The sequence below is a fragment of the Scyliorhinus canicula genome, chromosome 5 (assembly GCF_902713615.1).
Source record: "Scyliorhinus canicula chromosome 5, sScyCan1.1, whole genome shotgun sequence".
In the NCBI taxonomy this organism is placed as follows: Eukaryota; Metazoa; Chordata; class Chondrichthyes; order Carcharhiniformes; family Scyliorhinidae; genus Scyliorhinus; species Scyliorhinus canicula.
Window position 1 is genome coordinate 30,514,874 of NC_052150.1, and position 288,358 is coordinate 30,803,231.

General features: G+C 46.7%; 1 protein-coding gene across 1 annotated transcript; it reads right to left on the minus strand.

Moving 5' to 3' along the window:
• Nucleotides 1-8,379: 8,379 nt before the first annotated feature.
• Nucleotides 8,380-212,427, minus strand: LOC119965888 (collagen alpha-6(VI) chain-like). The gene is made up of 38 exons (XM_038796853.1): nucleotides 212,331-212,427; nucleotides 208,539-208,627; nucleotides 201,683-202,297; nucleotides 182,790-183,410; nucleotides 181,042-181,605; nucleotides 173,656-174,216; nucleotides 171,602-172,186; nucleotides 166,862-167,434; nucleotides 156,007-156,362; nucleotides 153,893-153,971; nucleotides 131,973-132,118; nucleotides 131,615-131,707; nucleotides 131,452-131,505; nucleotides 117,088-117,159; nucleotides 115,765-115,791; nucleotides 115,599-115,643; nucleotides 114,188-114,241; nucleotides 111,004-111,066; nucleotides 99,785-99,850; nucleotides 99,623-99,676; nucleotides 96,991-97,026; nucleotides 94,350-94,412; nucleotides 86,553-86,615; nucleotides 79,547-79,609; nucleotides 73,857-73,919; nucleotides 71,856-71,906; nucleotides 63,173-63,208; nucleotides 63,023-63,085; nucleotides 52,122-52,184; nucleotides 45,894-45,929; nucleotides 44,886-44,922; nucleotides 43,452-43,466; nucleotides 41,149-41,642; nucleotides 34,042-34,123; nucleotides 32,744-33,403; nucleotides 14,721-14,817; nucleotides 14,582-14,634; nucleotides 8,380-10,435 (listed from the first exon to the last, which is right to left on the minus strand). The coding sequence occupies exons 2-38, from the start codon at nucleotides 208,600-208,602 to the stop codon at nucleotides 10,260-10,262; spliced, it is 6,843 nt and encodes a 2,280-aa protein (XP_038652781.1). The 5' UTR covers nucleotides 208,603-208,627; nucleotides 212,331-212,427; the 3' UTR covers nucleotides 8,380-10,259.
• Nucleotides 212,428-288,358: the final 75,931 nt, after the last annotated feature.

A 288,358-nucleotide genomic window follows, 5' to 3' on the forward strand; every position in this document is an offset into this window, starting at 1 on the left:
CATCCTGGCCCTGGAACGATCCCCACCCCGACTCTTCCAGACCCCCGACTAAGCCCAACCTGTCTGAAGGCCCCTTCCTCCCCCAATCCTGAGTAGCAGCTCCGGTGCCTGAGCTGCCTATCACTAAATGAAAGGGCTCCTCACCTCCTCAGTTCCCCTCAGTAGCGATTGCACTAGCTTCACATTTTTGTAACGGAGTACTAAACGATGCCTGAGTGACATCTCGCTGGGGAGTCGGGTAAGTCCCGGGAGGCCGCTGCAATCTACTTCAATCTCGTTAATGAGATTGAAATGGATTCAAATTAGGCTTAATGATAGTCTCACCATTTTGGGGTGAAATCCGGAACTCGGCGGGAGCGGACCAGGTGAATCACAAAACGGTTTGCGCCCAGTGCGAATCTTGATTTTGCCGTCTCTCACTATTCACCCAGCCTGCCCAGATCCACGTCAGTCGCTGATTAGAAAATTGGTTGGGTGGCAGGCGACTGAGTGGGTATAATGGGTAAGTATCCTAATTGGCAGGATGCGACTAGTGGTGTACCTCAGGGATCTGTGTTAGGGCTTCACGTGTTCACATTATTCTTAAATGACTTGGATGATTGCATCGGAAGTCGTATATTCAAATTTTCTGATGATACAAAGTTAGGTGGCATTGTAGACAGTCTAGATGATAGTATAAAATTGCAAGGAGTTGACAGGCTAGGTGAATGGGCAGAATTGTGGCAGATGGAATTCAATGTAAGCAAGTGTGAGGTTATCCATTTTTGGCCAAAGAAGGATAAAACAGAGTACTTCCTAAATGGGAAGAGGTTAAGTCAGTGGATGTCCAAAGAGATGTAAGGGTTCATGTGCACTGACCTTCAAAATATCACAAACATGTACAGAAAATGATCAAAAAGGCTAATATAATGCCTGTCCTTATCAATTACACGGCCAAGATAGCTTATTGATGATTGGAAAAATTCACATTTCTCTCCCTTGATGTGAAGATTGTGGGCGGGATTCTCCAGTCTGCCAGCTGAATTTTCCTGCGCGGCGCATCCGCGTTGGCAGCGGGATCCTCCATTCCATCAGCCAGCGATGGCATGGATCCTCCATGCCATCAGGAAACGTGTGGGCGTGGGTGCGCTGCCGGTGGAGCGGAGGGTCCTGCCGACGGAGAATTCCGCATTGTGTCTTTCAATACCCTTCATTGCGTCATCCCAATTCTTTAAGTGCTCCTATTAATTTGGTTGGATTTTGTTCAACCATGCACTTCCAAAAGTGCAGGAAAACTTGTTTTTATCACATGTAACGACAAATTTGCAGATTGACCAATCTTGGTTACTATTGCGTTATTTTTCCATTTTGAGCAGTTGCTTTTCCAAAAAGCAGGTCTTTCTCTCTCCCGACCAATCCGAGGACCCGATGCTGTGGCCCTCCACGTGTGAAGGCGCACAGCTGGAAAAACTCCCCAGCCCACCCCCTTATTTCCTGGCTCTCTCTTTTCTGGATGTTTGTTTTGTTTCTGAGTCCCCCCACAATTGTGCAACTCGAAAGGCACAACAGTCGACGCTCTGGCTGAAAAAGCTTCGTGCCTCCGATTCTCGGAGCGCTCCCGGATCGCAGTCGCATAGAAAAAAATGTAAGAGCAGTCCTGAGTGCTTTCCATCAAGTCTCAGGTGGACAGGGTGGTGAAGAAGGCATTCAGCATGCTTGTTTTCATTGGTCAGAACATTGAATACAGGAGTTGGGTTGTCTTTTTGAAGTTGTACAAGACATTAGTAAGGCCAACTGTGTACAGTTCTGGTCACCCTATTATAGAAAGGATATTATTAAATGAGAAAGAGTGCAGAAAAGATTTATTAGGATGCTACTGGGACTTGATTGAGTTATAAGGAGAGGCTGGATAGACTGGGACTTTTTCACCAGAGCACAGGAGGCTAAGGGGTGATCTTATGGAGGTCTGCAAAATAATGAGGGGCATAGATAAGCTAAATAGTCAACACCTTTTCCCAAAGGTAGGGGAATCTAAAACTAGAGGGGAAAGGTTTAAGGTCAGGGGGAGAGATACAAAAGGGCAATTTTTTTACACAGAGGGTGGTGAGTGCCTGGAACAAGCTGCCAGAGGCAGAAGTGGAGGCGGGTACAATCTTGCCTTTTAAGAAGCATTTAGACAATTATATGGGAAAGATGGGTATAGAGCAGGGGTGTGCAAACTACGGCCCGCCAAAGGTCTTTATGCGGCCCACCAAGTCATTAAAAAAAAAAAATTTTTTTAAAAAAAATTTTTTTTTTTTTAATTTTAAATTTTTTTTTAAGGTTAATGGGGGGGGGCTGTTGGGTTACTTACTGGTATAGGGTGGATACGTTGACTTGAGTAGGGTGATCATTGCTCGGCACAACGTCGAGGGCCGAAGGGCCTGTTCTGTGCTGTACTATTCTATGTTCTGTATGAGGCGCCCAGAATCATAACCGGGTGAAGTAATTATTTTACTTAATATACTATGCGGCCCTTTAAAATTGTGAATTTCTGAATGTGGCCCTTGCACGGAAAAGTTTGCCCACCCCTGGTATAGAGGGATATGGGCAATTGGGGACTAGCTTAGTGGTAAAAATTGAGCAGCATGGGTAAGTTGGGCCGAATGGCCTGTTTCCATGCTGTAAACCTCTACGACTCTATGACTCTCTCACTTCTAAAACAAACTGGACCATTAGCAAGGCTAAAATCACTGTTGCTGGTGGCCAGTTTTACCGCATATTCATGAATGTTAGAGTGGTCTCCCAAAAATGGATCTTCACCTCGAGGTCTGGCTGATTTATTTCCTGACTATTTCACTGGAAAAACATCCTCATTGCCAGGTTTGTTTTTAATGTTTTGTTGGGGTTTACTTTTACTCACAATATAAACAAAGGATAACCGGGTTGCCACACCGTAGGTTACTTAACTAGTTGTCAGAGTTCATTGCAGTTGTACTTTATCCTCCTTCATTCACATAAAAGCTAAAATTTGAGCATCTTTTTTAAGTCACATTTTATACCTGTGCACAAACATTTTGCAACTTATGTATCTGGGGACACTAATCTCTACTCAATGGTATCTGGTTTATTACCATTTAGAAAATACTTGCGTTGTCTTTCATGGATACAAATTCATTGACTTCACACGTCCTTAGAAAAGACTGTGGAATATGAAGTTCACTTAATTAATCTGCCATTGAAACTTTTGGCAGCTCCCGTAATCAATATCCATCATTCCTAAAACTCCGGAGTGTTTCCCACTGACGTTAGCAATGGCACATTGGTACTTCTGCTGGGCCTGAGGGGCGCAGGACCTAATCTCTCTGACAAGTTCTGCTCCTCATACATAGGGGCACCATTTTTTAATTAATTCATTATCACCACTCTCAGCCCCTCCACCTCACAACCACAAGCTTCAAACCCTCTACCTCACAACTGCCTGCTTCAACCCTTCTACCTCATCATTGCCTCCCTCAACTTATCCACCACACCACTGCCTCCCTCAACTCATCCACCTCACCACTGCCTGTCAAGCCCTCTACTTCACCACCGCCCATCTCAACCCCTCCACCTCACCGCTGCCTCCCTCAACCCCTATACCTCATCATCACGAGCTGCCTCGACCCCTCCATCTCACCACTGTCTCCCTCAACCCCTATACCTCACCACCACCACCTGATTCAACCCCTCCACCTCACCACCACCTCCCTTAACCCCTCTACCTCAACCCCTCTAGCTCACAACTGCCTCCCTCAACCCCTCTACCTCACCACCACCACCTGCTTCCACCCCTCCATCTCACCGTTAACTCCTCTTCAGTCTGTAGTTTGTCTTGTTACTTGTCTGAAATTTAGTACTGGGTCAGCAGAAATTTCTTCAATTAAATATTGGGAATATTTAAACCATTCTCTTCACTCCCTGCTACAATCCCCAACCACCAACTCCATCTTTCTCCTTGGCCACTGTCTGATGCTAAACCAGGTGGTTACCAACATCGGTCTCCTATTTGACACTGAGTTTTCATGACCTTCAGATATCCTAAATTGTGTTTTACAATCAAATAAGTTATTTTGGGGTATTCAATGTCATACTGTGGGAAACACAGCAACTAATTTATACATACGGTGCTACAAACCGCTTTGGTGGTTTAGGTAAAGAACAAATGTAATCCAGGGCATTGGGAAGGACCACCTGAGTGGACAGATGGGGGCTCAGTTTGGTATTGCATCTGAAACACAACACTGTCTGGGTACTGCATTGAAGTGCCTTCCTCCATGATCTAGAGTGGGTGTGGAGCCTTCACTTAAGTATCTAAGGCACAGACATCCATGGAAATGGGTTTTGAAATCAGTGTGATCAAGTTGGCCAAAATTCTACATGGCTTTGGCAGGCAAGTGGCGGGGCCTCAATGAAAGTATGGCAACCATGTTTGGGAAGTCAACATCAAGGAGGCATTTGACTGAGTGAAGCATCAAAGAGCCCCAGCTAAATTGGAGTCAATGGGAATCAGGGGGAAAACTCCCCATTGGTTGGAGTCATATCTGGCACAAAGGAAGATGGTTGTGGTGGTTGGAGGTCAATCATCTCAGCTCCAGGGCATCACTGCAGGAGTTCAATTTATGAAGTAAATGGGTGTATACACGAGACATCCTGAAACACTCCACAATATTTGGGGAGTTTTCTCTTTGCCTTGTCATTGGTATTACTGCTATCCATCTCTTACAAAGTAAAAGAGAACTGGGGTTGAGCCAGGAGCAAGAACTCCATAAGCTGGCAAGTGGAGAGTATTCCATTACATTTCTGACTTGTGCCTTGTAGATGGTGGACAGGCTTTGGGGGTGGGGGGGGGGGGGGGGGGGGGTCAGGAGGTCAGTTACTTGCCATAGGATTCCTAGCCTTTGACCTGCCTGGTAGCCACAATATTAATATGGCTAGTCCAGTTCAGTTTCTGATCAGCAGTAACCCTCAGGATGTTGACTTTGGGGGATTCAGTGATGGTAATGCCATTGAATGAAAAAGGCGATGGTCAGATCGTCTCTTGTAGGAGAGGATCATTACCTGGTACTTGTGTGGCGCAGATCTAACTTGCCACTTGTCAGCCCAAGCCTGGATATCGTCCAGGTCTTACTACATTTGGACACAGACTGCTTCATTCTCTGAGGAGTCGTGAATGGTGCTGAACGTTGTGCAGTCATCTGCAGACATCCCCACTTCTATCCTTATGATGGAAGGGAGGTCATTGATGAAGCAGCTGAAGATGGTTGAGCCTTGGACACTATCGTGAGGAACTCCTGCAGTGATGTCCTGGAGCTGAGATGATTGGCTTCCAACCACCACAACCATCTTCCTTTGTGCCAGGTATGACTCCAACCAGCGGAGAGTTTTCCCCCTGATTCCCATTGACTCCCATTTAGCTGGGGCTCCTTGATGCTATACTCAGTCAAATGGCACTTTGATGTCAGGATCAGTCACTCTCACCTCACCTCTGGCATTCAGCGCTTTTGTCCATGTTTGAACCAAGGCTGTAATGAGGTCAGGAGCTGAGTGGCCCTGGCGGAACCAAAACTGAATTTCCTGTCGCAGGTTATTGTTGAGTAAGTGCCATTTGATAGCATTGTTGATGACTCCCTCCATCATTGTACTGATGATGGAGAGTAGACTGATAGGGCAGTAAGTGGCTGGGTTGGATTTGTCCTGTTTCTTGTGTATGGGACATGCCGGGCAATTTCCACATTGCTGGGTAGATGCCAGTGTTGTAGCTGTACTGGAACAGTTTGGCTTGGGATGCGGCCAGTTCTGGAGCACAAGTCTTCAGTACTATTGCCGGGATATTAAAAGGGCCGATATTCTTTGCAGTATTCAGTGCCTTCAGCTGTTTCTTGATATAACGTGGAGCGAATCATATTGGCTAAAGACTGACATCTGTGATGCTGGTAAGCTCTGGAGGAGACCGAGATGGATCATCCACTCGGCACTTTTGCCTGAAGATTGTTGCGAATGCCTCAGTCTTATCTTTTGCACATATGTGCTGGACTCCTCCATCATTAAGGATGGGGATATTTGTGGAGCCTTCTCCTCCAGTAGTTGTTTAATATACGGCTGGATGTGGTAGGACTACAGAGCTTTGATCTAATGCATTTGTTGCACAGCATCACAAGTGATAGGCAGTAGACCAAGTCATTTGAACTGTACTGGTATCCATATTGGTGTTCCTGACCACTAGGGCCTGTGCCGAACAAGAGGCAACCCACTTGTTTACCCTTTTCAAAAAAGAAACTTTGCTCCATCGATTTCAGGTTGTTCAGCCTGAGGTGGCCCTTGCACTGACCTGACACATAAATAAGGGGTGGGATTCTCCATCCCGCCGCACCAGTGTTTTGGTGCGGCGCGCCCTCGCTGGTGGTGGGATTCTCCGTCTCACCAGCTGGCCAGTGGGTTTTCCCATTGTGGGCAGACCCACGCGGTAGGGAAATCCCCGGGCCTGGGTGCACTGCTGGCGCAACGGAGAATCCTGACAGCAGAGAATCCAGCCCGAGAAATTTCTCACTGACCATGAAAACTCTGGCATGGTTATTATACATGGAGAACATCTTGCATGGACCCATAAGAGTGAGCTGTAAGTAATTCTTTATAAAAAAAAAACAAAACCAGAACTGAGTTCATCAATGCACTTTATATCAAAAGATTAATAAATGTTATTATGTAAAATAGCTGTAATTTTCACATCATCAAACTGGCATTTCTTTGAATTCGTTAGGCTACTCTTCGAGTCCAGTCCCACATGCATCATTGACTGGTGATTCGGAGATACAAAGTAACATACAAATAACCACATTCCCTACCCTGAGCAAAGAGCAATCATTTTTCACTTGGAACAAACATTACAGAAAACAAAAACAGAATTATCTTCATTTCCAACGCTGATGACAAGAATCATTTTTTAAATGTGTCATTGGTCTGACCACACCGAAAATCAACATCAAACATTTAGTGGACGGAACTGATTAGTAAAGAAACGATTATAAGCTTCTGGTGTAGCACACAAACATTGTGTTGAACTTTGCAGGCATTATAAATGAATGGCCTTGTGTGATTGTGAGGGCAGCACGCTAGCACAGTGGTTAGCACAGTTGCATCACAGCTCCAAGGTCCCAGGTTCGATTCCTGGCTTGGGTCACTGTCTGTGCGGAGTCAGCACGTTCTACCCGTGTCTGCGTGAGTTTCCTCTGGGTATAACAATGGATCCTGTGCCCCAAAATATTAACATCTAGGCCAATAAAGAGAGCAAAGATGAGGCTTATGGTATTGCATTTGCTAAGGTTTCAATTCAGTGTCCGCTTGTAAAGGTTCCCAGTGTGGGCTTTGCGACAGTGGCCAGTCCCCTGGTCCCAACTCATCCGGTCATTGTCACTTCTCAGGTAATTATAATGTAAAGAGGTAAGATACACTATTTTCATCTGTCAAGGAATCCATATATCCTCTCCCACACTTACTCCCATTCCTCTATCCACTGTGTTATGCTGTGTGCCGTCATCCGTCAGCAGTACACTCACCACTGAGTCAGGGCAATGTGGGTTCAAGAACCATTCTAAGCACTTGAGCACAGAATCCATGCTGACACCGAGACCTGATCTGCTCTCTCTCGGGTGGATGCACTATTTTGAAGAACAGGGGAAAACTCACAGTGGGCTGACAACTTCCCCTGAATATCTGTTCATTGTCATATTGCAGTTTGTGGGAGCTTGCTTATCACAAATCATAATAAGAAGTCTTACAACACTGTGGGGCATGGTAGCACAGTAGTTAGCACAGTTGCTTCACAGTTCCAGGATCCCAGGTTCGATTCCTGGCTTGAGTCACTGTCTGTGCAGAGTCTGCGCGTTCTCCCCGTGTCTGCGTGGATTTCCTCCGGGTGCTCCGGTTTCCTCCCACAGTCCAAAGATGTGCAGGTGAGGTGGATTGGCCAAGCTAAATTGCCCTTAGTGTCCAAAAAGATTAGATGGGGTTACTGGGTTATGGGTGTGGGCTTAAGTGGGGTGCTATTTCCAAGGACTGGTGCAGACTCGATGGGCCGAATGGCCTCCTTCTGCACTGTAAATTCTACGATTTTATGAGAGGAAAATGCAAGTGGGGAATGTTGCTACACTCAACATTATCAATAAACCCTTTTGGCCTGAATTGAAAGCTCTAATTTGCCCTTTAGTAACCCTGAGTACCGATTCCACTCATAACAGCCTCTTCAAAATTCACTTTACATGTATTTTTTATAAGCATTTGGATTAAATTCTGGTAAATACATAACTCATTCACCAGTACCTTTTGTACTTGAAGCAGAACTATACTTTGAACAGTATCTCTGTAAATAATGGTACAATAATGTTTGCATCACCAGCTGTTTAATATTAAATTAAGCAATTCAGCACATGAAAACCAATAAATCATTAATAGAAACAAAATTTACACAAAAGAAATTACATTTCTGGAAGGCTCTGGTCTCAAACTTAAATATGGCAGCAGATTTAAATAACAATGGATTGCAATCACCACCACCAAAAACATGGGGCTTTTTAATTTGGGTAAAGATTTTACGTGCAATTTGCTCAATACTGCAATACATTACATTCCAATGCTCTTCCCCCACCTGGTGCTGCACTAAGGCAGGCTTTGGTCTGTTTCCATAGCTAATAATTCCTTGAACAGATCACTAGTCTGTCACCAGGGGTGTATAGCTTGAGGAGTGCCACTCCACATCAAGCTTGGTTGGCCAGGAGTCTCTCCTGCTCTTATCCCAGCCATTGGCACATTGGAAGAGTTTTGCAGGTTGGCACACTCAACCTGTTTGACCACATTAGGGACACACCTACCTTGGCTATCAAGTCCCACGGTCGGACGTGAACCTGGAGCTTCTGGCTTAGAGATAGGGGCACTACCCACTGCGCCACAAGACCTCCTACATTACTACGTTACAATCACCATTCAAAGATAAACTTCTCAAAATGAACCACACCAAAAAGTCTGCCCCTTTGCGTGTAGCTAGTCAAGCTTCTCTATTGCAAAGCAACCAGTTGAGTGAAACCAGTTAGTTTTCATTCATTCCATATAATCAGGAAATGAAGCAGCCCGTCTATTTCCCACATTCTTATATATTCTATTACTTTTTGCATTTAGGCCAGGGACCAGTTTAGCTCACTTGGCTGGACAGCTGGTTTGTGATGCAGAGAAAGGCCAACAGTGTGGGTTCAAATCCCATACCAGCTGAAGTTATTTATGAAGGCCCCGCCTTCTCAACCTTGCCCCTCACCCAAGGTGTGGGGATCCTCCAGTTAAATCACCACCAGTCAGCCTGTGGTCATGGAGGACGATGGCGACTTTACTTTGCGCTGAGTAGAGAAAATGGTCATTTTTTCTTTATTTTGTTCAAGGGTAGTCCCTAAATGCAGACGAGGAGATAATGAGGTGAAGGGATCTTGTGCCTCTATTTCTACTGGACAGCCTTGAAATTTGCCTGCAGTGCCGTTTGACCTACGTACGTTATTCCTCCCGGCTCGGTATCAAAATGTGAATGAGATAAAGGTGGAATTTCCCTGGTGTGTTGCCTCATTCTTCCCCTATTTGTGCTGGCCAATATCCCAGTGATGGTCACCGTCAAAAGCTGACATGAAGAACAGGCCAAAAGAAATTCACATTTCAGTGGAAACTTATTCTCGATCATCCTTCCCCCTCCCCATCCTGGGCAATGGGAAGCATTCAGGATTTCTCACTGATGGTCTCCAGCAGCAGTGGGATGGTCTAACCTCAGCAGCCCTCCAGCATGTTAGCACGTGCGAGGTTTTGATTGCTTCTGGAATTCCGCATGGCCATACAAAAAGCCCAGAGGAGGAAAAACAGGCGAAGCTGCCTTCACACCACTGTTATATTTTAATTGTGTGCAAATTTGCAACCTTAAAAAAATTCTTGGAACCCTTTTGATGTCTGGTCATTATTTCTGGACGATCCTGCCGCCACTCTCTTTTTGGAAAAAAAGCCATTCACAGCAGAAAACTGCACTTATCCATTGTGCGGCTGTCCCAGAGTTGAGACACAGTGTGTAAATGGGATAGTTCTAATTCCCAATTATTATTCAAAAAAAGAATGTTAAGAAGTATAAACATGAAGCATCAGTATAAATGAGGTATTCTATATGTAAATAGGAAGTGGTATGGAACACTGAAATGTTATGTTTGTGTCAAGTTTATCAGAAATCAACAGCACCATAGTATTTAGAAGGCAGATCTTAAACATAAGGCTTCACATTCCTCGCGGGTTTCAAATCTGTTCTTGTTTCCTCCGCAGCCACCATACCAGAACCTTTTGCAGATCCGCAATGTTTTTTCAAAGTGCCATTTTAAGCTGTAGTTGTAACAGGCCCCTTGGTCGGGATTCAGTGCACACTCATCTAGAATGGAAAGAAACAGATACTTTCATTTGTATATATATATATAGAGCACTTTCCTGACCATTCGACATCCCTAAGCATTTTACAATGAGTGAACTATGTTTGAAGTGCAATTGCTGTAGTAATTTAGGAAATGTACTAGTTAATTTGCATATAGCAAACTCCCCTAAATAACTGTGATAATGACCAGGCGATCGTTTTTTGTGACGCTATTGGAGGGATAAACATAACGTTCTCCAGAGAGGAATGAAACACACTTGTTAAATATTTACATTTATTGAGTCGACCCCTTTAATTGAATCAGATTAATGAACAGAAGCTTTTGATTGAAAACATCAAAAATGGAAGAACATGAAACAGGCAAATATTTTAATTTCACAAACTTTATGTAATATTCCCTCTATTGAGGGGCTGAAAGAACCTCGGAGCTGGATTTCCCACCATGATCGGGTAGGATATAGCAGCACAAAAGTTGGACAAAAGTTTTTTGGGTACAACCTACTGGTTATTCCCCACCGGGAGGTTTACTTCCCCAGAAACTCCCGGCTGCTTTTTACCATATTTTCAACGCTTAATTCACCACTCCAAACAAACAACACCCCTGGTATTTCATAACTAGAGAGGCACCTGCTAAATAAACAGCCAGTTGCGCAAATTGCTGGATAAAACCAGTAGGGTCCTGGTCATCAGGGTCAGCACATTAACATGTAATCACTGATAAATGGCCCAGTCATGACCTCATGAACCTTGCCTAACCTTAATAAATGTATATCTTGTCACCCTCCTAACCCTTATATGTCCACTACATATAAATGCCAACAGGAGCAGGATCAAAATTTGCAGAGGATTTTCCTGATGGATGTCCCTTTTTCAGCAGAGGTCTATTCTTGCTTCAGTTTAGTTCCCATATAGAATCATAGGATCCCTACAGTGCCAAAAGAGGCCATTCAGCCCATTGAGCCTGCACCGGCCCTCCAAAAGAGCACTCTAACCAGGTCCACTCCCTGCCACAACCTAATCTGCACATCCCAGGACACTAAAGGGCATCACCAATCCAATGGCAATATCTGTGCATTTGTATAATTTTTGCATGTTATTTAATGATCTCACAAAACAAATGGGCCTAGATTTTCACAACGTCATTGATCTCTACGGCTTCTGCAAAATGGTGCGGGGAACTTGGATCCAGAGGTCCCACGCCTATTTCCAACAGATCCTATTTTGACTTGTAGGAGTACAAGGATGTTATTCCCGAATGGGGAATCCCATGTTCAGTAGGGGATTTGAACTCAGTGCTGAGTTTCAATAGACCCCATTATTACTGGGCAGTCTTATCTTGCATTGTGTGAGATACACATGTTTAGGAAAAACATTAATACTCCTGAAGGGTGGATAAGGTCTGTGGAACTGTCAAGCAGGAATTTTAAATCCCCTGCCTTTTACAAAATTCTTCTCAGTGAAAAAAAAACTGTGCTTCCAGGATCAATTGCTGTTTGTTGACATCAAGGCAGCATTTGACTGAGTATGGCAATAGGGAACCCTAGCTAAACTGGAGTCAATGGGAATCGGTGGTAAGCTCTCCACTGGTTGGAGTCATACCTGGCACAAAGGAAGATGTTGTGGTGGTTGGAGGTCAATCATCTCAACTCCAGGACATCACTACAGGAGTTCCTCAGGGCAGTGTCCTAGTCCCAACCATCTTCAGCTGCTTCATCAATGACCTCCGTTCCATCATAAGGTCAGAAGTGGGGATGTTTGCGGATGACTGCATAATGTTCAGCACCATTCGCGACTCCTCAGATAATGAAGCAGTCTGTATCCAAATGCAGCAAGACCTGGACAATATCCAGGCTTGGGCTGACAAGTGGCAAGTTACATTCGCGCCACACAAGTGTCAGGCAATGACCATCTCCTACAAGAGACGATCTGACCATCGCCCCTTGACATTCAATAGCATTACCATCACTAAATCTCCCACAAGCAACATCCTGCGGGTTACCATTGTTCAGAAACTAAACTGTACAAGCCACATTAATACTGTGGCTACCAGGGCAGGTCAAAGGCTAGGAATCCTATGGCGAGTAACTCACCTCCTGACCCCCAAAGATTGCCAACCATCTACAATGCACAGGTCATAAGTGTAATGGAATATTTTCCACTTGTCTGGAAGAGTGCAATTTCAACAACACTCAATAAGCGCGACACCATCCAGAACAAAGCAGCCTGCTTGATTGCTCCTCCTTCCACAAACATTCAGACCTTCCACCACCGAGGAACAGTGGCAGCCTTGTGTATAATCTACAAGATGCACTGCAGTAACTAACCAAGGTTCCTTTGACAGCACCTTCCAAACCCACAACCACTACTATCTAGAAGGACAAGAGGAGCAGATACTTGGGGACCCCACCGCCTGGAGATTCCCCTCCAAGCCACTCATCATTCTGACTTTGAAATATATCACCATTCCTTAGCTGTCAATGGGACAAAATCCTGTAACTCCCTCACTAACAGCACAGTGGGTGTATCTACACCTGAAGGACTGCAGCAGTTCAAGAAAGCAACTCACCACCGCCTTCTGAAGGGCAACTAGGGATGGGCAATAAATGCTGGCCTAACCAGCAATGCCCAAATCCTGTAAATTAATTTTCTAAAAAATGACATATCCGAAGTGCTATCATTATTAATTGACTGCTTCCAAAACCTGTCATTACCACAAAGATGGGGGGGAGGGGGGAGGGGAGACTTTATGTTCAGAGTTTGATTGACATCTGCAAGAGGTTATTGCAGGATTAGCTGTCTTTCATGCTGGTTTATGAATATAAATGTTTGTTTTTATAATGGATTAAGTGCTTTTGGCGATTTAAATACATTGAGTGGGCATTCGTGAATGAGAGTTTTGAGTATTTTTCATATGGGAAAATCTGTAATAGATATCTAAAATGTTATTTGATTTCTCAGCATTGATTCTGAGGTTGTCCCATGGTGATGGATGGGGGCATGGATTGCCATGAGTTGGCACTAGGTTGGCATAAGTTCTATGAGGGTTCATAGGATGGGTGGAGGCATGAGTTGGCATGTATGGGAAGGAGGAGTAGATGGGGGCATTAGGGAGTGTTCACTGAGGCCGAGAAGACTTGATGTTTACAACAACTAGCACATGCGTCCCCCTCTGATCATCATCTGGGAGTAGCTATCCCTTACCTCCTGTCCCCAGAACAAAGATCCCACCATTCAGGGCACTTTTCCGCAAGGAGGGTGTCACAATCTTGGAGATTTCCCAACTCTGCACACTTGCAATGGGAGAAACAATCCAGCAAAGGATCTAATTTGAGTGCATTCTTCTCAATGGAATACCCGCACAGTTAAAACTGTCTCAATAAATTTACTTTGCATGGGACAGTTAGCACCGAAACTGGCCACTCGGCTGATCCAGTCCATGCCAGTGTTTATCCGCCACTCGAGCCTCTTCTCATGTTAGCTCATCTAAATTTACCACGGTAACCATCGAACCCCATTCTCCCTCAAATGCTTATCCAGTTTGCTCTGAAATGCATGGAAACTGTTCACTTCAACCATTCTCTCTGGTGGTGAATTCTACATTCTTACCACTTTTCAGATAAAGAGGTTTCTTCCGAATTCCCCATTAGTCTACTGTTGCATTCCAACTCCATTCACACTGGTTACTGCCTTAACCAGGGTATTGTTAAGGTTATCAAGGTCGTCACCTTACTCAGTCAGGAGCCTCATTTTTACTCGCAAAACGAGGTTCCTGCTTGTCCTTAGGATCCTGATGACATTTTAACAGAGGAAATGTGGCAGGGAAGATACTGCCACATTCCTGCTTCCTTACTGCCAAGGTTTCTTTCCTCTCTTCCCACCTGGAAGACCTGGAGAGACACCACCCCAATAAACCAACCTGGGCACTTACTATATTGTGACTGGCAACCTCTCTAGATGGTTGATCTTCAGTTGCCGGCCGATGGCCACTTGGTGCTTACTTCACACGGTTAGCTGGTCACTGGGATGTAGCTGAGACCTGGGAGGTCAATTAGCTTTGTCTTCAAATTGATGCAGTCGCCCCGTGCCTTTCTGAAACCCATTCTCAGAGAAAATCCTCTCTTAATGGAAATGTGTTTGCCCACTTACCATAAATATTGGTGTCATCCTTCTGTTCTGCAAAATCTTGTATAACATTCACGCTGCAATGAGGAAGTAATATATTAATCATTGAAGGAAAGGCACACCCTACGATCAAAATTTGATAGGAAATGTCTATAAAACATACGCCACATCAGGAAATGTTTCTGGTTCTTTTGTGTTGTGAGAATGGTTTCCTTCACATTCCCTCTTTAGAGATGGAGGTGGATAGTTGTTGATTCCAGCTGGAACAGTAAATCAAATATTTCAGGCATTTTCAGATTCACAGCAAGCCAGCCACTCAATAATATAAAATGTAACAACATTACAGCAATGTGCAATTTTCATAAAGGAGTCTTTCAGTTATGATCAGTACATAATTCAGCTACAATGGGCGGGATTCTCCAGTTATTGCCGCTGGCGGGATCATCCAGTCCCGTCGACGGTGACCCTCCACCGCGGGTTCCCAGCAGTGAAGGGTGTGAACAATGGGAACTCCCTCACTAACAGCACAGTGGGTGTATCTAGCAGTTCCCACCATCAGCCAATGTTGAGCCGTCCTGCTGCTGCAGCACACGCCACAAGTGGGGGTGGGGCAGAATCCCACCCTTTGGACTGGATTTTCTGATCGCTGAAATCGCGTTCGGCAATCAGCCAGAGAATCCATGTTTACACTGGAATCAGGGATGGCGTCGCTTTCGCAATGCTCCCCCCCCCCTCAAAAACGGCGTACTCCGCACGCCGTATGGATGGCCTCAGAACGTCAACTGAGGCCCTCCCCGATGGGCCTAGTCACCGACGAAGTCGCTCGCCTGTACTCACACTGTTCGGGGACCTCGCATGGCAGCTGCGGACTGTGTCCAGCGCCGCCACAGTCGGGAGGGGGGAGCCATTCTACTGGCCGGGGGGGGGGGGGGGGCTTCAGTGGGGATGGGGGACTTGTGGGGGGTGGTCTGAGGGTGGTTATGGGGGTGCAGGTTTTGGCAGGCCGGGTTCACGCGATGCTGGCGCCATGTTGCACGGCGCGGGCACCGCAGGCCACCGCCATGCACATGCGCGGCCACGGACCCAGCCATTCTGCGGCCATATCTGCAGGTAAAGCCGGGGGCTTTACGCTGCGCGGCTGCTAACCCCCCACCGGACGGAGGAGCGGTGCGGTGGCTGTGCCGACTTTCTGGTCGGAAGACTATACGGATACTGCAGGCATAGCCGCAGGATCAGAGGATCCAGCCCCATATCTTTGTTAGCTCAGTCAATCCCTTCAATCCTCCATCAGCCATAAACAAACTAGCCAACTCAAACAATTAAAAACAAATGCTTTAGTGGCGATTCTAGTGACAATTAGCATAAAAAGAATAATTTATGAATGTTAGTTTTTTTTCCTGCTATCATGTTTGTAGGAGAGCTGCACTGGACTGTTCGATGTTTTTTAAAGTCTCCACAGTCTTCTGAGGCCTTGCCGTGGTGGATAATGAGTGATTGGCTATGGAGGTGGCATGAAGTGTATGAAGTGCAATGGATGGGGGGGGGGGGGGGGGGCGGTGCGAGTAGGGCCTTGAGAGTTTGAATGGCCATGGGGGACGAGTGCAGGGATGAGATGGTATAAGGAGTCAGGGCTACAGGGCCTAACATCTTCCAAAACAACTGGGACAAAATCCCAGAGAATTGAGGCGGCCATTCTATCCAACCCGCCCCAGTACTCTTTAGGTTCCGTGTCTCCTGTGCTCTGCATCCAGAGTTGGCTCTATCCCACACACCCCCAGCCCCTGAACAACAGCCCCCCCTCCCGTGTTTTGTGGTACTTTCTAACAAGATGGGCCAGGGTGTTGTGAAATATCCCAACTTGAGATACTCGCCTTGGAGGTCAAAATCCTGCTCGAAGGCCTCATTGAGAACCAGGCGTTGTCTGAGAGGACTCAAGAATTGCTCTAAAGCACTAACACTCAGAACAAGGCTGAAAGAGTAAATTTTGATCTTGCATCTGGCAAATCCCAGCTGATGCCACGACTCTTGGTGCTCAGGAAGACAATTTCCTTAAAGCTGTCAAGCAGAATATATGATTGTTCCCACAGCGATTTCAGTTATCCCTGATTTCCCTTAAATCATTTCCAGATCTTGGAGTAACATGCATGCCAATTATCAATGTTTCAGAATTACAGTGTTTTGGTGTCCTATTCCATAAGTTTGCATTTTCTGACAAAAATCAGTACAAACCAAGGCCCTTTCCCCTCACAAGACTCCCACAGGAACGTTACAACTAAGAAAAAAGTCTTCAGTGACTCCATACAGTGAATGGGAATTCTGACAAGAAAAGGAATTCCCACCTCCAATATGCATTAATCGCTTTAATTACTCGCAGCAATTTTCAGGTAGAACTGGTAATGAGGGGAGATGAAAAGATGAGAAATGGATGGCAGTGAAGTGAAAAGAGGCGGTGGGAATTTGATAGGAATGAAGGAGCTAGGAAAGGGAAAATCGATGGCACTAAAGGGATGATAAAACGGGAGCTCGGTGCCAATGCAGGGAGTTCAGAGGGGACAACCTGTGTCGCCGGACGAGAAAGGGAAGGATAAAGGGTGACAATGAAGAAGAGGGCAATTGATACCAGTGAAGGAGATGGGGCTCAAGAATATAGGTAGGAGCAGCAGTAGGCCATTTGGCCCCTCCCATCTGCTTCGCTATTCAATGAGATGATGGCTGTTCTGATTGTGGTCTGAACTCCAACTTCCTGCATAACTCCATCACCCCCCCCCCCCCCCCCCCCCCCCCCCCCCCCACCCAAAACAGGAATGGGGAAAATAGATGGCAATGGATGCAAATGGTAAAGAAGGTAAAATAACTGCAATTAAGAAGGAAAAGCATGACAAAAGGAGAGGAAATGGATAGCAATTAAGAAGTGAAGGTTACAGGCAGGAGGTGGGAGTAATGCTTTGGAGGTAATTGGGGCAAAGATTTTTTTTAGAACTTAGAGTACCCAATGACTTTTTTCCAATTAAGGGTCAAATTAGCGTGGCCAATCCACCTAACATGCACATCTTTGGACTGTGGGGCGAAACCTACACAAACACGGGGAGAATATGCAAATTCCACTCAGACAGTGACCCAGAGCCGGGAGCGAACCTGGAACCTCAGCGCCGTGAGGCAGCACGGCTAATCCACTGCGCCACCGTGCTGCCCTAACTGGGGCAATGATAGGAGTAGCCCATGGGGTTGGGCAGCAAGGAGGGGATCAGATTAATGTGACAGAATGGGGAAGGGAGTACCAGCTCAAACTATGGGAGGGGAAACAAAAGGCAGCAAAAACAGGGGTGAGGAGTGGCAACTTGGAACTGAGGCAATCGAAAGAATGAAATTAGGCACATTATTGGGTTGTCAGCTTCTTGGGAGCTATGTCAGTTTTCTTTAAACTGTTGTTCAGCTTTGGCCAATTTTCTAGGTTGCTGTGTATCTAACTAAAAGTAATTGGATAGAGCTCTGCTAACTTGCCCACCTTCCATTGTTTTAAAATTCATTTAAGGGGTTTTGCTCATGCATGTTCATATGGCTGCAGTTTAATAAAATAAACACAAATTTACTTGAAACTATTTCCTTCTTAGCGATTTAAGATGTGTCCTGCAACACAAAACAGCATTCTTGAATATTTAAGTGCAACATAACTTTTATTCATTACTGAAGAAATATTGAGGATATTTGTCCATGCCAAATAAAACATTGTTTTTCTTTCTAGTTGGATGAAATAAAATGATGGGTACATTCCTGGACCATTTTATGAGTCATTGACATTGGTGGTGCTATAATTAAGATTGCCAGCAGAGTGTTGGAAAAATAACAGATTAAATATTGGATAATGGGTGTGATATGTGTGGGACCAGCTTTTAGTCCTTAGAACCCCATCAGTGCAGAAGGACGTCATTCGGCCCATCGAGTCTGCACTGACCCTCTGAAAGAGCAACCTCCACATCTTTTGGACTGTGGGAGGGAACCGGATTCTATTCAGCTGACATGGGACGAGGGACGAGGTTCTCCGTTGCCTGGCACCGATATCACATTGGACGATTGGGCGGAGAATTGATTCTGACACCAGAATCAGGGCCAGCACAGGTTTGATGCTGGTTTGCGATTCTCCATGGCGTCATCATGGCACATGCTGTTTGCAGTCGCGATGCTGGCCCACTCGCGATGCTCCGCCCCTGATGGGCCGAGTCCTGACGCCGCGGGATACGTGTCCTCACACAAATTATTAACCCGCGTGGTGGTTGAAGACTGTGTCCAGCGCCGCCACACTCGGCGGGGATCCGTGCCGCTAGCCGAGATGGGAGGACTGGTGGGGGATGGCCACAGGGTGGCCAGAAGGTGGGTTATGGGGCGGCTGATGGCTGGTCAGGTCCCGCACGGCCAGTGCCATGTTGTACGGCATGACCAATGCAGATCGTCAGCCATGTGCATGCGTGGCCTGGCCATTCTCTGGCTGTTTTCGTCACAGGAGGCGGGAGTTTCGGTCGGTACTGCTGCTAGCCCCTCACCGGTCCTAGAATCGGTGAGGGGTCGGTGCTGACTTCTTTCGTGTAAACCTCCCGCAGATTCTCCGTTCGAGCCGGCACTTAGCCTCTGAAATGATGATGTTTGGTCGAGAGCTTCCCTGTCGGATGCTTCAATTTATGGTACAGAGAATTTGTTTATGTTCCATCTTGAAAGATAAAGGACGGAATTCTCTGGTTTTCGTGATTCACTTTTCCTGCCGGGAGCGTACCCCCGCCAACGGGTTTTCCTGCAGCATGGGGTAGTTACCCCATTGACAAATCCCATTGACAATTGGCGGGAAGATAGAATCCCGCTGCCAGCAAAAGGCGCGCGACCGTGAAATGCACGGCTGGCGGACCAGGACAATCTCGCTCAAAATGTTTAAGGGTTGGAAGGAATTAAACAGACTAAACTCCAACACCTGTTACTGGGAGGTAAACGAGTCAGGCATTGGGAACAAAATGAATCTATGAATCAAAAGAGTCCCATGCATAGGATTAGACATGGGAAAAAAGCAAAAGAAAGTAATAATTTAAAAGCATTTCCAGAGGGCAAAACAACAACAAAACCTTGTGAGATAATAAAAATTGTGCTTCCGTTCACAGAGGGGATCAAAAAAATAGGAAGTCGAGTACCATGTAATCCTAGCTCGAAGACATAAAGCTGCCATTTTACCACCAGCACATCCACCAGGAATGCAGCTGGAAAATGTTCTGAGACTGTTCAAACACATCCAGTGCAGTTTCAGTTATGTATTAGTTTAATCATGCACAAAATATAGGTGCTTATAAAAATTATCTTCAGTTTGGGTTGGGGGGGGGGGGGGGGGTGGGGGCACGGCAGCACAGTGGTTAGCACAGTTGCTTCACAACTCCAGGGTCCCAGGTTCGATTCCCTGCTTGGGTCACTGCTCGGGTGCTCCGGTTTCCTCCAGGTTAGGTGGATTGGCCATGCTAAATTGCCCTTAGTGTCCTAAAAGGTTGGGTGGGGTTACTGGGTTGGAGGGATAGGGTGGGGATGTGGGCTTAGGTAGGGTGCTCTTTCCAAATGGCCGGTGCAGACTCGATGGGTCGAATGGCCTCCTTCTGCACTGTAAATACTATGTGAATTCAAATCTATGTTCTTTAGATTCTTGCTAATAACTGCAAAAGTTTTCTGATCTGTAACTTAAATGACTTCAACAGGTATTGTTTAAACCTCCAAACTGTGAAAAAGATTATCTGCTTCGAAGGTCGGCTTGCCGTAAATTGGCCAGTGATAAGATGCTGTTGCAATAATTTCATCACAGACAAAGCGGTTAAAATAAAGTTGGAAGCTCAACTCAGGATCTAATGGTAAATAGTATGGTTCAGCATCAGGCAGTGCGCAGAGAGGGATGGAGTCAGTGGCTAGGCAGCAGAGTTCGCAATGGGATCAAAGACAATAAAAGCTCTCAAAAGGTCGCAAGATTTGATTAGAAGAAATTTCTGCTCAGCCTATTGTGGATGCCAGCCAAGAAGTATTATAAATCAGGGGAAGTTCAGAGGTCAACATAGGAGGTAATGAGGTGGGGCAGGCTGTCGGCAGTGTACGTGTAGGACCTGACATTGGATCTTCAGAATATGCCATCTCAATGTTCAACGTGATGAATTGAAATAGGAAAGCAGCAAGGACAGATTCGCAGAGAAGGAACTTGGTGAGGGATTGGCAAACAAAGCCAGTGCAAGGAGTTTTCTGACTGTGATTGGATAGCTGGGAATGGGTCCAGGTGAGCATATTCATACTTATCAGACAACGGAGGAGATATTATGGAGGCTGCTTATTGGATCTGTGGTGCAGATTGACAGATTCTTTTTGGTTCTACAATCTTACTGTCCATTGCATCTACACGTGTCCGTCCAGCCTAGATAGAGGTTTGATTAACTAATGGAAGACAGATAGTTGGGAAATGAGGGCCATTTTTAGGATGGAAACCAGTAACTAGTGGACTTCCACAGGGATTTGTGCTGCGGCCACAATTATTTACAGGATATATTGGCTTGGATGAGGGAGGTGAATGTACTATTGCCAAGTGTTGCAGATCCCACAAAAGTAGGTGGGAAGGCAAGTGGTGATGAGTCCACAGAGCAATATGGACAGGTTAAGTGAGTGTACAAAAGCTTGGTGGATGGAATATAATGTAGGAAAACGTGACAATATGCACTTTGATAGGAAGAATAAAGGAGCTGAACGTTATCTAAATCCAGAAAGATTGCAGAAAACTGAAGGACAGAGGGATTTGGAGGCCCTTGTGCATAAATCACAAAAAGATAGCAAAAAAGTTCAGCTGGTAATTGGGAAGGCAAATGGAATGCTGGCCTTTATTTCAACAAAAGCAGAGTCTAAAAATAGGGAAGCCTTGCTAAAATTATACAAGGCATTAATCAGAACATACCTGGAACACTTTGGATCGTTTTGATCCCCTTATCTAAGGATATATATATTGGCATTGGAGATGTTCCAGGGAAGGTTCACTACATTGATCCCAGGTATGGAAGGATTTTCTTTTGAAGAGAGGTTGGGAAAGGTTTGACACGTACTCATGAGATTCAGAAGAATGACAGGTAACCTTATTGAGACACATAGGGATTCTTAACGAGTTTGATAGAGTCGATGCTGAGAGGTTGTTTCACCTTGTGGGAGAGTCAAAGACCAGAGGGCATAATCTCAGATTAAGGGTCACCCATTTAAGATAGAACTGAGGAGGAATTTTTTCTCTCAGAGGATAGTGAACCTGTGGAATTCTTTACCACAGAAGGCTGTAGAGGTTGGGTCATTGAATATGTTCAAGGCTAAGGTAGACAGATTTTAATTTGTAAGGAAATCAAAGATTATGGAAATAAGGAGCTTCCTGTCACTTGTCATGTTAATTCTCCGCCCATACTGGCTCTGATTTCTCTCTCCTCAGTCTCCTACACTGTTCCAGTGAACATCAATGTCAGCTCGAGGAATCACACCTCAGCTTTAGATACAATGAGTACAACAACTTCAGATTGACTCTGCAGTTTCCCATTTACACCTTCTCAAGACCCACCTTTTGTTTCTTTACTCGTCGCATTACCATCTTCTTTTGCTTTGCACCCGCATCTCTTGTGTCATGTGACCTCTCAGGCTTTCCACCCGCTCACAAACCTTCCCTTTTGACCTTTCACAGGAACATGGGAACATAGGAACTGGGAGCAGAATTAGGCAAATTAGCCCTTCGAGCCTTTCTATCAGGTCATGGCTGATCTCTTCCTGGTCTCAAATCCACCTCCCTACCTGTTCTCTATGTCCCTTTAACCTGTTTTTTAAAATCAGAAATATATCTATCTCCTTCTTGAAAACATTATTGACTCAGATTCCGCTGCACAATGAGGCAGAGAGTCCCATAAATTCACCACCCTCCGCGAAAAGCACTTCCTCCTCACCTCAGTTCCAAATCAACCACCTCTCAACCTACATCCATGATCTCTCGTTCTTTCCCATCTATCCCCACCTCTGCACTTGTATAACGTCTGTTACAGATCCAGATTATTCCATTTCTGATGGGTCATTGACCAAAACTTGGGCCAGAATTTTCCAGCCCTTCATGTCGGCGGGATCTTTCAGTCCTGCCGATGTGAGTGGAGATTTCAATGGTTCGCTGGCCCTGCTGTGGGGAACCACAGTTTGGTGCAAAATGTTTTCATTTTTAATCCTCTTATTTCCACTATGATTATTTTGCCAGTTATAAGGCTGTGAGTAGTTGATCGTCCCTTTAAAGAACAATGGTTTGGGGATGCAGGTAGTTCATCCTGCCGCTTAATACATGTTTAGTCGGGTGAGGTTAAGAGACAAATGGTCGCTGGAATGTCGATCTCCAGAGTCCCTGCACTAGGATTGAATCATTTGATTGACATCATGAGCAGCCTCGTTTCAGCAGATTTACGCTGTGCAACACCTTCATCAAGATGGCAGCTGGATCAATTTACACCTGAAGAGTGAGTATGCAACAAATGCCATTTTGATTCCCAAGCAGCACTTGCAACATCCAAAGTAGTGCTACTAATGGGCAGGAATAGTCTCCATTTCAGAGACTAAGGGCTGATTCCGGACAGAATCGGTGAACTTCTACAACAGCAAAATTGGCGCTGGTCCCGGAGCAATTCTGGAACCGTTAATGGGCTCAGAGCAGCATCTCGTGGAACATGAGTGATTCCAATGAAAAACGGTGTACGATTCGCTGGAGTCGGGTTTGCCACTCGAGAGGCTGACAACCGGCAGCTGCATATTAGCGCTCCACTCCCCACACACACTCATTCCAGCCAATGAGACGGCACTGGCTGCAATAGAGTGCGCCCATCCCATTGATGTGTCGGCTGGAGCCAAAGGATACCTAGGGGGGTGGCTTGTGGGGATGCCCAGACGACCCATGGCACTAAATTCACAGTGAGCAGTCAGTTGCATGCGCAGTTGCATGGCTGCCTTGCAGGCTGCGGCAATGATGGTCTGTGACCATCCACCCTGACCCCACAACCCACCTCCTGGCTGCCCCCGCTACTCCCCCAGCACTGGCAGAAGCCACCCTCCTGGCCAGAGGCACAACTGTCAGCACACTATAGCGATGTTGGACGTTATTTGTACTCCCCCCTCTCTCCCTCAGCAGCCACGGCACCTGTTTCGCAATTTTTGAAAGCACAAGTGAAACTTGCCGTCAGTAATTTCTCCTAGCGGAGGTGGTGCATCAGGGGAGCCCCGGAAAGTACAGGGTCAGGTCTGCTAATGATATCCCAACTGCGTTTACTGTACGTGCGGAGTAGAATACATTGACGTCATTGATGAAGCACCAGTGCATGGCATTCTGTCGGACACCCAGTGACGACCATGATTTTTGTCAAATGCGCAATTCCTCGCCCAATCACGTTTTGCGATTCTGGGGCAGGATTCTCCAACAATGGGGCTATGTCCTGACGGCGGCGTGAAAAGCAACGTCAACCACTCCAGCGTCAACGGTCCCTGATAATGGGCAATATTTTCCTTCCCTGGGGGATAGGTTGGCGCCGGAGTGGTCCCCGTAGCTCCAGCCGGCACGGAACGGCCCGCGCGAGTTTGCGCATGTGCGGAACGGCCGGCATATTTCCACGCATGCGTTTATGGCCAGCATATTTCCACGAATGGCGGGGGTTCCCTTTTCCTCTCTGTCCCCCAGGCAATATGGCAAAGCCCTACAGGGGCCTGCCGCGGAGTAAAATAGGCCCCAATGGAACCAGCCCGCTCGCCAATCGGTAGGCCCTGATCGTGGACCAGGCCACTGTGGCCCAGCCCCCCACCTCCCAGCCCCCACCGACCCGCCTCCAGGATGGCCCCTGGAGACTCACCTTCCAGGTCCCGCCGTGTGGGATCTGAGTAAACCATGCCAGTGGGACTCGGCCGAACTTGTCGGCCACTCGGCCATCGGGGCCTGGAAAATCACCGGGGGGCGCTGTCAATGGCCCCCGAGCGGCGTGGTAGGAATCCCACGGGTGCCCGAGAATTGGTGCCGGAGAGTGGGGAAGCCGGTGTCAGGTCGTGATTCTGGCGCCCCCCCCCCCCCCCCCCCTCCCCTCCCCCCTCCGGGGATTCTGGTGTCAGCCGACGGAAAATCCTGCCAAATGTTTTAAAATTAATTTCAAATTAGAATGAGACAAATAAAAATGGCTTACATGCCTTTCTTCTTATCTCTCTCTCTCTCTCTGGTGCTTAAATATTGGAAATTCAAATTTCTGGAGTCAATTTTCACTATCGTTGTGGCACAAACTGATGATAGCTGATCAGCCGTTGTTTTCAGAACCTGCTCAATTTTTCCTTCCATTAATGGAAAAGATCAGAAGGGTTCATCAGCCCGACTGATCTACTGTTGCTAGTTTTCCACCACTGCGGAGTCAGAGTATTGTCCAGAAGAATTAAAGGAAGAATAAACAAAAGTATTCTGAGTTAAAAAGATAATTGCCGTAACCAGATTGAATTAAAGTGGGAAATCAGACTTGAGAGTTAAATCAAAAGTCTAATGCCATTTTAATAGAGCCTGTGAATCAAGATTTAAAGAAATTCTGACAGTTTGTACAACAGTCAAGACAAGAAATCCTAAAGGGGGTGGTGTAAAACCTGGATACTGATTCACCGTTAAAAGTGGAGCGGATGGTTTGTTCAGCAGTCATTTAGAAAACTTGGACTGGATTTGGATTTGTTTGTTGTCACGTGTACCAAGGTACAGTGAAAAGTATTTTTCTGCGAGCAGCTCAACAGATCATTAAGTACATGGGAAGAAAAGAGAATAAAAGAAAATACATAACAGGGCAACGCAAGGTATACAATGTAACTACATTAGCACCGGCATCGGATAAAACATACAGGGTGTAGTGTTAGTGAGGTCAGTCCATAAGATGGTTATTTAGGAGTCTGGTAACAGCGGGGAAGAAACTGTTTTTGAGTCTGTTCATGCGTGTTCTCAGATATCTGTATCTCCTGCCCGATGGAAGAAGTTGGAAGAATGAGTATGCTGGGTGGGAGGGGTCTTTGATTATGCTGCCTGCTTTCCCCAGGCAGTGAAGGTGTAGATAGAGTCAGTGGATGGCAAGCAGGTTTGTGTGATGGACTGGGTGGTATGCACGACTCTCTGAAGTTCCTTGCGGTCCTGGGCCGAGCAGTTGCCATACCAGGCTGTGATGCAGCCCGATAGGATGCTTTCTATGGTGCATATGTAAAAGTTGGTAAGGGTTAATGTGGACATGCTGAATTTCCTTAGTTTCCGAGAAAGTATAGGCACTGTTGTGCTTTCTTGGTGGTAGCATCGCGTGGGTGGACCTGGACAGATTTTTGGAGATGTGCACCCCTCAGAATTTGAAACTGCTAACCACCTCCACCTCAGCCCCGTTGATGCTGACAGGGGTGTGTACAGTTCCTTTGCTTCCTTAATTCAATGACCAGCTCTTTACTTTTGCTGGCATTGAGGGAGAGATTATTGTCGGTACACCACTTCATTAGGTTCTGAATCTCCCTCCTGTATTCTGACTTGTCGTTATTCGAGATCTGGCCCAGTATGGTCGTATCGTCTGCAAACTTGTAGATGGAGTTGGAACCAAATTTTGCCATGCTGTCATGTGTGTACAGGGAGTGGAGTAGGGGGCTAAGTTTGCACCCTTGCGGGGCACCGGTATTGAGGACTATTGTGGAGGAGGTGTTGGTGTTCATTCTTACTGATTATCATCTGTTGGTCAGAAAGTCAAGGATCCAATTGCAGAGTGGGGAGCCAAGTCCTAGGTTTTGGAGCTTTGATATGAGCTTGGCTGGGATTATGGTGTTGAAGGTGGAGCTGTAGTCAATGACTAGGAGTCTAATGTAGGAGTTCTTGTTATTGAGAGGCTCTTGGGATGAGTGTAGGGCCAGGGAAATGGTGCCTGCTGTGGATCAGTTGCGACGGTATGCGAATTGCAGTGGATCAAGGCGTTCTGGGAGTATGGAGGTGATGCGCTTCATGATCAACCTCTCGAAGCACTTCATTACAACTGGAGTCAGGGCCACCGGATGGTAGTCCTTGAGGCGCATTGCCTGGTTCTTCTTTGGCACTGGTATGATGGTGGTCTTCTTGAAGCAGGTGGGGACCTCAGAGTGGAGTAGGGACAGATTAAAGATGTTCGCGAACATCTCTGCCAGCTGGTCCGCACAGGCTCTGAGTGCACGACTATGGATCCCGTCCAGGCTCGTTGCTTTCCGAGAGTTTACTTTCAGGAAGGTCGATCTGACTTCGGAAGCTGTGATGGTGTGTATGGGTGAATTATGGACTGCTGGAGCACTCGACCGCGGATTGTTGGTTACCTGCTCGAACCAAGCATAGAATGCATTGCGTTATCGGAGAGTGGTGCGCTGCTGCCATAGATACTGCTTAGCTTCACTTTGTAGCCTGTTATGTTGTTTAGTCCTTGCCACGATCGCCGAGAGTCTATCTGTGACTCTGGCTTGGTTTGATATTCTCACTTGGCATCTCAGATGGCTTTGCAGAGGTGATACCTGGATTTCTTGTATTGGTCAGGGTCGTCTGACTTGAACGCCTCAGATCTGTCCTTCAGTAGGGAATCAATCTCATGATTGAGCCATGGTTTCCGGTTGGGGAACATACGTACTGCTTTCTTTGGCAGGCAGTCGACCACACATTTGCTGATGAAGTCTGTGACAGTGGTGGCATACTTATTTAACTTGGTCGCTGAATTCTTAAATATGGACCAGTCCACTGTCTCTAAGCAGTCACATAAGAGCTCTTCTGTTTTAGAATGCAAACTCTTAATGGAAAGTATTATTGTGAAAGAAGATTTTAAAACATGATTTTGGGAGTGGAATTTGGAAACTCTCATATGACAGTCATCCTGGGGCTTCTGAGGAGAAAGCCACAGACACTATCTTCTGTTCAGAGTCTGTGTATTTGACCACAGCCAATATGCGTGCTTGAAGGGGCTTTGTGTTAATGAGACTATTGTAGCTTAAGATATACTTTGTAAGGAATATTAATCTGAAAAGCTGTATGTAACAGTTAAGTTAAGGGAGGAACAAAGGAGTATTGTATTACAATCCATTTTTTTGAACATTTGATAAATGTTTTTTTCTTGTTGGAAAAACTAATCAGTGGTCCTGTGACTCTGTTCTTCCACCTTTATAATAAAAAGTAAGGGCATGATCTTCCCAAAAGGGAACAAAGTCCCCTGTGAACGTGTTTAGCTGCATGTTTCCCAGCACTCGCAGTGCTGAGAAACACATGTTTATCCAACGTGACTCGCTTTGAATAAGGGGCCTAAATGGGGAACATGCGGCTGACACTACACATAGCCCCATTTTTTACAATGGAGAGCTCTGCATGGCATCACGATCTCAGAGGCCCACAAAATAATCTCTAACTGCCCCTCCAGCCCTAATGCAACATGGGAGGTTCCCCCCACCCCACCGCGACCCCCAACACCCACAGTGGCAATGCAGCCCGATCACGCACATGCTTGTTGACGCACTCACCGTGATTTGCAGCATATTTGGTGTGCCTGAAACTATCATCTCAGACAACAATCCCCAATATACAGGATATATCTTCCAGGACATGTGCAAAAAAATAAATGGGGTGTGAAACACATCACATCTTCCCCATACGACCCTCAGTCCAGCGGGTTAGCAGAATGGACCATCAAGACGGCCAAGGTAACACTTCTAAAGTGTAAGGGAACTGAGCAAGATTTCAGAATCACTATGCTCAATCTTCAGGCCACACTGATGTGTTGGGTAAGCTGGGTCTGCGAGGACTGCGTTACTGCAGCAGTGACAGAGACAGACTTCCAACACTTGAAGAAATGCAACTCGATTTTATTGAACTCTTAAACTATCATACATACTTTAACTGTGGGTTGACACTATGCTGAGTTGACTGGCAACCTAAGGCTAACCTGACCAGACTATCTTACTACCACATGGTGTAAGTTCTAGTTGTTTCTCATGGGCTCTGACTGTCTCAGAGGCTGGATCCCAAGAGAATGGGAAACTAGTGCCCTCTGGCTTTATAGTGTTTGTGTCTTGTCTGCTGATTGGCTGCTGTGTTCTGTGTGTTCATTGGTCATCCTGTGTGTCAATCACTGCCTGTCTGTGCACCATCATATACCTGTGTGTATATTATAATATTCCCCCCACCCCCCCTTTTTATTTACTTTAAAAAAATGTGTGCTAGTCAATAAATAGTGAGTGAGTGTGTGTGTCTGTGTATGAGCCTGATTATATACAAAGTATGTGAACGTATTTACATGGGAAGTTGTCTAGTGCAGATAGAGGGCAGAGAACAAATTAGGAATAAACAATATGTACAGATGTGTAAACGGATCACAAGGTAATGCAACATTTAGTCTATAAGTTCAGTCTCTGTGGCGGGCGACGAATTCTGGTTGACCGCCTCAGGGGTGGGTCAGGGGCCGCCTGCACTGGAACGGGCGGAACTGCCTCCAATGTAGGGGTCGGTAAAAGAATTGGCAGATCGGTAGCCTCATGGAAGAATGCTTGGCTTGACATGGATGATATCTAGGTCGGACTTAGAAATGAGGTTCGCTGAAGCGCCGGTGTACAGCCTGAAGCGCATGCGAGCCTTGTTGACCGTAAGGGTGTCACACCACTTGTCGTCAGGATCAACGCTCATCACTGAGAGTTGTTTTAACTTTTTGGCTGAAAGCATCGTATGCTTGGTGATGATGCCCACCCAGAATGGGGATGTGAGGCCCTCAGCGTCAGGATCTGGAACCATGTTGGATTCGGAGTCTACAACAGTTTGCTGTACTGACCAGACGTTGCTGTGCTGCGGCTGGGATCGCAGTGTGTTGGGTAGTTGAGCAGATCTGCACAGGGCTGAATAGTGACCAAGCTTGCTACACTGGAGACAGCGTCGAGATTTCGCGGGTCATTGCCACTTTAAATGGGCAGAGCCACAGTTGTTGTACGTTATTGCGCCGACGTCAGGACGCTCCGTGCGCCACCACGCATGCGCGGTGCGGTCGAACGATGTGCGCACCTACGCAGTTCGGTCGCCGGCCTCTCCGTCCCCTTGGTCCTGCCGCGCATGCACAGGAGCCCGGGAAAAGCGCGCAAAATCCAGACTCAGGCCCTGTAGCTGTTTTACGGCCTGTACCCGCTCCGCATCGTGGGGGCCTTGCCACGCCATCTCTGCCACCTTGATATGGGAGTACCGGTTAGTAGCATGCTCGTGCAGGATGCAGGTCTCGATGGCGATGGTAAGGGTGAGCTGCTTAACTTTAAGGAGCTGCTGGCGAAGGGGATCGGAGTGGACCCCGAAAGCGATCTGGTCGCGGATCATGGAGTCGGAAGTGGAGCCGTAGTTGCAGGACGGTGCGAGGATACGGAGATGGGTTAAGAAGGATTGAAAAGGTTCATCCTTACCCTGAAGCCTCTGATGGAACACATAGCGTTCAAAGCTCTCGTTGACTTCGATGTCACAGTAGCTGTCAAGCTTCAGCAGGACTGTTTTGAGCTTTACCTTGTCCTTGCCTTCAGCAAAGGTGAGGGAATTAAAGATGTGGTCCCTGGCTGTAGAGAGGAAGAGAGCAATCTTCCTGTCATCCGATGTGGCTTCGAGGTCGGTGGCTTCAAGGTACAGCTGGAACTTTTGCTTAAAAATCTTCCAGTTTGCACAGAGGTTGCCGACGATGCATAGCAGTGGGGGAGGGCGGATGCTGTCCATCTTACCGGATGGCTGATCGCTAGTCAAAGGCAGACTATCTCAAGGTAGGTCCGTCAAACCCAAGCATGACTCACTGGTACCATGATGTGTTGGGTAAGCTGGGTCTGCGAGGACTGCGTTTATCAGAGCAGTGAGAGAGACAGGCTTCCAACACTTAAAGAAATGCAACTCGATTTTATTGAACTCTTAACTATCATATATACTTTGGGCGCGATTCTCCGCTCCCCACGCCGCGTGGGAGAATAGCGGGAGGGCCTGTATTCTCCTCCCCCCCCACGCCACGAATCGCTGCTCGCCGTTTTTTACGGTGAGCGGCGATTCTCCGAGGCCAATGGGCTGAGCGGCCGGGCCTTCACGCCCGTTTCAACACGGCAGCAAACACCTGCTCGCTGCCGTCGTGAAACGGGCACCATATGCCCGTTTGGGGCATCTGGGGGCCTGATTGACATGGCAGTACCACGGCCGTGCCAAGGGGGGCCCACCGATCGCGGGCCGTGCGTCCATAATGGACGCACTCTTTTCCCTCCGCCGCCCCGCAAGATCAAGCCACCACGTCTTGCTGGGCGGCTGAGGGGAAAGTCGGCAACTGCGCATGCGCAGGTTGGCGTTGTCCAACTTACGCATGCGCGGCCGACGCCATCGGCCGCGTCAGCCGGCGTGACGCTTGATGTGCGACCTTGATGACCGTTGTTAAGGCCGCGCCGCCATGACGCACGGGGCCGCGCTCCTAGCCCCGCTCGGGGGGGAGAATCAGCCCCGGAAGTGGGCGTGAAGGTTGCCGTGGGTCACGGCCTGTCCCACGGCAGCCTTTACGATTCTCCGCATTTGCGGTGAATCTCGCTCTTTAACTGTGGGTTGACACGATGCTGAGTTGACTGGAGACCTGAGGCTAACCTGACCAGACTATCTTACTAGTACACGGTGTAAGTTCTAGTTGTTTCTCATGGGCTCTGACTGTCTCAGAGTTTGGATCCCAAGAGAACGGGTAAACTGGTGCCCTCTGGCTTTATAGTGGTTGTGTCCTGTCTGGTGATTGGCTGCTGTGTTCTGTGTGTTCATTGGTCAGCCTGTGTGTCAATCACTGCCTGTCTGTGCACCATCATATACCTGTGTGTATATTATGACACACAACATAAGTGGTCTACCCTCACCCGGCAATTTGATGTTTTGGAGGGAAGTCCATGCCACTCCTCTCCGTTACATCTACTCCCAATCCAGATGGAAGCTCATGATATTCTATTAGAACAAAGGAAGAGGATGCCCCAGCAGCACAATCAGAGAGCAAAACTGTTAACAGTGTTAAATGTAGTTCGAAGCGTGTGCATATTGGATCACCACACAAGGACATGGGTACAGGAAAGGTACTGCGAAAGTGCATACAGGAACAGTCATAGAAGGGTGCGATGACAAATGAACAGATCCTCAGGAGGATTCGTCGGCACGTTCTCATTGCGCATGGAGAACCACAGGCGGATCAGGTTGACGATGACTCATATACAGAGTTTCATTTCAGCCACACAAGTGCCAACACCGTAAGACAAGAGGATCCCACAGTGAACGACCAAGAAACACCAGCTGAGGCGGCATAATCGCAGAACATCGGACAACACTCTGTGAACTACATGAGGACAAGATATGATCATGCCATGCGCTGACTAAAACATCACCTTCATGTGTAGAGACTATACCAAGGCTCAAACGTATTATGCCTGATGTTCATTGTTATGTCTGTTCTCAGAAAGTTTTTCTTTTTTATCAAAAAATGCAATGGGGTTGTTGATGCTATTGTAATTTTGCAGGAGCTTTCATATTGTGTGCATTTCATAGTGGACAATGACATGGAGCTCTCAGAAGCTGCATGGCACCATCACGATCACATCGCCGTGTGTAAGGCTGGAGGATAAAAGGTACGGTCTCACCGTTAGATGTACACAATTTCCTGTGATCCCTATTGCAGAAACTCACTACTGTTTGTGACAGTAGCAGTAATACATCATGTATATCTTTGAGTCAGGCATATAGTCAAGTCAAGAATCAGTCTGTGTAACTGTCAGGACACAGGCTAACTTAAGGCCAATGCAAAACTGTATATAATTGTTGCCAGTAATAAACTTCACATAATTGTGTATAACCAGATCCCGCGTCACTCTCATTATCTTGCTTAGCATTGATAGCAAAGAGACATATCCCTTGAGCGCTATGCCGTGCCCCTCAATGTATCTGGTGGCAGCAAACAACAAGCGACTGCAACACTTAAGGTAAGTTTTCAATGATATACCAAATTCAATATATAACGCATGTCAATACAGATTAATAGCAAATCACTCAGGTCACATTACTGGGTGAGTTATTGTATTTGTTTTCTGTATGAAGTTGTATTTTTGTATGCAAACTCTGCATTAGATTATTATTGCACTTACTTGCCATGTTTTTCAAAAAAGCCACCGCAAATCTTTGTGCATATTCCATCTCAGCCTCCAGGGCTCTGTCCAGATGAAGTAAATGTTGATCAAAAGGAAAACTGACAAACTCCTCCAGGACTGTGACATTAGTTACCTCCCCAAGGGCTAGTGCAAGCATTATGAAACCTTTGCATTTGGCTTCTCGCGATATGTCCAGTAATTTCCTCTCATCAATACTCGTTTCCCCTGAGAATATCGTAAAGATAACCTTATAGGTTTGCTGATTTGTGAGATTTGAGAAGAAATTCTTCAAGCTCCATTCAATGGTATTGCCAATGCCAGAGGAACCCTCCAGCTGACTGAACGAGTCTTGGATGTGCCTCTTCTTCAGTGTTTTTGCAGTGTAATCTAGAACACCAAACTCCAGGTTAAATGGATCTTTCTCATATCTTGGAATGGAACCTGGTCTGTGCTGTACCAGGGCCACCCGGGGATGAAGATCAGAGGCTTTCGATTCTGGGGAATTCACAAACTCATTCACCATTGAGTTTAAGAAATGGTGAACTTCTGAAGTTTCCGTTTCCTGTAAGCCATCAACAACGAAAGCTATGTCCAGGTTTACTGGAATAGGAAGGGGGAGAGAAGGTCTTGGACACTGGTCATCAGGACTACACTCGTCTGTAAAAGAAAGATTAGAAATTCTTGGTTAATATTTTGCTGAACAAAATGTTTGGGTGTTAGGTTGATGTTTTTAGGTATGGGCGTGTGCGTTTTAGTTTGCTGTTAGGATTGTTAAACACCAAAAATCAAAGTTTAAGCATGTTGTTTTCACATTCGACAATATATAACCAAATTAAAAATCTTTTTTTTGATAAACAGGATGTTAACAGAGTTTGGAGAAAACTCACTCCACAACACAATATACTGGCCTAAGCTGCAAATAATAAAGGCAGTTGTTAACATGCAGGATTTCGATTAAGTGTATAAATTGGCACTTTTATGGTGTATTATTGACAGAACAACATGACCAAAAATCAGGATAGCAGGAAGGTAGACAGGGCATGCAGACATACAAAGGACTTGTAATAATTCACTTACTGGTGGATCTCCCATGGTACAGAGTCAGGACCAAAAGTCACCTTCAGGTGAAGCAAGGTATTTGAGCAAGGTATTGAACAAGGGTGGGATGGAATAAGATGACACCAAAACATGTCACAAAACAGTGACAACAGGACGTAAAGAATCACAGACAGAAAGTGAGTCACAAGATTTCTTAACATATTGAAGACTTAGATTTCATGAATCTAAAATCATACCGTAGCACAGTGTGCATAAATAGATTCGGTTTAACAGCTCTTGGGACCGTTGTTGCTGTTTTGGCAAAACAACCACTGTATCCTAGTGGAAAAGAAAGAAAGAAACTCAAGTTTTTGAAAAAGATTTGTAAGTATAATAAAATAATTCAAGAATTCAATAATAAGAAACGTGGGCCTCAATGTTAACTGCCCCACCTGGCAGAACAAGGTCAGGCAGGAGCAGTCAGTTAAGGCGAGCCCGGATTTACTGTTTTCCCACTGTATCCCGATATCAACCAAGCAGAAATCGGGGTCATATTTTAAATAGGCAGATTGGACCTGATGATATAATTGGGACACAATCTGCAATTTTAACCTGAGACGTGAAGGGAAGAGCACTGTTCACCTCCACCATCACAGAAACCTGTTGGGCGTTAATCTTGGGCCAGAGGAAGTCCAGAACGAAGGCCGTGATATTTTGCTTCCATTTGCGTCGGGATGGTTTGGCAACGTGAGTGGAAAATTGTGCGAAAATCATTTTGCATTGATGTTAATGCATGATACGATTGTTTACCACTCACCCTGACAGGGTGCGTTCCCCAATGCTCAACATTGGGAACATAATTTGAATACATTATCATATAATTATCGGGTCCCTAAGCCCGAATCATTTCCCCCATCAGAAAATCCACCCCCGGCAGTGTGACAACGGAATGGAGTGAATCACAAGTTGTCTTCCAAGGCGTGCACCTGGCGAGCGGACCCCCCAGGGGAGCTCAAGCCCTGACGGGGGGGGGGGTGGGGGGGGGGCACATTGCCAGGGTTTCCAGGGTGAACTGCTTTGTTCTCTCTGTGCTGGGGTGGCCTTTAGAAATGGCGCCCCGTTCCTTGGCTATCTATCTTTGTTGCTGAAGGGCAGGGTGAGCAAGAGGCTGCCCCACCAGTGATATGTCGTGGGGCCGAATCAGTGAAGGTTCTCATTAAAGTTTTGGACTAGGTGGCAGAAATAGGCACCATTTTTGTCAGCGGCTTCAACGCTGCTCCTCCTGCTGATTTCTAGGAAAATCTCCCCTAAGTTAGGTTTTACTGTGGACCAGCAGAGGCACACCTCCTCATAATTCCCACACAAGTGAAACTGAACGCATTGTGACCTTACAAATTTTCACAGCTTTACTTGTTGATATTTGTGACTTTTTCACCAAAGCCACCTTTGCCCTCTGTTTCTGAACAGTTGGAATTAAAACAGGAGGAAAGCAAATCCTGAGTTCAGTCAAAACACATCAATGATTTTAGGACATGCAGTACAAATTATTCAGGTGCCAAGCAGCTATACATGTTCTAAAATTTACATCCGAGTGACTAGTTATGCTCTTGAAATACAATTTAGCATTTACTTTTGCATCAATGGAACTTCTAATATGGAAAGAGAAACTGAAATGTGCAGGGCATCAGAATTAGGCACAAAACAAAACCCTTTAACAGGTTTCAAATAGTCGTGAAAGTGTCAAGAGTTTTGTAAAACAGACTTGAAAATTAAGGGCAGAATTTTATGGGCCACCAGCAATGGATTTGTAGATGTTGGGGTGGGTGCATTGTAAAATTCTCCAAAGAACAAATAAAAGTACAGCACAGGAACAGACCCTTTGGCCCTCGAAGCCTGCGCTGATCATGCTGCCCGTCTGAACTAAAATCTTTTACACTTCCGGGGTCCGTATCCCTCTATTCCCATCCTATCCATGTATTTGTCAAGATGCCCCTGAAATGTCACCATCGTCCCTGCTTCCACCACCTCCTCCGGCAGCACGTTCCAGTGGGTAATCCATTACCCACTACCCTCTGTGTAAAACATTTGCCTCGTACATCTCCTCTAAACCTTGCCCTTTGCACCTTAAACCTATGTCACCTAGAAATTGACCCCCCTACCCTGGGAAAAAGTCTCCACTCTGTCTATGCTCCTCATAATTTTGTAGACCTCGACCAGTTTGCCCCTCAACCTCCTTCGTTTCAGTGAGAACAAACCAAGTTTATTCAACCTCTCCTCATAGCTAATGCCCTCCATACCAGACAACATCCTGGTAAATTCTTCTGCACCCTCTCTAAAACCTCCACTTCCTCTGGTAGTGTGGCGACCAGAATTCAACACTATACTCCAAGCGTGGCCTAACTGAGGTCCTATACAACTGCAACATGACTTGCCAATTTTTATACTCAGTGCCCCGGCCAATGAAGGCAAGCATGCCGTATGCCTTCTTGACAACCTTCTCCACCTGTGTTGCCCCTTTAAGTGACCTGTGGACATGTACCCCTAGATCTTTCTGACTGTCAATACTCTTTTTTTCCCTAAATTTAGAGTACCCAATTCATTTTTTCCAATTAAGGCGCAATTTAGCGTGGCCAATCCACCTAGCCTGCACATCTTTATTTGTGGGGGCGAAACCCATGCATACACGGGGAGAAGGTGCAAACTCCACAGGACAGTGACCCAGACCCGGAATCGAACCTGGGACCTCGGCGCTGTGAGGCAGCAGGGCTAACCCACTGCGCCCCCGTGTTGCTGACTGTCAATACTCTTGAGGGTTCTACCATTCACTGTATATTCTCTACCTGTATTAGACCTTCCAAAATGCATTACCTCACATTTTTCCAGATTAAATTCCATCTGCCATCTCTCCACCCAAGTCTCCAACGATCTAAATTCTGGTGTATCCTCTGATAGTCCTCATCGCTATCTGCAATTCCAGCAACCTTTGTGTCATCCACAAACTTACTAATCAGGCCAGTTACATTTTCCTCCAAATCATTTATACATACTATGAACAGCAAAGGTCCCAGCACTAAACCCTGTGGAACACCACTAGTCACAGCCCTCAAATCAAAAAAGCACCCTTCCATTGCTACTCTCTGCCTTCTATGACCTAGCCAGTTCTGTATCGATCTTGCCAGCTCACCTCTGATCCCATGTGACTTCACCTTTTATACCAGTCTGCCACGAGGGACCTTGTCAAAGGCCTTACTGAAGTCATATAGACAACATCCACTGTCCTACCTGCATCAACCACCTTCGTGACCTCCTCGAAAAACTCTATCAAGTTAGTGAGACATGACCTCCCCTTCACAAAAGTGTGCTACCTCTCGCTAACACGTCCACTTGCTTCCAAATGGGTGTATATCCTGTCTCGAAGAATTCTCTCCAGTAATTTCCCTGCCACTGACGTAAGGCTCACCGGCCTGTAGTTTCCTGGATTATCCTTGCTACCCTTCTTAAACAAAGGAACAACATTGGCTATTCTCGAGTCCTCTGGGACATCACTTAAAGACAGTGAGGAGCCAAAGATTTTTGTCAAGGCCTCAGCAATTTCCTCTCTTGCCTCCTTCAGTATTCTGGGGACTTATTCACCTTAATATTTTTCAAGACACCCAACACCTCATCTTTTTGGATCTCAATGTGACCCAGGCTATCTACACACCCTTCTCCAGACTCAAAATCCACCAATTCCTTCTCTTGCAAAGTATTCATTTCAGCCCTCACCCATTTCCTCTGCCTCCACACATAGATTCCCTCCCCTGTCCTCCAGTGGATTAACCCTTTCCCTGGCTACCCTCTTGCTTTTTATGTATGTGTAAAAAGCCTTGGGATTTTCCTAAACCCTATTTGCCAATGACATTTCGTGATCCCTTTTAGCGCTCCTGGCGCCTTGCTTAAGTTCCTTTCTACTTTCCTTATATTCCTCACAGACTTTGTTCCCAGCCTTCTAGCCCTGACAAATGCCTCCTTTTACTTTTTGACGAGGCCTACAATAACTCTCTTTAGCCAAGGTTCCCGAAATTTGCCATATTTATCCTTCCTCCTCACAGGAACATGCAGGTCCTGAATTCCTTTCAGCTGACATTTGAAAGTCTCCCACATGTCAGATGTTGATTTACCCTCCAATCTGGATTCTTTAGTTCTCGCCTAATATTGTTATAATTGGCCTTCCCCCAAATTAACACATTCACTCTAGGACCACTCTTATCCTTGTCCACCAGCACTATAAAACTTACTGAATTGTGGTCACTGTTCCTGAAATGAAAAATGAAATGAAAATCGCTTATTGTCACGAGTAGGCTTCAATGAAGTTACTGTGAAAAGCCCCTAGTCGCCACATTCCGGTGCCTGTCCGGGGAACTTCCCTGCTGAAACTTCTACCACCTGCCCGGGCTCATTTCCTAATACCAGGTCCAGTACAACCCCTTCCCGAGTTGGACTATCTACATATTGTTTTAAGAAGCCCTCCTCGATGCTTCTTACAAACTCTGCCCCGTCCAAGCCCCTAGCACTGAGTCCTAGTCAATATTGGGGAAGTTAAAGTCTCCCATCACAACAAACCTGTTGCTTTTACTCCTTTCCAAAATCTGTCTACCGATCTGTTTCTCTGTCTCCCGCTGACTGTTGGGAGGCCTGTAGTAAACCCCCAACATTGTGACTGCACCCTTCTTATTCCTGATCTCTACCCATCTAGCCTTGTTGCCCTCTGAGGTGTTCTCCCACAGTGTAGCTGTGATGTTCTCCCTAACCAGTAGCGCAACTCCTCCACCTTTTTTACATCCCCCTCTATCCCGCCTGAAACACCTAAATCCTGGAACGTTTAGCTGCCAATCCTGTCCTTCCCTCAAACAGGTCTCTGTAATGGCAACAACATCCAAGTACTAATCCAGGCTCTAAGTTCATCTGCCTTACCTGTTATACTTCTTGCATTAAAACATATGCACTTCAGGCCACCAGCCCTGCTGTTTCCAGCAACATCTCCCTGTCTGCTCTTCCTCATAGCCATACTGGTCTTTTTCCTATAGTCAGGGGCACAGATAGGCGCTTCTTTTCAATCTTTACTCCCTCAACCTTTTCACCTTCTGACCTATTTCTCCGGTACCCACCCCACTGCCATACTAGTTTAAACCCTCCCGTGTGACACTAACAAACCTCGCGGCCAGAATATTTATGCCTCTCCAGTATAGATGCAACCCGTCCTTCGTATACAGGTCACATCTGCCCCGGAAGAGCTCTCAGTGGTCCAGATAACTGAAACCCTCCAGGACGACCAGCTACAACCCCCGAGGAAACGGGCAGGTAGAGAGGGAGAACGGGATGGTATGGAGGGCCATCCAGCTGGCCCTACGGTCTAGGAACCTCCCAGCCGCTCGCTGGCAGCAGATCCTCCCTGACGCGTTCCATTCCATTCGGTCACTACTGTGCACCGCAACTAACAGTACACCCCATGAACGTCTTTTTGCCTTCCCTCGGAAGTCTACATCCAGGGTGTCGCTCCCGACGTGGCTCACGACTCCGGGCCCAGTCCGTCTCCGTAGGCATGTCCGACACCACAAGGCGGAACCTCTGGTGGACAAAGTACGCCTTCTCCACGCCAACCCTCAGTATGCCTACATGGAGTTCCCCGACGGCCACCGGGACACAGTCTCGGTCCGGGACCTGGCTCCCTCAGGTGCCGATCCCATGCCCACGCCCCCTTTTCCCCTGCGTCACCCTCCTTTTCCCCGGCGCCCCCTTATTCGTCCCCACCAGGTCCATCCCTCGTCCTCCTGCCCACACTGGAGGACACGGAAGATTTCGGCTCGCTCTCGGAAGATTTCGGCTCACTCTTGGAGTCATCCCGCCAGCAGCCAGCAGCAACACCGCCAGCACCTGCACCGACGTCACCACCACAGCTACGCCGATCACAGCGGAACATTCGACCGCCGGTTTGGCTCAACCTGTGACCTGCTGACCGGATGGACTCTTGGTTTTCTTTGTTTGGACCCTCTTGTAAATAGCTCATCTTTTGTTTTATAGTTACACGTCACCCCCTCCGGACTCATTTTTTTTTTTACAGGGGGTGAATGTGGTGATATAACTACTGTAGTGATGTGTACTTGCAGCAGGCGGATGTATGCCTGTACCTGTAATACAGGTTCCTCCGGTAAGCCCCTGCCGGCTAGCTCCGTCCACAGGGAGCTTGTGTATAAATATGCGTGTGAGTCACTGAGATCCTATTCTACAGTTGCACATGGAGGAATAGCATCGCACAGCAATAAAGCCTCTATTGTACTACTCTCTCGTCTCTGAGTATAATTCTTAGCGCTACACCCAGCGGGATGCTTGCTTGTGCCCAGGGAAGGAAAGCGGGGGATGCCTCCCCCTCGTTGGTCTCCTTTGCCAACCATGCCTCTCCCCAGCACAGATCTCGCCCTCTAGCTGTTCCCCACCTCCATGGTCTTTCCAACCTGACCCTCTCTCATTGCCATCTTGGATGGCCTTCCTCCAGTCTCTGCCGTGAGGCTTACCTGGTGCTGAGCTCCACGTACTTTGAATATGGGAAACTGTGTGTGCTTCCAGCAATGGTCACTGCTGCGAGCAACACTGCTGGAATTACAGAGCTGTCACGGAGAATAAAAGTTGGCTCTGGGCTTGCCGACAATAGCGGGGATGCTTTCCCAGCAATTCAGTCTATAAAAGATCAGGTTGCCCTTTTGAAATAAAAATAGAAACCGCCCTCCATGGATCAACTCCACCCGACAGAACACCCACACATCCATGCAACAGTGCCCGGGCAGGGCTCTCTCCCCCCGGGAGACAACCTCACCTGCGTGACTTTGGCGGTTTCTGCTCCCCAGGTGAACCTCTTGGGGGACCTGCTGAGATTCACGGCGGCTTGAAATGAAGGTGGTGGAGAGGTTCAGGGGGAGTGTCTGGCAGAAAGGGCTGATAATTGCATTTAAATATGTTCAAATGGGGATCCTGACGGTGAACATAGAGATTCCCAATATGTCATTTGCGGGGGGTGGACACAATCGGAACAGAAAATTCCGCCGGCATAAACCGTGCCTTGGGACACCCGTGGGGTTTCTGGCTCTCGCTGTCGACCCCCACCCCCCCTCCTGAAAACGGCAGCAGAAAATATCCCCATTGACTCTTTTGGTCACCATTTGGCATTTTTGGTCACCTATACGAAATGCTGCCATAAAACTATGCACATATTGCTGTTTCTAACTCCAACTAAACTTACACCCTTTGCAGAACAAGTGACATTTTTTAAACAGCTGAATGGTAATATATATATATATATATATATTATATTATTTTGCAACTTTCCTCACCTGAATAGCTCGATTGACTTCTGGAATGTTCTTAAAGGAGATGATGACTGGAGTGATACCAGAAGCTCTGAATTGAGTGGCAGCTGTCGTTATAGCCTCGGTGTCTTGGGATCCTCCATTGGTGATAAGCACAGCTATTTTCTTCACAAGGATACCATTACGAAATCGCTTAAATGTATTTCTTGCAACAAACTGCATAGCAGTGCCAATATTCCGTTTATTGGTTGATTTTTCATATCTTAGCCCCTCTATTTCTTTCAGCAGTAAATGTTTTTTCTTAAAGGCTGAAAATCGAATGAAAGGCCTTGCTTCGTTATCGTATGTAAGAACCGCCACGCGAGCTCCGGAGGGACAGTTGCTTTCAGCGACGTTAATGTCCTCCAGGAACTTAATTACAATTCCTTTCATCCTTTCAAATATAGGTAATGTGACATCTGAAGACCTGTCCAGACCGAACACCAACTCAGTGGGATACGCAGGGCACTCTCCTCTTTCTGAAACAATGCAAGGAAACAAAATGTTTTAAAACATTGTCAGGAAAATAAAGGTAGTCTTACATCATCGATTGTTAAATATAAGGGGCGGGATTCTCCAGCCCGCCAGCCACGTTTTCCTGTGTGGTGCGCCCTCGCCGGCAGCGGGATCCTCTGTTCCGACAGCCAGCCAATGGGATTGTGGCCACTCCACCCTGTCGGGAAACCCGTGGGCATGGGTGCGCTGGCGGTGGAGCGGAAGATCCCAACCACAGAAGATTCCGCAGAAGAAATAAAGCGTTAAGTGGGTTTCATTTAGTGTTGCTATGTAAGGAAGGGCAATCTTATAGTTAGATTCATGTTAGACAAAGGTGTTTGCATCTGAGGATTGTTGGTTTTCATTCAAACTGTGCTGCTATAGTATTTTGAGAGGATTACTGCGTGAAAAGTAAACAAGCTGGAGAAGTATAAAGATGGATGCTTAGTAACCAGGGGCACCTTTTGGGTCTGAATGCTTTTTGAGTAGTTTTGGCTGGATTTATAGCAGTTGGAGCTAGGTAATGAGAGAAAGCAGCTCTCACAGATCTGTTAGAAGCAGGAAAGCTTTGGAGTAAGGTGCCCAAAAGCAATCTCCAGGGGAACTAAAGGACAGTTAGATCTAGGAACAAGGGGATGGAAAAGAAGGTCCAGGAACATTGAAGTAAAAAGAATCAAAGAAGAACTGACTTGAGAACAGGATACTGGCAAGAAGTCTTCAGCTGTTCGCTAGTGGCTGGATTCTACAGTCTGCACCCCCACATTTCCCGGTGGAGTGGGGTGGCTTAAATGGGAATTCCCATTGACAGTGGTGGGAACAGAGAACCCCACTGCCAGCAAACGCCACACTGTCAAGGAACAAGTGGCTTGAAGGCCATAAAATCCTGACTGTTTATGGAAGTCAAAGTCTGACCTGGGAAGAGAGGAGCTGATGGCATTGGTCACAAACAAACCACATATCTGAAGCAATCACAAGGTCTGGTGCCCTTATTTCCAGTGTTTGAAGCAATAATATTCTGTTTGGGGAATGAGTACCCGCGTTTGTGTAGAAATTTGGATGCATGTTGCAATTTACGATAAAGGAAGCCGGAAAGGAGGTGGAAAACCAGGTGTTGGATTCTTGTTTAAAAGTGGAGCAGAAGCTTTGTTTGAAAGGATAATGTGAGCAGATGATGGAAAGCATTTTTGAAAGAAGTTCTTAAAGCGAGTCTTTTTGGGAATGGAGTTTGGAAACCCTCATGTAACAATCATCTGGGGGGATGGTGAGGGAAATCCATGGAAGATCAGTTGAGTGGCATCGGCCATTTGGTTCAGAAGGGGGGTTACATTTGAAAATTTGTATACATGCGTGATCTAGGAGGGGAGTAAAGGAATACTGTATTACACATAGAGCATGCAGTGCAGAAGGAGGCCATTCAGCCCATCGGGTCTGTACTGACCCACTTAAGCCATCACTTCCACCATATCCCCGTAACCCAATAATCCCATCTAGCCTTTTTTGGTCACTAAGGGCAATTTATCATAGCCAATCCACCGAATGTACAATCAAACCTTTCATGATTAATAAATGAATTATTGAAAACTAATTAGCGTTCCTGTGACTCTGTTCCTAAAAGCTTTCTGAAAAAATTAAAAGTTACGATCTCTTAAGCCAGGGTCGCATTCTGGAATCTTCCCATCCAATAGCAACACGAACTGGGATCGTAACAATATCACATACTCATGCAAGACAGGGACAGCATTCTAAGGAATGGAAAATGCTTTGATTTGCAAAACTCTATAAAGATTACTTACTTTGTGAACAACAAGCTAAAAGAAAAAGAGAAAGTAAAATTATTGATTGAAATTCCAATGGATGACTTATTTTCATTACTTGTTCATTTGAAATACAAAACTAGTCAATTGTCTAACCATTGCAACTCCAAAACCATATTCTAAAAGTGGGTTTGCAGTTTAATTTACTTGTGCTACTTCTGATCGTAAAGCATGAGGAAACATTTAGTTTATCTAACAAACTGGCTTGATGGTCCACTGTCTTGAATACTGTATTTTGCTCAGTCATTTTAAATTTCTGTTAGTACAAACACTTTTGAATTAATAATTAATACTGAGATCAATAAGGGGCGTGATTCTGCGGCCTCGTTGCACTCTCGCTCGAGTGAAATGAGGCGAGTGAATAGCGGGAGAGGCAGAAAATGAAAACCGCACCAGGTACCAAACCATTTGCCATGTAACCAGCCCGCTCCCATAGGAGAAAACATGATCTCACCGTAGCGTGGCTAGAAACCAATTATCACCACTTAAGCCATATTTCCATAGAATTAACGGGAACTACCACACATCCATTGGCTACCCGTGGTTCAGAGGCCTTCCCAGAAAGTGGTCACACTGGTGAAGATTAGTACTCCTTTTGAAAAACGTGGAACAGGTGGATGGGCTGCTGCCGGGAGCCGAAGTAGCCAACTTTGTTCACAGTCAGTGAGCCCAGGAGCACTGGGCATGCTGTCCTGTTGTTGGGGGAGGGGGGGGGGGGGGAGGGGGGGGGGGGGGGGAGGGGGGGAACCAGGAGATGCAACCCGAGTTGGGGGTGGACCACCATGGGGGGCTGAGGGCATCGGGGCTGGGGGGGAACGGGGGGGGGACTCTGCGGAGTGGGGAGGGTGTGGAACTGTGCTGGCCTGCCATGCCGTCCCTGAACCATGTGTTCCCATTCTGGGGTCAACCGCTGCCTGTCTGTCCCACCGAATACCCATAACTCCCACTGACTGTGGAGGCCTCTGGCTGTGCGGCTGAAGACTATCGCTAATCGGCAATTGGCAATCATAGTTATGTGTGTACTTCACACATGCCAAGTGGATCCCCATGGGCGGGCGGGCCATGTAGCATGTAGGGCTCATTGCCTAGTATCCCAATCACACCTTGGTGCATGGACACTGTGTTTGAACACTGTGGGAGGCAGCAACACAGACACAGCGGTCAACCTTCAACCACCCAGGGGATTGGCCCCAGCCCCTGGCACATGTCTGCGGCCGGGTGTGCGTGGGCAGGGCGTGTGGATAGGGGCAAGGGGCAATTCTGGGGGGATGGGGCATGGGATTGGTGGTTGTCCCACATTGCAGAAGAAAGAGCCAGAAGCAAACAAGCAAACATCACTGCCCCACTATCCCATGATATCTGTGACTGCAGCTTCAAAATCACTGATATGAAACTAAAAGGGCTGTTACTTACGGCAGTTCTCCCGTATATATGCTACAAGGCCACAAGACTGCAATGAAAATAAGAAATGTTTGCAAACAAACTTTACATAAATCCTACAATTACACTGCATGAGTGGAGATTTTGGGCATAATCCAGTGGCCACGCTCTGTCGGAAAAGCAGCTCACCATGGCGCAGCATGACCGATAAAAGACAGGAAACCCCGCTCCCGGGATCTACCCGACTCACAGCGCCTTGCGAGATCTAACCCAGTCTTGCGAGATGTTGCAAATAAATCCCGCCCATTGTGGCAGGATCACTTCTTGGCAAATGTGCATATTAGAGTGAGACAGTGTGCTTGCTCTAATGTGCAGATTCCCAAGGTACTTGAGGCTTTGGGATTCATTCCATTCTCTTCGGAGACCTCGGGTGAGCACCCTTCAGCTCTGGTGCCAACAAACAGGGACCAGACGGTACGACACTCGTAGTGGTCTTCCAGGGGGTTGCAGATTCCCAGCTGCATGCCCATTGAGCAGGGTGGTGCCCTGGCAGTGCCAGCTTGCCATCCAGTCTGTCAGTACTACCTGGGTGCCAGCCTGTAATTTCCAAGGTGCCTCGATTTCATTGCCAGCTGGCATGGGAACTGCCAGGGTGTGAGGTTGGCACTGCCTAGATGCCAAGGTGGTATTTTTTTGCTGTGGGCAATCGGACTGGTGGTGCTCTGCATGGCTGTTGGGGGGTACAGGAGGGGGATTTACCCCTCCCTGAGTACTTTCAGACTGATGAGGGGGTGTAGAGACTGTTTAAAGGGCATTGGAGATCGATTTCACGCTACACTGGGGAGTTCTAGTGAGTAGAGATCCCCAGTGTACAAAATGGGGCTAAGTGTGGCTTCAGCTGTGCATTCCCCGCTGAAGTCGCGTTGTATAGTCATGTGTTTCTCGGCACTACAAGTGCCGGGAAACACTCGCTATGGGACTTTCAATATTATATATATGTATATTATATGTACATATATGTGCGTGCAGTAGACTACGTACCGTTTCCAATGCTTGGCCTGGAGGTCCTTTCTGGCCCTGAAATAAAGATAAAATTAATCTTGTTTAAAAAAAAATACATTTATTCTTTAATTCTTACTCATTTTTATTTGGGGGGGGGGGGGAGATGGTAGCGTAGTGTCAATGTCACTAGACTAGTAAAATCCAAAGGCCCTGGTTTATGCTCTGGAGACAGGGGTTCAAATCTCATCTTGGCAGTTGTTGGAATTTAAATTCAGTTATCGCTAACGTTGTTTAAGGAAGGGAATCTGCCATCCTTACCTGGTCTGGCCTATTTGTAACTCAAGGCTCACAGCGATGTGGTTGATTCTTAGATGCACTCTGAAATGGCTGAGCATGTCATTCAGCTCAATGGACAATTAAGGAGGGGCAGCAAATGCTGGCCTTTACTGCAAAGCTACATTCCAAAAAGAATAAGAAGAATGCTGTCTTCCTCTATCCTGAAAGGTATTGATATTTTGCTGATTATTCTTTCATGGACACTTCCCACTGTCTTCATCAAGTAGCTGTGAATCTCGCATTTTTTTAAAGCAAGATCCTTGATCGTAAGAGATATTACAGTTGAATCTGGTCTCTAGCATAAAGGATATGCCAATATCTGCTGTAAATGATGATGAATTCAGTCAGTCATGTGTTAGACTCTCAAGTGAGATGTTAAAATTATGCCTCAGAGCTACATGTCTACAAAGGGCAGCAACTGATTGATTCCTTCTCTGTTCAACGACAACCTTAATGAGTGGCAATGTTCATATCATTCGAGGAATCTTAAAAAAAAAAGTGAGATGATGCACATCATTTGAATGACTCACGGGCAGGAATTTTCTGGCCGTTCCAGCTAAATTCCACCAATAACGACCCTATTTTGCTCGGCCATCTCAGTAGGTAGGAGGCAATCACATTGCTGTGGATCTGGAGTTACATGTATGACAGACCAGGTAAAGACAACAGATTACCTTCGCTAAAGGACATTAATGAGCTAGATGGGATTTATAATAATTGATGATGGTTTCATGGTCACCGCTACTGAGAATATCTTTTAATTCCAGATTTGTTTATGTCATGGTGGGATTCAAATCCGTGTCCCCCAAAGAACTAGCCCTGGCCTGTGGGCTATTAGTCCAGTGACATTACCCAACACGATTGTTTCCGCCTTTGACCTTTTACTTAGAAGCAGTGGAAAGGCAAACTTCAAAAGCAGAGGAGGTTTATACACTCAGCAATGTACTCTTTTATTTATAGACACGCCATCCACTAGACCCTTGACAGACAAGGACATTATGAATCTCTCAGTTCTTCATGAAGTAAGGTCAGAGATGGAGAATACACGAGGCACTGCAGTAGATGGTGACCATCCCTGTGAAGATCTGCCGGACTTGAACTGGTTCTTCTCAGAGGCTAGTGAGTAAGAAACCACTGCTATACTGAGTGATCTGTTGGAGGTGAAGATCCTAGAGAATGATTCATCCTTCCCACTTGATCAATATAGCTTGTGAGAGCCCTGTTGTATTTTTAGAAGAATTTTCTGTGCTTTTAGTTGCTGAGCAGCATTCAGATCTTAGTTCCACTGAATCTACCGATGTATTGCCTACTTTATCTTCTGTTGTCCGTGAAGAGTCTTCCACAGAGAATGCTTTGTCTGAGTCCAGGTTAGAGTCCACAGATCACACTGCTTGACAGCTGCTACATCACCAGGTTTAAAGTCAATTGCCAGCCATTCTGAAGTCCCAGTCAAACGTATTCTTCTGCTCAGAGCTGGAGGCCAGCTCAGAAGCCACAGCAGACTATTAAGCATTTCTGAAGCTGTGGAATCCTATACAGCAATCTGGACCCAGAGTTCATTGTCAATAGGAAATTTATCACAGCACTGAAGGTGAGGCTGTCTTTCTCTTTTCTTTCTCAGTAATCCTTCGCATCACCTATATTAGAGCAACCTCATACAGAAGCAAGTATGGCTGTCCTACTGTTGCCTACAGAAAGTAAACGGCCCTCCAGAAAAATCATTGGGAAATCGTCACTTCTTCTTTTCCTGACAGTCTTGCAGGAAGCGGATCATGTTTTTCATCATCATGCAAGTTCATTGAAATCTCAGATTTTCAGTGCCTTTTCAGTCTTTGATACAACAGTTGATGATACAGCTATGAATGTCTTCCCAGTATTGAAGACAATTCTATTCATAAGCTTTTTCCCGGAAGCAACAAGTTCTTCAAAGGGTCCTGAGTTGTTCTCTTCTAGTCCCAGATGGCCCAAAGATCGACTGTCTTCAATCTTCTCTTTTGGATCAGTCTTTTGTTGCAAAGTCTCCATTGGCCTTGCTATTCAACCAATGGAAAACCTACACTCTGCTTCCCAGTGATGGGGTCAGCAATGCTCACAAAGTATTGTCCTATTCTGCATGATGTCATACCAGAGACAGAAGAAGGCTCATCTGCCTCCAAGCCTCTTTCCTAAGGGCCAAGAGTATGGAAGGAGATTGAAATCCTAGAACTGCGATTTGGGGAGAGGAAGAGTCGCAGTTGGAGTTTAGTGGAATCAGTAATTGTAAAGAAGAAAATTACAGAAATAATGAAAATTGTTCAATTCTGCTAAAAAGTAGAATAGTATATTGAGGTAGGGAGCAGTAATATAAAGGATTTAAAGAAGGGATATGCTTCGATATGACATGGATCATGGTGTACCATTGACATCAGTCAGTCATGTGTTAGACTCTGAAGAGAAAAGTTGGAAAATGCCTAAGAATTATGTGTCTACTCTGTAACATGTTTGAAGTAATACTAATAAACAATTGTTGAGGCGATATCAGAGAATGTATATAGTCCACCTAAGAACCAAGTCTCACACCTAGAGCCAAAATAGAAGGGCCCAGATCAGAACAGTCTCAACTTCAGCCCATGTCCACAGTTCAGTGGGGGTCACCAGAGAGTAAGCAGGAACAGAGATCTGGGTGGATTTCCACTTTTATAGGCAGTGCCGTAGAAGCTAATAGCAGCACTCCTATCTGCTGCCTCGATTGAGATCGTCTAAATCAGCAAAACCCGTTTATTAATCCTTGGACCTTTCCAGGATGTATGAATCGTTACTCGCTCAGTAAACTTACAGAGCCACAGGAAGCGCTATGAAAACAGATTTAAATGTAGGTTTTTTTCCTAAGTCTTGCCCATACATGCTACATTCTTTCAAAAAGAGCATCAAATAAAGTGTCAATATAGAGGAACATGGGAAAAGGAGTGCGCTAATCAGCCTTTCGAGCCAGCTCTGCCATTCATGGGTAATCTGTATCCTAACTCTATCCACCTGCCTTGGCTCCTATTCTTTTAATAGCCTTGGATAGAAAAATCTGATTGATCACAGATGTAAATTTATTAATTGAACTAACATCAATTGCTTTATTTGAGAGTGCATTGCCCACTTCAACCACCTTTTCTGTGTGTTTCCTAATTTCTCAATTGAGTGGCCTGTCTCTGATCTTAAGGTTACACACAGTATCCTTTTATTCAGCCTTGATCACCAGTTCCTTCTCAAAACTTGAGTAACAGCTATTAAATCATCAGTTTCTTTTCTGTTTCCTAGAGATTGTAAACCTAGTTTATGCAATTTCACTACTGTAACGTAGATGCAATTGTTTGCTAAATGGCTCCAAGGTTTTAATCTCCATGATGCCATCTGTAAATTTGTGCAATTTGCACTGAGCTGTTAAATCCAAGATACTAATCTAAATTATAGTGATCTTGGGGTTCCCCTCCCTCACTCAAATTCTCCAACAAGTTTACTTACAAAATGTATTTCTCTTCTTCAACTATTCTTTTAGTCACGTGGACTAAAAAGCATTTTGTGTTATTAATAGTGTATGGTGGTTTTCAATTGGCACCTTCACATGACAGTTCTTGTGGAGTTAGGCAGCAAGCAAATTTGGATCTGGCACTGCATTTACCTGATTATAGTGTTATGGGCCAGGGTTTAGAGAACCCCAAAGTGTATCATGGACTTCACCTGACCCACAACTTCTAATAGATTGTGGTTATGGGAGCACAGGGGCCAACCTTACAGGTGCATACAACTGAGCATTAAAGTACTTTTAAAATAAAACAATATTTATTTATGAAACCAGTTAACACTTTATAAACCCGCAGTAAACATCTTAACAACGACCCTCACCACCTTCTACAGATGCACCATAAAAAGCATTATTTCTCGCTGTATCACAGCTTGGTATGGAGACTGCTCTACCCAAGACTGCAGGAAACTACAAAAAGGTCGTGAATGTAGCCCAGTCCATCACGTAAACCAGCCTCCCATCCATTGACTCTATCTATAATTCCCACTGCCTCAGAAAGGCAGCCAGTGTAATTAAGGGCTCCACGCACCCCGGACATACTCTCTTCCACCTCCTTCTGTCAGGAAAAAGATACCAAAGTTTGAGGTCACGTACCAACCGAATCAAGAACAGCTTCTTCCCTACTGCCATCAGACTTCTGAATGGACCTACCTCGTATTAAGTTGATCTTTTCTCTGCACCTTGCTATAACTGTAACATTATATTCTGCAGTCTCTCTTTCCTTCCTATGTACGGTGTAAAATTGTTTGTCCAGCATGCAAGGAACAACACTTTTCACTGTATACTAATACATGTGACAATAATAAATCAAAAAACAACTATCAACACCAATAAATCCCCCAAAGAATATAATACTCTATAAGTAACTCTTAATCTTTCCTTGCAACATCCATAAGACAGAAAAAAAAATGTTTTACAGAAAAACATCAGGTTTAACTTCCCTACTGAGAGCAGTTACCACTTTGAAATCAGCAAATGAACATTCTTTAGCTTGCAAAGATTCATACACATCTTGCTGTGACTACAGCTTCTCCAAATCTGCAAAACAAAACTAAACACACCCTGTAGCTGCGAGCCCAAAGCAAAAGTAAAAGCAGACAGACAGCCTAGCTCCACCCACTCTCTGAAATCACTGCGGCTATCTAATAAACACCATTTCTTAAAGGTACACCCACTACAGCTATTCAATAAACATCCATTTCTTAAAGGTACAGTCACAACAATGATATGGAGATCCTGGCATTGGACTGGGGCGGGCTCAGTAAGAGGTCTTACAACATCAGGTTAAAGTCCAACTGGTTTGTTTGGAATTACTAGCTTTTGGAACTTAGCTCCTTCATCACCTGAAATTCGGGTGCCTGTTAAGTCAAGCAATTTCAGGGCCCATCTTGCAGCTGAGTGCTTGGTCTTTGGTGAGTAACCTCCAAAATGTGTTGAATGGACGTCCCTGGTCCAAATTTGGATAATGAGCATTGCATAAGCCAGTTCAGCCTCGTGACATTATGAATATAAAAAATGTATTTATTCTAGTACTTGCACCATGGGTATCCTTCTCAATGGATGATGCACCACATAGCCCATGCTGGGAGCAGCTGACAACACAGCACACACCACCAGGAATGCAATCAGCTTTGGTGCTTGTCCCACAAATCCAAATTTCACTTCTGAGGTGTCTCCTCCTTGGAAAAGTCCTTGCTGGGTAATGAAGAGCACTTATGAAGCAAAAACAGTGTTTAGAATTGAGGTGTAACTGAAAACCTGGGCACAGCAGATAAAAAGTACAGCAGTAGAGAAAAAGTAACATTTGTCAATTAGGCAGCATTGCATCTGATAGACTAAAGTAGAGGTTAAAGTTATGATCAAAACTTTAATATATGTTATTTAATTCTTGCAATAGGAAAATTGGGGCTATTCGCTCGGTTGACTACGTGGGCTAGCAAATGTTTCAGAATAATACCAACAGTGCAGGTTCAATTCCCGCTCTGGCTGAGGTAGACTTAGGAGCTGCCTCCTTGCCAAGCCCCTGAGAGTGGAAGGCAATGGCAAACCACCATTGACAAAAGCTGCCAAGAAAAGAGCCCGGCGTGAAGCATCAGAAGACAATAAACCAAGGACCTTCCTGCGGGCAAAGCACACACGAATGAATGAATTAAACACTAAAAGTCACCATTGATCTCGGAAAAGTACTTTCTTATATGGGCTGAAGTTGATGTAAGTACAAAACCACAAAATAAGAATAACAATCATAGATCACACTTTGTAACATTACCAAGCACTTTTATTGCAGATGATGCACATCTCTTTTCATGTTTGGTGACAACTATTAGTAGTACATTAATTTTTATGACAGGTTTCTCATTTGGTGGAACTTATCTTACCCCTTCTCCTGGATATCCAATCATGCCTGCATCACCAGGATCACCAGAAGGACCAGAAACACCCTAATATTATTTTAAAAAAACACATTATTCCACTTGAAACGTTATCAAACACAAATATCAGTCATAGTTATAAAGAGTTTTACAAGTAAAAACAGCTGTGATTATAATTTCATTTCAGGATTGGCAATATTTCTTAAACATTTCATAAATCTTTGATACAGGATGTTTTAATGAGGTTGCAAGAACTGCGAATGATGTAATTTATCTTCAATGTAATCATGGGGGCGGGGGGGACAGTTTTAGCTCAGTTGGCTGGACAACAGGATCATGATGCCACTGACAGGGTGCTAGGGTGGCAGTGCCAAGGTGTCAAGCTGGCATTTCTCCAACAGTGGGGATTGTACCTCGGGCTGCCCTGTGGGGATGAGGTTGGATGTGGGGAGGGGCCTTATAAGTGAATTTAAACTCACCATTTAAACACGGTGTTCCGATTTCTTCCTGCATCGAGGAGTTTCGGCGAGCAGAGCTCCTCAATACAGGAAACGGGACTAAGTGCGGCCTTGTCAGGGCGTTCCCCACTGCAGCCCCAAATTGAAACAGAGGCCCAGTAGATAGCGTGAATTTTCTTGACGCTGCGAGCGCGGGGAAACACCCGGCTAAACACGCTCATCATGGGACTCTGTTCCGATTTGATTATATCGTGCCCCTGACGTTGCTCTTTTCATACATACTTCGTCATAGCAACAGGCATTAAATCCAAATCATTGGTACAGATCTGAAGTTTAATATCAATCCCTACATTTGAAAAATTCTGACCTATACCTCATTCCAATCCTCCGTTGCCTTCAAGTGCCTTTGGACCACTAGCTTCTTTTCTACTTCATGTTTTGCAGCTAATTCACTCCATTCAGTTTCATAGAACATAGAACAGTACAGCACAGAACAGGCCCTTCGGCCCTCAATGTTGTGCCGAGCCATGATCACCCTACTCAAACCCACGTATCCACCCTATACCCGTAACCCAACAACCTTACTTTTTGTAGGACACTACGGGCAATTTAGCATGGCCAATCCACCTAACCCGCACATCTTTGGACTGTGGGAGGAAACCGGAGCACCCGGAGGAGAACCCACGCACACAGGGGGAGGACGTGCAGACTCCACACAGACAGTGACCCAGCCGAGAATCGAACCTGGGACCCTGGAGCTGTGAAGCATTTATGCTAACCACCATGCTACCCTGCTGCCCCCTGTAGGCATCTTTCACACTATAGAATCTGTAGAATCCCTACAGTGCACCGACCCTCTGAAAGAGTACCCTACCTAGGCCCAGTCTCTGCCCCATCCCCAAAAACCTACTCAACCCACACACCTTTGGACTGTGGGAGGAAACCGGAGTACCGGGAGGAAACAGGAATTGAACCGGGGTCCCTGGCTCTGTGAGGCAGCAGTGCTAACCTCTGTGCCACCGTGCGGATTGAGTGCTGTCATCATTGTATGGTTATTTTTGCATGTTATTTTGCCTGGAAGGTTAAAAGGTTGGCCATGTAAGAGATTTCAGCAATTAAGTTAGTGCAGCTCATTTAGAAATGGGCCGTCATGTAAACCCGCTGGAGCTGGCAGCCTCTGCGTTTTTAAACAGGGTAGTGGAGGGACTGAATCAAAACATTAGAAATAGGAGCTAAAGGAGGGCAAACAATTGTGGCTTTCCTCATAATTGAGAAACTTAGCTCAAATGCCAACGCCCATGGTACAGTGATGTTGAAATAAAATGAGAATGTGAGGTAAAATATTATTAATTAAGTGAAGCTGAACAGAGATGTTAAACATTGTAAAAGGTAAACTTGAGCAGTAAAATGTACCACAATTTTAATTTCAATGAACCACAGCAACTGGCAGTTTAATGAGCATTCATTGCGAAACAATGTGCGCACTGGGAAGAGAAAAAGCTTGTAAAGTGGCAGATTTGGAGGAACATATGGATAAAGTTCAGATGACTAATAACCACTGTTGTGTCAGTGAGACCAGGCACGGATGTTCTGTCAGCACGATTTACCACTTATAAAAATGGGAACCAGGTGCCATGACCTCCGAGAGGGAGGAAGGAGGTGAGCACCACTGTCTCCACCTAGCACCAGGGAGCCCTGGGGCACAGAGCCCACTGACCAGGTCCGGGGAGTGGGGGGGGGGGGGGGGGGAGTAGTGGGATGTCCGACTGGGCCGGGAGAGGGTGGGTGTCCAGGTGCCGGGCCTAATGGGCTGGGTGGATGGGACCTTGAAAGAGAAGGCAACACAATGTCTAGTCTGGCCGGGGGTGGTGGGGAGGGGGGGGGGGGGGGGAACTCATGCTCGTCAAACTAATTGGCCATCAAGAGTTAACCCTTTATAAAGTCAGCTTCCCACAGTCCCTAGGAATGGGCTGAGTACTCATGGTTCAAGGCTCAGTGCTTGATTTCACAGGATAAAGAGGCACTGGGCTCGCTTCTATACCGGGACCCCAATGCCTGCCAGTCAGGATCCAATGGTCTCCAAGGCAGACATCGCTGTCATATTGACCCCGCCCATTTGGGATGAGCGAGCATGTAATCCTCCTGTCAGAACCCCCAGTGATATAGAGAATAAGGAAGAGGAAACCGCACAGGAGTCCAAAGGTAAGTCTGATTTTCGAGGTCATAGGTTCGGGACCAGTCCTGCAATGGAGATGACAGGGCACCTAAGCTGTGAGCAAGTGGTCACCACCGGATAAAGTCTGGGAATGGCTGCTTCCAGACCCGTGAGGCCAATGGGTCAAGGGAGGTGATAATATTATCCGGCTGTGACACCAACCATAGAACATAGAACAGTACAGCACAGAACAGGCCCTTCGGCCCTCGATGTTGTGCCGAGCAATGATCACCCTACTCAAACCCACGTATCCACCCTATACCCGTAACCCAACAACCCCCCACCCCCCCTTAACCTTACTTTTTAGGACACTACGGGCAATTTAGCATGGCCAATCCACCTAACCCGCACATCTTTGGACTGTGGGAGGAAACCGGAGCACCCGGAGGAAACCCACACAGACACGGGGAGGACATGCAGACTCCACACAGACAGTGACCCAGCCGGGAATCGAACCTGGGACCCTGGAGCTGTGAAGCATTTATGCTAACCACCATGCTACCGTGCTGCCCCTAACCAGATCTCCTCTCTCTCGTCCCTCGCAGAAGTCTGATCAATATTAGTATGGAGACAGTAGAGCTGGCCATTCTTCTTATCACAGCACTGGAGGAGCACAGACTCCAGCAGCAACGTGCGGTGGCACACCAGGAAGTCCCTGTGGCAGGAGACCATGTTTAGAGGCTGGCGACTGTACCAGCCCTGCAGGAGGTACAAAGACACAGTGAGAGACAAAGGCTGTACAGAACCTGAGTGACATGTTGGGTGCTCTGGATCCGTGGAATACATACAGGCCACCAACAATTAAAATAGTACAACACTATTTTATTAAACTATAAACTGTTATACATACTCTTACTGTGGGTTAACACGATGTTAGATTAAACTAAAGACCTGTGCCTATCCTAACCAGTCTGATCACGCAGCACATGGTGAGGGTCTGTGCTGTAAGCTGTAACCTCTGTCCTTCTGAAAGGCTGCATCCCGAATGAGTGGGAAAACTGATGCCCTCTGTCTTTATAGTGAGTGTGCTCTAACTGGTGATTGGCTGCGGTGTTATGCATGTTGATTGGTCCTACGTATGTCCATCAGTGTGTGTGTCTGCACCATGGTATACTGGTGTATATTATGACACCGAGTGTCCTTAATGGAGCTATTGGGCAACATTGAAGACTCCACCTCACCAGGGAGAATGTGCGGTATCTGTGCAACATCCGTGCGGATGTATCGCCACATGGCAGAGGTAAACACCCGCTCTCCGGGGCTGTAAGGGGCACGTTAGCCCTCAATCTTTACGCTAAGGAGTCGTTCCAGGGATCCACGGATGATCTGTGTAGCATATCACTTGCATCCACCCATAAGTCTATGCGAGGACCTTGGATTTTATTCATTTTGACCAGCTCAGCTGGATGAAAGGGCTACAGGCTTCGGCAACATAGCCACAGGTGTAGGAAGTGATTGGCTGCACCCATATTGCTCTTTGCACCCCATGGCACCAGGGAGTACCCTTCCTAAACAAGAGGGATTCTACTCCCTCAAAGTGCAGCTGGTGTGTGACCACCAGATGCGCATCATGTACATGTGTGCATGTTTTCCAGGGGGCATACATGATGGTTACAGCCTTGGCCATTTTTGAGGGTCACACCAGGATGGAGGGATGATGTTTAGGGGACAGGGATATCCCCTCAGGTCTTGGCTGATGGCGCCAGTGTGGAGAGCAGAGCCGCAGCAGACATCTGGTAAAGTGGTGCTCACACTGCCGCCCGATCTTTGATGGAGCAGTCTATCAGTCTTCCTCTGCCTTGACAGGTCTGGTGGGTTCCTCCAGTACAGCCCCCATTGGGCCTCTCGCATTGTGTTGGCCTGAATGCCCTACACAGCCTTGCTCTACAGCGGGCGACGACCATCCTGTGAAAGACCTTGAGGAGCGGCACGTGTCCCCGGATGAGGTGGACATTCAGGAGAGAGTCGAGGAAATGGCCGATGAGCATCCAGAGATTAGAGTCCAGGCAGGAAGTCGAGGGTTAGTGATAACCTCATCATCTCCCGCTTTATGGAGTAGGACTAACCTGTTGTCCAACAGTGTGCCCCCCCCTCCCCCCCACAAAGAGAACACCATGACCCTTCTGCAAACAGTGGATGAAGGTTGCAGAGATCTGAATCATCAGGGTGTTGGTGCTGATCCCCGGTGTAGCCAAATCAGATGCGGCATTTTTCACATGCGGCAAAAATGTCTTCGCCATGCCTGAAAATTGCCACTGGGGGCATTAGGAATCATACTGATTTTCGCACTGTAAATTATACTTGGTTGTTTTCTTCGGACATTTCTGTCCAATTCTTTTGTACCCTGAACAGGGGTGTGATGGAAGTACAAAAAGTACTTTACAGAATAGAAACGAATATTCAAGCCCTTAGAGTACCCAATTCATTTTTTCCAATTAAGGGGCAATTTAGCATGGCCAATCTGCCTAGCCTGCACACATTTTGGGTTGTGGGGGCGAAACCCATGTAAACACAGGGAGAATGTGCAAACACCACACGGACAGTGACCAAGAGTCGGGATAAAACCTGGGACCTCAACGCCGTGAGGCAGCAGTGCTAGCCACTGCGCCACCCTGCTGCCCTAGCTTTCGGCGTTATTGAGTGCTAAATACCATTGAGGGGAAGGGAAGTGATTGAGATGAACAAAAAGGAAGCTTTTTGCAACAGCTTTTGTTAATCGAGGTACTACCCTCCCCGTTGGTGAGCTTGCAGATGCGGAAGCATTGAATCAGGTGGGAGGGTGTTCGGTGGGGAAAATGTCACCTTCCCTCCATTGCTCCATGATGTACCATCAATTGGACTCGAGACACGATGAAGATCCAAACTGTGTCTTTAATCAGCTAGTTGTTAGCCCGGTGGTCGACTACAGAGAAAGGCCGCCCGCCAGGAACTCTGGGTACTTATACCCCGCCTCGGAGGCGGGGTCTACTTGCCTCTCGACCAATTGGTGAGCAGTCACATGACTAGTCCCAGCCAATCGGACGAGAGGCACATGACCAGCCAGAGCCAATGGGAAACCAATGCTCTGCACCAATGGCAGTGCTCACATTCATACCACCACATTCACTCCTTGTGGAGAAAGAAGGCGGGAGGGGGGGTTTGTGTAAGTGGAAGAGGGGGGGGGTGTCTGAGGACTGGTGGTATGAGCAGCGAAAATCGAGAAAGGTGGGCTGCCCACTGGCTCGTGGCATAAAAACAATACTACTACTACTACTAACTCAAGGTGCAACAGAATAACAACAAAGTCCAAACAAAATGTCCCATGGTCGCATCAGATGAACACGATCAGCCTGTCGGGTGCCCATGGTGTTCTGGAGGACCGTCGCAGTGGAGCCGGTGACGTCGGGCCGATGGTCGTCCTTGCCTCCGGGAACGTCGGTCGTAGATGTGTCTCCGTACCCCGGACCGGTGGTGGAGACACTGTAATCGGGGGAGAGGGGGCATGTGCGCTGGGTCGTGGGGGGTGCTGGGGGGAATTGGGGTTGGGGGGGGGGGAGGTGTTGATGTAGGGGGAGAAGGCCGCACGCAAGCGGGTGCCAGGTCCCGAAGCGAGACTGTATCCTGCCGACCGTCGGGATACTCCACGTACGCATACTGCGGGTTGGCGTGGAGTAACTGGACATGCTCCACCAACGGGTCGGACTTGTGCACCCGCACATGCTTCCGGAGCAAGATGGGCCCGGGGGTGGCCAGCCAGCTCGGGAGAGGGGATCCTGAGGGCGACTTCCTGGGGAAAACAAGAAGTCGTTCATGAGGTGTTTGATTAGTGGTAGTACAGAGGAGAGACCGGATTGAATGCAGGGCGTCGGGGATGATCTCTTGCCAACGGGGGATAGGGAGATCTCTGGACCTTAGGGCCAGCAGGGTGGTCTTCCAAATGGTGCCATTCTCCCGCTCGACCTGTCCGTTACCCCGGGGGTTATAACTGGTCGTCCTGCTAGAGGCTATGCCCCTGCTGAGCAGGAATTGACGCAGTTCGTCACTCATAAAGGAGAACCCCCGGTCGCTGTGGATGTACGCGGGGTAACCGAACAGGGAGAAGATGGATAGGAGGGCCTTTATAACGGTTGTTGTGGTCATGTCGGGACAGGGAATAGCAAAAGGGAAGTGGGGGTATTCGTCAATAACACTCAAGAAATATGTGTTACGGTTGTTGGAGGGGAGGGGACCCTTGAAGTCTATACTAAGACGTTCGTAGGAGTGGGATGCCTTGATCAGATGCGCTCATTAGGGCGGTAGAAGTGCGGTTTGCACTCGGCGCAGACGTGGCAGTCCCTGGTGACGGTCCTGACCTCCTCAACGGAGTAGGGCAGGTTGCGGGTCTTAATAAAATGGTAAAAACGGGTGACCCCTGGATGGCAGAGGACCGTGTGGAGGGAGCGGAGACGGTCAATCTGCACGCTGGCGCAGGTACCGCATGATAGGGCATCGGGAGGCTCGTTGAGCTTCCCAGGATGATACAAGATATCGTACATGTACGTGGACAACCCGATCCGCCACCGCAAGATCTTGTCATTCTTGATCTTGCTCCTCTGTGCATTATCGAACATGAAAGCTACTGACCGTTGGTCTGTGAGGAGGGTAAACCTCCTGCCGGCCAGATAGTGCCTCCAATATCGCACAGCTTCGACTATGGCCTGCGCCTCCTTTTCCACCGAGGAATGGCGGATTTCGGAAGCGTGGAGGGTTCATGAAAAGAAGGCCATGGGTCTGCCCGCTTGGTTCAGGGTGGCCGCCAAAGCTACGTCAGACACGTCGCTCTCGACCTGGAATGGGAGGGACTCGTCGATAGCATGCATCGTGGCCTTTGCGATATCCACTTTGATGCGGCTAAAGGCCTGGTGGGCCTCCATTGACAGGGGAAAGGAGGTGGACTGGATGAGGGGGCGGGCTTTGACGGTGTAGTTGGGCACCCACTGAGCGTAATAGGAGAAGAAACCCAGGCAGCGTTTGAGGGAGTTGGGAAGGGGGAGTTCCATCAGGGGGCACATGCGTTCGGGATCGGGGCCTATCACTCCGTTACGCACTACGTAGCCAAGGATGGCTAGACGGTCGGTGCTAAACACCCACTTATCCTTGTTGTAGGTTAAATTAAGGAGTTTTGCAGTTTGGAGGAATTTTTGGAGGTTGATGTCGTGGTCCTGCTAGTCATGGCAGCAGATGGTGACGTTATTGAGATATGGGAAGGTGGCCCGTAAACCATGCTTGTCGACCATTCGGTCCATCTCCCGTTGGAAGACCGAGACTCCATTTGTGACACCGAATGGAACCCTGAGGAAGTGGTGGAGGCACCCATCTGCCTCAAACGCGGTGTACTTTCGGTCACTCACGCGGATGGGGAGTTGATGGTAGGCGGACTTAAGGTCCACCGTGGAAAAGACTTTGTATTTTGCGATCCTGTTAACCAGGTCAGAAATACGGGGGAGAGGATACGCGTCCAGCTGCGTAAACCTGTTGATGGTCTGACTGTAATCGATGACCATCCGGTTTTTATCCCCAGTCCGAACTACCAGCACTTCGGCTCACCAGGGAATGTTGCTGGCCTCGATAACTCCTTCCTTAAGGAGCCTCTGGACCTCGGACCCGATGAAGGTCCAGTCCTGGGCACTGTATCGTCTGCTCCTAGTGGCGACAGGTTTACAATCTGGGGTGAGATTAGCAAACAAGGAAGGGGGTACACTTTGAGGGACGCGAGGCTGCAAACAGTAAAAGGGGGAATAGGGCCGCCGACCCGCGGACCCTCCCCTGGACTGTGAGGTCCGCTATGCAGTACCCGGTGATTTGGACGGAGTGCGAACCCGAGGCCAATTCAATCTTATGCTTAACTGGATGGATGGGGTGTGCGCAGCGTCTTACCGTGTCGGGGGGGGGGACGAAACTTTCTGTGTTCCCGGAGTCCAGCAGGCATCTCGTTTTGTGTCCGTTGAGCTGGATCGTTGTCGTAGTCTTGGCGAGCGTGCGTGGTTGCGACTGGTCGAGTGTGAAGCAAGTCGTGGCTAGAGTTCCGGATCCTCCTCGGTGGCAGAGTAATCGCTGGCAGGGCCTTCCGTGTTGGCCCAAGATGGCGGCGCCCAGGATCCGCACGTGGAATCGGGGTCCCAAGATGGCGGCGCCCAGGACCCGCACATGGCATCCGGGGCCAAGATGGCGTCGCCCGTGGGAACCTCGTGACGGCTGGGGACAGTGTCAGCGGCGTCGGCGGGCCGGTCGGGGCAGCTGGGAGCGAGGGTCGGGAGGACCGTGGGGCCGTTGTGGGGGCCGAGAGGCGGGCCGGTTGGTGCGCGGCGCTGGGCCCTAGGGGGGTCCGGAGGGGGCGATCCGCGGAACAGCAGCGACCGGCTTGGTCTGGCAGACCACCTCGTCGTGGCCCTGCTTCCCGCAGCTCTTACACAGAGCGGAGCGGGCTGGGCGCACGGGCGGGGGTGCTTGGAGAGGCCACAAAAATAGCACCAGGGCCCCGCTAGTTTGCTGGAGCGACCCGCAGCGCAGGTCTGGGGGGGGGGGGGGTCGGGGTCCACGGAGGACGGTGGTGGCGCGTGCCATGAAGTCAGGGGGTTGCTGCGCGGCCGGGGGTGTATGCGTGGACGTTCAGGTCAGCTACCTCCAGCGAGGTTGCAAGGGTCCGTGCCTCAGCTAGGCTGAGGGCGTTCTTCTCCAGGAATCGTTGGCGGATAGAAGGGGACTGCATGCCAGCAACGCAAGCGTCTCTAATTAAAAGTTCCATGTGCTCAGTCGCCGAAATGTGGAGACATGCGCACGTTCTCCCTAGAGCTGTGAGGGTCTGGTATAACCTGTCGAGTGACTCACCAGGGAACTGTTTACTAGTCGTCAGGAGATGCCGTGCGTATATTTCGTTGACCGGCCGGAGAAAGTGTCCTTTGAGAATCTCCATGGCCGCATCATAATCGCTTTCGTCCTCAATCATTGAGTATACTGCCGTGCCCACGCATGAGTAGAGGATGTGGAGTTTCTGCTCCTTGGTGGGCTTGCCGGCTGCAGTTGTCAGGTAACTGTTAAAACACGCCTGCCAGTGTTTAAAGATTGCAGACGCATTTGCAGCATGCGGGCTGGTGCGGAGGCAGTCAGGCTTGATGTGTAGCTCCATTACAAAATTCTAGCTGATTAAATTGATGTACCATCAATTGGACTTGAGACACGATGAAGATCCAAACTGTGGCTTTAATCAGCTAGTTGTTAGCCCGGTGGTCGACTACAGAGAAAGGCCGACCGCCGGGAACTCTGGGTACTTAGGCGGGGTCTACTTGCCTCTCGACCAATTGGTGAGCAGTCACATGACCAGCCAGAGCCAATGGGAAACCAATACACTGCACCAATGGCAGTGCTCACATTCATACCACCACACTCCTACTATGTCCATAGAGGGAAGCTTTGTGGATGGCCGTTCTGCCCAACCACCAATTGAAGCTCATCTCTGAGCAACTAATGTCCAATTCAGGGCCTCATCCATTGGCCACTTGTAGCCACGGCCAGCAGACTCACCATGAGGGGAGACCGAAAAGCAAACCCTGACCACAGTGTCTGACCGAGGGATGCAGCTTTAGGAAATGGGTGAGGACATTGATAGTGACCCCATCCTTGCTGCCAGCCTCCCTTCTTTTGACTCCTCACCCCACAAATTTCCCTCTCGCCATCACCCATATGCACTTGCGTCTGTGGCGATCCTGGGCTCGGGTACGTGTAGTACTGGAAGCAGCCACTTCCTCCCCAGTGTCATTGCTGAGCACAGAAAATGTGTCAGCAACCTCTGCTTGGCTGGACCTCTGCTTGGCTGGCAGCTCTCGATCTCAGAGAAGGCCCACTACTGTCCAGTTCAGTGCCTGATCAGCATTTAGTGCAGTAGGTCTCAAAAAAGAGGTGAAACCGGGCTCTCACCAATTTTCCAGCCGACGGGCAAGACCCCCTTCACCTCCATTAAATACTGCCCTATGTGGAAGCTTCATTTGAGATAAGAGAAAACAATGTGGCCAAGAAGGTCAACTAAAGTTAAAGTAAGAGGGAATCCATCAATGTTGGTTGGACCAGGAAGAGAAAAAATTAACTTCAGATTTGTGCAGACGTTTCCTAATTTTAGTAAAGAGGTATGTAAAAATCATAAAATAAAATTCATCATATCCTTCTGCATCTTTGAGAACTTGAATCAAACAACTTGAGAATAATTTAAAGAAAAATCCTACCCTACGACCTCTTATTCCTCTTCGTCCTTCATTACCAGCTATTCCAGGTTCTCCATCCTCTCCCTGAATCCCATGATAGACAAATACAGGTTAACCAGAGAGTTATACCTTCACTGTAAAATGTAAGACAACAAGAATTGTGATGGTTACCTGTGGGCCAGTGTTTCCAGGGTTTCCTCGTCCTCCCTAAAAATATAATTGAAGAGCCGTCATTTTAGACCATATATATGAATGCTGCCATCATTCATTCTATTTATTATTTTACTCTGTAATGTTTAATGGTACCTTATTATTCGTACCTTTAAGGTGAACAGTATTAGGTAGGAACTATTCAATTCAGGCTGTGAGATGTAAAGGTTGATTTCTCTGAGCATTGTGCCAAAGAGTGCCCACCCCCCAAAGCTGAGAGAAAATGGACCAGGTAGCCATTGTGCTGAGTCTCCTCAACATCTACACTTCCCTGGGATCTTCATAGCTTCCCATCAGGGAGGAATGGAACTGGATCCACAATGACAAAGGTACAACAATGTCATGGAAATAAGGTGGCGTAGGGGCTCTTCCTTGTCTTTCCACTTTCATGTCCTCTTAGAAGAATTACTACAATGTAGAAGGTGGCCATTCAGCCCATCTTGTCTGCACTGACCCTTTGAAAGAGCACCCTACATAGGCCCCCGGATCCCAGGCCATCTTGGTGGCTGCAGTGAGTGTGTCGTAAGTGGAGGGTGTAAAAACAGCTCCAGCTGCTGGGCTCTTATGACACTACCTCTAGCTCCAGCGGTTAGAATGCCTGCTGGTCCTGAATTGTTCGGAAATCACGCCAGCGGAATGCAGACCCATCGGCATGTCTGAATTACTTCACCAATTGCGCCCCCAACTGGACAGCGAAGCGCACGCAATTCAGTACAGACGTCAACACTTTCAGCGGGATTCTCCGCCGGCGGGATGCTCCGCTTCGCCAGCAGCACACCCATGCCCGCGGGATTTCCGATGGTGTGGGGTTGACCACAATGAGGAACCCCATTGGCTGGCTGCGGGAATGAAGAATCCAGCTACTGGTGGGTGTGTGCCACACCGGAAAACGGGACTGGCGGGATGGAGACTCCCACCCTTAATCTCCCAAATGGAGAATTTCACCCTGAGGGTAATTAGGGATGGGCAATTAATGCTGGCCTCTCCAATGATGCCCACAACCCATGAACAAATTTTTAAAAAGTCTAATTCTATGGTGACATGCATCAGATAATTTGCAGCAGAGGTCAGAGCACCAAATTCACGATATTCTTAATTTTTCAGTGATTAATTTTCATTTAGCCAAAATTTGGAAGCATTGTAAACAACACTCTCAGACCTCCAACCTATGTTCTCCAATCTTAATGACAATCAAGCAGGACTTGGCACCATAAACTGAGTTGTAATTTCTATTTAAATAATTTCCTGACTTCTTTACTTAAAATCAACACAACACCACCCTCTGCAGGAATTACAATCAAACAACACCACGTAGACCCAGCTAAAAATGAAACACTTGAAACTCTCAGGTGGCGCTAAATTTCATAGCCACAAAACCCAGCACGGGGATTCCAAGCACAATTAACCAACACCCAATGACTGCAATGTGACAGCACTCCAACTCCACGCTGCTTGCTGCATTAAATATGATCGCAGCATTCCGCCACTGCTAACCACCTTGTTCATTAGCTGAATGTATTGTCAAGACTCCAATATTGTGAATGAACGTATCAGTGGAAAGTACCATAAAGAGGGAGAGCAAGGCTTCCATAGTTTTTGGATGTTGCATTGGAGAGAATGGCGCAAAGGAGAGAGGTTCTGTATCTAGCAGGGGCCATGATATATGATCAAGAAGCACTGGAAGCAGCCAGCCAAGGGGGTTGATGCCAGGAGTCAAGGCTCAATGACGCGGAAGGAGTGCTGCGAGAAGTTCAATGATCTCACGAGTGGTCAAGGCGAGTGAACACATATTTAAATGCCATATCCTACCTCCTGCACCACTTGCCTCAGCCACTGCTCAATTCACCATATCCCCATCACTATTAATCAGGACTCATACCTGACATTTAGATGCTTCAGCACATCCTCACACAAGTAGACCTGCTGTTATCCTCTCACACACACACACTCATCATAGAGCTTGCACACACTACCATCTATTTTACCACAACAAAAATGTTGTGCAGTCGAATTTCACAACACTGACAGACTTCTATCTCTCTTGTAGGAAAAGGTGGCACACAATGGGACTAACAGTAGGAGCTGCTTGTACGTCTTGACGCCCATGGAGAAGATCATTCTGATCATTATTGTCTGAGTTGATGACCAGCAGAGTGGTGGAAATCAATGATGTTATCTTCACGTCCAATACACTCACATTAAAACTACACTCGCTTCCCCTATAAAAGCTGCAGATGATATTAAAAAAGCATCTCTTTCTTTCCTTTGCATTTCTGTATCACCACCTTTTCCTTTTGCCTTTCAGATATCTAAGGAATGCAAGATAGCTTAACCAGGAGGAACATCAAGAAAACAGTGACGGCAAAGAAACACCATCACTTGATTTCACAATTACAGCCATCAGCCGATATTGACACTCAGTAATTTAGAGGATAGCAGAACAGCAAGTCTGCACATTGTGAGAAGCTGGGAACAAGTGCCCGGCAGTCAGGGCAGGGGGCAAGATAGTACAGGTTCCAGCTTCCCAAAGATGTGGCTGTCTACAGTTTCTGCTTGAGAATAATCAGCTGAGCCTTTCGATGGGTCGGCTTTAACAAGAACGACATGTGCAACTAAACACTTAATGCAATGGGAAGATAGCAATCACTGTGTTAATTGTGGAGGAGGTTGGCATCAACTTGGCAAAGGGTTTGTGTAAAGCTTGGCGCCATCCTGTCGAGCATGGAAGTGGTGGCCAACTCCATCAGCACACTTATGGACGCAGTCAAGGTGAAGAATATGTTCGTTAATGGCCATAACTCTTGGGATTCTCTTTTCCCACCGGCAGCACGCCTCCAGTCGTGGTTCCATGGAGCACAGACCAATTGTCCTCTCTCAGATGCCAGCACTCATCCTCCAGTGCCCTTGATATTGCCCCTCTGTCAGCCAGCCAGTCAGCAACCCCAGACTGTGCACTCCATAGAGAGAAGATACAATCCACATTCAGGCCTTCTAGGGTCAGAGCTTCAGGAGGTTGGCCTGCACCTGCGATTTCCTTCCAGAACATCAGCAGCCACTGAGAATAGGACTGTACAGGAGCACCAGGATAGGTGATAATCAAATGCACAAGGGTGATTCGTTGATTCATGAGATATGGAATGATTGCATTTATAAGTTAGGTTTGGAAAGTTTATTTTGTGGTGGCTTTTATTTTTGCATTGTGGCTGAGCACATGCTGGGAATGTAGGATGTGAGACTGCTGATGAGCGGGAAATTGGCATTATTGGCATTGCAATCCGATTGGCATTACTGGCATTGAAATCCGATGAATTCTTCACAGACAGCCCAGCCAAAAAGGGGTCATCAACATAGCTTCCCACCTTCTTCCTCCTCCTTCTCAAGCTCCAAGGTCTCCTCATGCTTGTGTTGCTGTGCTCATTGCCCTGATAACAAGGGTTGTTGTCCCTTCAATGATGAAATTGTGTAGCATGCTGAAAACCATGACAAATCTTGACACCCACTATTCTGAGTATTACTTGACTCCTCCAGAATGATCTGGGCAGTGGAAGTGTTATTTCAGTCTGCTCGTGGACTGCTCCATCACATTTTGTGGCAGCATGGCTTCTATGATATGCCTGCTCTGCACACGTGTACACATGCTTCTGGCTCAAGTGCACAGCGGACACCTGCAGAGTGATGGCATCATGACTGTACATAGGATACTGGGAATGGACTTGCATAATTCCCTGGCTATGCTCGCACACCACCTGGACACACATGGCACAGTTGACATGCAACATTCGCAAAGTTATGTGCGTGCAGTCCATGACACTACTCCATGGGAAATCCTGCAATCCTATCAATGTTTTGTGCTCCCTGTGCCTGCTTTTCTCATGTGGCACCATTTGCCTTGAGCCCCACGCTGCTGGTAAAATACCAGCAATGTCAGGAAGCAGTCATAAATGGCCATTATTTAGTCACATAAGCACCTCTATTAGTCCCAAGATCAGGTAGGTTGCCCAACACCTCCGCTGTTATTGGTAACATTCTATCAGGGCAAGGCAGGTGGTGCCCATTTTTAAAATTTGTTCATGAGACATGAGTGTTGCAGGCTGTTCCAGCATTTATTGCCCTTGAGGGACAGTTAAAGTCAACCACATTGCTGTGGGCCTGGAGTTACATGTAGATCAGACCAGGTAAGGACGACAGATTTCCTTCCCTACAGGATATTAGTGAACCAGATGGGTTTTATGACAATCGACAATGGTTTCATGGTCATCATTAGACTTTTAATTCCAGATTTTGATTGAATTCAAATTTCACCATTAACAGTGGTGGGATGTGAAACTGGGTCATAGAATTTACAGTGCAGAAGGAGGCCATTCAGCCCATCGAGTTTGCACTGGCTGTTGGAAAGACCACCCAAGTCCACGCATCCGCCCTATCCCCGTAACCCAGTAACCCCACCTAACCTTTTTGGACACTAAGGACAATTTATCATAGCTAATCCACCTAATCTGCACATCTTTGGACTGTGGGAGGAAACCGGAGCACCCGGAGGAAACCCACGCAGACACAGGGAGAACATGCAGACTCCACACAGATAGTGACCCAAGCCAGGAATCGAACTTGGGGCCCTGGAGCTGTGAAGCAACTGTGCTAACCACTGTGCTACCGTGCTTCCCGCAGATCATTACTCTTGGTCTCTGGTTAACTAGTCCAGTGACAATACCACTACGCCACCGCCTCCCCTAGCCATGACAGTCCGCATAATCCCACATGATTTTACAATCTGCACCCTTCCTAACCGGCTGCTCCGGTGGAGAGCGAGGGAGGGATATTCCTTTTATTGTTCCTCAATGAGGTCTAGTTGAGGAATTGCTCCCTGAAAATCCTTCCAGCAGCCTGTCCTGCTTGGCATGCTCTCCACTCAATCTCCAAGTCATGGACCGGGATTTGCTGCTCCCATCCACGTCAGGTGGGTTCAGTGACTGAGGCAGCCAATATCAGGAGAAGGCCAAAGTCGCGTCTAGCGACGGTGTGAAACCAGGAAGTAATTGCCCCCACCCTTCTGTTACTGGTCGACCACATTTCGTCTTTCAACAACAAAACCTCATTACAATAAACTAACATATAATTATCACTAACCATCCATCCATGGTGGCGTGATGTCAGAACGATGCGAAGCACGTCTTGTCTCAGAAGGCGTGCACCTGGTGAGCAGTACTCCCGGGGGAGCTCAGAGATGAGTGCAGCACTCAGTGGGGAGAGAGGAGTAGCACCTTGATGCTGGGATAGTGCCAGGTCCTTGCCAGATTGATGCCAGGGTAATGCCAGAGTTATGACAGCTTAGTACCAAGGTAGTGCTAGAGGAGTAACTGGGTGAAGATTGCATCTTGGTTTGCTAGCTGTGGAACAGGGTGACCTTTAAAAATGGCACCCAGATCATCGAGTGTCTGATTTTAAGGCGGGGTGGCGACTTAAAAGCGGTACATCATGGAACCCGTGACTTCCTTTATTTTTCTATGTGTCACACTATATGGAGGAGACAGCCACCATTGCCGTCCGAGGCTTCAGTGCCATTATTCCCATCCAACATCGGCCTTTGGCGATAGTGGAGAAAATCCCAACTATGAGCTACTTCAAGAGAGATGGATACTAATGCACCTATGTCTGCCAATAACTGGCTTGTGCAGAATCTTTGAAGTCAGCAAAAGCTCCTCAAGTCACAACACTCCCTGACGACATTGGCAATTTCAAATAACAATAGAAAGCAGCAAACACTTATAGAATTGAAGCAACAGTCATAATCCGAAAATAGTTGAGGATCCCTGGTGGGGGTTCCTTCCTGCTGTTGATCACTGGTTCAGTTGTGTGAGGTTAAGGGAGTGTGCTAGCTGAAGCATAGAGCACTGGCTTTAAGTCAACATTGTGTGCTGATTGACATCATGAACGTCTACTCAGCATACACGCCCACCTACATGTTATCCAATGTAACTCCTCCCAAAAGGTGTGCATGCATGACATGGACGCCATTTGGGGCACCAAACAGCACCCATAACACTTCAACAATGGGCTCCACCAATCTAAATTTTGTCCAAAATTCCTGCTGAGCTGATGCCAAGTGTAGCAGGAAATCAATGGAATCAGGTCCTTGGATCTAATGCCCTGGGCAACTGATATTTTGGAAATCTCTGCGGTGTTGGGGTGAGGGGAGGGGGCGTCAGAAAATCCTTGATACCAAGAACCCATTCCAAAAAATTACCTATCCCTTTCCAGAGATTTGCAGAATGTGACCTTGACCTTGAGCACAGAGTGGATCCTACTTCCTTCCATCCCAGGAATGAATTGCATATTAATCTATAAACTGCTTATGGAAAGCAGATGGTACCTACAAGAATTATTTTTGTGGGAGAAGTTATCTTATTAGCTCCCTCTTAGGACTTTGTGAGGTGGATGGATTCGGTCACCCCAGGCTCCTTTGGAAATCAGCACTGGCTTCTTTGTCAGGCCAAGTGTTCTGAGGTCTCATTGAATTTTTCTCCCCATCTGATTTAGTCTCAAGAAAATTTGCAGTATTTTTCTTTTTGCCATCAAAATAATGGGCTGGATTCTCCTCAGCCCCGTGGCGAAATCGTGTTTGGCATGGGGACGGAGAATCAACATTCCTGCCGGAATCAGGCCTGGCGCCGCTCCAGCAATTCTCCGGGCCCCAAATGTCCGCCCGTCCGTTGAATTACTCAACGCGGCTGGGGGGCCACTACCAGAGGCCCACCCAGCGATACTCCACTCCCGTCCGGCTGAGTTCCCGACGCAGTGGAACTAACATGGTACGGCCGGTTGAGACTCTCCCGTGGCAGCAGCGGAATCAGTTCTCAGCTGCCCTGGAGGCGGGGCGGGGTGGATCGGGCACTGGGGGGGGGGGGGGGGGGGGGGGGGGGTGACTTATGGGCAGCCGGGGCACAAATCCCACTGGTCCAATACAGGGGAACGCGGCCGATCGGGGGGGTCCTACATTATGGAGCTGTCTCTGCGGTCCGAATCCAGCATGGCGTTCGGCGCGGCCGCTGGAGGCTGCCGCCATGCGCATGTGCATAACCGGAACTGGAAGTGAGGGGGGCCGTATCCGCAGCCAAAGCTGGGTGAAGCACTCCGAGTCCCTGCTAGCCCCCTGAAGGTCAGTGAATCGGCTGGTATTTGTTTCAGGAAACTCGGGAGTGCAGCACCTGCGTTTTTACGCCGGCGTGGGGACACAGCCCAATTTTGGGAGAATCCAGCCCAATATATTTGTAAATGGAATTAGTCTTGCTCCAGTGGGAGAATGTTGGCAATCTTTAAGAAAACTTAGAGTCCTGATTTGCTTTCCAACGCACCATTGTTGTTTTTCGGTGTCAGAGGCAGTGAGCGTGATCAAACGGCCTCTTAACCCCCAACTTGGTAACGCCCATCAAGGCCTTTAAATCCCGCAAGATTTGCGATGTTCCGGCCGTCTCGTGAAATCTAAAGACATCGCAATCTGGATTTCGACCGGCGAGGGCGGGATTAGCCTCATTTAAATATGTATGCGCCAGATTATCTCAGCACCCTGGAACTAACAGCCTCCCCAGTGAGGCCTCGAGCGAGCGCAGTTTAGTACTGCCCCACACAACATGTATCAGGCATAATGGGGTGGGGGTCTCCCAGGTCATCAAAGGCCTCCGAGTGGCTGGGCTCTGCCCAGGGTGGTGGCCTGGCACTCCCATTGCCATTTGGGCACCTTGGCACTGCCAGGGTGCTAGGCTGGCAATGCCTATGTGCCCAGGTGCGAGGTTGTCCATGTCATGAATTGAGCCTGGGGGTGCCCTGCTCCTACAAGGTGCGTGAGGGGATCTGAAGGCCGCAACGGGGCGACTGAGGGGGTCCAGAGATTGGGGCGGCATTTAAAAATCAGCTTGTCAGTGTAAGAAGTGAGGTCAGTGTGGCCTCGGAAGGGTGTTCCCGATCGAGGCCACCAAAAAAAACAAAGTCCTGTTTGACAGTTGGGTCATTCTCAGCTCTGCAGGTTTCGAGAAACACTCCGCTATTCCTGCCGAAAATAGGACTTTGTTTATATCTTGGTAAATCACACTTACTATGTTTGGAACTCCCATCGGTAAGGTTTAGGGTAAAATGCTTGGTGCGTTCTTGGGACATTTTCCTTGCATTGTTTTTAGGTAAACCTGAAATTACTTTATTAGATATAGATGTCTAAAAGCAGCACCCAGAGAAATATTGTACAAGAACAGTAAACATTTAATTCTGACCAGAAAATATATTGCTCCTTCTCCATTTGAACATTTCCCGCTCATTGCCTTGCAATTTAAGGAAGTTTTGCCTTTGTTCGGCATCTTTCAGTTTTGCAGAAATAATGGGGTAAAGGGAGAAACCCGAGTTTTGATCTGTACATGAATGTTGGCAAAACTATGGTCTCAATAACATTTCATTTGTCAGAAATATGTTTTCAAAAGCAAAATAAAAAGAACAGTGAAAAATATTTTTCATATCCAGAAATAGAATGCAGGGTGAATTGAGTGCTTGGAAGAATCATGGGTTAGAGATATGGCTACAACACATCAAGTTCTGATCCGCTGATCCATGCATTTACTGCAATTGTGATGTATGCCGTATGCAACAATAATATGGTTACCTTTCTGCCTTTTATTCCTCTGACACCAAATCCATTTTTGCCGTCTGTCCCCTATATAATAAGTAACATTTTCAACAATACAGTAATACAATTTGAACAATACTTTCTTCTATGACTTGTTATATTTAAAAATGTAGATTTGATCAAAAGCAAAGCATAGTTATAATATATCCATAAGCTCATGTTTTAGAATAATTAGACAAGGAAACTTCAAGAATTTCCGACTATCCCTCCTCCTCCCCACTCCAATACTCACTCCAGTAAATATTGGGCTATTTTGTTCGGTGAGAGAATTAGATTGTGTATGGCTGATCGTTGTGAACTATAGTTAGAAGATTGTCAACGACTGTGGTGCTTGGTGTTTAATGGGTAGGTGTCATGGTTGGGGCTGTTACAAGTAGATGTGCCTACTCTACATCTCTCTCTGTATTATTTTAACCTCATAGTTAAAATAGTTCAAATAAGAGTTTGTATGTGTATATTCACCTTTCATATGAGAACTGTACCAACCTAATTTTCTATCATAATGTTCTCATTAAAGTTTCATATGATTATAGATGGTTGATACCCATTCTTGCTGGTATAATGGAAGATTAAAAAGTGATTTCTGGTTCTTGTCACACATTCATATAGATCAAGTGCTTTGTGTGAAAGGGAACATGACTATATGCTACTCCATAGTTTACTAAGATTATTATTAACAATTTATTTATTACAACAGGATTTCTCCAGGCAAGAGAATTAAAGGATACAGTTACTGATCTGTCAATATCATTGGGGAGTCATGCTGTCGAGGAATATGAATGAATGATATGGCTACAGCAACCTCAGCACAATATCCCACCTTGTGCTTGCTTAGAACAAAGAAGAAAGAAAAGTACAGCACAGGAACAGACCCTTTGGCCCTCTGACCCTGCGCCGACCATGCTGCCCATCTAAACTAAAATCTTCTACACTTCTGGGGTCCGTATCCCTCTATTCCCATCCTATTCATGTATTTGTCAAGACGTCCCTTAAAAGTCACTATCGTCCCTGCTTCCACAGAGTTCCCTAGAGGGAACACAACATCAATGTATTTACTCAAGAAACATAAATGATTCAAGCCTGGCTGCAAGTTTCTGAGTTCTGATATGACACAAAACTCCTTAAACACTTTGGATTATATTCTATATGTCATAATCAATTGTGCTATTCCAAAAAAAATAAGAAAAATATCAGTGAAGTTGTCATTCAAAGCATCCACACCTTTAACTACCATTTTGCCTTACTACCTTTGTCACTGACAATTATTTGAACATTGATAAATTTGACCAGTTATTTTAGTATGTATGAAGGTAGCCTAACATGTGATATTTTAAGGTTTCTAAGTTGATATGTGAATTTTGTATGTGGAACATTACATGAACTGTGCATTGTTACATACAATTAAGCTCATGTTTGGCATTCCGCTGCTCACTCTAAGACATGCATTGCCAGGTTATGTGGGTATGATTCATTCATGGATAGTCTACTACAACCATTAGGATGAAACCGGTTTTAAGAGCCCAAACCACAACTACTCTATTCACAGGACTAACAGAAGTGATTTATTTTTAATCAAGGTACTAAAATCCATCCAGTGTAGGAAATACATTCTGAAATTAGTCTGAAATGATCCTATGTCTTCACTTTTCATTTTTGTATTCTTTCCACTGTGCGTCATGGATTCTATTCTTCTGAAAGTGTTAGAAGTAGAAAATCATATACGCACTTGCCAAACTTCAATCACATTGCTACAGTCCTTGAATGCTTGAGCAAGAAATGTACTACATTTTGAATTTGGGTATAACGTACAAAATTGCACAATCAAGGATATTTCTCCACATGATTAGTAACTGGGTTGGTGCCCTTCAACTTTATTTGTAATGCTCTTCTCGATCATTTGTCATCAATTACTTTTTGTGTTGCCAGAAAATGTTTTTCAAGAAAGTATAAATGGAAGGAAAACAGAAAAAAGCTTACCATTATCCCACGAGGTCCCGCTATTCCTATCACACCTTTGTCCCCAGGATTTCCAGGTTCGCCCTGTTAATAACCCAATAAACTGGTTAATAATACAAGTATATTCCAGAGATTATTAGGATACATTTACAATTTAGCATTTTCAGCAGAGGGCTTCATATAACAAAAGTACATAATTAGGAATTAGGTACAGAAGTGTAAGGTTTTGATAATTATTTTTTAGAAGCTGTAATATGTATGTATTTTATTATGTATGTCTGTAACCATGTTTTAAAACTACACTTTTGATGTTTTGTTGTTCAATTAACAGTCAAGGTAATTGGGGAACAGGAAAACAGTTGCATATGAAGAAACAAAATTGTTTTATTGTTTTAGTACAGATCTACCTTAATGGTCAAAGTATAATTAGGGCTTGTTTTTAAATCAGTTTGAAGGAATTGCTAAAACATTGTGAACATAGGATGACACTATGTTTAAACAAACCATACATTGCTTTAATTGATCTGTACCAGAGCGAGAAACCTTTATTCGATGACAGGCATTGTCAAACTCGGGCGCGGGCGGATGTCAGGAAGGTCGCGGAGCTGTCTGTCGCGGCGCTCCCGATCGCGCAAATCTGCGCACAACAGCCGCCCTGCGCATGCATGCCTGATCATCGGTGCGCATGCGCAGTGCGGCCGCTTTTTTTTTTCAACGGTCGCAGTTTTTTGTCTTACAAGTTTGGGGGGGGGGTTTTATTCATTTATTTTATTCATTTAATTTTTATTTTTTTCATTTATTTTATTCATTTTGTTTCTATTTTTCATTACAAGTTCGGGGGGGATTTATTTGATAAAATTTTACAGGACAAAAATGCAGAACTTTGGACAGATGGAGACTCCATAGTTTCCAACACCGGAAGGCTTCACCTTCATCGAACAGGTTCCATTGGAGGAGCGTGTAAGAGGGCCAAAGGGACCCAAAACCATTTCCTCCATTTTTGTCAGCAGCAAACAAGGTAAGAGAAAATAGTGGGTCGCGCAGGTTGGCCGGCGTGGGTCGCGAAGGTCAGCCGGCATGGGTCGCGAAGATCGGCTGGGTTGGGTCCCGAAGGTTGGCCGGTTGGTAAAAATGGGTCCCCAGGAAAAAAGTTTGAAGAACACTGTTCTATGATATTATGATAGGAAATGGTTTTACCTGTTGTGTTTAATAGCTTTAGCGTGGACTTGGGTTAAGATATGTTGACAAGAGAATGGGACTTTATTTATGGCTTCTCTGTAGCTGGAATGAAATGTGCATTTGTTTATGATGGAACGTAAACTTCTGGGGTGGAAGTTTTCCATTTCCGATCAGAGTGCTGGCTTCAGAGGCGAGAAACCTGGTGTGCAGCTCAGCCGCGTTTTCTTTGCACATTGTACAGCACTCTGTGCAAAAGAAAATGGAGGCATGGTCCATGCCATCAGGTTAGCGGGACAGGTTGGACCTGGAAAAAGCCAGCAACACCAGGAGTCTCTAAAAGGACATTCCGATCTCAGATTTAAAAAAGCAGGAAACCCCCCCACACACACTTCCACTTAAGGAGACCGCCCCATAGGCAACCCACACACCACCCAACCGACATGGGGAAATCCCCTCACAGATAAGGAAACACCTCCCCCGCCATAAAGATCCCTAGAGGGACCCCCAGCGCTGTCCAGGGGCAGTGCTAGGGGCAGTGCCACAAGGTTCCAGGGCCAGGGCAGTACCAAGGAATGTTCCTCTTCGCCCAGGGGTTATACATGCTTGTACATACCCAGTAGATTCCCTTCATCTGGCTCCCAGAGACGTCACGTTGGCATGGGGAGAGAGATCCCAATGTGGTGGGCGACCATATGGTGGGAAAGCCCTTTAATGTTATCATAATCTATTTAAATGAGTTTCCCACCCATTAAGTTACTGACAGGAGGCAGGAAAATCTGAAAACAAGATCTCGTCAATAGGATACTCTAGGTTTCTGACTGGCCCGGGATTTAGCGCCCACGTTGCCATTTGTGCCTGGGGCAAAAGTGGGTGCAAAATCCCAGCCCTGGAGTCCACGACCCATAAAGCAGTGGTCGCTTGCAAAGGTGGGGTGATACAAGATTTGCATCAAATAACCAGTAGGAGGAGTGAGTTTGGACCATTTCCAAAAAAGGGAGGAGGAATGGGAGACTGTGGGATAAAAGTTGAGAAACTATAATCCTTATTGGCACAGTGATACCATAGCTTCAGGAATGTGACACTTCTGGACACAGTTCAAAAACAAAGAATGGGGATATTGCCTGTGCGGACAACGTAAAGGTTTCCTGGGATCTTCAGATATAAAAATCCTCCAGGTTGCCTCCACTACTTCTTGATAAGTATATGTAGAATCTTATTTAATAAATTAACCTTGATTCATAAATACTAGCAATTCGTACCTTGTAGGTCAAACATAACTGAGGACCCTCGTGTTAGAAATGAAAAATTTGAACCTTAAGAGTTTGTTTTATTGAGAAGGATTTTATACCTCAAACCTCTAAACTTTATAGAAGCCAGAACAGCTGATTAGCAGGTTGCAAGATTCTCACTCCATTAAACTCTACCAGGAATGGCAGCTCGTAAACTGTACCCTCTAACCTTTTCTTGATTCTGTAACATAATTCCTTACACATACAAAAATTTAAATCTCCACAGGTTGCCAACTGTAAAACATACAATTTACATGTAATGGTGTAAAGTCCCAAATGATTAAAAATCATTTAATATTATTGAGTGAACAGACCATGAAAAGCAGGATTACCGCTCAATAGTATATTCATCTTATGAAAGAGAAGATAATTGTATTTGCCCACTTTGAACATAGCCGGCAGCAAAAATTACATTTCTCAACTGTTATGACAGATCTACTCCATAACTATGATTTAAACTGGCAACTCTTAATGTAAGGTAAGGTAAAGTCACCATAGTCCCATTTGACCATAGGCTACTTTCCCCTTTGAGGGTGAGAGCTGACTGGTGGTGATCTAACCTGAAGATCACCAATCGGAGGTGAGGGACAGGGTTGAGAACTGATATGGAAGTGTAAATGCAAGTATTTGATAAGAGTGCTTTTTTTCTGGTTAAACGCCTTAATCTGAACAGTATTTTGTCTGAGCAGTATTCTGTGTCAGTGAACTAACTGAAGTTGTTACAAAGGGATGCAAGGCATCATGCGTGACATTCCCATTCTGTTTGATCTGGTAGTGATTTTCATTCAATCATGCCTGCTGTTCTATGGCCTTTGTACAAATTCTGACTTTCACAAAGCATTTTATCTATCTGAGGCCATCTTTATCTCCGCTGATAATTTTCCCAAATCCAATTTTGGAGCTATGGAGCATTATCAAAACAAAATGTAGTTACGCCTTTCTAACCCTTTACTAAAATTATCTCCCACTTCTACTAATTTATTTTTTAATCCTCTTAGTACACAATTTTTACTCTTTGAAAGAGGATGGCAACTTTATAGTTTCAGATTGAACCTTGACAATCATATTGGAGAAATATTCCTCTATTATTTCATTCCATTCTACAAATCTAACTAGCGACCTATTTTATCTTGGCAGGATTGCTGAATCTTACGCTCTCTGGGCTGCAATATGAGGCAGGATCTCAACTCAATAGACTTGCACTCAGCAGGGGGGCACGTAATGGGTCAGGAACCCATTTGCAGTTGAAGGAGGTTTTTCGATGCTTCTTTAACTCAGACACAACATTAGCATTCCACTTCTGGGTTACCCTGGCTGATCCGGGAGGGCATGCAGGATGACATGCTGAATCTGAATCTGAATCTGTCAAAGGAAGGATTTCTACTTCGAGACCCTGGCAGGGGTAAGAATGGGTGAATTGTACCTTGATTGCTGGAACCACAGGAATGGAGAGGGGGAGGCTGGCTGCCAAGTCTTGGATTCTTACCTGGAGGTCTGTGTTGTCTGGATCTAAGGGACTAAAGTGAGGTGACGTTCGTCAAGCATGGGAGGAAGAGTCCAGCCTCTCAAACCGAACAGGCACCGGTGAAAATGGCCAAAGAAATGAGCAGCAGCAGGAGTGTGGTGTCTCCAAAATGGAGAAAGTGCATTAAGAGAGGCAAGGTCTCAAGAGAGCAGGAAAGGTGAGTGGCAGAACAGGTTTAGGTGATATTCTCAGCATTCTCCTGCAGCTCCACTAATTCCTCTCTCCATACACATCCTCACTTAGACAGCCAACACTCACCCGCATCACATCGCCTTCTCCCATCCATGCCTTACAGTTATCTACAAATGTTGCCCTTTCCTCCTCTCCACACAATCCATTTCTCACACTGACCACCCACTGTGTTCCCTCCTTGCAGAAGAGAGCACATAAATCCAGGCAGAGACAGATAACCATGGGTGTCCCCCCTTGACAGTCACGGGTTACAGGCCACTAATGTCAGTGACATACTTCTGTGAAAGCCTGAGTCTCTTGAAGCACTGGTGCTTACACTTAAGGAGGTTCTCTGGCTTGAGACCCTCCATTGGGGTATCTTACCTTCTCTGCTCAGGGTCTCTCTGTCTATCCCATCCGACCTGTGGAGAAGCTTGTGGCAGAGGGGAAGGCAGCTGAAGTTGCTGCCACTGTTGGTGTTGCTGCTCCGCTTGTTCCTCATGAGAGGCTCGCGCTAGTGCTGCACCCAGGCTGCAGGAAAGGCTGACAGCAGGGAAGTGAAGTGCGAAAGAGGAAAAGCATACTCTCAGAAGAGATGCTGAGAAGGGCCAGCGTCTCACCTGGCCATGGACGGAGCTCTTCACTATCTGCAGGCTTCACAGCCTGTCGGTTTCACTGAAGATGTCCCACTATTTCCTGGTCTCAGTAACTCTGCAGTTTGCAGAGACCTTTGGAAGCCCATGTTCCAGCTATTGAAGCTGCAATGTGGGGTTAACTTCACAGTGAATTACCTGTTTGCATAACAAAGCTCCGCACAAGCTGCACTAGGGGCTTTTCACAGTAATTTCATAGAAGCCTACCCATGACAATAAGCGATTTTCATTTTCATTTCATCTCAAGGGAACTCCCCAACTCACCTGCAAACTAGCCAGATCCAATCTGCAGGTTCCCAACCTGATGTACGATCAATTGCACAAAGAATAAGGTTGGGTACAACTGAGGCTTTATTGCAGTCAGATGCGCGGCCTTCTGCTGCAGCTGGCGAAATGGCAGATGAATGGAGGACACACAGGGGCTACCGGCGAACCTGTAGTACAGGTCCTACCTTACATCCCCTAATACAGGTGTACAGTGGTTCACTACACGACCCGATGCCAGTTTTGGGAGGATTTAACTCCATGTTCACATTGAAGCACACCTCCCAGTGATGGTTAAAATTTTGCCTAGCTCTCTGGCCCTTATGGTATCTTTGCCACGTATGTCACTATAATAAATGTATACATACATACATTTGACTACATTTCAAAAATACTTCATCAACAGTGAGGCACTTTGAAACATCCTAAAGTCATGAAAGTCACTATATAAATGAAATTCTTTCTTTCTTAACTTAATTCTGCTAAAAGCCAGCTTTTTATGGTCCCACCTTAGACATTTGCCAGCATGCATCTTATCATCAAAGAGGTTAAATCTACATTAGGCACTATGTCTATTCCACTGATAATCATCTTGTCTATGTTGAATAAATAGTAAATAATGATACTTACACTCCTCCCTATATGGCCAAGTTCACCATTTATTCCCAGAAGGCCACGTTCTCCAGTTGGACCCTGTCATGTAAATAATACAGAAGTACTGATTATTGTAGCTGCATATTTCACAATTGCTCAAGAAAGGATAGTGCCAGAGGACTGGAGAGTGGCGAATGTTGTTCCTCTGTTCAAGAAAGGGAATAGGAATGACCCTGGTAATTATAGGCCAGTTAGTCTTACTTCGGTGGTTGGTAAGTTAATGGAAAAAGTCCTGAAGGATTGGATTTATGACCATTTGGAAAGATGCAGCTTAATCCGGGATAGTCAACACAGACTCGTGAAGGGTAAGTCTTGCCTCACAAATTTGATTGAATTCTTTGAGGAGGTAACTAAGTGTGTAGATGAAGGTAGAGCAGTTGATGTTGTACACATGGATTTTAGTAAGGTGTTTGATAAGGTTCCCCATTGTCGGCTCATGAAGGAAGTAAGGAGGTGTGGGATAGAGAGAAATTTGGCCAATTGGATAAGTAATTGGCTATCACATAGAAGGCAGAGGGTGGTGGTGGATGGAAATTTTTCAGACTGGAGACCAGTTACCAGCGGTGTACCACAGAGATCAGTGCTGGGTCCTCTGCTACTTGTGATTTTCATCAATGACTTAGAGGAGGGGGCTGAAGTGTGGGTCAGTAAATTTGCTGATGACACCAAGATTGGTGGAGTAGTGGATGAGGTGGAGGGCTGTTGTAGGCTGCAAAGAGACATTGATAGGATGCAGAGCTGGGCTGAAAAATGGCAGATGGAGTTTAACCCTGATAAGTGCGAGGTGATTCATTTTGGAAGAAAAAATTTGAATGCGGATTACAAGGTCAACGGCAGGGTTCTGAGGAATGTGGAGGAACAGAGAGATTTTGGGGTTCATGTCCACAGATCTTGCCACTCAAGTGGATAGAACCGTGAAGAAGGCTTATAGTGTGTTAGCGGTTATTAACAGGGGGCTTGAGTTTAAGAGCCGCGGGGTTATGCTGCAACTATGACCCTGTGAGACCACATTTGGAGTATTGTGTGTAGTTCTGGTCACCTCATTATAGGAAGGATGTTGAAATATTGGAAAGGGTGCAAAGGAGATTTACCAGGATGCTGTCTGGTTTGCAGGATATGTCTTATGAGGAAAGGTTGAGGGAGCTAGGGCTTTTCTCTTTGGAGCGGAGGAGGATGAGAGGCGACTTAATAGAGGTTTATAAGATGATGAGGGGGATAGATAGAGTGGACGTTCTGAGACAATTTCCTCGGTTGGATATAGCTGTTACAAGGGGGCATAACTATAAGATTCAGGGTGGAAGATATAGGAGGGATATCCGAGGTAGGTTCTTTCCTCAGAGAGCGGTTAGGGTGTGGAATGGACTGCCTGCTGTGATAGTGCAGTCGGACACTTTAGGAACTTTCAAGCGGTTATTGGATAGGCACATGGAGCACACCAGAATTACGGGGAGTGGGATACCTTGATCTTGGTTTTGGACAATGCTCGGCACAACATCGAGGGCCGAAGGGCCTGTTCTGTGCTGTACTGTTCTATGTTCTATGTAAACCCAATTTAGGATTAAGCGTGATTCTTGAAGCTGACCAAAATTTATCAATGTGTGCTTTACTGGATATAGGTTTAAAATTAGGTGGGAATTCCACATATCGTGAAGCAGTAAGTCATCAACATGATCATTGGTTTTAAAGCATGATGGAGGCTGGGATAACCCAATTTATTAATAGCGGTGTTGCATTTAACATAGGCCCTTAAGAGAATGAGACTGGGGAAACAATATTGGACATCCAGGAAACGACAGAGTTGAACAAATATTTTGCCTCAGTGGAAGACACTAATAACATTCCAAAAATAAATAATCAAGGGGCAGACAAGGGAGAGGAAAGAAATACAACAGCAATTACTCAGGAAAAGTAACTTGGGAAACTAATGGGACTAAAGGCCAATAAGTCCCCTGGGTTGCATCCCAGGGTATTAAAGGAAGTAGCTACAGAGGTATTGGATGCACTTGCAGTAATGCTCCAATAATCCTTAAATTCTGGAAAAGTCCCAGCGGATTGGAAAAATGTCAACATAACACCTTTAAGCAAGTAAATATAGGCCAGTTGGCTTATATTTGTCATTGGGAAAACAGTAGAGTCCATTATAAAGGATGTAATAGCGAAGCATTTGAATGCATAATATAATCAAGCAGAATCAGCATGGCTTCATGAAGGGAAAATCATACCTGACAAATATATTAGAATTCCTTGAGGTGTTAATGAGTAGGATAGATGAAGGGGAACCAGCCCATGTAATAAACTTGAATTTCCAAAAAGTGTTTGATAAGGAACCACACAAAAGACTACTTAATAAGGTGACAGTTCATGGTGTTGGGGGTAATATATTAGCATAGTTAGAGGATTGGCTATCTAATAGAAGACAGAGAGTTGGGATAAGAGGATCCTTTTCAGGATGGCAACCTGTAACTAGTGCTGTGCCACAGGGATCTGAACCGGGGCCACAATTATTCCTAATATATATTAATGATTTGAATGAGGGAAGTGAATGCACTATTGCCAAGTTTGCGATGACATAACAATAGGTGGGAAGGCAAACAGTGAGGAAGATACAGGATATGGACAGGTTAGATGAGTGGGAAAAAAACTTGGCAGATGGATTATAGTGTAGCAAGATGTGATGTTATGCACTTTGGCAGGAAGAATACAGGAGCTGAATATTATTTAAATCAAGAGAGACTGCCAAAAACTGCAGCACAGAAGGACTTAGTATATTAATCATAAAAGACAGTAGGCAAGTTCAGCAGGTAATTGGAAAATCAAATGGAATGGTGGCCTTTATTTAAAATGGAATGGAGTATAAAAATAGGAAGGCCTGTGAAGGCAATACAAGGCACTGGTTAGACACACATCTGGAATAATGCAAACAGTTTTGGTCCCCTTATGTAAGGAAAGAAATGCTGGCATTAGAGGCAGTCCAGATAAGGTTCACCTGATTGATCCTGGGTATGGAGGGACTTTTGTTGAGGAAAGGTTGAGTAGATTGGGCCTGCACTCATTGGAGTTTAGAAGAATAAGTTTACATTTTTGAAACAAATCGGATTCTCAGGGGGTTTGACAGGGCAGATGCTGCCACCCCTGGTGCCACCTGGACACCATGGCCATGCCAACCTGGCAATGCCACCTGGGCCGCACAACCTAGGTGCCACCCTGGCAGTGCCATGGAGCCCATGTGGCACTGCCAGGTTAACAGGGGAACTGCCAGGGTGCTACGCTGGCAGTGCCAAGGGGCCCAGTGGCATAATGCCAATGTCCGGAATAGGGACCAGGGGTGCCCTGCCCCTATGAGGTGGTGTGTGGGGGGCTTAATTTTGGTGAGTTGTGACACTAGGGGGGTCTGGAGGCCTCGGTGGGGTGTCTCGAGATTAGGACGTCCCGATCTCTTCCTGCACTGGCAAGTGGAGCTCATTGATGCAAGAAATGGGACTAAGTGCGGCCTTGGTGGGGTGTTCCTCGCCAAGGCCCAGAAATGAAACATAATCCTGTTTAATAGTGGGATCATTCCCAGCGCTGCCAGCCCCTGACTAACACGCTTGACACGGTACATTCATTTCAGTTAAATCATGTCCGTAGCCATTTTTTGGGGCCTTGAGGAGTTTCTCACTGGTATCATTATTCAAGAAGGGCGAGGTGTCATTATTCAAGAAGGGAAGTAGAGAAAGACCAGCAAGTAATTATAGGCCAGTGAGTCCAACATTGGTGGCAGGGAAATTATTGGAAGAAATTCTGAGAGACAGAATTACTCTTCACATGGAAAGCCAAGGATTAATCAAGGATAGTTGACATGGCTTTGTCAGTGGGTATTCATCTCTAACAAATTAGGTTGAATGTTTTGAGGAGGTGACTAGGTGTGTAGATGAGGGAAGTGCAGTTGATGTAGTCTACATGGACTTCAGTGACGGCCATCACGGGAGACTGATCAAGAAGTTAAGAACCCATAGGATCCAGGGCAATTTGGAAAATTGAATTAAAATTAGCTTTGTAGCAGGTGGCAAAGGTTAATTGTTGAAGGTTGCTTTTGTGACTGGATGCCTGTGTCCAGTGGAGTAATGCAGTGATTGGTGATGGGTCCTTTGCTGTTTGTAGTGTACACTTATGATTTAGATGTGAATGTAGGGGGTATGATCAGCAAGTTCACAGATGACATGAAATTGGTAAATAGCGAGGAGGAAAACCTTAGACCACAGGATGATATAGATGGGCTTGACAGAAGGGTAAAACAATGGCAAATGGAATTTTTGGGAGGATGAACAAGACAAGAGAATATACAATGAACAGTAGGACGCTAAGAAGTACAGAGGACCAGACGGACATTGGGGTGCATGTCCAAAGATCCCTGAAGACAGCAGGACCGGTAGATAAGGTGGTTAAGAAGTCATTTGGGATACTTGCCTTTATTAGCCGGGAGAAAGAACTTAAGGGCAGGCAAGTTATGATGGAACTGTATAAAAGGTCAATACCCTGGGGGCATAGATTTAAGGTACGGGCAGGAGATTTAGAGATGATTTGAGGAAAAGCTATTTCACCCAGCGGGTGGTGGTAATATGGAACTCACTGCCTGAAAGGAGGGATCTCTGAAAACATTAAAGAAGCAGTTAGATGAGCACTTGAAATACCATAGCATACAAGACTATGGACCAAATGTTAGAAAATGGGATTAGAATAAATAGGTGTTTGGCGGCACAGACACAGTGGGCTGAGGGGCTTCTTTCTGTGCTGCAAAACTCTATGACTCCACCACCAATGACAGTGACAGTCATTAATGTCTTCAACTTTGATGCTCAGCATCCTGCCGACCCCTGAAGGGACATCACATGAATCAGTTGCTACTTTTGCACATGTAGGATATTGAAGCCTAATTTCTCCATGCACTCACTGACATCATTTCAGGAGCACCAGGAGATGCAGGCCCATTTTTATTAAACTCTAAAATGATGTGTATTAATGCACATAACACAGTAAGCCTGATGCATTTATTCTCAGGCAAATGCACGTGATACATCTTTTTGAAGGAGCTGAGAGTTCTGTGCGTGGCAAATTATCCATCACAGGTTATCCAGTGCATAGCAGACAGATGTCCATCAGACGAGTCAAGTGGCCATTTTAAAACTCAAGATGGCAGCTGGTGGAAAGTGTTACTCAGAGGCCAGGTGGTGGAACATGCACTTATCATATCTCTGCGACTTGTTTTCCAATAACAAGTCAACCAGATGGCTGCTGAGGTTCTACACACGCAACTTGTGCATCTGCCATTTGTAGTTTGTTGCCATCTATTAAGCCTTTCACTTAAGAAATATCTGGCCAATTGGCTTTCCCCCAGTTCAGCAAGGTTATCCAGTGAATCACCGAGTATGAAGAACGGGAAGATCTCCAGTTTAATCCCTGACCTGTGCTAAATTTGCCTATCTCAATCGGTGACAGTAGATTGGAAAATAATCTGATTTTATACAGCTGGGCTACAGAGAGTGTAAAACACAGCGTGTGTTCCTGTTTCTGACCATCATTCCACAATTCCTGCTGGGAAGGACATATGCAGATTAGATGAGGACAGGATGAACTCCACTATGACATTTCCAACTATCATATAGCCTTGTGGGTATTCACTGTTATGATTGAAGCATTAATAATTAGCATTTGGGTGAGGTACCACAACAAGAAAGCAATGGTATTCACTGACAATGGAGAGTAGGAAGACAAATTGAAATCGGAAGAGAAGACAAGTTAAGACAATGCAAATATTTGGAGCATCGTACCTGAAGAGAAATCTCTTTTATCAAAAATAATTGAGACCAAATTTTAAAGATAATCCCTGGATAGCTAATTCATGATCCCCACAAGAGAGACATACCAGATCCAGGCATTACACCTGACCATATGCTCATCTTTGCCAACAGGCCTAAAAGTGATTAGTCCTGTTTAAATATTAAATGGGTTGTGACTAACAGCCATTAAACAAAATATCTGGCTCAAAATTACAGATCATTCAGTACCACTTCTCATCATCAGATGCCACTGTTGCTCCAAGTAAGAGGCTCAGTGAAAAAATCTAGAGTACAGTGTTGTCTGGAACAGTGTTCTTCACTGGGACATAGAGGCAAAGTTGCCAATTTACACATAGCGCTGGACTCCACATATAAATTCTGGCATGGATATTAATGCACCTAACTCACAACCGGCTTGACTTCCATCTATTAAAATGACAGAAAATTCCACAATAACCTCTGACCCAAATCCCATCTAAGAGTATTTTCACTGCCTCTTCAGCTGTTCCATCTCTGCAGAGCCTCTTGATATCCCGTCTGAAACTTCTGCTTCTTGTTGACATCACTCTGCTCAGGTTGTGCTCTGTTCCCAGGTCAACGTGAGCACTCAACAACCTGAACTTAGGTGATGGCTGTTTCTGCAACCAATCCCTTGTGCCGCAACTTACTATCTCAGTGGTATTTTCCCCCCCGTTACCACCCCCCCCCCCCAACACTGCCCCCAGCCCTCAGTTCCTCCAGTAACATCCACCCCTCCCAGTAACATCCATCCTCCCAGTATCTCCACTTCTGTTCATTTTCAGAATCCAGTCCTCATAGAGTGCACCTCCTAAGTGGCTTGAAGCATTTAACTATTTTGAGTCGACATTTTGCAGTGTATGGAAGTTCTGGATTGAAATCTTTTAATATTTTACCATTTCTGCTCACCTCAGAATCAATGTGAGGAGCACTCAGCGAGTGAACAGAATAATACTGTGCCCTGAGGCTCGCAGGATAGTGATTGCCACACAGCATGATTGCAAACATACCTTCATATCCATCTCAGGTCTAAATCACTCTGTCGTTTCCTTCACAATGGTTCAGCAGAACAAATTTCACAAATCTGACCTAAATCTGCATAAAGCCTCTTCATTACAGGTATACCAAGACTCTGCTCCATTACAAACCTGTCGCCCTCGAGCTCCCAATTCTCCTTTCTGACCCGGAGCACCGGAAGAACTAGGTGAACCCTGCAAGAAGAAAGGACGTGTCAAGAATTGTTTGTATACTGTAGCAAATGTTTATAAGGCAGTAATGATCCACCCGGGACACAGGTTGTTTTATAGATAGGAGTTTCTCGTCCAACAAGATTAATACCAGCCAAGGATTGGCTCTACCACACATTTTGGAGCAAGGGAAGGTCTTATCTATTTCGGAAACTCATGTGGCTAATCAGTAAAACCTTGTGTGGCATTTATTGTGGGGTGCTCGACATCTGCCACGAAAATGGGTGACACCCTTTCTGACCCCGATCTCTGGAAATTAAATCCGCATGGCCGAGCATTCTGAAACCGGGGCTCGTGGGAGACATTTAATTCCAGGACTTCCCCCAATGAGGTGGAAATCTCACCCCCGAAAGAGCAGGCTATTCAGAGACTGGCAGCTCCCCATTGTAGGGGTTAGGTGGATTGGCCATGCTAAATTGCCCGTAGTGTAAGGTTAATGGGGGGATTGTTAGGTTACGGGTATAGGGTGGATACGTGGGTTTGAGTAGGGTGATCATGGCTCGGCACAACATTGAGGGCCGAAGGGCCTGTTCTGTGCTGTACTGTTCTATGTAATAATAATCACTTATTGTCACAAGTAGGCTTCAATTAAGTTACTGTGAGAAGCCCCTAGTCGCCACATTCCGGTGCCTGTTCGGGGAGGCTGGTACGGGAATTGAACCCGCGCCACTGGCCTTGTTCTGCTTTACAAACCAGCTGTTTAGCCCACTGTGCTAAACCAGCCCTGGTAAACCAGCTGGCAGTGCCACGGGGAATGGATAGCTGCTGTTGGTAATAAACCTGGGCCTTCACCAAGGATCATCAGTGGATGCCTGGAAAAATGGGTAGGACTTGCGAAGAGGTCAGCCCCAATGCTGTGTCCCTTAATCAGACACTGTGACTTTGAACAAGGGACTCCCCCAATTAGACTACATGCAAACCCCAGGGTTCCCCCACAGTCTCCCCACATGGCAAGCCCTCGCCTGTTACTGGTTGAATACCAACAATGGCTGGGTGAGATCCTGCCACATCAACAGCACCCTCGCCCAGAACTGACCTCGTGATGGGGGTGTGGACATTAAATTCCAACCCTTATATGGCATAAAATTAGAATTTCTTCGGGTAGTTTTTCCCAATCTTTATTAGAGGGCATTTTAGATTTTAAATCATTTCTTCCACACTTAACTTACAATTAAAGATACAATTAAAGATACAATAGAACCAATCTAATACTGTATTGTTTGCCAATATTATGTTGACAATGTACATATCAACTACCAGAAGTTTTAGTTTGAAAAAATCGTACAATATATCCGGCACTCCGCCCACCTTAGATATTCACTCTCTCAACCACTAATGCAGCGTATACCACCTACAAGATACACCGCAGCAACTCACCAAGGCCCCTTCGACAGAACCTTCCAAACCTACAACCTCTACCACTAGGAAGGACAAGGGCAGCAGACACATAGGAACACCACCACCTGCATATTCCTGTCCAAGATAGAGGCTATTCTGACTTAGAAGTAGATCGTCGTTCCTCCATTGCCACTGGTCAAAAACATCGAACACCAGCCCTAACAACTATGAAGTGTATTTATACCACATGGACTGCAGAGATTCAAGGAGGTGACTCACAACATCCTTTTCAAGGGCAATTAGGGATAGACAATAAATACTGGCCTTGCCAGCAATGCCGACGTCCCATAATTTAACTTTTTAACACCCACACATTGCTGCAGTTGGTGTTGCGGAGGAAGGCTACAGCTAATTATGGTGCCTGTAGTGATATTCAGATATCAATATACGTGATCAATGTATGTAAATGTAGTACAGTCTTTCAACACTCGATGGCTCACAGTCGGATACTTTCAGAACTGGGGCGGGATTCTCCCCTACCCGGCGGGGCAGGGGGACCCGGCGTAGCGGAGTGGCGCCAACCACTCCGGCGTCGGGCCTACCCAAAGGTGCGGAATTCTCCGCACCTTTAGGGGCTGGGCCCGCGCCGGAGTGGTTGGCGCCATGCCGACTGGCGCCAAAACCAGTGCCAACGGCCTTTGACACCCGCCGGCCGGCGTCGGGGCTGGCCGAAAGGCCTTCGCCGGTTCGCGCATGCGCCGGTGTGTCACCGGCCGCTGACGTCACCACCGGCGCATGCGCGGTAGGGGGGGTCTCTTCCGCCTCCGCCATGGTGGCGGCGGAGGAAAAAGAGTGCCCGCACGGCACTGGCTCTCCCGCCGATCGGTAGGCCCCGATTGCGGGCCAGGCCGCTGTGGGGGCACCCCTCAGGGTCCGATCACCCCACGCCCCACCCCAGGACTTCGGGGGCCCGCTCGCGCCGCCAATCCCGCCGCCACCAGAGGTGGTTGAAACCACGTCGGCGGGATTGGCCTGTCAGCGGCGGGACTTCGGCCCATCGCGGGCTGGAGAATCGCCGCGGGGGGCACGGCGATCGGCGCGGCGTGATTCCCGTTCCCGCCAATTCCCTGGTGGCGGAGAATTCTGGCCACGGCGGGGCAGGATTTACGCCGTCCCCGGGCGATTCTCCGACCCTGCGGAGGGTCGGAGAATTCCACCCCTGGTTTCTAAATCAGATGATGATGTGCTCCTGAACACTGAACAAGCAAGACATAGAATGGCTAGAGTGAGAGCAGTTAGAACTAGTTTGTTCTAATAGTGAATAGTTATATAGTTATCTGTATTGTACTTTAATTCTTTATTGTTAGTTTAGTATTAAGTAAAAGGACTCACAGTTTGTTATTTTATTGCTCATTAAATAGTTCACCTTTCAACAAGATGACTATTGATCATTGTAACATCCTGGTGGATTCAAGAGTAATATATATATTTTAGATAAGTCATTATTTAAAATATAACACTGCCATTTCCAAGCTCTATCAAAAATGGGTTATGCAAACCAGACTGTTGCATTTTTCTAAAGGAGTTTAAGCCCAATTGAACTTTATTGATTTGATGTCCTTGTTGAAGACACAGTAAAAAAAACCTCCATTGTGATTTAAATCACGAAGTACAAGGAGGAAAATTAATACATTGGGAGTACATATTTCCACCGGTCGTGCTGCTTTATAGAAAACTAAATAAGTTCAGTCAGGTTGAATATATCAAATCTGACACATTTGTGGAGTTAGATAATGTATTTTTCCATTACAACTGTTACCTAGGAATCATTTCATACATCATTAAAAACAGTACATGATTATTCCTGTTTCCAGACCTGGAACTAAGCCATAAAATTGAAAATATTTCTACTTAGCTTTTTTAAACATGATTAGCTTATTGAGCGAGGCAGGTGATTCAGTGCAGGCGAGCCTCAACTCAAATGGATTCATTCATTAAACACGAATAAATCATGGTACCCACTAAACAATTAGTAGGATACAAAGAAGAAACCATCCTGCAGCTGTTAGTTTAGCAAGCAGCATTACTGTGGATGCGGCTTTCATTAACGATTACTGCCCGCGAAATAGCAACATCTTTCAATGACATTCTTCTCTGTGATTAAAACTTCTAATGTTCCGAATGAGAGTTTAAACAAAACTAATATGCGCTCCACTACAATGACAGCATGCTTCCACCACAATATCATTGCCTGTGTGCTTGTTGTCCTACAAGGGATCTCAATACGGCACTGCCCCCATTTAAAAATTCTCACCCTTATTTTCAAATCTCTCCATGACTTCACCCTTTCCTATCCCAGTTTTTTCCTTCAACTTTAAACTATCTGAGATATCTGTGCCCTGCTACTTCCAGATAGATGGCATCCCTACTTTAATCATTTCACCACTTTCATCTGTGCCTTCAGCTACCTGGGCCTTGGAATTCTCTCTCTAATCCTCCCCACTGCTCTCCTCCTTTCTGACATTTGCGAACACATTGGCTGGAATTCTCCGTTCCCCACGTGGTCTGGTAGAATCGCAGGAGGGCCCCCCGACATTTTTTACGCCCCCGCTGGCGCCCCCCGCGATTCTCCCCCCCCCCAACGCTCGGAAAAATCGGCGCTCGCCATTTTTCACGGCGAACGGCGATTCTCCGAGCCCGATGGGCCGAGCAGCCAGCCCTTCACGCCCATTTCAACACGGCAACAACCACACCTGGTCGCTGCATTCGTGAAACAGGCGCCAGATGCCCGTTTGGGGCATCTAGGAGCCCGATTGGGACGGGAGCACCACAACTGTGCTCAGGAGGGGACAGGCCCGCTATCGGTGCTCGCCAATCATCGGGCCAGCGTCTAAAACGGACGCACTCTTTCCCCTCCGCCGCCCAGCAAGATCAAGTCACCACGTCTTACCGGGCGGCCGAGGAGAAAGACGGCCACCGCGCATGCGCGGGTTCGTGCCGTCTGCGCGATGAAGTCATCCGTGCATGCGCGGGTTGGAACCGGCAACCCGTACATGCGCGGATGACTTCACAAATGCGGCGGACGTGCGTCATTCCCGGCGCGACGAGGTCGCTGCCGAGAAAGACGGAGGCTCGCCCCTAGCCCCCCGGGTGGGGGTGAATTAGGTGCGGGGAGCGGGCTCCAAGGCCGCCGTGAACCTCGGCCGAGTTCACGACGGCCTTCACGAATTTGGTCCCCTGCGGAGAATTCCGCCCATTGGGTGTGATTCTTGGAGAATCCCGCCCCATGATCTCATTGAATGGCGGAGCAGGCGTGAGGAGCTGAATGGTCTACTCCTGTTCCTATGTTTCTATTATCATCTTATGTGGCTACATATTAAATGCAACACGACCTTGGGACATTTTGGTTTGTTAAAGGTGCTTTACAAATATGCAAGGTGTTGTATGAACAAATAAATAAATACATATTTCACAGTAAATTTTTAATGATCAATAATTGAACCTGTAATCCTCAGACTCTGCTCGAAGTCTGTTCTTTTTAACCAGAGCGACAGCGCTGCAAACTGATCACAGACTGTGCCGACTGGGAATGTGCAGCGCACATTATCTCCCAGGATGTATCACAGACAATGATGCTGATGGATTTTTTTTCTGCTTCGAACAGATTCTGTTCTTTGCTTTCAAGACTATTTAAAGACAAGCTGGAGGGAAATTTTCCAAAGCTTTCGGCAGTTAAAGTTTATTTGAAGGACTCTTTTTCAAATAAAAGAGCAGCGTTTGTGTAAATGTGCAGAGCGACAACATTCTGTGCTGTGCAAATTTCAGAAAGTATATCAAATTGAGGAGAGATTATGGGGTAATTTTGGGGAAATTATGAAAATAGGCGTCAAATGTAATAATAAGATATGCCTATTTAAAAAATTTTATTTAGCCTAAAATTCTGGGGCTAATCGCTGATTACCATAATTTAAACATAACTGGAGGCACAATACAGAAGGTCTGCATATTGAGCACTCAAGTGCTGATAGAAGCAGTTTTCGTGGAGGAATGTAAATTGCTTCCATGCACACACTTCTCACTTCAAAGTTTGGAGTGCACCAGTTGTTTGACAATGAAATATATCAGGATGGTTCAAAGACCAAGGAAGAAGGTCTGAAATTCTCATATGAGGCACTCTAGGTACACAAGGTGCAGAGGGAGAGGGTTGTTCTGTGCCTGGAGTGAGGAAGTCACAGAGGCAAATAATGTGACAAATGTGCTGAGAAGGTTACTGTTGAATTCGCGATAAGCAGAACACGTAGATGATGGTGGAAATTACAAACAACGTGTATTTCAATACAATTCTTTTTTTAAATTCAGAGTACCCAATTCATTTTTTCCTGTTAAGGGGCAATTTAGTGTGGCCAATACACCTATCCTGCACATCTTTTGGATGTGGGGCCGAAACCCATGGAATCACGGGGAGAATGTACAAACTCCACATGGACAGTCACTCAGAGCCAGGATCGAATCTGGGACCTCGCCTCCGTGAGGCAGCAGTGCTAACCACTGCGCCTCCTTGCTACCCTTATTTCAATGCAATTCTAATACTCCTTCACTCCTCTAAGGGACTCCTCCTGGCATGAACCTAGGCTGGAGTTTTTATACAGTTGGGGCTCTCCTTGTAGAGAGGAAGCCCCGCCCCCTTCAAGGGGAAGTTCATATTCCAGGGTGGTCATGGGAAACCGTATGGTCCTGATTCTGGGACCTCCATTGGGGTTATAACAGTTACTGTCAGAAGATCTGGCACCAGGAAATTACTCCTGCGCCAGAAAGAATCAATAGCTTGCCACAAATAGTCAAGGAAAAATTCCACCTCATAAACACACTTCCCAATAATTATACAACCAGCAGGATCACAACCTCAACACGTTCCATGCATCATCTATATACACCAGGCTTTCCAAGGTAAGGACAGTGGGCTGGATACAGCCCTCTATGCGGCCCTGGAGACAGTGTACTCTGATTGGCTGGCTGCTCTCAGCAGCCAGAACTTCTTCTCACAAGGTCCTTGATCCCAGGGAAAGACCTGCCACTGGCCTGTCAAGTGCCTGAGTGGCACAAGATGCTGCATTCCTTCCAAAAAGAGGTGACGCGAGGATACCGCTGACTCAACACCCCCAATCTCATCCACAAGATTTGACCTACAATGTCTATCACTGCGTCCAGACACCAGCAATTTATAGGCTGGTGTAGAACACGATTCATGGGACACACTGGGCACTCCTGGGTAGCAGTGACACTAGCTGGTAATGGCATCACAGCTGCTAGCTTGCAAGAGGCCAAAGTCACATAATATTTCTATAGAGAAATCAGGCAAGAATGGTACAGGTCTCCTGTTATGAAAAATTTATATACTGTACTGCACGTGCATGGAGAGCCTGCCTGAAAGTAACTAGAGAAGGGATGGAGGAGATCACCTTCAGCCTGGCCTGTTACTTGACACAGAGCCTGGACCCGCCTCTCCAATGAGGAAGGGCTGGTCAATGTCATCCAATGACTTGCAGTTGGCCAACATCACAGCAGCTGCATGGAGGCCACTGGCATCCATGGAGAATGTACTGGCATCTCTCCAGATGGCAGAATTCCTGCTTCCTCCCTGTTCTGCTCCCCACGACCGCCCCCTGCACCCCCCTCTGCTGCCCCCCCATCCACCTGCCCCCCTCCCAATCTATCTCTGTCCTTACAGTCACCTGTTAGCCAGCTCATCAAGTCTGCTCAAGCCCATGCTGAGATCGTATTGTCTGAGGTGGGGCCACCACAGTCCAACACCTGCTTCAGGTAGCCCCAGGAAGGCACTTGACCTGCCTGCCATATTGGATCCTCAGGCACCTGTTTTATGCTTTTAGAATGAATGGAGTACAATTCAGTCCATCAGCAGCTAACACATGGACAAGAGAGACCATACACTCTGACATACTGCATGCAACACTGTGAAATCCATTCGGGCTAACAAAAAGCTGAAAATGCTCAACTTGCAAATAGAATTGTGAAGAGCTTTAAACTCTGTTTGTCTAATAAAAATGAATAAAAGTTCTATCACATTAATTCAAGCACGGAGATTATTCACTCAAAGTCTGTCAGTCATCCAGCCTCCCGTGACTTTGCCAATTTTTGCATATATATAGTAATAAGCAAATTAGCGACAGATTAAATATGGGAATATTCATAAATGCATCATAAATCACCTTGAGATAACATTCAGTTGAATAACTCATTGGAATCTTGTTAAAGCTGCAGCATGCCATGAAAAAATGGATAAACCTTGTGTATACACAACGCTAATATACTTATCAAATGCTGATCACAGCTGTTAACAACCTGTTGGCCTCGGATTCCAGGATCTCCTTGAGGTCCTTGAGTACCATTTCTTCCTTTAGCACCCTACATGTAAAGATAATTATTGTTTAATGATATGAACACAGTGGTACTTCATTTAGCATCTTAAATAAAGGGATAAATAAAGGAAATTGGTGCATAATCAAAAACCCCATATCCCATTGCTGATATTTGAATTGTCAATGTGTATTTTGCCCCCAACCATTTACCGGCATCACGTCCCTCCCTGAGCTTCCCAGCAAAATCGACAATTATCATTCATGTTTCCAGTTTTTGCTGAGCATTAAATATGCACTGTAAATTCTATGTAAAATAATAACTAATGTCATTACATAATTAATGTAATTTTATATTGCCCCAACCAATAATCCTTTGCTTTCTGTTTCAGGAAATCCAGCTTTCCCACCTTTAGCCAAACTCCGCTCTAATCTCATAATTCAGGCAGTGACTCCTTGCAACCTTGCAAAGTCCTGCTCACTAACATCTGGAAGCATACAGTCACTGAATCATACATTACAACCTGACTCTTCCACCACCAGCCTTGGGTATGACCTATCCCATCAGCAGGACAGACATATCAGAGATGGTAGCACAGTGGTGCAGTCAGGTGGGAGTGGCTCTGGGAGTCTTTAACATTGACTCTGGATCCCATGATGTATCAGGCCAACATGGAAATCTAATGCTGATAATCACCTACCTCAACTGGTGAATGAGTACTCCACCATGTTGAACATCACGCGGAAGAAGGCAAGGGCGCAGAATGGACGCTGGGGGGGGACTTCAATTTCCATCACCAAGAGTGACTCGGTTTCACCACTAATGGCCATGTCCTAAAGGACATAGCTGCTAGACTGGGCCCGAGTCAGGTGGTGAGAGAACCAATAAAAGGGAAGAATCTATTTGACCTCACCCATACAAGTCTACCTGTTGTCGATGCATCTGCCCTTGACAGTACTGGCAGGAGTCCTTGTCGAGAGGAAGTCGTATCTTCACAAATGAAGACTAGGAACTTTGCAGCAAGTAACTCAGATTTTGGCTCCCCCCAAGTTTGCCCACCAGATATATGGCAAAAGTCAGCAGTGTGATGGAATGCTCTCCACTCGCCTGGAGAGTGCAGGTCCAATAACACAACAAAATTGGCATTATCCAAGACAAAGAAGCCCACTTAATTGGCATTCCATCCAACACATTAAATATTCACTCCCTCTCCCAACAATGCATAGTGGTTACACTGAGTGTTAATTACAAGATGCACTGCAGCAACTCACCAAGGCTCCTTCAACAGCACACTTCAAATATGCTATCTACAACCTCGAAGGATGAGGGCAGCAGGCACATGGCAATACCTGTAAGTTATCCTCAAAGTTACACCATCATCCTGGCTTGGAACCATTTTTTTTTTTCTCATTTAAAGTACCCAATTATTTTTTCCAATTAAGGGCCAATTTAGCATGGCCAATCCACCTAACCTGCACATTTTTGGGTTGTGGGGGCGAAACCCACGCAGACATAGGGAGAATGTGCAAACTCCACACAGGCAGTGACCCAGGGCCGGGATTCGAACCCGGGTCCTCAGCGCCGTAGGCAGCAATGCTAACCACTGTGCCACCGTGCGGCCCTCGCTTGGAACCATATTGATAACCTTCATTGTAGCTGGGTCAAAAACCTGGAACTACCTTCCGAACAGCTCTGTGGGTGTAGCTGCACCACATGGACTGCAGCAGTTCAAGAAGGTAGCCCACCACTATCTTCTTCAGGGCAAATAGAGAGTGATAAATGCTGGCCTTGCCAGCAACATACACAACCCAAGACAGAATAAAAAACAGAAACCAGCTATTGCTCAGGGGTTGCCACTGATACTGAACCAGGTTTCCTTCTCACCCAAATCGAGACGGTGCAATCATTCACTTACAGCGTAGCACTGGGCACCCCTTCCTAGCAATCTAGCAGCGGATGCAATCTGATCAACTTTACTCAAACATGATAAACATCGGAAGAGAATAGCACTGTCAGCATGCCCTTAAAGCACAGCACCTTCTTTAAAGGCAAATTGTGTTTGAACTGGGATGGTAGTGGTTTATCACTCCTCAATATTTAAAATCAGATGGTAGAATTTTGTCCAGCGAGGGCAAGGTCCAGATCGCGACGTCTCACAAGACTCCATTAAATCTCGGGAGGCATTTCAAGCATCGCAAATCTTGAGAGGCCTCTCGTGAGATTCAATGGCCTCAATGCGACACCAAGTTGGGCATAACGAGGTTGTCAAATCGCACCTTATATATATTTTATAATATATTTTTATTATATATGTTATACATTGCTTAAATATAAATTTATATATTATATATATGTAGTATGTGAAGGAGCATCTAATTATAATGCCACTGTGATTATAAGCCATATTTATGTGACCAGTACTGATGTATGATTTATGTGGTAGCAAATGCCTGCTACTGTAATAAATACTATAATTAATTTAAACAAGATCTCTTCGCTAATATTGTGATTCTCAGGCTAAACCTAGTCCTTTCACTTTTCCTGTTTACACTACCAGCTCTTTCCTGCAATTACATGGTAGGTAAAAGCTGCTAAACTACAATGAACAAAACAAAAAGAATCTTACCTGTGCACCCAGTTGTCCTCTCTCACCATCTTCACCCTAAACAAAGCGGAAAATATAACATTATTTTTAATATTATTCTAATAATAACTACCACGCAATATTTTCTTATCAGATTACATTTTTGAAAATGAAAAGGCATCCCATTTTTGTCCATTACTACAGGTCAGAAATAAAAAATAATTTAACTTGCAGGAATGTTAGGCTTCCAATTCCACCCCATACCATACCTCAGGAGTCTCCCCAAGGATTTTATATTGGCCCCTACTCTTCATCTGCTGCATGCTGTTCCTTGGTATATGTGCACTCACAGGATCAGCTTTTGTAAGTGAATCCTGTCTCCTGTTCACCACCCACCTAATATCTTTAGCACTTGTTTTGACCCCTTTGTTAAGTTGGTTGTAAATCTAGTTTTCAAGCACAAGGTAAATACGGGGAAAAGTGAAGCCATCATTTTTGGCCGCCTAATCCATCCGTTACCCTGACCATTGCCTCAAGCTCACTCAAAAGGAGAAATTTTCATGGTCTTGACCCCAACCAGAGGCACAACCAGATGTTTCTGCCCTTGGTCATTTTCACAATGGTGGCAGCGGGCCCTGGATTAGATCCGCTCCTAAAAAAAGAGGTCATTGACAGGATTGTGGGATTATTGAGAGGCGGCATCTGGGGAAAAAAGTAATAATTTTCAGGGAGGTGGCTGGACTTTCGCAGCTGTTGGATTTTAGCACACCAGCAGCATGGAGACATAAAACACAACAAGAAGACTTAAAAGATATTTTAAATGGTTTTGTCTCCTTTAAAGTTCGGAATTAAATGCTGAAGCTTGAGCTGTATCTGTGCTTATTCATGTGAGTCATAACAGTGGTGTGCTGCAACATGTAAGTACCTGTTGAGTAATATGTCTGACAGATATTTTTCTTCCACCAACAGGCAAACCGTCAAGTTAAAGTTCAACATTGGAAATGTGAAAAAGTCTTCAAATGAATTTTAAAAGTCCGTGAAATGGATAAAATGGGAGAATACTTCTTACAATATTGGAAGTTTAACCTAGCATGATAACAATGTCTAATTGTTGACGTTTTTCCCCATTGCTTTTATGCATTCAGTCCAGGCATCTGTCGAGATTACTACTAGCATAAATTTTCCAATCCTGCCTAACACAGGAATTCTCTCAGGCAGGACAGAAAATTTGACAGAAAATCCTGCTCTGCACTTTTGAAATTTGTAAGCTTAATTGGGGAGAATCATGGACTATTGGCTGCAATCAAACTGCCTGATTATTTTACAATTGCTTGGCAGTGTCCACTGTTGGTTTGAAGAGCCCGCTTGCTTACTTGGGGAGTTTCATGAGCTCTTGGCTGCAAACCACCTGCCTAATCTTTTTGCAACTTCTTGACTCTGTTTACAGAGTTGGTTTAAGGAGTCTGTGTTTTACTTGAGGAATTTTTGGGGCGTTGGCTACAACCCAATTGCCCAATCATTATAGAAGTGCCTGACTCTGTTTATATGGCTGGTTTGACATGCCTGTTTCTTGTGAATTTTTGGGATTATTCAACTGCTTCGAACAGTAATAATAGGGCCTGTGAGCTCTCTTCATAAAGTAAATAATGAGTAAGGGGGAAAGTGGTGGTGAGTTCAAGTTGAGGTAGGTGCGGCAGTGGGGGGTTGAGAAGGTCGGGTGAGGTGATGTCTGCAGTGGTCAGAAATTTAAACTGTACATAGCTGAGCCACTGATTGCTTTGGAAGAACTGAGTCAAGGTTTAATGGGAATGGAGGTGGGCTATTTAACCTGTCTTGTCTGGATTTGACCAAGCATCCATTTCCGAGGTGGCAGGTCCGTCTGCTTGCCAGTTAGATCCTGGCACATCCTCACATCCTGGCACTCTACAGAAATGGATTGCAGGGTTAGTCCGTCTCCCAATTTCCACTTCCGACATGAAAATCTGGCCAAAGATGTTTGGAGCCAGAGCTGAACTTTCTGCTCCATATTCGCTTCATCACAATATTGTCTACTTCCACCTCCAGAGCATTACTGATTTTAATACTGGGACCCCAAGCAGTGCTTTGAACCACTGTTAATGTACACACTGCGGGTGGAATTTTCCAGCCCTTCCCACCAGTGAGATCTTCCACTCCCACTGAAGGTGACCATCTGTGGCTGGTTCCCTGGTCACGTGACGGCCAAGCCATGCAAAAGGGTGTAGACATCAGCAGGACTGTCATTGGCGAGCCATCTCCGCCACTGGAATGCAAGCCACAAGGGGGCTGGAAAATCAGTCCTCTATCACCTAATTACTTATGTTTCAATTTATCAACAAGATTAGACATCAATAGCTATATTTTTTAATGGGCAATTTAATTGAAACAGGAAACTAATTTCTGGTCAGATTTTATTTTTTGGCAAAATTAGTTAACGGAAGAAAATATATCATTAATGGTCAAATTGAGAACTTATTCCCAATTTGAAATGTTCTCTGAATAAGTAACCTCTTTTAGTCAAGTCGTCTCTTCTCTTTGCATCGGGACCAAATCAGTAAAAGTCAAATGTTGAATTTGATTTGAAAAATATTCATTTGAATGAATAAATATTGTGGAACTGTAGTGATACTGATGAGCGTAACAAAGACTTGCTTACAAGGTGTCCGGCATCACCACGTTTTCCTGGATTACCACTTTTTCCTGCATCGCCCTGTAAAATAATGTTTCACTGTCATTGGATTTTGTAAAGCCATGAAGAAAAATGACAGTTCTCTGTAAATTCCTAAATTGATTCATTAGAAAAATAAAGCATATGTACCACTTGACCAGCGTTTCCTCTTTCACCCTTTGGACCTTCAACATTGCTGCTGGTGCCAGGTTCGCCCTTTGACAGAAACACAAAAAAAGTCATTAAACCTTTGCTGAAAAATAAAACCCCATTGGTACACATTGGGAAAATCCAATGATCCAATTGATTCATGAAATGGCTATCATTCTTGCTGGCACTAAATACAAATACATCATGAATAATGCATTTTGATAGAAATTAGTGGATTTCCAGAAACTATTCAAACCAGTATTGTGCATATTGGAACTTAGCTATTGTATGTCAGCTGAATCTATGTTAGAGTAGGCATCTGAAAGTGGTCAACATACTGCTAATCAGTTAGAGGGGGTTTCTGTCCCTATATCCCAAAGCATTTATACCTACAATCATAAATTTCTTAACTCAGACCAATTTGAGTTGAGGAATGCCAAACAGAGAGAATGGGATATCAGCCCATTCAATTATCATTGCCATTGATTCCAACATTCCCTTTCAATAATCATTTGGTAGTGTAGCCACTTGAGTGTTACTGAAGAAATAGACTTTTTTTGTTGAAGCTTTTCGTCCTGTTCTCGTCAGGACAATTCGCAAGAATATCACATGTAAAGGGAACAACTATTCATACTATATGAGAAGAGAGTGCTAATTGGTTGGCGAGTGGATTCTGATTGGTAGATTCTCAATTGCCATTGAAAATGCAACAGTTGATGGTGATTGACAGTCAACTGCCAAGCATTGTTTGAAATGTTAAACCAGGAAGCTCTGAATGGCCAAAGTATTGCCCTGAGGAATGAACCAGCATTCACTGGTTAGCTAAATGGCTGTCACTTATTTTGTTTAGTTGAAACAGGCGCAATGTGTGTACATATTCTTTCTGAAAAGAGCAGGGCCCTGTATTAATGTAGATTCCAGTGGAGATGAAAGCACCATAATGCGAACCTGACTGACAATCTTAAATTGGTTGTCAGCATAATTCTTAGCATGCTGCAGATTACTTAGCGAATGTTGTCCAATTGTGGAATCACATGTAATGTTGGACACTGTGTTTTGAGTTTTGCAAGGATGGGTTGATTGGGTACAGTCTGAACTTTGACCATGTGGACAGTGAAAGAGGCATTCTGTTTGATATGATCTACCAGTCTTTGGGATGTATGACCTACATACCTAACGTAACACTGGCACTGAAACTCATAAACCACATTACTCATTTGTGTGATAGGCAAAATGTATTTTTAGCTTGATAGCAGCATCATGTTAGTGGCAAATATCACTGCTTAATAACACCATGAAACAGCTAGTTTCACCTGATGCTCAAATTTTTTGGTATACCTTGCCCTTCCATGGTAATCTTGGATAAATTGGGCACTTTTCAGGGCCCAACCATTCCCTTTTAAGAGCCCCCTGAACTGTTTACTGCTCCATGTGAAAGGGATAAAGGGAATGCAATCAGATCCTCCAATCCATTCCGATCTTTTTCCGCCTCAAACAATTAACACCACTGTAAATTCTCTGGTAGAGCCTGCGAGAGGAACAGGTTGGAGATGGCTATTTTGAGCACTCAAATGCTGCTTAGTTTTCTTTGCCTGGATAGGATTTGTTAATGTACTTTTGGAGTTTCTTCAGGACTTCTGCTGCTGCTTCTACTCATGGCTGAGGACTAGGTATTCCATAAACAGATCAGAGGTAAAGTGAGGCCCATAGAACTTCACAAATTGTTACAGAGCGGATTAAAGGCATTTTGAGGTCTTGTATTCAATACCTGGATAAATCTGAGAAAGCGCTGTTGTACAAACAGTCAGAATCTCCAAGATAACAACAGCTTGATGTGTGCTTTAAAAGCTGCTCTGAACAAAGACTGACTGCCTGCAGAACCTGAAGGTGATGATGCTGAGTAGGAAGAGGTGCCACACACTCCCATAGCATGAGGAAGATGTGCAGGAAAGAGAGAGGTATAATAGTCGCAATCAGCTGACTGACAAGACAGAACATGGCTAATAGCCCAGTACTTCCAAAAAATAAAAGCTGCTTGCAAAAAATATAAACACTTCATGCCTGCTTGCAGCTCCACACCCTCAAAATATCTCCCACAATGTCCAAGATTACTGCCAAATTCCGTAATGGAACAGAAGTCTCTATATCCTTCCCATCATCTAGCTCTCGAAAATTGAAAGCTTTCACAGAAACAAATTAACTGTTGGGTCAATATGTGTTTACTTTAAGCAATATGAAGTTCTTGAGATGTCAGCAATTTTGGCCAAGCCATATTAACTGTGCATCTCTCATTTCCCTGAGAATGTAATGTTGGGTCTTCTGCTTGAACCATCACATTTCTTATAGATGCGGTAGGTTCAACATTTTCAGATATAGTCCCACTGATTATGAGGGAATGGGGATAGTCAGGTGTTGCGAACATTTGGAGGGGAACTTTTAGATGATGATGTTTAACAGCATTGTTGTTCTTCTCTGACGTAGAGGCTGCAGGAGAAGAACACACTGTTGAAGTAATAGTGCATCCTATAGGTCAAACATAGCACAGTGACAATGTGTCAGAGTTGGAAGTCGAGGATATTGGGGACAGTGAAAAGCTCAGTGCTCTAACATGAGTATTTCCAAGCTTCTTGAGTACTGCTGCAGCTTAATCCAATGAGGCAATTGGTACATGTTGCTCTACAGTCCTGACTAATTGAGCCTTGTAGATGGTGAAGCAGCTTTGAGGAACATGGAACAGGAGTAGACTCATTAGCTCTCGTGCCTGTTCCACTTTCAATTTTTTCATGGTGGCACGGTGGCATAGTGGTTAGAACTGCTGCCTCACAGTATCAGGGACAGAAGTTCAATTCCAGCCTTGGGTGACTGTGTGGAGTTTGCACCTTCTCCCCGTATCTGCATGGGTTTCCTCCCACAGACCAAAAACGTGCAGATTAGGTGGATTAGCTATGCTAAAAATTGCCCTTAAGGTCCAAAGATGTGCAGGTTAGGTGCGGCTGCAGAGATGGGGCTGGGGAGTGGTGTGCTCTTTCGAAGGGTCGGTGCAGACACGATGGGCCAAATGGCCTCCTTCTGCACTGTAGGGATTCTATGATTCTAAGAATCTATACCTCTCATAACTTGCCAGCCAAAATCTATTAATCTCGGATTTGAAACTTTCAATTGGTCTCACCTCAATCATTTCTTGGGGGTGAGTTTGCCTATTCTATGAATAAGTTCCCCTAACATCCAGGTGCAGAGAGAATGCAAGAGATGGATCATGAGCTGGCTGACTGCTCTATTACTGGTAAGGCAAGTGCATTGAGATAAGTACTCTGGCCATGTACGTAATGTCCCTGAAACCTTTTTGGCACTGAATGACATTTCTTTTGGTAAAAAGATCTTCCTCCAGACAGTTGTACTACCTGTTTTGGGGACCTCCCACCCTTGCTCCTCATGAGAATTTCCTTCCTTGACTTTTCTCCTGACAGCAGGATCATCACTGATGCAGCTTAAAAGCCATTAAGCTGCCATGCTTGAAACAGTTGCTATCACACTATTTGGTATTTGGGCTCCATATCTGAGGAAGGATGTGCTGGCCTTGAAAAGAGTCCAGAGGAGGTTCACAAGAATGATCCCTGGAATGAAGAACTTGTTATATGAGGAACGGTTGAGGACTCTGGGTCTGTACTCATTGGAGTTTAGAAGGATGAGGGGGGATCTCATTGAAACTTACAGGATACTGCAAGGCCTGGATAGAGTGGACGTGGAGAGGATGTTTGCACTTGTAGGAAAAATTAGAACCACAGGACACCATCTCAGACTAAAGGGACGATCCTTTAAAACTGAGATGAGGAGGAATTTCTCCAGCCAGAGAGTGGTAAATCTGTGGAACTCTTTACCGTAGAAGGCTGTGGAGGCCAAATCATTGAGTGTCTTTAAGACAGAGTTAGATAGGTTCTTGATTAATAAGGGGATCAGGGATTATGGGGAGAAAGCCGGAGAATGGGGATAAGAAAATATCAACCAATATTGAATGGCAGAGCAGACTCGATGGGCCGAGTGGCCTAATTCTGCTCCTATGTCTTATGGTCTTATCTCAACTATCTTGCACTGTGCCAAAGTATGAATGGGAGATTTATCATACAACTGGCTACAATTATTTAGGTGCTGAACCAGAACTGTAATGCTCCCACTCCCCACCACTGAGCAGTGATTGTTTTGCCTCAAAAGCACACTACGTGGCTAATTTGAGTTCTAAAAGTAAATAGAGGCCAGGTGGTGGTGTTGGTGGCCATCCTAATGCAAACCCAACAGTAGGACAAGAATCCTACCTATTTCCTCTTGGGAATGTTTTAGTAACAAATCTGTTTCCAAGTCTGCAAAATAACCAGGCACACTGGGGTCAATTGTGTTACTCACAGCTCTGAGACAGAATGTCATTGGTCGACGCTAACGGCAGGATAATCTGGACTGGTACATCAGTATGCTATTGACAGTGTTTTGCAATGTTGTTAGAGGTTTGTTTCGGTGCACGCTAAAAGTTTCATGTTACCATCTGAAGAAAAACAGTAGTTTCTTCAACCAACAATACAAAAGATTATTATAGAGATGTAGATTAAGGGGTCGGACTGTAGGCCTTGTGATGTGCAACTTTTCTAACTTTTCATCCAATTAAGAACACTGGCAGTAATGTCTTGTGTGAAGCATTTTAAGGTGTTTCTATGAGTCACAATAAAATGCAAAAGCAGTGAAAGTCCTTTTTTTTAATAAATTTAGAGTATGCAATTCATTTTCTCCAATTAAGGGGCAATTTAGCGTGGCCAATCCACCCCTCCTGCTCATCTTTTGGGTTGTGGGGGCAAAACCCATGGAAACACGGGGAGAATGTGCAAACTCCACACAGACAGTGACCCAGAGCCGGGATCGAACCTGGGATCTCGGCGCCGTGAGGCAACCGTGCTAACCACTTGCGCCACCGTGTTGCCCCAAAATGTCCTTTCTAACCACTGGAGAGAAAATGTATCGACTTTTACTGTCATTCTCGTTGTGGGAAGCGATATGTTACGTCTCTACAATGTAAATACAGGGCAAATGAGGAAAGCAGAGTTATTACAAAGGTAGAGAGTGGCAGCTCTGGGAGTACGAAGCTGTAAGTACTGATGGCCGAGGTCACAGCCAGAGAATTCCTACAAAACATAGCTATAAAATTATAAATTTTGGAGACCTCCTTGCATCTACATAGAACATAGAACAGTACAGCACAGAACAGGCCCTTCGGCCCTCGATGTTGTGCCGAGCAATGATCACCCTACACAAGCCAACGTATCCACCCTATACCCGTAACCCAACAACCCCCCCCCATTAATCTTATTTTTTAGGACACTAAGGGCAATTTAGCATGGCCAATCCACCTAACCCGCACATCTTTGGACTGTGGGAGGAAACCGGAGCACCCGGAGGAAACCCACGCACACACGGGGAGGACGTGCAGACTCCGCACAGACAGTGACCCAGCCGGGAATCGAACCTGGGACCCTGGAGCTGTGAAGCATTTATGCTAACCACCATGCTACCGTGCTGCCCCATTTGAATTCCCCCATCTGATTCCATTTGAAAAGAATTCGCACCACATTTTAGTGACAGCAATTGTTGTCTTTGCTTAATAGTTGGCTGCACGCCAGGAAAATTGGAGAATGAGTTTGACAGGGACCAATTTAGAAATGTTTGGAGCAGACAAGGGTTATAAATTGATAAAGAAAACACAGAGAAGTAGCTTATTTCATATCAGCCAACTAGACAAGCTTGACTTCAGTAAGGCGACAGAATGGATAAGGTAAAGTGATTTGAATGATGTGGAATTGCAACAGATTGCAACAGAAAGAGCTGGATTTGATGAATAGGTGAGGAAGTGAAAGGTTTTTTTTTACATTCCATTAAAATTAACTCAGCTGTCTAGGAATATTTTCAAAACAATATAAAGTGGATTTGAAAACATTTTGTAAACTGCAGAAATCGAAATTTGAAAGCTAAAAGAAATATAAAACAGAGTCAGTGGCCAGTTTGACAGCCGTCTTGTCCTATGCTATTCTGCATAGCAAAATCTTGTGATCATGTTGCAGCAAGCCCATGGACTCTGAGTTAACCCTCTCAGAAGACAAAATAAGTGAAGCTATTCAGGGACAGTAAATTGTAATCAGATAGTAAAGAGAGCAAGTATCTGTGAATTGTAATTGGGGAGATAAGAACAACAGAGATAAGAATGCCCGAGCCAACCCCGGAGCGACAGGTACCTGCCTGACCCCACCGGAGGGTGAACCCAACCTCACCGCCCCATGAGACCAGAACGCCCCATGCACAACCCCCCTCAATGACCCTGACACCGCCACCATCACTCATGACTCACTTACAAACAGAAAGTCAGCCCTGCAATCCAAGAGCAGCTGCCGACCCAGGAAGAGGGGAAAACGCGCCAGCCTGAAGGTGAAACTTAAATTATGCGGCTTCAAGACTCCTCTCCCCAGCGTACTCCTGGCGAACCGCCAAGCGATTGAGAACAAGCTGAATGACCTCAACGCTGGACCTACCTCCCAGAGTGAAGTGAGAAACTGCTGTGCTCTGCTTCACCAAGACATGGCTCACTCTGGCCACACCAGACTGCGCCATCCAAACAGAAGATTTTTCAATCCACCGAATGGACCGCACGATGGCCTCAGGCAAGTCGAAGGGTGAGGCTGTTTGCCTCCTCATCAACACCTCCTGGTGCTTGGATGTGGTGTCCCTAGCGTGCCACTGCTCCCCAGACCTAGAATACCTAACCGTGAAGTGTCGCCCCTTCTACCTCCCACATGAATTCACCTCTGTACTCATCACAGCAGTCTACATTCCACCCCAGGCGGAAGTGAAGAAAGCACTTGACGAACTACATTATACCATCAACAACCAAGAAACAAATCACCCCGAAGCCTTGACAATTGTGACTGGAGACTTCAACCAAGCCAACCTCAGGAAGGTCCTACCCAAACTACCCAAACTCCATCAACATATCTCCTGCCCCACCAGAGGTGCAAACGCCCTGGAACACTGCTACACGAACATCTAAGGTGGCTAGCATTCCATTCCCTGACCACATTTTGACAAATCCGACCACAAATTGGTATTCCTAATTTTGGCTTACAAACAGCAACTCAAACGTGCTGAGTCAGTCAAGAAAACCATGCAGTGCTGGTCCGAGGAATCTGAGGACATCATCCATGACTGCTTGGAGACTGTGGACTGGTCCATATTCAAGGCCGCGGCAGCTAACCTGGACGAGTACGCAACCATCTTCACAGACTTCATCAGCAAGTGTGTCGAGGACTGTGCACCAAATAAGATTATATGGGTATTCCCCAATAGGAAACCCTGGCTCAACCAAAGGGTTCACTCCCTGTTGACATTCCGGACGGAGGCGTTCAAGTCTGACGACCCTGACCTATATAAGAAATCCAGGTACAACATACGGAAAGCCATCAGGGTGCAAAAAGACAATACCGCATCAAGTTAGAATCCAGGCCAACGGCACTAACCCACAACAACTATCGCAGGGCTTACACGAGATCACAGGCTACAAAGCAAGGCCAGGCAGAATATCTGGGACTGGAGCATCCCTACCTGATGATCTCAACAAGTTCTATGCCCACTTTGAGCAGTCAGCCAATGCATCAGTGCCACCCGCCCCAACAGCCCTGGACACATCGATACCCACTATTACAGCTTCAAAGGTAAGAGCTGCCTTCTTGAATGTGAATCAGTGGAAAGCGATGGGCCCTGATGGAGACCCTGGGTGAGCACTCAGAGCCTGCGCAGATCAGCTGGTGAGTGTATTCACAGATATCTTCACCTCCTCACTCCTCCGTTGAAAATGAAAATGAAAATCGCTTTATTGTCATGAGTAGGCTTCAATGAAGTTACTGTGAAAAGCCCCTAGTCACCACATTCCGGCGCCTGTCCAGTGAGGCTGGTACGGGAATCGAACCGTGCTGCTGGCCTGCTTGATCTGCTTTAAAAGCCAGCGATTTAGCCTAGTGAGCTAAACCAGCCCATCTCCTTCAAGAAGACTACCATAATAGCAGTACCAAAGAAGAACGAGGTAGCCTGCCTCAACGACTACCGACCGATCGCCTTGACGTCTATTATCATGAAATGCTTTGAGCGTCCGTTCATGAGATGGATCACTGCCAGCCTCCCAGACGGTCTCGATCCACTGTAGTTTGCCTATCATCTCAACCGGTCCACAGCAGATACTATCTCCCTGGCTCTACAATCAACACTCAAACACTTCGACAACAAGGACACTATAGGCGCAATTCTCCGACCCCCACGCCGGGTGGGTGAATCGCGAGGGGCGCCAGGCGATTCCCGCCACGCCACCCCGGCACCTGCACGCGATTCTCCCACCCCCTCCAGAACGGCGTTCAAGACAGGCCGCTCGGAGAATCGGCGCTCACCGTTTGTAGCAGGCGAGCGGCGATTCTCCGGCCCGGATGGGCTGAGCAGCCTGCCCAATACGCCGGGTTCACGTCGGCGCCAACCACACCTGGTTGCTGCCGGAATGAACAGCGCGCGAACGCTGCGTGTGCGGCCTGTGCAGGGGGGGGGGGGGGGGGGAGGGAGGATCGAGCACCAGGGGGGCTCAGTAGGGGTCTGGCCGGCGTCTCTAAAGGACGCACTCTTTTCCTCCGATGCCCCGCAAAATCATTCCTCCATGTCTTGCGGGGCGCCCGCAGAGAGGACAGGACGGCAACCGCGCATGCGCAGGTGACGTCATTTACGTGGCACCGGCCGCCTAATTTACACGGCGCCGCTTTCACGCGGCGCCAAGGCCTGGCTTGCGTAAATTACGCAGCGCCGCTCCTAGCCCCCTGGGGCTGGGAGAATAGGGGGCGAGGAGCGGCCTCCGACGCCGTCGTGAAACTCGACGGAGTTCACGACGGAGAGGTCGCTCTGGCGCAACATCGGCGAATTCCGCCCTATGTAATTCTGCTGTTCATCGATTACAGCTCCGCCTTCAACACCATTATCCCGACAAGACGAATAACCAAACTCTGCAATCTTGGACTTGACCCCTCCCTGTGCAGTTGGATCCTTGACTTCCTCACCAACAGACCGTAATCTGTCAGGATAGGCAACAGCACCTCCTCCACATTAGTCCTCAACACTGGGCCCGGAAAGGATATGTGCTCAGTCCTCTACTGTACTCCCTATACACACACAACTGTGGGCAAGATTTAACTCCAACTCAATCTATAAGTTTGCAGATGATACAACTGTGGTGGGCCGTATCTCAAACAACGATGAATCAGGCAACAGGAGGGAGATAAATCACTTGGTTGCATGGTGTACCGAAAATAACCTCTCTCTAAATATCGGAAAGACCAAGGAACTGATCATCGACTTCAGGAAGCGCAGCACTACATACACTCTCGTCTGCATCAATGGCTCCAAAGTGGAGATGGTCAATAGCTTTAAGTTCCTGGGGGTCACCATCACCAACAGTCTGTCTTGGTCCACTCACGTTGATGCAACAGTCAAGAAAGCCCAACAACGTCTCTACTTCCTACGGAAGCTAAATAATTTCAGCATGTCTGCATCGACTCTCACAAACATCTACAGATGTGCCATAGAGAGCATCCTATCAGACTGCATCACAGCTTGGTATGGCAACTGCTCGGCCCAAGATCATAAGAAACTGCAGAGTGTGGTGAACTCAGTCCAATGCATCACACAAGCTTGCCACCTGCACAATTATTCTGTCTGCACCTACCCCTGTCTCAGTGGGGCAGACAGCATTGTCAGGCACCCCTCCCACCCAGGCTTTGTCTTCTTCCAGACCCTCCCATCAGGCAGAAGGTACAGAAGTTTGAAGACCCGCACATCCAGACATAGGAACAGTTTCTTCCCCACAGCGACAAGACTCCTCAACGACTCTCCCTCAGACTGATCTGTTCCCTGTAAGAACACTATTCGCAACGCCCTTTGCTGCTCTTGCTCATGTATTTGCTTTGTTTGCCCTCTTGTTCCGCACTGTAACCAATCACTGTTTGTCAATGTACCATTTGTCAATGTTCTCTGTTGATTCTTCTTTTTGTCTACTATGTACGTACTGTGTACATTCCCTCGGCCGCAGAAAAATTATTTTTACTGTACTTCGGTACATGTGACAATAAATCAAATCAATCAAATCAGAGTAGGAAAATAGTGTGTAAGGATGATTGATCAGATCGGATCTCCCCTTGTGAATTCATGTTGATTCTCCATTTCACTGCAGGTAATAAATTCCATTATTTATCATGCGGTTGAATTATGTGACTGCGATGTTGTCCTTTTTGAAAATGGATTAGTCATTGTCTGATTAGTCATTGTTTGAGATACGGCCCACCACAGTCGTATCATCCGCAAACTTACAGATTGAGTTGGAGTTAAACCGCATTTTTCTGGTTCCAATATACGACTACCTCTCCGATGACAATCAGAATGGTTGGAAGCTGTGTATGTCACAGAAATGCCACTGGGAGCCTGGGCAGGGACGACAGGCAGTCCCATCACTATGAACTGTCCAGGTAAATACAAGCTCGCGAGGTACAGCAAGGGTGAGAATGGGAACAAGGGAGCTCAGTGCTGAGAGATGTGGGGGTCCTGGGGGTCCAGATTCAGGAGGACAGGGCTGCAGTTAAGGGTGGGGGGTTGGGGGGCAATGATCTGGCAGGGCACCAGTGGCAGTGGGAAAAAGACATCTAAGTGGCCATTAATTGGCCACTTCAGGACCTTAATGGGCATGGGGCAGGGGACTGCCAATGTCTCCCCCACAAAATTCCAATGGATCAAGGGGTGGCAGGTAGGTAGTGTGATGGCAACCTGTTGAATTTCGGATGGCCCAGCCTTCAAGCCTATCAGCAGGGAAGTATGAAATCCAGCCTCATTTCTCACAAAAACAAATTTTATCTGTCTGAACTTTTCATAACCAGGTATTATAACTCAATATAATGGTGGCTTTCCATGCATTTGAGACTTGTGGCTGACCATAAGAAATTGTGACATTGCAGTATAACTGATCATCTCCAAAACCCCCAAAACATCAAGAACCTACATTATTCAATCCTAACTAGTTACATTCGACAGATAACATTTTCAAGTAGGGCAACAGAAGAGTGTTCCTTACAGTCTTTGATTATTGCACTGGTCCTTTTCTGAAAATGACTTACCGGGTCTCCTCGGGAATTAGTCTCTCCACGATCACCTGGAATACCTTTTGGGCCTTTTGTACCCTAGAAATTAAGACAAGCAAATATTAGTTCTCAAAAATATTTCAATTAATTCCATCGGAAGGAATAGTGTAATTGTCCAGCAATATAAAGAGAAATTTGAACTTTCAGTGACTGGCTGAAAGGATCACACAAATTTTCAGGTTTTCTGACTTTTACTGTAACAACCAAATTTAAAGCAACAATGACTAAACATTATTTCAGCCAGTAAATAAACAATGGAAAAGATCCCTCGTTTAACTTTTTAAATTGAAAATCTACCTTCATGTTTTTACTTTATACTGCTCATTAAGGGAACCCTTCATTCTCCAGGACTCATCTCTAAGCTATTCTCAGCTTCTGATTGCTTGCTTCCATTTTTCTTTTCCAGCTGGGTGACCTCAAACTCTGAACTGGCTTTTATGGTGAAGGTTAGCATGAAGGTCACTCCCTCTCATCAAAACTAAGTGAATCACTCAGCATCCTTTAAATTCTCATAAACTGAGTCTGCCCAATCCAATTGTAAGCTTCCACCTACATTTGTATGGTAAACAGTAAAGACTAGTTGCCATTATATTTGGCTTTTACTCTCAGGACTTTAATGCCATGCCAAAGTAATACCAGCCCATCATCCCCACACACTCCCCATTGCCCCTTACAGTCTCCATGCTAACTTCATACCATACCAACTCACTAACCCATGACCCCTTATAGCTCAATGTCAGTGTAATGCCAACCCATGCCAAACCGCCCAACACCCTTAACCTTTACTCCTTCAATGCAGCTCACCCACTATCCACCAGGAGCAGACCTCGTGTTAAGATGGAATTAAATAAAGGTCTAAATTTCAAATACAATATTTTCAAAAACACTCCTGTAGATGAAAGCCCATTCATAGAATCATAGAATTTACAGTGCAGAAGGAGGCCATTCAGCCCATCGAGTCTGCGCCCGCCCATAGAAAGAGCATCCTATCAAGCCCACCCTATCCCCGTAACTCATTAACCCAATAACCCCACTTAATCTTTTTGGACACCAAGGGCAATTTAGCATGGCCAATCTACCTAACCTGCATATCTTTGGACTGTGGGAGGAAACTGATGCACCCAGAGGAAACCCTCACAGACATGGGGATAATGTGTAGACTCTGCAAGAGTTTAATCACAAGTGTTTAAGCTCTTATACAAGTAATCTTCTACTCATAACCCCTTTTGTAACCTCTGAATTCTCAGTCACACTGTGAACTTCAAGCTCCTCTGATGAGGCAATTGTAGCATCTGGAAAGCAGCCAAGCATTCATAATGATGTATTGATAGCCCCTGAGGAAATGTCAAAAGCGGTTGTACTTGCTAAATCAAAGAGGTTTAAGTCTTGCAGACGCAAGCTGCCTTTTAGAAATTTCTAACGGTCTAGGTATTTGAATACTTTCACATTATGGAAGTTATACAGGTCTTATTCACGCTTCAAAGCCTTTACATCTACTCATAAAAGTGTGATTTCCACGCTGCAGATAAGCGTTTTTGCTACGGCACTGATCTCCAAGCGTGCTGCTGAGATTGGGTTTCTCTCATGTGTGACTCACTTTCAACTCCTGGCAAAACTGAGATCTATCAGAAATGGAGACATGGCTTCCAAATCCAGGTTTTAAATGTCTGCAGTGCTTCCACGACTATGCGAAAAACTGGCCCTAATCACCTATCCAGTGTCAGCATTGTTAATATCCTCTACCTTATTCCCAGTAAAACAATGTTTCCCCCCCTTAACCTTCAACAAGCTTGTTGTCATGTGGTACTTAGAGCCGGTCATGTGACCCCCTGATTTCTACTTTTTACCTTAATTTAAAGACAGTTCCTAAAATGACAATGTTGTAGACTTCATATTTGCTTCAGAATATGGGCGCACGGTAGCAATGTGACTGACACTGTTGCTTCACAGTGCCAGCGACCCGGTACGATACCCAGTTTAGATCACTGTCTGTGCGGATTCTGCACGTTCTCCCCGTGTCTGTGTGGGTTTCCTCCGGGTGCTCTGGTTTCCTCCCACAAGTGCTTGTTAGGTAAATTGAACATTATAAATTCTTCAAACAGGTGCTAGAGTGTGACGATTAAGGCATTTTCACAGTAATTTCATTGCAGTTTTAATGTAAGCCTACTTGTGACACTAATAAAGATAATAATTATTATTAAGAATTAATTATCAGAAGTATAGGCTGAAGCTCTGTCAAGCATGGCATTCACAAGGGAATGACTCAAACACAGAAAGAGTGAAAATATTAAGGATATGGAGAATGATTAGCGAATAAGGGTTAGTGTAGATTAACTCCAGTGTAGAACTAACAGAGAAACAAGGCTAAAGGACCCAGTGTAAAAAAAATTCTACGGGGTAGATTTCAATTCTCAGCTTGAAATGGGATTTCTGCTTTCTCAACTCCTAGTTCAACTGGGCGGGCATGTATAATGCATATTCTGCCTAATTGTGCTTCTAAATTGGACTGGGGTCCTATGTACATCAAACAATCCCCAGTTTAACTGCTATAGGAAGGCTCCCACCTGATCCAGGTAAATGTCGGTGTGGCACTGGAGCAAGAACAAGGTGTACCATAACCCTAATTCTGCTGCAACTCATTTCCAGCTGACAAGTCCAAGGTAACTTTAACCATTAATATTTAGCATTATTCTCTTCATTTTGAACAATTGTTCATGCATTTTCCTCCATTATTTCTCATGTCATCACATGCATTGCTACAGTTTTCCCAACTTCATCTCTTTTGTTACATAATCTGAGATTACTGTTTTGCAATCCAACAGGAAATTGCAGCTCCAATGGAAGTCTGAATCAGAACTGAAAATACCGCTGGTCCATGGGAATCTGAACTTAAACAATGGGAGGTTAATGGTGGGAGGGAGGAAACTTTCCAAATCTGTGCATGATTTTCCAATTTTCAATGTTGGCAGGTACCAAAGCACGCTTGAAGAATTAAGAAACTGTACCTTTATATATTCCCTTTTCTTGTTACAGATTCCAATTAATCTTTTGGCTGAACCAACAGGTTTCTTCCCCATTTATTTCACTGAAGCAGCACAATGCAGTGGATAAACATTAATTGGACGCAATAACTGTTAACATATAACAAGAAAGATTTTACCGGTTTTCCAATTAGGCCTGTTTCACCACGAGGTCCAGAAATTCCATAGTCTCCCTGGAAGAATGCAATATTTTAAACAATTATATTAATTATTACATACTACGTTGAATATATTACTGGAGATTGAGATGTATAAATTGACCCAGATTATATGAGGACCCCATTTCTCACATTTTTGCAGAGAATCAGCATGTAAATCTAACCCCTCTTTGGCCAGGACATGGCATACTCAAATTAATAGTGTTATGGGCCAGGGTTTGGACAACTCCAAAGTATATCATGTAGTTCACCTGACCTATAACTGTTTCTTGATTTTGGTTATGATGAGCACAAGGGCCTGCCTTTCAGGTGTTATTCAACAGAGGCCTTCAGCACTTTTAATCAAAAATAAAGTTTATTCTATGAATTTAGTTATCATTTTTATAAACACACACTGTAAGCATTTTTATCAACTACAAACATAAATACCCCACTCCGCTACAGTACTCTATGTATAACCCTTAATAAATTTCCCCCCTAAGCTGTTCCAATTTAATAACAAGATCCCATAAACCAGAAAACCCTTTTCAAAGGTGTGGCCCAGTACACAGCACTCAAGACCTGGTTTGGATGCTCTTGTGTCCTTTCCAAAACAGCAGGTTTGAATTCCTTCCAGAAAACAACTATTTCTTTTCAAGTTATCAGGGAGTCTGGAAACAGCTTCTAAAATGCAAATGGAGGAAAAAAAATCTTCTTTTTCTACCTGGGCTGCACAAAGCCAGTTCAAACTCAAAATCAAAAGTAAAACTCAGAGCCACAGCCCAGCTCCCAACTCAAAACCAAAAGTATAAACCCCAGTGCCACAGTCCAGCTCTACCCACACAATGCCATCACTGAAGCCATGTGATAAGGCAAAAACATTTCTTAAAGGGACACTCCCATTACAGTAGTCAGCCTCACTTCATCACCTCATAAATGTGTGTTTTACTTACCTGTATCTTATAATGGTGAAAAGGCTGAAGCAGGTGATATTGGTTGAGTTGTGAACAAGCTCAGGTGTTTAAGACACCCCCTCCTACACCCACCCACCCACACACACACACCCCCACACACACACACACACACCCACACACACCCCCCACACACACACCCCCACACACACACACCCACACACACACACCCCCACACACACACCCCCACACACACACCCCCACACACAGAGTGGACCCTCTGTAGGAAATAATAAAGAACTAGTAACCACCCACACCTCCCATTCACTTTTATACTCAACGTATAAATTAACCCCCATTTTCGGAGGATGTTTTGAGATTTTAATGGTTAACTCATACAACAACGTCTCTTGTATATTGCTGCTGCTTCTGGAGTATTTGTAAGTCGTCTTTCTGTGAAAATCAAGTTCAGAAAATCATACCTGCTCTCCAATTATTCCATCGATACCATTGTCTCCACCACTACCCTGTTACAATAAAACATTGAGTTTTAATGCACTGGTAAACAAAGGACAGGCTGAAGAAAACGTTCAAATTTCATAAGACGAAGCAATTTCAAAATGAAATTAATTGTAATGCCTTATTTACCTTCTGTCCTCGATAACCTCTTCTTCCCTGAAATATATAGGCAATTGATTATAAAACTGTAAGACTAAGAAACATAAAATGTAGGTGCAGGAATAAGTCATTCTGCTCTTCAAACCTGTTCCACTATTCAATATGACCATGGTTGATGCTGTATCTCAACATCAGACATCTCCTCATATGGCAATTCTGCCCACCAGGAATCTGTCTGGTGAACCTTTGCTGCACTTCCTCTATGGCAAGTATATCCTTTCTTAGATAAGGAGACCAAGACTGCACACAATGCTGCATGTGTGGTCTCACCGAAGCCCTGTACAGCTGCAGTAAGAATTCATGATCCTGTACCCAAGTTCTCTTGCAATGAAGTCCAACAACCCATTTGCCTTCTTAGCCGCTTGCTGTACCTGCACATTTGCTTTAATTGACAGGTGTACAAGGACACCACAGTCTCTTTCTACCTCAATATTTCCCAATCTAATATCATTTAAAGAATAGTCTGCCATTCTCCGATTCCCCAGTCATGTGTTACTTGGCAACGAGCCATTCGCTGGCAGCAGGATTCATCCCGCCATTTGCCAATGGGATTTCCCACTGATGCCACCCCATACTGCCGGGAAACCCACAGCAGAGGGTGCACTGCCAGCTGGAAAAGTGAATCACAACGGTCAGAGAATCCCGGCCATGATTTCCCTTTCATAAATCCATGTTGACTTTGTTTAACCCCATTGATATTTTCTTAGTGTCCTGTTATCACATCTTTTAAAATGGACTCTAGCATTTTCCCTATTACTGATAACCAGTCTGTAATTCCCCACTCCCCATTTTCTTCCTCACTCCTTTTTTAAATAGCACGATTACATTTGCCACTCTCCAATCTACCACGATTGTTCCAGAATGTGAGAGGATGACAACCAATGCATCCATTATTCCCATGAACACCTCCTTTAGATTTAATCCCATTGGAATTTAGATTATTAGGCCCCGGGGTTTTATCGGTTTTCAATCTCATTAATTCCTCCAGCACTTTTTTTTTTGGCAACACTAATTTCCTTCAACACCTCCTTGGCTCCCTAGCAATTCTGGGAAGTTATTTGTGTCTTCCTCTGTGAAGAAAGAAGTAATGTAATTGTTTAATTGCTCTGCCATTCCTTCTTCCCTATTATAAATTCTTTCATTTCTGACTGCAAGGGACCTACATTTATCTTCACTAATCTTTTGCTTTTTACCCATTTACAGAAGCTTTTGCAGTTCACTTTTATATTGGTTGCAAGATGTATTTTTCAAATAAATGTTACTGATGTCAACAGATTGAAAACATGTTCTTACCGTGAAGCCCCTGGCACCAGAACATCCATTATCTCCGAGTGTACCATTATATCCAGGTGGACCTCTCTCACCCTAAGGAAATAATGAAACCTTTTATATTACTGGATCATGGTATTCAACCAAGTAGCTTAAAGGTTCAGGGATTAACCGCCAGAAAGAAACATATTGAAAAAGAAAAAAATGTAATAGCGAGTGATTTCCATGGCATTTTCAAACTTCTGGTTGTATCGCCATTAAATTCAGGTACAATTCACTGTGTCATTTTCACTTTTGGAATGAATCTCAGAATCGTACATAACCGGAGTTTTGTAAATACTGTCAAGTTATTTATAATAGACGAATTGGCATTGCATAGTTTAGTAAGGCACAAGCAACAATATTTTGATGTGCAGGTGTGGACTGTTCTGAATCCAAAGAACCAGCTACATCAGCCGAGATGAAGGTACTCAGGAGGCCCGCATTGATCAAACCTGTACATTTTCTTTTCCATTTCCTGCCTAATAGCTGGCAAAATTGATAGCCCACTGAACAGGTGCACCAATAGCAGTAGGCCGGAGGCAGGGACAGTACCCAGCAGACGGAGAGCAAAAAAATTGACAGTTTGCATTTAAATTGCCCCGTTAAAGAAGCAAAACAGGCGAGCTGTTTCACTAGATCATTTTTAATCAAAATTTGTCAAGGAACCACAGAAGGAGCCCTGGTGATCAGCAGAAGGTTGGCAATTCCATGCTGCGTTGGGGAAAATGTACACATTTTGAGCAGTGGAGTTCTGCTCGGTTTGGCCAAGGTGCTGATGTTGTTCTTGTGCATTGGCTCTGGAGTGCAGACTCAGGAAATGGAGTCTCGGCAGACGAGAGTAAAACCCTTGGAGGTAAGCTGTTGTTAAGGCCTTTTGAGCTGCAGCAACCTTTGGGGAGAATTCCAAGGTGCAATCTTCGAAGGTGAAAAATAAAATCCCTCATGAGAGAGATACAGTTTCAATGAGAAGGGCTGACCCACAGGGCGGGGTTTTCTGCACTGCCGATAGCGTTTGGGCACTGGCGGGATGTTCTGGTCCAACCATTGTCAACAGCGATTCCCGTTGTATGTTTAATAAGGATCCGGGGAGTCCACACTGAATATAATAAAGAACTTTGACTTATTTACGGTTATGTCATGTACACTTCCTGGTGGATCCCTATCGGGCCTCTTCCTCATCGGCGCCTTACTGACTGGCCTTTTATACAATGTTAAATGGAGTTCCCCCACCCCCTGAGTGGGGGGCTCATATTCCGCAAGAACCATGGGGAAGATCATCATTTCCACCCCATACATCCAGAGCGGGATGTTACAGTATGCACCCCCCCCCCCCCCCTTTGCTGAGAAACCCGTGGCGGGGGTTTGGCATCGGCAGGACTGGAAGATCTTGCTGGCAGGAACTGCTGAAGCTTCTGGCCACAGGGTGCGGTTTTCCCAAAATTGGAGAAGGTAATTAAATCTGTGTGAAGTGCACCGGCTTTGCTGACACCCTTTCTTGACGATTTAACAGAACCCTGTACAATTTCAAAATGCTAGCGAGGATCACGCGGCCAATTGGAGGGGGAGGGGGGGGGGGGGGTTGTGCCCTGATCTCAAAGTTCAATTTAAGGCCCCACTACCCCTCCCCCTCCACAGATATTCACGGAGATCAGGACTCCCCCATAACCATTGGAGCACCTTCCCAACACAACTCCAACATCGAGGCACCCCCATTTCCCCTTCACAGGCATCAGGGCTCTCTTCCTCCGCCCCTGCTCCACTGTAGGCATTGGGGCTCTCCACCACCTGCCCTCCGAAGCATCGTGCCTCCACCTCTCTCCCTCTCCCCCGGCATCAGGACTCTCCCCAAACCCCTTGCAGGCATCGGGACTCTCCCCTCTTCCCTCCAACACACATAAGGGGTTACCCCCTGGCAGGGCCCCCTTGGCACTGCCCGCTTCATGTGCCGGGGGCAATGTCCAGCCTGGCGCCTAAGCCAACAGGGGCCTACAGGCACCTACGCATCCCTAGAATGGTCATCAAGACTGGTTTTTGCTTTTGAAAACCCTGAGTGGTTCGTCCCAGTGTGGTTTCACACCACCAGACGGGGAGGCTATGTCGTGGGTGGACGTTGCAGCGTGAAGCCCTTTAATTATATCAACATGCATTTAAATTCATGGAAATCAGGTTCATGCCCATGAGGCAGGAAAGGTCTCAAACTGAGATCTCCCTGGTGCAAATCTTATTTTTGGCATTTGCACCTATGTCTAACGGGGCCGCTAGATCACGGCCATTGTGTTGACTGAAATCTGGGTGAATTGTTTAGAAATCTGTGGAAACTATCTTGTTTGCACCTGTCATTTATTGTAAAGTGTGATGTGATCAACCATAGTTTGCCTGTCAATACATATGTATCCCATAATAACTTGGAATGTAAAGTGCAAGGTAGACACCATAAATTGTTATATCTTTCTGACCTTGTATAATAAACTATTTTTGTTCGCTTTGCAAGTGTCTTGAATCACAACTTTGTCTACTCAGCGTTATTAGTCCCTAACCAGATGTTATCAAATTCTTGGAGGTCTGGCCCCAGAGCATAACAGAGGAGCCCAATCAGGAGTGTATTGGGATAGTCACGTCTAAAGATAACAAAGGCATGGATTAGGTTTTGAGCAGGGGATCGCAATAGTAAGGGAAGAATTAGTGGTGAAGTAGATAGATATGTGGTCAGTCGCTCATCTCAGTGCTGAAGACAACATCAAGATTACGAATGGTCTTGTTCAGCCTCAGAAAATTGCTAGGGATACATGTGGGGTGGATTATTCTAAAAGAAATGGCAAAGTGTCTGGTCCTGACTGAAAAACAGCATGTTTCTCGACAGAAACAGGGACAAGATTTATTTTTTTTTAAATAATTTTTATTAACCAATTTTTAATAAATACTAAACCATTAAGCAAAAAAACAATCAAACACAGCAGCATCGCACCCCCACCCCCAACAGGTGACAAAGACTACCTCTTGAAAGAACACACTAAAGGGCCGCCATCTTTTGTACAACCCTTCAATTGCACACATCAATGTGTATTTACCTTTGTCAAGATGCAAGAACTCCATGAGATCCTCTAACAACACTGAGGCACTGAGAGAGAAGCTGACCTCCACTCCAATGAACCTGCCTGTGAGCGATCAACGACGCTGTCAAGATTTCAGACTGGATTTTCTGACACTCTGTCAAAAGAAAATCTGGGGGCGTAGTTTTCTCTGTCACTCTAGTGGGTTGGGGCCTGATAGCACTGTAAGGCCAGCTCCATGGAGATTGGGGCGCCATTTTTGTAGGGTACCTCAATCTGTACAAAACTCCGTCCCACCCTCCCATGGTCATGGAGGACCTCTCTCCACCACGGAAGTATTGAGGGGCACTCTACCCCCTCTCACCCTGCCTGCACTGCCATCAACACAATCCCACTAGCCGCCCCCCCCCCCCCCCCCCACCACACATAAGGGGTACCCTTCCCCAATGGAGGAGGTTTACCCACCCCCGCCCCCGGGCAGTGACCTCTGGCACGGCCCACTCAGTGCCCTCTGGCACTGCGCCGAGGGGGCAACGCCCAATCTCAACTCTCAACCCCCGGGCCTCCAGGCACCTCCGCACCCTCGACATGGTCATCACGACGGGTTTTCGATTTTCAAAATCAGCATTGATTCGCACCTGCGTGAGATGATGTTGTGGGGCCTGATACTGTGATGTAAAGCTGGTTAATTATATATAAATTGATGTAAATTCATGCAAATAAGCCTCACGTCCTTTCTGAGCGTGAACCTGATTATGTCACCGGCAGGGGATGATCTCAAACTGAGATCTCGGCAGCGTAAATCCCGTTATGGTCCTCACGCGAGATTGAATGGCCATGCGGGATTTTCAGCCATGGCTAACAGCTTGGCCAAATCCTGCCTAAGGAGTCAGCACTCGAGAACAGAATTTGTGGCGGGGAATGAAGATAATGGCATCAGTCTTCTCAGCACATAGCGGAAGAAAATTTCTGTTCATCTGGTACTGCACATCAGACAAGGAGTGTGGCAAGTTAGAGATGGTGGAGAGGTCAAGAGAGGTGTTAAGGTGATGAGGTAGAACTTGAGTGGAATCTGTGTACATTTCAACTGAAGTGCTGAGGGGAAGCATGTGGGTAAGAAATAGGAGGGAACAAAGTATTGGGGAACTCCAGAGGTAATGGTGTGCGGGGCAGAAAAAAAGCCAATGCAGGTGATTCTCTCACTACAACTAGATACATAAGAATGAAGTCAACCTGTCCTTCCAGGTTCAATGATTTATTCACAGATACACTCGGGTTCCTCTCTTCCCATGCATCCCCTTTACAATTGCACATTTTAGTTGGTATTGTTCCTCTGTATTTTTCCTGTTAGAAAAAAATCACTTTACCTTCCCGGCATTAAATTTCATCTACCACTTGCCCACCCATTCCACCAATCTGCCTATGGCCTTTTGAAGTTTTACACTATCCGTCTCAGTGTTCACAGTGTTTTCATCCTATGCATACATTTTAAAATTGTGCTTGCAAGCCAATGTCTGGGTCATTAATAAGTATCTGACAAACACTGACCCCTGGGACTTCCACTATAAATCTTCCTCCAGTCCGAATTACAGCCGGTCGCCCCTGTTCCCTATCGTTCAGCCTATTTCATATTAAAATCCCGACAGTCCCTTTTATTCCATGAACACAAACTTTGCTCATAAGTCTGTTGTTCAACCCACAAGTCTGTTGTTCAACCCACAAGTCTGTTGTTCAACCCACAAGTCTGTTGTTCAACCCTTTCTATTGCCTCAGCAAAAATCTCAAGGAAGTAGGCTGAACATGATTCTTTAATTAATCTGCAATTGCCTGGCTACTGTTAATTTTGTCCAAATTATAATATTTCTAAAAGCTTCCTCACCACCGAGGTGGTGTTTAAATCAGTTTGTGTTTGAAAAATAAAAGCAATAAAAGCAAAGCAAAAAAAAAGCAATGAAAACAACTCATGATTTACATCCTCTTGATTTTTTTAAGAGTTTGTTTCTTGGTTTTTGAGATGGTGGGGTTGACAGCAGTGTTATTATACAGTAGGGAAGAGGTTTACTCATCTGCGGTTACTGTTGGCCTTCAAGTCAAGATTTGGCTAATGAGGCAATAAAAGTAATGTAAATAGTTCAGACGAAACAAGTTTGAATGCCAATACACTTGACCAAACACATCCAACTGAATTTTCGTAAGTATAATATAGTAAAGCAGTTCTTCTATTTCACATCATTGTGTCATACCCTTTGATGTGCACAAGACGTCCAAACTACACTCTTGGTTCATGTTCTTCAATAAATCCTATTTGCCCATCACTGCATGTACACCTCACTGGTTTACATTTGTATTTTTTATACATTGCTTCAAATACTCCAGCAAATTACACTTAAAATCTTCATTCTTATCTGGACATTCCACCATGATTTCAGACCACCTCTTTTTGCCCATCTCTAGCCCCTCTCTAAATACACCATTCCCGACCTTACCTTCTGTGGTAGTCACCACTGTTGTGTATATATCGCATATGAGGTGTATTACGGTAAGGCTCCTGTACTACAGGTACGGGGGTAGATCCCTGCCTGCTGGCTCCGCCCAGTAGGCGGAGTATAAATGTGTGGGCTCTCCGAGCTGCAGCCATTTTGGCTACACATCTCTGCTTAATGAAGCCTCGATTACACTCCACTCTCGTCTCGTCATAATTGATAGTGCATCACCTTCTTTTGTATCTTCCTGCCTCTGGCAGTGCAACTGGTACAGAGCCTATAGCCTCTTCATCACTACAATCTTGAATTACATCTAAAATGCCTCGGCTTCTCTACCAGACGTGCCACCTTTAAAAATTTTCCTGAAACCCATTTCTTGACCAACGTTTTTTGTGAACTAACCTAATATTTCTTTATCTTAAACTCCAATAAACGCTCAAGAGGTTGATGAAAGTGATGCATCTCTCTCAAAATTTATGTTTTACTGCTATGCCCTCATGTAGTCTATGAACACTAACTGAGGGAGCTACCCACTGACTGTCAGAGTATTGAACGCTGACCAAGACCTAAACGTATATTTGATGTGCTTTTACCCCCAGAATCTGGTGCAGGAATTTCATTTAAACAGAACGACTTCTGCTGAATTTGTGACCTTCTCCCTGTTGCTGCCATCCTTTTATAGGGTGTTTTGTACCAGCATGGTTCAGTGCATGCGCAGGCCGGTCTGTGTATTTTGGCGCATGCGCGGGGGCTTCACTTCTCCGCGCCGGCCATGGTGGAGCCCTACAGGGGCTGGCGTGGAACAAAGGAGTGCCTCCACATAACAGGCCCGCCCACAGATCTGTGAGATCCGATCGTGGGCCAGGCCACCGTGGGGGCCCCCTCCTCCCGGGATCAGATCCCCCCGTGTCCCCCCCCGAGGACCTCCCCCGCTGACTTACCTGCCAGGTCCCGCCAGGTGGGACCACGTGTAACCATTTTGGCAGGACTGGCCAAAAACGGACACATGCGCGAGATCACATCAGCCCTTCACCGCATCCGCGAACTCACGCAGTCCCTTCACCGCCAGCTGAAGCGGCGCCAACCCCTCTGCCGCAAATCCCACCCCGCCACTCGATGCCGGCTGCCGTATTCTCCGGCACAGTTTTTTGGGCGGGGCAGCTGCCAACGGCCCCCGACATGGTGTGGCGGGAATCTCGCCTGAAAAACAGGGCGGTATTCGCGCCGTCCCCCAGGGATTCTCCAACCCGGCAGGTGGTCGGAGAAACCCGCCCCAGATCTCTCCAATTTCCAACTTAAACTCCACCAAATTCGCGGGGGGAAGTTATGGATGTTCTTGGTATGATCTTCTGGTATCACCAGCGATTTCCCGGTGGTGGGGGGGTGGGCAGTAGAAGGGGGAAGGGAGGTGCGGGAGGATGGACTCAATGGCGGCAGGTCCAGAAGATCCCACCACCGGCAGCTTCCTGCAGTTGAGAAACACCCCATAGGGGGCATGGAATGTCCTCCCTTCTTTTTTTCTGGATCGATCCTTAAATTGTGTGTCACGGGCTGCATCCCTACATTTTTTTTAAACTTGATTTTTCACCTTTCAACTGACTGAAAATGTTGCTATTTAAAGTGAGACAGAGCAAATTACTTTAAAATGCAAGGACATATTCCAAGGTGCAGGTGAGAAATTAACAAATCATCCTGAGGGAAGTGTGAAGAGAGAGACATTTCCTATAACTGAGACACCCATTGAACCTCATAACTATTTGAGGAAGAGACATTAAGAATGGGTGCCACAGAAAGACTCACCCAAAACCTCTTAGAAATACATAATGATTGAAGTATTTCAAGGCAAGGTTACCCAACCACTTGAGAGAGGTTGCAAGTGACACAAGCACCGTAAAGAAAGTCTTCCCCAGAGAAAACAGGCTGAAGACTCATCTCTTTCCCGTTCTTTTTTCCGGAATAAGGTGTGTCACGTGGTTTGAGAATATGAACGCTACCAAAAACTGAGATCTCATAATAATTGGAATATCTTCTACATCTGACTGTATCCATGAAACCAGCTAATGTAAATCAACCACAGCATTTAAAATCTAGGCCCCAAGGACAATTAAAGGACATTTTAATTGTCCGCGGGTAGCACAGGTAGCAGGGGCTGCATAGTGGCTAGCACTGCTGCCTCACAGCGCCAGGGGCTCGGGTTCAATTCTGACCTTGGGTGACTACGTGTGGAGTTTGCACACGTAACTTAAAATAACTTAAAAGACAGTGAGTCATCATTTGTCCAGACTCTTGAACCAATTATAGGCTCGTGTAAAAATACAAAAATCCCATAGCAGTAAAAATCATGCAATTGTACACACATGTCACTGGGTTTTTGTGAAAATCTGTTTCTAGCATTCCCTTGACTAATAACAAATGGTTTTCAGCTCTGAGATTCAATGCCAGTACAGCAAACAAGCAGCTGGTTTATATGAGTGGAATCAAAAAGTCAATTTTATTACAAACAAAAGAAACATTTTTAGTTCAGAAAAGTTGTACAACTGGTCAGATTTTGGTTCTGATGTATATATTCTTGACACATCTTAATAAGCTGGTTTATACAGGCTCATGATAAATGGATTCCATGCAGTGATAAAGCAAACCTTCCAAATTTGGTCACAGATTTTCCAAATGGTCTACTTCAGACTTCTAAATTCAAATGATCTGATAATTCAATTGATCATAGTTCATAAATTCACACTTTGCTGTGTTGCGTACTTGGAGTAACTCAAATTTTTGAACAGTTATTCGATAATCAGCAGTAGACTGGAAGGAGTGAACGGAAATCTGTAAAATCTCAGTTACTTAATTTATCGTCCTTGCGCACCAGGTTCAAGGGGTTGGCTTCCCTGTCCCACGATGCCTGGATTGCGTATCCCAATGGGATGGAGAATCGGATGTCGGGGGAAAACTCGGATTGACGCTGGGTTTTGACCCGATCATGATTCTCCGACTCCCACACTGCTGCCAGGATCGCATCCTTGGCTGCATGCCAGCAGGAGGATGTAAATTAATGCAATGACCACATCAAAGAGAGGTAAGTGCATTGCAATCATACGCTTGAGTGATTGGAATGCACATAGTGCTTGTATTGCACTTATCTCTCTTTGATGTTGTCAATGTTTGTAAACATTGGGGGTTCACCACTTAAGAGTCACTCATCATGAAGGGAGGTGAATGACTCAAGGCTACAGCTAGTTTGTGAAAGCTGCCAATCACAGCACACTCGTAGAAAGTTATGAATGGCTTGCAGCTAATGGATCTGCGGGTTTGAAACGCGGATCACAGCTGTTCTCCTTCGAGGAATGGACACATGGAGCTTTCAAGTAAGTGTTACAGCTGCTATTATTGCAGGGGTGCCTGAGGAAATATCCCTCTTTGAGTTGCCCCTGTAGGGAGTCTGCCTACTACAGAGGTCCCTGGGGAGTCTCCTTCGTTAGGAGGTCCCAGGGGGGACTGGTAGGGGCACCCCCATACTTGAGGGGAAGGGCACCCAGGCAATCCAGGGGTGAGGGGGTGGGGGCTTGCTTTGCATTGTGGGGAGGGGGTTGAGGATGGTTTGCAGTGCAGCGGGTTGACCGGCTATTGGGCTTCGCTATCGAGCTGCCTGTTCAAAATGGCGGCCCAATAGCGGGATTCCCTTGGGAATCCCTCGTATTCCTCGCCATGCATAAATTTGCATGCTTGCCGATTTGCACTCCCAGAGAGATCGGAAATCAGTTGCAATTCTCCTCCAGCAGGAGGACACAGGCGCAATTAAATGGCATTTGGGTTTGGGGGTGGTCGGAGATCACTTTGGGGGCTCGGAGATCGGGACGCAATCACTAACTGGGCAGTTCCGGTGAACGGTGCACCCCAGTTTTCATAACGGGGCTATGTCGTGCGGACTCGGTCGTGTGTTCTCCATTGAGGCCCCTTATACAACGCAAGTAGTGTTGAATAGCCATGTGTTTCGTGGCACTGCGTGCACTGGGAAACACGCAGCTAAATGCTCTTTTGCTATAGGATTGTGTTCCCATTTGGTTGAATTGAGCTCATAGTCTCCACAAAGAGATACGGTGAGAATTCACCCCAAAATGTTTTGGTGATGTGGGGGGAGAAACATATTGTGCAGCTTGCATATGATGTGGATTCCCTGGAGGCAGTGAACACTGTCGGCTGCTACCTGCGCAGCCAGCATGGTATTCCTCAGTTATCTCAGTAAGGAAACCCACTTAGACCACAGTGCCACATGACTCTTGAGGAAGTGATGTAGTCTGCTTCCCAAGTGAGGACATCCTGCTATGGGGTTGCTGAGGGTCCCACCCCATTTTCAGGCCTCCACTTACCCTCTTTCGGGCCCCTCCATTTCAGTACCTCCATCCATAACAACCCCCCAACATTTCTGAGGCTCCTTCATACCCGCCCTTCACCTCTCACCCTTCAAAGAACAAAGAAAAATGCATCACAGAAAGAGGCCCTTCAGCCCTCGAAGCCCTACAAGGCCATGCTGCTCGTCTAACCTAAAACCTTCTACCCTTCTGAGGTCCGGGTCCTTCTGTTCCCATCCTATTCATGTATTTGTCAAGATGTCCCTTAAAAGTCACTATCGGACCTGCTTCCCCCAGCTTCTCCAGCAGTGAATTACAGGCACCCACTGTCCTCTGTGTAAAAAGCTTCTCTCTCACATCTCTCTTTAAACGTTGCCCCTCACACCTTAAACCTATGTCTCCTAGTAATTGACTCTTACACTTTGGGATAAAGCTCTGACTGTCCACTCTGTCCATGCTCCTCATCATTTTGTAGACTTCTATCAGGTCACCTCTCAATCTCCATTGTTCCAGTAAGAGCAAACCAAATTTAGCAGCCTCTCCTCATATCTAATGTCCTCCATACCAGGTGAACCTCTTCTGTACCCTCTCCAAAGCCGCCCCATTCTTTTGGCAGTGTAGCGACCAGAATTGAACACTATATTTAAGTGTTGCCTAACCAAAATTCTATACAGCTGCAGCATGACTTGCCAATTTTTATACTCAGTGCCCCAGCCAATGAAGGCAAGCATCCCATATGCCTTCTTTACTACCCTCTCCACCTGCATTGCAACTTTTAGCGACTTGTACACCTATGCACCCAGGTCCCTCTGCTTGTCAATACTCTTCAGGGTTCTGCCATTTACTGTATATCTTCCAAAATGCATTAACTAACATTTGTCCAGATTAAACTGCACCTGCCATCTCTCTGCCCAAGACTCTAACTGATCTATATCCTGCTGTATGCTCTGACAGCCCTCATCACTGTCCACAATTCCATCAACCTTTGTATCACCCGCAAACTTACTAAACAGACCAGTTACATTTTCCTCTAAATCATTTATATATACTACAAATAGCAAAGGCCCCAGCAATGATCAGTGTGGAGCATCACTAGTCACAGCCCTCCATTCAGAAAGCACCCTACCACTGCTCTGTATTCTACAACTGAGCCAGTTCTATATCCATCTTGGCAGCTCATTCTGATCCCATGTGACTTCACCTTCTGTACCAGTCTGCCATGAGGAACCTTGACAAAGATCTTACTGAAGTCCATGTAGACAACATCCACTGCTTTACCTTCATCAACCATCTTCGCCACTTCTCGAAAACTTGATCAAGTTAGTGAGACACCACAAAATCATGCTGGCTCTTGCTAATACGTCCACTTCCTTCCAAATAGGAGTAAATCCTGTCTCATAGAATCATCTCCAATAATGTCTCGACCACTGATGTAAGGCTTGTAATTTCTTGGATTATCCTTGCTACCCTTCTTAAACAAAGGAACATTAGCTATTCTCCAGTCCTCTGGGACATCACCTGTAGCTAGTGAGGACACTAAGATTTCTCTCAAGGCCCCAACAATTTCCTCTCTTGTCTCCAACAGTATTCTGGGTAGATCCGATCAGACCCTGGGGACCTATTTACTATAATGTTACTCAAGACACGCAACACCTCTTCCTTTTTGATCTCAATGTTACCCAGGCTATCAACACACCCTTCCCCAGACTCATCATCCTCCGAGTGCTTTTCTTTGGTGAATACTGATGCAAAGTAGTCAGTTAGTACCTTGCATATTTCTTCTGGCTCCACACATAGATTCCCTTTGCTGTCCTTGAATGGGCCAGCCCTTTCCCTGGCTATGCTCTTGCTCTTTATGTATAAAAAGCCTTGGGACTTTCCTTAATCCTATTTGCCAATTGCCTTTCGTGGCCCCATTTAGCCCGCCTGACTCCTTGATTAAGTTCCTTCCTACTTTCCTTATATTCCTCACGGGCCTCGTCTGTTCCCAGCCTTCTAGCCCCTACAAATGCTTCCTTTTTCTTTTGGACAAGGCTCACAATATCCCTCGTTATCCAAAGTTCTCGAAACTTGCCATACTTATCCTACTTCCTCACAGGAACATGCTGGTCCTGAATTCCTATCAACTGATATTTGACAGCATCCCACATGCCAGATGTTGATTTACCCTCAAACATCCGCCCCCAATCTAGATTCTTCAGTTCCTTCCTAATATTGTTATAATGAGCTTCCCCCCAATTCAGCACCTTCACCTGAGCACTTATCTTCATCCAACAGTACATTAAAACTTAATAAATTATGGTCACTCTTCCCGAAATGCTCCCCTACTGAAACTTTGACAACCTGGCTGGGCTCATTCCCCAATACCAAGTCCAGTAAGGACCCTTCCCGAGTTGAAAAATTTACATATTGTTTCAAGAAGCCCTCCTGGATGCTCCTTACAAACTTTGCGGCGTCCAAGTCCCTAGCACTAAGTGAGTCCCAGTTAACATAGGGGAAGTTAAAACTCCCCTTTTGCCTGGTCGAGGCCTTACTGGGAAGGACTTAGTTCCCATGCGCCAGGAGAACCCCATGCAGACATTTTTAAATGAGCCGAATACGCTGATCTGGATCACGCCCATAGAAGACGAGATCCAGATCGCCACGTTTCGAGAGGTACAGTTGAATCAAGTGTCCTCGCGACATTCATTGACCTCATCGCAACACCTAGTTGGGCATGACGAAGCTGGTAAATCGTGCTCAATATTGTAGCAATTTACCCTGTGGTGAGAAACTCTCCTCCTGACTTCCCAAAGCCTGTCAGATATCTACAAGGCACAAGTCCCGAATGGGATGGAATCCTCCCCACTTGCCGGGATGAGCGCAGCTCCAAGAAAATGCCGGGCAGCATGGTAGCATAGTGGTTAGCACAATTGCTTCACAGTTCCTGGGTCCCAGGTTCAATTCCCGCTTGACTCACAGTCTGTGCGGAGTCTGCTCGTTCTCCTCGAGTGTGCGTGGGTTTCCTCCGGGAGCTCCGGTTTCCTCCCACAGTCCAAAGATATGCAGGTTAGGTGGATTGGCCATGATAAATTGCCCTTAGTGTCCAAAACTGCCCTGAGTGTTGGGTGTGGTTACTGGGTAATGGGGATAGGGTGGAGGGGTGCTCTTTCAAAAGAGCCGGTGCAGACTCGATGGGTCGAATGGCCTCCCCCTGCACTGTAAATTATATGAAAATCAAGAAGCTGACTGCCGTCCTACTTGATTGGCACCCCATTCACAAATATTCACTCTCTCCACTTCCAACACATAGTGGCAGCGGTGTGTACCATCTACAAGATGCAGTGCAGGAATTCACCAAACTTCCTTCAAACCATCTTTCACATCATCTTTCAATCCCATGACCATTACCATCCTGTACGACAAGAGCAGCTGATGAATGGGAACACCACAACCTATAACCTTCCCTCCAAGACAGTCACTATCCTGACTTGGAAATATTTCACCGTTCCTTCACTGTTGCTGGTTCAAAATCCTGGTACTCCTTCCCAAACAGCACTGTGGGTGTACCTACGGTACATGGACTGCAATGATTTAAGAAGGCAGCTCACCATTACCTTCTCAAGGGCAATTAAGGATGGGCATTAAATGCTGTCCAGTCAGCGGCACCCACATCCAATAAATTAATTTTTAAAAAGGTCAAACCTTATTTGGGCTTTTAGAATAACCGTGGAGTAGCTCAAATTCTAAATGCAAAAATCCATGCAAATTTCATCAGACACCAAATCATAAATTCACTCCAGCATTTATTTCCTGCAGATACCTCTCTGTTACTGCCAATGATGAAGTTGCTGCATTAGGTCCCTACCTTTTAAAACAAGAAGTCCCTTCCAAGGTCTAAGTCAGGAACCCACAACATACAGAAAATCTAATTTTAGGAAATAGAGGTCGGAACAAGTGCTGTGTGCTCGCCAATAGTTCAATCGAAAACATAGCTGAAGATGCCTTAGGAAGGAAGGATTAAATCATATTTGAGTGGCAGGAAGAACACAATGAAAATAACCTGGGGATCTTGCACACTGCACTCGCCCATCCTGGACACTCCGTGCTGTTGGTTTGGCAGCCACAAACGCGCCCAATAGCGAAGGCCTGTAGCCAGTGGGTTGCCCATTACGCGACTGCAGCTCCCGTGTTCTATTCAAATGTGGCCAGTGCCCCCAGCCTCTTTGTCCAGAAAACAGGTCGGCTATCCAGAAGTTAAAATCAACCCGCCTGAACCAAAATTTAATCAGTCTGCAGTTTAAGGAACCGGGTATTAGAGTCTTCCAGTAATTCAAGGTCACAGCACTGGTTCCTCCTTTGTGAGAAGTCAAAATTCTCTTTGATCTGCTGCATGGTAAATGCCACAGTCCTTAGAGACAAACAAAAGCAGCAGCACGTCACGTCATGTAAATGAGTAGTTCAAATTTGTTAAAAGTACCAACTTACCAATCCTCCTTCTTCACCTTGGTAGCCTTGAAATCCCTTCACACCTGGGTGCCCCTAAAATAGCATCAACACATCTATTAAGTAATTACTTTGCTTTCTAAATCTCAATGAATAATTATGTATCATGAAACTGTTAAAAATGCAGATATATTTTTAAATTTACCCTTGGCCCTTTGATCCCTTGCAAACCAAGCAGCCCTGGTTCTCCTAAGCATGTGCAAAGGGCTTGACAGCACTTTGTTTCCATAGCGCCGCTCTGCAAACAAAACATTTTAATGTTTTTAATAGCGGGACACACTGTGTGACGAGATTCTCAATATATTGAAGTCACCGAACAGCATATTCTTCATCGGGTTTAATTACATATTTGATGAATCAAGAACAATCCCTAACAACAAAATAACCAAATTTCACACTCAGGTGTCACTGACTGTAATGGGCCATTTTGTTTTAAATTCCAATTGTTTTCAGAAAAGGCGACTGAAGATCGATCCTCTCTCACTTTTCTCAACATCACTTACTATTTGTTTAACCAAAGCGTTTTCAATATCGTCCATTTCAATTGATAGCTGTTGTTTGTATCCAAATACCGTTCCAATGTCAACGTACTGAATCGCATCAACATCAACAGCATTTTCCAGGGCCACCGTGATGACTCTATTGATTCCTGGAATTATAAAATGTTCATTTATTATCACACATTTATTATGGGTAACTTAGTAACATTGAAGATTCAATATTGGCAGTGTTTGTTAAATGGTGGGGAGAAATATCAAGCGACATTATGAAAGAAGGTGCAGCAGTTTCTCTGAATAGAAATACAGGGCTACATTTTATATGCCCCGAAGGGGAGTGTTACAGGCAGTGGGGGTTAGTTTGCCCATTCCACAACCTTCCTACCCATCCCTGAGCCTACCACAATAATACGGGCGATGGGTGGTTGCCAGGAATCAGCAGAAATTGTTACGAAGCTCACTGACCCAGATAATATGCTGCCCTTGCCACAGAATGTTTGGACTTGGCAGCCGGCGGGAACAGGTTGTTAGACGTTTAGCTGCTGTTGTATAAAGAGTCAAAGGCACTGCTCCTTTTACAAACACCTTCATTTCACTTTAACAGACTCTGTACAAAACTATGTCTTCCCATCACCTGACACAAAGGCCACCTGAAGCCTCTTTACATATCAGTGTCAATCATTGGATACTTAACATAAATGAGACAACTAATTGGAATGTCTCTTAACCCATTACTTAACAGTCTCCCCTTCCTTGGAGAAAAAAAATAATTAGGTGAAAAAAAAATTTACAAGAAACTCAAAAACACACACGCAATTTCCCTCCTTTGTTTTGGAAGAAAAACGTCACAGAAACAGGGGTCCTTCATGAACAATATCCAAAAGTTTCTGTGAGCTAGCCCCTCTTTTTGTAAAACAGTCTGACAATTGATAATGCCTGTTGACCCATTTAATTTTTGCTATTTCCCCTCTGTCCAACATTTGCTTCAAACTTGCGATGTCTATCCTTAACGTCTTATCATTGACACTTTTTGTAGAGTGCACATTTTCCGCACAGGGATTTATTGTCAATGTGACATTCAATAGGTACATCCCAAATCCCCTAATCCCAAAATTTCTGACAATATCTGAGATATATAAAAGGCCATATCCACCGCCTCTACAAGGCTTAACGTCTCAGCAGCCAAAGTGCTTTTGACCACTCTCCTTATTTTCTTTGTTTCCCCACACAAGAGGGCAACATTTACCATTGTTCCCCAAAAGGAAAATTATAGAACCTCCTGAGCTTGAATCCCCATCCCATAAATTTGCTTCAGACGCATCACTATAAACTGTAAGTTTCAGGTGCCTAAGGTCACCTGAAACCAGGAACCTGAAAACACACTCCTGCATTTTTCGTTTGGCCAACGCTTTATTTGCTCTTATTATGTCTTCCACTTTGGGATCATTCATTTTGTACTAAACTCTAAGACATCAAAACTCACGTCTGGTATAGTCTGTCTATCTAACCAATTCAGTTGTCCAATTAAACTTTGCAGTTGCTCTTTATCCATCTTTGAAACCATTGCGACTTTGCGTGAAACCCGGCCATGAATAATTAGGCTGATGCTTTCCAAATAAGATTGCTGATGTAATGTTGCCCCTAACTTAGTCTGTCCGATTTCCAGTCCAATGTATTTAAATGCACCGGAAGCCTGACTTCCAACTCTGAATTCTTTCCTCAAACCACAGGTGACAATAGCTTCGAAATCAAGGCCAGGATTCTCCCGCAATCAGCGGGGCGGCCCGTACCGGCACCTAAGAGTGCAATGAACCACTCCGGCGTTGGGCCGCACAGAAGGTGCGGAATCCTCCGCACTTCCGGGGGCTAGGATGCGCTGGAGGGGTGGCGCCAAAGGGCCTCCGCCGGCCAGCGCATGTGCAGGACCGCCAGCGTGTTCTGGCGCATGTGCAGAACCGCTGCCGTGTTTCCTGCACGTGCGCAGGGGGTTTCTTCTCCATGTCGGCCATCGCGGAGCCTTACACAGGCCAGCGCGGAGGGAAAGAGTGCCCCCCACGGCACAGGCCCGCCCGCAGATCGATGGGCCCCTATCGCGGGCCAGGCCACCATGGCCCCCCCCCCCGGGGCCGGATCCTCCCCGCCCCCCCGAGGACCCCGCAAACTTACCTGCAAGCCCGGTCCCAGTAGTATGGACCTTGTCTATTTCACGCCGGCAGGACTGGCTGAAAATGGGCGGCCGCTCGGCCCATCAGGGCCCGGAGAATTGCCGGGGGCGGGCCGCTGCCAATGGCCCCCGACCACGCGGCGCAATCCCCGCACCCGCCCAAAAACAGACGCCGGAGAATTCAGCAGCTGGCGTCGGAGCGGCGGGCCGGGATTCACGCCTTCCCCCGGCGATTCTCCGACCCGGTGGGGGGGGGGGGGGGGGGGGGGGGGGTCGGAGAATCCCCCCCCCCCCACTAGTCCCACCCCACAAAACACCATCAACATGCATCATAAAGATGCCAGAAAGATTTCCTTTATCGTGCCAGTAAAAGATTGCCGGATCTGCTTTCAACTGGCAACAGCCTAACTTTAACAAAATCTACCTTACCGAAAAATACCAGACTCTAGACACATTATTTAAACCATATACACATTTGTTCAACTTCCAGAGTAACACTTCTATGTTAGCTGGCACTTTAGGAGGACAGAGAAAAATGTCTCTCTGGAGCTGATGCCCCTGCAAAAAGGCAGCTTTTATATCCATTGATTTGCATTCCCATGCCTTTGTGGCTAATAGAGCCAAGAGGATCTTTAAAATAAGCATTCCTGCCGGAGGTGAATCTACCCTTAAATCCTGATCTTCTAAGTTTTCTTCAAATCCCCTTGCCACAAGCCTGGCCTTTGTCTTTTCAGTTCCATCCAGGAGAACCTTTTCCGTGCAAATCCATCTGTGGGATAGAGCTCTTTGTCCCCTATCCTGTACCTCCGTATATACCCCAAATTCACTCCAACTATGCAGTTCTTGCTGTTTGCCATCTTTGATAACTTTCTCATCTAATTTATTGGAAGCCACCAAAATCTCATGTGCATATGGGCTTCTACTCCTATTAGTATTTGTAGTCTTACTCATGTTCTGAGATCTTGATAAACTACGTCCCCTCTCCCACCTGGTGTCTCGTTCTGTACTGCTACTGCTTGATCTTTCCCTTCTGCTGTGGGATGTCCTTTCAATAGTTCTCAACCTTTACCTGCGGACCTGTTCACTATCTGATGTACTATCTGTACTCGCACTGCGTTTCTGTGCCCTCCATTTTTGAACTTTGTGTTCCCAATCCATTGTCTTGACTCCTTCCCCTGAATGCTGTACATTCAACCGATGTTTATACTTTCCAGTGGACTTCCCTGCTCTACTAATAACAGTTGCATCCTTCCATTGACTTGACCCTTCAGGCAAGTGTGTCACTTTTGTACCAAAATTTGGCAGTTGTCCTTTTGGAAAAATGGCCTGTTCTAATTCATCAGAAGTGTTGTGTTCCTCTGCAGAAACCCTGTCTATATCAGTTAACTGGTCCTCATAGTTCTGTAACACGTGCATACCAGATGACTCTGGTTTCTCGTCATTTATGTCTGCTCTGTCTAAATTTGAAAATTTGTAATCTGTACCCATTAGGGAATGGGACAACTCATCGCCGCCGACTCATCGCCGCTGACTCATCGCCAGCCCAACTCATCGCCAGCCCAATAAAAACAGTACAGTCAACAGACTTCTTAACAGCGCTCTGGAGTGAATGGAATCTATTTAAACCTATAGAAAACAAAGGACATTTTAACATATTTTTCAGTAAATTGACTCTATTTAAAAAGTGCCCAATATAAAAACGATTGTATTTAACCAGAGACGGACGGAAAACACAATACAAAAAACAGTAACTTACAATTAACAGCGTCTATTTCAATAGAGCCCTACAGTAAACAGTCAACTGACCAAATCTGAACCTAATCAATTTCACATTTGTCGCACCTGCCACATATAATTTTGTGCTTTTCGTCTGAATAGCTGAAATTGACAAACACCAGGGTTATGGAACATGCGAGCGACAAATGTGAAATTGATTAGGTTCAGATTTGGTCAGTTGACTGTTTACTGTAGGGCTCTATTGAAATAGACGCTGTTAATTGTAAGTTACTGTTTTTTGTATTGTGTTTTCCGTCCGTCTCTGGTTAAATACAATCGTTTTTATATTGGGCACTTTTTAAATAGAGTCAATTTACTGAAAAATATGTTAAAATGTCCTTTGTTTTCTATAGGTTTAAATTGTTTAAATAGATTCCATTCACTCCAGAGCGCTGTTAAGAAGTCTGTTGGTTTAAATAGATTCCATTCACTCCAAAGCGCTGTTAAGAAGTCTGTTGACTGTACTGTTTTTATTGGGCTGGCGATGAGTTAGGCTGGCGATGAGTTGTCCTAGACCCACCCATTACCCTTGATGAATGTACCCTAACAGTTTGATTGCCATGTTGCAAACGAATTGTTTTGCCATCTATGCCTATGATCTTCCCTGGGCCTTTCCATTCATTAAAATTGTCTCTCTTGTAGTATACTATATCTCCTTGCTGAAAAACGGTATTTGATGGCCATACATTATTTCATAAAGCTGTGCGAATTCTTTCAGAGACTTCTGATTCCAAAAAAGCTTTTCTACTGCTATGTAATGCATTTAAATGCTCAGCAAAGGCAAAGCTAATTGTAGTCCCTTCCCAAGCTGGAGGCTGGTCATCAAAAATGGACGGAATTTTAGGATTTCTACAAAACTAATTGATAAGGACTATAGCCCCCAACCATCTGCAATGAATTCTTTGCATGTACCGCCCATGCTAAAGCTGAATTTAGCTTGAAGTTTGGTCTATCTGCCAAAATTTTCTAGAGCTATTAGGGCATGGTTTCTTTCACACACACCATTACTAAATTGGCTTTCTGCAGCTGTCTTCATAACTGTGATATTCACGTTTTCACACATATCCCTAAACTCATCATTAGCAAATGCTCCCCCATTGTCCGTAAGGAATTTTGCCGGTGGGTCCATTCCTGTCCCTATCCATTTTTCCACGATTATATCCAGAATTATTCTCTTTTCTTTACTTCATACAATCGTGATTGACTAAATCTGGTTGCTAAATCTTCAAAATGAAAAACAAATATATTATTGGCTTCATCCCAGATCTTAAGGTCCATGGCCACAATGTTGTTAAAATCTCTGGCCAAAGGTAGGGTTACTATCGGTCGTGCTGGTGTCCTTCTGTACTTCCTACAAACCTCACAGCGATCACTAACCTGTTCTATCAGTTTAGTATAGTCTTCATCCCTTACCCCTGTATCCTTTAATAAACTTTTCAGCCTCCGAGGAGACAGATACGCAAATTGCCTATGCAGTTTTAATACAAGCTTTTTATCAGCTAAAGTCCCATTTTCAACTGCCATTAACACATCCTTAACAGCTGTACTTGAAGTGTTATTTGTCAGTAATGGAATACAATAGTGTCCCGACTGTGTAAATTGTAAGTCCACCGTCTTTCCAAAAACTGTTGCCTTATCCTTTTCCATATCCAGCTTCATGTGTGCTTTCTTCATTGACGGTCTGCTTCTGAGCAGACCGACGATGAAGAAAGTATCCATCCAATGAAATGATTCACTCTGGCAATATTGCAAGGGATACCACTCTTTTCAGTGACTTCAGAGTATTATCATCCCCAAATCTGAAACTTGTGGAACTTTCAAATTCCTTATCCTTGTTACGATTTTCAGTATTCAAGGAGTCCAGGTAACATTTTAACCAGTCAATTCCACACACAGTAGATGTGCAGCCATTGTCCAATATAGCAGAATTGAAGGATTCTCCAACCAACACCCTCATTACCGGCGTAAAATTGCTTGTTAATAGGACAATGCCTTCTTTCTGTTCAATATCTTTTTCCTCTTCTGACTCTTCCATGTCATGTGGATCTTCAAACACTATTATAACGTGTTGGACAGTTGAAAGCATAATGGTATTGAGAGTCACAACGAAAACATCGATTTATCATACCCTGGGCATTTCTGTGGTTCATCTTCCTATTGCAGGTTCTTACTGGGTTTCTGTCTTCATAATTTCCAGGTCCTGATTTCCTTCCATAGTCTTGGAACCGGTTTGTAGCCATGCGATTTGACCATCCTGTTAGTAGTGTATCTTGCATATTCTGCTTTATTGCAGACTGACTTATTTGGGTCATCAGAGCCATCAGAATCAAATGTTTCCCCAGAAACTTTTTTAAAGCTTCTGTCATCTGATCGAATAAGGTATCCTTATCCACAAACTGAATTCCTGTCAAAACCAGGAGCCTATCCATGTTGCTCACTCTAGCACAGTCTAGTAATTTAAAGGTCAACACAGACTGTGGAAATTCCAGGTTGTGTTTCTGCAGCCTTTTATATAGTCTGCCTAATTCCATTATATAGTCTTCCAAGGAGAAATCCTCTATTTTCCACAAACTATCAAAATCTGACCATGCTTTATCTGCACTTAACAAGTCATCCTTTTTATAAATCTTATCCATATAACGTAATAGAGTCTCCAGACCTTCTTGTGAGTCTAACTCTTCCAATTCCAGCTCAGAAAACATTTTGCTTTGGATTTTACTGTCATAAGGTAGAGTAATGCCATACCTTGTTTTCTCTTTCCCAAGGCAGTTGCTTTAGTCCACATAACTACTCTACTTCTCCATTGGTCATACGATCCCCTTTCAGAAAATAAGAGGGGGGTAGTAATATCCAGCCATCTTTATCCTAGGTTCAGCCATATATCTTCATTATTTTCTTTTTTCTTCTCACTCACTCCTTGGTTTGGTCTGGAAAAGTTGTATCTTTCAACCCTTCACATTTGCACAGCAACCATCCTCTGCTACCATTTGTTAGACATTTAGCAGCTGTTGTATAAAGGGTCAAAGGCACTGCTCCTTTTACAAACACCTTCATTTCACTCTAACAGACTGCACAAAGCTATATCTTCCCATCACCTGACACAAAGGCCACCTGAAGCCCCTTTATATAATCAGTGTCAATTATTGGATACTTAACATAAATGAGACAACTAATTGGAATGTCTCTTAACCCATTACTTAACACAGGTAGCCCAATTTTCTACCTGACAAATGGCAGGATAGGAGGGGGGGCAGGGGGCGGGGGGTGGGGGGGCAGGGCAGCTGGTTGATCTTTGGGGGCTGCCCTTTATAAACCAGAGGTGACCCCCATCAGATCAAACTCCACTTTTTGCTCACTCCCTCGTAACCTTAAACACAACCCTCCCACCCCATGTCCCCTCACCGACCAAGTCAGACGACTCACCAGTCCCATGGATCCCTGAGCCTTCTTACACCTCTTCTTACAATCCCAGCAGCAGCCACTAATGATCCCTTTGCACTGCTGGGACTGATGGAACTGCCAACCAGTTAGTGAGTGGCAGAGGTCCAATAATGACCTTGTTCATCCCGTACGTCTGCAGCGCGTTATGGCTGTGGGGTCGACCTTCGTAGAGACATGACGTCCGGGGCGGGGGGAGGGGGGTGTTGCCGGGGGGAGCCATTGGCTCCCCTACTTCATTCAGCTCAAATATTTATCTTAAAATTAAAGTCTTCTGAGATAACTGAATGGAAATTGGCTGTCTTTTCATTGATTTGCTTTAGCAGAGTGACCGAGAACAAAATGTTCGCAAAAAAAAATCAAAAAAACATTGGACTTTATCCAGCCAGTTTTCAATATAAACGGCATAATTTTTACCGCTGCATTGTATCTTCAGGCAAAATGAAGCCCCTGAAGCTTACCCACGACCCATCAAAAAATGAAATGAAATGAAAATCGCTTATTGTCACGAGTAGGCTTCAAATTAAGTTACTGTGAAAAGCCCCTAGTCGCCACATTCCAGCGCCTGTTTGGGGAGGCTGTTACGGGAATCGAACCGTGCTGCTGGCTTGCCTTGGTCTGCTTTCAAAGCCAGCGATTTAGCCCAGTGAGCTAAGCAGCCCCTCCAGTAAGCTAAACAGCCCCTGTGCAAAAACTGCTAGCAACTAGCAAAGTATTTTCTCTGAGCTGATCCTGCCAATGAGATTCTCCTGCTCAGTTGTAAAAGCCTCTTCATTGAGATTTACTGATTGCTTTTTTAAAATTCAAATGCCACTTATCCACTGCAATTAGAATCTCAAAAAACACATTTTACTCTCAATAAACTGGTGTTTGCTCTGATCAACCATGTTATGATTTTCCATGTCCCCTGTTAACACATTCCTAATAATAGATTTGTGAATTTTCCCGAATATAGATGTCAGGGTAACTGTGCCATGGTTTGCTGTCTTCTCTCTCCCTCCTTTGTTACATTTGTTACATTCTAGAATCTAAGGAATTCTGGAAAATCAAAACTAATACAACATTGGGTGTGAGTCGCTCATTTTGGGCGGGATTTACCAGCTGTTCACGCCTGCAGGAAATTCCGGTCCCAAGCTTGTGCACGGATGCCCCAGTAATGAGGAGCGCTGTCACCATGAAATCCCGCTGACACCAGTGGATCGGTAATCATGTGACTAAAACACGTGGCGGGGTGGTCGGTAAATCCCGCCCTGTGATTCTTAGTGCTACCACCTGTGGGAAAACTGGAGTGTTTCTCACTGGTGCTTGGAGCTCTGCTCACGTAACATCTCAATGACAGGTCCCGCTCCTCAGCAAATGGGGCTGCCATTTTTAATGGGTGTTGTGATCTCAGAATAATCTTTCAGCCCTCACCCTGCCCACCCGCAAATCACTGGAAAATCCACTCCCTAATTGCGAGCAAAGCCCCCCCCCCAACATGATTGACACACCATTACGTGCTCGCCAAGTACCCCCCCTTAAGGGCCCCCTTCAAGTTTCTCCCACCTTCAGCCTCCTCAAGTCCCCCTTCATTCCTCCCTCCCCCTCAGTATCCCCCTTCAGGTCCCTCCCCATTAATCCCTCCCTCAGACCCACCCTACAGGCCACACCCCTTGGTAGTGCTAACCTGGTACCTTGAACCAAGCAGTTGCAAGGAGGGGTGCACTCTCCAAACATTTGCCGCCAGGGCACAGTGTGGGGTCTTTAAGGAGAGGTGGGGATCAGGGGGGAGGGTGTGGTTGGGCTGTGCTGCAAGATCTCAGTTTGGGTGTCTTTCCTGGGATGGTGGTCGTTTGGCAAGTTTCCCCTCTGTCGCTCTGAAAATCATTAATCTGTCTTCCAGCATGTCAAGTTTTAGTTCAAAGTCTTCTCTCTGATATGTTGGAACCCTTTAACATCTCTCCTAGCATATCAAATTCAAAGATCTGTTATTTGAAAATAAAAGTCTTTGCTCTGTAGGTTTCAAACCTTTGATGTCTCTCCCATCATGTCAAATTCAAGGATTTGTCAGAAGAAGGTGAAAGTGTTCCCTCTGTAGCCCTAAAACGTTTTAACACTCTCCTAGTATTTCAACGTAAATAATCTGTCAGATGATGGTGAAAGTCTTCTCTCTGCAACTTTAAAACCTTTAAACTCTCTCCCAGTGTCAACATCAATGATCTGTCAGATTAATGTAAAAATCTTCCCTTTAATGTGGTGGAAACTTTGAAGTACTTTTTTCATAGTCAACGTCATTCATTATAACCTTTTCCAATCCTCTGTGCAAGCTTGGAGGCCTAAAAGCTTTAAATTGTATTCTCTACATTCAATTTCATGGTCCATTGCCTTTTACAAACCTCTTGATTGAAAGGTCCAGGCTACTTCAAATCATGGATTACCATTGTTTGTTTTTATAGCTCTACAGGGGTAACTCTGAAGTGCTTACTTTTTTGAGCAGGTGTTCTTTCTAACCACAGTTTTTTGTCACTATGTTCTGAAGATCGTCCTAGAAAGAACAGGTGCACTGTCTGAATGCACCTAGTAGGGGCCAGCAGGAGGCATGCAACAGAGTTTGACACCCCGTGGGAGTCCCAATTTTATCATTATGCCTGATTCAACAGGTCATCCTTATTCCAGTTTGTGGCTTGCGGCCCCGGAGAATCACCCCTACGAATTGCTGTCGGAACCAGCAAATTTGTCAGCTCATAGTTGCATTAATTTCTTTAAATTCTCCATTCTCACTAGCTTCTTGGTTGCCCATTATGTCCAGAATTCCTTTGTCTCTTATAATGTGAAGACAGATGCAAAGTACTAACTTAATGTCCGTGCAATTTGCTTACTCCACATTTTAACTTGTCCTATCTCTGAATGTAAAGGGCACAAGTTTACTTATTCTTTTTATATACCTATAGACCGCTATTGATACATGACTTTTTATGTCTTTTGCTAGTTCCCTCACTTTCTATTTTATCTCTTGTCATCAATTTCTTGGTCATTCGGGTTTTCTATTTGTCAGCTTTGTAAATTTTTTCCTTTAATCCACAACTATGACCCATAACTTCCTACCTCTCCAGTGTAGGATTTGGTGAGTGTCCCAAAGATGCAAGAGGGATGCAAGAAGGAAACTGACTCAGATGTTACCCAGGTGAGGGTTTGCCTGAGAATTGTCCAAAAGCGCTAACTTCCCCTGGACACTTGTATTGGGAACCATCCAACATGCAATTTAAATTGCTAATTTTGTATAATTCTTCCAGTGATACGCTAACAGATGGTTGGATAGAGTCAGAAGAAATAAAACCACTTCAGCGTTACTATTTTAAAGACACAGATCAAGTTCGGCACAGAACACCCTGCACATCTCTAAAACCCCAGAGGACTCACACAGCCCCCCTCCCACTAAGCACCCCCATGGAATTACTCCTCCCGACCCCCCCAGTGACACGGGTTCCCCAGCCCCCTATCGACCTGACCTCCTGACTCAGCTGGACACTCCCATCCCAGGCACAACGTCCATCCCACTGACCCCATCCCCATACCACTCCCATGTCCAACTGCCAACCTCACTGATGTCCGACCCCCGCAATGTCTGACATCCTCACCCTCCACCAACATCTGGCCCTCCCAATGTCTGGACCCCGAAACCTGACCTCCAAATTCCCTCCGAACCTCCCAATGTCCGACGCTCAAACCCATCCCGGTGTTCGACCCCCACTATGTCCTACTGGACATTGATGTCTGGCCCCTTCACCACTGACCCCACCCCCCGATGTCAGAATCCTCCCCCAAGTCCAAGCCCACACTCCACATCCCTTACCTCAGACACCTACCCTCTCCCTGGTCTAGTATTTTCAATGGGACCTTTAAACTCACTTGCTTTAGGAACAGAGGAACAGATGTAGGCCATTCAGCCCATTGGACCTGCTCTGCCATATATGATCATGGCTGATTGGACATTTCAGTGCCTTTTACACCCCCTATCCAAGCAACCCTTTACATTATTGTTGATCAAGAATCCATCAATCTCTACTTTAAACATGCTCAATGATTGAGCTTCCACAGCTCTCTTGGATACAGAATTCCAAAGATTTTCAACCCTCTGAGTAAAGAAATGTTGCATAATTACTCTTCTAAGTGGCATCCAAATTATTTGGAAATTGTGCCCCTTGTTCTAGACTCCCCAACCAAGAGAAACATATTTCCTACATCTACCCTGTCTATTAAGTGTTTTGAAGGTTTCAATGAGATCACTTCTCATTGTTTGAAAGTCCAGAGAGTACAGCCCCATTTTGCCTGATCTCTCTTCATAAGACAGTCCTGCCATCCCAGAACATGTCTGGTGAACCTTTGTTGCACTCCCTCTATGGCAATAATATCGTTTCTGAGTTAAGGGGACCAAAACTGCACACAGCACTCCAGATGTGGTCTAACCAGGCTTCTATACAATTCAAGCAAAACCTTCCATTGCTACTGCACTCAAATCCTCTTGTGATAAAGGTTTACATTCCATTAGCCTTCCTAATAGCTTGCTGCACTTGCGTGCTGCCCTTCGGTTCTTATAGACAAGGAGACCCAGGTCCCTTTGTACACCTACACTTTCTAAATTCTTACCATTTAGGAAATACTCCGCACATCTGTTCCTTCCAACAAAATGGTGATTGGCGCCGCAAAACAGGCCTAATATAATTTTTATCCCTCAATCCTGTTCAATTTAAATCTTAAGCCCACTATTTATTCAGCTGTGTTTTTTGATGGAATTAATGGAATTAGTTGTTTTTGTGGCTATTCCATACACATATTACTGTTCGAGAATTTTGACCTCATTCTCTACTCCTGTGGTCTATGTTTAAGTGAAATAATCTACTGGCATCTCGAATATACACAAAGGTGAAAGTCTGTAAAATGATGTCACATAAACACAGCTCTTAATGATACACAGATGTTTTTAATTCAACATCAGTCAGACGCTTGCTGCCAAGCCTGCTATTGTCTCAAGTACAGATTAAAGATAAGTTCTTGGAAATATTAAACCAACAGCAACTGTACTGCAGCAGTCAGGATTCAATGCTGCAATAGGCCTTCATGAATGTAGCAAACAAGGAGAAATTGTCAATGAGTGTAAGTGCCAAGAGCAATATAGAACATAGAACATAGAACAGTACAGCACAATACAGGCCCTTCGGCCTATGAAGTTGTGCGGACCATTAATCTTAATCTAAGATCTACACCCCTTCAATTTACTGCTGTCCATGTGCCTGTCCAAGAGTCACTTAAATGTCCCGAATGACTCTGACTCCACCATCTCGGCTGGCAGTGCATTCTACGCACCCACCACTCTCGGTGAAAAGAACCTACCCCTGACACCTCCCCGATACCTCCTCCAATCACCTTAAAATTATGTCCCTTCATGACAGCCATTTCCGCCCTGGGAAAAGTCTCTGGCAATCCACTCTATCCATGCCTCTCATTGCCTTGTACACCTCTATCAAGTCACCTCTCTTCCTTCTTTGCTCTGGTGAGAAAAGCCCGAGCTCCCTCAACCTTTCTTCAGAAGACATACTCTCCAGTCCAGGAAGCATCTGGTAAATATCCTCTGCACCCTCTCCAAAGCATCCACATCCTTCCTATAATGAGGCGACCAGAACTGGACATAAGTGTGGTCCAAACAGGGTTTTATTAAGCTGCAGCAAAACCTCGTGGCTCTTAAACTCAATCCGCCTGTTAATGAAAGCCAACACACCATATGCCTTCTTAACAACCCTATCAACCTGGGTGGCAACTTTGAGGGATCTATGAACGTGGACCCCAAGATCCCTCTGTTCCTCCACACTTCCAAGAATTCTGCCTTTAACCCTGTATTCAGTATTCAAATTCGACCTTCCAAAGTGAAGCATTCACATTTATCAAGGTTGAACTCCATCTGCCACTTCTCAGCCCAGCTCTGCATCCTGTCAATGTCCTGTTGTAACCTGCAACAGCCCTCGACACTATCTACAACTCTACTAACCTTTGTGTCATTGGCAAACTTACTAACCCACTCTTCAACTTCCTCAAACAAGTCATTTATAAAAACCACAAAGAGTAGAGGTCCCAGAATAGATCCCAGGGGGACAGCACTGGTCACCGACCTCCAGGCAGAATACTTTCCTTCCATACCACTCGCTGTCTTCTTTCGGCCAGCCAATTCTGTGTCCAGACAGCAAAATTTCCCTGTATCATATGTCCCCAAACTTTCTGCATGAGCCTACCATGGGGAACCTTATCAAATGCCTTACTGAAATCTATATACACCACATCTACTGCCCGACCTTCATCAATGTGTCTTGTCACATCCTCAAAAAATTCAATGAGGCTTGTGAGGCATGACCTGCCCCTCACAAAGGCATGTTGACTATCTTTAATCAAACTATATTTGTCTCAATAATCAAAAATCCTGGGCGGGATTCTCCCAATGGGCGGCTAAGTGCCGACACCGGAGTAAAAACGGGAGTGTTTTACTCCGGCGTCGGCGCCCGTTCTGGGACCCCATTCTGCGGCTCACAGGGGTCTAGGACGGCGCTGGAGCGGTCTCTGCTGCCCCAGCTGCCGATCCCGGCCTGCACCCGGCGCCGCGGAATCCGCGCATGCGCAGTTGGGCCGGCGCCAACTAGCACATGCGCAGTGGCCTTCTTCCCCACGGCGGCCCCGACACCAAACGGCGCTGGGCTACAGGAGCCAGCACGGAGCAAAGGAGGCCGGGGAGCAAAGAGGCCGGCCCGCTCATCGGTGGGCCCCGATCGCGGGCCAGGCCACTACGGAGGCACCCCCCCCCCCCAAAGGTCGGACACCCCCTCCCCCCGCACAGGCCGCACCCGGGCCCTTCAAAGCCGATGTCCCGCCAATTAGAGGATGTTAGAACGGCGCCGATGGGACTCGGCTTTTTGTTGACGGCCGCTCGGCCCATCCGGCCCGGAGAATCTGCGCGCCGGCCCAGGAGAGTCGGCGCATACCCAGACTGGTGCTGCGACGATTCTCCGACCCGGAGGGGGGAGGGTCGGAGAATTCCGCCCCCTATCTCTCAGAATCCTTTCCAATAGTTTGCTCACCACAGATGTAAGACTGACTGGTCTATAATTCCCAGGGATTTCGCTCTTCCCTTCCTTGAACAGGGGAACAACATTCGCCTCCCATATCTCATGAATCTGGGGCAACGCTCCCTGCATTGCTTTCTGCTCCAGGTAAATGCAGGCAGAAACTCAGCAGGTGATCCAAAACTATACCCTCATTTCCACAGGTTCCTTGACAAATTTCTGTCTCCTTCCACAAACGTGCCTTTAGGAGAGGGTGGAAAACAGTCAAGGCGCCTATTGCACCACAGCATTTGGCTGACAGTCTTCAAAAAAATGCCAAAACAACGAATCTAGATAAAATAACATTTAATGTCCTGCTCTGTTATCACATGCACTGGGCAAGTGAACCTGTAAATTTTACATTCCCTCTGTAACGCTGGACTCCGAGAACATGCTATAATTCCGAGCACTCAGCGCGGCAATGGCCCTAAAGACTCTGAGGGCATGGATTCCCGACTGCAAGGGGTGCTGTCACCGGGAAATCACATTGACAATGGCGGGATTGGTCGGTATATCCTGCCCACAATGCATTGTTGTCATATTGCACGCAAAGGGGCCATTCAGCCCATTGAGTCTATGCCAGCCGATAAGTTAAAAAAAAATCATTCCAGTCTAATCCCACCTTCCAGCACTCGGTCCATAGTCTTGCTGGTTGTTGTTGCACATCTAGGTACTTGCTGGTTGCTGGCGCACATCCAGGTACTTTTTAAATGAGCTGAGGTTTTGGACCTACACCATCAAATCAAACGCAAAACTCTCGACACCCACCACCCTCTGGGCGAAGACGGTTTTCCTCATGTCCTGTCTAATCCTTTCACCAATCGCCTTAATTTTGTGCCCCTTCGTGATTGAACTCTCTGCTGGGGAAATAGGGGGCGCATTTCTCCCAAAGACAGTCTAAGTGCATCGCCGGAGTGAAAACCGGAGTGTTTCACTCCGGCGTCGGAGCCTGCTCCCAGCCCCCTGTTCTCCCACCCCCGGGGGGCTAGGAGCGGCGTCGCCTAATTTACACGCGCCGGGCCTTGGTGCCGCATAAAAAGCGGCGCCGCATAAATGACGTTACCTGCGCATGCACGGGTTGGCCGGCGCCAACCCGCGTATGCGCGGATGCCGTCTTCCCCGAGGCTGCCCCACAAGAAGATGGCGGATGGACCTTGTGGGGCGGTGGAGGAAAGGAGGTCCTCCTTTAGAGAGGCTGGCCCGCCGATCGGTGGGCACCAATCGCGGGCCAGACCCCATTGGAAGCCCCCCCCCCCCCACCCCGGTGCAGGAACCCACCCCCCCACCCCAGCGTTCCCGCGCAGTTCCCGCCGGCAGTGACCAGGTGTCGACGGCGCCGGCAGGAACCTGTCGTGTTGGGGCAGCCGCTCGGCCCATCCGGGCCGGAGAATCGCCGCTCGCCTTTTGCAAGCGGTGATTCTCGCCGGGCTGATTTGGGGGGTGGGAGAATTGCGTGCGGGTGTCGGGGCGGCGTGGCGGGACACACAAGGTGCCCCGGTGATTCTCCCACCCAGTGTGGGGGGAGAGAATTCCTCCCAGGGCGTCCTCCTCTATTCTATCTATACCCCTCATAATGTCGCACATCTCAATTAGCCGCCTCTGTTCTCAGAAAAACAACCCCAGTTTACCCAAACTTTTCTCTTAGCTGCAATTTTCAAGCCCTGGCAACACTCATGTGAATCTCCTCTGTACTCTCTCTCTCTCCCTCTCTCTCCCTTGAGAGAGAGAGAGAGGGAGAGAGAGAGAGCAATTATGCCCTTCCGGTAGTGTGGTGACAAGAACTGTACACAAATTGCAGCAGCGGCCTAACCAGCATTTTTTACAGACACAACATTACTTTCCTGCTTTGTATGAGGTATTCCTTGCATTTCGCACATCTTATGAGTATATTCATATATAAGGCAGACAGATCACATCAATTTAAGAAGAAAATATAGACAATAACGAGGGCTGACGGGTACAAATGGAACAGCACTCCATCTAATTTTGTATGCCTGCCAAATCAAGTTACAATGGGACCAGGTGAAAATACAAAGTGGCTTGCTTGTGCAGTGGTAGATGCTGAAGTGTCTGAAGGAAATATGACTTGTTAGAAAGACACCTGTGTTTCTTGAGGGGTTTTGGAAACATTTTAGAACCTAATACAGGTCTCCTTTTTATTCCAAAAACAACTTCTCCGGCACTCGATATTTCAAATATGAAATGAGAGTAGCTGTTTAAACTTCAATATAACTTTACGAAGTCTGTTGAATTTCCTGTTGAAAATTTTCCATGTACATCACATGTTACTGAGGTACTGCACTTTGGAAGGAAGAATGATAAGAAGAAATATAAACTAAATATAAACTAAATGATACATCTTTAAAAGGAGTGTAAAAACAGAGACATGTGGGGAACATATTGTTAGGGTCCGTCCTGGTTGTTCTAGTTAATTCCCTATTCATTCCCTTGTTTTCCCCTTTCTTTTATTTCTGCTATTATATTTTTGATCCATGAATGTTTCATGGACCTGTGACTTTAAGGTGACTCTTTCATTCAAACAGACGATCCAAAAGGCTGTGCTGTTTTAGACTGACATCAGTAATGATCCGGATTGATTGATGTGCCTGGTGGACAATTAATTGGTCTAAAAGGTTGTGCTGTGCCCTGTAACAGGTGTTGATTAGTTCTGTCCCCACTGAAAAGGTTCAGAGACCTAAAGAGCTTTCAGTTTTGTTTTGGTAGCTGAGGGAGAAAAACTCTATTTTTCCCACCCTGTTTTCTCCAGAAACAACTCGAGAATTCTCACCAAAAAGGTCACTGTGGGAGCCCACTCACTCTCTCTACAGAAAAGGCTGATGCAAGCAGAGATCAGAATCTGATAACTCTCTCTGCAGAATAGGTTGGTGTGAAGGTTTCCTGGAAAAGCTGTAAGATATTGCTAACTGTAAGGAAGATCATTATGGGCTGTAGACCAGAGACTTTTAAACTCCGCTGATACTGTGAAGAAAGTGCATTGCAGAACTTTTTACCTGAAGCAAGGACTTTTATCTTTTGACATTAATCCTTATTATTTTACCCTTTTCTACCCCTCTGTGTTTGGCTGTCTTGTGTGTGTTTGGGAAGAGGGTGGGGTAGTTAAAGGGGAAGTCAGTTTTTAGCTTGTCGCTAAGCTACTGCACTTATTGCGTATTTCATATTTGTTCTTGTTATAAATAAACAAACAGTAGTTGTGTTTAAAATTACAAACCTGGTGACTGTAAACATTGAACATCTAAGGGCCAAAGACTTTGGGTATTTTTCTGAGAATTATTGGTTAAACCACTTGTATTGTTACACCGGGGCGAGTGGGGCTGGAATTGGCTGTTCACTTGGCAAGGGTGTCATTATAATTTCAATTAAGCATATAGGATTATTGCATTATAAATAGAGACATGGGGTGGGATTCACCATCTGCGTCCGCCCGGCGACCAGAGAATCCCACCCAAGGTCAATGGTCTTCTCTATTGTCCGCCTCTCGCCTGTGGCGTTCTTGCAGCGGGTGGGGCAGAAGAATCCAGCCTTTGGAGTACAAGGACAAGGAGGATTTGATAAATCTACAAAATAACTGGAGTACTGGGCACATTTATTTGGCATGTTGTTCATTCAGAACTAGAATCCACTCTTGTGTCAGGAGCTGGACCCTTCGATTCTAATTGAGATGGGAGACATGTAATATTGTAGTGGGGACTGGTTCTCATTGGTGGACCCCACTCTCATAGAATTATCATAGAATTTACAGTGAAGGAGGCCATTCGGCCATCGAGTCTGCACCGGCTCTTGGAAAGAGCACCCTACCCAAGGTCAACACCTCCACACTATCCCCATAACCCAGTAACCCCACCCAACACTAAGGGCAATTTTGGACACTAAGGGCAATTTATCATGGCCAATCCACCTAACCTGCACATCTTTGGATTGTGGGAGGAAACCGGAGCACCCAGAGGAAACCCACGCACACACGGGGAGGATGTGCAGACTCTGCACAGACAGTGACCCAAGCCGGAATCGAACCTGGGACCCTGGAGCTGTGAAGCAATTGTGCTATCCACAATGCTACCGTGCTGCTCTCAATCTGAGCTGGGGGCTCAAAGGTTTCTGGCAGTTGCAAGTTCTGGAAAGAGTTATAGACATCTACAGCATAGAAAAGACCTTTCAGCACATCACATCTGCACCGATCAAAAACAACCACTTAACTATTCTAATCCAATTTTCTGGCACTTACATGCCTCGGCATCACAAGTGCACATCAAAATACTTCTTAAATATTATGAGGACCTCTGCCTCCACCACCTCTTCAGGCAGTGAGTTCCAGACACCTACCATCCTCTGGTGAACAAGCTTTTTCTCACATGCCCTCTAAACGTCCTGCCCCTTATCTTAAATCTACACCCACTGGTCATTGATCCCTCCACGAAGGGGAAAGGTTTCTTTCTGTCTATTCTAACCTATGCCCCTCATAATTATATACATCTTAATCATGCCCCCACCCCCAAGTCTCCTCTGCTACAAGGGAAACAACCCCAGTCTATCCAATCATAGCTAAAACTCTCCAGCCCAGGCAATATCCTCCTATAATGTGGATTCCATAACGCACACAATATTCTAGCTGTGGCCTTACCAACATTTTATAGAGTTCCAGCATCACATCCCTGCTCTTAAACACCATGCATCGGCTAATAAAAGCAAGTATGTAATATGCCTTCTTAACCACGTTATCTAGCTGCCCTGCTACTTTAAGGGACCATTGTTCATGCACACTAAGATCCCTCTAATCCTCGGTGCTGCCATTTATCATGTATTATCTTGCCTTGTTTGTCCTGCCCAAGTGCATTACCTCATTTGTCACTGATCAGCCCGTCTATACCCCCCTGTAATCTAATGCTATCCTCCTCACTATTTACCACTCCACCAATTTTCGTATCATCTGTGAACGTACTGGTCAACCCTCCTACATTCATGAATAAATCATTTATATGAACCACAAACAGCAAGGGCCCCAACACTGATCCCTGCAGGACCCCACTGGACACAGGCTTCCAGACAGAAAAACACCCCTCAACCATCACCCTTTGCCTCCTGCCACACAGCCAATTCTGGATACGATTTGCCAGATTTCCTTGGATCCCATGATCTGAACTTCGGTGTCAGCCTCCCGTCTGCACTCCGAAAGCTAGTGATTCAAAACAAACTTGTTAGACTTTAACCTGGTGTTGTAAGACTTCTTACTATGCCCACCCCAGTCCAACGCCGACATCTCCACATCATTGTGCTGCAGAGTTCAACAGAGAAAACTAATGACCTCAAAAGCAGCTTCACAAAGCTGTTGAGGAACCAACATTTTGGCTCTCTTTAATTAAGTAACCCTGTCCATCAGATATCTCACTTTAATAGACTCCATAAAACACCACCCATTATGTTCAGTTCTTAACACACTTTGGGATGTCAAGGCCTCAGACATGATTCAGAGGAGATTTCATTCTGAGAGGTTTTGAGAGTGTAGCTGGGGAGAAACAGTTTCCACTGGCAGGAGAGTTAGGAAGTAAAGGATTTAGATTCAAAACAATAAGAAAAATAATAAGATGGAGATGATTTTTTAAAAAATGTATAATGAGTTGTTATAATGTGAACGCATTGCCAGCAAGGAGAGTGGAAGCAGATTTAGGAGTAACTTTTGAAAGGGAATTGTGTACATATACATGAAAAGGAAAAGTTAAAGTGCCATAGGAAAAGAGCAGGGAATTTGATTGCTGCCGAAGAAGTTGACACAGACACGTAAAGCTGAACGACCAGCCTATGCTGTAAGATTTGCTGATACTTTTCAAAACCCACGGTGCCCCTCGTCACATTTAGATTCAGGATTGTTAGATTGAAGCCGGCCCATACCGCTGGGAAATTCACAAACTGTCTGCTGGAAAAGGGAATCCCAATGGCCGTAGAATTTTGGTGTAATGTTTTATCGAAATTCATTTCTCATGCATATCCTACTCCATGCACCATATTCTGCAATGTCTCTGCAGAATGTTGCGAATCTTCTTTCCAAACAATATTACCCATCATTTACTTGGATGTTTCAGAAATGTGTTCAATTGCTCTGGGCTAGGTAAAATACAGATTATTACGTAAACGTCAAGTCACTTCTATTCCTTTAATTACATCTCTCTGAAGGCAAAATTCAAGTCCTAAATGGGGTAAAATGATAGACTTGAAACAATGAAAGCAACAATCACATAAGACCAAGATGAATCAAGAATAATTGTGCAGAAAAACTCCAAAATTGTGCTAAATATAATGCACAAGATTGTGGGGTGAGAGTTTCAAATATTACACATTCAATTACATTTTCACATCACTTCCTTCATCAACTACATACACTTGTATGGTGCAACAATAAAATAAACTGAAAAGAGCTGTAAATCCTGGGAGAGATATCTGGGCAAATTGGACACAATATTATAATTAGACCCAAGTTAGGAAAATAGATGACATGATACATTTCCTGCCATTTGCATCATAACAATTATAGTGACTAGAGTCTTTTCACTTGGGTTTTCTTAGCATCCAGCTTTCCTGAGGGTTGCAAGTGGGGTGGAGCTTATCATTTAAAAAAAGCCATTTTCCCAAAAGCAATTCCTCCCTCCAAATCACAGCACAATCGATAGCAGCATATTAGTTACTCTGGGTGTTTTGACCCAGTTATTCTACAGCCATAGGTGCCACAGTCAAATATTCTGTTGTGAGGCAGTTGCCCATTGGTGCCATAAATACTCCAGTGGCATGTAAATATTTGAGTAGTAGGGTCAAGGTGCAGGCTAGATGAAGGAGACAGCTCCACCCAATTCAAAATCTACTCCATTGCACTGCAGAGGAATTTCTAAGTCAGATTCAAAAACATGCAGCTAGGTGACCCAAACTGCAATTTTAACATAACGTTCAGAAATTCTTCCTGTTTTACAGTTTTGCACTAATGCCAATCTTTCCCGTAAATAATTCTGCAAGAAGCAATTCAGCTCTCCAGATTACAGATCAATCCTTTGCACCTCAGAGTTTGATCTCGAAACTGCGAGACAGCACTCCTGGCACTGGATCTCACATAATTCAAAACACATTGGGGGAATAGGAGTGGGAATTATTGTTCCAGTTTCTTATGCCACTTTTGATGTTCCAACCATTACAATCAATGACAAGAATGTCTCATGAATTACAGTCGCTCATGTTGAGCCATTGTTCCAGTCCTTCATCAGCATTGTTGGGAAAGAAAACTTGCAGTCTGCCTTACCATTTTGGACATTTTATGCATGTTCCATAGAATGCCAACACAATTAGAAATTCAACATCTACAGGTTCCTTTCAATTAGTCCCACAAAATCATTGGAAGATAAGCATCTAAATGAAAATGAAAATACCTTTATCGCTAAGTTCTTTTGAGTCTTGTTTAAGCACCGTTGCAGTGTCATCAAATCCATCCGTGAATAACACCAATACCTATGTAAAGATTATAAGTAAAGAGACAGTTATTTTTGCTAATTTATATTTAAAGTAATAGAAGGAACAGAAGAATAATACATTTTCAGCGAATTTGTATCAGTGTTAAAGCAACTGTTGGTACCTGCAGGTCCACCTGTAAACCTTCTCTTTTCTAAAGAAAAAAGCTCTGATCTGTACAGTATTTCCCAATAATTTCTCAGTTTTGGTCCAATATGTAAAGTTTTTTTTGCTGTATCTCTGTGCCTTTTTTATTCTATGGAGACCACAAAGTCTAGAGTGTGATCTGACCAGGGTACCATAAGAAGTTTAACATAATTTCACTACTTTGAATAACCACTACTTTGAATGCCCTATCTCTAGAAGTAAATCCCACTGCTTTGTGAGCATTTGCAATTTCTATGCTGACCTACAATGCTGCTTTTAATGATGTGACCACCTATAACCCTTGGCTTTCAACCCTATTTGGTTTCATATTCCTTAAGGTATAGGTAATGGTGATGTTTCTCCTACTAAATGCATCACCTCACATTTATCTATGTTAAAATTCATTAGCTAACCAGACTGCAAGTTTTCTAATATCTTCTTGTATTAGGTTCAATACTTCCTCAGTGCTAGATATAGCCCCAGCTCCATACCATTTGTCATGTTTGATACTGAGCTGCTTAGGCTAGTTTCTACATGGTGCTGCAGTCCCTACTCCACCCCTAAGATCAGCAAGAACACACCCAACATCCTGACTGCAACCTCACAGCAATTTAACACTGGGAACAGCGTTAATTGTTTTAAGGTGGGGCTACAGCCCTTTTCTCAAGAGGAAGTCCCAACCTGGAGATCTGTCAGCCAGTTGAATAGCAAGAAGCTCAATAGTCCCAAAGGTGCCAGCTGGGAGTGGTGGCAAATGCTGGAACTACAGGCAGTCCCAATCTTCTGAGGAGCCAGGTAAGTCTGGGGCTGTGGGTCTCAGTGAGGAAGTTGAGGGAGGTGGGGGGTGGGCTTCATTAGGCTGGGGGAAGGGTGCAAAAGAGTTAATGAACTTGAGAACAGAACTGTGCAATGGGAACATGGGACCCATGAAGTAGGATCCCACCTTGCCTGACACGAACAGGATGAGGCCCTCATCAGATTTAGAACTGTGATTCTGCAATTGCCATCTCTAATCTGTTTCTCTCATTCTCTCTTCACATTCTTTCCAACTCCCTCAGACACTTAACTGCTACCCTATATTCACAAACAAATCACCTGATTGATAATCTTCGCATTGCAAAAAAACGACAAGTTCAGATAAGAGCACATCCCATGAGTTTTAGGATGTTTTTCCACAAGTAACTCACTTAGATTTATGGACTAAACATGCAGAATTCATAAGACATTTATGGCCTATGGCTCACAGCTTGAATAACTATAGACTGGGTGGGGGGCAGGGGGGAGTAGGAGCCTTAAAACCATGGAACAAATATGATTATTTCATTTATAACCCACAATATCTGGCTTTCCCTGCAGCACTCAAACAACAATTGTGACCTTGAGGCACTCGGGGTAATTACAGTTTCTGACTATCACCCAGCTGAGGGCAGTTAAGGTAAAAGAGACACAACAAACTTTGGTCCACTGGTCTGTAGAATAGAATGGTAAACAATGCATTTGCAAGTTGGATCAGTCAGGGAAGCCATCTGAATGTAGCTCGATTGCTACATCATGAACAAAATTGCCATGTCGCAGGCAACACATGCAAAACCCAAACCACTACAGTGTTTTCAAGCAGTCACATGTGTCACTCCATGCCTTTTACATAGAATCAGCAGAATTCTCCATTGGCGGGATCTTCCCGTCCGCCGGTAGTGCATCCACACCTGCAGATTTTCCAACGGCGTGAGATGGCCACAATGGGAAATCCCATTGGCCGGCAGCGGGAACCGGGCACGCCGCGCCGGAAATCACGGTTAGCAGACAGGAGAACCCCGCCCAATATGCTGGAAAGGTTTAAGATTAATAGATTTAAAAGTGTTGCACATGCAGTTAAAAATATCCTTACCTTTGCCGTTGCTTCTGAACCACTGAATACGTCGGGAAATGATTTTAAATTTGCAGCACTCAGATCAATTTTGGCATCTGTTTGAATTGCTAATAGTTTATTTGTAATATCTGAGTTGTATTCTTCAAATTCAGTTTCAAAGATAGACTGGCCAGTGCTGCTTTTTACATGAAAACCCACTCTGATATTTAGCTTGGCAGCAGATGCACAGCTGATGTTATGTATGGTAGCAATTTCGTGAAATATCGAATGAAGCTTTGCCTGTAACTTTGGCTGGCTAGCAAATATGTTCCTTGATCCGGTCCTTCTTGAGATATCAAATCCCACAGCAATGTCGACCGTACACGCTGGATCCTCTAAAGTATGAACAATCCAAAGTCAGTATTTTTTTCACATTTTGTACGGTAAATGTCAAAGTGAATAACTTGTTTTTAATTTTTCCTTTGCAAAGTGAAAGGAAGAAATAAGAAACAGGAAAATCAGAAATGGTAGGGTCAATTTGCAAGTGTTGGTAGAGAGAATTTTAGCTAAATTGACAGACAGATGGGAATGGAATGGTGAAGCACGATACACAAAGGATTGGGAGAGATGGTGAGGTTGGGAGGGGAGAGGTGGTGGAGCAGGGTGGGGGCACGGATGGACTACTGCAGATGCAGCCACAGGGTCTATCAGGTGCCACAATGGCCTGTTTAAAAGGGTCACCTTGCTGCTTCAGGACTTTGTCCCAGCTGTAATAAAAAAACAGCCCTCAACACTCATTTGAAAAATGAAAATGAACCCCCCCCCCCACCATACACTTCCATGCCACCTCAAGAAGCATGGTCAAATGAAATAAAATAAAGTTCTTGCTATCTATATAGCAGACTTGCCATTTCATGCCCCTGCCTACCCTCATGGCCCATCAAACCATGCGTGCCAACTTTTGCTTCGTGACCCATTCCCATGGTCCTTCATAGCTTCTATGCTTACCTATGTCCCTATATTCACAACCCATGGTCCTTTATAGACCTTATGCCTACTTCATGCCATTCATGCATATCCGTGTCCGCCCCACCCACCACCTTTTGATCTTACAAGCTTCATGCCAACTAAGGAACCATGTAAAAAGTTCTCACTATCTATATAGCAGACTTACTTTTTAAAAACGTGCTGATGCATAAAACAATTCAAAACATTCCTTCAACTACTTAATTTTTTTAAAAACAAGCATTGCCTCAAAGTATTAAATACCTTATCAAATCACACATTTGCATGCATAACTCCACATCAAAGACAAACTACTTGGTGCTGTCAATAAACTACCCCCCCCCCCACCCCAACACCCCCACATCTACTGTCATAATGTGATAGTAGATAGTGGAAGCAGTTATGCAGTCCTTCTCCTAAAATGATCACCCTCAGGCTTATGTCAATAGAAAGTGAAATTGCAGGTTCTGATTTATTTTAAACTGCAAACTTATTTTCCACAAAACTTTAAACGGTGAGAGATTTAAATGCCTTGACGGCTTGACAGTTTCACTGAGTTTATCCATTTTTTATGCACAATCATGTCAACCTTTAACAATCCCAAAAGGGTAATGTACCTTTCCCAAAGAGCAACTGACCTTGCCCAAAGGGGCACTTTACCTCTCCTGAAGGGGTACCTTCACCTCTCCAAAAAGGTACTCCACCTCTCCAAATAACTCCAGCAGCTTTAGGCCTTTTGCTCTAAAGCCCACAAATGATGTTTTGGACATCCCACTGATAGAAATTACACCTGTTTGAAAGCAATTGCAATTTTCACTGTACAGTTTCCTCTGAAAACCACAGATGTGCAATCTACAATCCACACTATCTTCCACCCACGCAATCTCAAACTGAAGTTAAAGAACCTCCTTCCCTCACCAAGGATATCAAGGATCCCCTCATCAATGATCGCTCGCATCAACTCCCTCCCCCTCCAAAGGATTTCTGGCAACTTTCCCCACTCTCTCCCAAGGATCACTGGCAACATCCCCCCCCCTCCCCCCCCCCCCCCCCCAAGGATTGCTGGAATCAACTTCCCACCTGCCCCCACCACAGAATCGCTGGCATCTGGGCATTGGGGCTATCCCAATGGGTCTCCCCATGGGACTAACCCTGGCTTTTCTTCCTTCAGGTTCCGCCCAGTTCAGACTCGGTCCCTTTGCAGGGCCATGTACCTGACCTTCCAAGGGACACAATAGCCTCTGAGAACCCCGGCAAGCCCCAGGTGTGCATTCGAGGAAGCTGTCAAGTGGGCCACAGAGCTCTTTCATAATGGAATGTGAAAAAAACCATTGTAAAAAGGCTGTTCAGCCAGGCCCCAGGTGTGCATTCGAGGAAGCTCTTGAGAGTTAATGTGGTGTGAAATTCAATGCAAACAAACAATCTCTATAAGTCCTATGAAGTAGACAGCAGCTGGCTAACCCGCAGAGACTCGTAGAAGTCAATAGAGTGTGGAATGCAAAGGAGGAATTCTGCAACAGTGAAGCTTCAAGGGGAGTGAAATGCTTCAACAAGAGACTAGCTGCAGAATGGCTTTATCTTATGAAAAAATTTTAGGGCAGACAGGATGCAGCTGCCTGAAAGAAAGCAGTCTTCAAGACTTCACAGACCCAACACAACCCCTGCCCCAGGGAGACCGCCGACCTGGCAACCTCCAGCATAGCCCAAGCCCCTGGACCCCCAGCTCGGTTGAAGGACACCCTACGGCATCTGGCCAATGGCTGATGTGCATTTGTGCTCCGCGGAGGCAAGTGGAGAAGGTACTCACCTCCTTCCTCCCTCTCAGAGTCCATTGTAATTGGCCCACGCTTGTCAGAACCAATAGTAATTGGTGCCCAGTTACCACCTCGCTGGTGGCCAGGACGATTCCGTGAGGATGGGACACCTGACTTTAACATTGTTGATGAGATTGAAATGCATTCAAATGCATTTAAGTCAGCTTCCGATTGGTGCCAGAGGGGAGGTTCCGGGAAATCTCAAACCATTATGTACCTTTGTGAATCCCGTTATAGCCTCATGCCGGATTTTCCCATCACAGTGGGATTTGCACCTGGCGTATCACAACCAGAAAATCACCCCCGAAGCTAGTGTTTCTAATCCATATAACTTTCTTCAGAGCTGAAGCGAGGGTGAAAAATTATGGATTTTGTACTGTTTGAGACAGGTGGAGGAGAGTGGAAGATCTGTGATCGGTGGGATATACGAGGGTTTGGACAAAGTTATCATGAGGACAACACAAAGGGAGTGTTAGTGATGGTGTTAAAGATTATAGAGGGTACTGATACTGTCATAAAGGTAAAACAACACATTGTGTTCATCCCAGAATAAGGGTCAGAGTTCTGTGAAAGCAAAATTTAAGAACAAGTGGCGGATAGTCCTGTGGGAGGTTGGGGCAAAAAAACGTGATTGAAAGAGGAGTCAAGATGGAGCAGAGTTTATAATCTGAAAGTGTTAAACTAAATGTCGAGTCCAGAAGACTGTGAAGTGTCTAATTGGAAGATTAGATTCTGTTCCTCCTGTTTGTAGTGGGCTTCACTGGAAATCTGCAGCAGACTTACGGCAAACATGTGGGCGTGAGAGCAAGATGCTGAGCTGAAATGGCAAGTGAGAGGATGTACGGGGCGATGGTTGCGGGCTGAGCAAAGGTGTTCCACAATGCAGTGACCCAGTCTGTGTTTCGCCTTCCCAGTGTGGAGGAGGCCACATTGGGAGCTGTAAATGCAATAGACCAAGTTGAAAGAAGTGCAAATGAAATGCTACTTCTTTTTTGGGGCCTTGAATGGTGATGAGGGAAGAAGTAAAGGATGTTGCACGTCCTGAGATTGCATTGCTAGATACTGTGGGAAGGGGTTGATCAGTTGGGTGTGATGGAGGAGTGTACCAGGGCACCATAGAGGTCCCTGTGGAACGCTGACATGGGGAGGTGAGAGGAAGATATGTTTGGTGGTGGCAACATGCTGGAGATGGTGGAAAAGGTGGAGGAATGATCCTGTGAATGCGGTGGCTGATGGGATGAAAAGTGAGGACAAAGTGAAACCTATCATGGTTTTGGGAGGGAGGGGAAAGAGTGAGGGCAGCGGTGTGGGAGGTGGGTGGGACAGGTTGAACAACTAGTTAAACACAGCGGAGGAGAATCCTCAGTTCAAGAAAAATAGGAAGGCATGTCAGATGCACCATTTTGGAAGGTAGCATGATTGGAGCAGATGTGACAGAGGCAAAGAAACTGGGAGAATGGGATGAAGTCCTTACAGGAAGCGGGGGCAGGACACTGGGACAGACAGACAAGTGGAACTGAGAGCACAACCAGATCGGCAAAGATCACACAGAACAGTGCCACATGTTTCTAGGGATAAATGCTTCTCCTGCTCCTGAGCACAAGTTCATATGAGATGAGGTCTCTGACTCTTTCTATCTCAATTACCCCTTAGTCTCCAAAAATGTGCAGGTTAGGTGGGGATACGGCATGGGAATAGGCCTAGATGGATGTTCTTTTGGAGGGCCGTTGCAGATTCGATGGGCTGAATGACCTCCTTCTGCACTGTCGGGGTTCCATGCTTCTCTGTTCTAATCAAAATGGTGGGCTTTTCACAGAGCTCGTTTTCAGAAGAGACTGCCCACAAACTCTTTTCAGGGGCAGTGTACTGAGTCCCATCTGCAGCCATCAGCCCCCACTACCTCTCCCTCCTCACTGCCACAATGAATATTAGCCTATCTGGGATACTTACACCCTATTCGGGAGTTATACTGACTGCATTCATGACTTGCGGTGAAGATTCATGGCACAATGAGGATGCTGGGACATATGGGAATGGGATCTCACAGTGGTGGATTCCTCAGTGTTCTGGGCAGCCTGTGGGGTGAGCGAGGATGGGTTAAAACACCTTTCGCTGAACATGGGATTATAAGATATCTATTGTGGGATTGGTTTCAGGCCTAAAATATCTCCACAGATGAACTGGATTATTCAATGTGTGAAAGCCTCTCAGCTATGTGATGGTCTGGATGTTCAACAGAGGTGATTTTGGTAGGTCTAACATAGAGGGGAAATATACCGTAAGTGGTAAAACTCTTAGGAATATAGACAATCAGAGAGATCTAGGCATGAAGGTCCACAGATCTTTGAAGGTGGCAACATAAGTGGACAAGGTAGTCAAGAAAGCATACGGAATGTGATGTGTGATCAATAACTACAGAAACGAAGGAGTAGTCCGAATTGAAGGCTTTAGTCTACAAGATGTTTCCCCAGCAGCTCGAGTACAAAAAGAAGGATGGCTGCTGGGAAACACAGGTTCTTATACACTGCCTCATTGGGCGGAGCTACCTTACGTCTTGACCAATGAAAAGGCAAACACTTGGGCCAATGAGCAGCGAGCCTTCTCCACCAATGGTAGCTCACATCCCCAGGTACCGTAGTACCTCTAGTCATACTACCACAGAATGCTTGCCTTCATTGGATGAGGCATTGAGTATAAAAACTGGCAAGTCATGCTACAGTTGTATAGAACCTTGGTAAGGCTGCATTTGGAATATTGCGCACAATTCTGGTTGTCACACTACTAGAAGGATGTGGAGGCTTTGGAGATGATGCAGAGGAGGTTTACCAGGATGCTGTCTCGTCTGGAGGGTGTTAGATATGTGAAGAGGCTGAATAGACACAAACTGTTTTTCTTAGAAAGACAGAGGTTGAGGGGTGACCTGATGGAGGTACAAGATTATGAGGGACATGGATAGAGTGGATGGGCAGGCACACTTTCCCAAGGTGGAAAGGTCAGTCACCAGGGGGCATAGGTTTAAGGTCCGTGGGGCAAAGTTTAAAGGGGATGTGAGAGGCAGGTTTTTTAGGCAGAGGAGAGTGAGTGCCTGGAACGCATTATCAGGGGAGGTTGTGGAAGCAAATACATTAACGGCGTTCAAAAGGCATCTTGGCAAACACATGGATAGGACGGGTATAGAGGGATACGGCACAAGGAAGTGCTGAGGGTTTTGGCAAAGGTTGGTATCATGACCAGTACAGGCTTGGAAGGCTGAACGGCCCGTTCCTGTGCTGTATTGTTCTTTGTTCTTGAACTGCAGAATTTCATATTGTGATGCAGTCCCACATTTCTGTTTAAGTAGGATAGCTCCAGGACTTTGATCATCTATGTTGAAGGAATGGCAATAACCGTCCAAGTCAGTATTCTATGGACGCGATTCCCGGAACAATTTCTAAGTGTGGGAACGAACGGAAATTGCCATGAGCTTCCTGGTGCCCGGCCCAGCGAGGCTAGCAATGCTATTCAATGTTAATTGGTCCACCTAATGAGGCCTCACGGGCTTCTCGCCACAAATGAAGGGTTGCCAGCTGATTCACCGGGACCGCAATCGTTAGCCCCTTGTTAGCAAGGTCGAGTTGCACTTAAGCAGCACTTTCTCAGCCAACCCCCGCCAGCTCGTAACAATGGCACCAAGGAGACCAGCCCCAAGATTCAGGGAGGCTGATCTGGGCCGGCTGCTAGACGCAGTGGAGGCCAGGAGGGTTGTCCTCTTCCCCTGAAGGCTAAGGAGGGTCAACCATAGGGCAGCTAGTGCTGCCTGGGATGAGGTGGCAGCAGCTGTGAACTCAGGGAGTGTGACCAGGAGGACTGGCCTTCAGTGCCGAAAAAGGTCAACGACCTACACCGGGGGGCACAAATGAGTAGACACCATCGCCCCCTCCCAAGGGATCATCCACCCTCCAAATCCCCATGCAACCGCCAACCCTCGCTCCACCCATATCCCCATTCAACCCCCCCCAACCCTACCTTCACATCCCCCGGCCCCCCAAACACTGAGAACCATGCGTGTGGCTAACAATGCCCTCTCTGTGTCTCTTCAGGAAAAATCCTTCCACAACCATTGGGAGAGAGCCCAGACTGGCGGTGGGCTGCCAGACTTGAGAATCCTCACCTCCAAAGAATGGGCCCTGGAGGTGACCGGTGTGGCCGAGGACAGGGCGGTCACCAACGCAGAGGCTGGCGGACGCCGCAGAGGTGAGGAACCACCGTGCTCCACCCACAAGACCTGTCAAACGTAAGTAGTGATTGCCTTCCTGACTGACTGACCCATCCCTCCTACTGACCACATGTCCATTCTCCCGCAGGTCCTCCAGCCAATGGCGCTGGCCCCTATCCCAGACGGCCCCCTCTCGAGCCTCCCAGGAGAACACCTCAGAGGAGAGATCCAAAAATGCAACCATGGCCACGTCACAGCTGTCATCCCCACCCTCCACCAGCGCAGAGACACACACCTAGGAGGGAAATGTTAGTGGACAGGCTTCGGGGGCGCAATCTAGTGAGCACTGCACTGCTGATGATGCACATCAGGTGGAGGCAGGAACCCCCAGGGGAGACAGCAGTCAGAGGGCTGCTGGATCCCAGGACCCAACTGGGTCCCAGCCGGGCAGCACGGTGGCACAGTGGTTAGCATTGCTGCCTACGGCGCTGAGGACCCGGGTTCGAATCCCGGCCCTGGGTCACTGTCTGTGTGGAGTTTGCACATTCTCCCCGTGTTTGCGTGGGTTTCACCCCCACAACCCAAAGATGTGCAGGATAGGTAGATTGGCCACTCTAAATTGCCCCTTAATTGGAAAAAAATAATTGGGTACTCTAAATTTATTTTTAAAAAATTTTAAAAACTGGGTCCCAGCCTGATGCTAAGACTGTGGTACAGAGGTACCTGGAGCTGATAGAGATGATAGGGAGGAGCTGGGACATTCAGATGGAGATGTCCAGCAGATCCATAGCTGATTGGAGGAGTCCCAGAGGCCACGGGCGCAGGAGAGGTCGCTGGCAATGCGTGACACCGAGGCCAACACTGCTAGGGTGACGACCGCAGTTGAAAGTCTGGTACACGACAGCGGCACCATGATTGAAGGGCTCCAAGGCGTCGCGCAGTCGGTGACGGCCATGGCTGAGGGTCTCGGCAGAATGTCCACATCTCTAGGGGATGTGACCCAGTATCAGGCTGACCTTGATGAAGTTCTGCGGGACATGGCCCGCTCTCAGATGGGCATGGCTGAGGCCCTGTGGAGCTTGTCCCAGTCGCAGGTGGGAATTTCTGAGGCACTGCAGAGCGTGGTCCAATCACTGAGGAGCATTGCCGAGGGCGTCAACACAAGGTGCGGAGCATGGGGAAACCACCAGGGCTGGCAGAGCCAGATGATGCAAGGGCAGTCGGGGCTTGGACCAGCTGCCCCTCCATCCCAAGGTGAACTCCTGAGCCCTATGGGCACTGACTGGGAGGACGGGGTGCTGGGTGCCAACCTGGACCCGTCCCATGGAGGGCGAGTGGCGACGCTCGCCACCAGCTCCCCCAAGTTCCACCACTCTGATGAGTGGTCCTAGAGGCTGCTTCTCGAAGTCAGCACACGGGACAAGGCGTTGGCACGCCTGTGCATGTGCTGCCGACAGCTGAGGCAGGCTCCTCCAGCCTCAAAACCCTCAGAGGACGCTCGCCAGCGACATCGAATGCCATGGGACATGGTAAGCAGCTGGCTGCCTCCACCTCCTGAAGTCCATCCTGGGGACACACCTAGACATAATGGTCGAGCTCGGAGGGCCAAGCGTATTGTGGATCACTGAGGGCACCGGGGAAGGGGGGGGCTAGGTAGGGGGTTGGGAATTGTAAACTATACTAAACACCTTTGTTCACAACCATTATGAGGCCTCTGTCACTTTGTTCCATAATGCGGACTGACCTTTGATCCCTTGGCACATTTATCCGGGCATCTCCCCTCCCCGTGGCACCTACCCACACTCCGGCCGTGGACATGTCCCTGAAGCTGTGTGCCATCCCCCGGGTGTTCGGATGTTGACTGCTGCGTGCGAGGTGTTGCCTCCCACAGTGTTCAAGCACAGTGTTCAGGCATCAAGGTGTGATTGAGATTCTAGGCAATGACTCCCATATGCTACATAGTTTGCCCACCCAAGGGAATCCACTTGGGGCGTTCATCTAACCACAATTGCCAACTCCCTATTAGTGAGAGCCTTCATCTGCACGGCCAGAGGCCTCGGCAGTCGGTGGGGGTCATGGGTGGTCAGCGGGGCAGATGGGCAAGAACAAGGGTTGCCCCTGGAATGGGTAAATTATTCTGGGTTTGGCATGGTGGTGCCGAGAGTGGTTGCCCCGCAGTTGCCCCTCCCCAATCCCATGGCGGCCCACCCTTACGGAGAATCCCCACCCCCAGCCAAAGGTCCCCCACACCCCGCCGAGCACTGGGGTGGCAAGTCCAGCACCCCCGGGGTATTTGCCTGTGAGCAGATATGGCTTCTCACCTCCTCGGTTCCCCACAGAAGTCCATCTGCCAGGTTCACGTTTTTCAAAAGGAGTACTAATCGGTGCCCGCGTGGGAACCTGATGTGGGGGGGGGGGAGGGAGAGGGGGGGCTGAATGACAGGAGGCCATTGGACATGGGGTGGCTCTCGTTAATTGTATGGAAATTGGGCTTAAGTGGTGATAATTGGTTTCTCGCCACGCTACGGCAAGATCTCAATTTCGCCTACGGGAGAAGGCGGGTTGCATCGCAAATTGTTTGGCACCTGGCACGGTTCTCATTTTTGGTGTTTTCCACTATTCTCTGACCTCATTTCGCTGAGCCTTTGGGAACTTGCTGGTATTCTAATACACGGAACGAGTTCAAATCTTGCAATGAAAAATGCTATTTAAGAAATAAATCTTGCTTTGCTCCCTGACCTTTGAGAACCCCCTACAGGATAAGAAATAATTCATCTCAGCTCCCGTACTAAACTAAGCAAGCCATGGAAATAATGGAATGGAGTGAGTTATTGAAGTGTGCTGTGTCTCAACATGCCACTCCAACACTACGGTAGAGCCCAGGGTTGTATCACCGAGCAGCTATTTCCCAGTTGTAGTGGAATTTTACCATTTTGATTAGGAACCGTAAGGAAGCTGAACCCTCCTCACGTCAGCCACTCGCCCCCACTGTTAGAGGTCTGGTGGCAGGTCACCACTTCAGTTGAGGATAGTGGGTGGAGCAGGAAAGACAATTAGGGGAAAGGGAAAAAAAACATGCGTCACTTTACTGCTCCCGATTGGCAGCTCCATCACTATGAAGAACTTTGTGTTACTGCCATGCCTCACACAATTTAGTTAACCTTTGCATTTTCATAAGACCTTAACGGAGTGAAACAACATTAGCAGCAATGGAAGTTAAAAGAATTTGAACAATTTTTCGAAGACACTTAAGAAGGAACCACTGGTTTTCCAATTTTAAATTTAAAAGCCTGGCTTGTTATTTACTGACTGTGACATAGTTATTTATGGGGTGACATAGTCCCAGTTATTTACTGGAGATATGCTTACCAGATCCTGCCTGGAACCTGCCCCTAAAATTGGTTGCTTGTTAAAGCCTGAGAGTGGAGGCAGCCCATATGCCGCCAATAAAATCGATAAAGCACTTCTTAAAATTATAAACATTTTTCCTGGGAACTGTTCAAGGCAGCACTCTGAACACAACCACAAATCCTGACTATCCTCTCACTGAAGACTTGCATCCAATGCTTTCATGAATCAGATTCTTGGATATATTTTCACCAACATTTTTATCTCTTGTGCATGCTTCTAATAGTCACTCACTCACATATGAACAGAATATTCACCATTGACTGAGACAGCACCCAGGAAATGAGGTGGGGAAAGGTCCATAGGGTGCTCCTTCTGCCCCAACTGCTAAAGAAAAAAAGAGTGGAGAGGCAAAAACATCTAAGCCAGTATATGGCTTGATGTATGATTTTGTTCAACAGTTGTCAGAGTTGTGGCGCAGAGAGCCAAGCAGTCTTTTAGAAGGTTACATCATTGTTAAAAATTCACTTACCTTTTGGAAGAGGAGGTGGAATGCAAATGACACGAACAATTCTTCTTTTAACTTTGGCTAAATCCTTAATATCTTTAATAAAAAGTTTTCTCCCCGGTGATCTAGTGATTTGCAGAAGTTCGCTACTTTTTATATGTTTGATACCCAATGCAAATATTTGAATCCTCTGTTTACCCAACTCAGCAGCCGCTGAAACCACACTGTCAACAGATGACCCGCTTGGAATCACTAAAAGATACTGGGGCACCTTTTCATTTCTTCGGCTTCCATCTAAACGCTGGAAGAGTTTATTCACAAATGTTAGTGCCGCTCCAGTGGCAGTTTCTCCTTTCAGCTGGGTGACAGTTTCAATGTTTTTTCCAAGCATTTCATGTGAATCAGACGCAGACAAGTTGAATTCAACACGTTGCGTTTTGCCGTACTGGACCAAGGCAAATTGGAAGTGATCTGGACCAACATTAAACAACTTGACAAAATCTATCAAGCCTTCCTTCATCAACTGGAATTCGCTGTCTTTTACTACTCCCGAGCCATCCAGGAGGAAAACAATATCCGCTTTCTGAAGTCTGCATTCTGCACAAAAATTCAAAGAGCATTTAGAGCAAGGCCAGATGGTGTGATCGAAAAACCATCAACAAATGTACAGCAACAATATTAAAGCATTTCGAGAGTACAGATTAATACTTCAAACATCCATAAATTGCCATATTGTAGAGGGTCCGAAGAAAATCATGAACCTATATTATTATTTGGGCATCAGAAATTCTGTGAATTTTTAGGATTGAGTAAAACTCGTGTCCTGGGGCTGGATTTTCAAAAGGCTGCGAGATTGCACCCTTTGTGGGTGTGAATTGAAAATTACGGTCGCAAATGTCGGCCGCAATTCTCCAGTCGTTGTGATCCATTTTTCCCGCCTGCAGGTTTCCCGACAGAATGGGGTTTTTATAATGGAAAATCCCATTGACAAGTGGCGGGGAGATAGAGTATATATATAATATACATATATATATATATATATATATATAATACATTTACACACAGTGCCCTGTCCTTTTCAGACAGACGAACTACATCCATGCGTTGAACATTTTTTTCAACTAAACTTGGAGACAACCATTCTTTGGTTCATTCTCCAAGGTAATGCCTTGACCCGTCAGAGTTGACTCTGGGTTTGAATTTTAAAAAGTGCTTGGCAGGTACTAATAAAGCTTGTGTAAGGTAATTTGTGTACAGTAAATGGCACTTTGCATCACACTGTAGCCTGAAAAGAATGCTAACCCCTTGTACTTGCTCCATCTCCTTGTCCCTGATAACAGCAAATTTGATGAAGCTCTCTCTCTGCTCAGAAAACCTATGTGATGTATGTTAATTGCAGGATGTGGCTTACACTATACTTGCAGTGGCAAAATGGAAGGGACCGAACACATGGAAGATGGTCACCTTGACATAGTAAATGTCCTGCTCTGAGGTTGGATCTGTGGCTGCCGCAGCTGGCAGGTTATAGTCACAACCACATGTTCTGCTAAGTGGTAGACATTGTGAGCTTGGAATGTGATGTCGGAGGAATCCTGGTGAGATGCTACAGTGCATTTTGTACCTGGTGTACATTGTCAGGAATTCTCCATCTGTTCACTGGTTATGCCAGCAGAGCACCCCAGCCCGTCGGTTTCCCGACGGCTTGGGGTGACTTCAATGAGAACCCGGAATCCCGCTATTAATGAATGGTGCCACCGAGAAACACGTGGCTAGGAGGCCGGAGGATCCATCCCATTGTTACTACTGTGCATTGATGGTGGAGAGGGTGAATGTTTAAGGTGGTGGATGGGGCATCAATCAAGCGGCTGCTTTGGCCTGGATGGTGTCGAGCTTCTTGAGTGTTGTTGGAGCTGCACTCATCCAGGCAAGTGGGGAGTATTTATTCATGTTCCTGACTTGTGCCTTGTAGATAGTGCACAGGCCTTGGGGAGTCAAGAGCTGAGTTACCCGCCACAGGGTTCCCAGCCTCTGATGAAGAGATAACTGATGGCCTCTACCTTGCTAGCACTGCCGCTTGGACATTTGGAGGTAGTTCAACCTTGCTGGTAGACCATCTTCTGGGGATAGTGTCTTCTGCGTGACGCATGTTAGTATGTCAATCTGTGCTATTGCATGTTGGTCTGCCCTGAAGCTGGCTGGGATTATGCTGATATGCTAACACGCGTACCTGGACCTCACTCCCTCCAAGCTGGCTTGCCTCAGTGGGGATCATGAGGCCTTGGTGTATGAAGTTAATAAAAGTTAGTCTCTCACTGATTCCCAGGCCTCCTACCAGGATGTCCCCACAAAGCCTGAGTCCTTTGCTGTGAATAAGTGTCACTGTGCCTATGTGACCCTCATAGCAAGCTCCCACAGTCCTGGAAATGTGCTTCCTCCTTCTGTAAAAGTCTGTCAGTGTATTCTGTGGGTAACCCCTCTGCCACTGCACACTTTTTTTCCCATTGGCTTCCTGAAAGTTTGAATAAATTGAATGCATTTCAAGTAACCTGCTGTGAAACTAACCATAATGTTTTTGAATATCTAGCCATGATTGACAGCTCCTGACCACATAAAAGCAGTACTTTCAGCTGGGACAAAGAGGAAGTGAAAGCACTTAACTCCTAGATATTTATAAACATTGTGGTTAAGTTCAAAGCAGGGTACTTGAGATGCATTATTCAAGTATGAAGGGCAATGAAAATAAATAATCCACACAGGGCTTTTGGATGCTATTACTCTGTCAATTACAGCCTTCAAAAAACCATTTCTCTTTGAAAGTGACTAGAAGCCTTGCAGATGAAATAATCTGAGGGAGATCGAAGCCTTTTGATGTAGTTTTGGCTGAATATGACGTAAAAGCTGCTGCTTTCTACACATCTGTCTGAGTAGCACGTGGAAGAAACAGTTAACTGAAAGAGTGATTTTTCACTGTTTCTGCTTGGACTACTCTTTAGCTTCCAGACAGGGTGACTGATGAGAGGGTTATCTGATATGGGGGGTCTCTGATGGGATGTCTCTGATATGGAGGGTCACTGATAGTGGATCTCTGATGGGGGCTTCTGATGGGGGTCTCTGATGGAGGTCTGGTGGGGGGCTCTAGTGGCAGGTCTCTGATATTGGGAATCTCTGATATGGTGGGTCTCTGATGGGGGCCTCTGATGCGGCTCTAATTGGGGTTCGAGTGGGGGGGGTCTGTCAGGGGTATGGTGGGCGGTCTGTCAGAGAACTGGGGATGGTTGGATGGGTGCTTTAATTGGAGGTCTGATGGGGATCTCTGATAAGGGTCTCTGAAGGGGGTTTGATGGGGGCGTCCGGTTGGGGTGTCTGGTGGTGGCTTATGGAGGGCCTGATGGAGGGGCTGAGGAGGACTGATGGGGGTCTCTGATGGAGGGGTTCTGATGGGGTTGTCTGGTGTGGCGGTCCTGCCAGGAGCGCAAATCAGCGGGAGACCAAAAAATTGTAACGGCACTGATCCAATGTCTAGCCCGACACAAGATTTTCCACCGAATCAGGAACTCCACTCCCACGGTGTGAGGTGGAGAATCCTACCCACAGTGACAGTAATCTAGCTTAATAATAATCTTTATTAGTGTCACAAGTAGGCTTACATTAACACTGTAATGCAGTTACTGTGAGAATCCCCTAGTCGCCACACTCCGGTGCCTGTTCGGCTATACTGAGGGAGAATTCAGAATGCCTAAATTACCTAACAGCATGGCCGCGATTCTCTGATAGGCCCGACGCCGTCGTGAAACCTGGAGAGGCTCACAACGGCGTCGGAATTCGGCCCCTATTCTCCCCTCCCCGGGGGGATAGGTGGGCCATTTCGGGCAAGTCGGCCACGGGGCCTTGACGCTGGCGTCAAGTCCCGGCGCACCAAAAATGATGTGGCTGACTCGCCTAATGACGTCAGCCGCGCATGCGCGGTTGCCAACTTTCCCCTCAGCCGCCCCGCAAAACGTGGCGGCTTGATCTTGCTGGGCGGCGAAGGGGAAATAGTGCGTCCGATTTGGATGCCAGTCCGACGATCGGTGGGCACCGATCACGGGCCTGTCCCCTCCCGAGCACAGTCGTGGTGCTCTTGCCCCCTAGAAGCCCCAAACAGGCATCTGCCGTCCATTTCACGATGGCAGCGACCAGGTGTGGTTGCCGCCGTCGTGAAACGGTCGTGAACGGCCGGCCGCTCGGCCCATCGGGGTCGGAGAATCGCTGGTCGCCGTGAAAAACGGGGGCCCCGCGATTCTCCGCGGGTTTTGCGCCACGCCATTTTGGGGAGGGGTGGGAGAATAGCGGGAGGTGCGGGAGCTCACCTCCCGCTATTCTCCCACCCATCGTGGGAGCGGAGAATCGCGCCCCACATCTTTCGGGACTTGTGGAAGGAAACCAGAGCACCCGGAGGAAACCCACGCAGACACGGGGATAACATCTTAAATGTCATAAAATCATTGCACTTTTAAAAAATCATGAGGGCTGGTCTTCCTTCCAGCAAATTGAATTTTACCTATAATTTTTTATTTTTGCATTTAATGCAGATTTTCATATTTCCTAAAACAGAAGTTTCACAGAATCTGTGCATCAGCCTATTTTCCATTAAAATTTACATTGACATTGAACTTTCAGCAGCACTTTAACCGGGAATAGCTTTACAAAGGTAGGGATATGGTTCTATGGTTTCTGGACAGATATTTCTTTTGGTATAATTTCTTTGCTGAAACAGCTACACACCTGGTTTCGTTTCAGTACACAGCAACTGAGAAATGGTCTTGGATAAAGTGTTCAAATAATTAAAATCCGCAGAAGCATAGTAATTGGCTTCGGATTTTGTAATCTTCACAAGTTCTGGTTTGTTGGCACCTTTTACTGCCATGGCGTAGACATCAACACCGTCGTTTCTCAAGGCTTCAGCTATGGGTGATATGTCTTTTGAATCTGTGGCTGGTCCATTAGTAATGAGAATAACAAACTGTGGCACTTGGAGTTTGGTTTGCAGTCGACCACCTTTCTCTGTAGTTAGAAGTTTCTGTGCCTGTTTCAGAGCCTTTGCTGTGAACCGAGATCCACGTGTTGTCTTCTGAAGCCCAAGAACCACATTTCTCATTTGAGTTTTGCTTGTGAATTGATCAAGCTGGAATATTGTCTGCGGATTATTCCCATACACGATAGCACCAAATCGAACGTTATCCATGTCAACTTCAGAACGGTTCACCATTACCATTATAAAATCCTTCATACTCTGAAACTGGACTGCAGTTATGCTGTCTGAACCGTCCATGACGAATACAATGTCTGCAACTTCTATTCTCTTGCATTCTGTTGAAAAATAGTCAACAATAAATAATCAAGCAAAGGCAAGTAGAAACGAAAAGAGGAGTAAAATTCTGGACACCGTAAATAAAAATGCATTGATAAAATATATAGTAGATCTGACAGTATCTGAAAACAGAGATGACAACGTAATGCTTCAGGTGTAGATTAAAAACTGGAAGTAAAATAAGTGTCTTTCATGGGTGTGACAAAACAGACAGCAGAAAGGAACAACATCTAATAGTCAAGGTTTAAGTATAGGATTTTGACCGCAAAGAAGTTAATGGACGTACGAGTACGAATAATAGACTTTTAAATCCACTGATTCTTTGTAAGATTTATTTCTTGACTCTTGATATTTACATATTGTTCTTCCCTCCCTCTTAGTTATCTTATTTGATTAAGGGATTTCTCATTCAGTCCGACAAAGGATCTGAAATATTAAGTTAACTTTTCCTTTCACGGAAGGTATACAATTCTGGACATTATACCGAAGGGGATGTATTGGCTTCAAAGAGCATGCACGGTGATGTTAGAAAGATTTAACTCACAGGATAGCTTGTATTTCCTGCCGTGTAGAAGGTTGTGAGTTGATCTAATTAAGGTGTTTATCATTAAAGTATTTGATTGGATCTATAAGAGAAACTGTTTCCACATGTGGACGAGTCCTGAACAAGGGACATAATCTTAAAATTAGAGTTAGGCTGTTCAGGGTGATGTAAGCATGAATTTCACACAAATACCAGGGAAATCTGGGACTTTCTTATCGCAAAGGTGTCTGACACGAAGGTCAATTGGCAATTTCAAAATTTAGATTGCGTTTTTGTCAGTAATTCAGTAGATTTGAATATGTTTTTGAATGGTGTCGTGAAAGATTTTCCTATTCTTCATTATCATAGGGAAATGGCCTGTGAGGAGTTATACTGAGTCTTCGATGAGAAAAGTTTCCAATTCTACTGAGCCATTTCAGCTTAGCTGGGAGGAAGGGTGGTATGATTGATTCAGTACCTCTAACGAGAGAAGGGCGAGGGTAATATCAAAATTCCAACTCCTTAGTGACCCATGGGAAGTGTGAAAGGTTGGACTATGGCTGAGAACAGGATGTGCTGACTTCTTGAGTCAAACACCCTGCCAAGCTCACATGTCTGGAGTGGCTGATTGGCTGAAGCAGGGCAGGTTTCTGGCACTAAAAGGAACCATAACACAACAAATATCACCATCTTCAGGAGAAGAGTAGAGAAAAGCAATAATAAACCTTGGCAGCAACACAGATGAGCCAAACTTTCTAATTCTAACCTGGTGAATTAACGTTGCTGCCTATCACAACACATATTAGAAAATGTTCTATTCAGCAAAGCAGCCATTATTTTCCAAAATTCACTGCCAGTGGGCGAAGCTCCCACCATAAACACATACTTGAAAACTGTAGAATCAATCTGCTCGTTTACAAGTAATTTGAAATATTTTTAACTTACCATCAATTGGACTGCACACTTCAAATGAAATCGATTTTTCCAACTCATGTAAGGCTTCAAAGCTGTCGACCTGATGAACATAATCGTGGGATCCTGCAATATCCAGAAGCTGGTCGTAATTAGCATCCTTGATACCGATAGCTAAAATAGTAATGTTTTTATTTCTGACGGCTTCAGCAGGTTTAGACACATGATCGCTTGCTTCTCCATCTGTAATTACAATAAGGAATTGCCGTTCTTCAGGACGGCCCCCTTTTGAGCGATCAAAGTAGTCAATTGTAAATCTCAGTGCTTCACCTGTATTTGTATTCCCACCAGACTGCTCAATGTTATCAACAACTTCCAATAGTTGTACTTTGTCATTATATTGATCGAGCTGGAATACCAAATCTACAGGTGTGCTGAAGATTACGACACCATATTGCATTCTGGTTTTACCAATCTCAGTTTTGTTGATCAAGATTTCCATAAATAGTTTTACTCGTTTAAAGTCAGGAGGATTTATACTGCTTGATCCATCGACTACGAAAATTATGTCTGCCACTTTCACTTTACTGCAGGCTGTAGGGAAATAAAAGAAAAACACGTTTGTTTATATTTCTCATTAAATTTTCACTTTTTTGCATCAATTTAATCTTCCCATATCAATGTAGAATAGCAAACTTAGTGAACAAGTTTTGAACTATGTTGTTGACCCTGTTGCTGTGCACCAGGCTTTTTCTGTGCAGGTGACCACAGCAAATCTGCTCAGGGAGATTTTCACAGTCCCACATTAGGTTTCCTATACTGTAATGTTACGCATGGTACAACATTTAAGGGGAGGCCATGGCAGAGTGCTAATGCCATTGGACTAGCCATCTAGAGGTTCAGGCTTTTAATGTTCTAGTTACATGGATTCAAATCCCACCACAGCAGCCAATGGAATTCAAATTCCAATAATTAATAAATCTAGTTCTTGAAGCCAGTTGTTTCAGAAATAGAGCATGAAATTACCATTGATTGTCATAAAAAGCCATCTGGTCACTTGAGGAAGGAAATACGCTGTCCTTAGAAGACCTCGCCTAGATGTGACTCCAAATCTTTGACGCTTAACCTCGCAAGATGCTCAAACCATACCAAATCACAACAGGAAGGTCATAACCGAAGGACTGTAGAGATCCAAGAAGGTGACTCACCACCGCCTGCAACAGTCAAGAAAGCCCAATAACATCTCTACTTCCTAAGGAAGCTAAAGAAATTCAATATGTCCGCATCGACTCTCACAAACATCTATAGATACGCCATAGAGAGTATCCTGTCCGGCTGCATCACAGGTTGGTATGGCAACTGCTCGGCCCAAGATCACAAGAAAATACAGAGTGTGGTGAATTCAGCCCAACACATCAAACAAGCTTGCCACCCTCCCATTGATTCTATCTACACCTCCCATTGCCTCAGGAAGGCAGACAGCATTGTTAGAGACCCCTCCCACCCAGGCAGAAGTTACAGATGACCTACATGTCCAGACATAGAAACAGCTTCTTCCCCACAGCTACTAGACTCCTTAATGACTCTCCCACGGACTGATCTGTTCCCTGTAAGAACACTATTCACAATGCCCTATGCTGCTCTTGCTCATGTATTTGCTTTGTTTGGCTCTTGTTCCGCACTGTAACCAATTACTATTTGTTGATGTATCATTGTCAATGTACTCTGTCCATTATTCTTTTTGTCTACTATGTACGTACTGTGTACGTTCCCTTGGCCGCAGAAAAATACTTATCACATGTGCTTCGGTACATATGACAATAAATAAATATTATCACAAGTGGATAGGCACTGTGGCTTCACAGTGCCAGAGTCCCAGGTTCGATTCCCTGCTGGGTCACTGTCTGTGCAGAGTCTGCACGTTCTCCCGTGTCTGCGTGGGTTTCCTCCCACAGTCCAAAGACGTGCAGGTTAGGTGGATTGGCCATGACCATAACCCAGCAGTTAGACCTGTCAAACGTTTCCTGGGTCACTATCCAGATAAGTAAGTTGGAATGTCTGAAGTCTTTGGCTGTAATCAGCGTTTGTAGATTTTTTTCAGAAGGTTCTGGACACTGGGGAATTACCATCCAAATTTGAATCTGCCTTGGCAATTCCATCATTGTCAGTCTTGTTGGAACATCCGAGGCACATATCAGGGGTTTGATCAACCAGAGATCAGAAGTTCTGAGCCACTGATATTAACACAGAACATAGAACATACAGTGCAGAAGGAGGCCATTCGGCCCATCGAGTCTGCACCGACCCACTTAAGCTCTCACTTCCACCCTATCCCCGTAACCCAATAACCCCTCCTAACCTATTTTTGGTCACTATTACCCGACCCACCCTACCTAATTAACTCACTCACACTCATTCACGAACACAGTGAAAAACTATTTAAATGTCCCAAAGTTTTTAACTATGATGGGAATGAAATTTACCAAAATATGACAGCTAGCACTCTTGCTTCCACCAATCAACCTGCTCTGCACAGAACACCCAGAAAAGGGATACCTCTCATTTCCAAAGTGGCCTAGTTTGGAAGTATGGGTCACAAATGTGGAGCTCCGGTGCAAGGTTAAAAAGATATAGGATGGGATTCACCGGCCACGCCACGCCCAATTTGGTGACACGATGAGGCCATTGAATCTCACGAGGAGTCTCTCGCCAGATCGCGACACTTGAGACATTTTACGAGATTCAACAATCACAGATGGAAGGTCAAGTGTAGCACTTGGTGAATTGCAATGTTTCTTCACAGCGCCAGAGTCCCAGGTTCGATTCCCAGCTTGAGTCTGTGCGGAGTCTGCATGTTCTCCCCGTGTCTGCGTGGGTTTCCTCCGGGTGCTCCAGTTTCCTCCCACAAGTCCCGAAAGGTGCTGTTAGGTAATTCGGACATTCTGAATTCCCCCTGTGTACCCAAACAGGCGGCAGAATATAGCGACTAGGGTCTTTTCACAGTAACTTCACTGCAGAGTTAATGTAAGACTACTTGTGACAATATATATTATTATTAAAAATGATTTGCGAGTACTCTTACTGGACTGGTGAACTGAGGTTATGTAAGTATAGTCTCAGAGGGCCGTTCCTCACCCAGACCAAAAGTTAGGGCAAAGTGCATCTGCTAAGATGCACCCCACTAAACATGCCCAAAAACGGACTATTCTTTTTTTCCCCTTGAACCACGCACATAAGAATAGAGTGGAAATCCTCCAGTGACATGGGTGGATTTCTGGAGTTTTCAGCTTTTGGTCCCACTCCTTATGAATCTCCAGCAGCCTCTGCCTGACTCCCTGAGAGGAAGGGGCTCCTGGATTGAAATCGTGGCACTGCAACCCCCTCCCGCCTAGCCACTGATGGATTCCATGAATGTCTCTCACAATGGAGTGTTGTTCCAAGCACAAATCCAACAGAATCTTCTGTAACAAGACAGCCGCCACCATTCCCGTGGAGACCTCGAGGCTGGAGCCATGAGGAGTCATGACATCAGACAGAATGCAAAGGGGCTTCACCATCATTTGGTCTAGTCAGGTGACTGCCTCTTGCATTTCTACCTAATTTTTTGCAGGTGCATCTGCAGCATGTTAGAGATGGCAGCATCCAGAGGCTCGTTCACCTGACTCAGACTCAGTGGGTCATCTCCAACAGTCGTCTGAGTGCCAGAAACCTGCTGTCACTGACTGACTGCTGTGCAGCTCTCCTGGAACAAGGATTCCTGGTCAGGTTTGTGGCACGTTTTACTTGAGTGTAATTCGCGTTTATTGGAGTGTATTAACACGCCTCCGTTTAAAGGCCGTGTGCTTAACACTGCTAGGCTCTATGTATGTATTTTCAGCTCAGGAGTCACCAGGTGCCGTATAACACCTCACAAATATTCCAAGGTCAGGTTCAAAGTAATAAAACGATACACCGATTAGTAAGTTCCAAACGATCAATATTTATTATACAAATATAATAAATACGCATGCACACGCTAAGGGACTAAGCTATAACTAAACTAAGCGATCAGAATACTTAACTAAACAGGAACAGGCAAGGTCAGGGAGCGAGGCCTTCGTTCCGATCTTGGTCTGCAACCTTCAGAGAGTGTGCTGGTCGCTGGGGGTCTAGTGGGCCTGGTTCGCGTAGCGAGCGTCGTATTGGCACTTACGGTTCGGCGGCTGGTGCTTAACGGCTGGAGTCAGGATACAGGTTGAAGTTCTTGGTCAAAGCCGGAGCACGAAAACAACAGACAGGACCATGTGTGGGGTCTATCTTTTATAGGACCCCAATGTCCGTGCCTCTTTTGGGGCGGGCTTTACCTTCAGGTATCGATTGGACCGAATTCTAATCGATATCTTTTGAATTCCCCCAATGTGAGGGTCTCTTCTTGATGGAGGGGGCGGTTTCTATAGTGGATACTTCTGGTGCCGCTCTGTCTGGACATCCACTTAAAGTATCTATTCAAACCTGAATGTTGCCATTGTGTGTGCCCAGATCTGGATTGCCTCATTAATATGCAAAGCGTTTTGCCATTAACACCTTTGGTTTGAGATCTTCCACCTGGCCAGAAACTAGTTTTGCTGCTTGCAAAATGCTAATCAGTCTTTGCAGACTGCTGTCTTGGCTAAACTGCTTTTCCCTGCAGTCTTAGCAATTCTCCATCTTGTCAGTCCAGTGTCCATTTTAGGTGTCTACAGTGGCTACAGGTTCCACTGCCAACAGTATTTCACTTTTCAGTGTGGTGAAGCAGCAGAGCAGCAGTAAGGAGGGGGTGCTTTTTCTGGATTTGGATTGCGGTAGCACAAGGGGGTTTAGGACAAGGCCTGCACTCGGCGGTGGGGGGGGGGGGGGGGGGGGGGGGGGGGGGTAGTGCTGGGGGGGGGGGGGGGGGGGGGGGGGATCCTCAAGATATGAGGGTCAAGTCCATCTGGGTCATAGGTGCATTTTTGCTCACAATGGGATTGAGCGAGGTCTTGAGTGTAAGGATTGGGAGTTCATGGAGTGATGAAGTGATGAAAACCCGCAACATCCTGCTCCAGTAAGAACAAAGAACAATACAACACAGGAACAGGCCCTTCGGCCCTCCAAGCCTGTGCCGACCATGGTACCTACCTAAACTAAAACCATCTGCACTTACAGAGTCCATATCCTTCCATTCCCACCCTATTCACATATTTGTGTTGTGTAAATGTCCCTTAAATGCTGCTATTGTACCTGCTCTCACCACCTCCCCAGGCAGTGCATTCCATATATTTACCACCCTCTGTGTAGAAAACGTGCCTTGCACAGCCGTTCTAAACTTTTCCCCAAGCACTTTAAACCTATGACTCCTAGTACTTGACTCTCCAACCCTAGGAAAGAGCATCTGGGAGGAATTTAAACGGTAGCACAGGGAGGGGTTAAAATACCCTCAGGAGTCCCAAGAAGGTTAAACAATGAAGGTTTATTTAGGCAAACAAAAGTAAAGGCAACAACCCGGCGAACAGCACATAAATCCCAGCTGGGACTACCGATCCTGCTGGTCCCAACCCTGGCCGGCTTTTAAGTCCCTGATCATGAGCCCCAGCTGTTGGCATCCGCCCTTCAGTTGGAGAGCTTGTATTTCACGAGCCCCATGTGGGTCATCCTCGTGAGTCTCGTGAGGGTTATTACAGGCGCCAGCAGGTGTGGTGTGGAATCTTCATAACTATTATTTTGCAACATGAAGCAATTGGGCTGCAAAACAATTTAAATGAGGACAAGTTCAGTTAGCATTCCCAAAAAGGGTGGCAGGTTCTCCTCTGTGGGAACTGGTGTATCCCACTCTCTCTGCTCCAGCACTGGAGGCAATCTGTCAGTGAATTAACTTTGCTCAGAGCATCTCTCCGAAGGCAACTTTGCCATATTTCTCATCTTCTCAGAACTTTGGTTGTACTTTTCAGCTCTGTCCCTGATCAATCCATCATTCTTATCTCTCATAAGAATTCTAACGTATCTCTTTTGCTTGAGGAATCACTTGACAAATACAATTTGAGTTGAAGTTGAAGCCAGCATCCTCAATTCTGACAGCCATTTTACTAACCTTTGTATCCTTAGGGGCTTTTGTAAGCTTAAGCGCTGGCTTAGCACAGTGGGCTTGTAATGCAGAACCAGGCCAGCAGCGCGGGTTTAATTCCCGTACCGGCTTCCACGAACAGGCGGCGGAATGTGGAGACTCGGGGCTTTTCACAGTAACTTCATTGAAGCCTACTTGTGACAATAAGCGATTATTATTATTATCATAGGAACATGTTCAAATAAAGAGGTGATGGTCTGTTTCCCTAGGTCACTGTCCCTTTTACATTGACCAAGTGTTTAAAAGGCTTCACTAGAAAAGAGGCAAGGAAGAGGAAAGGCTTGCACAGAGTTTTGCTGAGATTGAGCAGAGATTTTTGTAAGGGCCACGAAGAGTCCCCACCACATGGGTTGAAACAAAACTTACTTTATTTTACAATTGCTATTATGTACAGCTCCAATAGTTCCACATTGGGTCTTCTCCAGTCGGTGCCTTACTAGCCGACTCTATTTATACAAAACAAACGTTGTTGAAGGTCCCCCGCTTACTTATCGGGGGGACTTGCATTCTGCAAGATCCACAGGGTGGTTACTATTCCTGTCCCGTAAGAGCCGTGCGGGTTCTCACAGAGTTCCCAGTTTTGCACCTCATTTTGTGAATGGACATTCCCTATCTGTTACTCCATATCCACTGAAAGAAACAGGGTGCTGTGAGCTGCCAAACTCAAATTGTATCTGTGGAGTTGCTGCCCAGTCTGAAAGGTTGATGATTCTTTTGCTTAAACTTCCCCCAATCACCACCCACTGCTGCATATTTAGGTAGCAATGAACAACTTACGGCATATCATCTCCATCTTGGGTCTTGTGGCACAATAGGTAGAGTCCCTGCCTCTGAGCCAGAAGCTCTGGGTTCACGTCCCACCCCAGGACGGTATGTTCATAACGTGACCAAACTGATTGTGTGTGTCAACCTGTAAATCCTTCTAACTCACCAATGGCTGTTTGTAAGAGTGGGAGAGGCTCTTGGTCAGTTATGCTTGAGGTGGAGTGGCAACACTCAAACTATTAATCCCTGGCAACAGGAATTACTAGCTATGGAAATGGACGAAAGTCTGACTTTGTGCACCATGAGGTTTTCAAAGGGAATTAGAAATGGAATCTCCATCTTCCCCTTCTGCTCTCTAGGCTCTGCAAGCCTGTACTGAGGCTATCCCAACAACAATATTAGGGGCCAGAACTGGAAATTCTACTGTTTCAAGACTAAGATAAATCAACCTTTAGGTGCCCAGTTACTCTATGTAAGGTATTAATACAGAAACCTTTCCATGCTTGATAATTTCAGCAAAAACAAGAGCTACTTACCTTCTTTTGTGCACATTTCACGTATAACTCTATATTTTATCTCTGTCAAAGCATCATAGTTTTCAGTGTGAAAAGTTCTTTCAATTTTTCCTGTCATCTGTTGAAGTTGGACATGTTCAGCTTTTCCCACGCCAACAGCATAAATCTCTATTCCCTGTACCCCTAATTCTGAAGCAGGTGCTGAAACATCGTCCTGTGACTTTCCACCTGTGATGATAATCAGGAAGCGGCGCGACCGATCTTTACGAGTAGTATCTGCTTCTTTGAAGATGGCCTTCATATTACTTATAGCCAGACCCGCCTTTGACACATGTCCTCCAAATAATTTGATTCTTTCAATAGCATCGGCTATTTCACTTTCAGTTGCATATTTAGAAATGTCAAATTCTTTCTGAGTAGTGGATCCATATTGGACAACACCAATCCGTACTTTGTCTTTGCCAATGCGGAATACCTGTACTATGTCAAGCATGAAGTTTTTCATGTCTGCGAAATCTTCAGGATCTACATTACCTGACCCATCAACCAGGAAGTAGATATCAGCTTCGTCAGTGTCAATGCAGCCTGAGAAGAAGAAAAAGAACCATAATGAGGCTTGGTTGGGAACTCTGAACCTATGATAATACCAGAACACCTACGTCCAGAGAAAACATTGTTTGATTGACGGCTCGGCTTCGGAACTCTGTGATCAGTTTCACAATGTTTGTTGGTGTAAACTTTCTGCTTTGATAATATGCTGGGATATGAATTAACGCCTGCTTATTTTCTGCTGAGACTTGGACTAAGAGTGACTCTAACAAAAGTATCCTCCAAAGACAATGAGGACCAGTGCTCCGCGGACTGCAGGTGCTGTTATTCTCAGCTGTCAAGATAGCTACCAGAGGAAAGGTGGCCTCTAAATCCACATCTCGCACTAGCAACTCATGACCTGATGACAGGCAACTCGTGACCTTAAGTAATCATGTGCGCAACATATGGATTGGACAAATGTAAGCTACTGTGTAAAGAATTGATAGCTATATATGGAACGAACTGTGATACTAAGAGAATAAGAACTGATAGCTATATATTGAATGAACTGTAGTCCTAAGAGAATTGATTGGCTGTGTGTAAATGAGAATGCAAACTAATTCTGCTTTTGAAAGGGTATATTAACCCACTTTACGCCACAGCTTAATGAGAAAGTGTACCGGCAGGGCCGTGGGGTCCAGGATTTTCTCCCAGAGCTCTGTAAACAATAAATTGCTTCTTTTGCTCACATTAAGGTCTACTTGTGAATATTTTCACCCAATAGTTGCCATAATGCAAGTGGTTTTAAGTGTTTGTAGTTTGTGGTTTTTCAAACTTCAAAGGGCCCGGATGATTGACATTTTTATTAACCTACTGTTCAGACCTGTATTCTATAGGAGATGGATTATGTTTTTTCAAAGCTTTGTTTTATACAAACCACTTTACATTATGATGCTCATTGGTTCTTGAAGGTTCTCAGTGGGTCAATGGGAATGGAAGTGCCAGATCCTGGAAAATGGGGCATAAGTTAATACAGGAAGTAGTTGGAAGAGCAGAGCTTGGCATAAGGTATGAGGGGGCATGGGGCTGAGTGCAAGGTAGTGGGATGGGCACTCACCCATTTTATGTGTCCACCACCCGCCCCCAGAAACATGCGCGCCACCCAAAAAAAATGCTGCCCAATTTTTCTCCATCTAAAATTACTGCATGCTCTGAACTCAGAAATTTATACTTCTTACCTTGTGCAAGTTGATCGATTCTTCCTGGCGTGTGATCCAAACGTTTAACAATTTCGATGCAAATTTTCTTTGCAAAAGTTCTTGTGGAAGGTATTCCTGAGAAATCTTCAAGATTTCTTATTGAGACATATCTTTGTGGAGGATATGAGGCAATACTTTCAAGCTCAGTCAAACTGGAATTTTGTGTTGCTATGGCAAACACAGTAACACCAAGACGACGAAGGGCAGTACCTGAGTTTTTGATATCATCGTCAGAGTTTCCATCAGTAATCACAATCGCGATTTGAGGGATCCCACCTCTTTTAGTATTTCTTTCTGGCATAAAGTAGTTAGTTTTTAGAAAGCTAATAGCAGCCCCTGTATTTGTCTTTCCTCCCTTGAAACGCATGTTTTCAATGTGCTTGATAATGTCATCCTTGTTTTGATATGTTGTGAAGTGAAACTCTTGCGTTGGGAACGTGCTGTACTGAACCAACCCAATTCGCACGTTTTCCGGACCAATCTGAAACACCTTGATAAAATTGCTTAGAAATTCGCCAATCCGCTTAAAGTTTGCCGCTCCAGTTTTGTCTGATCCAGCCACAAGAAAAACAAAATCGACAAGTGAAGCAGCTGTGCACACTGAAAATGAATAAGAAAACATTGTCAATGCACTGTGTGGCACTTTCCAAAAGAAAAGACATGTATTTGCTAAATACTATAAACACTGAGCACATGTCCCTGTTCCTGCACGTGCACCTGGATGCTCACGAAGAGAACTTCTGCTTAAAATAGGCACTTAAATGGCATTTAGAGGGACCTGTGTGCCTTTGTACATGAATCACAGAAAGTTAATGTGTAGGTACAGCACCAATTCGAAAGGCAAATGGATATGTTGGGCTGAATTCTTCTGCCCTGCCCGCCACAAGAACGCCACGGGACAAACCCCAACAATGGAAAAATCCATGGACCTCGGGTGGGGTTCTCCGGTTGCTGGGCGAACGCAGCCGGAGACTCCCGCCTGTTGACTTTTGTGACAAATGAATTGGTGTACAAGGTAAAGAAGTCTTGCTATAATTATGCAGGGCTGGTAAGGCCATACCTGGAGTACTGTGTGTAGTTTTGGTGCCTTTACCTAAGGAAGGACATATTTGTCCTGTAGGGAATTCAATAAATATTCATTGGGCCAGTTCCTGGGATGAGGAGAGTGTCGTATGAAGAGAGATTGAGTCGACAAATATAACATTTTTAAGGGGCTTAACAATAGAGACAGTGAGAAGTTGTTTTCCCTTGGCTGTAAAATCCAGAACATGGTGTAAAAGTCCCAGAAAACGGTATCAGTTAGGACTGAGATGAGAAATGTCTTCATTCAAAGGGTTGTAAATCTTTGGAATGCTCTATCCCAGAGATCTGTGGATTCAGTCATTAAGAACATTCAAGATAGAGATTAATAGATTTTTGAGTATCATGGGGAATTAAGGGCATTGGGAATGGTGCAGGAAGGTGATGTTGAGGTTAAAGATCAGCCATGATTTTATTTACTGACAGGGAAGGCTAGAAGGAACAAATTACCTATTCCAGCTTCTATTGTTAAGTTCTTATGTTGGTGAAGCCAGCAGAATCTCAGTCTGTCTGCTTGATGCTTAAATCAGGAGGCTAAAAGGGATTTTGCTTTTGGTTTCTTAAATTCTATCCCAGCGCTCTCAATGCCGACTGTGTGTCCAATAGTTTGCAAAACTGGGTGTGAGGACAGCGGCACTGCGCCCATCTACATTTGCTCCGCCCTCGTTGGTATTAACCCATGGCTGGGCAGATGTCAGATGGCTGATTTGGCTGTGGGACAGTTGAGGCCTGTACATGTTCCGATTGCGTGGTTAAGTGTCTAACACGCCTGGTAACATTGGTGGCTAGATTAAGGCAGAGTACTTCCTTTGAGGGAACCCTGTTGCTAGGAAGACAAAGGTAGCGTTAGGAAAACAAAGGTAGTTTTGTGGGATTTATATTTGTACTGGCAAATATTAGAAATAAGGCATAGTTTTAGATGTGGTTAATTTAATGTTTATGTGCCTGGAAGGGTAAAACCTACAGTTAGATTCATGTTGGACAAAGATGTTGTAAGTGTGAGGATTGATTAAGTTCTAACTAGGTTTCTATTGTGCTTAAAGAGGGCTAGTGTCAAATTAATTAAATAAAATGTACAAGCCTTGGAAGGTAAAAAGCTTTATATGTTTGGTTAAAATCATTTGAGAGCAGTTGGAGCCGGGTTATTGAGGAGCGAACAGCTCTCAACTCTGTCAGGAGAAGCTGGACAGAACAAGGGAGTTACAAAGATGCAGACTTCCTAAAGATCAAGATGCAGCCCAGATAACCAGGGAATTGGGCAGACTGTTTAAAAAGCCTGGCGTTAAGTGAAAAGAGGCCAAGGTGTGATTCAGAAGAATTCAAGGAAACAGATTGTTCTGTGTTAAAGAGACAATGCCAGTAGCTAGATTTAAAGTGGGACAGCAGACTTCAGAGCTGCAATTTAGTGCCATTTTAATACAGTTTGGGAATTGAGAGTTAAAGCAATTGTGAACAGCTTGCACAGCAGTCAAGACAAAGGGGTTGACGTGAAATCCTGAACTGGGATTGCTATTAAAAATAGAATGGAAGCTTTGTTTGAAAGTGCCATTTATGAAACCTGGACTTGATTTCATAACAGAAACCGCCAAGGGAAAGCATGATTATGAAATAAGGTTGTAAAGTGCGTTTTTTCGAATGGAGTTTGGAAACTCTCCCATGACAATCACCTGGGGGGATTCTGAGGAGGACACCATAGATACTAACATGGGTTCAGACTGGAGAGTGTATCTGACAACAATCATTTTGTGTGATTAAACGGGACTTGTGCTAATGAGACTATTAGAGCTTAAGATGTAATTTGAAATCCACGTTCACCTTTAATTTTTTTTGGGAGCAGCAAGGTAGCATTGTGGTTAGCACAATTGCTTCACAGCTCCAGGGTCCCAGGTTCGGTTCCCAGCTTGAGTCACTGTCTGTGTGGAATCTGCATGTTCTCCCCGTGTGTGCGTGGGTTTCCTCCGGGTGCTCCGATTTCCTCCCACAGTCCAATGATGTGCGGGTTAGGTGGATTGGCCATGCTAAATTGTCCTTAGTGTCCAAAATTGCCCTTGGTGTTGGGTGGGGTTGCTGGGTAATGGTGATGGGGTGGAGGTGTGGGCTTGGGTAGGGTGTCTTTCCAAGAGCCGGTATAGGCTCGAAGGACCGAATGGCCTCCTTCTGCACTGTAAATTCTATGTGATTCTAAATCTGTGTGTATTTGTTGAGATCGGAGGGAATAAAGATGTATTGAATAATAATTCAATATTTTCATGTTTAATAAATGGTTTTTCTTTGTTGCTAAAACTAATTAGCGGTCCTCTGACTCTTCCTCTACTTTAAAAAAAAATAAAAGTTGCAGATCCAGGACAACAGTACTTAAACCGATCCTGCACAGCCAACCCCACTCTACTCACAACCAGCCTGCCATGGAGACCAGGCAACTCCACTCTACTCACAACCATGCTGCCATGGAGACCAGGCAACTCCACTCTACTCACAACCATGCTGCCATGGAGACCAGGCAACTCCACTCTACTCACAACCATGCTGCCATGGAGACCAGGCAACTCCACTCTACTCACAACCATGCTGCCATGGAGACCAGGCAACTCCACTCTACTCACAACCATGCTGCCATGGAGACCAACCAACCCCACTCTACTCACAACCATGCTGCCATGGCGACCAGCCAACCCCACTCTACTCACAACCATGCTGCCATGGAGACCAGCCAACCCCACTCTACTCACAACCATGCTGCCATGGAGACCAGCCAACCCCACTCTACTCACAACCATGCTGCCATGGCGACCAGGCAACTCCACTCTACTCACAACCATGCTGCCATGGAGACCAGGCAACTCCACTCTACTCACAACCATGCTGCCATGGAGACCAGCCAACCCCACTCTACTCACAACCATGCTGCCATGGAGACCAACCAACCCCACTCTACTCGCAATCATGCTGCCATGGAGACCAGCCAACCCCACTCTACTGCAACCATCCCGCCATGGAGATGAGCTTTTGCGATCCCAACCTGGAACGACTGTTAGAAGCGGTGGAGGCCAGATGGGATGCCCTGATCCCCCGACAGTCTCAGAAGGTCAGCCACAGAGCAGCTACCGCCGCCTGGGAGGAAGTGATAGCGACCTTCATCTCAGGGAGTATGACCAGCAGGACCGGCACCCAGTGCTGGGGAACTCGGGTGAGTTTGCACCAGACATCCGATCAACGCACCCTCCCCCACATACTCCCCCCTCCATACTCCGCATCTCCTAAAGACCCCCTCCCAAATCCGCCAATCCTTCCCCCTCCCTCTCCCCCCCCCCCCCCCCCCCCCCTTACAGGAGAAGTTGGACCACAGCCGGCGGGAGAGGCTCAGATGAGCGGCGGGGTGCTGGAGATCAGGGTCCTCACCCCCAATGAAGAACGGGCCCTGGAGGTCGCGATTGTAAGTGAGGACTGAGTGGTGACCACCGTGAAGGTCAGCTCACAATGCAGAGGTCAGGATACCGGGCCCCCACCCAGATGACCTTTCAAACCTGAGTTCTTAATGCCATAAAGACTGGCCCATCCCTCCCACTGACCACATGTCCATTCTCCTGCAGGATCGATAGCACCAGCCCATCCAGGGTGGCTTGCTCCCCCCCCCTTTCCCCGGCCTCCCAAGAGAACACCTTGGAGGAGAGCTCCGAGGATGCCACCATAATAAGGCGGCACAGCGGTCATCCCCACTCTCCACCAGCGCAGAGACACACACCTCTGTGGGTGAAGGAAGTGGACAGGCTTCTGGAGCACAATCTGGTGAGCACCACACAGTTGCTGATGCACCTCAGGTAGAGGCTGGAATGCCCAGGCGAGACAGCAGTCGGAGGTCTCCTGGATCCCAGGACCCAACTGGGTACTAGCCTGATGCTGGATGTCAACCCGGAGCTATCCTGTGGAGTGGAGATGGCAGCTGCCAGCTCCCCCGAGTTCCATCTCCCTGACAACTGCGCATCTCTCAGTCAGCACCCAGTACAATGCGGCGGGGCATGCCCCTCCGGCCCCTGGGGCATCGAAGGCCACGGGACGTGCTAGACAGCTGGCTGCCTTCACCTCTGCTGTGCATTCTCAGGGCACACCTAGACGCAGCGGTAGAGCACAGAAGGCTAAGCACATTGAGGATCACTGAGAGGGCACTGGAGTGCAGGGTAGGGGGGGTTGCAGGGGGAAAGGTGGGGGTGTCTGGTAGTGAGTGAGTGGGGTGGCACCATCGGAAGAGTAGTGCAGTTAGGGATTCTTCTGTTCACCATTAAAGTCTGTTGACCTCAATCAGTATGACGCCTCTGGCACTTTGTTCAGCAATGCGGGCCGAGCACCAATCCCATGCCCGATCTCCCAGGCCATGAGGATTCTGGGCTTCTCTACCCTCTCCCCTACCCCCCCCCCCCCCCCCCCCCCCCACCACTCCCTGCTCACCACATGCAGGTGATGGGTGTGAGCGAGCACTCAACAGACAGGCATGGGTCAGGCTATGGCAGTGAACAAGGAGATCATTACCCCCTGCCCTCGACCATGGCCTGCCCACACAGTCCCATCTCCTTGAGTGATGTTACACAGACCATGGGAGGGTGGGAATGGTGAGGAAGCGGTGGGGAAGGGGCTGATACAGAGAGATGGGGAGAGAGGGGTGTGGGGAGAGGGGGAATGATGGGCAAGGCCATGTCCTATGTGAAGCGAAGGAGGATGAGGGCCTCCCTGGCCCTCCGGGCTTGCCGGACCATTGCTGCACCTGCCTGTTGACCATCGTCCAGCTGGTCCTGCGGGTCCTTCACAGACTTATCCTCCAGTCCCTCCTGGTCCTGCCCCTCATTGTCCTAGTCCTCCTACTCCTCGGTGGCCACATTTTCCTCCCCCTCCAACTCCAGCACATTGCCTCTGCTGTGCTAGGTTGTGGAGGACCCAGCAGACCACCACAAAGCGGGCTGACCTCCGGAGGGTGAACTGCAGTGTACCACCAGGCATTGGAGCCCCATTTTTCAGAGTCCGATGCACAACTCAATGACAGCACTGGTGGCCACATGGGCCTCATTGTACCGGATCACCGCATCGGACACTGGCCTTCAGGAAGCACGGGGGAATTGACACTAATGTCCCCTGCCGTGCCCCCCCCCCCCAAAGACCTTCCCACCCCAACATGAGCATCCACCCACCAACCATCTCTTTACCTCCTCTCTCCCTTCAACATCCCCAATCCTTCCTTCACAGCCCCCACCCACCACTGTGATACACACGCGTGGCTAATGACACCTTTTCTGTGTTACCACAGGAGAAGCTCTTCCACAATCACCGGGAAAGGGCCCAGACTGCGCAGGAGTGCCAGACATACAGGTCCTCAGCACCTTCAAGGAACGGACCTGGAGGTGATGGGGGTGACCGGGGACAGAGCAGTCACCCACATGGAGGCTAGCAGACACCGCAGAGGTGAAAATCCACCTGACCCCTCCCGGAGGACTGTCATACATGTGTTTTTAATGCCATACTGACTTACTGACTGACTCATCCCTCCCACTGACCACATGTCCATTCTCCCACAAGTCCTTTAGCCGATGTTGCCGGCCCATCCTCGGCGGCACCCTCTCCAGCCTCCCAGGAGACCACCTCGGAGAAGAGCTCTGGGGATGCCACGATCGACGCGTCACAGCTGTCATCCCCACCAGTGCAGATACACACAACTCGGTGGGAAACGTTAGTGGACAGGCTTCTGGGGACCAATCTTGTGAGCACCATACAACTGCTAATGCACATCAAGTGGAGGCAGGAACCCCCAGGCGAGACAGCCATCGGAGGTCTCCTGGATCCCAGGTCCCAGCTGGGTCCCAGCCTGATGCTGAGCCTCTGGTAAAGGGTTGCCAGAAGCTGATGGAGACATTAGGGTGTGGCCGGGACACTCAGAGGGAGATGACAGCGGGACTCCAGCAGATCCTTAGCTGATTGGATGAGTCCCAGAGGCTACGGGCACAGGAGATGTCACCTGAAATGCGTGGCACTGAGGCCAACATTGCTAGGGTAGCAAGCGCAGTGAAGAGCCTTGTGCACAATGTCAGCCGCATGAGTGAAAGCGTCCAAGGCAGTGACGGCCAGAGATTTCTTTTTTAAATTTAGAGTGCCCAATTATTTTTTTTTCCAATTAAGAGGCAATTTAGCATGGCCAATCCACCTACCTTGCACATCTTTGGGTTGTGGGGATGAAACTCATGCAGACACGGGGAGAATGTGCAAACTCTACACGGACATTGACCCAGGGCCGATATTCGAACCTGGGTCCTCAGTGCCGTAGGCAGCAATGCTAACCACTGTGCCATGAGCCGCCCCCCCAGTGACGGCCATAGCAGAGATTCTGACTCGCTGGGGGCTGTGAACCAGTACCAGGCTGACCTTGCTGAGGTTCTGTGGGACATTTCCCGCTCTCAGATAGGAATGGCCAGGGCGCTGTGGAACTTGTCCCAGTCACTGAGGAGCATCGCTGAAGGCGTTGACACCATGGTGCAGACATTTGGGAGCCGCCAGAGCTGGCAGAACCAGATGATGCAGGGGCTGCCAGACTCGAACCAGCTGCCTCTCCATCCCGGGGTGAACCACGCAGCCCTTGGGATGGGGATGGTGGCCACCAGCTCCCCCAAGTTCCATCCCTCTGAGGATGCCACGTCTCGCAGCCAGCACCTGGAACAGGCGGCACAGCCACAGAGGACGGGCGCAGAAGGGCATCAAAGGCCACGGGACGAGGTGAGCGGCTGGCTGCCTTCACCTCAGATGTGCATCCTGGGGACACACCTAGATGTAGCAGTAGAGCTAGGAAGGTTAAGCATGCCAAGGGTCACTGAGGGCATGGGGGAGGGGAGGTGGTGGCGGAGTTATTTAGGAGTTGGCGGGGAGTGAAGGGATGGTCGGAGAGTGTGACAGCACCATTGGAAGAGTGGGGAATTGTTGGACACCTGTGGCATATTAAAAACCTTTGAGTACAACTAGTTTGATGCTTCTGTCATTTTGCTCCGCAATGCAGCCTCACCTCCGAACCCTTGACTCATAGTCCTTCCACGTGAAATTGTCCATTCACATCGACATGCCCCCACGACAGGTCCCAAGCGACGTGCATCTGGCAAGCAGAGCCTGCCAGTCACGCACAGATAAATACAGTCCATGGGGAGACAGGGCCATGCCCATCCATTGCCCCCAGAAATGCCTGGGCACGTCTACGTGACACTGCCCAGGCAGTTCAGGGGGCAGTGTCCAGGAAGTCCTGGGGTGGGGGGGGAAGAGAAATGTCGAGGGCGGAGTTCTCTGGGGGAGGGGGGTAGGCGGACAGGAGAGTGTGAGGACGGAGTTCTGTGTGGGTGGGGGAGTTCAGAGGTGGGGGGGGGTTCTATTTGTTTAAATCAGAGCCCGCTTTAAAACAGTGCCCCAATCTTTCAGCGTCAAAGTTGCCGGCCGGGTGGTATCCTTCAGAGCCTGCCCCACCATTGTGACATCATGAGGACCGCATCTTCACTTTATTTTGGCAAAGTATTTGAAAATATGGCCAGAAAAGCCAGAAATGTAGTGAGCAGTGCAGCCAGTAGGCGACCCTCTGCTTTTCCCGTCCTAGATGACACTTTGCCCCAAAAAATGGCAAATTTCTGCCCAGAGCCCTGTTCCTTCCAGCAGGCACTGACTGCCCCTCTGTTCTCGATGGGCCCATCTCTGTTCTTGGCCAGCAGTGGTGTTGGGCTCTGTGTTCTTGGGTGGTAGGTGGTCTTGACTGCACTAAAGAAACGTTGTGTATCGTGATTGTCGGCAAACTGCTGGATCTCCTGAGCTTTTGCCACCCATCATCTGCTCTTTAGGTCAGGGTTTTCTTGCTGTGCCTCAGCCTTCACCTGGCTGTAGAGCTGCTATCTTGCTCTCAAAGTGGGTTGCTGTTTCAGGTTCAGAAAAGCCTTGAGGACTTCTGGTGACGGCATTTGGGGGCGGTCATGCATGAGGTAGCTCCTGACGGGGTTCTCGTTTCTCGGCCTTTATTGCCCAGTTTCTGGGGTTATTTCTTTTTTTAAATCCCATCTACTAGATAATGTAAGGTGCCCCCCCCATTAAAGAGATGCCAAGAATGGGCAGGGGAAAAACCTACAGGGGAGAAATTCATCAACGGATTCGGGAACTTCACAAGGGTACTCGTTGGAGAAAATGGTAAAGGCTGCTCCAGTGACTGGCCACTCCAATCACGGCCAATATGCTTGCTGATGTTCTAGTGATGGAAATCGAGAAACAGTCCGAGAAGCAGTGGAGAGTTATATCTGGGGACATTCAGAAGTCGATAGAGGAGGCCCTGGGTCCCATATGGTCAAAGCTGAAGAAAACCTCTGAGAAGGTGAGGGAGCATGGTGCAGAGATTAAGGTTGTGGAAATGGCTTTGTCAAAGCACGGTGAGAAAATTGGCACACTTGAGGCTGAGTTCGCTCTGGTGGCCGGTGAGGAGGGGTGGAGGGGGGTGCGGCAATGAACAACCACACGGATTTTGATCAATTAACGGGTTCCTTCTTTAGCTACCAAGACCGTGGCGGACCCCAACGGAAGATATATGATTGTCAACGGGTCTTTAGTGGGCACCTTGATGGTTCTGGTCAATGTCTGTGAGCCAAATTGGGATGATATGAGGCCTCCATTCCTGACTTGGACTCACATCAATTAACTTTTGGAGAGGAATTAAACTGTATTCTAGATCCGAAGGTAGATCGATCTAGGCCTAAGTCGTTAGCTCCATCAGCAGTAACAAAGGCATTGTTAGCTTTTATGGAGCAGATGGAGGGGTGGGGGGGGAGGGGCGGATCGTGGTATTTTCATACCCAGGAGATAAGGAATTTATTTATTTCATCCAAGTCCATCAGGTTTATTCGAGGATTGATTTTTTTCTAGTGGGTAGTTCCCTTCTCCTCTGGGTGAGGAACGTGGAGTACTAGGCTATTGTAATTTTGGACCATGCTCCGCACTTTGAGGACTCTCAGCACCCACTATGGAGGTTGGATGCAGCGCTATTAGCAGATAAAGGATTTTGCGGGAGTATGTCTTGTGCCATTGAGGAATATGTCAGGTTAAATAAGAATGTGTCTGTCTCACCCTCCCCATTATGGGGAACCCTTAAGGTGGTTATGAGCGGGAAGATAATCGCCTGTAAGGGACATATGGAACTAACTGTGAGGGTGGAGCGGCAGAGGCTGGTGGATTCTATCCTTGAGGTGGACCATTTGTACTCACTTGACTCTACCCCGGGGTTGCTATTGAACAGGAAGAACTTGCAGATGCAGTTTGACCTGCTGTCAACAGGTAAGGTGGCCGGCCAGCTGTAGCACTCGAAGGGGGTATTCTATTAATATGGGGAGAAGGCCAGTCAGCTGAGGTAGCAGACGGCTTCCTGCGAGATCATTTGATTAGGGATTGGAGTGGAAATTTTGCTTCTGCCCGGGCAAAGTCAATGCTGCTTTCGTGACATTCTACAAGAATCTTTGCAGATCTGTGCCCCATGGAGGAGAGATCAGATATGGCCGAAATTTTAGATGGGTTGTCCTTCCCATTAGTGGAGAGAGAGAGGAGGGAGGAGTTGGAGGCCACATTAAGTCCTGAGGAGATATTGAAAGGTATTTGATCAATGCAAAAGAGTAAACCCCCATCCCTGATGGGTTCTCCATCGAGTTCTACCAGACGCTGATGGGTCAGTTGACTCCATTAATATTAGACATATTCAATTACTCTTTGCCTCAGAGTTCATTGCCCCCTACACTTGCGCAGACTTCTATTTCTCTTATTCTGAAAAAAGACAAGGGCCCTGTGGAATATGGGTCATATCAACCCATATCGTTTTTGAACGCAGACTCCAGACTACTACTCAAGGTGCTGGCGATGTGATTACAGTCCTGTCTCCCACAGGTGTTTGCGGAAGACCTGACAGGCTTTGTCAAGGGTCGGCAATTTTCGGTCAATACACAACGGTAGTTGAACATTGTTCTTCACCCCTCTTGTCCCGAGCCAGAGGTGATTGTATCCGTGGGTGCTGAGAAGGCGTTTGATAGGGTGGAGTGGGAATATCTTTTTGAGATCCTTGGGAGGTTCAGTTTAGGGCATAAGTTCATTTTGTGTGTTTGAATATTGTATAAAGCCCCCACGGGAGTGTCCGCACCACTGCCTGCAGCTCAGGGTATTTTGTTGTTGCACATTGGTACAAGACAGGGGTGTCCACTATCTCTGCTTTTGTTTGCCTCAACAATTGAACCACTGACCATAATGTTGAGGCCTTCTGATCAGTACAAAGGGATAAGGCAGGGAGGGAGGGAACATAGGGGGCTGGATTCTCTGCACCCCGACGCCGAAATCAAATTTGGCGATGGGGCGGAGAATCCAGTTTCACGCATGAAATCGGGACCGGTGCCGGTTCCGCGATTCTCTGCCCCCCGAAAAGTGTTGCACTTGGGGAGTACGTTGTGCCGAGTATCCACCCCCTGAGGCCATTGCTTGAGGCCCGCCCCGCTATTCTCCACCCCCAACCGGCTGAATTCCCGACGGCGTATTTTTAATGGGGTCCTGCTGCTCGGAAAACTCGCGAAGCGGCTGCGGACTCAGTCCACGGCTGCCACAGTCGGGGGTGAGCTGATCGGACGGCAGGGGGGGCCTCATTCAGGACTGGGGCTATGTGTGCGGGCGGTCCGGGTCAGGCAAGCGGCCGATTGGGGGCACTATTTCCAGGGTCCAGGTCCGCGGTCTGAGTCCGCGACAGGAGGCCGCCGCCGCGCACATGCCTCTGACCCGGAAGTGCGGGGAGCCGTATCGGCAGTTGGAGCTGTGAGCTTCACAATGGCTCCCTGCTAGCCCCCTGCAAGATGGTGAATCTGTGGCCTTTTGATGCCCATTTTCCTTCCGGAAAATCCCACAGTTTTCACGACAGCGTGGGGACATAGTCCCGAAAACGGAGAATCCAGCTCAAGAAAGTCTTTGTAGGCAGGCGACCTGCTCCTTTATATTACGGATTTAGTCTCCACTATGGATAAGATAATGTCGCTACTTAGGAGTTTTGGCTCCTTTTCTGGGTATAATCTGAATCTAGATGAGAGCAAATACTTTCCGCTCAATCCCCCGGGGAGGAGAGCGAATCTGGAGTTGTTACATTTTCGTTATGCCAGATCTAGCTTTCATTATCTGGGTATGCGGGTGCTGCATGATTGGGCCTTGCTTCATAAATTGAACTATGCTAGTCTGGTATGGTGGGTTAAATCTGGCTTGCAAAAGTGGAATAACCTCCTCTTATCCTTGGTACGCAGGGTCCAGACTATTAAAATGAAAGTCCTCCTGGGGCTTTAATTTATTTGTTCAATGTTAACAAGTTGGGTTCCTCCTTTATTTGGGCGGGCATAATACACAAAGATCAGTTGGCGTTTCTCCAGAGGGATAGACAGTTAGGGGATTTAGAGTTACCCAATGTGCTATTTTATTAATGGTGGCCAACATTGAGAAGGTGTTGGGGTTCACTAACAATCCACGTTCCATATGGTGACAGATTCTTCTGGTGAGATCTAGTTTGGGTGCCTTCGTAACTGCCTCACGTCCGTTCTCCCCTGCCTGGTTTTCTCTGAACCCGGTGGTGTCCACCCTGAGGATATGACCACCCTGACCATCGTACCAGTGCGAAAGAAGAACCAGGCAACATGCCTCAATGACTACCGTCCAGTGGCCCTGACTTCAGTCATAATGAAGTGCTTCGACACTGGTGATCAAGCACATCACCTCCATACTCCCAGAATGCCTTGATCCACTGCAATTCGCCATCTCCTTGACCCTACACTCATCACGAGAGTATCTCAACAACAAGGATTCCTACATCAGCCTCCTATTTATTGACTACAGCTCCGCCTTCAACACCATAATCTCAGCCAAGCTCCTATCAAAGCTCCAAAACCTAGGACTTGGCTCCTCACTATGCAACTGGATCCTCGACTTTCTAACCCACAGACCACAATCAGTAAGAATAAACATCCTCCACAATAGTCCACATTAACTCTTACCAACTTTTACAGATGCACCATACAAAGCATCCTATCTGGCTGCATCACAGCCAGTCCATCACATGAACCTGCCTCTCATCCATTGACTCCATCCAGCGCCGGCCCGAGGGTTGCTGGCGCCCCGGGCAAGCTGAACTTCGGCGCCCTTGGGGGGAGGGGGGGCCGCGGGGGGGGGGGGGGGGGGGGGGGGGGGGGCTGGGGGGGACCCGAGGGGGGGCGGACCTGCGGGGGGGGCGGACCCGCGGGGGGGGGGGGCGGACCCGCGGGGGGGGCAGACCCGCGGGGGGGGGGGCGGACCCGCGGGGGGGGGGGGGGGGGGGGCGGGGGGGGCGGCGGACCCGCCGGGGGGGGGGGGGGACCGAGGGGGGGGGGAGACCGGGGGGGGGGGGGGGACCGAGGGGGGGAGCGGGAAACCTCCTCCTGCCTGCTCCAACCCACATTGTTGAATTCTCCACAATGGAAGTGAATACAACACTCGGCACCAAGTTTACAGATTGGAGCCTCATATTCAACTGGGTCAGAAACCCGCAGCTTTTCAATGCTGAGCTGGTACAATTAACATTTAGTCATATTCCCGCCGAAATCCAGTCCTTTCCAGAGCCAGTCAGCCCGTCTGCTCCCACTTCAATCCCAGTTTCTGCTCCATCCCCACACACCTCCCCTCCCAGACGGTTGGTCAATTTCCTAACACCTTACTCCAGCTGAACGAGACAAACTCATGTGTTGGGCTTTGAGTTGTGAGGCGGGCTTTCTCCGCTCGGGTTCCTGTCTCACACACTCTTCCCCCTGAATCTGTGAAAAGGAAACGAGCAGAAACTGAGAGAGCAGCCGGACATATCCCCAGTTGCAATGGGGCCCGGACATCCCTGTGTTTTATTACAGAGTGAGGGAGATGCTGGGTACAGCGCATGTCAGTGAGAAACCGGCAACCTTCCATTTCATATCAATCATTTCTATCTGAAATCTGCTCCCAGCGCCGGCACAGGGGCGGGGCCGAGGGGGGGCGGGGCCGAGGCGGGGCGGGCGGGGGACCCGAGGCGGGGGGGGGGGGGCGGGCGGACCCGAGGGGGGGGCGGGACCGGGGGGGGGCGGGGGGAGCGGACCGAGGGGGGGCGCGGACCGAGGGGGGGGGGCGGACCGAGGGGGGGGGGGCGGACCGAGGGGGGGGGCGGACCGAGGGGGGTGGGCGGACCGAGGGGGCGGAGGCGGACCACGGGGGAGGGCGGCCACCGCGCATGCGCTGGTTGGCACCGGCCCAACTGCGCATGCGCGGGACCCGAGTCTCTGGCGCCCCCTAGCACATGGCGCCCCGGGCGACTGCCCGAGTTGCCGGTGCCTTGAGTCGGCCCTGACTCCATCTACATCTCCTGCTGCCTGGGGAAAGCGGGCAGCATAATCAAAGAACCCTCCCACCCGGCTTACTCATTTTTCCAACTTCTTCCATCGGGCAGGAGATACAAAAATCTGAGAACACGCACGAACAGACTCAAAAACAATTTCTTCCCCGCTATTACCAGGCACCTAAATGACCCTCTTATGGACTGACCTCATTAATACTACACCCCTGTATGCTTCACCCGATGCCGGTGTTATGTAGTTACATTGTGTACCTTGTGTTGTCCTATTATGTATTTTCTTTTATTTCCTTTTCTTTTCATGTACTTAATAATCTGTTGAGCTAATCGCAGGAAAATAATTTTCACTGTACCTCGGTACACGTGACAATAAACAAATTCAAATAAGAAAGCAATTTAGACAACATTTTAAGCTTAGCTGCCTGTCATTATTGGCTCCTTTCTGTGACAACCATCTTTTGTGCCGTCAAGTTTAGACTCAACATTTTGGTCGTGGAAGGGAAGGAGCTTGAGAAGTTTGGGGGCTTGCTCGTGGAGGGGCGGTTTGCCAGTTTTGAGGAGCAGTGGGTAAAGTTTCAACTCTCTGGGGTGAACTTGTTCTGATACTTGCAGATTTGTAACTTTTTGCGAAATACTGTTCCCTCATTTCCCTTGTCACCACCAGGATTCTGTCTTTAGCCGCTTCTGGTGGGGGGAGTATTTTGGGTATCTATGGCCAGATCCTGTCAGCGGAGTCGACCCCAGTGAATGAGGTGAAGGCAAACTGGGAGGGGGAGTTGGGGCCTATTTGGATGAGGAGATGTCAAGTGAGGCCCTTTGCAGGGTAAACCCCATGTCCTCCTGTGCACGGCTCAGAATGATCCAGTTTATGGTGGTGCATAGGGTCATCTGACCAAGGCTTGAATGAGTGGTTTATTTTTGAGAATGGATGTCAAGTGTGAACGGTGTTCTTGGGGGCCGGCTAGCCACACTCGTATGTTCTGGCCATGTCCCAAGTTGCTGAGCTTTGGGTCTCCTTCTTTAACACCATGTCAGTAATTCTTAAAGTTGAACTGGAGCCTTTGGTGACCATATTCGGGGTATCGGACTGGCCGGCGCTGCAGGCGGGGGTAAAGGTGAATGTTCTCGCCTTTTCCTCAGTAATAGCCCAGACGCAAATTCTGCTTGGGTGGAGGTCTCTGACTCCGTCCAGTACCTCAGCCTGGTTGGGTGACCACATGGACCTTTTGCATTTCGAGAAGTTCAAATACACCGTCAGGGGGTCAGTTGAGAGGTTCTACCTGAGATAGCAGCCATTGATTTCCTTTTTTAAAGAGTTAGTCACCATCAGTTGTTAGGGCGGGGTGGGGGGGGGGAGGGTGGGGAGGAGGTCTGTACTGAATGATCTGTACTGTTGGTCATGTTTCTTTTATTTTGTAACTTGCAACATCCGTTTTTTATGGTTATATTGTTAAAAATGGAAAATCTTCAATAAAAACATTTTAAAAGGCCTTGTGCCTGCGGCTTATCAGCTCCTGGATCTCCTCCTCATTCTCATCAAAAACCAGTCTTGCTGTTTCTTGGTTGAGTGTCCAAGTGTCTCTTCACAGGTGCTGATTATGGAGGCCAACATTGTTTCTGCTGCCGCTGCTGCTTTGGGGCTTGTCACCAAGCACGCTGAAGTTATTTGCGAGCGTTTCCCAGCATGGAACACTGGTTCATGGGGGTGTATAGTTTTATTTTGTTTTGGTGTGAGGAGACAAGTGAAACCCCAGTGAGAATAAATAGCCCAGTCATCATGTAAAAATTATGAAAGACTGGGTGGGTTCGCCAGCCATTTGCAGGCGGCAGGTTTCTCTAGTCCCACCGGCAGTGCATCCTCGCCTGTGGGTTTCCCGACAGCGTGGGGTGGCTTCAATGTTAAATCCCAGTGACAAGCGGTGATCGTAGAGAATCCCAACAACAGCGAACAACGAGCCAAATTCTCCATCCTCGCTCGCAGTGGTAGCGGGGAGGACTCGCAACAGAGAATCCTGGCCGATATTCATTTTGTAAAGAAAAGACAAATGCACACAAACAAGACAACACTCTATTCACGCAATTAAGACGTACAAACTGTTAAACACAGTTTCTATAGAATGTACTCCTTGTTCCCCAAACAACATCCAAATCAAATCACCAGCTATAGTTTCCACACAATACAGAGAAAATACTCAAATCTGGAAATCAGCATTTTTTGGTCCAGCGAAGATATTGTAAAGCTGCAGCTACAAATGTTTACTGCACTGCCTTTGCTCCAAGAATTAGAAGCTTATTTGCTGTAAACTTGGCCTTCAGGCTTGGTGGCTGAAAGCTGACCTGTCCACTTTCTGAGACTGCGAGATGGTAACTGCCTCCCTTCCTTCTCAGGGACTGGGCAATCGTACCTTTGTTGTTCTTTGATTATGCCTTCTGTGTATTCAGCTGTCTGCTCCCAACAACTTCCTTGATTACAGACAAGCATCTTAGGAACTTCCCAATTATCTATAATCTGTTTCACCTCCATAAACTAGTCACACTTGATTATTATCTAAACTGCTGTTCGGGCAGCACGGTAGCACAAGTGGATAGCACTGTGGTTTCACAGCGCCAGGGTCCCAGGTTCGATTCCCCGCTGGGTCACTGCCTGTGCGGAGTCTGCACGTTCTCCCCGTGTCTGTGCGGGATTCCTCCGGGTGCTCTGTTTTCCTCCCACAGTCCAAAGACGTGCCCTTAGTGACCAAAAAGGTCAGGAGGGGTTATTGGGGTTACGGGGATAGGGTGGAGGTGAGGGCTTAAGTGGGTCAGTGCAGACTTGATGGGTTGAATGGCCTCCTTCTGCACTGTATGTTCTATGGTTCTACGGTAAACCCGTTACCAGGTGACACTCATACCAATTGAGGCCCTTTGAATACTGTCCACTGTTGTCTCCAGGTGGCTTCAGGACAGGGCTACATTAATCTTGATCACAGAGTGGATTAGACCGTGGTCCCTCCAGCAGTCATTGGCTCATGTCATGGCATGGATGATATGCACTTCCTTGCAGTCCCTACTTGGGCAGTAGCATCGTCAAGCAGGTGCCAAAGCTTGGAACAAGAGTGCTGTAATGAGGTATTGTACTTGTCTCTCTGATGGAACAAGGTGTTGGTTATGACATGTCCATGTTCGAGGTATTTTGTCAGGGGCAGGGTACCATTAACTCTGGTGTTAAAGTCGCCAAGGAGAATCAGCTTTTGTTTCCCGTTGGGACTCGCACCAATGATTGCGAGCACCTGGGGTAATATTCATCTTTGAACTTGTTTGTAGCTTCCAGTGTTGGGGTATATAGGCTGAGGACTGTAGTCCGCTGGTTCTAAGCTCGATGAGCCGATGGTTCATGAGGCAGTCATTTATCATGCAAGGGGAGTCTCTGAGATGGTTAATTAGTTTATTTGTCATGCCATAGCCAATCCTGTAGAGGTGGCCATCTTCTTCTTGTTTACCTTTCCAGAAGAAGGTGTAACCACCAGTGACAGAGTATGTGTACTTGTGTGTCCGAGGCCCAAACAGCGTAGCCTGCCTGGTCTCCATCAGCTTGGACTCCCTTGCCACTGAACCAAAGCTTTGCTTGGTTAAGCCCTTGTGATATGTGGTGTGCAATGCCCACTCCACATTATAAGAATTAATACATAGGCATCTTCCATCCCTTAAAATGAAGTTCAGGAACTGGAACATCAGGACCCTCATGGACAACCTCAAGAGCGACAGACTGGAACAACGCTATGCTATCATTGCCCTGGAGCTCAGGCATTTCAACATTGACATGTGAGACCCGACAGGCCAGGAAAGGCCAGCTCAAGGAATAAAGATGGTAGTTAGAAATATTGAAAATATAAGTTACATGGACTAGAGAGTTGCTGGCCAGTCAGAAAGGTGGGAAGCTCTATAAGGCAGGACTTCGTACTGAATAGGGCAGAAGTCTCACCCCCAGCCAATTAACACTTGTTGGTAGGAAGGGAGATCCCACCATCCTAAGAATCCTGGCCACAGACTGACTATTATAAACCTGAGGAGAGGGATTTTGATAAAAATGGTTAAAACTGATTCATTATTAGAAGTCAGCTACAATTAAATTGCTTAGACCTGACTGGCACGCTGTACATTAGCACAAATATGCTGCAGTGGATTGGGATTGTCATCTGAATTTACAATAAAACTTCTAAATAATCAGAAAGCGGTGGAACCAGGTTTTCACTCCATGAAGGTATTGCAGCAGCGAATAGATCATTTTGTAATAAAAACTATCTCAGTGGATTATCATGTCCCTCACAGTGAAACTAAATCAATACATGATAAATACCTCAAACGTACAGAACAATTTCTGATCTGAAGTAAAGAGGAGATTGAACATTACCTGGTGGCACTTTGATGCCTTCCACCACATATTTTTTCTGAGTTATTGTTTTGATGCTAGTGGACAGTCCAGTGGCAGACTGCACAAGGTTAGCAAAGTCATCGACCTGCACAACAAATGGATAGCTTGGAAGAAAGGCCATTGCTGCCAGATCCTTTCGGATTCCCTTCCCTACGCCAACTGAAATAACGTCCACATTATCATCCTTTAAAGCTTTGGCAGCCTTTTCAACCTTGTCTTGCGATGACACGGACGTAACTATTATTGCAATCTGGGGAACCTGAATATCCTTCCGACTCCCAGCAGATTTTATGAAGAAAGTATTCTGCAGAAAGGTAATGGCACGGCCAGTTCTCAGCACCGGCCCAGGCCTGAAGGTATAATCATTCTGTAAGTAATTCTTCACCTCCTCTTTTGTCTGAAATCTATTCAGTAAGAATTCGACTTTTGGTTCCTTGCTGAACTGAGCAAGTCCAATTCTGTATCCATTAGCTTTAACATCCAACTGATCAACAATCCGTAAAATGAAATTCCTTATCTGATGAAATCCTCTTTGTCCCACATGTCGAGATCCATCGACCAGGAATACGACATCAGAGTAAGGTTCAGGTTGAGCTGTGAATTTAAAATAATGAAGAATGAGTATATGTGGAGAGTTTTCATTTGTTAACAGTTATTTATGTGAAAGATGAAAGGTATTAATTGAATATTGCACTACCAATTCTTTTAATGAAGTGATTGCACTGAAAGTTTCCAAAATTAGAAAACCTACTATTAGTTTGCTTGCCAAGCAAACAAAATTATGCCCAGACCTGGTTAACTTGATGCTTTAATACATTTTCCATTCCCAGTTTCAATTTGAATATGGCCCAGACAAATGAATTAAATCTCAACCGCCTATTAAATTTTGAAAATACAAATCAGCAGATCAAGAGCAAACATAAATCATTAAATTGAGAATAACTGGAAATCACACTGAAGAGGTGTGCAGGACTTGCTGGTGTAAGAAATATGAAACCTCAGTATCGGGTGCTCCTGCAAGTTTAGGATTGTGCAGCTAACACAGGGTAGAAGGAACTTTAGATTGCAGCCAAGTGTGTCATATCTATCAAGAAAAACACCTGGGCACCCTGGTGGTGCTTCCAGGCTGGCAAGGGCACTGGCAGGGTACCAGGCTGACAGTGCCAGCATACCCAGGTGCCATCTTGGTACTGCCAGGGATCGGGCCTAAGGGCCTTACCAGGTGGAGAGGGGAGCTAGGGGGTGTTCTCGGGGGCCCCTCCGGGGTTGGAGAGGGAGGTGGGGATTGAAAGCAGGGGGTGAGGTAAAGATTGGGGCAGCCTAACAAATGGAACTCCAATCTGTGAGGAGCTTTCCCTGCTGGGCTCACCAGAATCTATGTGGAATCTTATTGAATGCCTTTTGGGAATCCAGGTATACTACATCTATTACTTCCCCATGACCTACCCTATGAGTTGCATCCTCAAAATCAAATAAATTTGCCAAACAGGATTTCTCTTTAATAAAACCATGTTGACGTGTTCGAATCAAATTGCATTGTTAAGACTTCCTTAAGAATAGGGCAGCACGGTGGCCTAGTGGTTAGCACAACCGCCTCACGGCGCTGAGGTCCCAGGTTCGATCCCGGCTCTGGGTCACTGTCCGTGTGGAGTTTGCACATTCTCCCCGTGTCTGCGTGGGTTTCGCCCCTACAACCCAAAAATGTGCAAGCTAGGTGGATTGGCCATGCTAAATTGCCCCTTAATTGGAAAAATCATTGGGTACACTAAATTTATAAAAAAAAAAAGAATAGTCTCCAGCACTTTCCCAACAATTGATGTTTGGCTAACTAACTTATAGTTTACAATGTTCCTTCTGCCTCCTTTTTGAAAACTTGTGTAAAATTTGTCAACTTTTGAAAGGGATTGTTCACAAATCTAAGGAATTTTGGAAAGTTGTGGATTGCAAATCCGGAATCTCTGCATCTATCTCAGGGTGCTGGCCTTCAAGTCCCAGAGATTTGTCAGATTTTAGTCCTTTAGGTTCCGTCAATAGTTTTTCTCTGTTGATACTTTTCTTAGCTTCTGCACTCTTTATAGCCCCCCGCCCCCCCCCCCCCCCCCCCCCCCCCCCCCCCCCCCCCCGGGTAACTGCCTATTACTGTCTGTCAAAACAGATACAAAGCATTTGTTCAATTTCTCTGACATTTCCTCATTCACCATCATAGTTTCACCTGTTTCTGCTTCCACATGGTCAATGTTTACTTTAGCTATTCACTTCCTCTTTATATGCTTATAAAAACTCGTACAATCTGTTTTTATATTCCTGACTAGCATAGTCTTATATTCTATTGTTTCCCTTTTTACCAATCTTTTGTTGCCCATATGCTGGTGTCTAAAACACTCCCAGTGAAATGAAAAAAAATGAAAATCGCTTATTGTCACAAGTAGGCTTCAAATGAAGTTACTGTGAAAAGCCCCTAGTCACCACATCCTGCCGTCTGTTCAGGAAGGCTGGTACAGGAATTGAACCGTGCTGCTGGCCTGCCTTGGTCTGCTTTCAAAGCCAGTGATTTAGCTGTGTGCTAAACCAGCCGTTCATAATGGCTACTGTCTTTTGCATAATTGTGAGCCTCATCTTTTAATTGAATACCATCCTTAATGAGGTACAGATAGGTCTTTCATGGTGACTTTTTGTTTTTCAATGGAATGTAATTTGTGCTAACGATTTTGAATTGCTTCTTTAAATTTTCCCACCTTCATGCCTTTTTGGTCTATTTACCTCACTAACCTCAGCAGTTCTCCCCTCATACATTTCTAATTGGCTTGTTTAAGTTTAAGGTTCGTCTTTGTAATTGGAGCTTGACAGTTTTAAATTAACATAGAATTCATTGGTATTATGATCGCTATTTCCAAGTGGATCTTTTATTACAACTATTTAACCCTGCTCCATTACACAAAAGCAGATCAAAGATAGCTTTATCTTTGGTTGGTGCTCCACGAAATTGTCACAAAAACATTCTACAACATATCTTCCAGACCATTCTTGCCAATTTGATTGTCCCAGTCTTTATGCAGATTAAAGTCCCTCCCAAAAATGTCCTTTCTTTCAAGCTCCAATAATTTCTTGTTAATGCTCTGTCCAATAGTATAGCTGCTGTTAGGAAGCCTATTCCCATCTGTGTTTTCTGGCTCTTGCTATTCCTCATTTCCACACATATTGATCGTCATGATCTTCTTGATGCCACATCATTATGTCATCTTTGACTAACAGGGTTACCTCTCCTCCTTTGCCATTATGTCTGTCTTTGTGAGATTTTCTGGTCCCTTTCGCTAGCTTTGCTGAAGGATTCCCTGATGGCAGGGTGGGTGAGCCATACAAAATTCCATAGACTGGAGGACTTTTGGAGGGGCGTAGCAGAGACGCTGTACAGGGTGGTTGGTTCCAGGGTTGAGCCGGGCTGGGGGCTCACAATATTTGGGGTGGCAGAGGAGCCGGACGTGCAGGAGGCGAAAGAGGCCGGTATTCTGTTTTTTGCGTCCCTGGTAGCACGGCAAAGGATTCTTCTTCAGTGGAAGGATGCGAGGCCCCCAGGCGTGGAATCCTGGGTCAACAATATGGCTGGGTTTATTAAATTGGAGAGGGTCAATTTTGCCTTAAGGGGATCAGTGCAAGGGTTCTTCAGGCGGTGGCAACCGTTTCTAGACTTCCTGGCGGAGCGTTAGGTAATGGTCAGCAAAAGCAGCAACCCGCCGGGAGGGGGAGGGAGGGGGGAGTTCGGGGTGGGTGGGGGGCTTGCGTGAGGGTTTGTTTGTTTTTCTTGATTGGGCGTGTATATTTGCCTATATGTTGATTTTCTGTGCTAATTTATTACTTGTGTATACGGGGGGGGGGAGGGGGTTGTTCTTATCTCTTTGTGTTTTGTTGTTGATAATTTGTGAAAACTTGAATAAAAATTATTTTTTTTAAAACCCAAAATGCCATAGACTTCGATGGGGCAAGAAGATCTTGCCAGCAGCAAAGGGTGAGTGCCAGAAAACACACCGCCATGGATGTCAATCATCTCAGCTCTAGGTCATCAGTGTAGGAGTTCCTGCAGGAGTTCCGAGGGCCAACTATCTTCAGCCGCTTCATCAATTAATTTCTTTCTGTCATAATGACAGAAATGGGGATGTTCGCTGATGATTGCTCAATGCTCAGCATATTTCGCCACTCTTTAGGTACTGAAGCTGTTTATGTCCAAATGCAGCAAAATCTGGACAACATCCAGGGTTGAGCTGACAAATGGCAAGTAACATTCACGCTACACAAGTGCCACACAAGAGAGGCTCTAACCATCACCGCCTAACCCCACAAAGCCTGTCGACCATCTACAAGGTACAAGTCAGGAGTAAAATGGAATACTCTCCACTTTCCTGAATGAGTGCACGGGTTCAAGTAGGCAGCTCACCACCACATTCTGAAGGGAAACTAGGGATGGGCAATAAATGCTGGCCAGCCAGCAATGTCCACATCCCGTAAATGAATAAGTAAAGAAACGTTCCAACGACACGCAAGAAGCTGGAGATCATCCAGAACTAAATAGCCCGCTTCCACAAACATTCTATCCCTCCACCACTGACGGACAGTGGCAGCTGTGTGTACCATCTACATGATACACTTCAGGAACTCCCCAAAGTTTTTAGGCAACACCTTCCAAGCCCACAGCCACTACTAATCTAGAAGGACAAGAGCAGCAGATACCTGGGACACCACCACTTGGGGATTCACCATCCTGACTTGGAAATATATACGGCTGTTTCTTCACTATTGCTGGGACAAAATCCTTCAATTCCCTCCCTAAGAACACTGTGGGTGCACCTACATCTCAGGGACTGCAGCAGCACAAGAAGGCAACTCACGACCTCTTTCTGAAGGGCAACACGGGATGGGACATAGATTTTGGCCTCGCCAGTAATGCCACATCCCATAACTGAATTTTTAAAAAGCCTCTGTAATTTTGAATGACTCTGAATTTTTATCTCTATTTGTGCCACTAGCTCATCTATCTTTTTATAAATACCTCGTACATTCAGAGCCATCATTTTTTTTCTTCTGTCCCCTGCACTGTCTTGTTCAGTGATGTACAATTTTTGTTAAACTCTCTGTCACTTCCTGACCCACTCTACTTGTCGTTATCCACATCATTTAATTCTTCTGATGCTTCAACCTTTCTCTTTGGATCTAAATATTTCCCTCCACTTGAACCCTCCCTGCACTACGTTTGTTTAAAACCCTATCCACAGTTATACGATTAGCCAGGTTGTAGCCCATTTCAAATGGAACCCATTCCACTGGAATAGGTCACTCCAAACCAAGTACTGATGTCAGTGAATCAAAAGCCCTTCTTCCCACACTACCTTTTGAGTGTCAGGTTGAATTCCCTTGACCCAATGCTAATTGGCGCCTGGCTCAGGTAACAATCCAGAGATAATTGCCTTTGATGTTCCTCATTTAAATTTGGTCCCGAACTACTCAAATTCTCTCAGCAGAACATAATTTCTGGTTCTACCTAAGTTGTTGGTTGCCACATGAACCATCACAACTGGATTCTCCCCCTCTCACTCCAATTTCACACCATGAGATATTTAAAATCCTGGTACTGGGTAGGCAACACAGCATTCAGAGCTCCCAGTTGATGCTGCAGAATACAATATATATCTCCCTAACTGTACCATATCAAATCATTACAACATTCTTCTTTCCCCCCCCCCCCCCCCCCCCCCCCCAACTTGAATGGCATCATCCTTCACCATGGAGCTACAGCAAATCTGTTCATCCACCTTGCAGTCCTTCCCCTTATTCACACAGATAGCAAGCACCTCAAGATGTTGGACAAAGTTAGGGCTGATCTCCCCCATCACCACCTGCTGGCTCCCCATACCTGTGTTTCTCAGAGTCACACCTTCCTGTATTTAATCTTTGACCTACTCAAAGGTTCTGCCTAACCGAAGTGATGTAACTGCCGCCTGGAACAAAATGTCCAGGTAACGCTCCCATCCCAGGTTCTCTGTCATGTTTACAACTCAGTCTCCAGCTCAGCAGCTCCGTGTGGGAGTTGCCTATGCTGCAAACACTCACTGCAGATATGGTTGTCCAGGATTGCAAAGCATTCCACAGATTCCCACTAGCCTGGAGACAAGGAAGAAAACTCACCGACTACAGGTGGCTAAAAGTAAATAGAAAAAGGAGCATGACTTTCCCCCTCTGCACAAAATTTCTGACACTCATGTCTACATCGCACTCTGACATGGTCTTCTTTCCATGATCCCTTCCTTCGAAACACTTCACAGAAAGGCACGAGAGACATTAAGGCATCCCAATGTTTTTAAACACTCAGACTAAAATAAAAATGTACATTATGAGTAATGTATTTGTGCCACATTTATTCAATAAAAGAAATGTTTTAATAATCTACTAAATGAGGGAATGTGGTCCATTTGTGAACTTTCCCTACCTTTATTTCTTTGCTGCTTGACAACTATTGCTCTGATTTAACTCAGGTGATTTAAATGAGGCACTAACTCTTTAACCCATCACAGCCCTGCTCCACCCCACTCCACCACTTCTCCACTCAGAGGACAAATCAAGAAAGTTTGTATTTGTTAAAGATGTTACTTTGTGGAGCGATACTCAGCAATGTTAAATTACCTCATCGTCGCATGTCTAATTCAAGAAACATGTTTGCTTTTTCTTGGATTGTTAACCACAAGGAGTTAAAATAAATACATCTGCAAAAACTAAAAACACACTGTTCATTAAATAGAAAATAGCACAAAGAAAAAGCCATAAAATATACAGACAATTGCTTACATACCGTTGGTAACATATACATTTGCAGTTAGAAGAAACAACATGGCGGTTACTTCTAACCGCCCCATGTTGAGAGGATTCCAAGATGTTTTCCTGAAAAAAACATGTTTGACAAAACTTTTACCACCTCTTCAAGCTTAAAAGTCAGGCATAGTTAAATGACACATTGTAATATATCAAAAATTAAAACTTACAGTAAATTTAACGAGAAAAACATTCCAACATATCACAGAGAGGCACGATCAAACAAAATATCAACCTTGAACTAAGGGAGGAGATGATAGGGGGGTGTTAGAAAAATAAGTGGATTTTCTGGAAGGGATTAAATGAGGAGAGACATGGGTAGAGACTCCAAAGTGAAAATGCTAGAAAATCTCAGCAGGTCTGGCAACATCTGTAGGGAGAGAAAAGAGCAAACGTTTTGAATCCAGGGCCGGGATTCTCCCCTACCCAGCGAGGCGAGGGGTCCCGGGGTAGCGGAGTTGGGCTTCCCCAAAGGTGCGGAATTCTCTGCACCTTTAGGGGCTAGGCCCACGCCGGAGTGGTTGGCACCACGCTGACTGGCACCAAAACCTGCACCAACGGCCTTTGTCGCCCGCCGCACGGCGTCTGGGCTGGCCGAAGGGCCTTCGCCGGTTCGCGCATGCGCCGGTGCGTCAGCGGCTGCTGACATCATCACCGGCGAATGCGCGGTAGGGGGTTCTCTTCCGCCTCCGCCATGGTGGAGGCTGTGGCAGCGGCGGAAGTAAAAGAGTGCCCCCACGGCACTGGCCCTCCCGCCGATCGGTGGGCCCCGATCGCGGACCAGGCCACCGTGGGGGCACCCACGGGGTCTGAACGCCCTGCGCCCCCCCCCCCCCCCCCAGGACCCCAGGGGCCCGCTCGAGCCGCCAATCCCGCCGCCACCAGAGGTGGTTGAAACCACGTCGGTGGGATTGGCCTGTCAGCGGTGGGACTTCGGCCCATCGCGGGCTGGAGAATCGCCGCGGGGGGCACGCCGATCGGTGCGGCGTAATTCCCACCCCCACCAATTCCCGGGTGGCGGAGAATTCCGGCCAAGGCAGGGGTGGGATTTACTCCGGCCCCGGGCGATTCTCCAACCCTGCGGGGGGTCGGAGAATTCCGCCCCAGATGACCTTTTGTCAAAGCTCAAAGGGTAGAGACTAAGCTGTTTTGGAAGGCAACTCTAGTTCATCAACTATAGGTAACTGCAGGCAATGAAAAACTCCCCACCTTCGGATCTCACTTCTGACTCTAATTAAGAAGTGCTTTATTGCTGTTTGCACGGGCAGCAATCTGATATGAAAAGGTCAAACAGGGGGTTGTGGCACAGATTTGTGGGATGACAACACATTCAAAAACTTTGGAGAGGGAAGAGAGTTTGGAGATGGGGTGGTAGTTTGCAAGAATGGTTTTATTGGAGAATGGACTGAGAGCAGCCTGTTTTGAAAGAAGAGATGATACCCGAGGAGAGAAATAACCATTTTTAAGACCAGCCTCGAAGTGAAGTTGTGTGGTCATCGGTTTAATCAGTATAAGGTGAAGAGAGCAGGAGATGGGTCTCATGACAAGATGAGCTCAAAAACGGGATGAGGGCAGATAGAAGGGAAAGATGCTAATTTGGGGCTCTGCTGATCCTGAGAGGTTTTGGCAGTGGAGAGGAATGTTTGATGTGATCCTGGCTGGTTTGACAATGAATGGCTAAGCCAGTTGTGCACCGTACATTCAAGTCTGTCACCCTTGGACACAATGGAACAAAGATGGTAGCTGGACGAGGGGAAACATGTGGTGACCATACACATGGGTAGAAGAGAACAAGAGTTTTACTGGGGTCAAATACATCAAAGTGAGAGGCAGTGGTTTGATTGAGCAGATTGAGAGCTGCCAAAGTATTGTGACAAATGTTGGACCAAAGACTAGATTGTTGTGCATTTTGAAGTGGTCTTTTAAGTAAGGTTGGGGAGTTCTTTGCTAAACGTTAAATTCCACCTTGGTTGGCAAAGCCAGGTTTCCAATCGGCCTCGTCACAGAGTATTTTAAACGAACCCTTTTCATAAAATTCTCTAATATCTTCAAAACATGCAATGTGACTTTTAACACCACAGTGGGCTTTCTTTCAATTGGTCATGATGCCTTATTACAAAAAATACGGCAAGAGAGAAAGGTTGGTACAGGTACAGACACTTTCTACTTGCTCAGAAGATTATAGGTTCAAACTCCATACTAGGACTCGAGTTCACAATCAGGGCTGAAGCATTAAAGGAAGGACACACATTCACATAGCACATCAATATCTCCCAAACAGGGGGGGGGGGGGGGGGGGGGGTTGAAGTGCAATTGAAATGTAATTAGGAAGCTTGTCTTTCAGTGAGAAATCAAAATCCAAATGTTTTCCATCCTTCCTGACACGCAGCAAAGATCATAGGGAAAAATGTAAAGAATTGGGGGCTGGTTAGCATTCCTCTCTCAACCATTGCTACAAGAAAAATGTATTGGATGGTAATTAATCTGATGTCAATTTGTGAGATATTTCTGGTACCACCAGCCTGCACCAATATTTGTTCAGTCAGATTCCAAGAACAGCCACACACTATATGAAATCTTGTTGGTCTATCGCACAATAGTCATTGTGTTATGCTACAAAAGATGAATGTAAATTGCATTAAGCTATTTCCAAGTGAAAAGTGGTACATAAACTGTCAGCTTTTGTCTTGGCTATTTAATTCCTATTCTCAGAAAATGCTCAGTTTATTTGCATATCTCAAAGGGATATTGCATATCCCTTTAATAAAATCTATTTCAAGTTAGATTTGGAGGAGAATGTGTCTTTGCCCTTTTCGTGTGTAAATTAACGCAACTGGTAGGTAGACGAAAAAACCTAAATCTCGGTTTCTTCCCTTGTTAAACCTGTCTGAACTTCTGTCTTTAATCGCACTGATTTAATTGATGTGGAAATCGGTGTCCTTGATCTAGTCCGGACAGTTTCAAATTTATGTCTTGCTTTCCTAACACAAGTTGATAACGTTTACTTGGTCCTTTCCCAAGTTTTGGTTGCGGTTTTCCCTCGTAAATACGGTCCACTTAATATGAACCTTTCAACGCTTCCAGCCTTGGAAGGCAACTCGGGTTCTGTCAGTTTTGGAACGGATCGATCGCCTGCGGACAGATACATCCAAAAGTACTGTCCCAGTGTAAACGGAACGAAGCAAGGGAGGATTCGCAGATAGTGAGGGCTACGATGCACATTGCCACTTGCAAACCCGAAACGGAGCGAATGTCATGCTGAACGAAATCATGCAGAACCCTTGTATCTACCCTGGTAAGAGCAACTCCGCAAACAAAAGGGACCTTGGGAAAGGTGTCTCTGCGAAACAGCCGAATTTGTTGCAGAGTAAGGCAGAGATTCATTTCAAACAATGGCACGGGGTTAGGCGCACACTTCAATTACATTTCCCGCAAGGTGAGGTTTCCCAACGCATCAATGGAATCGTACCTCTAACCTCACACAACGTACATATCTGAAACCCAAAGAATGTCGGACTGTGCGGAGCAGGAAAAACAAATCTGAAACAAAGCTGCCGGTTGTCGTTTTTACATTGATGGAATTGAAGTAAAAATGAGTCTCAGGCTGATGCAGAGTCGCAGCTTTAAATCAATTCACAATTGAATGTGAGCTGGCTAAATACGGTGGCAGTACTGGGGAGTTCATTGGCCGTGTGGTGTCCATCAGGCATGGTCTATTTTTATTCTGTTTTAACATCCGTGCACACACATTTCAGAATAAATCGTTACTTACTGTTGTGAGCAAAACCAGAGGATCTCCTGCCGCCCAGGGTCTAGAGCAGCTCTGAAAACACCCAGGTCTCACATTAATAAACTGCTCACAAGCTCCTCCTTGCCACTGCACTCAATTCCTCCCATTGGGAAGGCGAAGGGGATAATTACACCGGGTTTACACTCAGTGAAACTTGGCCCACTGTCTGAACCCAGACGGTTCTTCTCCCAGTTCTGTGAACCTTGTGGGTAACGCATTCCAACTGGATGCCGGTTACCATTGGCTTTCTGAGGGGTTTGAAGAGAAGGGACCGGATTAGGCGCTGAGTTCCTCAAATGCATTTGATAAGGTCCCCTCGTAACAACATCAAAACTGTGTTCGTTCATGGCAAAACATAACATGGGCGAGAAAGAGTTTTGAAGGGTAAGAGACACCCGGAGCTGCTGGACGAATCATGTCAGCTGGGGTAAAGTTCTCAGTGTCTTGCCAGTGTTGAGATCACTCTTATTTCTCATTTACACCAAACCTTCGCATTCAGAAAGTCAAAGTCAATTCGTGAGATTCCAAACTTGGAGGGACAGTGGAATCAAAGAGAGCCGAAATTCCAGGATGGCTTGAACAAAATAGGCGAGTGGGCTAAAAAGGGGCCAATGCAGTTGAATGCAAACAAACATGAGTTATTGCAAATGAGAAAAAAATAATTGCACGCCTTTCATTGTCATAGCTGAGACTGAAATTGAACCCGAACATGTCCAATCAAAGGAGGGCAGCAAAGCTAAAATGAAACTGATCTATGTAGCCAACACAATAGAATATGTATTAACAGTGTTTATAAATGTCTTCAGGTAGAAGTGCCAAGTGGAAGATCTAACTTACCCTCCTTCCAAGAACAGCACCACTGTAAGTACCAATAAATCAGCCAATTCAGTCCACTCCACCTGCCATTCAGAATTATGATGTGGAAATGCCGGCGTTGGACTGGGGTGAGCACAGTAAGAAGTCTTACAACACCAGGCTAAAGTCCAACAGGTTTGTTTCAAACACGAGCTTTCCGAGCACTGCTCCTTCCTCAGGTGAATGGAGAGGTATGTTCCAGAAACGTTTATATAGACAAAGTCAGAGATGCCAGACAATGCTTGGAATGCAAGCATTTGCGGGTAATCAAATCATTACAGATCCAGAGATAGGGGGTGATCCCAGGTTAAAGAGGTGTGAATTGTCTCAAGCCAGGACAGTTGATAGGATTTTGCAAGTCCAGGCCAGATGGTGGGGGGTGAATGTAATGCGACATGAATCCAAGATCCCGGTTGAGGCCGCACTCCGCGGAACTTAGCTATACGTTTTTGCTCGGCAATTCTGCGTTGTCGCGTGTCCTGAAGACCGCCTTGGAGAATGCTTACCCAGAGATCAGAGGCTGAATGCCCTTGACTGCTGAAGTGTCCCCCGACTGGAAGGGAACATTCTTGCCTGGTGATTGTTGCACGATGCCCGTTCATTCATTGTCGCAGTGTCTGCATGGTCTCGCCAATGTACCACGCTTCGGGACATCCATTAGGATACCACCATTACACGTGGAAACACCACCCACCAGGTACGCGGCACATTCTCGGGCAACTCGACCAATGTAGTCTACCTCATACGCTGCAGGAAAGGATGTCCCAAAGCGTGGTACATTGGTGAGACCATGCAGACGCTGCGACAACGAATGAACGGGCATTGCGCGACAATCACCAGGCAGGAATGTTCCATTCCAGTCGGGGAACACTTCAGCAGTCAAGGGCATTCAGCCTCTGATCTCCGGGTAAGCGTTCTCCAAGGCGGTCTTCAGGACATGCGACAACGCAGAATTGCTGAGCAAAAACTTATAGCTAAGTTCCGCACGCATGAGTGCGGCCTCAACCGGGATCTTGGATTCATTCACATTACATTCACCCCCCCCACCATCTGGCCTGGACTTGCAAAATCCTACCAACTGTCCTGCCTTGAGACAACCACACCTCTTTAACCTGGGATTACCCCCTATCTCTGGATCTGTAATGATCTTAGGTATGTAATTGTGATGTAATGTAATGTATGTAATTGTATGTAATGATGTAATTAGTGTTAGGGTTAGGGTTAGGGTTAGGGTTAGGATGGACATAGGGAAGTTGTTTCCATTAGCAGGGGAGACTAGGACGCGGGGCACAGCCTTAGAATAAAAGGGAGTCACTTTAGAACAGAGATGAGGAGAAATTTCTTCAGCCAGAGAGTGGTAGGTCTTTGGAATTCATTGCCACAGAGGGCAGTGGAGGCCGGGACGTTGAGTGTCTTTAAGACAGAAATTGATAAATTCTTGATTTCTCGAGGAATTAAGGGCTATGGGGAGAGAGCGGGTAAATGGAGTTGAAATCAACCATGATTGAATGGTGGAGTGGACTCGATGGGCCGAATGGCCTTACTTCCGCTCCTATGTCTTATGGTCTTATGGTCTTATGATCTGATTACCCGCAAATTCTTGCATTCCAAGCATTGTCTGGCATCTCTGACTTTGTCTGTATAAATGTTCCTGGAACATACCTCTCCATTCACCTGAGGAAGGAGCAGTGCTCCGAAAGCTCGTGTTTGAAACAAACCTGTTGGACTTTAACCTGGTGTTGTAAGACTTCTTACTGATTCAGAATTATGGGTTATACTGGGCAAGGTCTATGGGACCACTGTCATTCCACTGTAGCACTGTCAGAGCTACACATATCTACTCATCTCCCTAATCAAACTCTTTGAATGCAGCAAGGTAACATTGACAATTTGGAAAGGTATTTTCTAGCTCTGAAAAATTGTATCAATCCTATCCAGACAATGATCCCCCAAATGGCTAGCTCACAATCATGAACAGCAATAAAGTAATTAATAGTCCCATCAAATTACATTTATTCTTCAGTAACTTGCTTGCTTAATCCGAGGGGAGATTGATGTGGAGTTGCCCTGTGTTTCAATAGAAACATAGGCATTAGGAGTAGAAGTAGGTATTTAAGCCCTTCGAGCCTGCTCTGCCATTCAATCAGATCATGGCTGATCTCTCCCTGGTCTCAAATCCACCTTCCTACCTATTCCCCATATCCCTTTAACCCAATTTTTATATCAGAAATCTATCTATCTCCTTCTTGAAACCATTTAATGACTCAGATTCCCCACACAGCGAGTTGTACAAATTCACCATCCTCTGCTAGAAGTAGTTCCTCCTCATCTCATTCTAAATCTCCCAACTCTCAACCTCAAGATCAGCACTCATCCCAACTCTCAACCTCAAGATCAGCACTGGGGGGTATTGGGTCACCTTAACCTCAAACAGCTCCAACTGAGTCCGATCAGCCCATTAGCACTCTTATTCCATCTGTAATGTCGGATTCAAACACACGGATTGCACAAAGATTAAAAAACAAATGCTTCCTTTTTTCTGCCTGCATCAAGCTTGTCTCAACGGAAAGCGAAACTTTAAGGAACAAACTATATACGGGGAATGTTAACGGTTGATGCCTTATTTATGGTTTTGGTTCCTCACCCAGTCCCAAACTGCTGTTCTGGCTCCTGCCAGCAGTTCAGGTCTGCTCTCTCTCCAGATTCAGGGGTGCTGCCAGTCAGTCTGACTGGGACTCCAATCCCCTTTCCTGGATCTTCAGTCACCCTCAAGGGCTTCAATCTGCACTATCCATGGCTTTGGCTCCTGGCACAGTGTCATTCCAAAGTCCTACACTTATCCCTGGTGCTTTCACCCTCGCCTCGTGACATCTGGTTCTACCCTTCAGCTTGTGAAAGACATGGGGCTGAATTTTCCAATTCTGGGGCTATGTCCCCACGCCGGCAAGGGAACGGTGGCATTTTACGCCAGAGAAAATTGCATGAAACAGTCACTGATTCCTCGTTTTGTTGGGGGCTAGCATGACAGCAGAGTAGTGTACTTACTGCCAGCTGTCGATACGGCCTAGGGAATTGTCGGGTCCATGGCCGCGCATGCGCATGGCACTGGCCTGCAGCGGCAACGCCGTGCTACATGGCGGAGGCCGCTCGCGGACCCGGCCCACAAAATAGTGCTGCCCCTTTGGCCGGCTCGCGCGCCCGGACCATCCCCCACAGTGCTCCCAGCCCCTTATAAAGTCCCCCCTGCCCGCGGCTCAGCTCTCCCCCAACTATGGCGGTGCTGGACTGAGTCCCCATCCGCCACGCCGAGTTTCCGACGGATGAGACCACACGCGCCCGACGCCATCGGGAACTCGGCCGGTCGAGGGCGGAGCTTCGGGGGCGGACCTCAGGCAATGTCCTGAGGCCGTCGATACGTAGAGCGGCATACTCTCTGAATACGCTGCTTTGGAGGGAGTGGAACATCGTGAAAGTGGCGCGCCCCCCGATTTGGTCGGGAACTGTAATTCTCTGGCCGATTGCCGAACACAATTTCGGCGTCGGCGACAGGAGAATCAAGCCCATTGTTCCCTGCAGGGAAGGGCCCACAGTTGCTGACAAGTTCCCCTGTTGAGCGCTTTCCCCCCACCATTACCACCTACCCCACCATACATTTCCCTCCTTGAGAGTTGCTGTCCTGACAAGTAGATAAATCACACAATGACCATTTATTGAGTGATGATGGGATCAGCAGGTTCAACTGAGCCACGACTGCCAGCATATTCAAGTTCACATTAGTGGCAACATTTTCCTTGTTCATCACCAATCCGGGCAAATGGTGTGGTTTGGGATGGCATCCAGCATTTTCTCAAGACTACCTTCTCAACCACTCTTCAGACTGGAATTTCCCTCACACCAAGGCTTTAAGGTAGGTCAGCCATAGAGGTCTAGATCGGTCATGACTCCAGGGACCATGAGCAGTGGCACTGGTTGCTCCAATTTCAACCTCCCTAAGTAACATGCCGGCCTCTAATTCCAGCACCTGTGTCAGCCTCCTCATGCTGATGCATCCCCGGAATTTAGATCTCTCTCATAAGAACATCGGTGATACTTTGAAGACTGGATTCTGCAGAGGATTAGGTGTGAATGTTGCTGTTCACTTGAAGCATGGACGCGGCATCAGTCTTAATCCTCTCTAAACCTGCAATTGTAGGTTGCTTTCACATTCAGGCTCCCAGTTGAGGGTCTCAACATTTCCATTTACTTTGCCAGGCCTGCAGCTTCTCTGTTGAGTTCTGGGGAATGGAGGTGTGCTGAACCGTGTAACCATCCATGACACGCATGGTATTTGTGATTCTTAGAAGTGCCCGACCCTGTTACCATTCCTGTATTTATTTGGGGTTTAGAACAAAGAACAAAGAAAAGTACAACACAGGAACAGGCCCTTCGGCCCGCCAAGCCTGTTCCGATCATGATGCCCTAACTAAAAAAAAACCTCTGTCCTTACTTGGTCCGTATCGCTCTATTTCCTCCCAATTGATGTATCCATCCAGATGCCTCTTTAATGTTGCTAATCTGCCTGCTATCACCTTGGATGTGCTCAACTGTAAAGCTTACTGTAGAGATAGGACGGATTTGATTTGTGCTTGCTGCGTAGTAATTTGTTCTGCTTACCTCTTAAGCCTGATGGCTGTGTCTCTGTCAATGCCAAAAGTCATCTCCCTGATAGTGGTTTGTTTCTTCATTTCAGAAGTTCAGTCTTACCCCCTGATCTAGATGATGTAATCTCAACAAATTTTAAAAACATTTTATTCAACATTTTCAGCATTTTAAAATGTTTACACAAACAAAATAATGCCCACCGCCTCTTCCTCCACCTCCGTCACCTTTCCTTGAGTCCTTCGCAGCAACCAGGTCTCCAAAGTGCAAAATGAACAAACCCTATCTCTGGTGGACCCCCTCATCTGCCCCTGTCTCCCCATTATCAACCAGTGGTTATCCAGGTCTAGTATGGCCGCTAACATCCTCCTCACAAACCCAGGGTCATCCTGTGATGAACGTATTATGGTAACCATTCACCACTGTACTACATTGTATTATGCTGTTGCCCATGTGGGCTCCACCTATGGACCATTGTACTGTATTACACTGATTGTATCATGTTGGTGCCCTTGTGGGCTCCGCCCCTGGCTCCACCCCCTTGAGGGGAGGTATATAGAGCAGCTGCCCTATAGGCGGCTCTCAGTGCAGAGCAGTCACAGGCAGGCACAGTTCTAGTTGATTAAAGCCACTGTTCACTTCAACTCTCTGTCTCGTGTGAATTGATGGTCGCATCACATCCCAGTTCGGGGTATACACGCAAAACAATGCCACCAATCTCCGCTCGAGCGTACCTGTCACTATTCCACACCTACCCCCCCCCCCCCCCCCCCCACCCCCCACCAACCCCGATTCGCCACTACTATCTCCATTTGGAACCACAACGGTTACACACCAGTACAGTCCCCTCCCCCGTGCCTGCTTTCGAAACAAGAATTGAACACCTGGCTCACCCAGCCCTTCCTCAGTCTCATCTGGTCCTTTGCCCTCAGGTGGGTCTCCTGTAACAGCACCATGTGCTCCTTCAAGCCCTTCAGATACGAGAAAGCTCAAGCTCTCTTCACCGTTCACCCAACCCTCATCCGTTCCACATCACTATTCTGACTGGGGGTCTCTCACCCCTCCCCCCCACCCTTCCTGCCCGTCATGACCATATGGATTGAGACAGTTACTCACTGGTACCATGTCTTGCTACGCTCTTGGCGTAGCATAAGCGGCTTCCTTGATATGCACTCTGACAAAAGAAGGTTCAGACGTGGAGATAACTTCAACACGTTTATTGAACTATTTACAATTCTCCTATTCGGATTCGCCTCTACTGTTAATCCTTCTATAGCTACTCAGACTGACGAACCAGTCTGCTATAATCCAGGTGGTGGGTGTGATGTGTTGAATCAACCCTGTGTCTGTACTCACTGAGAGTCTCCACTGGAAAGAGCAAGTTCATGTGTGCTGTGTCCTTTATATATGGGTTGGTGTAATGCCCCCCTGTGGTAGTGTCACCTCTGTGTGGGTCTTGAATGCCCATTGGTCGTGTCCTATCTTACTGACCTATTGGTTGAGTGTCTGTGTGTCATGTCTCTGGTGCTCCCTCTAGTGTCTAGCTAGTCTACGTGTACTTACATTAACCCCTTGTGTATCTACAGTGATGCATATCACCACAATGGATACCCTTTCCTTCCCACTCCACCTCAAGCCTCTGCTTCGTCCTGCACCTGGAAATTATAGAAACAGATGATCACCGCTCTCGTGGTTCATTCATCCTCGATTTCAACCGGTGGGCCCTGTCCTATTCATACTGGGTGAGCTCCTCTCCCTCTCCCATCAGCTTCGCTATCATAGCAGCAAAATATGAACATATCTCTGGCCCTCCACCCCTTTGGGCACACCCACGATCCTTACGTTGTGCCTATGCGACCTGTTCCCCAGGTCTTCAATTGCGGCTCTCAGCCCTCAGTTAATCTCCGCCACTCACCGCAGCTCCTCACCCATCGAGGTGAAATGGTCACTGTGCCGTGACAAGGCCTCCTCCACCCCTTTCATTTTCTCCCCCCTGCTCCTGCACCTTCGGCGAAGTTCTCACCAACTCCTCTCTCACTGAGTCAAGGGTCTCTTCTACCCACACTTTAAGCGAGGCCATCACCCCCAGCTGATGCTTTTCAAAGTGCTTTGAGAACTGCCGTTCAAACTCACCAGCTGTCAGCTCCGTCATCTTCTCCACTGTAATTGGCACAGTCCCACATAACAGGCTCTCTCCCGCCATCTCTTCTCCTGTTGCTCCCCTCGACATAGTCGGTGCCAGACATTCACTCACTGTTTTTCTTCCCAATATACTTCTTGCCGGCGTTTGCCATTCTATATGTGCCCTACTACACCCCACAACTCCTCACCAAAAACTGGGCTAAAAAGGTCATAAAAGACAGCTCGATAGGAGCCACCTAACATGTGACCTCCACCTGCATGGATGCCACAGCCGGATGTCTCGTAATCCCACCAAGTTAAAGTTGCTCAGTTTGTCACTGTTAGATCTCCTCAAATTCCTCCGGATGACTTCACTCCTCATCAGTTCAGCTGGGCGATTTTTCAGCCGTATAATCATGGTCGATTTGAAAAAGGGACCCAGTCGGACAATGTGGTCGAACATTTTCACCAGCTTCAGGGAGATCGAGGCCAGTTCCTCTTCTTCAGTTTCCTTGTACTCACAAAACGCCTGCTACAGCGGCGGCAGGCTACCGCTGCCTCCAGAAATCCATGCCAGCACGTCAAAGATCTGCCAGCGTCCTCTTTGAACACCTACACCTCTCCCCAGCGTTTCCTGGTGAGCTTTCCTGCACAGATGTTTCATCACAAACACTGCCTGCTCCCTCTTGCTGGGGCCCCTTGTTGCCATGACCAGCTCCAGTCCTCGGTCCACCCAAACCTGTCCAGCTTCCCACGGTTTGGAATAGACTATCCATGGTAGGATATTCCACCCTTCCCCGTCAATATTAAAAGAGGTCACGCTGGAAGCCACTTTCTGATCAGTGCTTCAACTCTCAGCTTTATCCTATGAAACTTACACCTCCACTAGAGCTGCAGCTACTTCAGTCTCACCTGTCACAACTAGTTTCAGCTCTTTCACCGTTTGCTCCATGCCAGCTGTGCACCCTTTCATTTTGCCTGCCACAATTCAATGCCTGTGTTGTAGAATCCCACTCCTGACACTAAATATCATGTGGGATTCAAGCACACAGTCTCCATGCAGGTTATAAAACAGGCTTCTTTTATTCCTTTGGCATCAAGGCAGTATAAACTCTCAAGGGAAAGCTTAACTTTGAGTAACAAATTATTTCCAGAGAATAATCATGACCGATGCTTCAAATCTTTGCACTATTCGTAATCTTGGCCTTTCACCACACGTAAACTGTTGTTCCAGCTCCTTTAGTTCTGCTCTCCTCTCTTTCCAGGACGTTTGTCACTCGTCTCAGTGGTGCCGCCAATTCAGTCTGACGAATTCACCATCTCCCCCTCCTGGCTCTTTAGCCATCCCGAGGGGCTGCCAGAGCCTTATTCATGGCCTTGGTTCCGACCATGTTACCACTTATAAGTCCTAGTCTTGTCCTTGGATCTTTCTCACTCACCTCATGGCATCTGAGCCCACCACTAAATTTTCCAAAGATAATGCTCCCTGCAGGGAGGGGCCCACGAAGGACAAATTTCACCACTCGTGACTCTCCCCCGCCTTCTTCACCCACTGCCAGAGTTCCTGCCAATACTCTACTCAAGAGAGAATGAGGTTACCGGTTTAGTTGCAATGTTGCATTCGGCAGGGCATGGGAGGGTCATTAATACCGCCACTTGTTACCAAACACTTTTACTTTGACTGGCTACTAACACTCACTAACATTTTGTATGGAACGTGTGTAGTTGTTTGGCACTTGCAAATGTTTGTGGGAGACTTCTAAGGAACTGGTTCAGGGTCACTGGCAGCATGGTAGGTTTTCCCATGTATAATGCGCTCACTCAGGATTGCAATTATGCCAACTTTTGCAAACAAACGTCTTGAGATGTTGTAAGTTGATGGTCTGCATAGATGCAGTGGCAGGCGTATGCCCAACTTGGAGTGCACCCTGGGAATTAGTTATCCCGAAGAATGCCGACATGCTTTACGGCTGCGAATTTCCAAATTTAGTGATGGATGTAGGTCAGCATTGCATCGCTGTTGCGCTAGCAATTTGGCTAGACTGTAAGTTGGCCAGTTTTCCTCTCCAAAAATACACTGGTATAAATTTCATCAGACACTGAAGAGGCATACACCCTCACAGAGCCACCCATAAATAAATCTGAGCTTGGGAGCAATTATATCACCTATCCTAAACTGATGAATTCAGCTTCCCATACATGTTTGTGATTTTATTCCACTATTTAAAATACAGTTTGCCAGCTTCTGTTCATCAAGGCATAAATATTTAATTGATGGGAAATCACGTCTGGCGGTGAATTTTGATGAATTCTTGGAAGTGACCTCAAGTATTTGGAAAAAAAAATGTATCGTATTTATATTCAGGAATCCTTGACCCATCTTCCTTTGTTATCCTTGGCGAGAGGTTCATTCAAAGACAATTAGGGAGCTCCAACTTGAAGGTTGCAAAATGGGCTTCCCAATGAAATTAACACTTTACATAACATGCATGCTGGAGGAAGAGGAGCAGAAGGAAAGCTTACCGGAAGCCGTATTAATCAGACATATATTCATAGAATCACACAATTTACAGTGCAGAAGGAGGCCATTTGGCCCATCGAGAGCCATTTGGCCCTTTTCTCTACACCTTGCCATAACTGTAACATTATATTCTGCAGTATCTCCTTCCTTCCCTATGTACGATAGGCATTGTTTGCCCATCATGCATGAAACAGTACTTTTCACTGTATACTAATACATGTGACAATAATAAATCAAATCAAATCAAATCAAATCGAGTCTGCACTGGCCCTTGGAAAGAGGACCCTACTTAGCCCAAGCCGCCACGTAGCCCCGTAACCCAGTAACCCAGTTAACCTTTTGGACACTAAGGGGCATTTTAGAATGGCCAATCCACCTAGCCTGCACATCTTTGGAGTGTGGGAGGAAACCGGAGCACTTGGAGGAAACACATGCAGACACGGGGAGAAAGTGCAAACTCCACACAGACAGTTACCCAAGGCCGGAATTAAACCCGGTATCTCTGCAGCTGTGGGGCAGCAATGCCAATCACTGTGCCATCGTGCCGCCCCACATAAATCACTAGAGTGTCAGACCATCCTGACAGCACCGATGCATCATAACATAACAGTTTTGAAACATGGGACGGAATTCTCCACAAGGCCCGACGCCGTCTGAAACCTGGAGAGGTTCACCACGGCGTCGGAAGCCTCTCCTGGCCCCCTATCCTCACCTACCCGGGGGGGATAGGCGGGCTGCACCGGGAAACTCGGCGGCCGGGCCTTGTCCCTGGCTTCAAGGCCCGGCGCGACAAGAATGACGCGGCGGCGGCGCCTAATTATGTCAGCCGCACATGCTCGGGTTGGACAGCTCAAACCCGCGCATGCGCAGTGGCCGTCTTTCCCCTCAGCCGTGAAAAACGGCGGCCCACGTTTCTCCGAGCGGCGTGTAGGGTAACCGGACACGCCATTTGGGGGGGGTGGGGGCGGGAGAATAGCGGGAGGTACGGGAGCGGACCTCCCGCTATTCTCCCACCCATCGTGGTTGCGGAGAATCGCTGCCATGGTGTGAGACAGTGGCGTAATGTCAATGACACTGAGGTGATGCATTTTGGTAGGAAGAACATGGAGAGACAATGGTCGGGAATCTCCGACCCCGCGGCGGGATTTCTGAGTGCCCGCGGGATCGCAGCTGCGCTGGGCGGGTGCCATTGAGAGCACCCCCCCACGGCGATTCTCTGGGCCTCGACGGGCCGAATGTCTGCCAAGTTCAGCCGAGTCCCACCGACGTGGGTTACGTATGCTCCCACACGACGGGACCTGGGAGTTCTGTCTGCGGGGGCCGTCCTGGTGGGGGACCTCCACGGTGGCCTAGCCCACGATCGGGGCCTATCGATTAGCGGGTTGGCTGGTTCCGTGGGAGCCTATGTTCCTCCGTGCCGGGCCCCTGTAAGGCTCCGCCATATTGCCCGTAGGCTGGAGACGGGAACCCACGCGCATGCGCGAACATGCGCCGGCCGTGGCGCGCATGCGCGAACTCGTGCTGACTTTCGTCCACAGGAGCTGCGGAGACCACTCCAGCGCCATACTAGCCCCCTGGGAAGGGGTGGATAGCTGCCAGGTGAGGCCCGTTGATGCATCAGAAGTTGGCCGTAGGATTGGAGAATCCCGACCAATATAAAATAAAGAGCAAAATTCTTAAAGGGGTGCAGGAGCAGGAGGACCTGGGTGTACATGTGCATAGACTAATGAAGGTGGAAGGACAGGTGAAGGGAGCAGTTAAGAAAGCATAGAGCACCCTGGGCGTTATTAATAGGGGCATAGAATACAAGAGAAAGGAAGTTATGCTGAATTTATATCAGATACTGATTAGACCTCAACTGGAATATTGAGTATAGTTCTGGGTACCACGCAAGAGACAGGATATAAACACACTGGAGAGAGTGCAGAATAAGCTTACAAGGATGATTCCAAGGACGAGAAACTTCAGTGACAAGGTTAGATTGTAGCACAGTGGTTAGCACACCTGGGTCCCAGGGTTGATTCCCGGCTTGGGTCACTGTCTGTGCAGAGTCTGCACGTTCTCCCATGTCTGCGTGGGTTTCCTCCGGGTACTCCGGTTTCCTCCCACAAGTCCCGAAAGACGAGCTTGTTAGGAGAATTGGACATTCTGAATTCTCCTCAGTGCACCCGAACAGGCGCCGGAGTGTGGCGACTAGGGGCTTTTCATAGTTACTTCATTGCAGTGTTAATGTAAGCCTACTTGTGACAATAAAGATTATTATCATAAAGATTGAAGAGGTTGGGGCAACTCTCTTTGGAGAGCAGATGTCTAAGAGGAGGTTTGATAGAGATATTCAAAATCATGAGGAGGCTGGATCTAAAAGGATCAAGAATGAGGGGAGCACAGATTTAAAGCGATTTGCAAAAGAAACAGTGTGATGTGAGAAAAGACGTTTTGACAGGGTGGTTCTTTGAGTCTGGACTGCGCTGTCTGGAATAGTGGCGGAGGCAGGTTCAGGAGAGGCATTCAAGAGGACATTCGATGACAATGTGAATAGGGACAATGTTCAAGGGCACGAGGAAAAGACAAGAGATTGGCACTAAGTCAGTGTGCGCATTTGGAGAGTTGTGCAGACATAATTGGCCAAATGGCCTCCTTCAGCCCTGAAACAATACTATGACACTGTGACAGTAAAGGAGTAATCTCGAGATTCAGGCTAATGCTCTTCAGACACGTTTTCAAATCCCACCACCACACCAGGTAGAATTTACATTTGATTAATAAACCTGAATTGACTCTTAACACGATTTTCAGTAGGAGGTTGGGGAGGGGGATCAATGGGATACTACCCAACAGTTAGGACAGGTTTAATTGGAATTCTCTGCTCCAGAGGTCTCTGGAGGCTCAGTGATTATGTTCCAAGCAGAGGCTGATCTGAGTGCCATTAAGGGGTACAGTATTAGTGCAGGTAGATAATTGTAGTCGAAGATCATGGGCGATTCAGCAGACTGAAGTTAAAATCCGCTCTCAGGTGCTGTCAGCGGGTGTTTCTCGGTGGCTGCAGCGCCAATAAGAATCCTGCTATCCAATGGAACTTTGCCATTTTTTTTAGCCTCGAGGAGTTTCTGCCTGCCATGGCCGGACTGAGAGGGATTTCCTGCTGATCTCGCCAACAGGAACGGCTCCGCACAGATCAAGGTGCCATTCTGTCCAGCAGCCCCGATCTTCTTCCTTGTTTTCAGCCCCCACTTTATTGACCCCTCCTTCACTTTCCAAACCTTGAGATGTCCCTGGGTACCCCCCCTCCAATATTTGGTAAGGCCCCCCCACAGCGTAAATCTTGACAGTGCCAACCTGGTGCCTGGTCACCCTGGCATTGCCACCCTGGCAGTATACCGGACACCCCGGCAGTGCCCTATGCCACTCAATTGTCATCACCAGTGAGCCAGACCAGCAGTGCCCAGATGTCAGGGGAGTGCCAGAGTGTCACCCTGCCCTGCCCTTGACCATCCAGGGGTCTCCAATGATCTGGGATAACCCCCCCCTCCCCCCCCCCCCCCCCCCAGATGCCGTTACACCTGATCCATGCTTGTTGGACCAGTACTAAAAAGCGTCCTGGCGAGGTCTCCCAGGCGCGGCCGGTGAGTCCTGAGCGCCAGGTGAATCCGGTGTCTGGGTATTTAAATGAACAATTAGGCTCATTTAAAAATTCAGATCTGGGTCTCTTCCAACGAGTGCAAGATCCAAATCGTACCGGGTGGAGGAAGCCAGGTGACTTGAGATCGGCTCAGCCCCGAGCTCGAATTAAGGGCTTGCGCATGATTCACCCATTGTGCCTGGATCCATGCCGGGCACAGCGGGGCTACTGAATTCTGCCCCATATCTAGTTAAATGGTGGGCAGGTTTGAGGGGCTGTATGGCCTACTCCTATTTCTAAGGGGAATATGTTGCTAAAATATGTTTCAGCCAGCCAAAAAGCTGGTTATCTCATCAGACCAGCCCCATTCTAGTTTCTTACGTTCTTCTGAAAGCACAGACTCAGAAGGCTGTATTCCAGTCTACCAGCTTTGGACATGCTCTGTTTGTTGCTGTCACTAGATCCAGAATAAAAGTTTGCAGCATTCTCTGACATTGGGGGGGGGGGGGGGGGGGGGGGGAGGACAGATTATTCAGGACACCTCTGTGATAATTTTAGCCTAATAACATCTCTATTGTCCAAGTAAAATTGTTGCTTCTCATGGCTGACCATCACTGTGTACTCCTGCTCCTCAACATTAGCTCATTACCTGGCCTCCATTGTTTCATGAGAGACAAACATGTAAACAATTCTTAAGTAAAACATTTTGGTCAAATCATTACAATTATATTCAAAAATAGTGCATATGTTTTCATTAGCACTGTGCACACTCACTGAAATGATGCCACGTTCTAACACTTCCTCCCTGTGTCACCCAAGGGACTGGAGTCAGAGAAAGAACCGTGGAAATGTTGTGACACAGAAAGAGGCCATTCAGCCCATCCTTTTGGCACAGGCCAGAAAAGGTAAAAATGAAACTAGCCGCTCATTTCAATCCCCCTTTCCAGCACCTAGTCCATGGCCTTACAGGTTACAGTACTTCAGATCCAGATCCAGGTATCCTTAAATAAGTTGAGCATTTCAGCCTCAAGCCTCTGCCCAGAATTGACAAACTTGCGCAGATCACTCATGAAGTAGGGTTGAGTGCACTGAAAATGAAATGAAAATCGCTTATTGTCACAAGTAGGCTTCAAATGAAGTTACTGTGAAAAGCCCCTCGTCGCCACATTCCGGTGCCTGTTCGGGGAGGCTGTTACGGGAATTAAACCGTGCTGCTGGCCTGCCTTGGTCTGCTTTCAAAGCCAGCCATTTAGCCCTGTGCTCAATACTGTTTGGTAGATGCACATTAAGAGCAGCAAAATCCACTGTTACCCCTGCCATCTGCCACATATTTTGGGGGAGGCACACAGAAACCAAGTACTGGTTAATGTTCTGCTCGCACCCTTCAGTCCATAGCACTCAAGAGGTTATCAGTCAACTCAAGAGGTTATCATCCTGACTTTGATGCCAGGGGCTGACATTCCTTAATCCTATGGTGAACTACACCAGGCTTCATTTGCATTTTTGCCTTCCTTGTTCTCTGTGTCACACAACATTTCACTTCTTAATCTGCACCATCTGCATCCCATCTAGTGAGTGTCTTTGATCTACAAATGGAACGAGGAGAGAGAGAATGATAGGGAGGGTGATTGGATGTTAGTGTTTTCAGAATCAACAATCTTTTGTTGTTCAACATTACGCATTCTTGGTTTACAGTCTCTGGTCACGCAAACAACAGGCGGAATTCTCCAACCCCACGCCGGGTCGGAGAATCGGCGCGGCACCGCGCGAATCGCGCCACGCCGCCCCGACGCCGGGACGTAATTCTCCGCAGTGTGGAGAATCGGCTCCAGTGTGGTCGGCCCTGTGCCAGTCGGGTTATGCGCCAATTCTGCGGCCCGGGTGGGCCAACTGGCTGTCGACAAAAAGCTGAGTCCCGCCGGCGCCATTCTAACATCCTCTGAGCCGGTGGGACTTTGGCGTTGAAGGGTCCAGGGGTAGCCTGTGGGGGGCGGGGAGGGGGGTTCCGCCCCGGGGGTGGGGCTCCGTAGTGGCCTGGCCCGCGATCGGGGCCCACTGATCGGCTGGCCAGCCTCTCTGTCCCCCGGCCTCCTTTCCTCCACGCTGGCTCCTGTAGCCCTGGGCCATTTGGCGTCGGGGCCACTGCGGGGAAGGCCACTGCGCACACGCTGGTTGGCGCCGGCCCAACTGCGTATGCGCGGACCCCGCGGTGCCGGGTTCAGGCCGGGATCGGCAGCTGGAGCGGGCCGTCTTAGCCCCCTGTGAGCCACAAAATGTGGTCCTGGGATGGGCGCCGATGATGTTTTTACTCTGGCGTAGGCACTTAGCCGCCCATTGGGAGAATCCCGCCCAACATTCTTAGCGTGACGCTCCTGAAGATTGACTGCCAAACAGTTATGTTGAACAGCTCCATTCTGGATCTCCTGAGAAAACAAGTAGCAGCTGGAGTCATTGAAGAATATACAGGAATGTACAAGACAAGGGGGGGAATTCTCTGGTCGCCGATGCCAAAATTGTGTACGGCGATCGGAGGAGAATCCCCGTTCACGACTAAATCGGGGGCGGCGTCACTTTTGCGATGCTCCACCCCATCCAAAGGGGCGTAGCGCCATATCGACGGCCTCAGGACATTGCCTGAGGCCCACCCTCGGTGCTTTGCCCCTGATCCCCCAATTCCCCGACAGCGTCAGTTGCGTTGGTTCCATCCATCGGGAACTCGGCGTGGCGGCTGCGGACTCTGTCCAGCGCCACCACAGTCGGGGTAGGGCCTACCCACTGGCAGGGGGGACTTTGCCAGGGGCTTGGGGCATACGAGCCGACCAAAGGGGGGGGGGGGGCTATTTCGCAGGCCGGGTCCGCGAGCGGCCGGCGCCATGTTGCACGGCAGGTCCACTGCAGGCCGCTGCCATGCACATGTGCGGCCATTGACCCGGCAATTCCCTGATCCATATTAGCAGCTGGAGCCGGGTGCTCTACGCTGCCTTGATGCTAGCCCCTAGCCAAATGGAAGATCGGTGGCCGTTATACGCCATTTGTTCTGTCGTAAAACGCCACCCCACGTCGGAGTGGGGACATAGCCTCAAAATCGGAGAATCCAGCCCAAGTTATGCAGGCTCACAAACCCACTGAAGCCACATTGGTGAATACATTTCCAACCCCAGTTGCCAGGCTCGTTTTAAAAGTACTGATTGCCAGTGATTCCTTTTGATGCTGACTTCATGTACCTCCTTCTCCAGTGGCCTGCCATTCAGCATTAGGTGTTGCCTTTGTGCGGCAAAAGGAATGTATTGCATTGATTGACTGGCGCCAGTTCCTTTTCATCCAGTCACAATCTGTCATGAGTCATGGAATGGACAATAATGATAGTAGATGAAAGGACACAAAAACCTAGAATATGAAATATCATGCATTACAGAATGCCAATTAATGTGAGTGCTTCCACGATGTGCTGCGAATTACGTTTCTCCACCTTTAAATATTAGGGTAGAGATTCCCGATTTGCTTTTGTGTTTTTATTGCAAAAAAAAATTGGGTACTCTAAATTTATATTTAAAAAAAGTCTGGTGGGCATAAGCCTTCATAATTCTGCTGCACTGAGATCCAAAGTGACAAATCAACATGAACAACATATTGCATTTATATAGCACCTTTTTATAGCAAAACTTCCAAGGTGCTTAAAAAGAGTGATATCATTAAAAATATCTTTTATACCAAGCCAAAAAAATAGATAATAAGATAGAGGATCAAAAATTTAGTCAAAGAGATAAGCTTTAAAGAATATTTCAAAGGAGGAGAGAGTAGCAGGGAGGTTTACCAAGGGAATTAAGAGCTCAGAGTCTACAGAGCTGTTAATGTGAGCATCAAAAATCATGGATGTGCAGGAGGGCCACGATCAGAGGAATGTAGACAATTTAAAAGCTTGTCATTCTGGAGGAGGTGGGGGTTGTTGAGGGGGGGGGGGGTTGGGTCAAGACATTGAGGGATTTGAAAATAAGGATAAGGATTTTAACATTGAGGCATTGTCAGACTTGGAGTCTGTGTCTGTCAACGAAGAAGGGTGATGGGTAAGCAAGACCTGGAGCAAGTCAGATGAGGGAGGTAGTGTTTCGGATAAGTGCATGTGGGGTCAGGCAGGGGGTAGTTAAGGCATAGATGAAGGTTTCAGTGGCAAATGAAGAGAAACATGATCAAGGTTGGACAATGTCACAGGTTGAAAGTAGGTAGCATTGGTGATGAAGCCGATACATGGCTAGGTATACATCTCTGGGTCAATCACAACAACACAAAGATTAAAAACTATCTGGTTCAGTTACAAATGGTGATGGAAGCACTGGTCAGGCAAAGGAGTTTATGGTGGGGACCAAAGAGCTTCTGTTTCAGAATATTTTTTTTTCTGAAATTTCCGGTCCTCCAATATTGGATGTTAGCCAAGCTCTGATACAAATCAGAGGCAATAGAGGGTCCAGAGAGGTGCTGGTGAGATAGAATTGAGTGCATCAGTGTACATGTTGAACCTGGTAATGAGTTTTCAAATGATATTGTCGAGCGGCAGTTTGTATGTGAAGCATATGAGGAACCAAAGATAAACACTTGGGGGCCGCAGACGTAATAGTTAGAAGGTGGAGTGAGAAGCCATTGCAGCTATCATCCAATAGAAAGGAATGGAACTAAACAAGAGCAATGCCACCTGCTGGACACCAGAGGAGAGGAATTGAGGAAAATGTGGGCAATTTGACTTCAGGCTGCAGATGGGTCAAGATAAATGAGGTCGGATAGTTAGCTATATAGCTCAGAAAAAATGTTGTTAAACATATTTTGAATTGACTGCCTTATTTAATTTTGCAAGGTAGGTTTTTGATTTTCTTTGCTCTTCATAAAACTTCAAAGGCTACCAGAAAAATATCTCAGAACTTGTTCCTTAGTCTTCTGAGACCACCGATAGAAGGGAGGTAGAGTGAGTTTGCACACAGCAAATAATTTCACGTAAATTGATTGCTATGATTGGAATGGATTCTCAGTTCTTGTGGTATTAAGAGTGTGACTAAAGAGTTATTTTACATGTTCATGGAAGGATAGATACATTCTATAAAAATGCTAAATGTGCTTGCTGTTGCTTATCTGTTATTTGTAACAAATCTAGTCTGTAATGTATTTACTAAAGACACAGTCAGCTGGAGTGTTTGTGGAATTGCCTTTCAAAGCCTGGGCGACACAAGCATGTTATTGACCTGTCTTGACCTAGTTCAACCCTAGGTTCATAATATGGGCATGGTGGGGGAGCGGGTTTATTCATTCAGGGGATGTGGGCATCGCCACCTGGGCCAGCATTTATTGCCCATCCCTAATTGTCCTTGTCGTTTGTTTGGCCATTTCAGAGGGCATTTAACATTACTGTGTGTCTGGAGTCACATCTCGGCCAGACCAGGTAAGGACGGCAGATTTCCCTCCCTAAAGGAAATTAGTGAACCAGATGGATTTTTACGACAATCGACAATGGTTTCATCGTTCAGTATTAGACTTTTAAATTTCATATTTCACCAGCTTCCATGGTGGGATTTGAACCCAGGTCTCCAGAGCATTACCTTGGGAGATGAGGGGAGTCAGACATCAAGTAGGTCAGATATCTCAGGGCGGGGTTGAACATCAGGGGTGGGGCCAGTCACCAGGAGGATCAGACATTGGGGGAGTGAGATGTTCGGACATTGAATGGGTCAGGCATCGAGAGGGTGGGGGTGAAGGACATCAGCAAGTGGGTGGGCCAGACATGGGGGGGGGTCGGCCTTTCTGGTGTTGGGGAGATAGACCTCAGGAAATGGGGTAGTTATACATCGGGGTGGATCGGCCTGGGGGTTCAGACATTTGGGGGGGATGGGGTGGTCGGGCTTCGGGAGAGAAGTGGAGGGGGTTGTGCATTGGAGGTGTGGGTGTCAAGTTCACTGGAGGCTGGGATCTGTCAGGTGGGGGTCGGGGTGGTGGGGTCGGGTTGGGGAAGTGGGGCCAGAACAGGTCTGGTTGGGTCGAGGGGCTGTGGGTGTCGGGATAGGCTGTGGGAGTGGTTCGCGTCCAGTCAGGACCGGGTGGGGGATGGGGAACATCATGATGTCCAAGGTCATATTGAATCATAGAATCCCTACAGTGCAGAAGGAGGCCATTTGGCCCATCAGGTCTGCACTGGCCCTCTGAAAGACCATGCTACCTAGGTCCAAACCCCCCACCCTATCCTCGTAACCCCCCCTTGGGGCAATTTAGCATGGCCAATCCACCTAATCTGCAAATCTTTGGACTGTGGGAGGAAACTGGAACACCCGGGGGAGCACACGCATATGAGAAAGTGCAAATTCCACACAGACAGTCATCCGAGGTCGGAATCGAATCTCGGTCCCTGGCTCTGTGAGGCAGCAATGCTAACCACTGTGCCACCCTGCCGCCCTTGGGATGAGGCAACACATCCGAGAAGCGTGGTGACGCCTTTTCCCATTGAGCCTCTATCTGCGTACTTCCTGGCTCCGTCATGATGTTTCTACAAAGCTTCAAGTCTGCACCTCGCATAGTCCCTTTAAATATTGGAGCTGAAATAAACTGATGTAGATTTTCACATATGCTCACTCAAATGAATCAGTCAACCTGGAAGTCAGGTGCAAGTGTAATGACTGGATTAAAAGGACAATGCCAAACAAGCTGGTGAAACCTCTGGGTTCCTGGTGTGCAGCCAATCTCCCCACTGTGCTCAGATTCGAAAATCAAATTCTGACCCAAGTATTTTTCCTATTATCAGTGCTAACTTTAATTGAGTAATGCCAGTTAATTGCCCGTGTTAAAATTTAACATAAAAGTACTGCATTGCCAATTAATCCAATAATTAAATGACAGTGTTACCTCATGTAAGTTAAGGTTGCAATCTGTATACATGATGCAAGTTTTGAAACTGTGCACAACACTTCTTTCCCCTCTGTTGGGGAATGGCTCAGTCAGAAAGAAACATTTTGTTTTGTCACGTGAAGAAGTGTGGTTTGTGCATGATGCTGAATTCTACATTTTCAGGCGGAATTTTGGGTTATTTGAATCATCTACAATCTAGGAATATATTTGAATTGATTTGCAAGTTATTTTTCCTTTACTTCTGAAATGTTCCACATCAGACAATGCATAAATATATGCTTCTTACTGTACCTATATGGAATCCTGATAAAAGTGAACAATGGACATTTCAGGAGTGCATTGTCTGCAAAGACCAGAAATTAAAGAAGACTTTTCTTAGGTGCTATTTGCTGAATGAAAAAGTTGAAAATCTGGGTATCATATTAATTTTATTTTTAAAGTTCTTACTTGAGAGTATTTGAGTATTTGGGATTTTCTTTCTGTCCATTATTGCTGAAGAACATTTTACAGTTTCGATACTAACGCCTGCATTGGATGCCGATGCCAAGCACATGTTTGGACTGGCCAGATCTGCCTTGTCTGCAAGTGTTTTGACTTCTTAATTTTTTTCCTTGTACTCTGAATTGAATTTCCAATTTTATGCCAACTAAAACAATTTTGAGTTACGGCGCTGTGTGTACCAGGAAATGGGATGAGGCAACCCAAGATTTTACTGCCCTGTTAAACTTGTCAAAAAATGTGGATCATTTTTACTGTACCACTTTTAATTGAAGGCACACATTTGGGAGGAATTTTTAACCTTCTGGACAGGATGGTTAACATTTCAAAAATTTCAATCTGGACAACAGATCGCCTCCAACTTTCAGTTTTATTGGAAGCAAGTTTTTTTCTGAGCAAACGATTAGCCTACCTTTGTGAGACACGTCAGCTAATTAACTATGTTAATGCTGTAGCTGTATCTGACATTTAGCAGCTGCAGGATGGCTCAGGACTAGCAGCTTAAGGAAGGCAAGAAATGTCAGATCCAGCAGTTAAGTGCTATTTCATAAGACCATAAGACATTGGAGCGATTTATCATGCAGACTGCTGAGCCTGCTCTGCCATTCAATAGAATCATGGCCGATCCTGGATTTTAACTTTACTTTCCTGCCTGGTCGTCATATCCCTTGATTCTGAGAGACCAAAAATCTGTTTATCCCAACTTCCAATACATTCTATGGTGAAGCAATCCACAACTCTCTATGGTAAAGAATTTCAAACATTTGGAACCTTTTGACTGAAGAAACTTCTTCTCCTTTCAGTCCTAAATCATTATCCCTTTATCCTGAGATTGCGCCCCCTTTGGTTTAGGTTCCCCAACCGAGGAAGCAACTGCTCAGTGCCTAATCATGTCAAGGCACTTCCGAATCTTGTACGTTTCAATGAGATCACCTCTCATTCCTTTGAACTCCAAAAAGTCTAGAGCCAATTTAATCAGCCTCGCATCATAGGACAACCCATTCATCCCAGAAACCGAGAGTGAACCTTTGCTGTAGATACATAGATACAGAGAAGATAGGGGCAGGAGGAGGCCTTCTGGCCCTTCGAGCCTGCTCTGCCATTCATCACAATCATGGCTGATCACCCAACTCAATAGCCTAATCCTGCTTTCTCCCCAGATCCTTTGATCCCATTCTCCCCAAGTGCTATATCCAGCCGCCTCTTGAATATATTCAAAGTTTTAGCATCAACTACTTCCTGTGGTAATGAATTCCACAGCTCACCACTTTTTGTGTGAAGAAGAAATGTCTCCTTATATCTGTCTGAAATGTTTACCCTGAATCCTCAGATTGTGGCACCTGGTTCTGGATACACCCATCATTGGTAACATCTTCCCTGCATCTACCCTGTCCAGTCCCGTTAAAATTTTGTAAGTGTGGTGGTATGATTAGCATAGCTGCCTGCCATTGGTGCAGAACACCGGCTTACCATTGGCCCTGGTCGGTCATGTGCCTCTCGACCGGTTGGTTGAGACCAGTCATGTGACGGTTCCCCGATTGGTTGAGAGGCTGAGTTAACCCCGCCTCCAGGGTGGGGTATAAATACCCAGTACTCCCGGCGGTCGTCCTTCTACTGTAATCGACCGCAGGGCTAACATCTAGTAGATTAAAGCCATACTTTTGTTCAGCAACTCGTCTCGCATTCAATTGATGGTACATCAATTTAATCTACTAGAAATTTGAAGATGGAGCTCCGGATCAAGCCCGAATGCCTCCACATCAGCCCGCAAACTCCGAACGCATCGGAAATCTTCAAACATTGGCTGGCGTTTTTCGATAGCTATCTGGTGACCGCAAACAGCCCCCCCACCATGGCACAGAAGCTTCATATTCTCCATTCCAGCGTGGGCATGGCGGCCTACGCGATGATAGGGGAAGAAAAGGAATACAACGCGGCCATGGATAAGCTAAAAGGACAATTTCTTAAGCCGGTAAACCGAGTGTTCGCCCGACATCTGCTGGCTACCAGACAACAGTTCCCCGGTGAGTCCTTAGACGATTTTTACCGGGCCCTCGCTGTCCTGGGGAGGAATTATGCCTGCCTCCAAGTTTCAGCCACTGAGCACATGGAACCTTTCATCAGAGATGCTCACGTGGCTGGGATGCAGTCCGCCGCTATCCGCCAGCGGATGCTGGAAAAAGACGACCTCAGCCTAACTGAGGCACGGACTCTCTCCACCTCCCTGGAGGTCACCGACTTAAACGCCCGCGCCTATGTCCCCAGCCACGCTGCAGCGCCCTGGGCCTCCTGGCATGCTTCCCCACCGCCATCCGCCGCTCCTGAACCCCCTCAGGCCTGCGCCGCGGGACGCCCCGACAAGTCCGCGGGGCCCTGCTGCTATTTCTGTGGGTTCGCCCAACACCCTCGCCCGCGCTGCCCGGCCCGCTCCGCCCTTTGTAAGAGCTGCAGGAAGAAGGGCCATTTCTCGTCGGTCTGCCAGGCCAAATCGGTCGCTGCTATGCCACGCACGACCAGGGATCTCCTCCTCTGGGCCCTTCCGGGCCCTTCCAGCTCACCGCGCCTAACTCCCCCCCCCCCCGCCCCCGGGCCCCTGCACCCGGCCTGCGCGCCTCTCTGCTCCTGCTCTCAGCTGCTCCGATCGGCCCGCCGGCACCACTAACCCCGCCCCCAGCAACGACGAGGGTCCTGTGGGCATCGCCATTTTGGGCCCCGGACGCCACGTACGGGTCCTGGGCACCGCCATCTTGGGGGCCCGACTCCACGTGCGGGTCCTGGGCGCCACCATCTTGGGGCCCCGACCCCATGTGCGGGTCCTGGGCGCCGCCATCTTGGGGCCCCGACTCCACGTGCGGGTCCTGGGCCAGTGGTAAGCCAAGGATACATTTTTTTTCCTCTCTCCTTACTACTCATACCACCAGTTTCCCCCCCCCCCCAGCTCTCGTTGACCCCCCCCCCCGGCTTCTTTCTCCGCAAGGGGTGAATGTGGTGGTATGATTAGCATAGCTGCCTGCCATTGGTGCAGAACACCGGCTTACCATTGGCCCTGGTCGGTCATGTGCCTCTCGACCGGTTGGTTGCGACCAGTCATGTGACGGCTCCCCGATTGGTCGAGAGGCTGAGTTAACCCCGCCTCCAGGGTGGGGTATAAATACCCAGTACTCCCGGCAGTCGTCCTTCTACTGTAATCGACCGCAGGGCTAACATCTAGTAGATTAAAGCCATACTTTTGTTCAGCAACTCATCTCGCGTTCAATTGATGGTACATCAGTAAGTCTCTATGAGATCCTCCCTCATTCTTCTGAATTCCAGCGAGAGCAATCCTAACCTGGTCAATCTCTCCTCATATGACAGTCCCGCCATCCCTGGAATCAGTCTGGTAAACCTTCAACGCACTCCCTCGAGAGCAAGAACACCCTTTCTCAGAGAAGGAAATCAAAACTGCACACAATACTCCAGGTGTGGTCTCACCAAAGCCCTGTATAATTGCAGCAACACATCCCAGCTTCTGTACTCGAAACCTCTCGCAATGAAGGCCAACATACCATTAGCCTTCTTTACCACCTGCTGCATCTGCATGCTTACCTTCAGTGACTGGTGCACAAGGACACCCAGGTCCCACTGCACACTCCCCTCTCCCAATAAACAATCATTTAGGTAGTAATCTGCCTTCCTGTATCTGCTTCCAAAGTGAATAACCTCACACTTATCCAAATTATACTGCATCTGCCATTGATTTGCCCACTTGCCCAACCTGTCCAGATCATGCTTTAGAATCCCTGCATCCTCGTCACAGTTCACCCTCCCACCCAACTCGGTATCATCTGTAAACACATGTAATATGCACTGTAAACATTCAATGTAAATCATGTAGCTCAAGGAGGTTCTACACAGTTCCACTCACCTTAATTCACTATGACTGAAAGGTCTTCCTGCATTGCGTCCCTGTGGTGGCTGCCCCAAGCTTTAGTGGACCCCTTAACACATAGTCCTGGGCTATTTCAGAGACAACTCTTTGTATTGAAAAATAAACAGGTTTCAGGCAGACCTAACAGTGTCTTTCACTGAGTTGATGATCCTTCAGCAACAGCTGATGTTTCCCTTGTTCTCCTGGGAACAGCCTGTAGAGCACAAAGTCTGGCATCAAATAGCTGTTCAGGACGAACCTCGACAAAAACTACCTAATCTCTCTCTGGACCTTCTTTGCAAAGGCACATTCCACAAGGAGGTCGGCAACAGTCTCTTCCTCGCCGCAGTCACCTCGAGGGCAATGTGCGGCTGTGGTGAGACACCAAGCATGTATGAAGGATCAGACAGGGGCCGGGATTCTCCCCTACCCGGCGGGCCGGGGGGTCCCAGCGTGTTGGAGTGGCGTGAACCACTCCGGCGTCGGGCCGCCCCAAAGGTGCGGAATTCTCCGCACCTTTAGGGGCCAAGCCCTCACATTGAGGGGCTAGGCCCGCGCCGGAGTGGTTCCCACTCCGCTGGCTGGCGTGAACGGTCTTTGGCGCCACGCCAGCCGGGGCCGAAAGGACTTCGCAGGCCAGCGTAAGTCCGCGCATGCGCCGGAGCATCAGCGGCTGCTGACGTCATACCAGCGCATGCGCTGGGGAGGGGGTCTCTTCCGCCTCCGTCATGGTGAAGGCCATGGCGAAGGGGGAAGAAAAAGAGTGCCCCCACGGCACAAGCCCGCCCGCCGATCGGTGGGCCCCGATCGCGGACCAGGCCACCGTGGGGGCACGCCCCGGGGTCAGATCGCCCCGCGCCCCCCCGCAGGACCCCGGAGCCCACACGCGTCACCAGTCCCGCCGGTCAGGTAGGTGGTTTAATACATGCCGGCAGGAGAGGCCTGTCAGCGGCGGGACTTCGGCCAATCGTGGGCCGGAGAATCGCCGCGGGGGGCCCGCCGACCGGCGCGGCGCGAATCCCGCCCCCGCCGAATCTTGGGAGGCAGAGAATTCGGGACATGGCGGGGGTGGGATCGACACTGGCCCCGGGCAATTCTCCAACCATCTCCCAAGCTAGGTCTCGGTGCTTGTTTGAACATTTTGGTGATGAGGCATTTTGCCAAATAACCATTACAATCAGCTCAGGGAACCATCCAACATGATCCACTATCTCCTTTGCCCGAAGGACCTCTCGGACGTTACAGGCAGACCACTGCCTGATGGATTTGTGATCAAAGTGGTTCCTCTGCATGAATCTTCCCACGAAGGACAGATGGTACAGCACAGTCTAACTACTTTGGCCATTCTCTGGCAGTGTGGGGGCCAGGTGGAATCTCAGCACATAGTGATACTTGGTGTTTGCATACCAACAATCTATCCTCGACCTGGTGAGAAATGCACAATGTACCTGGTTCTCGGGGCCTACCAGTGCCGGGCAGCAACATCTGGTGCAGTGAAGACACACCTTTTTACAGCAGTAACTTCCATAAACCAGGTAAGTTTAAAGGTCCATGTGCTGAAATGCACTTTAAGAAGACAGGGAAAAGGTAAATATATTTTATTTAAATTCATTCAAGGGATGTGAGCTCTGCTAGCTGGGCCAACATTCAATTCCCATCCCTAATAAAGTAAATAGGATATGGGTGGAGGAGGGCTGGGATAGGGTGGGTCAGTTGTGGGGTGGGGGTGCAATCAGAGTGATCGGTTAGGGCGGTTGAGAGATAGTCAGAGGGTCCAGTTGGTGTATTGGGCAGGTCAGTACCATAGTTACCCAGGAGTTTGAAGTAACATTAATCATTCTAACCTTTGCTGGGTAACTATTTTGCAAAGCAAGTCGATACCATCTGAAATTTCCGAGTATCAGACAGTTCCCAGAGCAGCGTAATTGCCCATCAGAAGTTTAAACTGCCTGGGAAATTGCCATGCAGACCTTGTGCGAGAATCTCCAGGTATCACTGAGTCTATCTTCTTGGGGGCCTCCTGGGTACAACACAAGCTCCCAACCACCCCACCTCCCATGCAGATCAGAGGTTCTGGGCCAATTGCATCCTCCTATTCTTCCCGCCACTCTGGAATCCACAGGCAGTGATACAGATGCCTGAATTTGTCTTGTAAATCTGAATACCTTTAAATTTTCCACATCACACAACATTCCCCGATACATTTACTTCTAACTAAAATATAACACAGCATATCCATTGGCATCAAACCATGTTTCCTATTCCTACAAATTTAAGTGCAATTCCTCTAGCCCGATATCCAAATCATTAGTATATGTAGAATAACAGAATAGAATCCGGTGTTAAAAACACACAACACCTCCACCAACTCTGTGAGGTCACCCTTAATTCTTATTGTCTGCTTCCTTCTTCCCATGTGCTATTTAATCCAATTTTGCTTCCTTTCCCGAGGAAGTGCGAGAACCATTAGATTTTCTGAGCATGCCTGTAAATGAATAAAGTGTGGTTACAAAGATTGGTAAGCTGCAGGCAGAGATGGCCACATGGGAACTGTCGTGTTAAGCACACTGAGATAACACGGGCTGTAACTGGATGCAGCTTTAACTGAAAGATACTCCAGACCTTGAAGTTAGTTCAATCTGATATATTGAACCTGTCACACAGTTAGCACAGTTCTCTGTGAGTTTGACTCTCTGCTAACCTAAGTGTGATTACTCTGTCTGACTGAACCAGACTAGCTCTTCCCCACATGCTGGAGGTGTTATGTGATATATACACCCTGACTCACTCTGTAGATGTCCCCACTGGAAAGAGGCGGAGTGTGAGTGTCTCGTGCCTTTTATAGTGGGAAACCACCCTAAGTGTTCTGCCTGCTGATTGGTTATGTCCTTTTCTCTGTGTTCATTAGCTGCCTGTCCGTATCTCATTGTGTGCATGTCTGCATATCATGACATCTCCCCTTTTGAAATGTTTTCCTGTAGCATATGTGAAAGTATTCATATGTGTAGGCCGAAAAACTAACTTATTTACATACTATGGCAGATGGGAACATATGTACATGTGAAAACAGGTGTCTAATGTGCAAAAACAGAGCAAAGCAAACAAAACAAATGTTCATAAGTCCAGTCTCTGTAGCTTCCGTCTGATCCTGGTCGGCCGCCGGAGAGGTGGTGGTGGGGACGACGGCGCCTTGATAGGCGGGATTGAAGCCTGACTGGTGGCCTTGTGGTTCGAGGTACCAGGAGGTGGCACAATAACAGATGGAAACAATGAAGAATGTGGTTGTGGGCAGGCAACTGTGTGCTGTCCCTGTCTGTTTCGCCGCACAACAGAGCCACCAGCCATACGCACAACATACGATCGAGGAGCAGCCTGTCGAACAACAACAGCTGGAGCTGACCAGCCTCCATCAGGTAGCTTGATCCGAACAGCATCCGCCAGGGATAGCACAGGCAAATCGGTGGCATGAGCTTCATAGTCCTGCTTTTGCCGGCCCCTGAGTTTCTGCACCTTCTGCAGCACCGGGAGGTGATCCAGATCAGGCAAGTGTATGGCTGGAAGAGTCATCCGCAGGTCCCTGTTCTTCGGGAGTTGAGCCGGTGACATGCCGGTAGACAGAGGGGTTGCCCTGTACGCAAGCAGCGCAAGGTTGACGTGAGCAGCAGAATCCGCAGCCTTGCAGATGAGCTGCTTCACTATGTGCACCCCTTTCTCTATCTTCCCGTTGGACTGTGGGTAATGTGGGCTGGAAGTGACGTGGTTAAACTGATATGACTGGGCAAATCTTGACCACTCTTGGCTGCTGAAGCAAGGACCGTTGTCACTCATGACAGTGAGTGAAATAGCATGCCTGGAGAATGTCTCCTTACAGGCCTTGATGACGGTCTTGGATGTGAGGTCCGAGAGCTTCACGACTTCTGGGTAGTTGGAAAAATAATCAATGATTAACACATAATCACGACCATTGGTGTGAAAAAGGTCGATGCCCACCTTGGACCATGGGGAGGTCACGATTTTGTGCTGCTGAAGCGTCTCCTTGCTCTGTGCTGGCTGGAAGCATTGACAAGTCGGACAGTTGAGGACTATATTCGAGATGTCCTGCCTAATCTCAGGCCAGTAGACAGCTTGCCTGGCTCTGCGCCTGCACTTCTCAACACCCAGATGTCCCTCGTGGATTTGCTGGAGCACCAAGCTCTGGAGACTAAGTGGAATGACAATCCGGTCCAGCTTGAGGAGGATCCCATCAACCACCGTCAGGTTGTCCTTCACATTGAAGAATTGAGGGCACTGCCTTTTTTGCCAGCCATTGGCGAGGTGGCGCATGACATGCTGCAGAAGAGGGTCTTTGGCTGTCTCGTCACGAATGCGAATCACCTTTTCAAACAACGCCGGGAGGTTGCTGGCCCACAGCTGCACCTGTGCTTCAATCTGTTGGATGAATGCCGGCGGTTCACTAGGCAAGGTTATGGAGCTGGAAACTCCAACAGTGCGTTTACAGTGCATTTCAGCTCCAACCACTCTGCTTGATGAGCTGCCTACCACTCAAAGGCAGTGGACTTTTTCACCAGGTGTCTGAGGGCCGTGGTGTGTGAGGCCAGGTTTGGGATAAACTTAACCAAAAAGTTTACCATGCCTATGAAATGCAGCACCGCCTTCTTGTCTTCAGGGGTCTTCATGGCTTCGATGGCCTTGACCTTGTCTGTGTCTGGGCGCACATTCTGCTGAGATATCTGGCCACTTAAGAACTTAAGTGTCAACATGCCAAAGCAACACATGGCCCTGTTCAGCGTGAGGCCATTGGCATGGACATGGCGGAATACCTGCTGGAGACGAGAGATGTGCTCTTGGGGGGTCGTGGACCATATGATAACATCGTCCACGTACACACAAACCCCTTCAATGCCCTCCATCATCTGCTCCATGATTCTATGGAAGATCTACGAGGCCGATACAATGCCGAACGGCATACGATTATAGCAGTACCTGCCAAACGGTGTGTTGAAGGTGCAGAGCCTTCCAGCTGGATTTGCCAGAATCCATGTGACGCATCTAACTTGGTGAAAAACTGGGTGTGTGCCATCTCACTTGTGAGTTCCTCCCGCTTCGGGATGGGGTAGTATTCCCACATTATATTCTGGTTGAGATCCTTGGGATCAGTGCAGATGCGCAGCTCCCCTGAAGGCTTTTTTACATATACCATCGAGCTGACCCAGTCAGTCAGTTCTGTGACTTTGGAAATGATGCCCTGGTCCTGAAGATCCTTGAGCTGTGCCTTCAGGCGCTCCATCAGTGGAGCCGGGACCTGACGTGGTGCGTGGACCACAGGCGTGGCATTAGGCCATAGCAGGATCTTGTCCGATATAGCAGAGTGCCCATCCCGTCAAACACATCCAGATACTGAGCGAGGATGTCGTCAATGCCGGCTTGAAGATCCACGTTGGGGGAGGTCATTGTGTAGACCTGGTGCACAAGGTTTAGCTGCTTGCATGCATGTGCGCCGAGCAGGGAGGCCCTGTCTGGCTTGACGATTTCAAACCTTAGCCTTCAGTGAATGCTCCTGTTGGAGACGACCAGATGGCAGGATCCCAGTACTGTGATGGCATTGCCATTATAGTCCAGTAGCTGGCAGGCTGCTGGAAGGAGCTTGGGCGGCTTCTTGATGCGGTTGAAATCTGCCTGTGAAAGGAGGTTGGCACAAGCACGTGTCCAGCTTGAACTGGATAGAGCATTGATTTACCTGCATCACCGCACGCCATTGGTCCGCAGAATCCACAGTGAGGATGGACAGGCTTCGTGATGATGTTGGTGAGGCATGTTCATGTGTGGTAATGATGCCCACACGGTAGGGGGACTCCAGCCAATTGTTCTCTGGATCCGTTGTCCTGCCAGGATCAAAATCCTCTAAACCTTGTTGTACACTCCAAACGCGCTTGCGTTGGAATTGGGAGCGCTGGCCCTTGACTGGTGGTGCAGACCTGCACAAGACTGCATAGTGTCCAGGCTTTCCGCAATTTAAACATCGCCTCCCCCTTGCAGGGCAGTGTTTCTTTAAGTGGGCAGTGCCGCAGTTCAGGCACGTCATGACATCGTTACGCTCCGTGCATCGTCGCACATGCGCAGTGCGGTTGGCAGACGTTCGCACCTGCGCAGTGTGGTGATCGGCCGCTTCGTTATCCCATTCGCATCGCGCATGCATGGGGCTCTGGGAAGAGCGTGCGAAATGGCCGCTTTCATCAACACTGAGGCGTGCATCCGGGCAATGGCCTGCACATTCTATGCCTAGTTTCTCATTTTCAGCCGATTTGTATTGGGAATACCGACTTTTGGCGTGCTCATGCACTGTACATGTTTCAATCGCGACTGACAGGGTCACATGCTTGATTTTTGAAAGCTGCTCTCTCAGAGGATCAGAGTGCACTCCAAAAACGATTTGGTCTCTGATCATGGAGTCAAAATATCACCAAAGTTGCAGGACAGCGCTCGTAGACGGAGATTAGTTAAGAAGGAGTTGAAAGATTCATCTTTACCTTGTAGGTGTTGTTTGAATATATAGCGCTCGAAGATTTAACAATGACTATCAAACTTGTCCAGGATGAAACTTTGTCTTGTCCTGGCCACCGGTGAAGTTAAACGAGTTGAAGAGTTGGATGGCTTGATCCCCCGCAGTTGAGAGGAGAAGCGCGATCTTCCTGGCATCAGACGCACCCACGAGATCTGAAGCTTCAATGTACAGCAGAAACCTTTGTTTGATAGTCCGCCAGTTGGCACTGAGATTGCCGGAGGTCCGCAGCTGTTGAGGAGCCTGGGTCTTCTCCATAGTGCTGAGATACATTTGCTGGTCATCACGGAACAGACTGAGGTAAACCTCCCAGGGATAGCAGTCTCCTGGTATCATGTCGTGTTAAGCACACTGAGATAACACGGGCTGCAACTGGATGCAGCTTTAACTGAAAGATACGCCAGACCTTGAAGTTAGTTCAATCTGATTTACTGAATCTTTCACACAGTTAGCAGAGTTCTCTGTGAGTTCGACTCTCTGCTAACCTAAGTGCGATTGCTCTGTCTAACTGAACCAGACTAGTTCTTAGCCACGGGCTGGAGGTGTTATGTGATATATACACCCTGACTCACTCTGTAGATGTCCCCACTGGAAAGAGGCGGAGTGTGAGTGCCTCGTGCCTTTTATAGTGGTAAACCACCCTTAGTGTTCTGCCTGCTGATTGGTTATGTCCTTTTCTCTGTGTTCATTAGCTGCCTGTCTGTATCTCATTATGTGCATGTCTACATATCATGACAGGAACATGAAGGGTGCTGATGATGGAGAATTGGCTCAGAAAGAGGCAGGATTTGATTCTAATTATCCCAGGATAAAAGGAGATCAGGAAAGACAGAGAACAAAAGAAAGATGTGGGTGTGGGGCAGGGTGATGGTATAATTAAGGAGACTATTGCTGAGCAGGAGTTAGAAGATGTCCTATTTAGGCAGAGTTAAGAAACATTAAAGACACCGTTACACTGTTGGCCGTATTCTATAAGCCACCAGCCAGTGGGAGTGATATTAAAGGAGCAAATTTGCAGGGAGGTTAGAGAGATGTAAAAACTTTAATGATAATGAGGGACGTAAATTATCCTAAAATGGACTGGGATGATAATAGTGTGAAGGGCAGAAAGGTGGAAGAGTTTGAAAAATGCGTTCAGAAGAAGTTTCTTGATGAGTTTCTGGCCCCATGGGTTAAAAGGCATTGAGCTGGTTTTGCTGATACAATGGGCCAAGTAGATCAAGTGTCTTCAGGAGAATATTTACAAAACAGTGGTTAGATTGCTTATGGAAAAGGGCAAAAGACAATCTAGAGCAAAAATACTTAGCCTTCAGTTTCACTGGGGTGAAAAGAGATTTGGCCTGGGTTAATTGGAATCAAATATTGGTAGGAAAAACCGTAATGGAACAAGTGACTGTCTTCAAAGAGTGCGAATACAGTTGATGTAAATTCCATGAAGGGAAAAGGTAAGTAAAACATAGCCAGAGCTTCTTGGATGACAAAAGAAATAGAGAGTAAGATGAAGGAGATGGTGCCTATGACAGATGTCAGGTTGATAATACAAGTGACAGCCAGGCTGAAGATACAAAGTTCAGGGGGGAAGTGAGAAAGGAAATAATAGAGGCAATGAGAGAATGTGAGAAAAGGTTGGCAGTGAATATAAAAGGAAATCCAAAAGTCTCTTATGAAAAATATTAATAGTAAAAGAGCCATAAAAAGAGGGGTGGGACCAATTGGACACGAAAAAGGAGATGTACCTATGGATGCAGAGGGCATCACTGAGATACTAAATGAACACTTTGCATCTGTTTTTGCCAAGGAAGAAGAGGCTGCCAAAACCAGAGTGAAGCAGGATGTAGTTGAGACACTGGATAGGCTAAAAATTAATAAAGAGCGGACTTCTGGTGGCAGCTTTGAATGAGTAAGTCGCACATTTGGTGGTTCCCGCTCGGGTCGGACTTTTGGACCTTTCCCCCCCCGATTTTCTACCGGTCTTGAATTGTAAAACTGGTGAAAGAGGCAATTGTGTACTGAATTCCCACTTCAGTGCATGGAGAGGTGGACTAGAAGTGCTCGTAAAGGCAGAAACAGAAAGACAGAGAAGGCTTGGGCTGAAGCTGCAGCGGGAGACAGCATGGCGGAGGACCGGACCTCTGGTTTGTCGATCCAGCGGTCAACGGAGCTGCTGATGCAAGCTATTCAGGAAGGATTTGCTAAGCAGAAACGGGACTGCTTGGACCCGATAAAGGAGTCAATTGAGCGGCTGGAGCTTAGATTGGACAGCCAAGATCGGGTAATCCAGAAGGTAGAGAAGGCGCTGGGTTGGTGAGGGGAAAGAAATTCAGGTATCTGCAGGTGAGGGATTTCCTATGTAAACAGGTGTCAACCTTCCCACTGCTACCACTAAGAGGGATTCAGGAAAGGGTAGTTTCCAGAGGGTGGGTAGGAGAAGGGAGCGTCTCGGACATTCACAAGGAACTTATGGGGTCAGAGGAGACGCAGACCAAGGAGCTGAAGCGCAAGTGGGAGGAGGAGCTGGGAGGAGAGATAGAGGATGGTCTATGGGCGGACGCGTTGAGTCGAGTCAATGCGTCCGCAACATGTGCCAGGCTCAGCCTGATACAATTCAAGATCGTCCATTGGGCTCACATGACAGTAGCCCGGATGAGCAGATTCTTTGGGGTGGAAGACAGGTGCACAAAATGTGCGGGAAGACCAGCGAACCATGTCCACATGTAGTGGACATGCCCGAAGCTTAGGGGATTTTGGCAGGGGTTTGCAGATGTCATGTCCACGGTGTTAAAAACAAGGGTGGCGCTGAGTCCAGAGGTGGCGATTTACAGGGTGTCGGAAGACCCGGGAATCCAGGAGGAGAAAGAGGCAGACGTTCTGGCCTTTGTTTCCCTGGTAGCCCAGAGACGGATACTATTGGCATGGAGGGACCCAAAGCCCCCGAAGTCGGAGACCTGGCTATCGGATATGGCTAGCTTTCTCTGTTTGGAGAAAATTAAGTTCGCTTTGAGAGGGTCACTGTTAGGGTTCGCCCGGAGGTGGCAACCGTTTGTCGACTTCTTCGCGGAAAATTAATCATCAGCAGAATGGGGGGGGGGGGGGATAGTTTAGGTTACAGTAGGGGGTTAATAAAGATGGGACCTGTAAGGGAGTAAGGGAGGCTTTTGCACTATGTTTGTAGTTTCATGTACATTGTTTATTTTGTTGTTGTTATAATACCAAAACTACTTCAATAAAATGTTTATTAAAAAAAATCAAACAAAAAATTAATGAAGAGGAGATACTGGAAAAGCTGGCTGTACTTAAAGTTGATATGGTCACCAGGACCAGGTGGGATATATTTGAGGATTCTGAGGGAAGCAAGGGAGGAAATTGCAGAGCCACTGGTAATAATCTTCCAATCCTTCTTCGGAATACCATGATGGCAGATGGCTGGAAATTTGCAAATGGTGATGGGAAATTTTTCAATAAAATTAAAAGTCACTTGCACAAGTGTGGAGTAGTTAAGGAAAACCGGCATGGGATTATTAAAAGGCAAATTGTGTTTAACAAATGATGAGATTACAGAAATGTTTGATGAGGTGATGCAATTGATGTGGTGTACATGGACGCTCAAAAGGCATTTGATAAAGTGCCTCATAATAGATTTATCAGCAAAATTGAAGTATATGGAATAAGAGGGAAAGTGGCAGCATGGATATAAAGTTTAGTGATTGCTAGGTTTCAGAGTGAAGTGGTGAATGGCTGATTTTGGATGGGAGGAAGATACACAGTAGCATTCTCCAGGATCCAAAGCTTTTCTTACCGTGCTTTGGGGGAGCATGGTAGCACAAGTGGATAGCACTGTGGCTTCACAGTGCCAGGGTCGCAGGTTCGATTCCCTGCTGGGTCACTGTCTGTGCGGAGTTTGCACGTTCTCCCTGGGTCTGCGTGGGTTTCCTCCAGGTGCAGGTCCAGGTGGTTTCCTCCCACAGTCCAAAGATGTGCAGGTTAGGTGGTTTGGCCATGCTAAATTGCCCTTAGTGTCCAAAAAGGTGAGGAGGGGTTATTGGGTTGCAGGGATAGGATTGAAGTGAGGGCTTAAGTGGGTCGGTGTAGACTCGATGGGCCGAATGGCCTCCTTCTGCACTGTATGTTCTATGTCTATGTATATAGACTTTTGTGGACAAGGCATAGGTTCAAAATTTGCGATGTCCCGAAACTTGCAAGTATTGTGAACTGTGGGGAGTAGGGTAGTAATGGGCCTCAAGAAGATGGGCTGGTGGAATGGGAAGATTAGCCACTCTGACACCCCGATGTGATACATCCAAATTCTGTTCCCAGTCTCACCTCCAAACATGTCTCCGTGAGACTGGGTAGATTCTATCCGGGGTAGCCCTAAGAAGAAAATACTTGAAAAGATCAGTTTAAAATAAGATAAGGGCTATCCTTTTAAATCAGTATGTTTTTAAAAGACACAAACTGGCAGCCAAGAAAACCAGCATTAAGTGCAAATCCAAAGTAAATGTGCGGAAATCCCATCCATGTTCATATTATTGCTTTCTGCCTAATGAAGATTTTCAAATGAATCACTGGCTTCTCAAAGCTATCATCCCACGTATTGTGGAAAATATGGGTGAAGATTAAACACAGCTAATCACTCCAGATATTTGTGGTGGCTTGTGAACCAAGTATGTGCTTTTAAGAAATGCAACAGAACCTAAAATCCATCCAGCGCATCTTTTTGTATACATGATTATCAAAGCACATCTGGAATTTAATAGCTTAAGCCAGAATTTTGACAGACTTAAAAATGCAAATCTAATTGGATGCCAGCTTTTTGAACACACTGCAGGAAATGTGGTCTCTTTAATTAGTTCAACAAAGTTCCCGGAGAGAACTAGCGATTGTGGCTATCTTCAATACTTAACCAATTCCATCACCAGTGCAAGCCAAGATATTGTTTTTGCAACCAAACAATAGAAATAAATTGGTTCACTCTACATCCATTTTGGGGTGAGAAAATTCACATTGGGGGAATCAATTCCAAGCCGCAATATTTTGCATCTGATTTACAGCAAAGTATTCTGGCTGTCAAATTGGAAACAAGCGATTCTCAAATCTAGACATTGCCCTGAAACAGGGATTAGACACTTTAAATTTGCAAATCGGCTTCTTAACGCATTTTTGGGGAGTCGTTCAAAATGCATCAGCTTGGCATGCACTGCATTTATAGAACAGTACAGCACAGCACAGAACAGGCCCTTCGGCCCTCGATGTTGTGCCGAGCAATGATCACCCTACTCAAACCCACGTATCCACCCTATACCCGTAACCCAACAACCCCCCCCCCAACCTTACTTTTTAGGACACTACAGGCAATTTAGCATGGCCAATCCACCTAACCCGCACATCTTTGGACTGTGGGAGGAAACCGGAGCACCCGGAGGAAACCCACGCACACACGGGGAGGACGTGCAGACTCCGCCCAGACAGTGACCCAGCCGGGAACCGAACCTGGGACCCTGGAGCTGTGACGCATTTATGCTGACCACCATGCTACCGTGCTGCCCGTTGGTCTGGTGCATCTTCCTGTGCCTACAGTGGTCTCATCAAGTTAGTAAAAGTAATTGTCCCTCTTGGATGCAAAATTACTCTGCCGTTAACCCCAGTCCTCAATAAACCTTCAGAATGCAGCAATTGGCTGGATCAGTGTTGGAACCAGCTGAATTTCCCAAGGCACCAATTGGTGGACCCATTGGTATTTCTGACATTTTTGCAGATGAATTTCTTCCAGTGAGCCTTTTGGCTGAAACGCGCATTTTGTGCCTGTTTCTTGCATTATTCCAATTTCACCATATTACTGCATGAGTCTCTATGTGCTGGAGGAATTGAGAAAATGACCTCAACAATATCTGTGAAAGGAAAGGGTAAGATACTCAGTCATTATGATACGTGAAACATATTACACTGAAGATAATTGGAACTCAAGCATCACCTAGACAAAAGCATTGCAACTAGCATGCACTTCGACATGCACAAGAGAATGTAAACAAAGTCTAATAGAAGCTTTATCCCAATAGTTACAGCAGGAATAAATGAATAAATGTTGGCTGAGAGACATTAAGTGAATATAACTACACAGAGTAACAAATTCTGCTTCCTACCAATTTACGTCAGATGATGAACACAGCAGATACTGGAACTAAAATATTCTGGTGCAATGCTGTTTAAACGACATGGGAAAAGTTAGAAAACGTCTTTGTGGCCACATAATGAGCGCGACTTTCTTCAGAATACTTATGTCATAAAAATAGAAATTCCAGGCAATTATGTTTGCGTATAAAATGCATAAATGTGGAAAGGTCTCAATAGAAATATCCAAAAGAAAAAGTATAATACCTTTAGTGAATTCAGCACATCGCTATAATACTGATTCTTCACCAAAGTTCCAAGATTTGTGCATTCTTTTGTAAATTGAATATTGTCAAGAGATCATGGTGTAGAAATTAGCATGCCTTATAAGATGGAAATAATGCACCCCAATTTTACAGTAAACTTGAGAACATATGAAATAGGACCTGGTGTCAGCCATTTAGCCTTTTAGGCCGGTTCCACCATTCAACAAGATCATGGCTGAGGAAACACAACAGCACTTTCCGCACCATCCCCATTTCCCTAAAGTCTCTTTACAACCTGATGAGACCATCAATTCACGCGACATGTGGTTAGAAGTGAACAGCGGTTTTAATCGTCTTACAACAGAGCCTGTCTGTGACAATATGAACTCCAGATGAACTGGCAGGCAGGCTCTCAGCATCAACCATTATACTTTCGATTAGGGGGAGGAGCCGTGGGTGGAGCCAAGGGTGGAGCCCAGTACAAACTCCCATACACTCCCAGTGCATCTCCCCCTAGTGGCAGAGCAGCGCAACTGCTCGTGTGCTGAGCATACAGAGACATAGTACAACATGTGTAATACAGTGTGAATTACGCTACTGTGATTCACCACATTCACCCCCTGTAAAAAAATCAAGTCTGGCGGGGGTGGTGGCTTACAGATTGAGTCTGTCCGGTGGCCGGGTTGTCCGCTGTGATCGGTGGAGCACCGGGGTTGCAGCCCCTTCTGGTGGCTGGATGAGCACCGTCGGTTGGGGTATGATGGCAGACTCCGGGGGCGATTCCGCCCGAGCTTCGTACCCGTCTGGTTCGACTGGGGACTGGGGGCGCTGGGAGCTAGCTGGCGCGGGCGCGCAAAGAAAATGTAGTGAACTGGTAGGTGCGAGGGCGTGGGGGGCGAGTTGGGTGGGATGTAGTGTGAGGGATACCTCGGCGGTGGTAGTGGGGGGGTTGGATCCTGCAGGTGCTAGGTCCCGGAGGGATACAGTGTCCTGACGGCCGTCAGGGAACTCTACGAAGGCGTACTGGGGGTTCGAATGGAGTAGGAGCACTTTCTCTACGAGTGGGTCAGTTTTGTGCGCCCTGACGTGCTTCCGGAGGAGTACTGGGCCCGGCGTCTTCAACCATGCCGGGAGCGAAACCCCCGTGGTAGTGCCCCTGGAGAAAATAAAGAGCCGCTCGTGAGGGGTCTGGTTGGTAGAGGTACATAAGAGGGACCTAATAGCGTGGAGCGCATCGGGGAGGACTTCTTGCCAATGGGAGATCGGGAGATTCCTGGACCGGAGGGTCAGTAGGACGGTCTTCCAGACTGTCGTATTCTCCCTCTCCGCCTGCCCGTTCCCCCTGGGGTTATACCTGGTAGTCCTGCTCGAGGCGATGCCTTTGCCGAGCAGGTACTGACGCAGCTCGTCGCTCATAAAGGACGAACCCCGGTCGCTGTGTACATAGCTGGGGAAACCAAACAGGGTGAAGATACTATGCAGGGCCCTAATGACTGTGTGGGAGGTCATATAGGGGCACGGGATAGCAAAGGGAAAACGGGAGAACACGTCTATGACGTTCAGAAAGTACAGATTCCTGTTAGTCGAGGGGAGTGGCCCTTTGAAATCGATAGCGAGGCGTACAAAGGGCCTTGAAGCCTTGACCAGGTGGGCCCTGTCTGGTCTGCAGAAGTGCGGTTTGCACTTCACGCAGATCGGGCAATCCCTGGTGATGGCTTTTACCTCCTCGGTGGAGAAAGGCAGATTTCAGGCTTTAAGGTAGTGGGCAGGGCAGCACGGTGGCCTAGTGGTTAGCACAACTGCCTCACGGCGCTGAGGTCCCAGGTTCGATCCCGGCTCTGGGTCACTGTCCGTGTGGAGTTTGCACATTCTCCCCGTGTCTGCGTGGGTTTCGCCCCCACAACCCAAAAATGTGCAGAGTGGGTGGATTGGCCATGCTAAATTGCCCCTTAATTGGAAAAAATAATTGGGTAACCTAAATAAAAAAAAAATAAAAAACAATTTAATGTAGTGGGCGAGCCGGGTGATCCCCGGGTGGCAGAGGTCATTGTGGATGGCTTTTAAGCGGTCACTCTGTGCGCTGGCACACGTCCATCTGGGGGCTCGTTGAGCTTCCCCGGTCGATACATGATATCGTATTTGTAGGTGGAGAGTTCGATCCTCCACCTCAGAATGTTGTCATTTTTAATTTTGCCCCTTTGCGAGTTGTCAAACATGAAGGCAACCAATCTTTGGTCGGTGATGAGGGTGAACCTTCTACCTGCGAGGTAGTGCCTCCAGTGACGAATAGCCTCCACAATGGCTTCTGCTTCCTTTTCGACTGAGGAGTGTCGAAGTTCCGAAGCGGAGAGGGTTCGGGAGAAAAATGGGGCTGGTCTCCCTGCCTGATTTAGTGTCGCTGCAAGAGCTACCTCTGAGGCATCGCTCCCAACCTGGAAAGGGACGGATTCATCCACCGCCCGCATGGCAGCTTTGGTGATGTCCTCCTTGATGCAGTTAAAGGCCTGGCGAGCCTCAGCTGACAGGGGAAAAAGTGTGGCCTTAAAGAGTGGGTGGAGTTTGTCCGCATATTGAGGGACCCACTGGGCATAATACGAAAAGAATCCCAAGCACCGTTTGAGGGCCTTGGGACAATGAGGGAGATAGTTTGCCGTGCAGGGAAACGGGAAGCGAACAGCGTCTTACCAGATCTGGGTGTACGAAGCTCTCAGTGCTCCCGGAGTCAAAAAGGCACGGTGTACTGTACCCGTTGATTTGGACCGTCGTCATCGAGTTGTGGAGATGCTTTGGGCACGAATGGTCCAGTGTGACTGCGTTGAGTTGCGGGTAGTCGGCGTCTCGGTCGGCTGCGCTGGGATGGCCCCGCGATGAGTGCCCACTGAGTTCGCAGTTTTCAATCGAGTTTTCTGAGTGTGTAGAGGATGGGGCCCAAGATGGCCGCCCCCGTGGATCGCACGTGGCGGGCGGCGAGGAAGATGGCATCCAAGATGGCGGCCCCCATGAGTCGCCCGTGGTGGACTGCGTGGTGGGGGCCGCCATGGATCGCACGTGGTGGGTGGGGGCGGAGTCGGGGCATAGGCCACTGCATTCCGGGGCCTGCGGGCCTGCGAGTGCGGAGGACGATTACTTTGTGCCGCTGGAGGTTTAGGGGCTGGGGCCTTCCTTGCCAGGCACACTCTGGCGTTGTGGCCTTTTCGCCCGCAGCTGCTGTAGGTCGCGTTGTGGGCCGGGCAGTGCTGTCGCGGGTGCTGGGGCTGGCCACAAAAGTGGCAGGCTGGGGAAGCGTGGTGGCTGGGTGGCCGCGCGGCGCAGGCCTGGGGGAGTCGCTAGTCGGGGGCCCATGACGGGGTTGCGCAGTCGGCAGGAAACGAGGTTTGGCTATGAAATGAGACCTCCATAGTTGTAGCGAGTTCAACAGTATCTTCTAAATTTAGGGCCCCCTTTTCCAGCAGTCGCTGGCGCACGTAATTCGATCGAAGGCCTGCAACAAAGTCATCGCGGACAACAAGTTCTCTATGTTCTGCAGCAGTTACAGCCTGATAATTACAGTCCCGGGATAAGGCTTTTAAGTCTCTGAAGAATTCTTCTAGCGATTCTGTAGGGCGCTGGCGGCGAGTAGTAAAAATGTGGCGCGTGTAGACCTCATTGAGTAGGGCCAGGGCCTCTGTATATGAGCCGGTACAGTTTAGCTGAGTAGATATACGATGGCTCACCCTTGCGTGCAGTAGGCTGAGTTTCCGCTCCTCCGTCGTTTCTGGGGTGCTTGCTTCAGCCAGGTAGGCCTTAAAACATCGGAGCCAATGCGAAAAGATTTCTTTCGCCTCTGCATCCTGCGGGTCGAGTTCCAGTCGATTAGGCTCGAGGGCTGATTCTATGGCCATTCCTTACTGTTTCTTAAGACGATTAAATTGATGAGACCATCAATTCATGCGACACGAGGTTAGAAGTGAACAGCGGTTTTAATCGTCTTACAACAGAGCCTGCCTGTGACAAGATGAACTCCAGATGAACTGGCAGGCAGGCTCTCAGCATCAACCTTTATACTTCTGGTTAGGGGGAGGAGCCGTGGCTGGAGCCAAGGGTGGAGCCCAGTACAAACTCCCATACACTCCCAGTGCATCTCCCCCTAGTGGCAGAGCAGCGCAACTGCTCGTGTGCCGAGCTTACAGAGACATAGTACAACATGTGTAATACAGTGTGAATTACTACTGTGATTCACCACACAACCAAAGATCTTTCAACAACTGGATATCCACAGCTTTCTGGAGTAGAAAATCCAAAGTCCGACCGTTTCTGTGAAGAAATTAGTGCTCATTTTGTTCCTAAATGATCAACCCCAGGTCTTAAGACTGTGACCTCCATACTCTCGATGGGACATGGAATAGCCGTGTTCAGTCTGCACAGGCATTTTTCCCCACTGTTAAATTCATCTTGTTCATTGTATAAGGGTCCTGTGCAGTCCCTAAAACAGGTGTTAATCCCTTGCACATGTAAAAGAGGGGCCTAACGCTTGTTAAAGCACCGTGCGATGAAATTAGTTTTGTATGAATGAAGCAATTGGCAGTCCTATCCAATTCACAATTCTCCTGCAGCAACCAATGATGGATAGCTGTTTCTCCAATTTCCTTTTGCAAAAGCCTTCTCGTTGATCCGGAAGGAAGAAAAGTGCTCTCAAACTCCATAGTCATTGTGACCAATCTCCATCTAATTTTTTATTTTTATTCTTTCACGGGCCACGTGCGTCACTGGCTTGGCCAGCATTTTTGTTGCCCATGCTTAACTGTTCTTAAGATGGTGGTGGTGAGCTGCCTCCTTGAGCTGCGAGAGATCAAGTGGTATTAGTACACCAACTTTGTTTGCACTGGAGTGCTGAGCTTGTGGCATTTGAGTGCTACAGTGAGAGTTTGGTGACTGAGGGAGTATAAGGGTTCATTTTTATTTAAAGTCTAGTATTTCTTTTATTTAGTTAATTAACTTAAACGTTGCTGTTTGGTCTATAAGCAGGTGAATTTTGAATCAGCTTTAAACAAGGTTCTACTTGTACTTACTTGCAGCTGGAGCTTGTTAATTAGTTAATTGGATTAGGCCAGTTTTCAGAGGCTAGAGTCACAGCATACATAGGAGCTAGTTACAGTGCAGACTTTGTTTGCACTGGAGTGCTGAGCTTGTGGCATTTGAGTGCTACAGTGAGAGTTTGGTGACTGAGGGAGTGCTGAGCTTGTGGCATTTGAGTGCTACAGTGAGAGTTTGGTGACTGAGGGAGTGCTGAGCTTGTGGCATTTGAGTGCTACAGTGAGAGTTTGGTGACTGAGGGAGTGCTGAGCTTGTGGCATTTGAATGCTACAGTGAGAGTTTGGTGACTGAGGGAGTGCTGAGCTTGTGGCATTTGAGTGCTACAGTGAGAGTTTGGTGACTGAGGGAGTGCTGAGCTTGTGGCATTTGAATGCTACAGTGAGAGTTTGGTGACTGAGGGAGTTAGGTGAGGAGGTAGTAAGGTGGTCCTTACATTTAATTTCCTATTTTTATCAAAGAGCGTGAAGGGAGCCAGGAGTTTAGAGTACAGCTGACTGGAAGCAGACTCAGAGGGCGGAGGTCCAGTTGGTCCACAGGGCAGCTAATTCTGTAAAGTAAGAGGGGATGGAGGCTAGGGCAGTTGCTCCTCCTGTAGGATGTGGGTGGTGAGGGATACCACTGGTGTCCCCGCTGACTATACCTGCGGGAAGTGCACCCAACTCCAGCTCCTCAGAGACCGTGTTAAGGAACTGGAGCTGGAGCTGGATGAACTTCGGATCATCCGGGAGGCAGAGGGGGTTATCGAGAAGAGTTACAGGGAGGTAGCCACACCAAAGGTACTGGACATGAGTAGCTGGGTTACAGTCAGGGGAAAGAAAACTAACAGGCAGACAGTGCAGGGATCCCTCGTGGCCGTTCCCCTTCAAAACAAGTATACCGTTTTGGATGCTGTTGGGGGGAATGACCTACCGGGGGAAGGCCCCAGCGGCCAGGTCTCTGGCACTGAGTCTGGCTCTGGGGCTCAGAAGGGAAGGGGGAGCATAGAAAAGCAATAGTAATAGTAGATTCAATGGTTAGGGGAATAGATAGGAGATTCTGTGGTCGCGAGCGAGACTCCCGAAAGGTATGTTGCCTCCCGGATGCCAGGGTCAGGGATGTCTCGGATCGTGCCTTCAGGATCCTGAAGGGGGAGGGTGAGCAGCCAGAAGTCGTGGTGCACATTGGTACCAACGACGTAGGTAGGAAAAAGGGTGTGGAGGTAATAAACAAGTTTAGGGAGTTAGGCTGGAAGTTAAAGGCCAGGACAGACAGAGTTGTCATCTCTGGTTTGTTGCTGGTGCCACGTGATAGCGAGGCTAGGAATAGGGAGAGAGTGCAGTTGAACACGTGGCTGCAGGAATGGTGTAGGAGGGAGGGCTTCAGGTATTTGGATAATTGGAGCGCATTCTGGGGAAGGTGGGACCTGTACAAGCAGGACGGGTTGCATCTGAACCAGAGGGGCACCAATATCCTGGGGGGGAGGTTTTCTAGTACTCTTCGGGAGGGTTTAAACTAATTTGGCAGGGGAATGGGAACCGGATCTGTAGTCCAGCAACTAAGGAAGCCGATATTCAGGACGCCAAAGCACGTAGTGATGCAGTGGGGAAGGTAACACTGACAAAGGAGAGTACTTGCAGGCAAGGAGATCGGTTGAAGTGTGTATACTTTAATGCAAGAAGCATCAGGAATAAGGTGGGTGAACTTAAGGCATGGATCGGTACTTGAGACTACGATGTGGTGGCCATCACGGAAACTTGGATAGAAGAGGGGCAGAAATGGTTGTTGGAGGTCCCTGGTTATAGATGTTTCAACAAGATTAGGGAGGATGGTAAAAGAGGCGGGGGGGTGGCATTGTTAATTAGAGATAGTATAACAGCTGCAGAAAGGCAGTTCGAGGGGGATCTGCCTACTGAGGTAATATGGGTTGAAGTCAGAAATAGGAAAGGAGCAGTCACCTTGTTGGGAGTTTTCTATAGGCCCCCCAATAGCAGCAGAGATGTGGAGGAACAGATTGGGAAACAGATTTTGGAAAGGTGCAGAAGTCACAGGGTAGTAGTCATGGGTGACTTCAACTTCCCAAACATTGAGTGGAAACTCTTTAGATCAAATAGTTTGGATGGGGTAGTGTTTGTGCAGTGTGTCCAGGAAGCTTTTCTAACACAGTATGTAGATTGTCCGACCAGAGGGGAGGCCATATTGGATTTAGTACTTGGTAATGAACCAGGGCAGGTGATAGATTTGTTAGTGGGGGAGCATTTTGGAGGTAGTGACCACAATTCTGTGACTTTCACTTTAATTATGGAGAGGGATAGGTGCGTGCAACAGGGCAAGGTTTATAATTGGGGGAAGGGTAAATACAATGCTGTCAGACAAGAATTGAAGTGCAGAAGTTGGGAACATAGGCTGTCAGGGAAGGACACAAGTGAAATGTGGAACTTGTTCAAGGAACAGGTACTGCGTGTCTTTGATATGTATGTCCCTGTCAGGCAGGGAAGAGATGGTCGAGTGAGGGAACCATGGTTGACAAGAGAGGTTGAATGTCTTGTTAAGAGGAAGGAGACTTATGTAAGGCTGAAGAAACAAGGTTCAGACAGGGCGCTGGAGGGATACAAGATAGTCAGGAGGGAACTGAAGAAAGGGATTAGGAGAGCTAAGAGAGGGCATGAAAATTTTTTGGCAGGTAGGATCAAGGAAAACCCCAAGGCCTTTTACACCTATGTGAGAAATATGAGAATGACTAGAGCGAGGGTAGGTCCGATCAAGGACAGTAGCGGGAGATTGTGTATTGAGTCTGAAGAGATAGGAGAGGTCTTGAACAAGTATTTTTCTTCAGTATTTACAAACGAGAGGGGCCATATTGTTGGAGAGGACAGTGTGAAACAGACTGATAAGCTCGAGGAGATACTTGTCAGGAAGGAAGATGTGTTGCGCGTTTTGAAAAACTTGAGGATAGACAAGTCCCCTGGTCCTGACGGGATATATCCAAGGATTCTATGGGAAGCAAGAAATGAAATTGCAGAGCCGTTGGCAATGATCTTTTCGTCCTCGCTGTCAACAGGGGTGGTACCAGAGGATTGGAGAGTGACGAATATCGTGCGCCTGTTCAAAAAAGGGAATAGGGATAACCCTGGGAATTACAGGCCAGTTAGTCTTACTTTGGTGGTAGGCAAAGTAATGGAAAGGGTACTGAAGGATAGGATTTCTGAGCACCTTTAGGGGCCAAGCCCTCACATTGAGGGGCTAGGCCCGCGCCGGAGTGGTTCCCACTCCGCCAGCTGGCGTGAACGGTCTTTGGCGCCACGCCAGCTGGGGCCGAAAATACTCTGCCGGCCGACTTGGGTCACTGTCTGTGTGGAGTCTGCACATCCACCACGTGTGTGCGTGGGTTTCCTCCGGGTACTCCGGTTTCCTCCCACAGTCCAAAGATGTGCAGGTTGGGTGGATTGGCCATGAACAATTGTCCAAAATTCTATGATTAACCTAGGACAAAAGTTTGGCGCAACATCGTGGGCCGAAGGGCCTGTTCTGTGCTGTATTTCTCTATCTAACGGTGAGGGAGGGAGTTCCAGGAATTTGACTCAGCGACAGTGAAGGAACATCGATATATTTCCAAGTCAGGATGATGAGTCACCTGGAGGGACTTGTCCTTTAAGTTGGCAAAGTTCATGGGTTTGGAAGTGCTGTCAAAGGAGTTTTGATAAATTGTAGTAGTGTTTCTTGTAGATGGTTCAAACTGCTGCTACTGTGGCATCTGTTCTGGAGGGAGTGGATATTTAAAACCCAGGACCGCAACCCGCGGGTAGATCACAGGCAGGTGCGGGAGGGTTGGGGCCCATGCATCGCAACATCCCCCATCACGGGATGTAGTGCCCAATGGCGTGACCGGCTTTTAAAAATGCCAGCCGCGACTGACTTTCAAAATGCTGGCCGGTCCATGCAGATGTGCCCCTGAAATGGTGCGCAGGCCCAAAGCGCAGTGGGGCAGACTGCCTCCTCCTGACGTCAGCGCGCTGACCCACGGGGAGATTTTTTTAAAAAATTAACTGTTGGAGTCTTCCAGCCTGGAGCGGCAGCAGAGACCAGGGCCGGGATTCTCCCCTACCCGGCGGGGCGGGGGTCCCGTCGTGGCGTGAACCACTCCGGCGTTGGGCCGCCCCAAAGGTGCGGAATTCTCCGCACCTTTAGGGGCCAAGCCCTCACATTGAGGGGCTAGGCCCGCGCCGGAGTGGTTCCCACTCCGCTGGCTGGCGTGAACGGTCTTTGGCGCCACGCCAGCCGGGGCCGAAAGGACTTCGCAGGCCAGCGTAAGTCCGCGCATGCGCCGGAGCATCAGCGGCTGCTGACGTCATACCAGCGCATGCGCTGGGGAGGGGGTCTCTTCCGCCTCCGCCATGGAGAAGGCAGATGAAAAAGAGTGCCCCCACGGCACAGGCCCGCCCACCGATCGGTGGGCCCCGATCGCGGGCCAGGCCACCGTGGGGGCACCCCCCGGGGTCAGATCACCCTGCGGCCCCCCCCAGGAGCCCGGAGCCCGCCTGCGCCGCCAATCCCGCCGGTTAGGTAGGTGGTTTAATCCACGCCGGCGGCAGAGGCCTGGCAGCGGTGGGACTTCGGCCCATTGCGGGCCGGAGAATCGCCGCGGGGGGCACGATTCCCGCCCCTGCCGAATCTCGGGTGGCGGAGAATCCTGGACACGGCGGGGACGGGATTGACACCGGCCCCGGGCGATTCTCGGAAACGTATTCTGGCCGTGGGAGAGATTCCTCCATCTTGCAGCTGCCAGCAGTGCTGGTGTGAACTCCCGGGCCTCTGGTGGACAACCCATGACGAAGAAGCTGAAAACAGGAACAAAGCAGTATAAACTTGAAGTATGGGTTTATTAATCGTGCCATTGTAAGTTAGGATTCAAAGTTCATCAGCGGGATTCTCCATCCCGCCGGACATGTTTACTGGTGCGGCAGGCTCCCGCCGGCAACGGGATCCTCTGTCCCGCAGCCGGCCAATAGGGTTTGCCATTGTGGGCACCCCCACGCTGTCGGGAAATTGGCAGGTGTGAGTGCGTTGCTGGCAGAAATGAGGGGCAGAATTCTCCTAAAGGCCCGATGCCGTCGTGAAACCCGGAGAGGTTCACGGCGGCGTCGGAAGCTTCTCGTGGCCCCCTATTCTTCCCCCCGCCGCGGGGCTAGGAGGGCCGTACCGGGAAACTCGGCCGCGGGGCCTTGTCGCTGGCGTCAAGGAACTTTGCAGTGTTGACAGGGGTTAGTTTGTCATTGTCATTTCCAGTGCCTAGGTTGATGCCAGGTGGTAATATTTCTTATCGACCTTCGAGCAATTGTGATGCAACTGGGTGGCATTTTGGGCCATTTCAGTGGGCATTTGAGAGTCAACTACATTGCTCTGGGTTTGGAGTCACATATACACCAGGCCAGGTAAGGATGGTAGATTTTCTTCCAGAAAGGGCATCAGCGAACCAAATAGGTTTTTCAGACAATTGACTATGGTTTCATGGTCATCATTAAACATTTAATTTCAGGTGTCTGGAATTCAAATTCCCCATCTGCCAAAGTGGGATTCGAACCCAGATCCCCAGAGCATTACCTTGGGTCTCTGGATGACTGGTCCAGTGAAGGAGCCATCATTTCCCCCGAATGAATGCACTATATAGGTTGTGCACAATACATTAGGGATGCCAAATATAGACCGAGCGACCGCTTTGTCACTCCCCAGTCTTCCAGTCAGTCTCCAGGCATAACCTCGAGCTTCCAGTTGCTGGTGATTTTAATCACCACCTTTCTCTCACACTCACATTTCTGTCCTCCACCTCCTGCAATGTTCCAGTGAAATTCAATGCAAGTTTGAGGAACAGCACCTCATCTTCTGATGAGGCATATTACAGACTTCTGGACTCAACTTTGAGTTCAACAATTTCAAATCATAAACTTTGTCCTCTATTTTGATGTTTTTTTCCAAGTGCCAGTCTTGTTCTCATGCTTTTAAACAGAGCTGACCTTCCTATGCTTTGTTTTTTTACAACATTTACTACAACCATTTCCACTCTCTTTGCCTTTTGATCGATGACACCTTAGTTATTAATCTCTCCCACCAACTAACCTATCCAAAACATTCCATTTTGTACTTACCAACTCCATTCAACAACACAATACCTATCACATATAAACTCCCTTCAGTTCCAAAGAAGAGTTGCACTGAACACAAAATGTTAAATTTTTACTATCTCTGTCAAAGAGAAAATGCCCTCACGACCCAAGTCATACAGCGCTATCTATTTTCACTGGGACGGGGTGGAAACGGAAACAATTTGCATTTAGCACATGCGTTGTTGACAGAGACAGCGAGCCATTTAAATCATTAGCTGCCTCCACTGAAGTTGGATTTTGGTGGTAGGGGAGTGTGGAACCTTTAGTGTGCAGAGTAGAAATGGTAAAAGCAGTTCTAAATATTGTTGATTCATTTAGAAAGCTAGGATAGCCTTTTTGATCAGGCTTAAGACACTTTTGGGGGAGATCAGGTGCCCTTTGAGATAAGTCAGTTGCCCTTTGGGAGGTTAAGCTTTTTGATTTGAATTGATTTATTATTGTCACATGTATTAGTATACAGTGAAAAGTATTGTTTCTTGCATGCTGTACAAACAATGCATACCGTACATAGGGAAGGAAGGAGAGACTGCAGAATATAATGTCACAGTTATAGCAAGGTGTAGAGAAAAGATCAACTTAATACGAGGTAGTGCATTCAAAAGTCTGATGGCAGTAAGGAAGAAGCTGTTCTTGAGTCGATTGGTACGGGACCTCAAACTTTGGTATCTTTTTCCTGACGGAAGAAGGTGAAAGAGAGAATGTCCGGGGTGTGTGGGATCCTTAATTATGCTGGTTGCCTTTCTGAGGCAGCGGGAATTGTAGACAGAGTCAATGGATGGTGTAATTGATAATATGGAAAGATGTGTCATTTGAAACATGGAAGTCTGGCAATACCTGATTTAAGAAACATGAGAGGATACAGGGAAAGATCCCACGAAGGGTTAACAGCAGCTGCAAAGAGCAGAATTATAAAATGCAGATTCCTTCTCCCAAACAAACAAACATGATTTTTGTATGAAGCTAAAAACAATGGTTCACACCTTCATTGAAATTAAGTATATAAGAACATAAGTACATAAGAACTAGGAGCAGGAGTAGGCCATCTGGCCCCTCGAGCCTGCTCCGCCATTCAATGAGATCATGGCTGATCTTTTGTGGACTCAGCTCCACTTTCCGGCCCGAACACCATAACCCTTAATCCCTTTATTCTTCAAAAAACTATCTATCTTTACCTTAAAAACATTTAATGAAGGAGCCTCAACTGCTTCACTGGGCAAGGAATTCCATAGATTCACAACCCTTTGGGTGAAGAAGTTCCTCCTAAACTCAGTCCTAAATCTACTTCCCCTTATTTTGAGGCTATGTCCCCTAGTTTTGCTTTCACCCGCCAGTGGAAACAACCTGCCCGCATCTATCCTATCTATTCCCTTCATAATTTTAAATGTTTCTATAAGATCCCCCCTCATCCTTCTAAATTCCAATGAGTACAGTCCGAGTCTACTCAACCTCTCCTCATAATCCAACCCCTTCAGCTCTGGGATTAACCTAGTGAATCTCCTCTGCACACCCTCCAGTGCTAGTATGTCCTTTCTCAAGTAAGGAGACCAAAACTGAACACAATACTCCAGGTGTGGCCTCACTAACACCGTATACAATTGCAACATAACCTCCCTAGTCTTAAACTCCATCCCTCTAGCAATGAAGGACAAAATTCCATTTGCCTTCTTAATCACCTGTTGCACCTGTAAACCAACTAAGATATCAAGTATCTTAGTAAGCATCTGGAAAAGCATGGATGAGTTTCAGTTGAGTTAGGTGATAAATGTAAACCTTTCAAGTTATAACCAAGTGGATTTTAGCATACAGCTAAAAGCAATGATTCACACTTTCGTTGAAGTAAAATCAGCAGATAGAAAAGAATGATTTGGGGGGGGCAAATATATAGGTGTGAAATTCTGCTAACACCAGGTAAATTAAAAGAAAATTGGAGACTATCAGTCTATGAGAAACATTATGTAAAGCCAAAATCAAAGTCAAGATTATGAGCTGGGGACAGAATTGGAAAATAAAACTATAGAAATGACAGGAATTAAAAGTAACACCTCTTGAAATCAAAGCATTTTGAACATCACAAAGGAAGAATTTAATCAGATCTACGAGCTGAGGTCATGTCAAAATGAATACTTAGTCGTGTTAGAAAAATTTAGATTAAAGGTACCTTTTACAATCCAAGTGAAATAAAAGTTACTTTACAATAAAGTCATAAAAACGTAATAACTGTTTAAAAAATATATAAACCCTGAGAAAGGAGCAGAGAGAGAGAGAGAAGCAGAGAAGGAACAAGAGAAGCAAGCGGAGTCAGCTTACAGTCAGCTCGGTGATGAGAAAAGGATAGAGCCAAGTAGCCGAGCTAAAACAGCTAATACATCTAAGGAAGACCAGAATTTAAAGAGGAGGCAGAGTCAGCTCAGAGATAGCTAGCAGCTCGGTACATGGGAAAGATAGGACGTGGCAACTGAGCTCACCAGCGAATGCATCTAAAGAAGGCCAGATTTTTAAAAGATTGATTGTCAAGTTGGGCCTGAAGGTCCCTTCAACTAACCAGAAGGATCCAGAAGCAAGATCTGTTTACCTTTCTGTAAAGCCAGTGATTGCATCTTTTAAAAGAAAAAATATATAATAATAAAATAACTTAAGTTTTAACCTGAAACAGTGATTATTCCAAAGTCTACTTTACTTACTTAGCAATGCAGGACTCAGAATTGATGCTACTAAATGGTAAGTAGATGAAATCTTCTGTGAAGGTATGGGTTATACCAGGGGATAACTTGAAAATATAGTTTGACCTGAATAGCACCCACCGAAGCCTGCATAGGAGTCAGGGAGTGAGAATTCCTGTTCACCATTTAGAATGTCGTCCCTTTTTGGTATAGGGGGAATTCTAAGAATAGTGGTGAGTTTTCAACAACAATGGGAGGCTGGTTTGCGTGATGGATTAGGCTACATTTACAACCTTTTGTAGTTTCCTGCGGTCTTGGGTAGAGCAGGCTCCATACCAAGCTGTAATACAAACAGAAAGAATGGTTTCTATGGTGCATCTGTAGACGTTGGTGAGAGTCGTAGGTGACATGCCAAATTTCCTTAGTCTTCTGAGAAAGTAGTCGTTGGTGGGCTTTCATAACTATAGTGTCGGCATGGGGGGACCAGGACAGGTTGTTGGTGATCTGGACACCTAAAAACTTGAAGCTCTCGACCCTTTCTACTTCATTCCCAATGATGTAGGCAGGAGCATGTTCTCCACTACGCTTCCTGAAGTCGATGACAATCTCTTTCATTTTGTTGACATTGAGGGAAAGATTATTGTCGTCGTATCAGTTCACCAGATTCTCTATCTCATTCCTGTACTCTTGTCTCGTCATTGTTTGAAATCTGACCACTACTGTGGTGTCAGCAAATTTGAAAATTGAGCTGGAGGAGAATTTGGCCACACAGTCATAGGTGTATAAGGACTATAGTAGGGGGCTGAGGACACAGCCTTGTGGGGCACCGGTGTTGAGGATGATCGTGGAGGAGATGTTGTTGCCTATTCTTACTGATTGTGGCCTGTGGTTTAGTAAGTTCAGGATCCAGTTGCAGAGGGAGGAGCCGAGGCCAAGGCCACGAAGTTTGGAGATGAGTTTCGTAGGGATGATGGTGTTGAAGGCTGAGCTGTAGTCAATAAATAGGAGTCTGACATGGGTGTCTTTGTTATGACTTAGACATGAAACTTAGACATGATGACTTCGGCATCAACTTAAACATGAGTGTGTAAAAAACATGCACAAACGCACGAGCTGTCAAGCTTATTGGAACTCTCTACAGAACTGCCAAGATGCCCTGTTTAAGCTAGCAAGAGGACCTGGGGTCGGATTCTCTGCAAACCAGCGGGGCGGGCCACTCCGGCACCGAGGATTCCGCACCTTCAGGGGCAAGGCTGGCGCCGGAGTGTTTGGCGCCACACCAGCCGACACGGAAAGGGCTTGGTGCCATGCCAACTGGCGCCAAAGGGCCTCTGCCAGCCGGTGCGAGTTGGCGCATGCGCAGGAGCGCCAGCATGTGCTGGGCCACCATGGGGGCATCCCCCGGGGCCAGATCCTCCCGCATGCCCCCCCCCCTCCCCCCGAGGACTCTGCACACCGCCCGTGGAGCCAGGTCCCACCGGTAAGGACCTGTTGTGATTTATGCTGGCGGGACCCATTGAAAACGGGCGGCCACTCGGCCGGGGAATCGTCTGGGGGGGGGGGGGGGCGCTGGCAGCGGCCGCCAACCGGCGCGGCACGATTCCCGCCCCCCGCCAAAACCCCGGCGCCGGAGAATTCGGGAGGCGGGGGCGGGATTCACACTGCCCCCGGCGATTCTCCGACCCGGCGGGGGGTCGGAGAATCCCGCCCCTGTTAAGAGGATCTGTCGAAAGTGTGAAGAGGAACTGTCAAAAGCACAGCTCAAATGGAGCTGTCTTAAGAAGTGGGAGTTCATGCTAATTGAGTGATCTCTAATTGAGTTCCATCTGTGCAGACGTCAGCAGCACGGCCTGTGGAGAAGCAGGAAACCATTGGCAGCAGTTCCTGAACTTCCACATTGAACTGCACACATGTAAACATCAGAAGTTGTCAGTTGTCAGTGTAACGATGGAAAATGCTGACAGTTTCACTGTCATTACAGCTGCAAAATTTCAAGTAGTGGTGTAAATAAATTGACATTCTCATTCCACAAGTAAAACTGCAGGGTGTCCCATTGCACCCTTCTGAAGTTTTCCAAACATCTTTACAAATCTAGTGGGCACGATTCTCCGCAACCCCACCCCCCCCCAAAATGGCGTGTCCGGCTTTGCGACACGCCCCTCGGAGAAACTCCGGCCCGGATGGACCGAGCAGCCTGCCGTTGCCGCCCTGTTCACGACGGCGGCAACCACACCTGATCGCTGCCGTCGTGAACATGGCGCCAGGTAAGTGTGGGGCCTGTGGGGGGCGGATCGGGAGGGGACAGGCCCGCGATCGGTGCCCACCGATCGTCGGGCCGGCGTCTCAAGGAGACGCACTCTTTCCCCTCCGCCGCCCCGTAAGATCAAGCCGCCACGTCTTGCGGGGCAGTTGAGGGGAAAGACGGCAACCGTGCATGCGCGGGTTTGAGCTGTCCAACCCGCGCATGCACGGCTGATGTCACTAGGCGCCGCCGCCGTGTCATTCTTGGCGCGCCGGGCCTTGAAGCCAGGGACAAGGCCCGCCGGCCGAGTTTCCCGGTACGGCCCTCCTATCCCGCCGGGGAGGGGATTCCGCCCGATTTCATTTGGACAAGAGGTGGGTGAAATTCTTTAGGAATTCCACTGATCTCCTTTGAAGTTATTGAAGGAGATTGGTGTACACTTGAGGAATTACACCCTCCAAGACTTTGCTGTATGATATAGTTGTTCAAAATGAGACTTCTGAAGGATTCCTGTGGGATGCTCAAGACCATCAAATTTTTCGCTGTCCCTAAACAGATTTCTTCACTTGTTCATTTAGTAACCTGTTGGTTTTATTACTACATATTATAAAAATGATTGACTGTGATTATCACATTGTTTTGCTTTGGCTACTTGACATTCTAAGACTTGGACAGAGTCACATGAATGTCAACGAGGGGATTCTCTGGTCCTCCAGTCACGTGTTTCTCTGCGGCACGCCATTTTCTGGCGGCAGGATTCTGTCCTCCCCCTGCTTGTCTTTGGGATTTTCCATTGTAACCATCCCAAGTTGCTGGGTGCACTGCTGGTGGGAAGCATGGGGCGAGATTCTCCCAAAACGGGAGAAATCGTAAAGCTGGCGTAAAACCCGGGCGGGTTTTACGGCAGCGCGCCCCTTCCCGACCGGGGACCGATTCTGGTCCCCGGTTGGGGCTAGCAGCCCGCGCCGTAGGCTCCGGCAAGACGGGCTTAACGAAAATCGTTAAGCCCGCTTGCCGGAGTTAGCGCCGGCTGACGCGTCATATGACGTCAGCCGCGCATGCGCAGTTTGGAAGATTCCAACCCGCGCATGCGCGGGTGACGTCATCGCGTTTTTGCGCGAAACCCGCGCATGCGCGGGCCGGGTTGCCCCTCAGCCGCCCCGCGAATGGAAACCTGCTCTGTTCCCACAGAAAAATGTTTTAAAATTCCTCCATCAATGAAAAATAAACATACTTTATCTGTTGCATTTTTACTGAACATTAAAGCACAGTTATAAGGCATTAGAAAAAGTGAGCAAACACTATTTTTATGTTAAGGTATCAGTTAGCCATTCTTCTTTGAATGGGAAATTGCTATCATGAGGGATTATTGGCCGTTACCTTCGAGCTCCCCATTTTGAGGAGTACCCCAAAGAAGTGTTGGAGAATTCAACTTGGAACTTTCCAGGTAAGCATTTGCACAGCAAATGCAAACTTCTGCTGGCCCATTGCCCTGCACTGAGAACCATTCAAAAACATGATTAAAACCAATTTTTGTTGCATTACACAAATAATTAAAAGCTCATGTCACGTCTCGGTAACTACTGTAAAGACCCAGACTGATGGCCACCCCCTCCCACCATAGGTCTCTCCACCGCCCCCCCCCCCCCAGATCCCCAAATCCCCAGGGAACTCCCCACCCCAACCTCTGACTACCCCTCCCCTGTGGAACTCCTCCTACCCCCAATAACCACAATCTCACAGTATTTCCTACCACCTCCCTGTTTCCCATGGCATTTCCCCTGACATGAACAAACCCCCCTAGTCCCCACTGCCTGACTTACCCCCATCCCCAGACCCTTGATGTCCAAGCCAATCCCTCCAAGGTCTGACTGTCCATCAACCCTAATCTGCGGGCCTGACTGCCCCACCTGTCCTAACCGCAGATCAGACCTGACTGAAACTCCCCCTCATGAGGACCCAAACCCATGAGGTCCCAAATCCCCCACCCAGTACCACCCACCTCTGATTACCATCTGCCCCCACTCCCTTAATCCTATCCACTCACCTTAGACACGGGGATGCGGTGATATAGTGGTATTGTCACTGGACTAGTATACCAGAGACCCAGAGTAATGCTCTGGGGACCCAGGTTCAAATCCCGTCACTGCAAATGGTGAAATTTGAATTAAATAAAAATATGGAATTAAAAGTCTAATGATGACCATGAAACCATTGTTGATTGTCATAAAAACCCATCTGCTTCACTAATGTCCTTTAGGGAAGAAAATCTGCTGTCCTTACCTGGTCTGGCCTACATGTCACTCCAGATCCTCAGCAATATGGTTGACTCTTAACTGCCCATTAAGGGCAATTAGGGATGGGCAATAAATGCTGGCACAGCCTGCGATGCCTACGTCCCAGGAACAAATAAAAAAAACACTTACTTCTTGCCTGGCCTGTTAATTATAATGGGACCTTTATCTTACCTGGCCTGGGGCAGCTAGTGCTGTTAGAAAGGAGGCATCTCTTTCTTCATCAGATGGAGCTGTACTGTGACTCTTGGCCTCGAGTACTGCTGCACTTTGTAGCCACCGAAGTTGGCCATTCCCTAAATACAAAATGGAGGAACGCAAAGATTACAGGTTAAAATGGACAATGTTTGCAGCACCAGCAGGCTGCACCAAGCAAATGTGGATTCTGTCTGCTAAGAGAGCAGACAGCACTGAAACGAACATTCCGCATACTAATGAGGCAATCTCCGGGATAGTTAACATAGTAATGGAACGATCCCAGGGACAATGGACACAAATGGGTAAGTGATTGCAACAGTGTATGAGAAACCAGACACCCCGGCACCAGTGGGGTCCGAAAACAAAGCACCTGAAAGCCCGCCCAGTCGCCAAGGAACAGCCTCAGTATTGGGGGGATTCAAACATATCGATTGGGAAGAGACCCAATCGATTCCGAGCAGGTAAAGGGGTCCGCCCAAAGGGGCGCGGATCGCTGGGACCTATAAAAGACAGGTCCCACACTTAGTTCGTTCTTCTGAACCAGCCCTCCTCTCCTTGACCAGTCCTCCTCTCTGGACCAGCATTTCGACCAGCTTTGCCAAGAAGACCTTGAATGAGAGAGAGGAGAGGTTTGGGACAGCAGCCACCAGCAAGTAAGTCTCACAACGATTGCTACCAGAGATAGACACTCCTGACCCCTTTTTAACCCGTACCAATCTGAAGTCTGCAGACCAGAGCAGAGCAAGAGGCCTTGTCCCCTGATCCGGCAGTTCCCTTGAGATAAGTATTGGTTTATTTAGCGGTAGGAATAGTTTAATCCTCTTAGCGTGTGCATGGGTAGTATTATAACTGTATTATAATAAACTCAGTTGTTTGAACTTACTAATTGGTGTATGGTGTTATTGCTTTGAACTTAACCTTGAAACTTGTGGCGGTATCTTAACGATACCTGGCGACTCCAGAGCTAAGTAATGAAACAGCCAAATTGAGTGTTAAGCACACTCACCCAGAACGAGCAACAACTTCCTGGATCTCAGAGCTTGAAGGTCAGGCGGAACAGGCATGGAAGAAAACCCACATAGGTAAGTGAGCAAAGAGTCAATCCAATGCTGATTGCCACTCTGAGCAATGTAGGTCCTAATGTATTCATTAAGGATCATTGTATCTTCTTGAGTATCCTTTCCAAGCTTTTAATTTCTGAACCCTGTTGAACTTTGTTGCTGTCCTTATTATTGGGAAACATGGATAGGTGCCTATCTCCATAAAATATATGAAAGGGACAGCTTCTAAATTATATACTCAGGGTTTCTGTGAGTTATGTGTCTGAAATGTTTTCCAAATGGTTTCCAGATACTTTCCAATTAATCTTAACAGAGTCAAAGCCACATGTCAGCTTCATGAGTCAAATATTCAAGTTGGATAGCAAAAACTAAATTTTACTGATTTGTGTTGTTACTTTATCATTGAAGCTTTAGGATTAGTGACATGCTTCGTGTAGTTTTGTTAATTTTTGAGTTCCTGCTAATCATGGAAAAGCGCATTAGCTTATTAAGTATCTTAGCATGAAAACAAACAGTCTGGGAGTAACGTTTGTTGATAGGTTGGTTTGAGGCTGGTGAGAACAAGCAGACCCTGCTTGGTTAGTGGTCAGTTGGGTGGAGGATACTGTTGTTGGCTTTTTTCCCTCCTATACTGACACTGCCTTGCAATCTCAAAAGCCACTTTGATGCAATCATTTGCGCTCAGCAACAACAAAACAATGTTTTTTTAAGCTGACAATTCGGAAGGTTCTGGAAGGAATTATATCATAAAGGGAAGATTGCACAGGGAGTATACTGTTAACATGGAAGCAATTGCTTGTGAAGAATGAACTAAATCCTCTCAGGAAAGGGACTGGAATTCTGCTTGGAAGAACTGTGAGCCTAAAACTGGGACCATACAGGCAGAGTGACCAGCCTTCTAGCTGCATAAGATGACTGTATCTGCTGTACCACATTCCATGGGCAGAGTTTTATGCTCCCCTGCTGCCAGGGTTGGGAAGGGGTTTGGGGGCTGGGTGGGGCTTCAATTTTACAGTAGGCCTAGTCATTTGTCTTAAATTATATGCAGGTGGAGGGAATAAATTGGTTTCAGTTGAGCACATATAAAAACACTTACTGAAACCATACGCGGTTGAGTTAGGAGGTACATACATGAAATGTTAAGGCGGAGTAAAGATTCGCTCCAGTACTATCCTTCACTGACTTACTTTCTGTAATAGAGCAAAAATCACCTCCCCTCAACATTTAATGGCATCCCCATCAGAAACTCTCCCTCCATCTATATGATGGAGGCAACCGCTGACCAGAACTTGGTTTGGTCAACTGTATAAATATTATGGCTACAAGAACAGGTCAGAGGCTAGATATGCTGTGGCCAGTGCCTCATGGCATAAATTTCCAAAGTCGACTACCATCTATGAGACTCTTTAATTATTAGTGCAGCTCCAAGAAGCTCAACATTGTCCTGGAAAAAGTGACCCACTTCATTAGCACCCGTCTCCAATCTTAAACATTTACTCCCTCCACTACTGGTGCACCATGGCTGCAGTGAATACCACCTGAAAGCTTCCACGAACAACATGCCACAGTTTCTTTGACATCAGCCAGGATTCTCCATGGCCGCCCGCCAGCAGAGGAATCCTCATGACCTGGTGAATGCGGCACCGGTCCAAAATCGGCTTTCCCGCCAGTCGTAAAGCCCATTGCAAGTCTCCCAGGCTGCCCCTCAGCCTGATCGGCTTCCCGATGTCCCACTCAGACCCGTCGGGAACATGCAAATAGCTCATTAGAGCTGTTTAAAATGTAATTTATGGACAAGATGACCAATTCACCAGCCTCCTGGTGTGCCAGCCACCCCCCCCCCCCCCCCACCCCCCCACCTCCCCAGCCAAGAGTCTCGCTGGAGTAAATTGGTGCAAGTCCTGAAAAATGGGATCTGGCGGCTTGCAATCCGAGTGGTGGCAAGGGAGTGAGTTCCCTCCTTACAATTGCCTCCTGGGTGCCAAGGGGATTCTTCATGGGAGATGGAAGTCACGGGGGCTTGTGCTGGGCTGGAGGGGCTCAGATCTAGGGCGGGATTCTCCCCTACCCGGCGTGACGGGGGGGTCCTGGCGTAGGGGAGTGGTGCCAACCATTCCGGGGTCGGGCCTCCCCAAAGGTGGGGAATTCTCCGCACCTTTGGGGGCTAGCCCCGCGCCGGAGCGGTTGGCACCAGAAGACTGGCCCAAAAAACCGGCGCCAGCGGCAGCGGTGCTGGCCGAAAGGCTTTCGCCGGTCGGCTCATGCGCCGGCGGTGACGTCAGCGGCCAGCTGCCGCAGACGTCACCACTGGCGCATGCGCATTGCGGGTTTCTCTTCCGCGTCCGCCATGGCGGATGCTATGGCGGCCGCGGTGGAGAAAGAGTGCACCCAGGGCACTGGCCCAGAGTCTGAGCGGGGGGGCCCGATCGCGGACCTGGCCACCGTGGGGGCACCCCCCGGGGTCCGATTGCCCCGCGCACCCCCCAGGACCCCGGGGGCCTGCTCGCGCCGCCGATCCCGCCGCCACCAGAGGTGGTTCAAACCTCGGCGGCGGGAGAGGCCTCCCAGCAGCGGGACTTCGGCCCATCGCGGGCCGGAGAATCGCCGCAGGGGCCTCGCCGTTCGGAGTGGTGTGATTCCCGCCGCCGCCACTTCCCGGGTGGCGGAGAATCTCTGCCACGGGGGTGGCGGGATTTTCGGCGGCCCCAGACGATTCTCCGACCCTGCTGGGGGTCGGAGAATTTTGCCCCAGGAGTCATTTTTAACATGGCCAACTCATTTGAATTTTACTACTGGGCTTGGGGTCCAGGTCTCTGCTATGAATCTGATATGGATATGTACAATGAACAAAGAACAAAGAAAATTACAGCACAGGAACAGGCCCTTCGGCCCTCCCAGCCTGCGCCGATCCAGATCCTTGATCTAAATCTGTCTCCTATTTTCCAAGGTCTACTTCCCTCTGTTCCCGCCCGTTCATATACCTGTCCAGATGCATCTTAAATGATGCTATCGTGCCCGCCTCCACCACCTCCGCTGGTAAAGCGTTCCAGGCATCCACCACCCTCTGCGTAAAAAACTTTCCACGCACATCTCCCTTAAACTTTCCCCCTCTCACCTTGAAATTGTGACCCCCTTGTAACTGACACCTCATGGACTCTTGGGAAAAGCTTGTTGCTATCCACCCTGTCCATACCTCTCATAATTTTGTAGACCTCAATCAGGTCCCCTCTCAACCTCCGTCTTTTCAACGAAAACAATCCTAATCTACTCAACCTTTCTTCATAGCTAGCACCCTCCATACCAGGCAACATCATGGTGAACCTCCTCTGCACCCTCTCCAAAGCATCCACATCCTTCTGGTAATGTGGCGACCAGAACTGCACGCAGTATTCCAAATGTGGCCGAACCAAAGTCTTATACAACTGTAACATGACCTGCCAACTCTTGTACTCAATACCCCTTCCGAGCATGCTGTATGCCTTCTTGACCACTCTATCAACCTGCGTTGCCACCTTCAGGGTACAATGGACCTGAATTCCCAGATCTCTCTGTACATCAATTTTCCCCAAGACCCTTCCATTGACCATATAGTCCGCTCTTTGATCTTCCAAAATGCATCACCTCGCATTTGACTGGATTGAACTCCATCTGCCATTTCTCTGCCCAACTCTCCAATCTATCTATATTTTGTTGTATTCTCTGACAGTCCTCCTCGCCATCTGCAACTCCCCCAATCTTAGTATCATCTGCAAACTTGGTAATCAGACCACCTATACCTTCCTCCAGGTCATTTATGTAGATCACAAACAACAGTGGTCCGAGCACCGATTCCTGTGGAACACCACTAGTCACCCTTCTCCATTTTGAGACACTCCCTTCCACCACTACTCTGTCTCCTGTTGCCCAGCCAGTTCTTTATCCATCTAGCAGCTAGATTCTAGCTAGTACACCCTGAACCCCATACGACTTCACTTTTTCCATCAACCTGCCATGGGAAACCTTATCAAACGCCTTACTAAAGTCCATGTATATAAGAACATACGAACTAGGAGCAGGAGTAGGCCATCTGGCCCCTCGAGCCTGCTCCGCCATTTAATTAGATCATGGCTGATCTTTTGTGGACTCAGCTCCACTTTCCGGCCCGAACACCATAACCCTTAATCCCTTTATTCTTCAAAAAACTATCTATCTTTATCTTAAAAACATGTAATGAAGGAGCCTCAACTGCTTCACTAGGCAAGGAATTCCATAGATTCACAACCCTTTGGGTGAAGAAGTTCCTCCTAAACTCAGTCCTAAATCTACTTCCCCTTATTTTGAAGCTATGTCCCCTAGTTCTGCTGTCACCCGCCAGTGGAAACAACCTGCCCGCATCTATCCTATCTATTCCCTTCATAATTTTAAATGTTTCTATAAGATCCCCCCTCATCCTTCTAAATTCCAATGAGTACAGTCCCAGTCTACTCAACCTCTCCTCATAATCCAACCCCTTCAACTCTGGGATTAACCTAGTGAATCTCCTCTGCACACCCTCCAGTGCCAGTACGTCCTTTCTCAAGTAAGGAGACCAAAACTGAACACAATACTCCAGGTGTGGCCTCACTAACACCTTATACAATTGCAACATAACCTCCCTAGTCTTAAACTCCATCCCTCTAGCAATGAAGGACAAAATTCCATTCGCCTTCTTAATCACCTGTTGCACTTGTAAACCAACCTTCTGTGACTCATGCACTAGCACATCCAAGTCTCTCTGAACAGCGGCAGGCTTTAATATTTTATCGTTTAAATAATAATCCCGTTTTCTGTTATTCTTACCAAAATGGATAACCTTACATTTGTCAACATTGTATTCCATCTGCCAGACCCTAGTCCATTCACTTAACCTATCCAAATCCCTCTGCAGACTTCCAGTATCCTCTGCACTTTTCGCTTTACCACTCATCTTAGTGTCATCTGCAAACTTGGACACATTGCCCTTGGTCCCCAACTCCAAATCATCTATGTAAATTGTGAACAATTGTGGGCCCAACACGGATCCCTGAGGGACACCACTAGCTACTAATTGCCAATATGACATCTACAGCCCTTCCCTCATCAATTAACTTTGTCACTTCCTCAAAGAATTCTATTAGGTTTGTAAGACATGACCTTCCCTGCACAAAACCATGCTGCCTATCACTGATAAGTCTATTTTCTTCCAGATGTGAATAGATCCTATCCCTCAGTATCTTCTCCAACAGTTTGCCTACCACTGACGTCAAGCCCACAGGTCTATAATTCCCTGGATTATCCCTGCTACCCTTCTTAAACAAAGGGACAACATTAGCAATTCTCCAGTCCTCTGGGACCTCACCCGTGCTCAAGGATGATGCAAAGATATCTGTTAAAGCCCCAGCTATTTCAACCTTCGCTTCCCTCAGTAACCTGGGATAGATCCCATCCGGTCCTGGGGACTTGTCCACCTTAATGTCTTTTAGAATACCCAAAACCTCCCCCTTCCGTATGACAACTTGACCTAGAGTATTTAAACATCCATCCCTAGCCTCAACATCCGTCTTGTCCCTCTCCTTTGTGAATACCGATGCAAAGTACTCATTAAGAATCTCACCCATTTCCTCTGAGTCCACGCATAAATTCCCTCTTTTGTCTTTGAGTGGGCCAATCCTTTCTCTAGTTACCCTCTTGCTCCTTACATACGAATAAAAGGCTTTGGGATTTTCCTTAACCCTGTTAGCCAAAGATATTTCATGACCCCTTTTAGCCCTCTTTATTGCGCGTTTGAGATTCGTCCTACTTTCCCAATATTCCTCCAAAGCTTCATCAGTTTTGAATTGCCTCGATCCTATGTATGCTTCCTTTTTCATCTTAGCTAGTCTCACAATTTCACCCGTCATCCATGGTTCCCTAATCTTGCCATTTCTATCTTTCATTTTCACAGGAACATGTCTGTCCTGCACTCTAATCAACCTTTCCTTAAAAGACTCCCACATTTCAAATGTGGATTTACCCTTAAACAGCTGCTCCCAATCCACATTCACTAGCTCCTGCCGAATTTTGTTATACTCTGCCTTTCCCCAATTTAGTACTCTTCCTTTCGGACCACTCTTGTCCTTGTCCATGTGTATTCTAAAACTTACGGAATTGTGATCGCTATTCCCAAAGTAATCACCAACTGAAACATCAACCACCTGGCCGGGATCATTCCCCAATACCAGGTCCAGTATGGCCCCTTCCCGAGTTGGACTATTTACATACTGCTCTAAAAAACTCTCCTGGGTGCTCCTTACAAACTCTGCTCCATCTACGCCTCCAACACTACACGAATCCCATTCAATGTTGAGGAAGTTAAAATCTCCCATCACAACCACCCTATTGCTCCTACATTTTTCTATAATCTGTCTGCATATTTGTACCTCTACTCCATGCTCGCTTTTGGGAGGCCTGTAGTAAAGTCCCAACAATGTTACTGCACCCTTCCTATTTCTCAGCTCCACCCATATTGCCTCAGTGCGCGAATCCTCCATCGTGCCCTCCTTAATCACAGCTGTGATATCATCTCTGACGATCAATGCAACTCCTCCACCCCTTCTACCTCCCTCTCCATCCCTCCTGAAGCATCTATACCCTGGGATATTCAGTTGCCAGTCCTGCCCTTCCCTCAACCAAGTCTCAGTAATACCAATAACATCATATTCCCAGGTACTGATCCAAGCCCTAAATTCATCTGCCTTACCTGCTACACTTCTCGCATTAAAACAAATGCACCTCAGACCACCTGTACCTTTGCATTCATCATCTCTTCCCTGTCTACTCTTCCCCTTAGTCACATTGAGTTTATTGTCTCAAACCTTACTGGCTTTAGTTGCTGCTTCTTTACTGACCTCTAACTTCCTAATCTGGTTCCCATCCCCCTGCCACATTCGTTTAAAACCTCCCCAACAATGTTAGCAAAAGCACCCCCTAGGACATTGGTTCCAGTCCTGCCCATGTGTAGACCATCCGGTTTGTAATGGTCCCACCGCCCCCAGAACCGGTTCCAATGTCCCAAAAATCTGAACCCCTCCCTCCTGCACCATCTCTCAAGCTATGTATTCATTCTGACTATTCTTGAATTTCTACTCTGACTGTCCCGTGGCACTGGTAGCAATCCTGAGATTACTATCTTTGAGGTCCTACTTTTTAACTTATCTCCTAACTCCCTAATTTCTGATTGTAGATCCTCATCCTTTTTTTTAACCTATATCATTGGTGCCTATATGCACCACGACAACTGGCTGTTCACCCTCCCCCTTCAGTATGTCCTGCAGCCAATCGGAGACATCCCTGACCCGAGCACCCGGGAGGCAACATACCATTCGGGAGTCTCGTTTCCGACCACAGAAACGCCTGTCTACTCCCCTTACAATTGAATCCCCTATGACTATAGCCCTGCCAGTCTTTTTTCCGCCCTTCTGTGCAGCAGAGCCAGCTACGGTGCCATGAGCCTGGCTACTACTGCCTTCCCCTGGTGAGTCATCTCCCCCAACAGTATCCAAAACGGTACACCTGTTTTCGAGGGAGATGACCGCAGGGGACACCTGCACTGCCTTCCTGCTCTTTCTCTGCCTTTTGGTCACCCATTCCCTGTCTCCGTCACCAATTCTAATCTGTGGTGTGACCAACTCACTAAACGTGCTGTCCACGACTTCCTCAGCATCGCGGATGCTCCAAAGTGAGTCCATCCGCAGCTCCAGTGCCGTCATGCTGTCTAACAGGAGCTGCAGCTGGACACACTTCCCGCACATGAAGGAGTCAGGGGCATCGGCCACGTCCCTGAACTCCCACATTGCGCACGAGGAGCATAACACGGATCTGGGATCTCCTGCCATTTGTACCCTTTACCTTATGTACGTGGCACAATCTCAATTCCAGTATTTGCAGGGTTCCCCACACCTCATTTCAAGGGAAAATCTGAAGCTGGCATGCGGAGCTGTTATAGAATCATAGAGCGGGATTCCCCTCCCCTGCCCGCCCCCTCACCCCCGCCTCCCGTAGCATTAGAGGCAGCCTGCCATTGGCTGGCAGCAGGAGGTCTATGGGATTTACATGACTCAAGCCCTCTACTACGGGGAAGCCTGTTTTGCCGGGTTGGCGGGAGGGGGGGGGGGGGGAGGGGGAGGGAGGAGCTGAGGCAGGAAAGACCAGAAAATCCCAACCATATAGAATCAAAGAATAATTACTGCATAGAATGAGGTAATTATGTATCTTCTGGTTCTCTCCAAGAGCAGCTCAGATATTTCCAGTTCTTTGCATTTTCCCCATACCTCTGCTGGTTTTTTTCTTTTCAGAAAATGATCTCATTCCCTATTGAAATGCCAAGATTAAATCTGCCTACACCACACTCTCAGACAGTACATTCCAGATTATACCACCTCGCTGAGTAAAAAACCTTTCCATGTCATCATTGCTAATCCTTCAACCAACGGGAACAATTTCTCCCTATCTACTGTCCAGGTTCTTCATGATTTGAAATAGATCTATTAAATCTCTTCTCAACCTGTTTTTCTTCAAGAAAAGCCTTACCTTCTCGATGAAACCACCCGATGAAACTCACACAGACACGGGGCGAATGTACAACTCTACACAGGCAATTTAGTGTGGCCAATTAACCTACCTGCACATCTTTTGGTTGTGGGGGTGAGACCCACGAAGACACGGGGAGAATATGCAAACTCCACACGGCTGGGATCGAACCCGGGTCCTCAGCGCCATGAGGCAGCAGTGATAACCATTGCGCATAGAGTCACGATACTCCAGTTAAGGCCAAACCAGTGTATTATAAAGGTTCATCATAACTTTCTTATTTTCTACTCTCAGGATCCTGTATGATTAATCTACTGCCCTGTTGACCTGCTCGGCTCCATCAGCTCCTGCATCCCCTTTAGAATTATACCCTTTGTTTATATTGCTATGCATTAAATTTTGTTTGCCTCTGGTTTACCCATTCCACCAACCTATCTATGTCCATTTGAAGTTTAATATTTTTCTCCTCACAGTTCACAATATTTCCAAGTTTTGTGCCGTCTGCAAATTTTTAAATTGTGTCCTGTGCACCAAAGTCTAGGTCATTAATGTACATTAAGACGAGCGGGTGTCCTAACAGTGATCTCTGGGGAACCCCACTATAAACCTTCCTCCACTCCAAAAAAAAAATCATTCATCACTACTCTGATTCATGTCACTTAACAAATTTCATATCCATGTCCCTACTCTCCTTTTTATTTCATGAGCTCTAACATTGCTCATAGGCCATTGTACAGTACTTCACCAAATGCCTTTTGGAAGTCCACTTACACAACATCAACCATATCACCTCATCTATCCTCTCTGTTGCCTCATCAAAGAATTCAAGCAAGTCAATTAAACATAATTTGCCCTGAACAAATCTTTGCTGACTTTCCTTAATTAACCTATATTTCCCTAAGTGACTATTAATTTTGTCCATAATTATCATTTTTAGAAGCTTTCTCACCATTCTTACACTCTTTTGTGAACAAATCTGTACAAATTGTCATTCTCCAGTCCTCTGGGACCACCTCTGTATCTAAGGAAGATTGGAAAATTATGACCAGGTCCTCCATAATTTCTACCCTCCCTCATTTAGGTGTCCTTGTCTGCTTCTCATCTAATTCTGGTGATAGTTAACTTTAAGTATAATCAGCCTATTTCCTACCTCCTCCTTTTGGATTTTATATCCATCAAGTATCTCAACTGCCTCCTCTTTCATCTCATTTAAAAGCAAACAACTGTGGATGCTGGAAATCTGAAATAAAAACAGAAAATGCTGGATCAACTCACCAGGTCTGGCAGCGTCTGTGGAGAGAGAATTAGACTTAACCTTTTGAGTCCACATGACTCTTCTTCAGAATTTGAGAGGGGTAGAGATGTGATGAATTATATAGTTGGAGAGGGGGATAGAGAAGGTGGAACACAATAGAAGGTCAGGGATAGATCAGACTTAAGGAGAGATTGACAAACATGTCTTTGACGTAAGACAAAAGGAGTGTTAATGGTATAATTAAGGACTGTCGGAGGAGGTGCTGATAGTGGTATAAGGGTAAGATAATAAAGGTAAGATAGCAGAATGTATTAATAAAAGAACAATGGTCAGTGCTCAGTGAAAACAGAACAAAAGAGCAAGTAACAGGTGGCCTCGTGCGATGTGGAGTTTGCATTGGAACAAAGCAAACACAAAATGGGGAGGGGGTACAGACAGAGAAGAAAGTTCAGTCCAAAGTTGTTGAACATTCACCTTGACCTGGGAAGCATCTTCTTCTTTGGTAAAAATAGATGCAAAGTATTAATTTCATACTTCAGTCATGCTTCCTGCCTCAATGTGTAAATCTCATTTTAGTTCTATAATCACCCCCCCCCCCCCCCTCCCCCTCCCACTCTTCCACTCTTTTACTATTTATGTCCCTTTGGACTACGTTTAGAGTCTCTTTTCTGGTAGCTGCCAGTCTCTTCTCTTATTCTCCCTTTGTTTCTCGTATCTTTTTTATCAATACCTATCTGGACTTTCTATATTCAGCCTGGTTCTGAGTTGCAGGTTGGGAGAGGGACAACAATCATAAAGATGGAATCAGGATACGCCAAGGCTGCGACCCGCTTCCTTCCCTTAATGTTCCACTGGGTGTCAGGACGAGTCTCAGAGAGATACTCTTCCCCAGTACCTGAAGGACAGAAAACGCTACTGTCACCAAAGAGGTATAAGTGGAGATGGACCTGGAGTTTTAGCAGCATGAATGATTGTGCCATGCTCCTTGGTTCAGTACAGGAATTGCAGTAATAACCTAACCAGAGCACCATAGGTGAGTAATGTTGCACAATCACTTGGGTCCTGCAATTTCACACCGTCACTTTGCCTTGTTCAGCATATTCCACATCATTCTTCATACCACTCGATACCACTCACCCTTATCTTTCTTTGAACTTTCTCCTATCCCCATCTGTCAATCCACCAGTCTGACTCATCATTCGTATGCCTCTTTTTCATGGCCAACCTCACCAAATTTATTCCCTCAGGAAAACGCATGTAACTAAAGTCCACTCATTCACCCTTGTTACTGAAGCAAAGAGCACAGAAAATTTGTGAGAGGGAGAGAACTGAAGATCAACCTCTGCACAGTTCCCAGCTATCAATTGCTGAGGAGATGATCTCGGGGATTAGTGGAGTTTTGGTGTTTCTGGTCTCTCTGAAGATGGGGGGACAGGGAATCTCAGATATTTGATGTTAGAAGTAAACAATATGACCAATATGTCTCGTAGCATTCTATCATTAATTTCAGGAACAGAGCAAAATATTGGGAATTTTATGGAGGCATTGGGGGGTCTCGGTCATCGGCTGGTGAGCTGGTAGGAGTAATGTTTCCTTTTGAGTAGGCTCTCTGAGTTAACAGCCAATTTGGGCAATTTAAAGGCCATCAGCTAGCTTTCCACAGGGGCCCTGAGGGCAGAAGTTCTGCCAAGAACTTCTCGCCAATCAAATGTTTTTACTCAGCCATGCCATCAAGGAGTCAATGACTGCCGTGGGAAATATACTTTCTGGAGACGCAGAATTGCGGAATGGTCCAAACCAGAGATAATTGATGGCAGGAGGAGTCTTGCGGGATAGATGTTATGGGAGAGTGGGTGTAGGAGGCTTGGCAACAAATCCAAGAGGCGGCACTCAAGGTCCCACTTTCCCAATTCCAGGACCCTCGATCAATTATTGTGTGCCTTTGAAGTAAAGACCCCTGGGAGAGCACAAGCAACCTGCATAAATTTGAGTGTCGTGCTCCCCAATGGGGACAGGCCCATCGGTTATCAGTTTAATACCATTTGTGGTACAATGCCACTTTTAAGTTGGTATTAACTGCCCATCCTCCACCAACCTGCCCAATTAAGTGCCCTCCCCCACCTCCAAACTCGCCATGAAGAAACCGGATATACGACGGCAGATATATTTTAGTGTGAATGTGCCCTAACTGCACATTGTTGGAGTGAAATATTTGCAGTTCACAGTACTCCAGGATGATCTGAATGCGCATGTATCTGTATCTTACCACCTAAGTACAGTCAGTGACAGCCTCCAGCTTTGGAAAGCTGCATCCCTCTGCAACTCCCCTTAAATTGCTCCCTTTTTAGGTGTCCAGCTGCAGCTCTCGCAAGAGCCTGTTGCTGCTGTTGTTGGTATCGGTCATATTGATCATCATCTGAAGTGCAACCTAAAGGAAACACTGTGCCACCCATTTTTCTGACATACAGCAAACCACCAAAAATCTCTGCACCAAATAAATTACACTAAATCTACACTTTCTAGCACTTGACCCATAGCCTTGAATGTTATGGAATTTCAAGTATTCATCCACATACTTTTTAAAAGGTCATGAGGTTTGCAGCCTCTCCTACTCTCCCAGGCAGTGCATGCTAGATCCCACCACCCACTGGGTAAAAAAAAAAGCCCAAGTTCCCTCTAAACCTCCCGCTCCTCACCCTAAAATTATGGCCAGTTATCATTGACCTTTCAACTAAGGGTTGCACCCTACCCAACCTGTCCATACCCCTCATAATCTTATACATGTCAATCATGAGCACCACCACACCCCCCTTCCCCCTCCCACCTCAGTCCTCTTTGCTCTAAAGAAAGGAACCCAGGACTATCCAGCCTCTCTTCATAGCTCAAATTCTCCAATTGCTTCAGGCAACTCACTGCAATGCTGATTGCAGGGAACCGTTCCCAGATGGTAATTGACACCCTGCCTCTCCTGAGGGGCTTGCGTGCAAGCAGCCGAATACAATCCAATTAAATCCAAAACTGGGTGTAGCCCTGGTTCGAGTCAGTTTCCTGATGTTCTGGTGATTTTGCTAGTTTTAACTCCCCAGCCACCACCGGCTGCACCCCCAACCTGTGCCCAAGCCAATGCATTCCAACAAATCAAGTTTCCCTCCATTTATTGACTTCCCGAAGACAAAAAAAATTAAAGGGCAGAATTATTTTTTTTCAGTATTTCAGAAATGATTGGATAAATGACTTTATATTCCTGAAACTGTTAGCTTCATATTTCTCAACTGAGATAAGGACATCTAGTTTCAAATAGAGAGCATGTTGGCCGTGTTTGAAAGATGCTGCCTCTTGACATGGAAAGCTTGACCGATATGTGGAAGCTAGTGGACAGTCCAGGCAGGGACAGTGGGAAGCATTATAGCTGTAATACTTACCTAGCAGCTCCAACTTTCCATTCCTCCAAGGTGAGAAGCTGTGCCTGCATCTGATTCCCTGAGATTCATTATCTGTAAGCCATTCCTAACTTTCGGGTAGCGGTCTGTGATTGACAGCTTGCACAAACCATCTGCAGCTCTGATCCATTCATATCCCTTAACAGTTTCATGGTATAAGTGGCGAAAAACCAAAGTTTATAAACACTGACCACATCGAAGAGATGTAAATGCATTCCAAGCGCTAATTGCCTTCCAATCACTCAGAAGTGTGATTTCACGGAACTTAGCTCCCTTTGATATGGTCAGTGTTTACAAACATTGGGATTTCACCATGTCAGGGCCACGCTGGTAAAAACCTCAAGTGATCTACGCCCACATGATTTCCGGCCATGGGGCCTGGAAAATAATGGGATGCCGGAGCATAAGTCGCCGGGCCCGCTAAATAGATGCCAATGGGTCATTAATCCCTTTTGTATTTATTTACATTCCCCCTGCTGGGTTGCATCATGGACCTCGTTCAAGGCACCAGTGGGGGGGGGGGGGGGGGGGGCGGTCAGAGTATCGCTTTGGCCCTGACATATGGTTCTCTGTCTCATTAGGGAACGCATTCCGGGTGTCCCGCGATGGACAATCCCACCCTTTATCTTTTTGCTCTATGTGGGACATAGCCCATGTACAAATTGGTTGTAATTTATCTTTACATTATAACAATGATTACAATTCAAAAATTTAATTGGTTGCAAAGAACTTTGGGTAATCCAGAGGTCATGATAGGTGATACACAAGTGGTATCACCATTTCTGCAGATGGTAGAATTTCCCTCAGTAATATATTTTATGTTAAATGATTTGTAAGTGTTAATCTATCAGATTATTTTCACATTTTATCAAATTATCATTTTACTGGAGTTAACAGATTATTCTTTTTGGATCACTTCTACCATTCATACAATTGTTGAGAACTTGGCAGACACAAGTTAACATATAATTAACTATACACCCTACCTGTAGAAATTGGAATTAAAGACAGGGAGCCATCTTCTATTTTATCACTGACAACAATAAATTTTTTAATTGTCATTGGTCTGAATACAACTTACAAAGCAATATAAAAATTAAGCGGATGGTATGCAAATGTCATGATTTACATTTGAGTTTTAAGGTAAATGAGTAACTTTAAAGGATTAGCCTTCTCCTGACATGGTGCAAGGTCGGGATCCCAACATTGGGGTGAAACGTGACCCAAAATGCAAAAGTCTATCTCAATTAATCAAGTCACAGTGCTTTTATTGGTGCTACCTACAGGAGCTAATGGCCGGAATTTTCCGGCCATTGCAATTCACATTTACAAGTGGCAGCGCACCCCCGCCAGTGGGTTTCCCGGCAGCGTGGGGTGGCTTCAATGGGAAATCCCATTGACAAGCGGCTGGAAGATAGAATCCCGTCGCCAGCGAGCGCCGTGCCACTGAGAAATACGTGGCCCAATATTGATACTAAAAACAGTTCTGTGTGCAAAAGATGTGCAGAGGCAAACAGATACATATTTGTCAGATAGTACTTAAAGATGTTGCAGTTGTGTTTATGTTATGAAGTATAAACACTCCACAATGTCCAATAATATGCGTAAACTTTACATTATAATTTTTAAAAAATAAATACAGAGTACCCAATTCATTTTTCCAATTAAGGGGCAATTTAGCGTGGTCAATCCATCTACCCTGCACACCTTTAGGTTGTGGGGGCGAAATCCACGCAAACACGGGGAGAATGTGCAAACTCCACACGGACAGTGACCCAGAGCCGGGATCGAACCTGGGATCCGGCGCCATGAGGCTGCAGTGCTACTCACTGCGCCACCATGCTGCCCTTCAGACATTATATTACTTTGCATTATTATGTTACTATACTTACTTGCCAGCACCTTCAGAAATGACATTGTAAACTTTTGTGCCTATTCCATTTCAACCTCCAGATCTCTGTCCAGATGAACTAAATGTCAAACAAAAGGAAAACTGAAAAAAATTCCTCCAGGGCTGTGATATTAGTTACCTGCCAAAAGACCAGTGCAAATATTGGCTTCTGATGATATTGCGAATAATATTTTCACATCAATTTTTTTCTCTTGAAAATATTGTGCCGTTAACCTCGTAAGTTTGCTGATTTTTGAGATTTAAGAAGTCAGTAAAATTGGGCTCCATGGTGCCAATCGTTGTGGCTTTTTGGAAACGAATATGGGATCTGTCCCAGACTGGCACAGCCCATGCCAACTGCTGTACTTTGAATGAAAAAGGTGCAGGCATCCTGTCTGCATAGGTGCAAGCATACAGAATTGGCAAATTGTGCTAACAGCCAACATTTAATGCTCACTTATACACAATTGGCATTTATGACCTAGCAAATCCTGTTAATGCTCTCTGTTAAATGTACAGAGCTGAACAGGCCATCAGAGGGACTATGGAAATTCGCACTATTTAAAAGGCATTACCACCCAACTTTTGGGTGAGGGACTTTAACTTTCTGTTTGCTACTGCAGAGTTGTCGGAAGAGTTGATAGAATTTCAGCCAGTCAGATGAGAATGGTGCTGAATCTCGGGAAGGAGTGGTGTGGATTTGTAAAGCCTTCGAGTTCACAAAAGGAAGAAGAAGAGGAGGACTACTCTCAACAGGAGACCGTATTCAACTAGGATCTTCAGGGAGCACCGCTCCTCAAATAGGAGCAGGGTCTTAGGCAATTACAATTCTTCAAGGAGGTTAACGGAGAACTGTGCCACCTCCTCACACCAGTCCTGAAGCCTCAAAGCAGGGCAAGTACAACGCTGCCAGTGATCATTAAGATCACCATGGTCTTCAATTTTAGCAGCTCTTTGATGAATGGAGCCAGTGACATTGCCAACATTTCTCAGTTTGAATCCACGTCACTGAAACTCTGTACACCAGGAGAGGTGTCTTAATTGCCCACCCACTTAAGCTTAGAGAAGCAGGAGGAGCATACATAGACTTCTCCATGATGCAGGTAGCTCTTGGCTGCTTGTTAGTGGGTCTGTTAGCTCCATATTGCAGTGCAGAAATGCACAGGAACCACTAAGGCTTCCGTTCCCTGAGCTTGTATTTTCTGTACAATCCATGGCCAGACCACTTACTGGTGAATTCTTGTTACCCTGGATGATTTCATCCTGCCACAGTCTGTTGTTCCTGCCATCTTCGAGCCACCATGTTAAACCAAAGAGGTCTCCAGACCTTGGAGTTCTGGGTTGGGTTGTAGCACTTCAGATTGGATGATGGCAGTCTGGGCTGGCAGGCAGAAGTATGGTCGATGTTTGAATGGCAGTGGTGGGAGCTTTATTGTTGTCATTCTGCAGTCTCATGCAACATGGAGCTACAGCCATTCCCTTGGGGCGGTGTCTCAGTGCTCCTCAACCTGCTGCTGGATAGACTGCTGGAATGTTGTGAAACCACACATGACCCTTTAAATATTGATATCCACTAGCACGATTGCAGTAATATAAATCTGCAAGGTCCCAAGCAAAGATCTCATGGCCTCTGTTTAAGGTTCCCCTGCAGCACTCAGACATGACACAGCTTCTACCCTCATTGCAATGGAAGATTGTCCATCAGAGCCAGGTTGCAGATGGAATCCTCAGTGATCCTTGATCATGGCAAGATGCTCATTGGCAAGCCTGCCAGTGCACCGGGCATTTTGTATACATACCCAAGAGTCTTTTCCTATACACTGTTCAGCAGGGGCTACCCACTCCACTGCTTGAGAAGACCACCCTAGCCACCACAACAACCCACCCCCTCCTTATTGGGTCATGCCTGACTGGCTCTGGTGCACCCACCCCACTCAATTCCATTCTGGGCCCACCATTGCTGATTACTAATGCTCACCTCCTTTCGGCCCAGTTATGGCCATTGCTTCCTGTGCTGCAGGTGGGACTGATAAGCCACCAGCTGTTTGGACAGCAGTTCTTAAAGACAACCCCAATGGCAAGCAGTTAACTGCCTGCTTGTCATTTAATCTTGTCAGGACTCCTGTAAATGGCCACTGTGGAGTTGTACTGTCTTTCCAGGCAATGGGCAAGGTTACCTATGCAACCATTAAATTCCATTCACCCCGATACTATTATGGACACCTGGTCAGCCCTCAACAATAGTTAAGATACTGAAGCTGATGCATAACCTTTTAAATATTAAGACTGTGCAGAAATATAAATTTGTTCCAGGAGTGAAAATATAAGAAATAAGGCTTGGTTATTTTATCAACAACTTTATTAAAGAAAAGAAGCAATATTAAAATGTTTACTTCAGCTAACACTAACAGATTAAATGGAGTTTCCTAACCTTAACACACAAGTTCCTATTAAACCACACTGTACATGAAAATGCAGCTCTTGGTCCACTTTCACTGAGAGGCAAAGATAATACTTGCATTTACAAAGCACATTTCAACTGTTGGGGAGATTGGTTCAGAATCCTTTTCCAAAGCCTGTCTCGGTGGCAACTTTCATGACTTCCCTGCTAGGTCAAATGTGCCTTCTTTGTAACTGTTTAAAACTGCATTTCCTCTCTCTCTCTCTCTTTAGTCTCCACCCACCCCCTCAAACAAAGGCTCTCCCTTGAGGTAGCCAGACTTGAATCTATTCTCTCTTTCTTGGCTGATCGCCCAATCCCCTTTATACAAAAGAACAGAGCTATGCCATTATTCTGATAGTAACCTTCCGTTGACAGACAAATAGGTCATCAGACTCTGTGATGGACTGGTGGCTGGTCAAACAAAATTGTCCCAAATGACAATGGATCTTGAGCATATCATCCTGGCTGAACTGGGGCATCCTGCAGACTCTCACTAACAAGATTAAGTCTGAATGGGACAAAGCAACTCAGGCTGTGGGTGTATCCCTCTGACTCTGCTGCTAGCTGTCTTTTCCTTTAGTCTGTTTAACCCCTAAATTGCCCGCTACATTTTGGACCCCATCTCTGGACCCAAGTTCCTAATATCTCCCTATCATCACAATGCAACCCTAATGTAAAGACAGGGATAGTATTCTAGTTGCTGACTGCAATTTTCACTTCAAGTAATGGTGTTTATTCAGAGAAGGCTGTTTATCCTCTCTTGGTTTACCCTCAGGCACCAAT

Excerpts from the sequence above, each read along its gene's own strand:
- LOC119965888 (XM_038796853.1), bottom strand. The coding sequence starts at position 208,602 with ATGGGGCGGTTAGAAGTAACCGCCATGTTGTTTCTTCTAACTGCAAAT. Across the intron at positions 71,907-73,856 it reads CGGGACCTCGTGGGATAATG|GGGACAGACGGCAAAAATGG; the intron begins GTAAGCTTTTTT and ends CTTATTATATAG. Across the intron at positions 10,436-14,581 it reads GGATGACACCAATATTTATG|ATGAGTGTGCACTGAATCCC; the intron begins GTAAGTGGGCAA and ends TTTCCATTCTAG.